Source organism: Ochotona curzoniae, unplaced genomic scaffold (assembly GCF_017591425.1).
Source record: "Ochotona curzoniae isolate NIBS_2020 unplaced genomic scaffold, NIBS_Ocur_1.0 scaffold_3208, whole genome shotgun sequence".
Classification (NCBI taxonomy): Eukaryota; Metazoa; Chordata; class Mammalia; order Lagomorpha; family Ochotonidae; genus Ochotona; species Ochotona curzoniae.
Window position 1 is genome coordinate 901,200 of NW_024467106.1, and position 267,666 is coordinate 1,168,865.

A 267,666-nucleotide genomic window follows, 5' to 3' on the forward strand; every position below is an offset into this window, starting at 1 on the left:
CTGCCCTCCAGCCAGACTACGGTGCCCGGCCTAACTACCCCGCCCCACGGGCAGCAGAGCAGCTCAGCACCCATGTCACTGGGGGCCAGGGTCCCCCAGAAACAGTCAAGCACTGGGGGCTCCCTCCCTAGCCCAGATCAAACGAGGGCAACGGGGGCTGCTCACGAACCTGGGGGATCGGCCTTGAACTTGGTCCCAGAGGCCTCGGTAGGCACTGCCCGCTGCTGGTCTGCAAGTCCCCTGCCTCCCCCTGGGGTGCCTGGGCTCCCCGAGGAGCAGCCTGGGCGAAGCCCACAACAGCGTTCTCCCTGGGTCCCTGGGGGAGGCAGCCAGGGTGCCCACGTGCCAGGCGCAGGATTCCCGTGGAGCCAGCAGGCGATTTGCATAATATTTTTTGCAAGTTAATATCAGTCTCTGATAATGATCTCGGCATCAGAGCGGCTGAGGCGGCTGTTACAACACTAAGTAATCATATTTTAAATTATGTTTCCCTTTATAGAAAGGTGTTGCAAAAACACACAGACGCGAAATCTGTCTACTGCAGCCGTGGTGCCAACCACCTGACCAGCCCCCGGGGCCGCACAGCGACAGGATGGCACTGGAGCCCCCGGCCAGGCCTGGCCTCAGCCCAGCCGCCCACCCAGACCCACCACAGGGAACCCACAGGTCCTATGGAACCCCAGCACTCCTGGGAGGGGGGCTTCCTCCCCAAAGCCCCCCAGCCAGACCTGAGCCGACACGCGAGCATGGCCCCTGGACCCGCCGCAGTCACGGCCCGGGGTGAGACAGGAGTGAGGGCGTCTGTGGCCCCTCTCCCAGCAGGGTGAACCCCCTTGGGGCTGCCGGTCACCCCCACAAGCCTCCCAGGGCCACTGAAGGGGTGCCAGACCCCACTCCACGCAGGAGGGCGGCCCAGGCCCCAGCTCCCCGGCGGACCACTCAACCTCTATTTTCTTAAAAGCTTTTTCCCCCCCCTTTTTTTTTTTATTAAAAAAAATCCAATTACAGCGCAAATCTCTCAGCAGGGGTCAGTGTGAAATAAGAAGGGCCCAGTTAATGGACGCGACATGGCCTGCCTGCCTGAAGGCGCCCGTTGCATGATGCAGATTTCATTAACATTTTAATTGTAATGTATCTTTTTAATCTTCCTTCACCCTAATGGCTTCATATCCAAAAAAAAGGGGAAGAAAAAACTGCTGACAACAAGGAAAAGTATCAATATACCACATTGAACCAAGGCACTGAGCTCAATTAAAGGGGCCACGGCCACGGGTCACCGCAGGAATGCTGGGTGCCCCCCTCCAGGGGCTGTGTGAGGAACACAGGGGTACCCTGCCCCGTGGACTGGCAGCCCAAGTGCATCCCCACCCCGCCACATGCTGGACTGGAACCTTCAGGGCACAGGAGATTTTTATTTTCAATCAACAAACGGGACCTGAGCACTGACGCTCATACCAGCCTCCCCGCCCCCTGCCACGCTGACTGCCCAGGAAGCCACCCCCAGCCCAGAGCCAGACCGCCCTCGGGGACCCGGCGCTGGGCCTGGTGCCAGGCCCGGGACAGCCCGTGGCGGCAGCTCACCCCGTGACTATATATGGCCACTTTCAGCCCTGGGGCTCCCCACCCCCACCCCGCCGGCTTCCCAGGCACAGGGGCAGACGCTGGGCGGGCCCTGGAGCTCCGGCCCATCCATGGCCATGTGCCCCTCGAGGTGCCAGGACCTGGGGGAGGGGAGACACCCTCGGGGAGACCCAGCCTGCTGCCCTGCCACCGGCACCTCCTTTATCCCCCCAAGCTTGCCTCACCCAAGGTCACTGGGCTGGGACTGAACCCAGAGCCCAGGATGACCCAGCCGGCCCAGAAGCCCAAGGTCAGGGTCCCATCCTCCCTGTCCACCCCCAGGGTGATGGTTGCCTGTCCCCAAGGACGCATGTCGGCCACACAGGCCTCTCACATCCCACACATGGGGTTCCCCATGAAGGAGCCACCATGGGCAGCAGAATGGGGTGCCTCGGCAGTGGACGGCACCCTTCTGCTGTCTTTGCGGTGCGGGGCAGGCTGGGAGGGGCTGAGAAGCACATAGAGCCAGGACCCCAGGCCCACGAGGCAGGTGGGCACAGCACCTAGAGCCAGGACCCCGGGCCCACGAGGCAGGTGGGCACAGCACCCAGAGCCAGGACCCCAGGCCCACGACGCAGGTGGGCACAGCACATGGAGCCAGGACCCCGGACCCACAAGGCAGGTGGGCATAGCATGTACTGCCAGGACCCCGGCCCCAAAGGGCAGGTGGGCACAGCACATAGAGCCAGGACTTTGGCCCCAAAGGGCAGGTGGGCATAGCACATGGAGCCAGGACCCCGGCCCCACAAGGGCAGGTGGGCACAGCACATAGAGCCAGGACCCCAGGCCCACGAGGAAGCAGGTGGGCACAGCTGGGCCCTCTCCTGGCATGTAGGCCCCCAGCCCCAGAGAAACAACCTCCCAACCGCAACTCCCGAGGGATCCCCACAGGTGGAGACTTACTGGCCCAGGTCCCCGCACGGGGTCACCCACTCGGGGAGGATCAGGGTACCCAGGCAAGCTGGGCAACAGTGGGGGGGGGGGTGGCCCCAGGTAGAGGCGCAGCAGCCCGGCCAGGTCCTCCAGGCCCCAGGCAGGGGCGGCTCAGGGGCCAGCATCCCACTGGGCAGGGCCCACCACAGGGCTACTTCCCCCTGCGGGTCCTGTGCCAGGCTCTCCCTGCCTAGGACATGGTTGGGGCACACTGGCCCAGGGTGGGAAGTGGCCAGCCTGGCTCAGTGTGGGCAGCTGTTCCTACAGCCAGGGCCACTACAGCCATGGGCTACGCTGCCACAACGGTGGCTCCATGGTCGGGGGGTCTCAGAACCCTGGCACTGCGCAGGGAGGGGCCGCCCCAGCCCTGTGGTCCGACTCCAACAGTGGATGCTCGGCGCCAATGTCCCCACATGTACCCAGAGCCCAGGTCACAGGACCCTAACATCCCAGCACACGGACCCCACGTGGGACCCCGGGGCAGACACATGCAGGAAGGCACCAGGCCGACGGGGAGAGGGGACAGGGTGGCGATGGGAGGCCTGGCCGGGGAAGCTAGGTGGACTGGACAGCCCAGCGGCCACGCACAGGTGTGATACAGGTTGGGGAGTGGGCCTGGAAGGACAGCGCCGACCAACACCTGCCTGGGAGCGCCCCCGCTTCACAGCCACCCAGAAACCCCAAAGAACACGGCCCACCTCCCACCCCGGAGAGCCCCTCCCTGCGGCGGCCACCCCAGAGCAGGCCGGCTGTGATCACACTGTGGCTGGCCCCCAAGGGGTGACAGGTGATCGCCTGCCCCACTTTCGGCGCCGCTCCCAGCGCTTCGGCTGGCTGCCACCGGCGACTTCCCCGGCCTGGGCTGTGGCAGAGGGCCTCCCGGCAGGACAATGACCCATGGAGAACGCAGGGAGCCCCCGGGAAGGTGCGGCCTGACCTCACGCTGACTCTACGGCCATCCTACAGGGCGCAACTCGGCCCCGGTGGCGCAGGGCGGAGGGGCGAGGGCCGGGAGCTTCCGAGCGGACCAGGGAAGGGGGTACGCGGGAGGCCGGGGCAGCAGCGCCCCAGGCAGGGCCCGGCCAGCCCCCAGGCCAGATCCCAGGAGCCGGCCGGCCACCACGTGGGCCACCAACACCAATCCCCAGGTCGGAGGAGGGCGGGCGCTCGGGGCCAGGCCCCAACGGCGACGGAGCCACAGGTCCCCGGCACTGACCACACCGTCCCCACGAGCAAACTTCCCGCGGACCGCGGCAGCGGCGACCCGCAGCCCAGCAAGCCCACACGGCCGGCGGGCGCCGCGGGACACCACGTCGGGGGGCCCTCCCCTCGGAGCTCCTCGGACCAGGGGCCGAGGCCCGGCGCGCACCGCCCACTGCGGCCGGCCCGGGAGGACAGGGCCCGGCCCCGGCAGGCACGGGGCTGCCGCGCAGCCGCGCGGGCCCGACCCGGCCCGGCAGGGAGGGGTGTGTCCCGCGCGCCCCGGCCCGGACGCCCCCCGCCGCCGCCGGGCGGGCCGAGGGCGCCGGGGCGCGGGGAGCCGGGGGTGCCCGCGGGACGCCCCGCGCCGGCGCCGGGCCCGGCCGCGCCCCCGCGCGCGCGGGGCACTGCGGCAGGGCGCGGGCAAGTTGGGCGGCCGGGGCGCGGAGTTGGCGGGACGCGGCGGGCCCGGGGCGGTACCTGCGGCGCGGGCGGCCGTCCCTGCGCGCGGCGCTCGGCCCGGCGGTGCGGCTGGCGGGCGGGCAGCGCTCCGGCGTCCGCGCGCTCCGGCGCCCATGGACTTTCTCCGACCTCGCCCTGCACCGGCGGCCGCACCGCGGCGGGGGCGGGGCGCGGGGGCGGCGCCCGCCGGCCGTTTAAAGGGGCCGCGCCGGCCGCGCGCGCTGCCCGCCCCAGGTGCCGCCGGCCCGGGGCGCGCGGTCCCCGGCGGAGCTGGCGGCGCGCGGGGCTGCGCCCACCTCGGCTGGGCCGGGGCCCCGCGCCCCGGACAAACTCGCGGGATGCCGAGAGAGACGTGCGGCCTCGGCAGCCACGACGGACGCGGACCCCCTGGCCGCGTGCCGCGGGTGGGAAACGTGGGTAGGGGGCGTCCACGGGCCAGCCGACGCGGGGCTGCCTTCAGGTGTGGTTGGATCCGGGCGCATCCGCAGCGGGGTAATCCGCCTAGCTCTGCCCAGAGGTGCGGGAACCAGAGACCACCCCACTTCCGCACCTGCTCCCCCAATCTGGGAACCAAAGATACTACTGCACCGGGCAGAGGTCACCACAAGGTCACCGGAGGAGAAGTTACTCTGAGAACTAGCCAGAGCCCCGCAGCCACAGCCCTTCTGGCCAAGGTCATTTGGCCAAGGTCATTGCTAGGACAAGCAACCAGAAGCCTGGCCATGTCCCCAGGACCCCAGCCGGGAGCTGACCCTGCTTCCTGCCTGGCCTGCCTTCCAGGGGATGCCAGGCACCACGGTGGGCAGTCTCCAGGCAGGCAGGGGAGCAGGGAGCCTGGGTCTGCCTGCCTCTGGCTGTGCCCGCCCTGGGGAGGCCCCACAGTCTTCCCCGGAGCAGGGGGCACTGCGGGAGGTGGCTCTGGCCCCCTGCCCCTGGGCCACCTGCACTAAGATCCAGTTTGAAGAGGAAGCTTCAGTGGGAAGGGCTGGGACATGGCTCTGCAGACCAAGCCAACAGGCCCCTCCCCAGGGACACAGGTCTGGCTGCTCCCAGCTGATGCCCCTGGGCAAGCAGAGGGTCCCAGTGCTCGGGCCCTGCACCCAGGGGGTGACCCGGATGGAGCTTCTGGCTCAACCTGCCCGTGGCAGCCAGTTGCCTTTCAAATAAAGAAGTCCTTGTTTTTAGCTATTCTGGACAAAGTCATGCATCTTAGAGACTGCTATGTCGCTGCCAGATAAGCTTTGCGTGTGTGTGTGTGTGTGAGAGAGAGAGAGAGAGAGAGGGAGACACACACACACACACACACACACACGACCCCGGGCTGCTGGGGGCCCGGCCTGCACTCAGTGTGAACCCCCCATCCCAGCCCCGTCCTGTGCGCCTGGCCGGCCTCCGTGCAGTCTGCTCTCACTTCCTGCTCTGAGGATGAGGAGGACTGCGGCCTTGTCCTGCCGGGCCTCAGCTCAGAGCTCAGGGCACCTGCTGCTGGGCAGCCCCAGGGGTCCTGGAGGGGAGCTGTGAGCAGCATGCCAGCCCTAGGAGCCCCACTGCATCTGGAGTCCCCCCACCCCTGTCTTAATCTAGAGGGCACCGAGTCTGGCAAAGGGGAGTCGCTGCCAGCCATGAGGCTGGGGTCCTCGGGAGGGGTGCCCTCAGCCACCCACACCTGCACGCCTCACCATGCCCCGAGCCCTGGTGGCTGTGCCAGGGCAGGGGCTCCCCAAGCCTCTGGCCTCAGCCCCCGGGCACCATCTCAGCTGCTGGCACTGGCCCCTGCGGTGGGCCCGCCCTGACCTCTACCTCTGACAGTGCTGCAGGGTTTTTGACCCCAAATACGGCAGCAACCTCAATTCTTGTCTCACAGGAAAGAATTTTCGTGCAGACACAGTTTAGTTTTAAAGCAAGATTTATTACAAAAGCTGAGAGAGAAGGCTCCCGCCCTAGTGACGGGAGGGGGCTCTGAGATAGGAAGGACCCAGAGTGGCAGGAGGAAACGACAGACCAGTATAACGGTGGGGAAAGCATCTTTAAAGCTTTTCTCCATAAACAAGGCGAATCCCTGGCTTTCATGGCACCTGGCCTTGGGACAAAAGGCCACAAAGGTGTCACACCCCAACTTCCTCGGTGCCTTTCTAATGATAAAGAGGCCAGTGTGAGCCCTTCCCCTTGGCAGTGGCCCGAGACAGAATCGGGCTGGCACTTCAGGTGGGGAATTGGCATGCTAATATTGTCCTTGTCTCTTGGGGAAGCGTGGGCTTGATATGTTAAAACATGCACATGTCGGCCCAGCACTGTGGCCTAGCAGCTGAAGTCCTCACCTTGACCGCGCCAGGATCCCATATGGGCACCGGTTCTAATCCCATCAGCCCCACTTCCCATCCAGCTCCCTGCTAGTGGCCTGGGAAAGCAGTCAAGGACAGCCCAAGGCCTTGGGACACTGCATCCACATGGGAGACCTGGAGGAGGTTCCTGGCTCCTGGCTTCGGATCGGCGCAGCACAGGCAGTTGTGGTCAATTGGGGAATGAAGCATTAGAGGGAGGATCTTCCTCTCTGTCTCTCCTCCTCTCTGTACATCTGCCTTTCCAATAAATAAATAAATAAATCTTTAAAAATATATATATATATATATGCACTTGTCTGGCCCAGCAGCGTGGCCTGGCCGCTAAAGTCCTCACCTTGAACGTGCCAGGATCCCATGTGGGTGCCAGTTCTAATCCCGGCGGGCCCACTTCCCATCCAGCTCCCTGCTTGTGGCCTGGGAAAGCCACTGAGGATGGGCCAAAGCTTGGGACCCTGCTCTGGCGTGGGAGACCTGGAGGAGCTCCTGGCTCCTGGCTTCAGATCGGTGCAGCACCGGCCGTTGTGGTCACTTGGGGAGTGAATCATCGGACGGAGGATCTTCCTCTGTCTCTCCTCCTCTCTGTATATCTGATTTTGTAATAAAAATAAATAAGTCATTTTTTAAAAAAATGAAGACTTGGGGGACCCAGAACACCCTAACTGCCTACTGCCCAGTCTAACTCCTCTCTCAACTTTGGCACCCCCGACTCCTGGGCCTCCGCCTGGCGCTCCCTCCCCCTGCCGGGGTCCCTGGCTCTCCCACACAGAGGGGCCGGGCCGGTGCTCCCCAGTCCCCCTCTCCCATGGGCACCAGCTGCCTGTGGGCCCCTGTGTCCTCCTGACACACACACTGAGGGCCCTGCCCTGCTGGGAGCGGGGAGCCTCCTTCCTGTGCTCAGGGCCCCCAGCGCCTGCCTGCACACACCTCCCGGGGCGGGCCCAACTGCCTGAGCTCCTCCCGGCTCTGCTGCCCCACTCATGGCAGGCCCAAGGGAGACAGGGGCCCTGTCCTCTGCCAGGCCCCGTGGGGTTGGACCCTTGACCACCAGGCTCCTGGCTCCCATGTCCTCCTCGCCCCTTCTGAGCATCTGGGCAGCTCAGGCTGGGGTAGCTAGCAGGAGGCAGGGGCTCCCAGCCTTACACAATCCCCCTCACCCTTGCCTGAGGGGCCTGCGGAGTGATGGCTGCTGTGGGTCCCAGGAGAAGAGGGTGATGGGGGCTGCTCACTGTGGCCCAGGGCACTGGGGGGTGTGGGGGGCGGCAGGGAGCCTGCTCTAGGTGTTCTGTCCTGCCCACAGCTGCACTGTGTGCCCACAGGGCACTGGATGTGGAGGGGGTGACTCACTGAGCCCTCTGGGGCACAAGCTGGGCTGGGAGCCAGTGTGGCTCCCACCAAACACAGACATGCTGGGTGCCCCATGTGGAGGCACACACATGGACACACACGGACACACACTACCGCTAGACACAGATGCACATGCAGACACACACAGGTGTTCACACACAGGCACAGGTGTTCACACACAGGCACAGGTGTTACACACACAGGCACAGGTGCACAGACACAGGGGTACACACACAGACACAGGTGTTCACACACAGGCACAGGTGTACACACAGGCACAGGTGTTACACACACAGGCACAGGTGCACACACACAGGCACAGGTGCACACACACAGGCACAGGTGCACACACACATGCACAGGTGTTACACACACAGGTGCACACACACACAGGTGCACACACAGGCACAGGTGCACACACAGGCACAGGTGTTACACACAGGTGCACACACAGGCACAGGTGTTACACACACAGGTGCACACACACAGGCACAGGTGCACACACAGACACAGGGGTACAGACACAGGTGCACACACACAGGTGCACACACAGGCACAAGTGCACACACACAGACACACACAGGTGTGCACACACAGACACAGGTGCACACACACAGGCACAGGTGCACACACACAGGCACAGGTGCACACACACATGCACAGGTGTTACACACACACAGGTGCACACACACACAGGTGCACACACAGGCACAGGTGTTACACACACACAGGTGCACACACAGGCACAGGTGCACACACAGACACAGGGGTACAGACACAGGGCAGTGCACACACAGGCACAAGTGCACACACACAGACACACACAGGTGTGCACACACAGGCACAGGTGTTACACACACAGGTGCACACACACAGGTGCACACACAGGCACAGGTGCACACACAGACACAGGGGTACAGACACAGGTGCACACACACACAGGTGCACACACAGGCACAGGTGCACACACAGACACAGGGGTACAGACACAGGTGCACACACACACAGGTGCACACACAGGCACAAGTGCACACACACAGACACACACAGGTGTGCACACACAGGCACAGGTGCACACACAGGTGCACACACAGGCACAGGTGTTACACACACACAGGTGCACACACAGGCACAGGTGCACACACAGACACAGGGGTACAGACACAGGTGCACACACACACAGGTGCACACACAGGCACAAGTGCACACACACAGACACACACAGGTGTGCACACACAGGCACAGGTGTTACACACAGGTGCACACACAGGCACAGGTGTTACACACACACAGGTGCACACACAGGCACAGGTGCACACACAGACACAGGGGTACAGACACAGGTGCACACACACACAGGTGCACACACAGGCACAAGTGCACACACACAGACACACACAGGTGTGCACACAGGCACAGGTGTTACACACAGGTGCACACACAGGCACAGGTGTTACACACACACAGGTGCACACACAGGCACAGGTGCACACACAGACACAGGGGTACAGACACAGGTGCACACACACACAGGTGCACACACAGGCACAAGTGCACACACACAGACACACACAGGTGTGCACACACAGGCACAGGTGTTACACACAGGTGCACACACACAGGCACAGGTGCACACACAGGCACAGGTGCACACAGGCACAGGTGCACACACACAGGTGCACACACAGGCACAAGTGCACACACACAGACACACACAGGTGTGCACACACAGGCACAGGTGTTACACACAGGTGCACACACAGGCACAAGTGCACACACAGACACACACAGGTGTGCACACACAGGCACAGGGTCACACACACGGTGACACACACAGCAAGGTGCACCAAACAGGCACAGGTGCACACACACACAGGTGACACACACACAGTGCACACACACAGCACAGGTGTGCACACACAGGCACAGGTGTTACAACCACAGGTGCCCACACACGGCACAGGTCCTTACCACACACGTGTGCACACAACAGGCCACAGGGCACATGATACACAAGTCACACACAGGTGCACACACAGGTGCACATAGACACCCATCCCCAGCACTGTGTGGTGTGCAGCAGTGAGACCCTGCATGCCCACGCCATGGGGTGCAGTTCGAGCCCCACTTATTCCTCTGGGATGGAGCTAAGGGGCAGAGTCCTGCCACGCACCTGGGGGAACGTGAGGCGGCCACCATTGCTTGCTCTCTCCCCTCCGCTCTGCTTTTCAAACAAGTAGAGGGTACAGACTCAACGCCGGGGGCCTGGCTGCTTTGCTCACGCAGCCTGGGCTGGTGGGGAGGTCCCTGGCACACGGCTGTGGACGACCTTGCGTGGCCCCTCCGTGCGTGTGGGGGTGGGGAGCTCAGTGGGGCGGGCATTCTGATGCAGGTGGCCATGGGGACGGCCCAGGCCCCAGATGCCCCCAGCAAATCCTGCAGCACAGGAAGTAGACTGGGGGGGCCAGCTGGGAGCCCTTGTTTGCTGGGGTGGGGTTTCCGTTTGGGAAGCGGGAAGGTTCCGGAGGCTGTGGAGCTGCCGGTGGCCAGGCTGGGCCTGTGCCACAGTCCAGGCGGGGCGTGTAGAGCACAGTGGAGCGAGGTGGGCCCGGGGGACAGCAGGGCCTGGTTAGGACAGCACCCCAGCAGGGGCAGCTGAGGCTGCAGCCCAAGTGGCCCGGTGAGGGCCTGGAGGTGGGGTTGGTGGTGGGCTGCGGGGAGGGCAGAGGGGTTGGCCTGGGCCACGTTATGTCCTAAGTGGGGTGGGGGTGGGACCAGGCTGGGTTGCCCCCCCCACCGTCCCGGGGAGACTCAGTGTCCAGGAGCCAGAGCCCGCTGGGGTCAGCATCAGTGGCCCGTAGGGGCTTGGACGGTCCCGGGGGGCCAGACGTGTCTGTAGACAGCCCTGCCCCAAATGCAGCCCCAGTCGGTGGTCCTGCTGACCGCCTGACTCCGAGCCCTGGGCAGTGGCTCTGGGCCTTACCTGGGCATCGTAGAAGCAAGGGCCCCGGATCAGGGAGTCAGGCTAGGCCTATGATAGGAGCTTGGAAGCCGGGACACCTGAGCCCATGCCACGGCCTGAGGTCCGGGGGCCGGGGACACCTGAGCCCATGCCATGGCCTGGGGCCCTGCGTGCCACCTCACAGGTGTAGGGAGTGCCTCCAAGACCTGTGACTTGCCAGCTGCCAGGTCAGATTCCAGGCTAGCCAGAGCACAGGTGCCAGAAGGACCAGGGAGGGGCGCTTCCCCCAAGGGGAGGGCTGGACCCTACACTGTGGGAACCCCAGGTTCAGTCCTGGAAGGAAACAGGACTTCCGACCATGGGAAAGGCTGGCAACCGCTGGGGAGGCGGGGGCGGAGGGGACAGGAGGAAAGAGAGGGAGGGCGAGACGCAGAGTGGGCCGAGGCGAGGGGTTCTGAGCAGGCCCCTGCATCCACCCAGGACACCCCACTGGAGCTGTGGGCTCGCGCCAGCCCAGCCCTGGCCACTGCAGCCAGAGCAGAGTGGACTAGCAGGGGACGACCTGACCCCCGCTCTCTGCTTGTGAATAAAGAACTCGGCGGGAGGGTTATGCTTGTTGTCCACACTCTGCATGGCCTTGGCCTGGGCAGTGCTGGCCATCGAACAGGCAGGTACTTCCCCCTGCCCTGGCCCTCAGCCTGGTCAGTGCAAGGAGGGGACACTGGCAGGCAGGCGGGCCTGTAGTGGGGACAGTGGGGCGAGGGTACACCCATAGCTCTGGCCAGCAGGTGGAGAGTGGGCGAATATTTTGGCCTCCCAGCCATGGTTGCCAGGCCCAGAATTAGGGCAGCTATGCCTCGGCAGGCACGCCTCCCTCGGTCTAAACTGGAGGTTCTCCTTGCCTTCCCCTTGTGTCCTAAATTTCCCTTCAGCATTGGTGCAGCTGCGAACCAGCTGTTGCATTCACTGTGGAGCCGCTGAGGGCCCCCGGGCACTACCTGGCTCCCCAACACCGAGCCCCCGGCCCCCAGCCCGAGCCCCTGGTGCAGGCCTGAGCCGGGGCACCGGTTTGCATAGACACAGGAGGGCAGCACTGGGCAAGGCAAGTGGGAATGCGACTTTGTGGCTCTCTCCTGCCCACGGTCATCCCAAAAGTGAGGGGCCCAGGCCTGCTGTGCCCCTGGAGACACAGCAATGCCGCCCGCCCGCCCGCCTGCCCGCCTGCCCGCCTGCTCGCCTTCCCTGGCACAGGAGCCTGGGCTGAGTGAGGCCTGGGGCCCAGGAGGGGGGCTGGCTTCTCAGCAACCCAATCCCCAGGTCGCCGGCCTGAGCCCAGAGTATGAAGCCTTGGTGCAGCCACCGGATCTGCCCACAGGCCCAGCCGAGGGCGGGGCACACCGGCCCCTGTGGTCTGCAGGCCCAGAGCCTGGAGGATGGCGGCCAGGGCTGAGGCCACTGGCCCAGGCCTCCTTCCTCCCCGGGGCTGCCGCTTAGGAGGTGGGGCCTGGCAGGGGAAGACCAGCCAGAGCTGCAGGCCAGAGCCCGCGTCCCTGGATTCCTTCCTCTGGTCTTGCAGGAAGGGCTGTGCCTGGAGCCAGGCGGGGTGGGACATGGCAGCACCTGGAGCTGAGAGAGGGTCTGTTCCCGACCGGCACCTGCACAGGTGCCTGTGCGTCTGGCAGGAATGCAGAAGGAGGGGCACCCCACGGCTCGCCCCATGTTCCAGGCCTCAAGCCCACATCTCCCTGTGTAAAGACAGAGATGGACGGGGTGGTGCCCCGCCCCCTGCCCCCTGCAGGTGGCAGGCCCGAGGAAGACTGTGGGCAGGGCTGCTGCTGTGTGCCTCACGGGAGCCGGGAGAGAGACGCAGTGGCCGCAGTGTGATGTGCAAAAAACACAAATAATTCATGCCACTGTGACGCCACGGAGCTGAGGCACACGGCAAACCCACAGTCACAGTCCTGACTTGTGTGGCCCCAGGGCGGGTGGGGCAGGGCCCCAGGGTTGGCGCAGAGCAGGGTCAGAGCAAGGAGGGGCTGCCCAAGGCGCCAACTGCTGTGCGGGCCCGCGCTGGAGGCATCCGTGCCCAGATTGCAAGCAGCAGCCGAATGGCGGCCCACACTCTGCTGCCCAATGCCTCTTGACCCCACCCACTACTCTCTGGGGACCCCACAAGAACCAATTCCCAGATACGTCCTAGCTCCCGGCTCTACCCCATGAACTCCAGGGCACAGGAGTTCCAGGGTGGGTGGGGGGCTCTGGTTCACCCCTGCCCCTCCTCTGCTGCCCCAGAGCTCCCCTCCCTCCGGGCCCTACCGCCTGAGAGCCGAGGGGCAGCGCTTCTGCCCACTCCTGCAGCCTGGCCAGGGCAGGATGACAGCGGCCAACACGGCCCCGTGGCTGCAGGAGGCTGCAGAGTGACTGCATAGGGGGAGGGGGTCCCCTAGACGCAGTGCGGGCCACACACCTCGCACTGTGCAGCCCTGGGAGGCCTCATGTGACAGTGCCGGCAGGCCCGGGCACGCTGCCCGGCCGGCAGGGGAGGGGGCCGACTGGTCCCCGGCTGGACGATGCGGGGGAGGGGAGGGGCGGCCAGGGCAGCCCCCTGCCCTGCGCGGGGCCATCGAAGGGGCAGCTGGCCGCTGGGTCCGCGGTGTGGCCCGGGGGCGAGGGGAAGCGGGGGACCCTTCCCCGAGGCTGCCAGCGAGGGAGGAGCGCGCCGTGCGCCACCGCTGCGGCCCCGGAACTGCCGCGTCAGCTCTGGGAGCTTCCCTTCCCTGCCGCTCCTCCCCTTCCCTGCCCTGCTGGAAGTGGCCAGCGCCTGAGGTCTGGGGCGCATCCGCACCAGCCCAGGCGGCACCCACCCCGTCCAGGTCCGCCCGGCCCAGCTCCGCATCATGGCCTGGCAGCGGGCCTGGACAGGCGGGGGACAGAGGGCCACGGCCTTAGGCAGGCACAGGTGCAGGCCCTCATGGTGCAGGCCGGATGGCCGAGCAGGTGACCCCTGAGGCCAGGGCCACCTGCCCCGCAGCACCCACGACCCTCCCGCTGGAACGGAAACCTTTGCGGGGGTGGGGGGACTGGAGCTTTCGGCCCTCCCTACCATGGCGATTTCCTGAGTCAGTTCTTTCTTGTTTTGTTTAGTTTTAAACATTTATGTGTAAAGGCAGTTTCACTCAGAATCTTCCATTCGCTGGCCCACTCCCCAGATGGCCTCACGGCCAGGACTGGACCAGGCTGAAGCCCAAAGCCAGGAGCTTTTTCCGGGCCTCCCACAGGGGTGCTGGGCCCCGAGGCTTTGCTCTCTCCCAGGCCCCAAGCAGGGAGCTGGATGGGAAGTGGAGCAGCCGGGACTTGAACAGGTGCCTGTATGGATGCCACATTACAGACAGATTTATGGGTCACACCACGCCGGCCCCCTCAGTTCTTAATCTATCATGGGGGAGGACCCCCCCAGGGCCCTCCCACCAACCTCTCAGCACCCTGGGCAGGGGAGGGCTCTGGCTCCTGGGCGCCTGGTTCCTGCCTGGTCCCTCCTACACCCAGGTGCACTGCCATCCCCTGAGCCAGGGACAGGACTGTCCAGGCAGCTCTGAATTCCAGAAACTTCCCCAAGGTGCCTAGCATCTGCTGTCCCGACCCATCCATTCCCATGGCCACTCCACAGCAGACCCGAGTCGGGGGGCAGCTTCAGGCACGCCATGCCAGGTAGGGTAGACTGGCTTGGTAGCCACCACAGCCATGAAAGCCTTGTCCCACGCCCCTGCAGCCCTTGAGACAGAGCTCACAGTGGGCAGGGGCACCTGCAGTGTGGCCACTGGGTGCCAGGGCGAGTCCTCCCTGTGTCCACGCCTGAGGCACCACTGCTGCCAGGCCCCTGGGTGGCCCTGCCAGTCTCTAACATGGGGCCACTGGGCTCCTGCAAGGCCAGCCAACGAGTCCGGGGCAGTTTCCAGCAGCATCCCAGCTGCCTGGCCGTGGAGGCTGTCCACACCCGGGCAGTACAGGGCCACAGCACACACCGCAAGGCCCTCAACCCCAGGGCAGCTGCCACTGGAGACCCCCTGAGGCCTGAAGCAACTTGCCTAGGCCACTGCCCAGCCACCCAGGTACCTGGTCAGCCTGGGCCCTGGCACTCACTCTATCGGCCACCCGGGCACCCAGTTAGCCTGGGCCGGGCACTCACTCCATTGGGTCCTGGTTCCGTGTGCTTCGTGACCATGCCGGCCAGCTTTAGCCACTCCCTGTGGGGCCTCTGCCGGACAGGCACGAAGCAGTGTTAGGGTTATGGGAGGGAAGAAGTGGAGGCCCACAGCCACCAGCTCCAGCCCCAGGCAGCCACACTGCATGGCTGTGCACACACGCTGGGCCTGGTGTCCACCTTGGTCTAGGGGTAATTCCAAGGTCCCGGAAGAAAACAAACCAGCTTCGGAGGTGAAGGCTTTAGCGAGACCTGACCAGAGGCCATGCGCGGAGCTTTCCATCCAGTTCCCAGGGCCTCCAGTTCCCAGGGCCTCCTCAGAGGTCGCTGAGCAGCCAGCCCAGCACCCTGCCTTCCTGCCCACCTCCCTGAGTCCCCACGAGCCTCCCACCACCACAGGCTGTGTGTGGGACCCGGCCCCCCACGAGCCTCCCACCACCACAGGCTGTGTGTGGGACCCGGCCCCCCACGAGCCTTCCACCACCACAGGCTGTGTGTGGGACCCGGCCCCCCACGACCCCCCCCACAGGCTGTGCGTGGGACCTGGCCCCCCACGAGCCCCCCCACCACAGGCTGTGCGTGGGACCTGGCCCCCCACGAGCCCCCCACCACCACAGGCTGTGCGTGGGACCTGGCCCAGCCCCTCCCCAGCCTGCACAGACACAACTCCACCAATGCTGAGCTCAAAGCAACCACTCCAAAACACGTTAAAAAAAAAAACACAACAAACCAGTTTTAATGCACGTGGCTGACCTCATGGACAGCTCACCAGGCAGCTGGGCTAGTGTGGGCTGGACTGGCATGGTCAGGCCACTGGCTGAGCAACCCCGCTGCCCTGGGCCCCAGCCTCACCCTCAGCAAGAGGTACCCTGAGCTAACTAACAGAAGCACAGCAAAAGGAAGCAGTGTAGTTTAATGCAAAAGATTGTGTGCAGCAAGAGGTGGGTCCCCCACACCGGCACAGGGTCCACCGGGGCGGGGGTCACAGGGGCCGGCCCGAACCCCACGCCCAGAGTTCCGGGTGCACAACGTAGTCACAGGCCACCTCTGGAATCAGAGGGACAGAGGGTCCACGTGCCCCCACCGGCAGCCACGACGCGAGCCCTTCCCTGCGGGGTGGGGTGCCCGTCTGCCTTCCTGGAGGGCTTCGCGGTGGCAGGACAGCCAAGTGTTGGCCTGTTCCCACGTCTGGGACGCCCGACGCCAAAGGACCCCGGAGGGCTCTCAGCCCCCTAAACCTGCTCACAGCTGCGCAGCCAGGGTGCAGGGGGGACCCCAGGTCTCAGCCCTCGGCGCGGGCGCTCACATGTCCCCCAGCCCAGCCCGCCGGGCAGCAGCAGGGTCGCGCAGAAGAGCAGCTGGTAGGGCAGGTGGAAGTCCAGGGGGCGGCGGCCAGCAGCAGCAGCGCGCGCCCAGGTACTGCAGGCGGCAGAGCCAGGCTAGCGCGCGCCAGAGCGCGGCTGTGAGCAGGCGGCCGCCCAGGCACAGCAGGAAGCGCAGCAAGCCGTGCAGCCGGCGCGTCTTCACGCGCGCGTCCAAGCTGTGGTGCCTGGTGCGCGCCAGCGGCGAGGGGCGCGCAGCAGGTGCCGTGCGGGCCGGGGAAGGAGCGCACCCGCCGCGGGATGGGCACGAGCGGCATCCGGGGCGCAGAGGCCCGGGGGCCAGCAGGGGAAGCGGAATCGGGGGACCCCCGGTCAGTCCCCGCCCGCCGCCCAGGACTGCCCACCCACCTGGCCAAGCCGGAAGGCTCCCCTGGGTGCTGCGCCGCACCCCGGGGACGCGGTGGGCAGCTCGCGCACGCCACCTGCCCCCCGGAGAGACGCCATCGCGGGCCTGGCCCCCGCTCGCCGGCGCCCTCTCCGCGTCCCGCACCACGGAGCGGGCCGACGGGCTCCCGCAGCCGCCGGGCGACCGCCCGCGTGCGTCCCTCCGCGGCCTCCGTAGGGGCCCCGCGCGCGGCGCCGGGAGCGCCGGTTGGGCCTCGGCGGCCACTGGCCGCTGCCCCGAACGTGCGTGCGCGCCGCGGCCAGTGCTGCGCAGGCGCACAGGGGCCCACGGGCGGCCCCGACCTTGCGCGCGTGCGCGGCGGCAGCCCGTGGCGGTGTCCGGCTCCGGGTCTGAGCGCTGTCCCGGGGAGCCCGTGGAAGCCGCTCCCCCGGGTGCAGCGGGCCCCTGGGGTGGGTCCCCGGGTGGGCGCCCCTGCGGGAGGAAGGGGGTCCCGCAGGTGCCTTGGCCGCTCCCCGGGTAGGACAGGTGGACGCTGGCATCCCATGGGCGCCGGTTCGGGTCCCGGCAGCTCCGCTTCCCGCTTGGGCGCCGGTTCGAGTCCGGGCAGCTCCGCTTGCGGCCTGGGAGAGCAGCCGAGGACGACCCACAGGGACCCTGCGCCCCCGTGGGAGACCCGGAGGAGACCCCAGGCTTTGGGCTGGCCCAGCGCTGGCCTTGGCGCCCATCTGGGAAGTGAGCCAGCAGGTGGAGAGTCACTCCCCTTTTCAAATAAATCTTTGAAAACGTGTTAATCTCATCTGAAAGCAGTAACTTTAAAAAAATTATTTATTTTTATTGGAAAGTCAGATATACAGAGAGGAGGAGAGACAGAGGGAGATCTTCTGCCTGTTGATTCACTCCCCAAGTGAGCGCAACGCTGGTGTTGCGCCAATCCGAAGCCAGGAGCCAGGAGCTCTTGCAGGTCTCCCACATGGGTGCAGGGTTCCAAGGCTTTGGGCCACCCTCACTGCTTTCCCAGGCCCCACAAGCAGGGAGCTGGATGGGAACTGGGGTCACTGGGATATAAACCAGTGCCCACATGGGATCCCAGCGTGTGCAAGGTAAGGACTTTAACCGCTAGGCTGTAGTGCCAGGCCCATTAACATTTCTTTAGATGAATATTTGAGAGACTTTCTCACTCCCCATGTGGCTGCCAGGAGCCAGGACTGTGCCAGGGTCTCGGGGAGCTGGAGCGGAAGTGGGGCTGCCCAGCCTTGCAGCCGGCAGCACTGGGCGTGGGGGTCCAGGGCAGGGTGTGCTCACGCGCCCCCCTGCCTACTCCAGCTGTGTGCCTGCGCCTGGCCTCCGATCCCTACTGCTATCTCACACGGGTCTGTGGCTTTCTTACTGTGCAGTTTGACCAGAGGGAGAAGTAGCTGCCGCAGAGGCCTGTGGGTTGGACCACCTTGGGGTCCCTCCCAGCCCCAGCCACCCAGGGGACCGCCAGGCACCTGGGCACCTTGAGTGGGCTGCTGGTCCCTGGGGACTTGGGGCCTGGGAGTGCGCTGGACAGAGCAGTCAGCCTTGGGCTGGGGGCAGTGCCTGAGTTGAAGCAACCCCGCCCCAGAGCCAGGCCCAGGACCCCCCTTGGCCGGCTCTCTCACTGTGCCGGGGACGGCCCTGGCCACTGGCCTCTGTGCTTGGATCTCTCGCTGGGCAGTGGCCTGCTCCGCCTGCTGGGTGCCCAGCCGGAGGGAGTCCTTGGCCCAAGCGGCTGTGTCCCTCCTTGGGCGGGGCCAAAGGGACCCACTGGCCATTCAGCCCCAGCCGTCCCCAGAGGCCTTTGTGGGGGCCCTGGTGCCGATCCCATGCCTCTGGCCCGCCTCCTGCCATTTGCTGATGCTGGGACCCAGCAAGGGTGGCCATAGGGGCCAAAGGGACTGTGTGACCTCTGACACACCCGGCTGGATTTGAAGGGCTGGGGAACTGACACTGCCAGGGTCTGCTTTCCCTGACCGGTCCTTGGACTGGCTGCCGGGCTGCTGAGGCTCTGGCCGTGAGGAACCCAGTGGCCCGGCCCTGTGCTCTGTGCCGCCTGCCTGTCCCCCAGGAGTGCTGTCCGGGCCCTGCCCCAGCTGGGCTGAGCACAGACCAGACAGGCAGCCGAGGGCTGCTGGTTTCCAGGCTGGGTCAGAGGCTCCCCCGGGCAGGGGATGCTACAGCTGGCGACCCAGCAGGCCCAGGCCAGGCCTTAAGGGTCCGAGCTGCCCTCACCCCCTCTGGGCCCTGGCCCCTCGGGTCCTACCCTGAGAGGCTGGGAGCACCTGCCCTGCCCTGTGCATGTCAGACCTCGCTGGTTAGGGCACCCTGCACCCATGACAGCCTCCATGGCAGCCACAGTGACAGAGCAGTGTCTCCCTGCCCCAGGAGGGCACTGGACGGGGTGCCCCGTGTGTTACCCAGAGTTCCCTGCAGAGACAGCAGGGGGTATGAGAGACAGGCCAGCCTGCCCCCCACCGGCTGTACCCCCACTCTCACGGGGGCAGTGTTAGAGACGGGCCAGCCTGCTCCCACCGGCTGCACCCCCACTCTCACAGGGGCAGTGTCACAGCCCCCCGGGGTCTCAGGGTCTTCCTCGTGGGGCTGCGGGAGCCTGACCCAGCCAGCCCCCCTCGGGGCAGCCCTGCACGAATCCCTCCCCCACTGGACAGTGTGCAGCAGCGTGGCCATAGGACACCTTGACACTCTCGTGTCGTGGCCAGTGGGCCCCTCAGCAGGACTCCCAGCAGCCGTGTGCAGGGGGCCCGTGGGTGGACCTGAGGTTGACTGGACATCCCCAGGAGAGACCCTGGTGCCAGTCTGGGGCCAGCGGCTGCTCAGTGTCCCCCGGACCTCTGACGGGCTGCAGGGTGGGGAGCCTGGGACCTGAAGCAGTCACGGCAGTGAGGTCTGGCCTGTCACTCGGCCCATGTGACCACTGTCCTCTCGAGAGGAGGCTGGGAGCTGGTCACATCAGGATGAGGGGAGAAGGTGGTGGCCGCCAGCCGAGAGCCGGCCAACACTCTCCTGACCCGGTCCTGGAGCCCGCCACCCCCACTGGGGACAGGGAGAATGCTGCCAGAGCCCCAGCAGGTGGCAGACGCGCGCTGAGCAAGGCATGGGAAGGGTGCAGGCCAGCCACCTCGGCCACCCCAGCCCTTGTCACAGCTCAGCGTGCAGGGCTGTGTCCAAGGCCAGAAGGCCCTGTACTCCCTGACCTTGACCAGTGGCAAACTTGCCCCCATACCAGCCCGGGGACCATCGCCTCTGGCCCAGGGACTTCCTGGGATCAGACCCTCATGGAAGGACATGGGTGCCACCGGGCCCAGCACCTGGCCCAGGTGGGGAACCAGGCAGAGCTGCCATCTGGAAAGTACCGCCCTGTGTCTTCCTCGGCCCGGTCACGGGCCTCTCACAGCGCCGCTACCTGCACCTCCCCTCCAGCCAGGCCGGGACCAAGGCAAGGAGAACCGGGGCTCACAGGTCACTGTGGACAGGACCGGGCCCAGGCCTGCTGCCCCCGCAGCCCTCGGCTGCCACTGTCTGCCAGCCTGCCAGCGTCCCCTGTCCCGGCTGCCCCACTTCCCTTCCAGCTCCCTGCTGTGGCCTGGGAAAGCAGTTGAGGATGGCCCAAAGCCTTGGGACCCTGCACCCGTGTGGGAGACCCGGGAGAGCTCCTGGCTTTGGGCCACTTGGGGAATGAACAGCAGGCAGAAGGACCCAGTATGCCTTTCAATTAACTGAATAAATCATCTAAAATAACATTGATCAATAAATGTTGCTTGTCGGAACGGCTCGGAGCAGGCCATGGGTTTGGCTCACAGACTGAGACGCAGGCCCACACCCCGGGCAGGACCCAGCACCCCAGCACCTGGGGAAGGTGAGGCCCAGGGCCACAGCATCCCCAAGTGGGCAGGATCCTGCCGACCCCACCAGCTCCTGTGGGCTGACCTGCTCAGTGGTGACAGGCCAGAAGGTTTGCAGCCAAGTGTGGATGCCATGCGTGGCTGGGGGCCGAGCGTGGCTGGGGGCCGAGCATGGCTGGGGGCCGTGCGTGACTGGGCGCCGTGCGTGGCTGGGCCCTGTGCGTGGCTGGGGGCCATGTGTGGCTGAGGGGGCGTGGCTGAGGGGCTGTGCCTGGCTGGGCACCGTGCATGGCTGGGGGGCTGTGGTGGCTGGGCGCCGTGCGTGGCTGGGGGGCCGTGGGTGGCTGGGGGGCTGTGCGTGGCTGGGTGGCCGTGCATGGCTGGGCACCCCACATTTTATGGCCCCCCGACACAGGTACATGGTCACTTGTTGAGACATAAATGCTAACATGTACTTCTTTCAACACTTTGAATGACTCGTGTGTATTCTTGGAGAGTTGCAAGGCGAGCTGCTCGGCCAGGCACACCGCCTGCAAGTTTCTGTCACTTTGGCAACCGTGCCGGGAAGATCTGCAGGAGATCAGGCTCGGAAATCAAGCCCGGCTGCGGCCCGGGGAGGCCTGTCCTGGTCAAGGGCGGCGGACGGCCCCGTGCAGGAGTTAAAGACAAATTATGCAGAATCAAAAACAATCCTTACCGTGTTTCATCAAACGTGCGTAAAACTGTCAGGGCCAAATAAATTCTCTCAATTAACTTGCTTCAGATTGCAATTGCATTCGCTAATTTAATCAGCCCCGGGGGCCTGCAGAGGGGGAGGTCCTGTGGGGGCTTGGGGTGTTGGCCCCACCATGGCACAAGGGCCTGGGAGGGTCCCCGCGCACGTCTCCCCTTAGCAGGAAGGGTGCCCCCCAGTTCACCCCGAGGAAATGACGAGACCTGGCCAGAGTCGCCTGGCATCCTGGAGGCTCTGTGGGGTGCCCATAGGGTCTGCAGCCTCCCATCCCGCCCACCCTCTCCCCTCGCCCACCCTGCGCTCTCTGCCGAGCTCCCAGCTGCACGCAGGCTGTTTGGGGAGTGAACCAGCATCCCTCTCCTCTCTGTCACTGTGCCTCACAAGCACATAAATGCATCTTTTAGAAAAAGAAAAACTTTAAAAACCTGTACTTATTATTTTTTAAATTTGAGAGACAGAACGCCCTCCCACCTACTGGCTCAGACCCTATCACTCCTAGCAGCCGGTGCTGGGCCTCCAGGGCGTCCACTCTGTGGGTGCAGGGCCACGCACTGGAGCCCCCAGGGCTGCCCCCCAGGGCTGGCCCAGCCTCTCCACCCAGTGTGCTGGGTGAGGATGCCCTGTGGACAGGAGTGCCAGGTGTGGATGCCCTATTTGCAGTGTGCCAGGTTGGCGATGCCCTGACATGCAGGTGGGCATGGAACCACGGCAAAGGGCCTGGGGCCAGGCTGAGTGTGGCCTAGCAGGTGCCTGTGGCGGCCAGCAGGTGGCACCCTAGCTCTAGAAGACTGCCCTGATGCTGGCCCAGGAACCCGTGTTCTGGCAGGGTCCCCGTGGACTGAGCTGGGTGTGTGCCTGACCAGCCAGGGCCACTCAAGTGTCCGTCCCTCACACACACACACACACACACACACACACACACACACACACACACCGTGCACCCCTCCCCTTCCTCCTCCTCACCTCCAGGAGTCCCCTTGCACCTGTTTATTCCTGAGTCCAGCTCCAAGTGGACGAGGCCAGCTCCGCGTGGACGAGGCCAGCTCCGCGTGGACGAGGCCTCCTTCCTAAGTGCTCGGGGAGCTCAGCAGATCAGGTGGTCAGTCTTGGAGGTGACTCAGCAGATCACCAGGGCTGCACAGGCCCTGTCTCGGGGTCCCTGGAGTGGGGCTCATGGGTTGGGGAGGGTGGTGGGTGGCACCACAGAGGGCTCTGTGCCCCCTGCCGGCCACCCTTGGGTCCTCATCCCTCTCTGCCCACGCCAGGACCAACCCTGCTTCTGGGGACCCTGGCCTCCCTCCCCCACCGCGAGGGCTGTTCCCGGGGTGAGGGTTGTAGCTGCTAAGGGTTCAGGCCCTTCTTGGCCCCCCCACGGCCTGCGGGCAGCAGGGCAGGGAATGGGGGAGACCCCCAGCCTGAGGGCTCGTGAGAAACCAGGGAGGGGCAGCCACAGAGCAGCCAGGCTGGCGGCTGCAGCCTCTTGGAGCACGAGTGCTTGGATGCCCTCCCCGGCCCTGTGGCCCCACCGCCGGCTGGCGAGTTCCAGGGCCGAGGGCACCTCCCGTGGCCCCTGGCTGTGTGGCCGCACTCCGAGGCGGCTGACGGGCAGTGCCTCCGTGATCAGCGCCTCTCCCCTCACTGGGACTAGGTTGCTATGGCAGCCTTAGGCCCGGGATCTTATTAATTCTTCATGTTATGAAATAAATATAGATCAACCCATCGCGGAGAAGGCTCGATTTTTTTATTGTGCATCTGGCCCTGGAGTGTGGGTGGGGGGCGCTCCCGGCACCTGCAAGCACGCACATCCTGCGGTGCGGGCGGGGCAGTGGAGGGGCCGGGGTGCGGGGCTCCTGTGGGTGGCCCCTGACTGCCAGGCTCCACAGAGCAGGCCTGGCGGTGCCTGGTGCCACGGGGGCTTTGCAGCTAGAGCCAAATGCCTGTGCTTCTCTCACACGGTGCCCAGCGCCCCCCTGTCCTCATCCACCGCCCCAGGAAGCAACCCCGCAGGTCCCTACCCAGCCACTGCAACTGCCCCTTGTCCTGCCCGGCCGCCTGTGCCCTCCTGGGGGCAGCTCCCAGGGCTGACGGCATGGAGCTTGGGGTGGCCTGTCCCTTCTCTGCCCTGCCCCGGGAAACGCCTGTAGCTTCGACTGGACAGGCAGGCCGGGAGGAGGTGGCACGGAAGGAGACCTGAGGGGAAAGAGGCTTAGGCACCCTGGACACCCTGGACCAAACCGGACATGAGGCCAGGTGGACACTGCCAGGGAGTGAGCTGCCTGTCCACTGGGGGCACTCTACCCAGGTGGGGGTCCCGCGGCGACCTTGGACCCAGCTGCCCCCTTTCAGGGAGCTGGGTCTCTGTCTCCCCTGGAGAAGCACAACCATGAGGACCAACACCCACTCCCCCAGCCCTACCCTCAGCCAACGTGAGGCGTCCTGGGGGACCTGGACACATGTGCCCCCACTCCCGGGGCTTCCGGAGGTGGGGGGAAGTGGCGTGTGGAGGGGCGGCCCGGCACTCCCGGGAACACGGCTCGGTCCATCCACTTTGCTGGGTGGTGTGTAGCGTGGTCTTAACATGTCCCAGAAGGCGGGAATGCTGTGACACGCGTGACGTCAGAACAGATGGGGCGGGATACAGTGGGATGAGGAGGGGGGGTCCCAAGGGGATGACGGCCCCCTGGAACCGACCCCACAGAGACCCTGGTCCCTCCTGGGCGGGCTCACTGCTCAGGAGCCTGGAGATGGGGGTGGGCCGTCCACTGTGACCCCGGCAGGTGTCCCTGGTCCCCTTCCCCCTCACCCCACCTCCCTGCAACTTCGCTGTGGACTGAAGGCTGAATTTAAAAAAAAAAAAGAAAAAAACGGAAAATAGTGGGGGGGGGTCAGGAAGGTGGGCAGTGGTTAAAGGGCCATGCCACGCCACACACCGCAGAGTGGGGAGGGCGGAGCCCCCTAAGGAAGGAGGTGTGTGTGGGGGAGTGGGGAGACATCAGCAACAAATAAATCAATAAATAACTACAGGCATTAAAAAAAAGCTCCAGCCAGGTGCGCTTCCTCAAGGCCCAGCCCTCGGCAGGGACGGGGCCGCCGCTCCCCTGCGGGGCCGTGGGGGCTGACACCGGCCGCCCTGCAGGGCCATCGATCCCGGACCGCGGCGTCGCCAGCCCCCTGGGCCCGATCAGGCCATCGACAGAGCCGTGTGCTGGCCATTTAATTAAGCTTCGTTTAATTAAAAACCTGGAGTTCTTTATTAGACTTGGTAATTGATTTAATGTTTCTTCTGTGGAGCCCAGCGCCAGGGGCCCTGGTGGAGGCAGGCTGGGCTTCCGGACTTCCGGGGAGGAGGGGGGCGTCCAGGGCACTTCCGGCAGCAGGTGGGCCCCTGCCCCTGCCCCTGCCCCTGCTTCCTGGCTGGGCCCCCGGGGAGGGCTGCCCCCCTCACACGCGCACTGCTTTCTCAACTCTCAAGGGGACGGGCGCCAGAAGCAGCTTGGCGGTGGTGCTGGGGATACAATGGGATACAAATGGCTGCAATGGCCAGGGCTGGGCCAGCCCAAGGCCGGGAGCTCTCCCGGGTCTCCCACGCGGGTGCAGGGTCCCCAGGCTCTGGGCCGTCCTCCACTGCTTTCCCAGGCCACACGCAGGGAGCAGGAGGGGAAGTGGGGCAGCTGGGACTCGAACCAGAACCACTATGGGATGTGGGCATAGTAAATAAATCTTTAAAAATAGGGAAATAGAAGTAGCAGAGGGGGTGGACACTGACCAGCCCTGCTCTTCCTCTTGTGAGCTGCCGGGCAGCAGAGCCAGGCGCGGGCTAATGCCAGTACCCAAACCCCAGCCATTTGTTCAAGGCTCATTGTTACTCAGGAACTGTGTGAGCCTGCAGGCCAGACGGCCTGCGTGACCTTCCGCGGCCTGCGTGACCTTCCGCGGCCTGCGTGACCTTCAGCACTGATGGGCCCCAATTCTCACGAACCAAGGCCCACCTAGTCCGGTTATCTCACAGGTGGCTCCAAGTGGTAAGTGGGTGCTTCCCTCAGTGGCTGGAGGCCTGGGCTGTGCAGCCGAGACAGGCCGGGAATGCGTGCTATTTCCCCCCGCCTTGCAGGATGCTGTGGACTGCCCCTTTCAAGCCGGTCAGCCAGCTGCCTGCTCTCAACCGAGCACCCAGGCCCAGATAAACCATCCTTGTGCACTCAGATCGACTTCAGACTCCTGTGATGTCTGGGGAGCTCAAACTGCGGGCACAACAAGGGCTCCGGTGGGAAGGCAGCTGGGCGTCCGGCGGCACGAGGGGCGGCCCGTGCGGGAGCCGCCGGGGGCCACCGGTCACCAAGTGCTTCTCAGATGAATCACTGAACCGACAGACCGGTTCTATTCAGCAGCCACTTTGGCGCTTTCAGCCCAGCTGCGAGGGAAGGAGGGACAAGCAGGAAGAGGCCCGGGCGCCATGCAGCGGGCATGGCGTCACCAGGCGCCCCGCACGTGCCTGCAGCCAACCGTGCCTTGGCACAAACTGCTTCACATCCAGTGGACATGATGCCTTGGCACCATGCCGTGGGCTGTGCGCAGAGCCCAGCGTGGGCGCCCTGTGGGCCGTGCACAGAGCCCAGCGTGGGCGCCCTGTGGGCCGTGCACAGAGCCCAGCGTGGGCGTCCTGTGGGCCGTGTTCCCAGCCCCGCGTGGGCATCCTGTGGGCCATGCGCAGAGCCCAGCGTGGGCGCCCTGTGGGCCGTGCACAGAGCCAGCGTGGGCGCCCTGTGGGCCGTGCACAGAACCCAGCGTGGGCGTCCTGTGGGCCGTGAGCAGAGCCCAGCGTGGGCGCCCTGTGGGCCGTGCGCAGAGCCCAGCGTGGGTGTCCCATGGTTTCCTGGTGGGCTGGTTTTCTGCCCCGCCCCCCGGAATGAGGAGCCGCCCTCCAGTCCTCGCAGCCTGATTGAGCCCTGACTCTCGCTTCTTCCTTGGGGAGGGGTCCCCTGGGCTCTGCACCCCTAGGCATGGCAGCAGCCGGGACTGGACAGCTGAGCTCGGCCAAAGCTTCCGCCATCTCACGGGGGCAGCAGCAGCCTCGCCCAGAGCCCTCGCTGTGCCCCGGTGTCTGCCCTGGGGACGCTGGAGGCAGCCTGGGCCACATGGAACCCGCGGGCCCTGCAACCTGGCTCTTCCCTCCCTTCAGTAGATTTATTAGAGAGTGCTCCCCTGCGCAGGTGGCCTGGAGCACCCCATCCTTGTCCACCTGCCAGCTCCACAGCCGCCCTGGCTGCCCCACCCCGACATCGGCCCCTGGTGGCCGTGTAGCTGTCCCTCCGTGCCTCTTGTGCTTGCCCATGTGCGTTAATTTTGCTGCTTTGCTGGTTTTTTTTTTAATTTTTATTGAAAAGGTAGATATACAGAGAGGAGGAGAGACAGAGGGAGATCTTCCGTCCGATGATTTGCTCCCCACGTGTCCACAACGGCCAGAGCTGAGCCAATCCGAAGCCTGGAGCTTCTTCCAGGTCTCCCACGCGGGTGCAGGGTCCCAAGGCTTTGGGCCGTCCTCTGCTGCCTTCCCAGGCCACAAGCAGGGAGCTGGATGGGAAGTGGAGCTGCCGGGATTAGAACCGGTGCCCATATGGGATCCTGGCACGTTCAAGGCGAGGACTTTTAACTGCTATGCTAATGAGCTGGGCCCCTGTTTTACTGGTTTTAATGGAATGACCAGGAACCTCAAACTGGAAAGGTTGGGCGAGGGCTGGGCCATCACTCCCGGGGTGTGCCCTGGTGCAGCACGGCTCCTGCGTGCACTCCCTGTGTGCCTGGGGCAGCCTCCCTGGCAGGCACGGTGGGCAGCAGGTGGCGGGCGCTGAGCCATCAGGACTTCAGAGATCAGGGACCTTGCCCGAGGGGACATTGCCCTGGGCGTGGTGCCCTGGGCGTGGTGCCCTGGCCCCTCCGGGATGTGGGCCGCGTCAGGGCCTGCCCTCCCTCCCAGGGGCCCTGGCTTGCACTGGGAGCCATGCTCTGCTGTGCCTCCCGTCCCTCCAGGCCGTCCCGAGCCCTGGTCAGAGGCTGGGCGACAAGCGGGGCCTCTCCCTGTACCGGCTGCCCTGGTCAGACCCCAGTGCCACCTGGGAAATCCCTCACCGCCCCTCCCTCCTGCCTGCCACCTGGGCAGCTCCATCCTGGACGGAACGGAGGCAGGTGCAAAACTCACCCGCACTCCTGGGCGCCCAGCCAGGGCCAGTGCCAGTGGTCATGCACCCTCACAGCCCGGAAGGTTCTGGAGCTAGGATTCCCTCCCCCACGTGGCCTGCCTGCCTGGCGAGTGTGTCCTTGGGGCCCCTGAGGGCCCTGCCATGAATCTACTAGAAGGTGGGCTGGGATGGTTCTTGGCCCCCTGGGAATCAGCCCTCACTGTTGCTTTTGGCTTTTATTATGTAACTGAAGGTCAGAGTTACAGAAAGAGGGAGAGAACTTCCATCTGCTCCTTCACTGCCCGGGGCTGGCCAGGCCGCAGCCAGGAGCCAGGAGCTCCATCTGGGTCTCCCACCTGGGTGCAGGCGCCCAAGCACTTGGGCCGTCCTCAGCTGCTTTTCCAGCCACTGGTAGGGAGCCGGACAGAAGGTAGCAACCCTTGAGACTGTGCCCTTGAGACAGCCCCGGCCCCTTGCCCTGCCCGCCCTGCTGTGGCCGCCCCCCGCCCCAGGCAGCAGCTCCTGCAGCTGGACCGGCATCTGCCTCCCCTCCCCACTCTCCTTCCAAGGGTGGATTCCGTAGGGTGACCCCACCCAGCACTGGACGGTAGAGGGGTCCCCGTAGCTGCCCCAGGGCTCAGGGTCACGTGTGTGGGCACCCCTAATGAGGGCACGTGTGCCATTGTGCCGTGTACTAAGGTTGCACACATGTGCAAGTGTGATCACGGCATGCTCTGGACACACTCGTGTGCCAAATGTGGTATACAAGTGTGTGAGGGCGGCTCTTGCCCAGGCAGACCCAGAAGAGACAGGCCGGGGCAGCAGGGTCTCAATTGGCACTGGGTCTGCCGCTGCCAGCCAGCAGCGAGAGGCGCCCACCTGCCAGCTGCTCCCTGGGCATCAATTATTCAGGGTGGGGCTTCCTCTTCTCTGAAAGCCGCAGGAGCTGGCTCTAGTTACATGGCCTGTGGGGGCCAGGCAGGGGTCAGTGTCCCCCGGACAGCCGTCGAGACGGTGGGCTTCGCGAGGGCCCCCACCCCCGGCGAGGCCTGTCTCCTCCCACCTGCACGGCCCGGCTGCTGGGCTGGCTCCACGGCCCGCCCCTTGCCCAGGCTGGGGCTGTGGTCAGGGAGACCCGGCTGGGGCTGGGCTGCCGCAGGGCCCTCAGGGGTCAGTCCTGGCTATTCCTTCCCAAGGGGCCCCGAGGGGAGTTGCAGACCAAGTCCAGGCTCCTGTTTGTGTCTAACCGGAGGGGCTGGACCGGCTCCCCAGGACCTGAGGCCAAGGGCACAGCGCAAAGGGGCACATCTCCCCACAGCCACACCCAGGCCTCTGTCCACTGCCCCCGATGGGCCGCCAGCGGGCACTTAGTGGTCATCCCCACACTCCAGTCCATTTCATGGAGGAGTGCGCTGAGGCTGTGGGGTGGGGGCAGTGCAAGGAGACCCCCGCTGCCCTCCCACCGGCGGGTCAAGGCTGCGTGTCCTGCTCGATGAGGCCCAGTGTCATGACACTCGATCAGGTCAGCCTGCTGGTGGGCCGGGGCCTCCACGCGGTGTCTGAATTATGCAGGAGGCTGGGTCACGCGGACAGCAGATGGCCCTGCGCGTCGTAACCGGAGCCCTGGTAGGCGGCAGCCCTCCCCTGGGGCCCAGTGCCTGCTCCAGGGATTCCACTGCAGGGGACATTTGTCCCTCTTTGAAACCCAGATGGCCCGCGCCTGCCCTTGTCCATGCTGCCGTCAGCCTTGCGGGCCAGGCACCCTGGGTGGGCCCCGCATCTCCCCAGGTGCCTGGCAGGAAGGTGCGTGCCCTAGAAGCAGGGACCTGGTCTAGCCTGGGAAGTGGCATGTCCAAGATGGGCACCTGCTGAGTGTGGGGGTGTTGCCCCCGCCCAGCCCGAGTGGAGCCAGGCACAGGCGGGGAGGGGGCCCAGGGTAAGGCACCCTAGAGGGTGCGGGCTGCAGGCCTCCGGGGTCTTTCCGCTGCCCTCCTGGACCCCAGCCCCAGGTACTCGGGTCCTTCGGAGCTGGCAGGACGTGGTAGGGGGCCGTCGCAGCCGGAAGCCGGCACCCACCTCGGCACGCCGACCCTGTGCAGGGCGGACCGAGCCCGCGTCAGCACGAACAATGATTGATGCCAGAATTAAGTGTATTACACTGAGAACTCGCCAGTCCTGGCCGGTCAGGGTGCAGGAGCGCGGCTAATTAAATATATTATGCAGTGTGGCCTTGATTGTTGTGAATGAATCAGTTTAATTACGGTGAGGATCGCGCATCATAATTAACACCATGGCTTTAAATCACACGGTGGAGGGGCTTCCTGCTGCCCACCCTGGCACAGGAGACGCAGGCCCCAGGCTGGCCAGGAAGGCTGGCCAGCTTCAACTGCAGCTCTGGGGCCCCTGGTACCCGTGAGAGCTAGCGGTGATGGAGCCAGCCCACGGGCCAGCAGGAGAGGCTATGGGAGGAGAGCCGGGCAGCCACTGGCCCCGGACGAGCCAGCTCTGTCCTCAGCCGAGCCTGGGGCTCCCAGAACTGACCCACGTGAAGATGGGCAAAGAGCAGAAAGCGGGGTCCTGGATGGTGCTGATGGTCCGGGGCAGGGAGGAGCCACTTGGCGGGAGGCGGGGTGAGCAGCCTCCTGCGGGTGGGAGTCCTGTCCAGCCTCTGTGGGCTCCTGCTGCGCCTGGCGGGAGCCCGGCACCTTGTGAGTCCCCGTGTGCTCTGTCACCTGGCCCAGGAGCAAGCCAGGTGGCAGCAAACCCCAGCCATCCCCTGCAGGACCCACAGCCCCGCATTCTGCTCCCAGCCGGATGTGCACCTGCCCCGGGGCCGCACCTCCCACCTCCAGGCCACCCTGGGGTGAGCACCAGAGCGAAGTGGGCGTGGCCTCTCTGTAGGGTGCAGGGTGGGGCGGGAGGCCCCCGGTTCTGGAATGTTGCGATGGCTTAGTTTCCTGTTCGATCACCTTTCTGGGCCGTGTTGGGGAGCCGTAACTGACTGCTGAGAACGTGGCGGGGGCAACAGCTCAAGGCACCAGCCAGCCAGCTGTGGCCCACCAGGTGGAGGCCACAGAGCCGGGCACTGGGGCAGCCACTGATGACCTGGCTCTCGTTTAATTTTGTTTCCCTGATGAAAGCAGGGATCAGTCCAGCCAACCATTTAGCAAGGTGCCTGATTTGCATATTCCAGCGGCAGCCGACGGAGGGGGAGGCGGACGGGCACAGCGCCTGAGGGCAGGTTCCAGAGCGCCAAGGCCCAAGGGCACTGGAGGAGCAGATGGGGAAACAGAGCCCTGTGGCCAGCGGCAGGCTGGGGGCACTGCTGCCCACACAGAGCCCTGGGGCCAGCGGCAGGCTGGGAGGAGGCCTGCTGCCCACACAGAGCCCTGTGGCCAGCGGCAGGCTGGGGGCACTGCTGCCCACACAGAGCCCTGGGGCCAGCGGCAGGCTGGGAGGAGGCCTGCTGCCCACACAGAGCCCTGTGGCCAGCGGCAGGCTGGGGGCACTGCTGCCCACACAGAGCCCTGTGGCCAGCGGCAGGCTGGGGGCACTGCTGCCCACACAGAGCCCTGGGGCCAGCGGCAGGCTGGGGGCACTGCTGGTTGCAGTGAGGCCAGGCAGGTGGCTCCTCTCCAAGGTCAATGGAGGGCCAAAAGGGAGAGGCGGAGCCCACGGCAGAGGTCACCTGTGGGGAGCAGGAGGGGTCCCAGTCTCCATCGCGTGCCCTGAGCCGGCCAACACCAAGCCCAGGAATCTGTTCCCAAAAGGGATCTAGCGGATGGCTGTGATGGGGAGGGCTGTGCCCAGGCCCCTGGGCAGTGCTGGCTGCGGTGCCTGAGGCTCCAGGTCCAGCAAGGCCACGTGCCTGGGAGGCCCAATCTGCTCAGAGCGCCTGGGACCAGTCCTGCTGGGTGCCCTGCGGGAAGCCAGACGAGGCCCCTGGGCGCTGGGGTGTGGACCAGCCCGGAAAACTGTTCCCTCTCCAGAAGGGATAGCAGCGCAGTACGCAAATGAGTGGATGAAGGTGTGGGGCGGTGAGGAAGGACCCTGCCCACAGGCCGGCTGCAGCCGGGCCCCTCTCCGTGTGGACAGAGCAAGGGTGCACTGCCCGCCTCCGCATCTTGGTGCCTTGGTGCTACAGTTTAGGTGGGCGATGGTTTCCAACTTCCATGATCAGGGAAAATGTGGACAATTGAACAGAGGCGGGCAGTGGGGGCCCCTCACAGGGCCCCAGGAAGCGCCAGGTGCTCCCCAAGGTGACAACATGACAGGGCTGTGTGCGGGACCATGCTGAGCCGGGCAAGGCTGCCACCTTCCCCCACTGCACCAGCCCGGGCGGCCCCAAGCTTCCTGCCACAGCAGGCGGGAGTGACCCGTGACAGCGGCCCCAGGCATGGCTCCGCACGTTCTGAGCTGCACCCCTTCCGTTGGGTGCCGGCTGGGGTGTGCTGCAGCAGACTGGGGAGGCAGGGGGGGATCCCCGGGACAGATGGCGCAGTTCCCACCCAGGCGACACCCATGCGGCGCCCCCGGGAGCCGGGCCTGGGCGGAGAGGCCAGATTAAATGTGCCCCAGGGACCTCCGCAGGTCAGGGCCGATGAATCTGGCGCCCCGCCCGCGCACAGCAATCTGACCAGCGCCTTTCAGCGGCCCAGTTGCTCCCATTACATCGGGGGAAGCGCCACAAATCACCGTGACAGACCAATCAACAGGCCGGGCCTCGCCCACGCCGCCCGCTGAAGGACGGCTCGGCAGCAGCGCCTGCGAATAAATCTCCCTGCAAACTTGCGCGGGCACCTGGCTCCCCGGGCCACCCCGCCTCCCGGGACGCGCGGCCCCACGGCCCCCACGGCCGGCACGGGAGGGCAGCGAGCTTTGTGAAATAATTCATCGGAAACTTAAAACACTGCGACGCGGAGAAATTGCAAATGGGGAAATATGATGGATTGTGGGTTGAGGCAAGGCGACGTTGGCGGGCAGAATTGATCCCCAGGAAAATGTTTTTGTCTGCCGTGAAAAATGGGTGACATCTCGCCCGCGTGAGCGCCAGCATCCCGAAAATCATTTGCTTTTGATTTCTTCTTCCCTCCCGTGCGGCCAGAGCCTGGGGGACGGGGGTCCCTGGGGACGGGTGCCTCCCCGTCAGCACCACACCTGTTCCCTCGCCAGGGGTCCCAGGCCACTGGGCTCACTTGTGCTGTGCTGGCTGGTTCTGGGACCTCCCCGCCGCCAGGGAGACAGGCTGGATTTGGGGTCAGAGAGCTGCAGGGCTGGGAGGGTCTGGGCGTGAACACTACCCCCAGTGCCCCCCACCACTCCACAGGGTCCTGCCGCCTGGGACCTCCTTCACCGGCTGCCCACCAGCTCCCACACAGGCACTCCCTGGGAGTGGCCGAGGCTGTGGCCAGCCTATGCCTGCGACCTTGTGTGGGAAGCTGAGCCTCGCCTGCCCCCATCCCCACTGGCTCTGGGTCAGCAGGGTTCTGTGTCCCCTGGGGAGGGGTCTGCGTGCACCCTCTCTGGAAAGAGGCTGCTGCCCACTCCCACAGCCAGCCAAGCTCGCCAGATGTGTCCTGAGTGCCTGGAGCGAGCTGGTGCTGGAATGGACTAGGGGCTAGCACGACCAGCATGGTGGAGACCCCCAGGTCCAGGGGTCTGACCCGGTCCTGTGCAGCCATGGCGGTGGGCAGGAGGGGCTGGCCGTGCTGTGCTGGCTCTTCGGGCAGCTGAGTCCGATTGTCCCTTCTGCCTCAGTGCTCCACAGGAACCCGGATCGGCTCAGGTCAGCCTGGAAAGCGACTGGGGTTCCTCGGGGCGCTGGGGGCAAGGGCCATCAGCCTGCACAGGGCCACAGTCAGCCTGTGGCCTTCAGGGTACCTGTAGCCGTTCCCACAGACCATGCAGTGGGCGTCACAGGACAGGGACCCCATGGCGGTGCCGGCCGCTCTGCTTCTCGTCATGGACCCCCAGCCAGCAGGAGTGACCAGGACAGGGTCTCGGCTTGGGCCAGGACAGCCCCACGCCTTCCTCCAGAACAACAGCCCTGGGGGCCGCTTTGCAGAGCCCATCAGGGTTAGGGTGCCACAGGCACACCCTGCCAGCTCCGTTCATGACCCATTCTGCTAGACAGCGCTGTTCTGGGCATCTGGGCTCAACTCCCATCACTGGGATGAAAGGAAAGCCACTCCCAATAGCTGGTCCCTGGCCGGCCTTCTCCAGGGCTCCTATGCAGGGAGTCACACAGGAAGAACCACAGCAGAGGCTATGCTGGCTCAAAGCAGGTACAACCAGGCATAGGTACAGCCTGTGTACACCGGAGTGAAGGAAGTGTGCACAGTGGGCCATGTGCACAGTGGGCCGTGTGCACAATGGGGTGTGTGCACAGTGGGCCATGTGCACAGTGGGCCGTGTGCACAGTGGGTGTGTGCACAGTTGGCCGTGTGCACAGTGGGTGTGTGCACAGTGGGTGTGTGCACAGTGGGCCGTGTGCACAGTGGGCCGTGTGCACAGTGGGTGTGTGCACAGTTGGCCGTGTGCACAGTGGGCTGTGTGCACAGTGGGGTGTGTGCACAGTGGGTGTGTGCACAGTGGGGTGTGTGCACAGTGGGGTGTGTGCACAGTGGGTGTGTGCACAGTGGGGTGTGTGCACAGTGGGGTGTGTGCACAGTGGGCCGTGTGCACAGTGGGTGTGTGCACAGTGGGTGTGTGCACAGTGGGGTGTGTGCACAGTGGGCCGTGTGCACAGTGGGTGTGTGCACAGTGGGCTGTGTGCACAGTGGGGTGTGTGCACAGTGGGTGTGTGCACAGTGGGGTGTGTGCACAGTGGGCCGTGTGCACAGTGGGTGTGTGCACAGTGGGCCGTGTGCACCGTGGGTGTGTGCACAGTGGGCCGTGTGCACCGTGGGTGTGTGCACAGTGGGGTGTGTGCACAGTGGGCCGTGTGCACAGTGGGCCGTGTGCACAGTGGGCTGTGTGCACAGTGGGGGCTCCGAGTGCACAGTGGGCCGTGTGCACAGTGGTCGTGTGCACAGTGGGCCGTGTGCACAGTGGGTATGTGCACAGTGGGCCGTGTGCACCGTGGGTGTGTGCACAGTGGGCCGTGTGCACAGTGGGCCGTGTGCACAGTGGTCGTGTGCACAGTGGGCCGTGTGCACAGTTGGCCGTGTGCACAGTGGGTGTGTGCACAGTGGGCCGTGTGCACAGTGGGGGCTCCGAGTGCACTGGTAGCTGCGTTTGAGGTCCAGCAGAGAAGCGCCTTGCGGGTCTCCCTGGGTGGGGGATGGGGTGAGGGGCGGCTGTGTGGGGGCGTGCTCCCCTGAGGCGGGAAGGCCTGCTGATTGCATCCGACAGCGATCGATCCCGCCTGCGTCCCGAGTCCAATAAGCCGGGTTTGGTGGAAGCACGGAGGCCCCGCCCTCCCCCGCTCCTCCGGGTATGTCAGGACCAAAGATTTATGAGGAGCTGAGAAGGATTCTAATCTGTCCCCGTGGTGAGTGGCCGGCGAGGAGGGCGCAGGAGGGCACGGGCCATGCCCGCCCCGGCAGCGGGCCCGGCTGTGGGTGCAGGCCTCCCACGGAGCGGGCGCTGGAGCCTGGGGTCACAGGGCGTGACCTCCTGACCTCTGACCGCTGCTTGGTCACACATGCCTGTGGCATGTGCTGGCTGTGAGCTGTCACAGGTTCAATTTCCTTGGAGTTTTTTTTTCTCCTTCTTGACAACACAGTGGAGACATTTTCTCAAGTTATTTAACACTTCAAAAGGAAACAAACCCCCCCCCCGAGGATGGTGCCACCTTCAAGGCCGGCTTCCCACGCGGGTGCCGGTTCACGTCCCGCTGCTCCTCCGGAGCCCACCCAGCCCCCTGCTGCTGGCCTGGGAAAGCCGCAGAGGACGGCCCAGGTGCCGGGCCCGCCCCCACGGGGAGACCCAGCAGGAGCTCCACGTTTGGGCCAGGCCCAGCCCCTGCTGGTAAGTGAACGAACAGATGGAAGATCTCTCTTCTAACTCTGCCGCGCTGGGCTCCGACGGCCAGGACTGGGCAGCTGGGGGAGAGGCGGACACCTGTGACAGCTCCGCCCCTCGACGACAAAGCCCTGACTCCCTGCAGTGTGACACCACAGGCGGGGCTCTGACTGGGGCCCCTGGCCTGTCCTCCCCCTCTCCCGCCTGCCCCTGCGTCCACGGCACGCTGGGGCTGTTGCTCATGGCTGGGGGCTCAGGCTCCGACAGGAGGCTCGCTCCATGCTGGAGTCAGGACAGTCTTGCTGCCCGCACTCACAGCGCGTTCGCCGGACACAACCCGGCCATCCCCTTGCGTTGGGTCACGGCTGCAGCACCCTGGACTGGGCCAGCTCCCAGGCCGTGGAAACTGGGCACCGGCCCCGTCCCCCAGCTCCTCCTGCACGCCCCACGTCCTGCCGAGTCCTCCAAGCTGTGGTCGCCAAAACTCACTCCTCACCCAATTACTTCTTTGGGACCAGCCTGTGGCCTAGCGCAGCCCCTGCCTGCAGTACTGGTGATGGTTTGTGTCCCGGCTGCTCCACGGCCTGTCCAGCTTCCTTCTGTGCCCGTGTGGGAGACCCAGAAGAAGTTTCTGGCTCCTGGCTTCAGATCGGCTCAGCTGCAGCTGTTGTGGCTGCTTGGGGAGTGAACCAGCAGATGGAAAACTCTTCATTCTGTTTCTCTGTAAATCTGCCTTTCCGATCAGAATATGTTAAAAAAAAAAAAAACATTTCTTTAAAGGAAACACTTATTTATTTGAAAGAGTGACAGAAGGAGACAGAGAGAGAGGGGGGAGCCGAGTCAGAGCCAGGTGGAGGGCTTGATGTTCTGGAGGCTGAGGTGTTCCCGCTGCAGTGGCCGTGGGGCGCGGCTGGACCCCAGCATCCCGCGCTCCCCTGGTGACCCCCGTGTCGCTGCTGCCCGGCACGCACGTCGGGCCCTCCCAGGGCTGTGCTGTGTGGCTTCCCGGGTCGGAACTGGGCTCGCTGCCCGCGCTCCGGGTGTGGGCCTGTCGGAGTTCAGTGAATCCGCGGAGACTGCAAGGCGAGTGGGATGACTTTACTGTCTAGTCCAGGGGCAGCCGCTTGCCATAAGCAAGAAGCACCCTGAACAGAATAATCGTGGGGTTTTTAGAGTGAGAGAATCAAAAGCCACGTGACATGAGCAAGCGCATGATTGGGGGCTAACAGCGACACAGGACAGAAAGCTGCCACAGGAATTTACAGTGTGTAGGCTTGGGGTCCTGATCCTCACTTCAATCAGGAGTAATAAAGGGGCTTGTCTCGAAGGCGGCTGTCTCCCCGCAAATCCAGACACCCCAAGGTTCTCCCCCTCCCGTCTGCCTCCTGCTGTTCAGCAAGCAGGAGCTTTGCTTGTAATGCTGGAGATTCCAGACTTCCGGGAGACACCTGTGCCGTGAACCCTTCCTTGGGCTCCTGGCACCCACTGCGGCGGCGCCCATCAGCCCCTCGCCGGCTGGAAGAGGGGTCCGTCCTGGCTTCCGATGGACTGGCCGTGGGTTTGCAGACTTTGGAAAAGTCCCAGCTCTCCTCTGCGTCCTGTTCTCTCTCCCCTCTGGCCTCGCTTCTGTCATTCCACGTTTTTTATCTTCAAAAGCTTGAGCCTGGGGCTGGCACAGGGCGCAACGAGTCCTGGCTGCTCCACTTTCAGTCCGGCTACCTGTCTATAGCCTAGCAAAACAGTGGAGGATGGACCAAGTTCCTGGGACCCAGCACCCATGTGGGAGGCCCAGAGGAAGCTCCAGGCTCCTGGCTCTGGATCGGCTCAGCTCTGGCTGCTGTAGCCACTTGAGGAAGGAACCAGTGGATGGAAGATTTTCTTCTGTGTTTCTCCTTCTCTCTGTAAATCTGCCTTTCTGATAAAAATAAATCTTTTTTTCGCAAAAATTCCTTTTTGAAATTATTACTATTATTTTATTTTAATAACTTTTACATAGTTGATTAGGGCACAAAGGGTCAAGGGCTACAGGATAAGGCCATTGCTATCACATTCTCTTTTTTCCTTAATCTTTAAGTGCAAGGTTCATAAAAGTGCAATTAAAATAATTTTAAAATAATTATAAAGATGAGCCCAGCATGATAGCATAGTGGTTAAAGTCCTCACCTTGAGCACACCCTGGGATCCCATATGGGTGCCAGTTCTAATCCCGGTGGCCCCTCTTCCCATCCAGCTCCCTGCTGTGGCCTGGGAAAGCAGTCGAGGACGGCCCAAAGCCTTGGGACCCTGCACCCGTGTGGGAGACCCGGAAGAGCTCCATGGCAACTGCCATGCCTTCATAAGATGGACCCCTGAGCTCGTCCCATCTGCCCGTCGGGCTGGGTGAGGCCCTGCCACAGGGTCACTATGCCTGCCACTTGCCCGGGTCCTTCCGGGCTGCCAGCAGCTCCCTCACATGTGGCTGCTGTCCCTGGGTGCAGCCTCGTGGGGACCAGCCGTGGTTCTGCCTGCTGTGTCCTGGGGGCTGGTGGGCTGGGGCCTGGCGGGGGCTCCCTCCGGCAGGGTCACCAGCTGGCCTTGGTCCCCTGGCGTCGTGGGTTTGGCGGCTCTTTTCTGGCATGGCCCCTGCCTGCCGCGATTCGAACGCCCTCGTGGGTGAGCAACACGCTGTGAGGGTCAGCAGGTGTCCACGCGTGGAATCCCTGACCCAGCTGACCCAGCTGCTTTCCCAGCTCTGGAGGGCCAGGGCAGGCCAGGCTCGTGCAGCCGGACACCCAGAAGGACCCCCTGGGTGGGCCTCCGACAGGCAGGCAGAGGGGGAGCTGGGGTCATGGTCAATGTGCAGGTCTCTCCCCCAGGCCTCAAGGAAGGGGCGGCTGGGCCCCTGGGGACAGGGGGACCCCAACGTGCCCAGACACAGAGGGCAGGGGGATGATGGATAGTGCTGCCCGCCCTGAGGTGGCAGCTGTGGGCCTGCACTTGACCTCCACGGCTCCCTGGGGCCCGGTCGATGGTGGCCAAGCGCGACCCGGCCCGGGTGATGGATGCCTTGGCATTGATTTTCACTTAATTGACAATTTGGTGCACCTGTTTGCAGAATCCTACGCTGGGCCCGGGGAATGGCAGCAGGGGGCAGCAGCGGGCAGCAGAGGCTGCAGGCTGTGTCCGGGCAGGGTCCCCGTGGGCCTGGGGTCACCCTGTGGGCCTGAAGGCAGGTGGCACCCCAAGGTTCTGCTGCTCCTCAGTCCCTCTCCCATGGACCAGGACCTGCTGGAGCCCACCCCTGCCTTCAGGGGCCCCTGTCACCACCTGCCCGTCTAGCACCCTGGCCGCCTGGCTGCCTGCAGTGCTGCGCCCCGCCTGGAACTCCGATTCTAACCTCCCTGTGTCTCTGGGGGGCTCTCAGCCGCCCGACCCCGCCACTAACACAGCGACAGATACAGCCTCAGTTTAAGGCTGAGGAGGTCCCTGCACACACCGGACCCCATGCCCCTGCACACGCTGGACCCCATGCCCCTGCACACGCTGGACCCCATGCCCCTGCACACGCTGGACCCCATGCCCCTGCACACGCTGGACCCCATATCCCTGCGCACACTGGACCCCATATCCCTGCGCACACTGGACCCTATATCCCTGCGCACACTGGACCCCATATCCCTGCGCACACTGGACCCCATATCCCTGCACACACTGGATCCCGTGCCCCTGCACACACTGGACCCCATGCCCCTGCAAACACTGGACCCCTGACATCAACTGCGCTTGCCAGGCCCTACCCGTGCCAACGTTCGGCCACACCCAGAAAGGCCTGTGGGCTAGGTTGGGGGCAGGGCATCCCAGGGCACAGGAAGGCAGACCGAGGATCCCCCACCTGCCCAGCCTGGGAACAGTAACAGGATCTCCCGGTAATCCTCTCGGGGCTCCCCAGACAAAAGCCCCAGTTGGGGCTGGAATCCACCACCAGGAGCCAACAATGAGTTGCTCTCTCAGCTGCTTGGGGTCCGATTTCCACCTCGCAGCCTGGTGGAGGTGCCCTCCCCCTTAGCCCCACCAGAGCTTGGAGCAGGCTGGCACGGCCCTTTAAGCTGCAGGCCCCAGCCAGGGGAGCACGGGGCACACAGGGTCTTGGCACCTGGGCCCAGCCTCCATGCTATGGCGGGCTGGTCCTAGGGGCTGGTCCTAGGGGGGAAAGGGGGGGCTCTGAAGGGGAAACTGGCCGCCCAGGGCAACCCCATGCTTGAGACCCCAACTGGGGGCTTGGAGGAGATGGGGCAGGGGACAGGTGTCAGCTGACGTGGTCCGGATGTGACCACTGCCCCCTCCCCATCTTCCAGCCATGGTAAGGTGGCCACCTGGGGCAGGGGTCCTCGGGTGGCTCAGCTGCAGAATGTGGGGGGACACCCCTTGCACAGAAGTGCTGCCTGGGCCTGTTTTTATTTATTTACTTATTTATTTTGATGACAGATTGTGAGGGCAACGCCCAAGAGGGAAGGCTCCAGTGCCTGGAGAGACTGAGTGCCAGGGAGCAGGCGTGGGCACTGGGGCTGACATGGGTACCCTCGCCTCATTCCCTCCACCCTGCGCTGCAAGCCACTGAGCCAAACCCAGGGAGAGCAGCCAGCTGAGCCGCCCAGGACCCCTGCAGGGGGCTGCTCTGCAGCTGCAGGCAACGCTGGCGGCAGTGGAGGGGGGCATGTGGGCGCCTCCCTCCCAGTGCTTCCCTGCCGGGACCTGCCTGCCTGGCCCTCCCCCAGACCTGAGTACCCCCTCCCCCAGGGACAGCCTCGGGGCTGTGTGCACCCAGGGCTGCCCAGGCAGGATGGAGGTGTGTCCCAGGTCCTCGCTCTGACCGTGCAGCAGACGGCCAGTACCCCAGCCTCGGGGTGGGGGATGGGGGCAGCTGCAGGGGACTTCCGGTGGGCCTTGGAACACACCCCACCCCCTGCCCCAGGTCAATCAGCCCGAGAGGCTTCATCAGCTAATGGCTCTGCAACCCGAGGCCTGGGGCTTTGTCTCTGGTGCCAGCGGCTAAGCCCCTGCCCGGGCAGGAATGCAGGCCCCAAACCAGCCAGGCCCCAGTGCTGGGCCCCCCACCTGGCTGCAGCCCAGCCCCCAGCACTCCCAGACTCTGCAAGGTCCTGCGCCACCCACAGCACCAGGCACTCTCCCAGGGGCAGGTGCTGGGGGGCCGGAAGCCCTTCTGTTCCAGCATCCGAGGGCTGGCCCTTGAACTTCCTGATACAGGAGGGCAGGTGGCTCACCTCACGGGGTGCAGACACTGGCCCGTGGCCCTGGGAACCACCGCCTGCCTGGGGTCGCCAGCCATGCTGCCTGGGCCGGGAGCAGCCTGAACCCGAGGCCCGGGTTGGGGCGGATACTGGTCAGCTCCAAGGGCAGCCTCAGTGCCGGCTGCTCACCGGTTCTGGCCAGTTCTAGCCGGTGGCCACAGAGCAGGGTGAGGCTCAGAGCACAGGAGGGCCAGCCCACTCAGGACACTGCCACAGGGCCCCTGAAGTCACACCATGGGGAGGGCACCAGGGCCTTGGCGCACAGCCCCCCATGCACGCAGTCTCACTGTTGCTGTGGTGTGGGGGCTCAGAGGCGGCGGCCTGGAGGCGATTCATCCCCCAGCCTTCCCTGGCCAGCCTCGCCTTGCCAGGGCCCTGCACCTGAAGCTGCAGTGGGCGGCCTGGCCACTGGGGACAGGCACAGTGACCCAGAGCTAGGCTGGGGGCTCCTGCCTTCGCCCAGAGAAAGATTGGATTTATCAGATTCTCGGAGCCACAAATCAAAGGGCTGGAGATTTACCGGCTCTGGGGCGGAGCTGACTGTGCACAGGGGCAGCCCCATGCTGGCTCCGTTTTAATAAAAGTCCAACTTGCAGACAAGCCCTCAGCCTGGGGCAGGCATCCCTGCAGCCGGGAATGGAGACCTCAGGGTACCCCCCAAAATCAGGAGGAAGGTGCAGGGCTGAGAGCCACTCCAGCGGCCTGGCGGGGACCCCCCCGTTTCCGTCAAGTGTACAGAAGGTGTCCACCGAGTTCTAGGACCATGCTGCCCCACTGCCCTGTGGGGGACCCGGTCAGGCAGGCTTTCCCGTCCTGAAGAAATGCTGAGCCCTGCCCCTGGATTCATGCCCACCTCCCAGGCTGCTGGGCCAGGGCTCCCCTTTGAGAGGCACCTGAAAATAGGGGAGGGGCCCCACAAAGCACCCTGGCCCCTGGAGCCCCTCAGGCTCCCCGCCCTGCCCAAGGCTGGGGGACCCTGCAGCCTGAGGCACAGCACTGCTCCGAGCTCCCAGCACTGGGTCCAGCACAGCCACCTCCCCCGGCAGCCCCGGGGCAGGGATCAGCAGGCAGAGGGGAGAGCAGAACAGATGGGTCCCAGAGAGGCTGGGAGCAACGTGTGTGCACCTGTGTGGTGGGTGGTGCCTATGCCCAGCTGTGCATGCCCGCCTGAGTGTGTGTGTCCCCAGCTGGGCAGCAGGTGGCTCACCTGGCCAGGCCAGCCACGCCACCAGGATAGCAGAACCTGAGACCCCGCAATGGCCCCAACCAGGCCCCCGTAGAGCGTGATCCCAGCCCTGGAGCCCCGCACAGGCCGTGCGCGCCCTGCCTGGCCACTCTCTCCTGGACACCCCCAGCCTGCGCCAGAAGCGGCTTTGCACTGGGCTTCAGGACCACCCACTTGTCCAGCCCCTGCCCCCAGTACTCTACTTAATGTCTTTCTCATCAGGGGTCTTAAATTATAAGACTAAATGAGGTCTATAAATTTGACTTCATAAAGTCTCAGCACATCATTTTCCCACAGAAAGGGCCCTCTAAGAAATACTTTCCCGGCGACCCCCGCCACCCTCCCCCTGTGCCATATAACATTTATTCTAATATTAAAATGGCAGGTGTTCTATAAATCCTGGGGCCTCGGCGCTCCCCATTGGTCCCCGCCAGCCTGCAGCCAGGCAGGGCCGCATGCAGTCTATCCGATGAAGATTCATGCCCCATTTGAGGTCAGGGAGTGTGACCCGCGAGCTTGGACTTCACTCAGCCCAAAGCTGATCAATACTTGGGGCCGTTCACGCGGGCCGAGTGGCCAGCCATAAACAGGAGGCCAAGGGGCGGGTGGCACCTGCTGGGCAGCCTCTGGGGCTCTCCCTGGGACACTGGACGTGGGCTGTAGCCATGCCTGTAGGGACGCCCTCGGCTGCACTGCTGGCAGTCGGAGGGGCGTGGGCTGTGTGTCCTGGAGGCTTCTGCACAGTGCTGGGTGGGGGCTCCTCCCTCTGTCCTTGCCCCCCTCTAGGTGCTGCCCTCCAGGGCCTCTCCTGCCCTGCCTGGACGCCAGGCTGTTCTCTCAGGCTGCCTGAGGCTGGCTCCAGGGCCCAGGACGCCCCTCTTCTTGGCACAACCGTGCGGGGGGTCCCCCGTTGCAGGCAGGCCTGTCTTTGCTGCGCCCTTGGGGCAGTCCCCTGGCCCGCAGCCACCCTGCCTGCTCAAGTTACTAGGGAGATAAATAATTTGAACTCCGGCCTTTTACCTTCTCACACCGGGCCAGCGCTCCGCCCCGCGGCCACACAGGGCTAATTTCATTAGGACCCTCCTGGGCAGCTGGCAGAACCCCCAGCTCCCCCGCCGCCACGTCCTTATGGAGATGAGAACGGGCATATGAAGATTTAAGCCAGAGCGTATATGATTTAACTTTTCATTATTTATCATGGACACAAATCCCTTCTAATATTGGCGGATGGGGAGGGCCCGGCGGGCTTGGTCGGCCCCGAGGGGGACAGTGAGGGGACTCCCACCCCTTCTGTTTATTAAAAAAAAAAAAAAGAAAGAAAAAAAGGATAGCAAAGTCAGGGCTCGTCCAGGCAGGGTGGGAGCCATGATGCCCGCATGTACTGAGCGTGAAGGGCACAGCCTTGCACCCAGAGACACGCGGATGCCAGCAATGCTCTGGGCAGGGGGCCACTGGCTCCGGCCAGCCTCCCACCCGGTCTGGTGCCCAGGGTCTGCAGGTGGGCTGGTGGGTGGGCTCCCGAAGGAGAGACCCTGGCCCCAGCGGTCATAGCCGAGGGCCACATGCTGAGGACCTCCCAGCGTCTTTGTGGGGGACTGCAGTTCGAGTCTACCAGAGGGGCAGGTCCTGCTGGGGCGGGAGTGGGCAGAAATGAGGTGCCCACACGAGCCTGGTCTTGGCTGTGGCCTGGCTCTCGGGCATGGGGAGTGCACTGCGTTTGCATGGGCTTCAGGGGCTGGCCATGCTCCTGGCCAGTGGCCTGCCCTGCGGTGTAATCAACAACCAGCTGTCAGCAGGGATCCTCTCACGGCCACAGGCGGCCACAGCCAGCCTCACGCTGCCTCACGCTGCCACGAGCTGCAGGAACTCGCACGGTCCACGGCAAGGCACATGGGCTCCCGTCTGGCTCTGCCTCCAGGCCAGCTCTCCACTGTGTACCGGGAGGCTGCAGGGCGGGGGCCCAGCTCCTGGGCCTTGCCCTGCTGTGGCAGACCCGGGCACCTGGGCCCAGCCCAGCCCTGCTCTAGCTGGTCCCTGGGAGAGTGAATCAACAGATCAGAAATCGCACTCCTGTCTCGCTTTCTCTGCCTTTTCAATAAAACAAACAAATAAATAAAACACAAAGTTAACACAGGAAATTCTGAAAGTGACTTTGGTTCTCTTACTTCTGAGCAAGGTCACATTTGCAGAGGTAGGAGCCTGGGCTGGCCTCCGAGCCCAGCCGGGGGAGTGGGGACACGCTGCACTGCTGCCCGATGCCCACACAAGAAGGAACTGTCCAGGGCACCTTGGAGAAGCTCGACAGGACCATGGCACCAGGCCGGGGCCCAGACCATGCTGGAGTGAGGGCAGCTGTTCCTGTCACTGCTGCCCCAGCCCCTGGAGCCCTCACACTCCCACCCAGCCACGGCCACTCCCCCTGCCCAGCCACGGCCACTCCCCCTGCCCAGCCACGGCCACTCCCCCCGCCCAGCCACGGCCACTCCCCCCGCCCAGCCACGGCCACTCCCCCCGCCCAGCCACGGCCACTCCCCCCGCCCAGCCACGGCCACTCCCCCCGCCCAGCCACGGCCACTCCCCCGCCCAGCCACGGCCACTTACCCCCCCACAGCCACAGCCACTTCCCACCCCCAGCCATGGCCGGCCATGACTCCTGCTCCCACGAGCCTCTTGCACAGTTGGTGGCCACCTGGGCCTCAGGGCAAGTGCCCAGGGCAGCTCAGGCCTATCACAGCATAGAGAGAGGGCATCAGGGGCCCCACTGGCCAGTGGTCTGCTCCTGCTGGACCTGCCTGCCTGTGGTCCACGTGCATGGCAGATGCCCGGAGGGGTCGCAGGGCTGGGCAGCCCAGGCAGACAGCCAGTGTTGTCCCTCTGGGGGCTGACAACAACCCAAGGCCAGCCCAGGCCTCAGCTGCCCGCTGCCCCAGTTCAAGGCACTAACCGGGTGGGCTGGAGGGGCTCCTGGTGCCCACCCCGGGGGCGGTGCCTGCAGTGTCCAGGAGCAGTGTGGATATAAGTGCAGATTCCACTGTGCCCACTCTCCTGCTGGTGTGCCCGCCTGGGAGGCAGCACTGCCGAATGGTCAACAGAGTGCCCGCTCCAGCCTGGCCCTCCCTTCGGCCTGTGCCCCTCTGCATGTTAAAGGCATGGCTAGCTACTGCTGTCCTGTTGCATGGGGCCCTGGTTTCTTCCAGGGCCACTCCTGCCCGCCCTCTTGTGCTGGGACGCACTCCGCTACCTGCCAAGAGTCGCACCCCAGGCCGGGGCTCGTCCACAGGTCATGCAGGTCCCTGAGTGGCGGTGCAGAGGGTGGGGGTGGTCACACAGCAGGTTGGACTGTCCCTGGGACAAAGCATGGGCCTGCCTGCCTGCCCACCCGGCTGTCTGCCCGCATGCCCACCAGCCCACCCACCCGCCTGCCTGCCTGTCTGCCTGCCTGCCCACTGACTGCCCGCCTGCCTGCCTGCCCACCCACCTGCCTGCCTGCCTGTCTGCCTGCCCACTGCCTGCCCGCCTGCCTGCCTGCCCACTGCCTGCCCACCCGCCTGCCTGCCTGCCTGCCTACCCACTGCCTGTCCGCCTGCCTTCCTTTTTCTTGTCTTGACTTTCTACCCACTGCTTGACTCTCCAAATGGCCACAATGGTCACACCTGAGCCATCTGCAGCCGGGCCCTCCCTCTAGGTCTCCCACCTGGGTGCAGGCCAGAGCACCTGGCCATCCCCTGCTGCTTTCCCAGGCTGTGAGCAGGGAGCTGGATCAGGAGTGGAACAGCTGGGATTCCTGTGGAATACCGGCCTTGCAACCAGCAGCTTACCTACATGCCACAGCACTGGCCCTTGTAAACCTTAATGCTGAAACAAGCAAGGAGTCAAGGGTGGGGAGGGGCGCGGGCAGCCCATCCAGTCCTGAGCCCCCAGTACCCCTTCCTTCTGTGCCACGCCAGACGGGGCTTGAGCTCCAGGTCCCTGTCAGTGACATCACCTCTGGACCTAAGCGCCGGGCGGTGCAGCTCCCGCCCCCCACGACGCCAGCGTCCCCTGAAGGACACCCACTCCCACCAACACCCAACACGGCTGGGAAAGGCGCCCGCAGCGGGCCCTGGGCGGTCGCCCCTGCCGCCGCATTTAACTAATGGGACACTTAGCCTAATGAGGGTGTTTGCATAAGAGGAGCCTGCTAATTAAACTTTAAGCCTCGTCTTCCAGGGGATTAGCCCCAGCTGGGAACAGGGCGTTGCTGTTCACCGCCCCCGCCCGGCCCTCTTTCCCCTGTGTCGGGGGGAATTTTCCAGAAGTGACAGGGTCCACGCAGTCCCCGGGGTCGGGATCGGAGGAAGGGGGGCTGCTCTCTCGCGGACCCAGGCAGGAGCTGGCCATGAGGGTGGCGGGGTCACGTCCGGGGGAGCCCCCATCACTGGTCGGGAGGGGCGGGGCTTGATGCTTCCCACGCCGCGGCCCCCGGAGTGTGGTCCGGATGCATTGTTCCACAAGCAGAGAAGATGGGGGTCACGGGGTCAGCCCTTGGACGCGGCTCCACCTCTGACCTTCCCCCGCTCCACAAGCCCGGCAGTCGGGGCAGGCCAGGCCACGGGAGGTGACCGGAACAGGACAAAGGTACTTGCTAATGAGGGCAGAGGGGCTGGGCCTGGACACGGCGGGGGTCGCACTCCCGCGCCCTGAGTGGCTGAGGCTGGGGAGAGGCTGGGCCCTGGAGCCGCAGGAGGCCGATCGCTGACTTCCTCCCCACCCTGCTCAGGCCCCGGGCACCTGCTGGCCCCGCATGCCAGCACTCTGCTTCCGTCTTTCTCCCCAGTGCCCGCAGCCGCTGGTCCGCCCGCTCGCTGGCAGCTTCGCCATCCTGCCCGGAGTGTACCTGCAGTCGGAGCCTGGCTGCCTCTTCTCTTTTTTAAACAAATAGCGAGTTGAGTTTCACTGGGGTGAAAGGCAGTCTCACTCTGCCAAGGCCGGCAGGGGCCAGCCGAGCCCAGCAGGGGCCCAAGCCTGCCAGCCACGCCTGCTGCTTCTGGGGGCACTGTGCCTAGAGGAGTTCCTGCCCCGCACCCAGCCTGGCATCCGCTCAGGTGGTCCACAGCACGGCAGGGGCCAGTGCCCACTCCGCGGGAAACCGCACAGGCCCGCGTCCTCTGCCCACTGCAGGGGAGGTTCGCTCTCGGCTCCTGTGCAAAGCCTGGGCCGCAGCCTGGGGTTCCCCACCCACCCCCAGGGCGGCATATGTGCCAGCTGTCGTGTGGTGGATGACACAGGGTGGGCAGCAGCAGACAGGGGCCAGCCTGGGTGTGGAGCCCTGGGCACAGCCAGGACACTGTGCCTGCAGCTCAGCCTGGCCGCCCACTGCCTAAGGGTTCGGTGACCCCGGGGGCGGCCTCTCCACGACCCACACACCTGCCGTGGGGGTGTGCGGCACGGGCACGTGGGGGAGGGCACACGCGTGTGGTGTCAGTTCGCACTGCCCTTGCCAGAAAAGACCTTGCACGAGGTCACTCAGTGCCCCGCGAGCGGCCTTGACCGCGGTGGCCAGGGTTCCTGGGCCACTCCACTGCGGCCTTCGTTGGGTGGTCAGCAGGGAGCCCCTCGGGAGTGTCCCTGACCCTCGCCTGGGGCGCAGGCAGCATCGGCGGGCTGCTGGAGGCCGTCGCCCGCCTTCCCTCCCCGCCGGCGCTCACGCACGTGCGCGCGGAACAGAGCTGCGGGTTCGGCTTGCTTCCAGGTGCGGCCGTGCGGGGCCGAAGGGAATATTTTTATGGTGAAAAATGAGTCTCCCCGCAGCTGCTCCGCCGCCGTCGGCCCGCAGACGGATGAGCCGCCCGCACGGGAAGCCGCGGCTCGCGCATCAATTACGCGGGAGGGGCCCGCACCGGAGCGACGGCCAGATCACTCAACGTCCCGGCGTCGTGCGTCTCCTCGGCCCTAAAGAGCTTTTTTCTATTAAAGCCCCCGGAATTAATGTCCTCCGTGGCGCCGAATCATTTACTCCACGGTGGTTCCCCGTGTGGAGCGCCACATCCCGCAGCGCGGCACGAGCAGCGACCCCCCACCACGGGCATGGGGTCCCGGTGTTGTTGCCCTGTGTCTGCTTGGGGCCAACCCGGGCCCCAGCTCTCCGTGGCCGCTGCCCTAGCGGGGACGAGCCCAGGCCCCAGCCCCATGCCCTGTCCCGCCGGCGCGGGCGCTTCCACGCAGCTCTGCGCACCTGCGCGCCCACGCTCCTCGTCCGGGGGGCTACGCCGGCCGCCCCCTCGCTGCTGCCCAGTCGGGGTCCCTTTCTTCGGGGCCAGGCCTAAGGGATCCCCCCACAGCCTGCTGCGGCGCACTGGCCCGGGCGGAGAGGCCAGACAGCGCCCTGCGAGCCGGGATCCCCTCCCCCTCGAGGCCCCCTCCCAGACCCCGGGCGGGGCGGGGACCGCCGGGGCTGCACGCGGGGAGCCGCCAGCTGCCGGAGCTGTGGCCGGGAGCCTCGGGGACACTTGGCACTTTGTTAACCTGTCAGCACCGAGAGTCCGGAGGCGGGGGGCGGGGCTGCAGGGTTGATGTCGGGACCCCAGCACCTGCCCCTCCCTAAACCCCAAGTCCTCCCTCGGGGGCCGCCTGTGGCCCCGGGGCGGGCAGCCCTGGCCGGCTGGCCAGCGCCCACCATCCCGCTCAGCCAGGTCTTTCTGTGCCACCCCCTGTCCTTCTCTGGAGGTGGCCTGTGGACCCAGAGCCCACACTCTCAGTGCCAACCCCTTGTCCTTCGCCTGGGCATCCCTCACACTCAGAGTCTGTCACCTCTTTTCCCAGGTGGACCACCGATGGCTGCGGGCTAGGACGGGGAGCACCCCTCAGCCCATGGGCAGGCCCCCCACTGGGCCTGTGCTTCTCACAGTCCCTGCCCCCTCCCTGACTGCTCAGCTGTGAGGAGGGGGAGTCAGGACAGAGCCGGCCGGGCATCGCTGTGGGCAGGAAATGGGAGGAGCCAGGCACAGCGGCTCATGGCTCCCACGGGGAGACGGGCTGTGGGACACCCTCACCTTGGGGCCTTCCTGCCCCTTCCCAGCTGGGAGGGCAGGAGTTCTGCCCAGAGCTCCACCTGGGGTGGGGGTGGCCCTGCGAATGCCTCCTCTGCCTCAGGTCTGTGCTCAAAGAGGGCCGTGGCAGCGTCTTGGCAGGAAGGAGGGCAGGGTCCAAGGTGCCGAGCTCCAAGCCAGGGTGCACCCACAGCGCAGGACCCAATGGAAGATGCGGCCTGGAGAGCATGCCGCCTGCAGCCCTCAGCAGTCCTGGGGCCCCTGGCCCACCTGGGCAGTCCCCAGACGAACTGAGCCAGGCTGCCGCCTCTCCAAGAAGGGCAAGCGTCCTACGGTGTGTGTGGGAGGGTCTGCTCTCTGCACCTGAGCCAGCAGGTGCGCATGGCAGGGAACCAGGGGGCTCTGCCCACGACCCCCTTCCCCAGCCTGCGCCCCCTCCCCAGCCTCACTCAACACACGCCTTCCAGAGATTCCAAGGGACCGATTTATTAAGTCTTGGAAAGAGACGATCAGCAGAGAATAAATAAAAGATGTGGGACATTACAGCCCAACGGGGGGTGCGGCTTTCGCAGAGGGATTCCACTCACGAGGGCCAGCCTGCCTGTTTGCACGCGGGCTCCCACGCGGGGCTCACGGAGATGGCCGGACCCGGCAGCCTCAGAGCTGCTGTTTGGCAACGGTGTCGGCAACGTGTGGGCTGAGGGCTGGGGGTGCTCAAGAGAGCGCCCCGCGGAATTCCGGCGGCAACGAAGGGCGCTGCAGAGGGGCCCCGGCGAGCGGCAGGGTCCTCAGAGCTGGGAGGGCCCACGGGCCCCCCACAGCACCCAGCACCCCACAGTGTCCCGTCTGGAGGACCAAGCCCAGCGGCCAGCGGCTCAGAGCCTCGGGCACACGGCCCGGCCCTGGCTCCGCTTTGTTTTTCACCTTAGAAACAAGCCTTTTTCAGACCTGGGCTGGGAAGGTCAGGCCACCAGGCGACCTAGCCCAGAGAGGGTGACAGCTATGCTCAGAAACAGCAGCGAGTACCCAGGCGAAAGGCCTACAAACCTACGATCGGGAGGCCAGACAGTCCTGGGGGCCTGCGGGGCAGGGCAGGGTCCGCAGCTTCCTGCCGCCACCAATCCCCACCCGTGCCCGCCGTTTCCGAGGTCCAGGGCTTCGGAAATTGGGCACACAGCTCCCCCCAGCAGCCAAGCCCCCACGGCAGGTACTGGGCGCCCCGGGGCCTGGGTCAGAACTGGGCGTGGTCCACCTCGTCCAGCCAGGAAGCGGGGCTGGCGGGGAAGTCGGGGTACCCGCCGCTGCTCCCCGTGGATAGGTCAGAGCTGGGTCCGTTTCCCGCCAGCACCCTCATGGGCGGTGGCCCGCCCGGGGTCCCTGAGGGCGCGAGCCCCAAGCTGGAGTCGGGGTACACCAGGCTGGAGAGGAGGGGCTGGGGGGCGGCTGGGGACGGGGCGATGCCGTAGGGGCTGCCGGGGCGCAGCTCGCGGTACTGCTCCGGGCCCGCCAGGCCCCCGGACGCCAGGGCAAAGCCGCCCAGGGCTCCGGCAGGCCTGCCCAGGGCGGGGGGCGGCTCCCCCAGGCTGCTGTAGAGGCCGTTGGCAGCGCCCATTTCCGACACGGCCGGCTCATCTGCGAGGGAGGTGGAGGGCGCGCGGTCAGTGCCCGCCCCTGGGCGCCACGCAGCGGGGCCGCCCGCCCAGGCCCGCCCGGGGGACGGTGGGACGGCGGTGGGGCCCGAGCGCGGAGCAGCCCAGCCCCGGCCTGCGGTTCCGGGAGGGACGAGCTCGGACCACCAGCAGGCGGGCCGGGCGCGCGCCCTTACCGGGGAAGGAGACCTCGGCGTCGCTGTCGGGCCCGTCCTGGGCGCCGTCCTTGTCGGCCTTGGCGCCGCCGCGGGAGCGCTTCACGGTGCGGAAGTACTGGCCCCAGCGCTGCCGGCCCGCGTCCTTCTTGAGCCGCTTCTCCTTGGCGCGTCGGTTCTGGAACCACACCTGCGCGGGGCGGCGGGCGGCGTGAGCGGCGGCCGGGGCGCCGGGGCCGGGCCGGGGTCACGCGCCCGCGCTGACCTGCACCACGCGCATGTCCAGGCCGGTCTCGGACGACAGCTGCTCGCGCACGTGGCGCGCGGGCTTGGGCGAGGTGTTGTAGGCGCTCTTGAGCGTCTCCAGCTGCTTGGCCGTGATGGTCGTGCGCGGCCGCTTGGCCGTGGCCTCCGCCTCTGCGGGGTGGCGTGCCGTCAGGCGGGCCGGCCCCGCGCCACCGCCGCCCGCGGGCTGTGCGACCGCACGGACGATTCCCCGGGGCCGGCGCCCCGCTGGCCGGCCTCCCCGGGCCCCAAGGCGCGAAGGCGCCCTTGAAATCTCCAATCTCCAACTCTCCCTGCCTTCCCGCTGCTTCCCCGTCCCCGGGGCCAGCCCGCAACTTTCCCCACTGACCACGCTGCTTGGCCGTCTCGTAGTCCGCCTTGCACACGAGCCTGCTGTCTTCCATGAGGTAGAATTCGTCGCCCGTGGCCAGCTGCCGCTTGCACACCACGCAGGCGAAGCAGTGCAGGTGGTACACGAAGTCCTGTGCCCTCCGCACCACCTGCGTGGGCGGGATGCCCAGCTGGCACGCGGCGCACTTGGTCCCGAAGCGCCTGCGGGACACACAGGGTGCGGCTCAGCGTGGCGGCGCCTTCGCCCGGAGCGGGTTGGAGAGGCGAGTGGGTGAGGAGGAGCCGTGGAGAAGGGCTGGAGGGCGCTGGGGAAGCTAGGTCCCTGGAAGGTGGGCCGGAGGGAAACCCCAGACCTCCCCAGCCCCAACATTGACAGGAAAAAAAGAAAAAAGAAGATTTAGGGCACAGAGAATTCAGCAGCGAGCTGGGCGCGCACTGGAGTTCTCTGCTGGCGAGCAGCTGGCCTTCGCCACATCCAGGATCAATGCTCTTTTATTTTCCAAACATCCAGGGGGCATCTGCTCAGAGGACCCAGCCAGCCCGGCCCAGGGTGCACCCTCTCCCCCAAAGCAGGTCCCCAGGGCAAGGACCCTGGCCGGGGAGCCTGGAGGGTGCCATCCCCTGCCCGTCCCGGGGCCTCCGGCTCACTTGAAAAAGTCCTCCTTGCAGTAGACGCTCTCCCCGCGGCTGAAGCAGCGCTCGGCCAGCGGCGTGTGGCAGTCGCTGCACTTGAGACACCTGCTGTGCCAGTGGCGATCCAGAGCCTTGAGAATGAAGCGGTCCAGGATGTGCTGGTCACAGCCGGCGCACAGCGGGATCTCTGTGGGACGCAGGTGTCAGGGCTTGGCCACGGCCTGCTGGCCAGGAGTGTGGGGAGTGGGGAGTGAGCCGGGGTCACCTGGCACAGCCCGGAGCAGGGCCTGGGGTGTCTGTGGGTGGGGAGCTGGCTGGGCTGGCATTCCAATGCCACGGAGCGCCTGGGAAGGCAGGCTGGGAAACGGGAAAACAAACCCTCCAGCGCCCGCGCACACAGGGCGCTGCGAAGCCGCACGGTTGCGCTTTCCAGAAACTCTTGGGAGGTGTGACCTCTCGCCGGCCGACCGAGCGTCTGCGGGTTAGGAAGCCCGGAAGCCTGCCAGGTCACCTCGGACACTGCGGGCCCGGGGTGTCTCCGGCTGGGGAGGGGCCTGTGGGTCCGCTTGAAAGGGGTTTCTAAGCGAGAAGAGGCAGGCAGGGGCCAGGATCCGCAGGAACGCTGCCCGCAGCTCCCAACCCGCAAAAGGTGGGAGGCACGGAAGCCTCTTTACCAGGGGGAAAACCCAGCCTCTCTCCCCTGCTGGCGGGAAACTCGCCCGGCCGCGTCCCGCCTCTGGCAAAGCCAGGCGCCCAGGCGGCGCGAGCCCTGGATCCGCCACGCGCCCGGGGTCCCCTGTGCGAGCCGCGATCGCAGGGAGGCGAAGATTCCCGGCCCCGAGCTGGGGCGCACGGGCCCGCGCCGCGCGAATTCAGCACCGGGGCGCGGACAGCGCCCGGGCCGCCGCGCCCCGAACCCGCGCCCCGAACCCGCGTCCCCCTCGGCCGCGGGAGCAGCCGCGCGTCCAGGCCCGCGCCGGGAGAAGCCCCCGCGCCCCACGGCCTTACGCTGCATGGCGAATCCAGCCCCGGCGGCTCCCCGACGCCCGGCGCTCCGGCCGCCCAGGCCAGCTCTCTCGAAGCCGGCGCGCCCAGCCCTCTCCCCTCCCTCCGCCTCCCTCCGCCTCCCACCCCTTCCTCCCAGCCCTGTGGCCACCCCTCCCAGGAACCGACGGGAAATAAATAAATAAGTAGGGGACGACGAGACCCCGCGGCCGGGATGGAGCCCCTCTCCGCCTGCTCACTCCTCCCACCCCCGCTGCGCCAGCTCCCACCTTCCCTGTCCGGGCGCCCCGAGGGAACGGCTCGCCTCCAGGAGGCTCGGGTCTCCGGACGGACCCCCTGACTAGGTGTCCTGAGGTGCCGATGGAGCGACCGGAATTAGGGGCGGCCTACGGTTCCCCACAGCACACTCGGCTTCCCCGACCGGGGTAGGGGCGGATGTGGTTGGGAAAACCCTTCTGGGGACCCTCGCACCCCGCCGGGGGCGCCCACTGTGCGCTCCAGCCGGGAGGCCGGCAGAGGCTGCGGAGGGGCTCCTCGACGCGACTTGGCACCCACTCCCGTCCAGGCTGCCTCGGCGGTCGGCCGCTCGCGGGGGCACCCACCTCGGCGCAGGTCGGCCCTCCGCGCCAGCAGCGCCAGCAGCAGGTCGCCGCCCGCCGACTCCCGGGCCGGGCCCAGCTCCGCGCGCGCCTCCATGAGTCCCGCCGCCCGCGCCGCCCTTCTCCGGCCCCGAACTCTGCCGGGGTGCAGGCAGGCCCCGGCGGCAGCGAGCCGAGCGACTCCGGCGCTGCTGGGCGCTGCGCCCGCGGGCGGCCCGGGGGCCCCGAGGCGCGGGGCGCGCAGAGGGCGGGGGCGGGGCGGGGCCCGGGGCGGGGCCGGGGGCGCGGACACGCGCCGGGGGTGACCGCGGACGGCGCGGGGCTCGCGCGGGAACCTGCAGTGCCCGGGGCGGGGACGGGCACGGCGGTCGGGTCGGGTAGCGGGCGCAGGCCCGAGCCCGCAGCCTCCCCGTCCCGGCGTGGAGGGCGGGTCTCCTGTGCGCGCGGGACGGGAGGGCTGGGGGGTCCCGGGAACGGGGGCGGGGAGCGCGCGGCTCCTCCCGCGGCCGAGGGGCCCTCCGCAGCGGCTGGCCCCGCAGTCTTCGTGACCACGTCCGGAGGGTGAGTGCGGCTCGGCAGGTCCCGCGGCCGGGCGGGGCGGGAGGCGGCATAGTTCTCCCGACGGGGCAGGCCCAGGTCCATCACAGGGGACTGAGCGGGGGACCCCCAACAGCCTCTTCGCCTGCGTTTGCAGCCTCCGGCCCTGAATTCAAACAGGTGATCTCGCCGTGCGAGCCCTCCGTCCTTGCGCTATGAGACGCACCTGGGGGGCGTCCAGGAGGCGCTCGAAGGCTGGGTTAGCAGGTCGCTGCCGCCCTCCTGGCCGCCTCTGTCCACCGCGAAGGGCTGGGATGCTCCCTGCCCTAAGGATGCTCCGCAACGGCCGAGGCCCCGCAGAGAGCCCGCGAAGGGCCGGGGGGCCGGCTGTGAAGTGTCAGCTGTTACGGGGGCGGGGGCGGCGGGCATTGTGGCGGGACCCGGGGAAGCCGGCAGTGCGGCCCCAAGCCACCGGGCGTCTGGCGAGTGCGCCAACAATGCCTCCATTATGTCCCAGAGTCGGCGGCCGCGGACTGGCCCTTGGGGAGGGCGGTTCAGGCTGGAGACTGACCCGGGGCCGCGGCCTTGGAGGAACGGGCGCCCCTCGCCATCACCCAGGCCCTCCGGCTGCTCGCCTCCCGGCACCGTGGCTCCCTGCGCCCCAGGCCCGCCGGCTCTGACCGCGAGGCGGAGGCAGCAGACGGCCGCGGCGCCGGGCCCCTCTCGCTGGCGGCCGAGCCCGTGTCCAGCAGCAGAGCGGCCTGACCGGTCGCGCGTCCCCCGACCCCGGGGGCAGGACGGCCCGGCGCTGTCCGCGGTGCTGAAGGAAGCGCCCTGCCCGCCCCGGGCCCGGCTGCCGCCGTCGGGGCGCGCCCTCCGGAGAGGGCTGGCCGGACCCGCCCCGCTGCCAGGCCCTGAGCTCCCCGCCTCTGGCTACGAGGCTCCAGGGTTCGCAGCAAGCGGGTCCCCACACCCTCTGGTTGGAAGGCAGCTCGTAGGCTGCTGGGCACTCCTGCTCTTACCACAGGCTGTCCGCGGGCCGAGGACTCAGACACCTCAGTCCACCATGGTGCCCCTTCCCTACAGCCAAGTGGGCAGAGCCCACTGTGCCCAACGCCAGGCCTGCGGTGCTCTGGGGGTTCCAGATGGCACATGCAGACGAGGGCGGCTCTGGTGCACCCCTCTCGCTGTAAGCCGACCCTGCAGTGGGGGCTGGCCTGGCACACTTCGGGCCATGCAGTTTCCAAACAGGACTTCATTTTGAAAATGTACACTGCGAGTTTATTGAAATACAAAATGCTCACCCACATTTCCACGGCAATCCGCCTCTTTAAAATCAAAATCCCTCCAGGAAAAATAAATAGACATTTAAATTACTGAATGTTGATACCCACAGTTGAGACACCTCTTAATACTTAAAATTATAAAAAATAGAGCTCAGCCTGCCCTGAGGGGCTCCAGTTCCGAAGAGGCGGCACGGCGACGCTGGCTCTGCTGGGCCCGCAGGGAGTGTCCAGCGGGTCATGGGGGTCCCGGGGCTCTCGGTGCCTGCGGGAGCCAGCGGCCACCAGGACAAGCCAGCTGGTGTTCGCCGTCCACCGGAGACGGCAGGCAGCCCCCGCTCAGGCCAGGCGCCAAGCCCACCCCCTCCCCACCACAAGCACAAAGTGGGAGACTGGCCAAGTGGAAACGGCATTTACAACCACACGGCCAGGTGGGCAGGAGTCTGCGCCCACCGTGCCCACACGAGAAGCGGGAGACCAGGTGTTCCCTGAAGGCGCCAGTGTCACAGTGTGCAGGCAGAGGCGAGGCCGCCCCGAGGCCTGCCGTGGCGCCTCGGCTCCTTGGCTGCCTGGAAGGTACCCCCAAGGGCAGCCTCCTCTCACGGCGCAGGCTGCCAGGCAGGGGCGCCCCTGCGGCTCCTGGCTTCCGGCTGGGCGCCGTGGGGACGAGCAGGAGCGGCAGGCTGGGCTGCGGCTTGCACCGGGGAGGGCAGAGGTCCACCGCTCCAGCACCGCCCCTCCCCGAGGCCGTGGCCGGACAGGTCCTGAGTGACGGCAGGGCGGGGCCGGCCACTACACGGCCGGGGAGTGGTGCCTGCCCTTCCAGCGCTTGGCCCTCACCCGGAAGAAGAAGAACATGAACATGAGGAAGAGCGACGAGGCCACGTAGAGGACCACGCAGAGACTCATGTCCAGGCTGGAGAAGCCCACGCCCAGGACGGGCACGGCCGCCTCAGCCTCCTGCCGGGCTCCGTGCAGCCCGCTGTCCAGCCTGTGGCGCCAGCCGTGGGAGGGCGCGGCGGGCCGGAGGCTCCTGCCCGGGGCCGTGTCCCACGAGCCGTCGCCCAGGTCCGCGGCGTAGGCATGGAGGAGGTTGTGGGCGCTGTAGTGGTGTTTCAGGAAGGCCAGGACGCGGCCCTCGGCCCAGCTGTGCACACCTCTGACCTCCTCGTGGCAGGCCGCGCACAGGTCTGGAGTGGGCCACGGGACCTTGGGGAAGGCAGGGTCTTCACTCAGGTGCCCTAAGACAGAAGGGACAAAGGTGGGACAGTGGCAGTACGGCAGCCGCCCTCCCAGCCCAAACCAGCTGGAGTGCAGCTCGGCCACGGGACCTGCAGGGCACATTTGGCCCTGTACACGCCTGGTGAGTTCCAAGGCACGCTCGGGGCACGGGCACCCTGCTGCTCCCCTCCACCAGCATGGCCTCCATGGCACAGCTCCCCGCCACCCACAGCATGTTCCAGAAGCGGGTGTGAACCATGCCCAGGCTGCCACTTGGGGCTGAGCTTGCTGTACTGCACCCCCTGTGCAAGCTAGGGGCAGGCAGCCAAGGCCAGGACATGCACCCGGAACTGGGGTCCCATCACGGGCTGGAGGCAGGGTTGGGAACACGGGAACCCTGTAATAACAGTATCCCAGGCTGCTGGCCTAGGATGGGTCCTAACTGGGACTGGACCAGCTGGTGTGCCCCGAGGACCCAGGATGGAGACCCGTGTCAGGGCCAGAGACCAGCGCAAAGCCGCACGCTGCCTGCGGAGGAGGAAAAGCTCTTCCTTAGCGCCGGCTGCGGGTGGCCCGACGGGGATTAACGCACGCCAAGACGCCAGGGGCTTTTCCTGTTCATTTCTGCTAAGTCTGTTGCCTGGTGGAATTATCTTTAAGCCTAATTTTAATCTGTTGTTGACTTAGCAGCGCAGTTTGAATTGCTCGTCTGAGTTGGGCTGCGCCCTATTTAACCGGCTCACACAGCGCCCTGCCGTCGCCGCCCTGTCCGGGGACCCTCACCCCCAGTTCACGACACGCCTGGCTGCCCCTCACCTGCAAGGCGCCCGTTCACGGTATTGTGTGCCCGCCAGAGCCACAGGATGGCCTGGTCTGCGGTCTTCACTGTGTCCAGGGACTCCTTGGCCATGTTCTCAAAGTGCTCCCCGCACTCCCTGCAGCCAAAGAATGTATGCACGTACCTCCGTACGGTCTGCAGCACCGCGGGCGGGTCGTCCTCCAGGCCTGCGGGCAGAGCGGGGGTGAGGGCACCGCCCGGGCAGGCATGAGGGCACCGCCCAGGCAGGCAGAGCGGGGGTGAGGGCACCGCCCGGGCAGGCATGAGGGCACCACCCAGGCAGGCAGAGCGGGGGTGTGGGCATCACCCGGGCGGGCAGAGCGGGGGTGTGGGCGCTGTCCGGGTGGGCAGGGCTGGGCTGTGGGCACCGCCCGGGCAGAGGCAGTGACATCACGGCTCCACCCCAGGGGACCCACCTCACCACAGGCTGATGGCTCCGGAGGGCACAGGTTCAGGCGGATGGGCCCTTCCTGGGGGAGCAGCCACGCCTGAGCAGATGCCATGCCATGTGTCTGCCTATGGCCTCACAGCCCAGGAACGGGCTCGCCCCAGGCCCGCCTGGCCCTGGGCACTTGCTCCTGGCCACGGCAGCGCCCTGGCCCCGCACACACTACTCAGCCGCCCTTGTCACTTTACGCAGAAGGCAGGGACACTGCAAGGGGGACGTCTGCCACCCGCTGACTCCCTCCCCACAGCAGCCAGGGCCTGTTGTAACCTGCACCTGCGTCTCCCAGTGGTGGCAGGACCCCTGTCCTTAGAGCCATCACCCACTGCTGGCCAGGGTGTGCTAGCCGGAAGCTGGCATTTGGAGTGAAGCCAGGCCCGGCAGGCAGGACGTGGGATATGCCCAAGACCTGCCCTCCAGACTCCTTCAAGTGCTCGGCCGGCACTGTGGTGCAGCAAGTTAAGCCGCCACCTGTCACGCTGACACCCCCTGTGGACACTGGCTCCAGTCCGTCTGCTGCACTTCCCACCCAGCTCCCTGTGCACGGCCTGGGCAAGCAGTGGAGGACGGCTGTACCGATGGAGCTCCTGGCTGTCTCGGTCCAGGACTGGCTGCTGTGGCCATCCGGAGTGACCGTGGTCAGCTCGCTCCTCTATTGCCTGTGTAAGTACCTTTCAAGTCAGTAACATTCGTCTTCAGGAAAAGCTAAAGGGTTAAATACGAGTGGGCGTCCCCCCGGACCACATGGGTGACCTTCCGGGGACGCCCACCTGCCTCCCAGCTCCTGCCCTGCTCAGGCAGCCCTGCCGGGCAGCCGGGCTGGCCGAGCTGCAGTCTTCTGCTGCCGACCCGAGGGCCTGGGCTGGCCCAGCCTGGCCCGGGCGCTGCAGGCACCCGGGGAGCGGAACCAGCAGCTGGGGCTCCAGCTGGTTCTATTTTCTCGAATGAAGAAATGAAGAAACAAAAGTGAAACCAAAAAGTGAAACAAAAGTGAAGAAACAAAAGCTGCCATGTAGTTGGTGAGGACACGGCAGTGGCAGAGGGACCGCCAGCGCGGCTGGCCTGGGACGCAGCGGGCAAGGAGCTGAGGGTGGGCCACGAGCCCACCGGGTCCCCGGCCCTGCCCCGGGATGCAAAGGCGGGCATCTCCTCCCCACCGAGTGTCCTCGGGTGGCAGGTGGCATCTGGCATGGGCACAGCCCGGGCTCTGCTCCGCGAGGGGAGGGAGGCCTCCACACATCTGTCCCTGGTCCCTGGTAATCCTCCACGCACCAACTGCCGCCTGCCCAGACCCTAATCTTTCAAGTGGACAAGAACCGCCACCCTCTACCTGAGGGAGATTAGCGCCTGCTGGGCGCTTTAGACCCAGGGTCTCCACACGCAAGGCGGGAAAAACCCCCATACTTAATCCTGCACCTCGCCTGACCCAATTCCCAGGCAGGGATGGCTCCTCCGAGGCGCTTCCTGCCGCTAGGGCAGGCGGGGCACATGTGTGCCCGCGGGCATTCAGTGTGCCATGATCACCTCAGGGCTGGTGCCCGGCAGGAAGGCAGGAAGGGCAGAGCGGGCTGCGGCCTCGACCGCCCCCCAGCGCCCCCACGGACCTGTCTGGGCACGTCTATGGGTGACTCCCTGAGGGACAACGGGCGGCAACTCCAGGACAGCCCAGCCACTGAGGAACAGCCCAGCCACTGAGGGACAGCCCAGCCACTGAAGGACAGCGGGCGACAGCTCCGGGACAGCCCAGCCACTGAGGGACAGCCCAGCCACTGAGGGACAGTGGACGACAGCCCCGGGACAGCCCAGCCACTGAGGGACAGCCCAGCCACTGAGGGACAGCCCAGCCACTGAGGGACAGCGGACGACAGCCCCGGGACAGCCCAGCCACTGAGGGACAGCCCAGCCACTGAGGGACAGCGGGCGGCAGCTCCAGGACAGCCCAGCCACCGTGGCCATCCAGCACACTTGCTTGCGCATGCGCACACACTCTCTCCTTTAACAAGAGACGAGACTTCTCCGGCCTGGCCGTGATCATGGAGCCTCAAGGACCGGCATGCACAGAACTGGAAAAACCCACAAACCCTCAACGCCCAGGTCGGCCCCAGCAATGCCCTGTAGGGGAGCAGTGGGACCTGCAGACCCACAGGGCGGCCACTGCAGGAGGAAGCCCAGCGTGCCCCCCCGCCCGGGGGCCCTTACCTGTGCCCAGCAGGGCCTCCGGGTGGGTGGCGGCACGCACGGTGAGGGTGTGGAACAGCGTCCAGAGCGAACACGGGTAGCCCCTGAGCTCCGGGCGGCTGCCCTGGCATCCCACCCATGTGGTGCGGTTAGGGAGGGACATTCCGGCCATCTGGAAGACCCGCGGCAGGGGAGCTGGTCAGGGTCGGCGTTGCCACGGCGCCTGGGCGGCTCGCCTCCCGGAAAAGCAGCGAGGCCAGGCCGCCTGTGTCAGACCCGTGGCCCGCTTTCTCCTAACCCTGGAGCGTGAGAAGGGCTCACATGAGGATAGGCCACCCAAAGGTGGCAGCGGGCACGGGTGCTGCCCGGCCCATGGCGCAGCCCTGTGGGAGCAGCATGGGTTCGGGCCTGGCACACCCCGGAGAACCCTGAGCAGCAGGGTAGCGGGCAGGGAGGGGTGCCCGCAAGGGGAATGGGGCATTCGCCAGAGCTAGCACCGCAAACCAGGGCCGCTGGACACAGCAGGAAGGGGCCACTGGGGCACATGGCCGGCACTGAGTCCCGGCCCCTGCCCCGCCAAAGCTCCCAGCAGCGTGCCCCAGGGAAGCAGGAGGGTGCACGGACTTGGGTGCCCAGCACCCGCAGCAAGGACGGCCCGGGCCCAGGGCCAGAACCAGGGAGCGTTCTCTCCGCCCTTCAAATAAAGTGAAGAAAAACTTGAAATCAAAACGAGGCTCCACCAGACTGCAGAGGCTGGCCAAGTCCCCTCCGCCCGTCCCGCCTGGGCCCACGCAAGCGCGGCCGAGCCCAGCGGGGGCACTCACCCGCATCTTGTTGTCTACCAGGTCGAGGATGGCGCTGTAGGGGACCCTGTCCAGGGGCAGACTGGCCAGCCACTCCCGCAGCGTCTCCAGCAGCTTCCTGACTGGTGGCCGGCCAGGGACCAACTGAGTGAGGAAGGACCAGCTGAGAGGCCGCCAGGGCCCAGAGCCGCCTGTGCGGCCCCTGCCCCCAGCCCTCCGAGGAGGTCAGCTCAACCCACCTGGCCCCACGGGCAGCCATATCCTCACCCCCACGAGGCCAGAGGACATGCCACGGCCTGGCCCACGGCCCAGCAGCCCGCCTGCCCCTCAGCCTAAGGCACGGCGCGCAGGGCTGAGCTCGGGGGCCGTGCCCTCCTCACCAGTGCCCCCAGACTGTCCAGCCCCACCAGCGCACAGGGACAGCCAGCTCACATGGTGGGCCCAGCCCCACGCCCCCATCTGCCCGAGGCAGGGCCTACACACAGAGGCCAGGCCACAGTGAGCACTGGGGAAGCCCTGGGAAGCAGTGCAGGGCAGCAGGACGCCCCCCAGGCTGGCTACCCCCGCCGCACGCATGCTGAGGCCTCACCTTGGCAATGACCGTGACAAAGTCCTTGAGTGTCTTCAGCTCGGCCCCCTCCAGGGACCTGTGGGCGGCCAGCTCCATCCGCAGGAGGTGGTGCAGGCCCGACTCCAGGTCGGCCGAGTACAGCTTGGACCTAGGAGCAGGCGCGTGTCAGCGGGGCCACCCGCCCTTCCAGACCCCGGCCCGGCCGGCCCCCAGGGAGGGTCCGAGGGAGGCAGGGCTACTTGCTTGTCAAACTCTCTCCAGACCACGGTCACCGGGCTGTCCTCGCTGGGCCTCGCGGGCAGGGCGGGCGGCTTCCTCCTCACGCCAGGCAGTGACTTCAAGTAAGACGCGAAGAAAGAGCGCAGCGGCTTCGCGCTGTGGGGGAGGGCGCAGGTGGGCGGGCAGCAGGCACCGGACCCACAGCTGAGAGCTGGCAGAGGCCTGGAGGGGCCCGCTAAGCCGACCGCTGCACCTGCCAGCGGAGGGGGCAGCGCGGTTCCTCCTCGTGTCCCTCCATGAGCTGAGCAGAGTGGGGACCTGGGCCCCGAGCCTGGCCCCGGGGTTGTGCACGACTGCCCAGCCCAGCGTTCCTGACTGCGGCTGCCTGCTGCCATATGCCGACCGGCCGGCAGCACATGAAGGCCTTACTGTGTGTGTGCCACCTCCCACACGGGCTCCTCTGGTGCCCAGGAAACAGTGGGTGGCAGCTATGGGAGTCGTCCTGCTGGACAGCTACGTCTGACAAGGCAAGGCCATGTCCCCTGAGCCCGCCCGGCCAGGCCAGGCGCCCACACGTGGACGAGGCTGTGACCCTGGGCCCACCCGGCCAGGAACTCACACGTGGACGAGGCCGTGTGACCCGTTGGGGTGCATGAGGTAGCAAGACGGCAGCGAGGTGACGCCGAGCTTCTCCAGCAGGGCCTTGTCCCCATCCAGGGCTCGGTGTACGACGACGTTCTCGTAGGGGACCAGGTCCAAGGCCACCTGCGAGTGGACGGTCCCTGCCGCTCAGGACGGGGCGTGCAGTGCCCTGTCCCTCACGCTCACAGCAGCCTGTGGCTCCCCAGCCACACAAGCTGGCGTCCCCGTGGACAGCCCGAGGCCAGGCACACCTTCCCCGTGTGCCCACGCGGCCCCCAGGTGGCCTGGCCCCAAATTCCCACCAAGGGCAGCACCAGAGGCCACGTGGCCAGGGTTGGGGCCTGAGAAAGCACCCCAGGATTGCAGCTCCTGGGTAGCCCCATGCCCTCCACGGCCCAGCCCTCCCGCCCACACCCACCCGGCCATGTCCTTTCCAGGGGCCCTGGCTAAGTATGGGTTGGCTCAGCGCACGAGCTGGGCACCCTGGCCCGCAGCCGACCTCTGCTCCTGGCTCACCAGGCTCGTGTCTGGCCACCCCAGGGACTGGCTGTGCTGGCAGCAACCCCCACTGCCTGTGGGAGCAAGTGCCCGGGAGTCTAGGCATGAGGCGCTTTGGGGGCTCCCCCACCCCCGAGAACCCTGGCCAGCCACAAAGGCGGTGGCATAGCATCCCGCAAACATCAAGGAGTGGAGGAATGCCAGCTGAAGTGGGCAGGTCCCTGCTCCCCCCAAGGGTCCCTACTGACAGGCAGGCATGGGGCGACGGGTTCCCGCGTGGTCCCAGGAGACCAGGCAGCCCTGGCCGCAGCTGTCACCCAGTCTGGTTCCCGCGCTCAACTGACACAGGCGTGCCACACAGGGTCCAGCCCCGCAAGCACAGGGCTCCTGACAGGCCCCGCCGGGGGCACCCTGGCACCAGCCCAGTCCCTGCCATGGTCTAGGACCTTCCAAGGGGAGCTCCCTGAGGGAGAAGCACTCGGCGGACGGTCAGCCATACCTCTCGGCCAACGTACGAGCCGTTGGTTTCAAATAAAATAGCCACGTGCCGGCCGCTGCCCGAGGCCAGGAGGGCCAGGACACTGCTGGGCCTGGGGGGAGGAGGAAGATGGTGAGGGCGGGCGCAGGCCTGGCCCGGAGCCCCGGCGGCCGCTGCAGGCACTCACGGGATCGGGTCTAGGGCCGGGCAGGCCGGCGGCCGGCGGCCCTCCGTGTGGTTCTGCAGGAAGTCGATCATTGCCTGCCTGACCGTCCGCAGCTCTCTGTCGGGTCCTGCCGGAAGTGCACCCGCGTCATCGCTGCGCCTGTCCCACGCGCCCTCACTGCGTCACCTAGCAACAGGGAGCCCTGCCCGCCGGGTCTCTAGCCGGGTGTGTGGCCTGGGCAGCTGGGTGTCTGACCCATCTCCAACAGGGGTCACCAAGGTTTGACAGGCAGCCGCCTGGACAGCGGGCCAGTGGGTCTGAGACTCTCACCTTCTATAGGTTTGATGCGCAAATAAACCGATCTTTAACAATCAAGGATGAGGAACCTGCCCCTCCGCCCAGGATCAGGCGTGCCAGCCCAGGGCAGTGCTGGTGTGGGCCGGCAGGGCCAGGGCACGGGGCACGGCCTGGCCCGGGGCCACGAGCTGCCCCATCCTTACCTTTGAAGCTCTCTCCGGTTGAGAAGCCCCTCGTGAAGGCCTTGAAATACTAGGACGGAAAGTAGCACTGTGAGCCGGCTGCTCCCTGCACTGCCAGGGGTCAGGCGCTCCCAGGTGCCCCTGCGTGGGGTCGATTCCACAGCACAACACTGCTGTCAGACACGCAGCCCGTCGGTCCTCCAGGGGGCTCCCTGCCAGCTGCCTGCCGCCTCTGCTGTGAGGCCACCCCAGGATGACGGGGGAGCGGGCAGGGCCACCCCCAGTGTCTGTCCCTCTGGTCCTGCTCCAGAGCCACCTGCAGGATGACGGGGGAGCGGGCAGGGCCACCCCCAGTGTCTGTCCCTCTGGTCCTGCTCAGGCCACCCAGGTGACGGGGAGTGGCGGCCACCCCAGTGTCGTGTCCGAGCCCTGCGGATGACGGGGGAGCGGGCAGGGCCACCCCCAGTGTCTGTCCCTCTGGTCCTGCTCCAGAGCCACCCCAGGATGACGGGGGAGTGGGCAGGGCCACCCCCAGTGTCTGTCCCTGTGCTCCAGAGCCACCCCAGGATGACGGGGGAGTGAGCAGGGCCACCCCCAGTGTCTGTCCCTATGGTCCAGAGCCACCCCAGGATGACGGGAGAGCGGGCAGGGCCACCCACAGTGTCTGTCCTTGTGCTCCAGAGCCACCCCAGGATGACGGGGGAGTGAGCAGGGCCACCCCCAGTGTCTGTCCTTGTGGTCCAGAGCCACCCCAGGATGACGGGGGAGCGGGCAGGGCCACCCACAGTGTCTGTCCCTGTGCTCCAGAGCCACCTACAGGAGTGCTTGCCCTGAAAAGCCAGATGCCAAGCACCACGAGGGCTGTTGTCACAGCACGATGCAACTGGGCAGTCAGATCCAAGGACCCTCAGCAGCTAGAGCGTCACAGGTGCCATGGGAGCTAAGGAGAGCCCAGGCGGACAGCATAGCATGCCAGAGAGCGTCCGCTGCCAGGGCATGCAAGTGCCAAGGGGACAGGGTGCCCAGGCCTGGCGCCATGGTACAGCAAGGAAAGCCCCGCCTACAGCACCAGCCCTCCACATGGGTCCCGTTCAAGTCCCGGCTGCTCCACTTCTGAGCCTGGGAGAGCAGTGGAGGATGACCCCTGAACCCACGGAGAGACCCGGATGTTGGAGGCATTTGAGGGGAGAATCAGTGGAAGCAAAATCTCCTCCCCTCCCACCTTCTCTCCTTCTCCTCCAAATAAATGAATGAATGAGTGAATTAACGAATAAATAAATACAGAAAATCCTAACAGAATGAGAAACAATTCCGCAGGCCGGGGCTGCCCTCTAGTGGCGGCAGTGGGGACGGACACCACGGAGCGGGCAGCATGCACGGGCACAGGGCTGTGGGCACAGGACTGGGTACAGGACCAGGCACAGGACCAGAGGCACAGGACCACGGGCACAGGACCACGGACACAGTACTGGGTACAGGACCAGGCACAGGACCATCGGCATAGGACCATGGGCATAGGACCATGGGCATAGGACCACGGGCACAGGACCAGAGGCACAGGACCGCGGGCACAGGACCAGAGGCACAGGACCACGGGCACAGGACCGCGGACACAGTACTGGGTACAGGACCAGGCACAGGACCATGGGCATAGGACCACGGGCACAGGACCAGAGGCACAGGACCGCGGGCATAGGACCACAGGCACAGGACTGCGGACACAGGACTGGGTACAGGACCAGGCACAGGACCACAGGCATTGGACCATGGGCATAGGACCACGGGCACAGGACTAGGCACAGGACCGCGGGCACAGGAGCGCTGGCCACCTGAGCACAGCCTGAGTCCCAGGGGAGCAAGAAAGAAGCAGAGATGTTGAACCAAGAGGGGGTAAGCTTCACTTGGAGAGCCCTCTGTGCAGGTGAGGGTGGCGCCCGACGCTCACGCCCGCCCCGCTCTAACCTGCCCGCCCTGCCACTCAGCCACTGGGCAGCGGGCAGCTCTGGCCGCAGCACTTACCCGGAGGGTGGGGTAGAAGCGGATGTCGTAGGCACGGCACACATCCTGGTTCTTGTCGTCCGCGCAGTCCAGCGCAGCCACCCGGATGGCAGCAGCCCAATCTGGGAAACAGAGCGTGAGTGAGCGCGGCCTGCCAGGCCTGCCAGGTCAGTCCAGCCTGCAGATGGCCAGGGGCCTGAGCCCGGGCCCTTCACACCCAGCAGCAGGTGCCACCTGCGGGGCGCGGCACTCAGCCCCCAGCGCTCCCGGTTCTGGGGACTCAAGGCAGGAGCTCTCCGTGCCCGCTCTGCCCTGCCCACGGTCAAGGTGTTGCTGCCCCAAAAGCACACAGGACCCTCCCCTGCCCTCTATGCTCGGCCGGGCAGGGTGAGGGCGCCCTGTCATACTGTCCTGGGAGGTGCTGTGGGGCAGGGTGAAGCCGCCATTGTCCAGCGGGCATCCCATTCTGGGGTGCCAGTTCAAGGCACAGCTTCCTACCCACCCTCCTCCTAAGCGCTCACACCCCTGGGAGGCGAGGGGACCCCCGCACTGTGAGGAACCCCTGCCCCTGTGGGGACCGGGGGCTCCTGGCTGCGGCTTCAGCCTGGCCCAGCTCTGCCTGTTTCAGGTACTTGGAGAGGGAGTTGGTACATGGGACACTGCGTGCTCATCTCTCTCCTCTCCTCTCTCTCTCTCTCCTCTCTCTCTCTCTGCTCCTACCTGCCTCTCCACCCCTTCTGGGGCTCTGAGAGCTGCTGGAGGCCCACATGGCTGCGCAGGTGGGTGGCAAGTGGCTCCCGCTGGCCTGGTCCGGGCAATGGCCACCCTCACTTTGCTGACCGGGGCTGCAGTCCCTGGGTGCAGGGACAGCACGGCCCACGTGGGCAGGGTGAGCTGGCTGCCCTTCACTCGCCAACACCCCACGGGGGTCAGGGGGAGGTCTCTTTCTTTTATTTCTCAAATTTAGTTATGGGAAAGACAAAGTTACAGAGGGACAGAGATCTTCCATCTGCTGCCTCATTCCCCAGATGGCGACAAGGGCCAGAACTGGGCCAGCCAGTAGTCCACGCGGCCTCCCACCTCGGGGCAGGGCCTCGTCACTTGGCCGTCCTCTGCTGCTTTCCCACTACTGGACAGAAGAGCAGCGGCCATAAGGGGTGCTGGCGCTGCAGGCGGGGGCTTTACCTGCAGTGCTACAGCACTGACCCCCCACTAGGTCTTCTCTGTACCCCTCATCTGGGACACCTGCAGGCCATGCCCCACAGCCCCCTGCTGCAGCCCTGGGACCACCCAGGGCCTGTGAGTGTCAGAGCAGAACATGTGGGAAGACAGGCAGGAGCAGGGCTCCTGGGGGGGGGGCAGGGCTCCTCGGGGGGCAGGGCACCTTGGGGGGGCAGGGCTCCTCGGGGGGGCAGGGCACCATGGGGGGCAGGGTGCCATGGGGGGCAGGGTGCCATGTGGGCAGGGCGCCATGGGGGGCAGGGTGCCATGGGGGCAGGGCCCCTTAGGGGGTAGGGCACCATGGGGGCAAGGTGCCATGGGGGCAGGATGCCATGGGAGGCAGGGTGCCATGGGGGGCAGGGCGCCATGGGGGGCGGGGTGCCATGGGGGCAAGGTGCCATGGGGGCAGGGTGCCATGGGGGCAGGGTGCCATGGGGAGCACTGCCTTAGCAGTCCAGGAGGTGGGGGCAGGGACACCCTGTGTGTCCTTGGGAGCCCCAGGCCCACATCTCCCTGGCCGGCAGTGGTACATCCCCCCGCACCAGCACTCACCTCAGGTTCTCACACCAACGCCACCTGCTTGGCTGCCCGACCCCAGCCACACTAACAGTTACAAACTTTGTCACCAAACCACCTGCCCCAGAGCTAGGCTCGGTTCCTGGATGAGAGGCGGCACCTGCCCCAGCAGCTGGGCCACGTGCCCCGTGCCCCGAGGGCCGGAGTCACCTGTCTTGAGTGGCAAGGTGGGCCTCTTTCCCTGACACACGCGGCCGCCGGCCTGCCCGCCCCCTAGGCGGGGCACAGCTCAGATGCAGGGTCAGCATGCCTGCTCCGCTGCCCCAGCTGAGTGCCCACCCCCGACCACCTTGCGCATGCAGGTTCGAGTCCTGGCTGCTCTACTTCCCATCCACAGTTCCCTACTCAGACGCCGGGGAAAGCCGCGGAGGAGGGCCCAGATGCTGAAGGCCCTGCAGCACGCGTGATGCCCACGGAGCACGCAGCTCCCAGCTGCGGACCAAGCCAGCTCTGGCCGGCGCAGCCATCGGGGAGAGAACCAGCAGGTGGAAGATCTTTCTCTCCAGGCCCCCCACTTTTTTTCAAGATATCTTTTTTTATTTTTATTTAAAAGTCAGATATACAGAGAGGAGGTACAGAGGAAGATCTGTCCGTTGATTCACTCCCCAAGTGGCTGCAATGGCTGGAGCTGAGCTGATCTAAAGCCAGGAGCCAGGAGCTTCTTCCAGGTCTCCCATGCGGGTGCAGGGCCCCAAGGCTTTGGGCTGTCCTCTGTTGCTTTCCCAAGCCACAAGCAGGGAGCTGGATGGGAAGCAGGGCTGCCAGGATTAGAACCGGCGCCCATATGGGATCCTGGTGCATTCAAGGTGAGGACTTTAGCCATTAGGCTACCAGGCTGGACCCTCTCCCCCTATTTTTAACCCCTGGGCCTCTCCATCAGCAAGGACCAGGGGCAGAAGCACAAAGCTGACATGTGAGCCCTGGTTGCCAGAGGGAGGGCCACGTGGGTGCCTCCGGACACCATCTCTGATCACAGATGGGCCCGGCCTGGAGACAGCCTCGCCCCAGACGGCATCAATGCGCAGCTTTCCAAAGCCCAAGGAGTGAGCCTCTCTCGAGGGCAAAGTGACCTCGTCCTTGCCTTTCAGCCACTCACGGGAGCCGGGGGCGGGGGACCCCCGAGCTGGGAAGCTCTTGCCTTTGGACCCTTCGCACTGGATCTGAGCTGCTGCTTCTGCCTGCATCCGATCAGGATGGCCCGGGAGCAGAGGCCTCGGCCAGGCTGTAACCCAGGGTTCCCTAACGGCAGGTGTAGGGGAGCTGACGGGTCAAGGCAGGCAGCCGGTGTCAAGCCAGGAGCTGGGGGCCCACCCTGACCCTGGCCCCCTCGGCCTCGGTGCTGCAGAGCTGACCTCAACACCTACCACACCCGCTAGCAATCAGACACTACTTGGGGAACCCAGGGCCCAAGGCCCCCCACCCTGTGGCCGTCCACACGGAGTTCCCAGCTCCCAGGCCTTGACGCTGCACCCCTGCACGCTGCGGGTCTCGCAGCCAGGCAGAGCGGCCTACACTCCGCAGGACCCGTGCAGGGCGGCCGCACCAGATGCAAACTTCAGTTGCGGCAGATGGGCCCACATTCATTCACACACAAAAGGCTGGCCAGGCCCCGGGCACAGAATAAAGGGCTGGCCTCAGGGCCAACGCCTGCGCACCCAGCCCTCCCACCTGTTCCACCCACAATACCACATGCAAATGGCAGCCAGCTGGGAGGCCTAGGCGGAAGGAGGCCCCTCCCCGCTCCCCCAGGAGCCCCACCTGACTTGTCAGGAACTCAGAGCCAAGCCCCTCTACCCACACCCCTCCTCTGTGGTGGTGGAGAGCAGCGGTGCTGAGCTCACGCACCCTGCCCGGGCCAGACGGCTTGGCGGTCCAGGCTGGGCAGAGGGGACCGCCTGGCCAGGACACCTCAGCCAGAAGGCGGCAGTGCCCTGGCAGTGGGCCTACCCCGCTAAGGCCCTCCTGGGGTCACAACCAACCAGGCCTGCAGCCTGGGGTGGGGTGCACCGTGTCTGGGCCCCCAGGGGACAGACACTTTCCCATGGGCTCCGCTTCCACGCCCCGCCTCTCCCGGCCTCCCCGGCCCCTCTCCAGGGCACCCTGCCTCCCCGGCCCCTCTCCGGGGCACCCTGCCTCCCCGGCCCCTCCCCGGCCCCTCTCCTGGGGCACCCTGCCTCCCCGGCCCCTCTCCAGGGCACCCTGCCTCCCCGGCCCCTCTCCGGGGCACCCTGCCTCCCCGGCCCCTCTCCGGCTCCTCTCCAGGGGCACCAGGCGGCTGAATTCTCCCCCATGAAGTCTCCATCATCGTCAAACGCAATGAGCCACAGTGGGCGGGCCAGGGCAGGGCAGGGCAGGGCAGGGTGGCAGCCCTGCTTCCCATCTGGCGAGGGCCGTGCACACCCTTTCGCCTACCCACTCCGGACGCACCCATCACCCAGCTACACGCTGCACCCTCACTGTACTCTAGACAGGGAGCGTCCCCTGCCTCCTGGGAACCGCCCGCCTGGCACCCAGTCCCACTGCCGCGTGCACCTCTGAGTGCCCTGATGGGCATACGAGCCCAAGCACCTCAGCTCCCACAGCACGGGAGGCTGCAGGAGGCGAGCTACAGCACAACAGCAGGCTAAGGGAGGACTTGAGCGTGCTGGGCAGGGGTCCTGCTGGCCACACACACACACTCACACACACTCACACAGGATCCTGCAGGACACAGGCCCTCACACACACACACACACACACACACACACACACACACACACACACACTCACACACACTCACACACACACACACACTCACACACACACAGGATCCTGCAGGACACAGGCCCTCACACACACACACACACACACACACAGGATCCTGCAGGACACAGGCCCTCACACACACACACACTCACACACACTCACACACACACAGGATCCTGCAGGACACAGGCCCTCACACACACACACACACACACACACACACACACACACACTCACACACACACACACACACACACACTCACACACACAGGATCCTGCAGGGCACAGGCCCTCACACACACTCACACACTCACACACACTCACACACACACACACTCACACACACACACACAGGATCCTGCAGGACACAGGCCCTCACACACACTCACACACTCACACACACTCACACACACACACACACACACACACACACAGGATCCTGCAGGACACAGGCCCTCACACACACACACACACTCACACACACTCACACACACACACTCACACACACACACTCACACACACACACAGGATCCTGCAGGACACAGGCCCTCACACACACACACACACTCACACACACTCACACACACACACTCACACACACACACTCACACACACACACAGGATCCTGCAGGACACAGGCCCTCACACACACTCACACACTCACACACACACTCACACACACACACTCACACACACACACAGGATCCTGCAGGACACAGGCCCTCTCTCACACACACACACACACTCACACACACTCACACACACACACACACACACTCACACACACTCACACACACACACACACAGGATCCTGCAGGACACAGGCCCTCACACACACACTCACACACACACACACACACACAGGATCCTGCAGGACACAGGCCCTCACACACACTCACACACACACACACACTCACACACACACACAGGATCCTGCAGGACACAGGCCCTCTCTCACACTCACACTCACACACACAGGATCCTGCAGGACACACACACACACACACATACAGTTCACCTTTCACTTTGGAGCCACACCTACTTGCCAGGAAAACAATCGCCTTCCACAAGGCAGAGGTGGCATGGAGACCTGACTCCTGACCCCCACCTCTCAGCAACAGAGCAACTGTGCTCGCTGCCCCACTGCCCACCCCCAGGCACCCACTGCCCACCCCCAGGCACACACTGCCCACCCCCAGGCACACACTGCCCCCTCCCCAGGCACCCACTGCCCACCCCCAGGCACACACTGCCCTCATGGGAGCTAGGAGCTCCGGGGAGGGCCCATGCACACAGGTACTCTAGGCTGAACTGCCAGGCTGGTACTTCCTAACCACTGGGTCACATTGGCCCCAACCCAGACCTCGCCCAAGCCATGGCCTTCCACTCGGGAGACAGGGGGCGTCCCATCTAAGCTGTGGCCTTCACTCGGGAGAGAGGGGGCGCCCCATCTAAGCTGTGGGGGTCACTCAGGGAGCAGGGCCTCCACCTAACGCCCACGTTTAGAGACCATGCTGGGAGGGGCACCTGGAGGGCTGGGGTCAAGGAGGAGGCACCTGGAAGCCCCCACAGCCCTGCCCGCCGGTGGCCCGCCAGGCCCATGTATTGCCAAGCGACAGGCAAGCCACCTGCCAGGGGATGGGGCCCCTGCCCACGTGCCACGGGGAGCTGGCTGCCAAGGCCAAGGTTAACAGGCCCCTCCTGGAGGACTCCTTGGACCGAGGTTCCTGAGAGGAGAGCACCCCGGGAGGGTAGTGTAGGGGCGTCACTCTCCCAGGACCCTCCAACTCGGGGGGCTTGTGTGGACAAGACGCGGGCTCCACCCTGTAAGCCAGGCGGGGACCCCACTTTGGGACTTAGAATGAGCCCTGGGGACACAGTGGGATGGGTCTGTCTCCACCCTGGCAGCTGCTGGCTGATCCTTGGGCCACAGCTCTGCCCCACGCCACAGCAGCCTCACTGCCACGTCTCCCCTGGCCCCAACCTACAACCTCCCATTTAAAGACTGACTTCCTCATTAACATGAGGACACACACAGAGGTCTCCCTCTGCTGTTTCACTACCCAGATGGTCGCAGCGGCCAGGACCGAGCCAAACCAGGGGCTTCCGCATCTCCCATAGGTGAGATGACCCTGGGCCGCCCTGCTCCCCCAGGCCCTGAACAGGGACCCATGGCCCTGGGACCCCCTGCTCCCCCAGGCCCTGAACAGGGACCCATGGCCCTGGGATCCCCTGCTCCCCCAGGCCCTGAACAGGGACCCATGGCCCTGGGCCGCCCTTGCTCCCCCAGGCCCTGAACAGGGACCCATGGCCCTGAGACGCCCCCCGCTGCACCCCCAGGCCCTGGACCCACCTACCCCTCCCCACTCCCCCAGACCCTGAACAGGGACCCATGGCCCTGGGACCCCCTGCTCCCCCAGGCCCTGAACAGGGACCCATGGCGCTGGACACCCCCCTGCTCCCCCAGGCCCTGAGCAGGAGCTGTGAGAAGTTGAGCAGCTGGGACTCACTCAGACGTCAGCACTGCAGGCGGAGCCCTAATCGCCATGCCACCACACAGTCCCCCACCAGTCTTCTGGGGTGACACCACACTCCAGCGACTTTCCCCTCCCAGCTAGGGGCAACTCTGGTTCGGCCCCATGGTGGCCTCCAACAGGGAATCAAGCAGGCAGCTCTCATTCCACCTTGGAAAAATCCAGCAACCCACACACAGGTGACAGACGTGCCCGGCGCTGGCTTGGCAGGTTAGGCCACTCCTTACGACACCAGTGTCCCACGGGAGTGTGCCACCTGGCACGGCCGGCCCAGACCCAGCGCTGGGCTCCTGCTGGGCCCACTGAGGCCCTGTGGGAGTGCAACTCGCTGCCTCTCAGCCGCCCTGGGCTTTGGGTGGCAACAAGAGGCACGAATGCCCACAGTCGTCAGCACCTGCCGGAGGGCACCTGGCTCCCGAGCAGCCCATCGCACTGAGCCCCACCAGTGAGCAGCCTCGGCCAAGCACAAGCTCGGAGGGCCCCCTCATCTACTGCTCCCAGAGAACCCAAAATGCTAAGTGGCAGGCCCCCTGAACCCACCATATGGCCCCGCTGTGCACAGGACGAGAGGCAGGATCCCCAGAGAATGGGCGATGTCCCATGGGGAGGGGTGTCCCTGTGGTGGGGTGCCCTGTGGCGGGGTGCCCTGTGAAGGGGTGCCTTGTGGAGGTGTGCCCTGTGAAGGGGTGCCTTGTGGAGGGGTGCCCTGTGGCAGGATGCCCTGTGAAGGGGTGCCCTGTGGAGGTGTGCCCTGTGGCAGGATGCCCTGTGGTGGGGTGCCCTGTGGAGGGGTGCCCTGTGGAGGTGTGCCCTGTGAAGGGGTGCCTTGTGGAGGGGTGCCCTGTGGCAGGATGCCCTGTAGCGGGGTGCCCTGTGGAGGGATGCCCTGTGGAGGGGTGCCCTGTGGAGGGGTGCCCTGTGGCAGGATGCCCTGTGGCGGGGTGCCCCGTGGAGGGGTACCCTGTGGAGGGGTGCACCCCTAAGCCGAGGGGTCTCGGGCGCGCCTCACCTTGCACGTCCGCGGCCAGGGCCCGCCAGGTGGGCGCGTAGCCGATGCAGTGGCCGCACCACGAGGAGTAGAACTGCACGAGCCACGCCGCCGAGCTGTTGGTCGTGGCGCTCCGCACGCCGCCGCTGTCCAGCACCCACACGGCGTCCTGGCCCGGGCGGTAGAGCTGTGCCGCGCCGCCTGGGCCCGGGCCCGGCCCCGCCGCCGCCGCCGCCAGCAGCACGAGCAGCCGCGGGAGGCGCGAGGCCCGGGCCGGGGGCGCCGCTCGGGGTCCCGCTCTGCGCGCCGCCGCCCCGGACGCCGCCATGTTGCAAGTGCGGCCGGCGCCGACCTTTCCCCCTGGCAACCCGCGTGACGCGAGCCGCATGGCCCCGCCCCCGCGTCGGCCCCGCCCCACGCCGGACTCCGCCCCAGGCCTCGGCCCCGCCCTCACGCTGCGGCTCCTTCCCCGCTGCGGCCCAGCCCCGCGGCTCCGCCCTCCGCTGGCCCCGCCCTATGCCTCGGCCCCGCCCCCGCTTCGACCCCGCCCCGCGTCGGCTCCTCCCCTTCGTTCCCGCCCCAGGCCTCGGCCCCGCCCCCGCACGGCTCCTCCCCCTTCGTCCCCGCCCAGGCCTAGGCCCCGCCCGTTCGGCCCCGCCCCCGGCGGCCCTCGCGGCCACCCGGGCCACGTGGGCGGCGGTCACTCGCTTTGGCCGACGTCGGGCGGGTCCGAGGGGGAGTCGCCCCTTCAAATGCCGTGGCCCGTGGAGAGGATTCGCTGGGCTGGGGGAGAGGCGTCCACCTCGGCCTGGACCCAGGGCAGCTGCGTCCCCCCCCCCCGCGACCTTCGTACTGTGGCCTCTGTGCGCGATTCTGCCCAGGAAAGGCCTTTTGCTGCTTCTCAAACGGTGGGAGCCATGACTCAAGTCGGCGGGGCCGGCTGGGAGCTCCCCGTCTGGGGCTGGTCCTTCCCTCCGGCTGTGGACAGCAAGCTGGGCAGCCTGTGCTGAGGGCGGGCCAGGGCGGCCTCTGAGAGGGACGCCGGAGGGTTGTGAGCAGGCAGCAGGAGGCCAGCAAGGCCGGACAGAGCTGCCAGACGGGGCAAGAGATGGTGCCAGGCAGGTGCCACAAGTGCACCTGACCACCGAGATGTGTAGGGAGTGGCCTGCCAGCTTCGCGCAGGATGAGGAGCAGGTGGATGCCAGCTGGTGGGGGCCCTTGGGCCTCTCGGCACCAAGAGACGGCCACCTGCCCTGCCTGCTGTGTCCCCAGAGGTCTGGGGAACCCCTGCTCTCACTGGGACCCACCGAGAGCTGGGAGGGGCTGGCCCACACCCCTCCCCAAACAAGGAGCAGGTGCAGTGGTCAGGGCCAGGCCTCTGCCCCACCTTCTCCCTGGGACCTCGCCCTGTGCGGCAGCCCCTGCCCCAGACAGAGCTCACCGCCCTGGGCTCCAGAACTTTCTGCCCAAGCCTCCTTGGGAGCCTCGGGGTGGCCCAGAAGCCCACTGACAGGGCCGCCAGCAGTGCCCTGCTTGCTGAGGGCGTGGCTGAGGGCACCTACGTCCACCATGGGCTGGGACCCACGCCACCCAGAGCTCAGCAGAGCTGTTTTCAACCCCCTGCCTGGCTCTGGGCTGTCCTCCTTGCCTCGAGCACATAGTACCTCTTGTCTGGCGGGCCTGGGCCTGGCTCCACTTATGGAGCCAGGGGGTGAGGGAGGGGCAACAGCCATGGCCAGCTCGACAGGTCCCACCATCCACTTCTTCCCTGACCAGGGGGAGCTGGGCAAGCAGGGCATGGCCATTCCAGACCACCGTCCACCCTTTGGAAGGGGAGCCTTGGCTCCAGACCCAGCGTATCGGCTCGGGACACCCTTCTGTGGCCTTGTGGGCAGCCGTCCAGTGAGTGGACAGAAGCATGGAGTCAGGGGTCCCTGCCTTGCCCCCCCGTGATAGCTCACACCATGGCTGGACACGGCTGGAGGGACTGTGCTGTACCGTGGGTGAGCAGTAGGCAGGGGGAGAGCCGTGTGCATGAGTGTGTGAGGGTCCCCGTGCGTCCAACGGCGTGTGCATGAGTGTGTGAGAGTCCCCGTGCGTCTGACGGCGTGTGTGTGAGCCATGGGCAGAGCAGCTCACCCTGTCTCAACCAGAGGCTGGTCAAGTTTTCCAGCATCAGGAGCTGCTCCCAGCTGGTGGCCTGGCGGGGGCAGAGGTGACATGGTCTGGGAGCTGCCCTTGCAGGGATGGCCAGGGTAAGGACGGTGGACGCTCCTCGGGGGCGCGGCATGGGGAAGGCGAGTCCAGCGAGGCAGACAGCTGCACGGGCAGCAGGCCAGCGCCGCCAGCTGACGAGGGGTCTCACTGAGCCCACGCCCTCGGGCACCATGCATCTTGGGCGCTGACCGTCACCACAGCCCGGGTGTGCCTGTCTTGTCAGCGCGGCCATGAATGGGGAACTGAGGGGACAGAGCTTGGGGGAGGCCCTGACGAGGGCTGAGTCAAATGCGGCTTGGCAGGAAGTCATGGTTTGTTTCCTGTGGCAGTGGCCTCTGCGGAGTCCGGCCTTGGAGCGCTCCAGGCGCCTGGCCGAGGGGTTCTGAGTGGTCTTCCTGCATCCACCCTGAGGGACAGTCCTACCCTGCTTGCGCCCTGCCCATCACCAGGGGTGTGGCCTGGTTCCTGCAGCCGGAATCCTGTGGAGGGCATGGCCATGCCAGGCAAGGCACCTGCCGGGGGTGGGACACCGGGGACACCCTGGCTCTCATGTGGGCTGTGCGTCCCCCCAGCAGGACGCCCAGGACTGGGGAGTGCGAGGCAAGGTGGACGTGTGTGTGGTCCGTAACTCCTCACACGGCCTCTTAAGTGCCCTCCCCGGCCCTCCTCTGCCCTCCCTGGCCCTCCCCGGCCCTCCCCTACCCTCCCCAGCCTGGCCCTCCCCGGCCCTGCCCTCCCCTGCCCTCCCCAGCCTGGCCCTCCCCGGCCCTGCCCTCCCCTGCCCTCCCCGGCCTTCCCCGGCCCTGCCCTCCCCGGCCCTCCCCAGCCTGGCCCTCCCCGGCCCTGCCCTCCCCGGCCCTCCCTGGCCCGGCCCCGTACTGAGTTGAGGGCTCAGCGCTGCTTGCTGAGATAGCTACAACCACACTGGCCTGCCAACGGGGCATCTGGACCCAGCTGCAGCGAGCAGGGCTGGGGGTGGCTCCTGCAGGGTCCGGAGGTCCCAAGCACTCCTGTCCACCTCCCCTGCGCCCTGGGGCACCTCTGTGATCCGGTGCCTCCTGGGACTTGGCCCGCCGGCCTTGGGCTGGGTCTCCCCAGGGGCCCATGTGTGGGGTCACAGCACACACAGCACACAAGTTCCTTTTTTTAATTTACTTAAAGAGCTTCAGAGAGAAAGGGGAGGCGGCAGAGAGAACTCACTGATTACTCCCCAGAGACAAAGCCCCAGCAGGCAGCAGGTGGCGGCCCCTGCCGCCCTCATGGCAGACCTGCCTGGAGCTCCAGCTCCCGGCTTGGCCCCGCCGGCCTCGGCAGCCACTCAGGGAGGGCACTGGCAGATGGACGCTTCTTCCTCTTTGCCTTCCAGATAGGAGGTTTGTTAGTCACCCAGAGCGCTGACGACGTCCAGTGCGGTCCCCTCAGCCAGGCCCCAGGGCTTGGCCATCACCGCGGAGCATGCCCTGTTCTGCCCCCCTCAACTGGGAAACCGCAGCTGGGCTCGCAGGTGAGGGAGGGTGCAAGCACCCAGGAACGGGGCCTGGCCTGTCTGCCACGGATGTGCCAAGCCCACGCCGGGCTCCCCTGCGCCTGCCCTCAGTCGGGCTCCTCCCAGCCGGATGAGGCCTGAGGCCCGGGCGGCTCTTCCGTTCCCACGTCCCATCTTGCCAGGATTCCTTCCGCTGCAGGAAATGTTCCTTGTGCTAAGTCACATCCGGGCCCCGGCCCAAGTGTCCGACGGGAGAGGATGCCAGAGGCCAGCTCGCGGCCAGGGCCCACCCCAGCTTCCTTGGGGCCCATCTGCAAGCTGGCACCTGCCAGGACTGGGCCATGTGGGCCTTGCCACCTGCGGGCCCAGCAGGCACAGAGGCCGCTCGTTGGGCTTGGCCGAGGGACGGGGTGTCGGGGAGTCCTCAGGATCCCAGCATCTCCATGCCAGGAGAGCCTTGGCCTCGCCCTGCCCGGGCAGCAGGGCCTCAGCGGCCTCCCACAGAGCACATGGCACCCTTGGGCACCCTGGCTTCCTGACGGCACTGGCTCTCAGTGCCCCCATCTAGGAGGCAAGGCTGTCTCATCGCTGGGACCCCTCCTAGGGGCCGCCCCGAGGGGCCAGGGCAGCCAGTGCCTGCAGTGAATCGTACAGGACGCTCCTGCTGAGCTGTGTGGACACAAGGTCTACCACCTCCTGGCTCCCCGTGCCGAGAAGGCTGGCAAGGGGGTACCTGGCAGGGGTCTGGCTGCTTGAGGGCCCAGACACAGGCAGGGAGTCCCACGTGTGTCTAGACCCGTCAAGCGGTGCCTTCACCCCCCTCTGACATGTGGCCCCCTCAAAGCCCTGAGCCCCTTCCCCAGACACCCCAACACTGCCCGAAACCCCCGGGAGGCCCTCACCAGCCCTAGACCCCAAGCCCAGGGCAGGATCTGGGGTCCTCCACTGGGTGCCAAGCATGTTGCCAGCTGCCAATTGCCTGGACAGAGTCCCGCCAGCCTCGCAGGCTGCTGAGGATGAAGTCAGGGGCGGTGCGGAGGGTCCTGGGGGACCCCCAGGGGCACTGCCTGCTTCCTTAGGCCAGCAGGACCCCAGCTGACCCGCCCCAGGGTCTCCTGGCACCCCCTGCCCAAAGGGCTCGAGGCTTAGTTCCGGCTCCTCCCTCGATGGGGAAGACAGGTGGGCGGCACAGGTGTCCTCCCCTGGGGGGCCCAGGGGGGCTGGCCAGCCCTGAGGAAGCACCCCATCCTCCAGGTAGGGGCCAGCAGCTTTCGCATGGCTGTCTGCCTGCAGCCCCGCCGGCAGGCCGGCGTCCCGGAGTGAGGAGGATGGGAGGTCAGCGCTGCCGTAGGACAACTGCTCATCCACGGGAGACAGAATCTCCGTGAGGATGTGGTCGGCCTGCAGGGCCCCAGCTTCCTGCGTGCTCCTCCCGCCTCCTGCCCTGCCGCAGGGACCCCCAGAAGGAGCGTGTGCGGTGGGAGGGACTTGGGGCGTGGCATGCTGGGGTCTCTCCTGCTGAGGGGCGGGCTCTGCTGAGGCGGAGGTCAGTGACAGCCTGGAGGAGGAAGTGTGTGAGGTGACCGCTGGGCAGGCCTCCCCCGTAGACGCCCTCTTGGTTTCCCCTGCCTTAGATCTAATGGCCAGGCCGTCGCAGGTTCTGGAATCTTCCTGCAGGGCCCCAGGGTCTGGGGAGGAGGTCTCTGCGTCTCGCAGGTGGCCGGGTCCTGGGCAAGGTTCCCAGCTGTGCTCGTCCCACACGTGACTGGAGGCCTCCGACAGCTCCGACCCGGATCCTGCAGAGGGGGCATCTGGGAGGGGCAGCGACCAGCTCCCGGAGAGGGGGCCGTGCTCAGGCTCCGAGCTGCCCACCGCTGCTGCCTCCACACACGAGTCCCCGCAGGGACCGGCCCACCAGGCTGCTCCCCCTGGGCCCTCAGGGGCAGCGGACAGAGGCAGGCCTGGGGCCTCCAAGGAGGGGCCGCCGCCACCCGTGTGGGGCCCGTGCTCGGCGCCCGCGCTGCACACAGAGGCCGCGCTGTCATCTGAGAGCTGCACCAGGACGGCCGTGGCTTTGCAGAATCCGGGCAGGGAGGGCGTGGCATGGCCACTGGTGGAGCTGGCCCAGGAGGTGCAGGTGGACCCTGGTGCTTCCCAAGGCTCTGAGGGGGTCCCAGGGGCGGACTCCGGGTTCAGGCACATGGGGGTTGTGGGCTGTGGCCAGGGGCTGTCCAGGCACTGAGCAGCAGGCACCTCCTGGGGGTGGACACGCACTGTGGGGAGAAGATGGGTTTGTGCCAGCAGGTCTCCAAACCAGGAGCGGGGTCAGCACCACAAGTCCCCCTCTTCCAATGCCACCCCCCCGGCACCTGGGAGTCCATAGTCCCCAACCTGGCCAGGGGTCCCCCAGTGCCTCACCTGGGGTGGCTCCCAGCTGGGGAAGGGGGGCACCAGGCTCCTCCAGCCTGGGGGCTTCTATCCTGAAAGCACACGGGGGGGGGGGCGTCTTCACGGGCGTCTGCCCCTCCCCAGCCCCTTCCAGGGCCCCTAGGCTCCAGGGGAGCGAGCTCCCGTCCTCTCCCACACCCAGCTGACCAGCCCAGCACAGAGCTGCCCAGACCCCCACTTGAGTGGATGAGGGAGGCCCAGCTTGGGGGCAGGGTCCTATGCTGCCCCCCAGCCTGTCCCCGGGGGACATCTGTGCTTCCGGAAGTGGATCGTGCTGAGGAAGGCGTGGGGTCTGTGCACCCTGGGCCTGGGCAGGGGTGGACACGGCAGCTGGAGGGCGGGTGCTGCCCACTGGCTCTCCGCACCTCTGTGGCCCCGACTGCCGGCTCTCTGGGGCCTGGGGCTCCTCCGGACCCTCTCTGCTGGTGCGGCCTTCAGCCACCTGCTGGGAGATGTAGAAGGCCAGGCCGGGCAGCAAGGACCCCAAGGTCCCAGGAACCCCCCCGAGAGGACTGAAGCTAACCCCGGACAGGAGGCCCCACCTGCCTGGGCAGACGGGAGCTGGAGGAGCTCTGAGGCCTCTCTGCCGCCAGACATCCCCAGGGCCCCAGTGAGGCACCCCAACTCACGCAGGGACCCTCTCCATGAAGGCAGAGCCAGTGCTGGTCCAGGAAGCTCTTCATGCAGCTGCCCGTCCAGGCACCAGGCTCCTCAGCCAAACATGGACTAGGCTTGCTCCGAGGGTCTCCTGCAGGGCAGAGGGCCCGTCAGCACCCACGGGAGCAGACGCAGGGGTGGGGAAGGGGCTTCCAGGCTCACTGAGGATCCAGGAAGTTTCTGCAATTCCAGATTCATGGAACACGCCGTTGCGTCGGTCAGCACCAGGACATTATCCAGATGTTGGACAGAAAAGATTTTTTTTAATTTTATAGAGACAGGCCCGGTGTGGTGGCCTAGAAGCTCTAGTCCTCACCTTGAACGCACCAGTATCCCATATGGGCCAGTTCTAATCTCGGTGGCCCCACTTCCCATCCAGCTCCCTGCCTGTGGCCTGGGAAAGCAGTCGAGGACGGCCCAGGCCTTGGCTCCTGCACCCATGTGTGAGACTCAGAAGGAGCTCCTGGCTCCTGACTTCAGATCAGCGCAGTATCGGCCGTTGCAGCCACTTGGGGAGTGAACCATCAGATGGAAAATCTTCCTCTCTGTCTCTCCTTCTCTTTGTATATCTGTTTTTCCAATAAAAATTAATAAATCTTTAAGAACATTTTATAGAGACCAGGGCAGAGTTAGGGTGCAGTGAGTAGTCACTGCCTTTGATGCCAGCACCCCCCATAGGCACCAGTTCAAGTCCCGGGGGGACGTGGGCGGACGTGGGGGGCCTCTACCTCCCGCTCCAGCGGACGCATGCACCAAACAGCCCACTGCAGTTACCGCCCCACCACCTGCCGTGGCTGTGGCAAGGCCAGACCAGCCGGTGCTGTGGCCCAAAGACACGGGCTGGCCGCTTCAGCGCCCGGGAGGCCGTGTCAGGGTGTAAGCGCTGCGGAGACAGACACACAGGTGTCCGCCTGTGGCCACACCCTCAGGCAGGGAGGGTGCTGGGCCCCTCGGATGGTGCAGTGGCACGCTACCCGGGTCGCCAGCTGAGAGCCACTGGCGCTGGGCACGGAGGGGCCAGGGTGCCCGCACCAGCTCCATGACTATGTCACCCGCCCGGCCTCTGGGCTTCGGTGGGAGTGCTGTGCGGACCTCGGCAGGCTGAGGACCACACACGTGTCCTTGGGGACGGGGAGGGAGGACTGGGCTGGGCTCCTGCCCCTTGGTGCCCACAGAAGCCTGACCAACAGCCAGTGAGTCTGTCTGACTCCTGGGGGGACCTTGGACTTCTCCCACCCCCAGGTGTCAGGGGGGCCCTCCCTGCCCAGCAGCTCTGTCCCGGACAGCCCCTTCAGGGGACCAGCGGTGGCTCCTGAGCTCAGCACCCGGGGCTGGGGCGAGCTCTGTGCGGGCACCCTGGCTCGGCTCAGCGGCTGGCTGACGCCCGGGGGCGCCTGCAGCTGGAGGTGGGAGGTGCCTCACCCACCCACCTGCCAACCAGGGACTGGCCCTGAGCAAGGCTCCCAGGCCACATGGAAGATTCCAGAAAGGAAAGAACACATGTAGCAACGTTATTCAACACTGACTGCCAAGACCTTAAAATCTGAGATGCAAAACCGGGCTAAAATCAAAGCAGCGAGGATATTTAATTTGCCCACCACACCCCTGGGAAAGCGAGCTGGCCCGCAGGAAGGGGTCCCAGGACAGGGCAGGCGGCCACCGGTGGTCCCCCAGGGACCTACCTGGGGGCTGAGCCGGGCAGGGGCTCCCCAGTGGGGCCTGTGTGAAAAGGCAACAGAGTCAGCAGGTGCTGCCAGGGCCGGGGACGGACGCCCCGGGCACAGCTGCTGCTTTCCAAGCACCGTAAGGCAGGCAGGGAAAGGGGCTGGGCCTCTGGGGGAGGGTGCGTACAGCGAAGACCAGGCCCAGTGGCTGGTGCTGCTGGAGGCCCAGAAGGCTCAGGTGGAGAGTAGCAGGCAGAGCCCTAGGGTCACTGGCCTCTAGCAGGCCATGGGGAGCCCCCAGACCTGCAGGGCAAGCAGAGGTGGGACTCTGAGAAGCTTCTAGGCAGCTGCCCATCCTCCTGCACCCAGACCCCGCTCTCTGGAGCCCCAATGGGCCCACCTGCACGTCCCACCGTAGGTGCTGTTGTCCTGGAAACCCTGAGGGACGCCCTAGGTGACAAGCCCAGCTCAGGGTGACAGCACCAGGCCTCCAGGAAGCGCTCTCCCAACCCGTCCCCTGCCCAGAGGCTCCTGGCCTCCAGAGTCCAGCCAGCCCGGAGCCTGGGCACTACAGGCTCCCATGCCCCATTCCTCTGCCAGGTGAGATGGCCTCTCAGCACTCCAGCTGGACGGGCCTGGCCCTGGGTCAAGGCCTACACCTGGGGGCCCTGCTGGGCAGACCCGCGTGGACTCACACACGGGGCCGGAAAGGTCCAGGGCGCCTCCCCAGCCCCGGCTGGCAGAACAACGCACAGATCTGTCTGGCCCCCACCTAGTTTCTCAGTGTCCACCAAGGGCGTGCCCATCCCACCCAGCCTGGCCAAGGTGGCTGTCCCATACCGTACCTTGGTCAACATGGCAGTCACTCTCGGCTGGCAGCCCGCTGCCCTCAGCCCCATCCTCTCCCCACTCTGGCCCTGGGGGCTGCAGGGGGCTGACGGCATCGGAAGCCATTGTGGGGGTTGTCAGGGTCTGCTCTGCTGTGGGGCTGTGAAGAAGGGCAGAGTGAGGGGGCGCCCACCCGTCACGCCTGCCTAGGGTGCCAGCCCATCCCTGGGAAAGCTGCAGCCGCGTGGTACAAGCAGCCAGCCCACACCACAGTGCCCTTGTCCCCCATCTGTCAGAGCTGCCCCCAGAGCTGGCCCGAGACAGGGCTGGAGGAGACCCACACTGGGGCCATGGCTGGGGTGGTGGCCTTCAGGATAGCCGCCACACCGCCTGGCCTGGGGGGTCCTGACCTGCCACTGTGGGAGTGACCCCCCCCTTGCAGGAGGATGGCAGCCCAGGTCACTGCTGTGGGCAAACTGCCCAGGGGCTGGCCACAGCCAGGACCCCCAATTTGGCCAAGAGCCCTGAGGGATAGACTGATATTGGGGGCCCTTTCCTGCTGCTGGGGTCCTGCCCGGCATTGGGAGGTACAGGGCTGCTGGCCCAGGGGCACAGAGCCCATCAGACTCCTACCAGGCCAGCACTGGCATGGTATGGCTCTGCCCCTCGCTCATCCATGACTCACGCTGCACAGGGCTCCTCAGCCCCTTTTGCTGTAAACCACAGGGTCAAGTGACCACGTGGCCAGGGTGCCAGAGGCCACAGCAGCTACCAGAGTCAGGGAGGCGTCCCAGTGTCCCCTCACACTGCAGAGCTGGCCTCAGGAGCAGGTGCCCCCAGCACCCTCCATGGCAGGCCTGGGCAGCCGAGGACGACTCACGCAGGCACATGGGCGCTGTCGGGACTCCTCCAGGGGCGGGGTCCAGCGCCCTGGCTGTGCAGCTCCCGCCACAGGCAGGCCGTGGACCGCTGCACGGCCAGGATGTCCTTCTGGTGCCGCAGCAGCAGCGTCCGGTCGCGGTGCATGGACAAATGGATGTCTCGCAGCTGACGGATCTCCTTCTGCACAGGGAACCGGACCCATCGGGCGTGCGGGGCCTCTGCCCTCGCCCCGACTCAGCCTCCCCCGGTCCCTGCGACGCCCAAGGCACACCCAGCACCCACATCCCTGGGGAGCCATGCGGTGTGAGGGCCACAGTTGGCACCCACGGGGCCGCCTCGCTGGGCCCACTGGAGCCCCATGTGTGCACGTACGTGTCCTCACTCAGGACAGGGCCAACCCACCCACACCCTGCCGACCACCCTCCCCGGGCAGTCTCCTGCTTGGCAAATGGAGGCACAGAGCCTGGCCTAGAGCTGGGGGTGTCCACGGTGGCCCTGGGGTTGGGGAGGCGGGGCACGAGGGCTGTAGGGCCAGGGCCTGTGCCCATGCCTGGGGCAGCTAGCGGCGCCCCATTCCTGCTGGCCTATACCTTCCCCTTCTCCAGGTTGCTGAGGGCTTGTTGCTGCCTCTCGGCCAGGGCGGCCCACGCGGCCTTGTCTCCTTCGCACCCCAAGTACCTGGCAGGGGCCAGGGAGGAAGGTGAGGAGGAGGCCGGCTCTGGTCCACCTGCCACACCCTCCCTCAGGGCCGCCCCGGGGAGAAGGAAGCAGCCTGTGCAGGGGGCTCGTAGGGGGCTCCATTGCCCAGCGGACCCCAGCAACTAGCAGCTAAACAAAGGCGGTGGCAGGGCGGCTTGTCATGGCAATCAACGCTTCCTGGGCCACCTGGCAGGCTTGTCTACAGGGCGCGACACCTGTCACTGCTGGTTGCATCAGCCTGGGCTGGGCAGGGGCGTGGCCGTCCGGCGGGGGCGTGGCCGCCGCGGCGGGGCGGGGGCGTGGCCATCAGGCGGGGCGGGCTCGAGCCGCCGTGCGCATGCGCTCACCCCCGCTGGTGTTGCAGCCACGCCAGCTCGGCGCGCGTTCTCTCCTCCAGCGCCATCTCGCGCAGGCGCAGCAGGGCGGCCTGGTGCTGCGCGCGCAGCTTCTCCTCACGCAGGCTCTGTTCTAACATCTGGAAGGTGAAGCGGCCGAAGGTTCTGGAAGCTCTGGGCTCGGCTCCGCCGGGCCCCGTCAGCCTGCGCTGGAGAGGAGCGAGCCGACGGCCGCGTCACCGCGAGCACAGCCTCGCCCGAGGGCGGCGGCTGGCTCCCGGCCCCCGGCCCGGGGAAGGAGGCCACCAGTGTCCACCCGGGTCCTCCGGAGTCGCCCCGGCCTGGCTGACCCCCGCGACCCCCGAGACCCCCGCTGCCGGAGCCCGGCCCGCGTACCTGGGGGCCGGGGTCGTCCAGAGGAGACGGCTGGCAGGGGGCCGCGGCCGGCCTCCGGGCGCCTGGGGACAGAGCAGGGGTGGGTCGGGGAGGGTGCCCAGCCAGCCCGAGTTGTCACAGGCCGTGGGGACCCGGGCGCGGGTCGGGGGAGCCCGAGGATCCTGAGGACTGGGTGGGAGGTGGGAGGTGGCACCGGAGTGAGACGCGTCCTGGGGGCCTCGATCCGGGACACGGGGACACAAGAGGCCCGCCCTGAAGGACGCGGGCGGGTATCGCGGGGACCCTGCCCAGCCAGCTGTGTGTGAGGAGATGCCAGTGGGGGCTGCACTGCAGCCATGCCCTGGAGACCAGGAAGAAGCAGGCTGCAGACCCAGCCCCGCCGTGGCCCAGGGTCGGGGCGTGCAGGGGTCCCAAGGGACTGCGGGCGCCCCGGGAGGGACGTGGAGGGCGCAGAGCCTGGTACACTGCCCAGCTGCCACGGCAGGTCCCAACACACGCTAGAAACCAGACCCCCCCGCCAGCCGACACTGCAGGCTCCACAGAGCCCAAGGAAGGAAGGCTGCTCCTTCACCTTCAGGACCTGTGTGGGCACAGGTTCCCCTCCTGGCTGCTCCACTTCCCATCAGCCTGCCTGCTCATGGCCTGGAAAGGCAGCAGAGGAGGGCCGAGTGCCTGGGCCCCTGCACCCGCGTGGGTGACCCGCTTCAGCCTGGCCCAGCCCTGGCCATCATGCCAGGCTCCCGGCTTCAGCCTGGCCCAGCCTTGGCCATCATGCCAGGCTCCTGGCTTCAGCCTGGCCCAGCCCTGGCCATCATGCCAGGCTCCTGGCTTCAGCCTGGCCCAGCCTTGGCCATCATTCCAGGCTCCCGGCTTCAGCCTGGCCCAGCCCTGGCCAGCGTGCCCATCTGGGCCATGAACCAGTGGTTGGAAGGTCTCCGTCTTTCATTTCTCTGTAACTATCCCTTCCTTTCAAATAAACTGGTATATATAAATTGAGAACTTTTCAAAAATTGAGAGGTAGAAAAAAACAGAAGGAAAAAGCCAGGAGAGCCAGGACGAGCCAACGCAGAGCCCAGGGGAAGGGGGCACAGTGCCACGGTGGTCAGTGGGACTTTGAGGGAAAAAAGGCAGCTTGAGGCGGGATCCCACCCACGAGAAACCCCTGGAATACAGAGACGGGTGAGCTGGGGCGCGAGGGGGCTGGGAGCTGACCCCTACCGCGGTGCATGGTGGGGGTGGTCGGGGAGCTGGGACTGCTGGCACCACCCTGGCCCAGCTGCCAGGAGAGCGCTGTAGTTCATGTTGGTTACTGAGTGTACCCAGGACACAAGACAAGGGGGTCTGGGAGATCCGAGTGGCAGGTCAGCCGTGTCGGCTGCACTGGTGGGGGCTGCAGCTCCGGGTCCCAGCACCACCGTGGTCACGCATGTGCAGGCCACAACCAGGGCACAGCCCAGCGTCCCCGAGAGCTCCCACGCAGGCAGAGGGGCTGCAGCCCAACACTGCTTCCCCCAGCAGTAGGGGCTCGTGTCGGCTCTCACCTGCTGGAGACGCAGTGCCCAGGGCCGGCTCGACTTCGCTCCTCGCTGGGAGTGGGCATGACCTGGGGGGGAAGGACTGACACTCAGCTCCATGGCACCTCCCGGCACCCCTCCTGCCCCAGACCCCCACTGGGCCTCACTGGGGTCGAGATCTCGGCAGCCCTGCTGGGTCCCCGCAGGTGTGCGGCTGCTCCGGCTGCCCAGGCACCTCTGGCCCAGCCCGTCTGTCCACCGCCAGCTGTGAGCAGAGAGGCGGCGTGCTGCAGAGGCCAGACCTCACGGTCCACGCGTGGGGGCGGGCAGCAGCCCGTTCCCTGCTTCCCAGAGAGGCCTGGGCGCCCCAGGAGTGGGAGCAGAGGCAGGAGGGAGAGCCTGTCCCTGCTGCGCTGGAGTCCTGGGCTCCAGGGAAACGGGGTGACCGGAGGGGACAGGCTGGATTGGGGCACAGGCCATGAGGAGGGGGACTGCAAGGGGCAGGGAGAGGTGTGGGACAATGGGTGGACTGTGGACCAGGCCACGGGCTGTGAGTGGGCTGTGGGCGGGCGGCAGGGTCCCAGCCACGGGCTGTGGATGAGCTGTGGGCGGGCCGGGAGCCAGGCGCCCAGGGTGGCCACTGACCTGCAGCTGGCGTTTGAAGCGCAGCGTGTCCAGCGCGGCCTCTGTGGCCCACAGCTCCTGCTCCGCCCGCTGCTGCAGAAGGGCCAGCGCCTCTGCCTTCTGCTGCTGCTTCACCTAGGGAAGGGAGTGCCTCAGCCGGAGGGCAGGGAGTCCCCTAAGTGCCAGGCACCCACTCCTCCCTCCTCTCGCCAGGGCCACCCTGATTGTTAACGCACAATGTGGTCGCTCTTCCCGTCAGCATGGGGGGCCCCAAACTGCACCTCGCTCACCCCTGGGGGGCTGCAGGTGCCAGGGCAGGGCGGGGGCGGGGTGGTTCACCTTCAGGGACTCGAGGAAGCAGGCTGACTTGAGCTGCATGTTGACCAGGTGCCCGCCCTGCAGGTCCTGGAGATGCAACCCTGAGGGCTCCGGGTCACCTGCGGGCCACGGAGAGGGGCAGCTGAGGGCAGCTGAGGGCCTGGAAGGGAACTGAGGCACAGGGCGGCCTGGCGGCCCGACACGGGCCAGAGCTGCACTGGCTGACCATGGCAGGCAGAGCCGGTAGCCACTGCAGCCCCTTGGGGTCACGGCAGCAGCCGGGCTCATCCCCAGCCCCATGGGGTCACCCGGGCTTGTCCCCAGCCCCTTGGGATCACCCAGGCTTGTCCCCAGCCCCTTGGGGTCACCCAGGCTTGTCCCCAGCCCCTTGGGATCACCCAGGCTTGTCCCCAGCCCCTTGGGGTCACCCAGGCTTGTCCCCAGCCCCTTGGGATCACAGCAGCAGCTGGGCTCGTCCCCAGCCCCAATGGAGACCTGCTTTGCCTTCCAGGCAGAGTCCCTTAGGGGCAGGAGACCCTGCTCCCCAAGACCACTGCAGGTGCTATAGCTGAGCAGGCGGACATTCCATGGGCCTGGGGCCCAGGCTCTCCCGGAAGTCCTGGCATGGCCCAGTGCAGTCAGTCAGAGCACTGTCCCCCCAGAATATGAAGCCCCCAATGGCATGGGGGCCCCCCGCCAACAAGGAGGCTGCTCTGTAGAGGCCCCCAGGGCAGGGGCTGGCCCCACAGCCAGCAGAGGCGACCCTCGGAGGCAGGAGGCCCCCTCCCTCTCTCCCTTATGTGACTTGCGGCTGGCCCCTTTGGTCATCGCTGCTTCGGGCGCGCAGGGGCCCTGGCCAGAACCCTGCTCTGACCCTGCGGGTACCTGCCCTCCTGGGCACAGTGCTCGGCTACCCATGGTGGAACAGAGGCACGGCCAAGAGCCAAACTCTCACAAAGCAAGAGCAAAGCCTTTCCAAGGACGCCCCGGGCCCTCGAGGAGCCCCTGGCCTCGGAGTGGCCATCTCGGAAGGGCGGATACCAGCAGGCGTGCGTCAAAGCCGGAGGAATTCTCACTGGGTTCTCCCTGCAGCCCTTGCGGGGGGCTCCATCAGAAGAGCTGCACCCTGAGCCCCAGCTCCTGCAGGCGTGGCAGCCCTGGCATGTCTCATGAGATGTGAACCCAGACCCAGTGGCTGGCAGGACCAGCCAGCGGGCAGAGGGACCAGCCAGCGGGTGGAGGGCACCTGGGCAAACAGCCACCAAGGAGGCCAGGATCCGGCCTCGTGCAGTGCAGCGCATGGAGACGACCCTGAGTGATGGACAGCACGCATGCTCCCTGCCCTGGGCCTCCCACAGGAGACACCACCGGACACCTGCCGCCACGCCCATGCTGGGCCTTCACTGCCCGCACCTGCTGTCCATGCCTGAGCTGGGTGCACCACACCTCCGCATCACACTTGGACAGTGTGTCAGGGCTCTGCACGGCAGGGGCCAGAGCACAGAACCTTCCATCATCACACAGGGCTCACAGGGACCCCTCGGGAGCAGTGCTGCTGGAGTCTGGAAGGTTCCACAGGCAGCACTGCCTGCACTGGTAAGGCTGTCCCCAGGGTGGGGCTTCCAGAGCCTTGGAAGCACTGAGGGAGGAGGACGTGGCCTCGTCCGGGGCTGACCCTTGGCCCGGGCACGCTTGCCAGGGAGGAGGCCTGGGCTGTAGACAGGCACCCCGCCCGGGGCTGACAGTCCCTGCACTGACATGGGCGTAGGCAGACCGACCTTCCGGGGGCAGCAAGCAACCGCCTCCACCCTCACCCTGCAGCGAGTGCTGTGGGTTTGTCCTAGAGGGGCAGGGGTTTGGTTACCCCCTTCTCCAGCACCCCCTTGCCCTGGGGCCTGCACATGCACACAGCACAGCCCTAGCCCACTGCCAGGAGGCAGCCCAGAACCTGTGGTGTCCTTGGCGGGACCCCCAGTGCTTCTGGCGTGCTTGGGGGTGACCAGCAGAGGGCCCTCCAGACTCTTCCAGGCACTGGCTCTTGGTCCGGGGGCACAAGGATGTCTCAGGTGGCTGCCGCAGGGCAGCGTCCTGGGCCACTGCATGGGGTCCCACAGGGCAGCCCCCAGACACCACCCTGATCCAGCCCGTCAGGTCACCGAGGGCAGCACAGAGCAGGCAGCAGGCCCCCAGAAGCCTAAAACACTTTAATACAGAAGCGTGCGGTTGCTCTTCCTGGCGGGCTGCACCGAGCACTAGGCAGTGGAGAGGGTCCCCGGCGGGTGCCCCTGGCCGCCTGACCAGCCAGCCCAGGGCCTGGCTGCGGGTTTGCCCTTACCACAGCTCCAGCTGCTCCAGGGTGCTCCCAAGCCCGCTACTGTGGTGGCTGCTGGCGGCTCCTCCAGCCACAGCGGCTCGCAGGTGCGGTCCAGGGCAGCTGGCAGAGAGCTGGGAGACAGAAAGGCAGGGTAGGCGGCGGTGCTCCGGCACCCGGGGCCAACGGCCAAGCTGGTACCCGGTGCTGCCCCCAGGGTGGGGGTGGCCTGCTGTGCCTCCCCCCACACCCCCACTCGGACCCAGGACCTGCAGCAGCCCAGCAGGAGGAGTGTGGGCAATAAGCTTGCAGGGCCTGCACTGGGCTTCGGGCTGCGAGCCACGTCCCCATGGCCAGCGTGGTCACCCTGGGCACCCGCAGGCTGTTGGGGGACCGCTTGCCAAGCCCCGTGGGGAACAGTTGGGCAGGATAGCCCTGGGAAGCCACCCATACCAGGGAGCCGTCAGTTAGTCCCAGCCCCTGCCCAGGGACGACTCCCGGGGGGAAGGGTCCTCACTGCCCGGCACCCAACAGCACCTGTCCACTGACCCCCAGCACCAGGTGGGGCCAGCTGGGCACTAAGCCGTGAGGGCTGGTGAATGTGTCTCACCCACAGAACTCGTCCCCCAAGGGGAAGAACAGAAGAGTGCTTTTGCAGGCCCCCAGTGTAAGTGCAGGCAGTCCAGCTCTGAGCACCCACACCCCAGCTGCCCGCTGCCCCCTGCCCCCTGTATCACACCCCTTGGCCCCCCAGCTGCCCCCTGCACCACACCCCTTGGCCCCCCAGCTGCCCGCTGCCCCCTGCACCACACCCTTGGTGCCCCAGCTGCCCGCTGCCCCCTGCACCACACCCCTTGGCCCCCCAGCCAGGCACTTGCAGACTGCCAGAGCCCATTCCTCTCACTGCCTGCTTGCCCCAGCTCAGGGCATAGCTGAGTTCCTGCCACTCTGCCCATCTTCCTAGCAAATCCAGGGTCCTCAGCCATGCAGGGCACCTGCCGGCCAGCAGGACTGGACCACTGGGAGCTGCTGGCCCTGGGGCTCCAGGCGTGCAGGAAGTGAGGGGGGAGCTGAGCTATGTCTGCCTCACATTGCCCTCGGGGCCGGCTGTCCTTCCTGGGGCGCAGCAGCCCAGGGTCCCCTTGGAAGACTAAGCATACCCCCTGCCCCTGTGTCCACTACAGCACTCCTGCCCTTGGCCTCACAGTGGCTGGGGCGAGTGCTGAGACCACGAGGGGCAGCAAGATGTGGGGAGCCTGGGAGAATGTTCCAGGAAACGGGCAGCCCTGGGGCCAAGATGGACAACCGTGGGTGGACAGCCCTGAGGTACACAGTGCTGGCCGTGGGCTGGGCCCTCCTGTGGCTGTGGGGCAGGAATCCAGCACAGGGGCCTTGGGCTAGGGCCAACCTCCTGCCAGGTTCTCACCCTCTGCCCGCTGGCCATGCTGCCCCCTACTGGCCACAGCCATCAGCAGCACCACTCCGGGAGGCGCATCATCAAGTGGACAGATCAAGTGGAAGGGAGCAGCTCCTGGGCACTGGAAGCCCCAGGCCAAAGGGTCAAGCCGATTGGAGAGACACAGAGGAGGGCCTGGGACAGGGCAGCATGCGGGCAGCAGAGCGACTTCCCCGGGCTGGAGCAGCCTCCACCTGCCCTTGGTTCCGCGGGGGCAGCACCACCCCCCTTGGCCTTGGGTGGACCAGACTAGGGGGCAGCCCGGCTCACCTGCCTACCAAGGTGCGGAGGGCCTGGAAGGATGCTGCATGCCGCTGCAGCCGCCTCTGCAGCTCCCAGGGCCTCCCGTCCACGCCTGCGGGGACCGTGCTGGCTTCAGTGCACACACCGGGAGTGGGCAGCAGGGAGAAGGGGTGAGGTGGGGAGCAGGGGACCAGAGGTACGGCAAAGGGGCCCCACCAGGCTGACCCCGGGTGCCCAGGCCTTGCCTGCCCTAGCTTCTTTACCTCTGGCTTTTGAAGGGACAGACAGGAAGCGGGGTGCTGTGGCTGCCCGGCCCCTGCCCTACCTGGGGACCTGCTCTCGAAGGGGGATCCGGGGCTCAGGCTACATGGCTCCCAGCAGGGGTTCCAGAGCAGCATCTCTGCATCCGGGAAGGGCCCGGCCTGCACGTCCACCCCTCGGCCGCCATTGGACGCGATGGCTCCGGGGCCGGCAGTAGCGGCGGGCGCAGGCTCGGGGCCCGAGGGCGGCAGGTCCCAGGGCGGCGCCTCAAGGTGGTGCAGCTTCGTGCTCAGGATGTCCACACGCTGCCTCAACACGTCCGCCATGGTCTCGAGCGCACGCAGCCGCTCCAGCTTGTGGGTCCAGTGCCGTGGGCTGGCCGTGCCCAGGCGCTCGGCCTCCTGCGGGTCCAGGTACACGCACAGCCCGCGGGGCAGGTCCTGGAGCCTCAGGGCGCCCAGTGAGGCTGAGTGAAGGAGAGGTGCCGCGTCCCGCAGGCGCCCCGGCTGCAAGGCCTCAGTGCGACCCCAGGGTCTGTTCAAACACAGGCAGAAGCTGCGGAGACAGAGGCGGGAGGCTCGTCCTGTTTTGACAGGCGAGCACAGGTGTCGAGCTGGGGGCGCACAGCACCCCGAGTCGGACCTGTTTTGTCATGCGGATGGCTGGATAGCAAGCGTCTCCAGAGCCACGCCTGGGGTTTCAGCATCGGAATGTGGGGGTGGGGATGTGCCTCCAGGGATTAGGGCCTGGACGTGCAGGGCTGTCCACAGCAAACAAGGACAGGCCTTAGAACAGGTGCAGGCACAACTTGGTCATGAGGGACAGCCCCACACAACTGCCCTTGGAGGGACGCCCTGCCCGCACGCCTTCCCTGACCGGGACACCCCGCCCGCTCACCTGCCTGCCCTGATCAGGGACGCCCCGCCCGCCTGCCCTGATGGGGACGCCCCGCTCGCCTGCCCTGATGGGGACACCCCGCCCGCTCGCCTGCCCTGATAGGGACACCCCGCCCCGCTCGCCTGCCCTGATGGGACGCCCCGCCCGCCTGCCCTGATGGGTGCCTTGAGGACACTGCATTCGATAGAGAACAAGACTGTGAGCTCTATCGGGGTCTTGAACCCCATTTCCCTCCGCGGCAGTGTGCAGAAGGGCACATGTGACAGCGTGGGCAGGGGGGTCAGGCAGCCTGGGCAGGGCCTGGGGGTGTCTTTGGGGAGGGAAAGCGTTTGGAACAGGCGACCCTGGGACACAGTGGGGTCACCCTGAGCAATTCTGACCTGTGCGCCAGAGGCAGCTCACGTCTGATGGGACAGTCACCACCACAGGGGCATAGGGGCAGCGCTCGTCCCCTCCCCTCCCCCACCCCCACCCAGAAGTGCAGCTCCCCTCAAACAAGGTACCCACCTGCCCGGGGCCTCCTGGTCACCCCGTACCACGCCAGATGTCACCTTACTCCACTCCTGCACTGGGGACCCCAGGCTCTCAGGGGCGTCCACACCCTAATGCAGAACGGCATATAGTCAGAGCCGCTCCCATAGCCCGTCCCTCAAGGACAGGGAGGGGGTGACCGGAAGCCCTGCCCCTGCAGGCCCCCTGCGCCTGGCCCTCCCTGTCCCTGCGGGTCTCCCTCAGGAGCAACACCACGGATAAGCACTTGCCCGCTTCCTGGGGGGCAGCCCAGCACATACCCCGCTCTGTGCGGTGCTGGGAACGAAGGTGACAATGCCGGGAGTGGTCTGGGAGACCAAGGGGATGGCCTTGCCCAGCACGGCCTCCTCCTGCTGGCGGTACACCTCCTGCAGCCGCTGGCTGCGCAGCTCCAGGGCCCGGGCGGCCGAGGCCTTCGCCTGCAGCGCTCGTTGCCGTATGATGTCACGCAGGGACTCGGAGCTGTGCAGCCGGCCCAGCGGCTCCTGGAGCCGGGGACAGGGTGCTGCGGGCCTGGCGCTGGGAGCGGGGACGGCCCTCGTGGGCCCTGGCCAGGCCTGCTTGGCTCCTGAGGGCGGGCGCCCAGTGCTTCTGTCCTTGCAGGTGGTGCCAGCCCTGAGCACGGACGAGCTGCTCCAAGGCCGCAGGGGGGCTGCGCGTGGCCTCTCCGGGGGGCTCCACGGCGTCCCCCAGGCCTCACTGGCCGCCCTGGCCTGCGGCAGGCAGGTGCTCCACGGCCGCTGGAAGGAGGGGCTCCTGGGCGGCTCCCGGCTCAGCCTGGACTGCCACGTGGCTGACGGGCTGCAGGGCAGTCGGCAGTGGATGCCCCCAGCACAGCCAGGGGAGGAGTGGCGTCGCTCCAGTGGGGCCCAGGGACACTTGCGGGCAGCGTCCTGTGCTGCTGGGGTGCTGCCTGGGCCCTGAGGCCTCATCCCGGCGGATGCCTCAGGCTTCAGCTTGGTCTTCGGCTTCTGTCCCTCGCGGGGCCCCCTGGCCAGGTCCAGCCCAGCCTGGATCTGCTGCCGGAGGTCTTGCAGGGTCTCCATGGCCGTGTGGATCATGGTGGGCTGGTCGCAGGACACCTGGCTAGGCGCCGGCTCAGACACCTGCCGGTGGCTGTGGGCAGGGACGGCACGGGGCACCCGGGTGCTGGAGGAGCTTGCAGTGGTGGCCTTCTTACTGTCCTCTGCAGAGATAGGCACGCAGGGGGTGCTGCAGCCCCAGAAGGGAGTGGCACGGAGCAGCTGGCTGTGTGCTGGCTGGGGACATTCCTGGGGGCAGAGGCCCTTTCCTGGCTATGCTAGGGCTGTGGCACAGTAGACTAAGCCACTGCATGCCTGGCCAACATCCCATGTGGGCACCAGTTGGAGTCTCGACTGCTCCTGGGAAAGCATGAGTGCGGCCCAGGTGCTTGGGCTCCTGCGCCCACGAGGGAGACCTGGACGGAGCTCGTGGCCCTCGGATTTGTCCAGCCCAGCCCTGGCCATTGCAGCCATTTGGGGAGTGGACCAACAAATGCAATCTCTCCCCCTCCTCCTAAAACTATCCGTGTCACTTTTCCAAACCACGTGAATGAATGATTTCCAAAAAACTGCCTCCTCCCTGGGGCCCCTTGGCTGATGGCTTGGAGGGGGTCTAACACAGTATCACTGCCGCCCGGGCCATGCCCACCCACGGGTGCCACAGCAGGGTGGCAGCTCCAGGGCCCCTCCTGGTCCCTCCTGGGTGTCTTACTCTGCAGCCTCCTGGGAGGGGGTCCCAGCAGCGACCGGGCAGCGGCTTGTCCTCTTCTCCAGGCATACACACCCACTGCCTCGGGGTCTGAGAGAGCGAACAGGTGCACACACAGCCGCACCCCAACACCCTCCCCGGGGAACGGGGCGCACACACAGCCCACACACACCCCACACACACAGCCCACACACACACCCCACACACACAGCCAGCACACACAGCCTGCACACACAGCCAGCACACAGCCTGCACACACAGGCCACGCCCCAACACCCCCCCGGGGCACGGGGCGCACACACAGCCAGCACACACAGCCAGCACACACAGCCTGCACACACAGGCCACACCCCAACACCCTCCCCGGGGCACGGGGCGCACACACAGCCCACACACACAGCCCACACACACAGCCAGCACACACAGCCTGACACCCATTCACACGCTCATACTCCCATACAACTAATTATCCCACACACTCACGCTCCCACACACTGACACACTCACGCTCCCACACACACTGACACACTCACGCTCCCACACACTGACACACTCACTCTCCCACACACTGACACACTCACTCTCCCACACACTGACACACTCACGCTCCCACACACTGACACACTCACGCTCCCACACACTGACACACTCACTCTCCCACACACACACACACTCACGCTCCCACACACTGACACACTCACGCTCCCACACACTGACACACTCACTCTCCCACACACTGACACACTCACGCTCCCACACACTGACACACTCACGCTCCCACACACTGACACACTCACTCTCCCACACACACACACACTCACGCTCCCACACACTGACACACTCACGCTCCCACACACTGACACACTCACTCTCCCACACACTGACACACTCACGCTCCCACACACTGACACACTCACGCTCCCACACACACTGACACACTCACTCTCCCACACACACTGACACACTCACTCTCCCACACACTGACACACTCACGCTCCCACACACTGACACACTCACGCTCCCACACACACACACACTCACGCTCCCACACACTGACACACTCACGCTCCCACACACTGACACACTCACTCTCCCACACACTGACACACTCACGCTCCCACACACACTGACACACTCACTCTCCCACACACACTGACACACTCACGCTCCCACACACTGACACACTCCCACTCCCACACACTGACACACTCACTCTCCCACACACTGACACACTCACTCTCCCACACACTGACACACTCACGCTCCCACACACTGACACACTCCCACTCCCACACACTGACACACTCACTCTCCCACACACTGACACACTCACGCTCCCACAACGCTCACGAGCCATTTGGCTCAGAATAGGGTCCAGAGTCTGTGGGCTCAGGGCAGCACCCACGGTTGGCACTGGGAGAGGCCTGGGGGGCTGGCAAGGGGTCCGTTGGCTTCTCCTTCTAGCCTGGCCCCGCAGCTGCTCCACAGCCCCCAAGCCCCTGCCGATGACCGGGTCTTGTGGGACCCACTCTGCCTCCCATAGAGCTGCTTAATGGTGATTAATTTTTTTCCGAGGGGACTTTTAATCTGTGGAAATGGACCAAGTCCCCAAGCGGCCTGTCAGCAGCTGGGGGCCGACCTCCTCCACAAGAAATGCAAAGTGAGGTGACATCAGCTGCGACTGAACATGGATGTCCGCTCTCACCCCGGCCCCCATGCATGCAGATTTCACCACTATGGTGATTTAATTTTTTGTTAACTACAGCAAATTCCAAGTCTATCCAATTCCCAGGTCCAGCGGTTCTGACCTCTGAACCCACTCATCTCTGCTTAGCTCAGCTGTGGCCGCATCCCGGACAGAAATGAATGGTCACCCCCAGTGGGGCGACATGGTGGCCCCATGATGGATGGGCCCGGCGGCACGCCCTCTGACCCCGGATCTGGCACAAGGCAGGTCATTTTTCAAACTGGCCAAAAAAACAGAACAGACCCCAAAGCTGGGGGTGATAACGCCACCTGCCGGCCACAACCACCTGGGTTTTCTACTGCCCGCCTCGCCAGAGGGCGCTGGGCCAAGCGGGCATTGCAGGGCAGCCAGTCTCCGGAGGCAGGTGTTCGGGGGTGCTGGGCGGGACAGAGCACACAGCTGGCCCAGGAGCACTGGCAGGGCAAGAGCAGACTTAGGACCGACCTGGCCACCACACTGACCGGTCAGGAGCCACATGTGGCCCCTAGGGCACTGGGGCTAAAGAGCCTTCTGCACTAAGCCCCATGGCCCTGAGGACCGGTGCCCTGCCCTGCAGCATCTGCACCCAGCTGGCGGGCACCCACAAGTTCTGAAAGCCACTCCTGGGCTAGGGCTTGGAGGGGACCCAGCCCCTCCCCACTGCGCCCGTTGGAGCTCTCAGCTGACAGCCCCCGAGTGCCCACTCATGTCCCACAGCCGTCAGTGGGCGCTGTTCCTGCTGCCCAGGAACCCCAGCAAGGGGGTCACCAGCTCCCCCGGGGCTGGGACTCTGATGGGTCAATTGACCACACTTGGTCTTGGGGCTGCCATTCCCCAAGGTCAAGGGCGGGGGCTGTGTCTGTGAGGGGCCTAGCAGCTGCCTGTGGCCCAGAAACCAGAGCCGCGTGCCTGTGGAGGCTCGGGGCGGGCCGGGGCACAGAGGCCTGGGCGGGCGGTGGCAGGGAGGTGGGGGTCTGGGGCCCGGGCCTAGCTCGCCTTACCTCGGCCTTTAGCTGCCTTGCCAGGGGCAGGCAGCCTGGGAGCTGGGTCAGTCCTGCATGAGCAGCTCCGGGCACGCTTGCATTTTTCCCTTGGACCTGTAGGGAGAAATGAGGGGCGCGCTGGGGGGCAAAGCCAGTCCCCAGGTGCCCACCTCACCTGCTGACCCTGGGACCCCTGGCCCTGGACGTCACCATGTGTGGCCGAGCTCAGGAGCCCAGGACGCAGGTGGCTGGCCTGTGTATTCTGCGATGGTCTCTGGGGATTGGGCACAAATCCTTGCCCCAGGAGCACCTGCTGGGCATCAGGCTTCCGCCCAGCCCAGCTCAGTGCACTCAGGGCTGTGTGCCACCAACTATGACCTGGGGGCCAGGACCCCAGCGAGCCGGGCACATAGCTGACCACACTGCTAGGGTCAGATGGGTCCAAAGAGCTTGGGATCCGATGCTGGGGCAGGGGCAGATGGGTGAGGTGGGGGCCGGCCTGGGCAGGCAAAGTGGGACCCCAGGCCCCCACTCTGCCGCTCGGCATCCACCTGCAAGGGGCGCCGGGCAGTGGCAGGCCACTCACCTGAAGGCACTGAGGGCTGTGAGGCCCTGGAGAGCTCACGCACCCGGCCCAAGGTGGCTGGGCCGTGGGTCCTGTGCTCCGCCGTGCTCTGCCCGTTGCGGCCTACGGCAGCGATAGGATGGAGCAAGGCCCCGAGCCTGCTCCAAGGGGCCCCAAGCAGTATGTCAAGGGGTTCTTGGGTTGCCTCCCAGCTGGGGCCCCGTCTGCCCATGGGTAAGGGGAACCCATGAGCCTCCTGTGCCCTGAGAACCCACAGACCTCATGCAGCCGCCTGTCTGCCCTCCACGCCTCTGCAAAGTAGGGGCCAACCTGTCCCATCACCTTCCCAGCTCGGGGCTCTCTGCTGTACCCTGTCCCGGAAGCCCCAGGGCCCGTGCCAGCCAGACCACCTCTGCTTCCGCCTACCACCCACCCTCCCATGCGTGCCGCCACTGACCTGGCTGTGTGGGGGCCGGAAGGCCACAGGCCACCCTGCAGGTCTTCCTGCGGAGGGCCTGCGCAGAGGTGCTGGACAGGGCCGAGGTGCCCAGCGAGGCACAACTCCCCTGCCACTGGGCCTGTGCCCGGATCCGATCCCTCAGCTGCTCCAGCCGGGGGTCGCTCCTCCTGGGCTGCCGCTGTGGGCCCAGCACCTGTGGGGGTCTCTCCTTCCAGGTCCCACAGGGAGGAGGGCAGGCCTCGTGGCCCCCCGAGGAGCCCGAGAGACGGCCGGATGACACGGAGCTGTCCCCGTCCCTGGCGTCGGCTCCTGAGGCCCACATGGGCAGGCTGCAACCCAAGCTGCCTGGGCAGCCCGGCTTCCCCTCCAGGTGCTCAGACCAGGCCAGGTGGGGCTCCACCTGCTGGGAGGGCCTGGGCCTCCTCGGGACCACAAGGTTGTTCTCGGTCACGGGTGGGCACAGTCCATCTTCCCTTGGGAGGAAGCAGCCAGTCAGGGACTCCTAGTGCCCAGCTCAGGACACTGGGTGGGGCGCAAATTCTCACCCCACTAGTGCCCAGGACTGCCCTCTCCCCATGCCCACACTTGTCCAGGCGTCCCCAAGGCTACCTGGCTGTGGAGGTGGATGCCAGCCCCAGGGCCCCGCGGGGAAAGAGGTACCAGCCGTGAGCAGTGCCGGAGCAAGGCTGCGGCATTTTCTGCAGGCAGATGGGCAGCATGCCCACCCCTGAGGTTGGTGCAGCTGCAGGGCTGAGGCACCGGGCCCTGGTCATGCCCCTACCTGGCCATCGCTCACATGGCCACCCCCAGGTCTATAGCGCGTCTTCCAGCCCTGCTCAGGACACGCTGGCCCCGCCCGGTTGGCACCCCGGCCTGAGGGGGCGCCCCATAGGACAGTCATTGACACCAGCCAGCACCATGGGCTGCGGGCCCTGGGCGGGCAGCGCCCCTGAACTGCCCCCAGTGGGCGGAGAGAATCCCATGACAGCATAATAACCCCATGTCACTCAGGGACACAGCTCCCCAGGCCGGCCCTCTCTGCGGGCTCTGGCACAGGCTGGGGCCAGGCGCCCCAGACCCCAGAGCGCATGGTTGGCGGCTGACCCCAGCCTGGTGCTGCAGAGAACACACTCAGGCCCCGGGCTTGGGTCCCTGCAGTGCTGTGTGCTATCCACTGCTGGGCACGGCCGTGGGCCCTGCGGGTGCCCAGGGAGGGCATGCGGCAGTGAGCTTCCTGAATCTAGGCTTTGGGGGGAAGTGAGGGCCCCCTTCAGGAGGGTCTGCCCAAAGTCATGGTGTCTGACAGCTGCCCGAGCCCATGCGAGGTCCAAGGATCCCCGGGAGAGCTCACAGACGCCTGGTCAGCACTGGCCACAGCCTCTGGTATCCATAGTGGAGCAGCCAGGAGCCCAGAGGGGCAGCAGGGCCATTCTGCGATGTGGAGTGCCACTGCAGCGACCGCATAGTCCCCAGCCCTCGGGAGCCACCCTAGCCCCGGTCGGAGCCCTGACCACCCTTGGGTCTGCACTGGGCCACCTTGTGTGCGGGCGTGGAGTCCGGTCCCTGCCCCTCACCACACGGCAGCTGTCCTGGGGACCGTCAGGGTGGAGGCAGGGCCTCTGGGACCTTCTGGAAGGTGCTGCAGGAGGGTGGGCCTCCTCTGTAGTGGACACTGCTCAGACACCATGGCCGACGGGACAGTCCTCGACAGCTGGACAGCCCGAGGGCAGCTCGGCCTGGGTGCCCGGGAGCCCGCCCCGCAGCCCGCCCCGCAGCCCGCCCCGCAGCCTCTGGGAGGATGGTTCCCAATGTCCCCTTTACATTCAGCTACTCCCACCTGGAACCTGGGACCCCTCAGGCCGGGGAGCCCTTCCTGGCCCACACTGAGAGCACCCAAGGACAGCCCAGCGCCCGACAGCGTTCACCTGCCCAGGCCCAGTGCCACTGTGTCTGAGGGGCAGCCCACCTGGCAGTGCCCACCAGCATTCCTGACCCTGGAGCTGGGAAAGGCCCCCTGCAGAGCTGTGATTCTTGGCAGGGAGGGGCTGGCGTTCCCCGCCACCCCGGGCACCAGGCAGTGTCGCTGGAGCAGCCTCCTCTGGCCCCTGCTTGGAGGGGGCAAGACACCCTGCCCCATGCTTGGCAGTTCTGTGAGGCTGAGGGTGCAGGGCATGCGAGCAGGGGCGGTCTGGGTGTCCCCGGACCTCACGCTGCCTGTCAGCCTGGGCTTCCACCACCGCATGCCTGCGCCCAGCCCACTAGGTCCTGCCCACAGCATGCCTGTTGTCACACTCACAGCACACGCCTGTGTCACGCTCACAGCACACGCCTGTGTCACGTTCACAGTCACAGCACACACCTGTGTCATGCTCACAGTCACAGCACACGCCTGTGTGTCATGCTCACAGTCACAGCACACGCCTGTGTCACGTTCACAGTCACAGCACATGCCTGTGTCATGCTCACAGCACATGCCTGTGTCACGCTCACAGCACATGCCTGTGTCACGCTCACAGCACACGCCTGTGTCACGCTCACAGTCACAGCACACACCTGTGTCACGCTCACAGTACACGCCTGTTGTCACAGTCACAGCACACGCCTGTGTCACGCTCACAGCACACGCCTGTGTCACACTCACAGTCACAGCAAACGCCTGTGTGTCACGCTCACAGCACACACAGCACTTTTCACATGCAGTCACAGCACACACTTACGTGTCACAGCTACACACAGCATGCACTCTCAGATGTGGCTTGGTCTGGGTGCCTATGGTCACAGCCCAGCCCAGGGGCCTCCCGGGCCAGGTGATCACAGTGGCATCTGTGCGGGGCGGGAGGCTGGGAAAGCCATTAAAGACACCACTGGGACGCCAGATGGAAAGGGGTGGGAAGGGGAGCGGGCCGAGGGGGTCACGTGACAAATGGCTCTCCCTCGGAGGGGACAGCTGGGAAATGAGGCCACACCCTCTGACCCCCATCCTGCACAGTGACCCAGAAGGACAGCAGGGCCAGCGGGGCCCCACCTCACAGCGTGCCCCACGCCCAGGCCCATCTCCTGCTCCAAGGCAGTCAGGGCATCCACAGGCCATGGCAGCCACGCCCAGGGCTCCCAGTCTGCGGCTGTGTTACCCCGGCGACGAGGCCACACTCGGTGGGTCAGCTGGGTGCTTGGCCCGCAGTCACTAGCCGCAAGGAGGTCCTTCCTCTCCGGGAGCCTCAGGACCAGGAGTGCCCCCTGCCAGGGGCCTGGAGCCCAGTGTAGCCCCTTCCCAATCCTGCCTGGGGACCCGGGGAAGCCCCTGTTTACGCCCAACTTACAGATAGGGGAGACCAGGAAGCCCAGAGCAGCGGGCAAGGGGCCAGGGAGCACGCCCAGCAGAAGGGGCCCGGCTTCAGCCCCACCCTGGCCCGCAGAGCTCTTCAGCAGTGACCCAGGTACTCACCTGCGTCTTGTCCACCCAGGGCAGCACCGGGCAGGAGCTCCAGGCTGGCTCGTGTCTCTGCAGGTAGAGGGAGGCAGCTGCGCCTCAGCTGGTTACCGGAGGAACCCAGAGGCGCCTCCCTGGGGGTGGGGTGGAGGAAGGGGGGCCCTTACAGCCCTGGCTCAGCAGGGGACTCTGTGTGCACACCTGGTGGGGCAGGGAGGCTGCCTGCCAGTGCCCCACCCCGGCCTAGGAGGGGCAGGAGGCATTTGTGGCCTCCAGGGGAGGCGGGGCAGGCGGGGTGGGGCGAGAGTTGCAGCAGGTGCAAAGGCCCGCCCATCTACCACTCCCAGAACAGCCTCTCAGCCTAGCTGTGCCACACTGCAGACCCCAACACCCCAAACCAGGGCAGGGAAGTTGTGGGGTCCTGCTGGGAGTCTTCCCCAGGCCTCTGCACAGCGTAGTGCAGGTGTGGCCAGCAGGGGGTGCTCGGTCTCCACCCCTGCCCGAGCTGGGGTAGAGGCTGTCCCCTGTGCTGGAGTGAGGTGAGGGCTGGGGATGAATCCTCACAGGTGCCCAACCTCCCTCAAGGTGGCACGGGGACCCGGGCCCTTGGATGGGAGCTGATGGGAGGGGAGGTCTGTGCTGGGGTCCCCAGAGTCCAGGGACAGAGTGTCTAGCTGCCAGCAGGAGGTCCCACTCTGGTCCCCCAGGTAGACGCAGCCCAGGCCATGCCAAGGGCCAGGCCACAGGTCCAGAAGCTGCGAGGGACAGTCCATCCAGCTCACCATCCGTATGTTGGCAACGCCACCGCACTGCCCTGGGCCCTGGAGGCTGTCCGCGCACTCCCCACCTACACTCTGCAGGGGGCTTGGCCTGAACCAACTCCCTAGGCACCCCAGGGATCCCCCAGAATTTGCATGAGTTCAAGGATTTCTGGGGTCAAAGGTGGATAATGTCCTTGTGAGTACAGACCTGGAGGGGATGGCGCCTAGAGAAACTTGGGGGGCCCTCCCAGGGGGTGAGCCCAGGCCCAGCTGCAGGCCCCTCAAGGGCTCTGGGACTCAAGAGCCATGACCCCCGGGGCAGCCGGGCCCCTGGACCAGGGGTTATGGAGGAGGACGCCCCCACCTGGCTGCCAAGGCCTCAGGGCTCTGTGCCTATTAGGGTCCAGCACCCCACCCTGGGACTGTCAGGCCACCCGTGCTCTCTGACGCTGTAACACCCCCCAGGCCAGCAGGGGACGGTGCTCCTAGGGACACGGTCTGCCGCATGGGCTCTGAGTCTGGGCTGTCCCTGGAGCCTCAGGGTCCCAGCCGAGGCAGAAGGGGAAGTGGTTTCCATGGCCACTGGAGGTGGGCCACCAGGACTCTAGACTCTGGGCAGAGATCCCGTGTGTGGGGAGGGGGGTGCCGGCCACAGCCCCATCCCCCTGGCAGCCGGGACTTGGTGCCTTCCCTGCTGGGCCGTGGCTGTGGCCAGGGGCATGTAGAGAAGGCGCGCTCTGCCCTTGGCGGTTGGTGACCTCACTTCCTGCTGAGTCCTGGCAGCTACCACCTAGCTACCCCTCAGCCCCCCAGAATCCCCACCATGGCAGCCCCCTGAGCACGGCACCTGAGCCCTGCATTTGGCCTGGCCTCCAGTGCTGGGCAGGGAAGGCTGGGTGGGGGGGGTGCTGGGGGGCTGAGTCCCTGGGGCCTTGTCCCTGCTCCCGTCACCAGGTGGGTGGCTAGGGCCATTGGAGAGGGAGTCTCAGAGCCCTGCATGCTGCTATGGGGGTTGAGTGGGTCCTGTTGGGGCTAGAGTCTGCCAGGAGCACATGGGAGGTGAGTCCCCAGCCTGCACCGGGTATGAGGGGCCAAGGTCGGAGAGGGACGCCAGCACAGGGGCTGAGGCACCTGTCCAGCTGCTGCTTCTGGCCCGTCCCTTGACCTGGGACCCCAGAGGGGCAAGGGCTCACTCCAGTTCCCCAGCCAAAAAGAGGCCCATTCCCCAGGAACAGGTCAGGGTTTCTGGCCACACCTGCCTGATAGGGACAGGTAGGGACAGGCAGGGACAGGTGACCCTGGGCGCCACAGGCTGGACACAGCACAGGTCTCGCAACACCCATGTGGCTCACTGCATCCACCCATGCTGAGTATCCTGCAGGCAGAGGGGCAGGAACACAGGCTGGGCCCCAGCTGGGGAGCAGCGGCCGAGTCAGGACCCCCTTGCCGTGTCAGTGAGGCTGGGTGGCCCCCATCACCCCCCACCCAGCCTCACTGCAGGCTGCTGGGCCTGGGCCTCATCACAGGGTCAGGACCCCCTTGCCGTGTCGGGGTGGCTGGGAGGTCCCCATCACAGGATCTGCTCTCAGCCCCTTCTCTGGCTCCTGTGCGCCCTGGGAGGCGGCAGGTGATGGCTGGGTGCTCAGGCCCCTACCCTACATGTGAGACCCCAGTGGAGCTCGTGGCGCAGCCCTGCAGACATTGTGGGGGCAGGAGTGAACTAGGCAGTGGGGGTGCCTCTGTTTGTCCCTCTGCCTTTTACATGAGCTAAACACCTAATGCTGTCACCAAGGCCGCTCAGGACAGGCAGGGACGTGCTCGTGGGGAGGACAGCCCTGCACGTGGGGCGGACAGCTCGTGGGGAGGACAGCTTGTGGGGAGGACAGCCTACACCCCACCACAGCATGGCACACCATGAGGTGCTCTGGCCATAAACTGATCTCGCTTATGTCAGAACCACAGTGGGAGATGGGCGAGCAGGCGCAGCAGGGAAAGGCAGCTCCCCAGGACACATTCCCGCCCCCCCCCCAGTTAGGGATAGCGAGGTGCCAGCAGCTGACTCAGGCCCTCCAGGGAGAAGCCCAGGAGGATGGGGCCAGCCCGGGGAAGCTGGGCTCACTGAGCCACCTCTGCCGCCTAGTGCTTAGGCTCAGTCCCCAGGGCTGTGAGGGAGCCGTCTGCAGCTGGGGTGCTGTGCTCGTGTGGCCTTGAGAGACCCCGCTGGGGTTGTGCCCGTCACAGTCACACCCATCACAGCCACGCTCAGTATTTCCTCGGGGGGAGCAAAGGCGGGAGCTGGCCCCCCGCCCGAGGACTCTGGCCTGCACCCCAGCCAGAGCCATGCCTTCTGCCCCAGCTGTGCCCTGAGTCCAACTGGGCCTATGTGAGGGCCCTGCCACCTTGCCACAGGGTGGGGCAGCTGTGGGGAGCACTGTGACTCTTCCGCGTGTCTCCCCGTATTCACACCTGCCAAGCCACCCACGGGGCAGTGGCAGGCCAAGGCCGAGCCCCAGGGCAGGGACACCGGAAGTAGCCAAGCTGGCATGTGCCTGCCTCCCACAGCTCCAGGGCAGAACCTGCAGGTGCCAGCTAGCACCCAGGCAATGTCATGCAGCCAGGTGGCTCAGCCACACACCACCTCACGGGCCTCAAGCCGCTTCCGGGGCCGTGTGAGTCAACAGCTTCCTTCCCCGACCGCCACAGCCCTGCCCCTCGCCAGCAGCCCTGCTCCTGGAAACGCTGAGGTCCCCAAAGCACAGAAACGGGGTACGCAGTGTCCGCAGGGAGAAGGGGGTGCTTGGAAATGGGGGAGGAACTAAGTGTCATCTGTTTGCATTTATTAATTTATCCGAGAGCAGAGACAGAGCCATCTTCTGGCTGCAGACTCACTGAGCCACCTATAACAGTCGGGCTGGGCCTGCCAGGAGCCCTGAGCCTCACCCGGGTCTCCCGTAAGAATGCCGGGGCCGTGTGGCCTGCAGAGGCCCGGCTCCCACGGGGCCCACAGCCACCTCAGTGGCCGCCTGGCCAGCGCACAGCCCCACCCACCCACCGCCAGAGGCCCCACGAGGCTCACCAGGTGACAAGACGCTGTCATCCACATCACTCACCGGGCAGGATGAAGTGACACTGCCAGGCAGGCATGGGGTGGCGGCCAGTGGGTGGCGGGGATGCCGATGACGCCATGAAGCCCAGGTGCTGACGCGGAGCCCCTGGCGGCCGGAAGGATGGGCCCACACAGGTCTTCCTTCTCTGGGAATCACTCAGGGCCCTGGGGAAGGGAAGCGGTGAACCACTGGCCTGCTTGGGGCACAAGCCCTCTGCCAGGAGCAGGGAAGGTGGGGGCGACGAGGTGGCCGGCGTGTGTGGGCAGGGGTCCTGATGGGCCGGGGGTGTGGAAGAGCAGCAGGGAAGGTGGCAAGAGAGGTTTGGTGCCCACGGGCCTGTCACCTGTCACCCAGGAGTCCCCAGCCTGATACAGGCTGTAGTGGGGCTGGTCACTTTTACCTGTCCCCTCCCGCAGGGACCCTCTGAGGGTCCTCGAATGAGACCCCCCTCGCCCTCTCTGGCTGGCGTGTCGGGGGAACCCCAACAGGGAACCAGAGGGACAGACTCAAGCAAGACGCCAAAGCCCCCGCCATGACAAGCACCGGCCACCCTCCAGCCGGGTGGGACACAGCACCACAGGGAGGCCAGGGCAGGAGTGCCACTGGGCCTGACCACAGCTCACGGTTCGGTGCCACCAAGGCCCTCAGGGCCGCCTGGGCCCCACAGCCTTTGCTCTGAGGAAGAGGAGGGAGAAAGAGACCCGGACCCCGCCTCCCTGGCCTCCCCATGACGCCAGTCGGGGGCAGCTGGGGGACAGCGGGTGAGCCACCACACACCAGCCGGCGCCACCGCCCACCCACCCACGTCCCAGCCCGGGCCAGGAGCCTGCGGTCTGGGGAGGCCGAGGAGCCCGCCGGGCGCCGCCGGGCACACATGGTTTTCATTTGCCACTGCGTCTGCGTCTCACGGCACAGCTCGGGCCGCCCCGTCCATCTCACGGGTGTTCTGGCAGCCACCTTCCCTCACCCGGAGCTGTGGCGCCGTGGCTGTGGCCAGCCGAGGATCTGGCCTGCGTGGCCTTGGCCTCCTGTCGACCCTGGCGCAGCCCTTGGGGGGCGGGGCTGGGGGCAGGGAGATGCCCGCCTGCCCGCCCACCCAGGGAATGCAGCCCGATCCCAGGCTCAGTTAACCCTGTGGACGCGCCCAGCCCAGGGCACCCCCAGCCACGCCAGCACGGCCCCTCGGGCACTGGGCAGCAGGACCCCGCCAGAAGGTGAGACCTGAGCCATGCTGGCTGCCCCGGGCCCAGGGGTGGCGGGAGGACGGCCCGGACACCCAGACCCCTGGGTGGGCGTGGGGGGACGCAGCCTCAGCACGGGGCGGGGGACCCCGGGCCTCTCCGCCGCAAGACGCAGGCACAGTGGGGAGAGTCCGTCTACGCCCCCAGGAGGAAGGGCCTTGGGGGCAGTGGACGAGCCCGGGGTGGGACGGGGAGGTGGGCTCCGGCCTGCGCGCCCCGCCCCCGCCGAGGGCCGGCTTCCCGCCTCTGGCCGCTGCGGGGCGGGCGCCCCTTCCCCGCGCGGGCGGCGGTGACATCACGGCCACGCGGGAGGGGCGCGGGCCGCGCGCGCATCACTTCCTCGGCGCCTCCCGCGGGCGCGGACGCGGCTGGGCCCTGGCGCGCCCCCGACCCATGGCGGGCCCGGCGCCGCCCGCGGCCGACGAGCTCCCGGGCCCGGCCGCCCGGCGCGTCTACTCCAGGTGGGCCGGGGCGGCCGAGGCGGGCGGGCGGCGGCCGGGCTGGAACAAAGGCGGCGGTGGGAGCGCAACGTGGCCGGGGGCGCGCCGGGCGTGCGGGTGCAGGGCCCCGCCGGGGAGGCAGCGTGCTGGGGGGCACGGGTGCGGGCAGCGTGGCCTGCGGCCTCTGGCATGGCGTGGGGGTGTGGGCTGCCGTGGGCTCTTGTCCCAGCCGGGCCCCCCTCCCGGGAGCGGGTGGCTGTCATCCCTCGGCGGCGGGTGGAGCGGCGGGCCAGGTGGGTGTGTGCCCCGTGAACGCGGAGAGCCGCTTGCCTGGGGACTTGTGCCCGTGCACGGTGCCTCCCACGGGTGGCCAGGACCTAAGCCGGCTGCTGCCAGTCCATTCTGGCCTGAGCAGAGCTGCTGGGCTGGGCCGAGTCCGGGCAGACCCTCGCCTTCCCGGCAGGTCTGGCTTTGGACCCTGAACCTGACAGCTCCCGCTGACAAGGGACACCCCTGTCCTGGTCCCCTCTGGCCACTCCAAAAGCCTGGTGGGATCCAGGCTTGCGGCCTGGTCCCCGGGGCCTTACTGACCGGGCCTTGGTCAGGGAGCTAGCTGGTAGAAGCACAGCCCCTTGGTGGTCTTGGGGGCCTGGCACGGAGCCCCAGAGCGGCTCCTGGCCTGTGTGAGGGGAAGAGCGAGACGCTAGCCGTGCAGGTGGCTGGAGCCTGCCCCGCCTCCCTAGGAACCTTGGTCCCCGAGGCCTTGGCACAGGGGTCAGTCCAGCTCAGGCTTGACCTGCCAGCCTGCGTTCTTGGGAGGGTCCCCGCTCGGGGCAGCACAGCACAGGGACCCCCTAGTCCTGAGCTTGAAGGGGTCCCGTAGGGGTTGGGTCCGGGCTGGCGGCTCCTGCTTAGAGCTGGCATGAGGGGACCCCTGGCAGAGTGGAGGCTGGGGGAGGGGCAGTAAGGGATGGCCTGGACCCATGATAGGCCCCGCTGTGAGTGCCCTGCTGCCAGGGACACCCCGCTGAGCAGGGCCCCTTGCAGCTGAGCCCCTGGGGGACTCGGGACCAACCCTCAGGTGAGGGTTCTGGTGGACTCTGCTGTTTGTCCCCCCAGGGTCTCAGTCCTGACAGATGGGGGCTGGGGGCTGCACATTACAACCCAGGTATCGGGGTGCCCTGGGGAGGGGCTGGGGGCAGCCGATGCCTGAAGCCCTGGGCCGCCTTGCCTGGAGCCAGGGTAGCCCTCCCAGGCCCCTCTGGCCCACAGTGCTGCCTGGGCCTGGAGGGGTGGGGGCCTGGCTGGAAGTGCAACCCAAGCCATGGGCACAGGTGGCCTCAGGTGATGGCAGGGTTCCCACAGCCAGCCTCACGAGACGCCCCAGGCGTGGCCTGATGACCTGGCCGTCCCCACCCCGCCTTGGGGCTCCCTGGACTGCTGTCCTGGAGCTGGGGTGGGAGCCTGCCGTGGCAGTGGGCACCACTGGGTGCTGTGGAGTGTGGTGGGGGCAGGCAGCTGGGTTGGGGGCTGGAGAACAGGTGGGTGTGGTCCAGGCAAGCCGTGGTGGCTGGGCAGTTACATGGGACAAAACGCCCCCCGTGGCAACATGCCTCCTCTGGGACCCAGGTCGGGAGACGAGGCAGGGCCGGGCCAGTCCCCATGCCCCTGGGCTGGCCTGCCAGTCAGTGAAGCTGTCTGTCCGGGGTGGACAGGCCTGCAGGGCGGGTTTGTGGGTCAGGAACAGACGGACAGGACCCCGTTGTGTGCCAGCCCCTGGCCAGACCACGTCTAGAGTACAGAGCTTGTTGAACGGCTGATACAGAACAGAGCGGCCTGCATGGTCTGCTCGATGGGCACAGGTGGGGTCCAGCTCCGTCCCCTACAGCCTGGCTGTCCTGGGGCTGGAGGAGTGGGCTGGCTGCCGCAGCAGCGCACAGCCCCCAGGGTGCCAAGCCAGGGAGAGTAGCGCCCGGGGCCTCAGCCGTCCCTGCCCCACCCCTGGGCTCCTGCTCCGCCCCTGTGGCCTCCGTGGGCATCTGAGCCGCGGCCCCTCAGAGCCCCCGGGTCAGCAGCAGCCTCAGGCACACGTGGGCGATGAACAAGGGGATCTCCCACGGGTGCCCTGGCAGCTCTGCGTGTGACTGGGAGTCTTGGTTACACAGCGAGGGGCTCTGGGTTGGGCCCCCTGCCTGCCCCTTCCTAGCCGGACAGTGGCAGCTGCAGAGGTCGGGGTCACACGGACGCCCTGGCAGCTGCTCCCTAGCCAGAAAGGTGCTGGGCCAAGCGAAAAGGGGTCTGGGGTCCCGGAGGTGTTAGGACAGGGGCCGGGAAGGTCATCTGGGCCTCGCACCTGTCCCGCAGTCCCGTCGGTCCTGCCCCCTGGTGAGACAAGGTCGTGGGGATCACCATGGACCTGTCAACCCGCATTCCATGTTCTGTGTGTGTTGAGCCTGCCTCACGCCCGGGTGTGAGTTCTGATGTTCCCGAGGCCACAGAAAACCAAGCCGGGCCGCGGCCCCCGGGACATAGGTGACAGTAGGCCAGGGGCTGGGGGCTGGCCCCTACAGTTCACAGGGCCTTGGGAAGGCCTGCCACCTCCACACACCATAACCCGCCACAACACGTGGCCAGGACCCTGGGGCCACAGACGGAGGTGGGGTAATGGTGGCCAGGTGGCTCTGGGCCCCCTGCCCTGCCCAGCCCACAAGAGGCTGGGTCAGGATTAGCCCTGCTGCTCGCCCAGCCCCCACTGCTGACAGCGCTGATCTGACGCCAGCTCATCCCTCAAGCCCACGGCCCGGTTGGCTCGGCTGCCAGAGGGCCCGGCTCGCCCAGGACCATGGCTGCTGCCTGCCGTGACCTCTACCTGGGAGGCAGGGAGAGCAGGGGCCGCCCAGGACCTAGTCCCACGATGCCGGCCCCTGCCCCGGACGCCCGTCCCGTGGCCCTGAGCCTGGCCGAGAAGGCCACGTGCAAGGTGGTGTACGGCGCGCTCCGGCCCCGGCCGCTGCTGCTGCCCTTGGGGCTGGAGCTGTGGCTGTACGCGCAGAAGACGCACGGCCTGCGGAGGCCAAGGTGCGGCGAGGGCGGGCAGGTGGGCAGGAGTGGAGCTCCAGGGGAAGCCCTCCAGGCTGCAGGCAGCTCCCCAGCCATGCCTGGGGCCAGTGAACCCAGGGCATGGGGGCAGGGGCGCAGACAGGGATGCCCGCTTCCAGGCGAGGCTAGACGACGCAAGTGGCCAGCTGGGCAGGGGCGACTAGGTCTCCCGTGGTGCCAGCCGCAGGTGTAGGCCACTGTGGGATGCTCTGTGGAGAGTGCATGGCACCTGGGAGCCCTCCCCAGGGCTAAGGGTGGCCTGAGGGCCTGGCCTCTGCTGGTTTGGGGGTCCTGCGGAGTCCCACACCCTCGGAGGCACACCTGAGCTGTGACTAGCTCGCTGGGGCCCTGGCTGGGTGTCCAGCCTGCAGGCCTGGGAGGCAGCAGCTCCCACCTGTCCCCTCTGCCAGCCCTGGTGGGACAGGTGGGCAGGGGCCCTGGCACCCTGCAAGCTGGCTGGCAAGCCTGGTTGAACTGGCTGGCAGTCCTAGGAGGTCCAACTGGCACGGTCCACTCCTTCTGCCCCCTGCTTCCCATCCCGAGGACTTGGGTGGCCCCACTGCCCTGGGGTTCCTTGGTCTGAGAAGGGAGGTGGGGTGGGGGGGGTCCATCAGCTGAGTCCCCAGGGGAGGCTGAGGGTCTGTCTGTGCTGGGCCCAGTTTGTGGGGGTGCAGTAGGAGGGGCTCCCCCACAGGAGGCCCTGGCCTGGGGGTGCAGCTCTGAGGCCCCAACACGTCCCTGTGAGCCCTGCACCCCGGGAGAGTGGACCTGGCTGCGAGGGGGGGGGGCTCCCCACAGTGGGCAGGGCCGTAGGGGATACTGGGGGCATTTGGTTGAGAAATGGTGCCAGGTAGGAAAGCAAGACGCCGTCCCAGGCCCCCAGGAGCCCGCACGGCCCGGTGGGCTGGGAGCAGGTGCTCGGGTCATGGTCATGGCCAGCAAGCCCTAGAAAAAAGCAGGAGTGACCAGGCCAGCCAAGCAGCTGTCTCCACTCCTCGGAGGGCTGGGGGCTATGCCATGGCCTTCCCTGGGCATCACTGTGTGACCTGGGGGCGGCCTGCCTGGCCCCACCCAGAGGCCAGGATCTGGGGAAACTCGGGTGACCACTGCTGTCCCCCGTTTCCCCCGGGTAGCAGGAGCGGGTAGGCGCTGCAACAAGCTGCTGTGGGCAAGGGTCGGGTGGGGAATGGCTGGGCTGGGAGACCTGGTGCAGCCTCGCTTCCGAGCCCCAGCCCCTCCTCGTTGGCTCTGAGGGGCGGCTCACCCCCGCGGTAGAGGGTACTGGGGACCTGGCCCCGACTGCCTGCCCGGCTACTCAGCACGGTGGTGGGTAGTACTTGGTGTCCCCACAACCCTGCATCCCAGGAACCTGACCCTGCAGCCCATGCCAGGGTGCCTGGTTCCCAGCTGGGCTCACCTCTGCCCTCTGCCCAGGATGGAGGCCTCGTGCCTGGAACTGGCCCTGGAGGGCGAGCGCCTGTGCAAGGCGGGCGATTTCAAGGCTGGCGTGGCCTTCTTCGAGGCCGCCGTGCAGGTGGGCACCGGGGACCTGCAGACGCTGAGTGCCATCTACAGCCAGCTGGGCAATGCCTACTTCTACCTGAGGGAGTTCGCACGGGCGCTGGAGTACCACAAGCACGACCTGCTGCTGGCCCGGTGAGTGCCAAGGCCGCTGGCTGCACCCAGCACCTCAACCTTGGGGGCCGGGAAACCCCAGAGGGTGATCAGCAAGAGGGGGGACCTGTGAGCTAGGTGGCCACCGTGTCCTGTCCCGTGCACACGTGTGTGTGTGCATGACTCCATGTGTGCGTCTGACTGTGTGTGTCTCTGTGTCTGACTCCATGTGAGTGTCTGACTGTGTGTGTGTATGTCTCTGTGTGTGTCTGACTCCGTGTGTGTGTCTGACTCTGTGTGAATGTCTGACTGTGTGTGTGTATGTCTGTGTGTGTGTGTCTGACTCTGTGTGTGTCTCACTCCGTGTGTGTCTGACTCCGTGTGTCTGACTGTGTGTGTGTCTGTGTGTGTCTGACTCTGTGTGTGTGTGTCTGACTCCGTGTGTGTGTGTCTGACTGTGTGTGTGTCTGTGTGTGTCTGTGTCTGACTCCGTGCGTGTGTCTGACTGTGTGTGTGTCTGACTGTGTGTGTGTGTCTGACTGTGTGTATGTGTGTGTCTGACTGTGTGTGTGTGTCTGGCTGTGTGTGTGTCTGACTCTGTGTGTGTGTCTGGCTGTGTGTGTGTGTCTCACTCCGTGTGTGTGTCTCACTCTGTGTGAGTGTGTGTGTGTCTGACTGTGTGTGTGTGTCTCACTCCGTGTGAGTGTCTGACTGTGTGTGTGTATGTCTCTGTGTGTGTCTGACTGTGTGTGTGTGTGTCTGACTTTGACTTGGACCAACTTCTCCAAGGCCATGCCTCTCCCCCACTCTTGTCCATGGCTCTGCCAGCAGGGGCCCCTCTGCCCAGTCCCCTCCCGGTGCCCTGCCTGCAGGCGCCCTCTCCTGTGTCACACCTCTTCCCACACTCCCTGCAGGCCCTGGCCTCCCGAGTGGGGGTGGGAACATGGCGCGCCCCTCCATGCCTGCCATGAGGCTGCCCACTTGTGTGCGTGCCAGGGGGTTTCCCAGCTCTCTGCCTAGTCCTGTCCAGCCCGTCTGAGGCCCTGTGTGCTGGGCACCTGGCGCCTCCCCTCATGGGACCCAAGGCCTCAGCCCTCACTCTTTGCTGTTCCCCCAGGACAATCGGTGACCGCATGGGGGAAGCCAAGGCCAGCGGGAACCTGGGCAACACACTCAAGGTCCTGGGCCGCTTCGACGAGGCCATCGTGTGCTGCCAGCGGCACCTGGCCATTGCCCAGGAACAGGGCGACAAGGTGGGTGGCAGCCAGGTCCCAGTGTAGGCAAGTGGGGACTCGCAGGTCACGGTCATTCATCCCACATGGGTGGGGCAAGATGGCAACTCTGAGTGCCTTGGGGAACAGAAACCCCACCAGAAGGGGGTGCCCAGCTCCTGCCCCTCCCATTCGGCCCCACCACATCCATGGCTCCTCCCCCTCAGCTAGGCCTGCCCGCTCAGCTGCCCGGCAGCCGTCAGATCTGGGAGGACTGCAGTGTCCCCTGCAGGCCCACGGGTGGGAATTCACCCCTCGGTTGAGGCTCAGGAACCACCAAGGTGGGAGAGCCCGGGAGGGGGCCGCCCCTCCGTGCACCTGCACTAGCGGAGACCCTCCAGGGGCTGGCTGTGGGTCAGGCTGTGCTGGCCGCGTGCTCGGAGCGCACAGTGGGTGTGTGTGCAGCCTGCCTCCAGTTCCTGGGCCTGCCTACCTCGTGCACCCCAACTGGCCGGGTGGAGCAGGACTTCCCTGGGCCCCGTCCCTGCTCAGCAGGGCCCTGTGGTGCCACCGGCAGGTGGGCGAGGCCAGGGCGCTGTACAACATGGGGAACGTGTACCACGCCAAGGGCAAGCAGCTGTCCTGGAACGCGGCCCAGGACCCGGGGCACCTGCCGCCTGACGTCAGGGAGACGCTATGCCGGGCGTCCGAGTTCTACGAGTGAGCAGACCCCGAGACCCCAGGGAACCCAGTGGGTAGGGCCCCAACCTGACCTGTCGGTCAGTGGCACTGTGGCCACAGACCCTGCCCCTAGGGCCCACCCAGGGAGCCACGGCCTGGGGTGGGGTGGGGTGGCGGGGTACAGGCATTGTCCCGCTGCTGTGAGGGGCTGGCTGAGATGGACTCAACCCCCAGGAGGAACCTGACCCGAGTGAAGGAGCTTGGCGACCGGGCTGCCCAGGGCCGGGCCTATGGCAACCTGGGCAACACACAGTACCTGCTGGGGAACTTCACGGAGGCCGCCACCTTCCACAAGGAGGTAAGGGGTGGGCACGCGGGCATGCTGTCCACGTCTGGGGAGTGGGGCACACCGACGTGGGGCCACTGTCCACGGGTGGGAGCGTGGGGCGTATCCACATGGGGCCAATGCCCACGGGTGGGGGAGGGGCTGCAGGCCAGCTCAGGGATCCCCAGACCCTGTCTGCCCCACAGCGCCTGGCCATCGCCAAGGAGTTTGGGGACAAGGCGGCTGAGAGGAGAGCCTACAGCAACCTGGGCAATGCCCACATCTTCCTGGGGCGCTTCGATGTGGCCGCTGAGTACTACAAGTAGGTGGGCTGGGGGTGTCCACCTGGGTGGGGGCAGCCCAGCCTGGCAGGGTGCAGGGGTGGTGGGTGGTCTGCCCTAACTGCATCCCTGTGGCCCTGCAGGAAGACGCTGCAGCTGGCCCGGCAGCTCCGGGACCAGGCTGTGGAGGCCCAGGCCTGTTACAGCCTGGGCAACACTTACACGCTGCTGCAGGACTACGAGCGTGCCGCCGAGTACCACCTGCGCCACCTGCTCATTGCCCAAGAACTGGCCGACAGGTGCCTGCGGGCGGGCGTGGGCCGAGGGGTGCAGACCTTGCCTGCGGGCGGGCGTGGGCCGAGGGGTGCAGAGCGGGAGCCTCTCTGGCCACCAGGGGGCGGGCCAGGCCTCTGTTGCCCAGCGCCCTGAGCCACAGGGGAAGAGTGAGGTGCCGGTCCCTGGCAGGGTGCCCAGGCCCTGAGGCTGCTCGGGTCACAGGTCCTGGGTGGGAGCCCTGATTGTGTGCTCTCTGGCAGGGTGGGCGAGGGCCGGGCGTGCTGGAGCCTGGGCAACGCCTACGTGTCCATGGGGAGCCCTGCACAGGCCTTGACCTTCGCCAAGAAGCACCTGCAGATCTCCCAGGAGGTGAGCCCGGGCAGGCCTGTCCCTGGACTGCCATCCTGTCCTCAGCTGGATGGAGGGCCGGGGGACGCCGCCGTGGAGCTGGGGTCAGGGCAGAGAGCACGCACAGGCATGTGGGCCTGTCCCTGGGCTGCCTCAGCCCCTGCCCAGGTGCAGGGAACAGCCCTGTGGGGTCGTGGCCCCGTGCAGGAGTGGCCGGCCTGGGGCAGCCTGAAAGTGCTTCTGCCCAGTGCTGAGCAGGGGTGCTGGGGGATCTGGGCTGGGTCAGCGGCTGTGGGGATGCAAGGGCCACCTCCTGGCTGCATGGTAAGGCCTGGTTCCTCCGGGCCCAGGCCGTAGCTGCCAGCCAGGCCGTGCAGTGTCAGGCAGCACCTGCCAACCACTGCCTCTGTTGCCACAGATTGGAGACCGCAATGGTGAGCTCACGGCCCGCATGAATGTGGCACAGCTGCAGCTGGCCCTGGGCCGCCTGGGTAGCCCGGCGGCTGCCGAGAAGCCTGACCTGGCCGGCTACGAGGCACAGGGTGAGTGCCCGGGGCTGGGTATTCAGCCGAGTTCAGGCAGGGCAGCGACAAGGCTCAGGGCCCACCCCACCACGGGGGCCATCTCCCGGCAGCCTTGTCTGGAGGGCTGGGGGTGCAGCCCGGTGGAGGCGGGGCAGCGTCCCTGCCCTGTTATCAGGGAGGCAGACAGCAAGGGGTGAGGAGCAGCTGGGGAGTGGGGGGCAGGTGGTCAGAATCAGGCACTCAGGCCGCAGTCTCCTGCCATGCTACGGGTGGCCAGAAGGTCAGGACGTGGCCACTCCCTGCCAGCCCCTCCTGTGCAGAGGGGGAGGTGCCTCGGGACTGCATTCTCCCACGTGTGGGGCACTCCAGGCAAGCGGCACCGTGATGACCTCGCGTGCGGGCCACCAGCCAAGCCGTGCAGCTCAGAGTCACTGGGCGGGGGTCACGGGCTCAGCTGGTGCCAGGGGGTGGCCGGCCGCTGCCCTGCTGAGAGCCTGACAGGCATCCCAGGCACCACCCACCTCCGAATCCTCCTGTGCAGTGCAGGGAGTGGCCAGGGACAAGGCAGGCTCTGTTGTCCCCGCCGGCCCCTCTGCCCTGCCCTCCCAGCCACAAGCTGGAGGCCACCCGGCTCCCGGGAAGCCTGTACGCGGACAGATACTGGTGGATAATGGCGGCCGATGCAGGCAGGCCGGGATGCTGGGGGCGTCCCAACGGAGACCCCCGTCCCGGTGGGCAGGGCCAGCCCCACCTGGCGTCTTCCCCACTCCAGGATGCTGAGGAGGCGACAGGCAGGCCTGGTTGGGGCACAGGTTGGGAGGAGCGTAAAGCCAGCCTACCGAGGAGCAGGAGGGCCCCCCAAGGAGGGGTGGGAGGGTCTTCCCCCTGGCATGGCGGGCATGGCCTGGGGGTGGAGCCCCGGGAACTCTGCCTGGAGTGTCTGTCCTTGCTGGGTGCCATAGGACAGGGCCCCTGCTGTGGCCGGTCTGTGCCACCCCAGACGTCCAGTGCTGTCCTGGGGCCCCTCGGACAGAGGCCCGTCCCCAGAGGCAACCCTAAGCTATGTTACCCATGAGCACATGACACTGTGCCCACAGGGCAGGTCTGGAGGTCACACTGGGACTGGGGACACAGCTGGTCAGCACCCCCGGTGACGCTGGGGCAGGCTTGGCAGCAGCCGAGGAGCCCTAAAGGCCGTATGTGCTGCCAGGGCCAGGGCAGGGGCTGGGTCAGAGGGCCCGTGGGAGCACCCCACACCTGTGAGCGAGGCCAGGCTCCAGCAGGCTGTGGAAGAGGCCCTCCCTCCCCGCTGGCCCTGGCAACAACTGTGTGGGGAAGGGAAAGGGCAGCGAAGGGAGGAGGCCGTAGCTGCAAGGTGGAGGCCACCGGAAGGTTCCAGCCCAGTGCGGGGTGCTACCTTAGGGGGACCTCAGTGGGCCGTGTGGGAGGCTCCAGACCCCCCTCTGCCAGCAGGAGGGAACAGGGATGCATTTAGCCAGGTCCCTAGGGTCTTCCGCGCTCATCCACCCAGCAGAGAGCGGTCTGCCCTGCAGCCGGGCACCAGCTGTGTCTGGGAGGACGGCTCGACCACTCAGACTGTGCTCATTGTGAGAGTCGGGGACTGGAGGCCACAGGGCTGGCAGCACCAGGTCTGGGAAGCGGGTCGGGCCCCCAGGTCTCAGCGAGTGCTGTGTGGTGAGTCAGGGGGCCTCCTGCAGGGCTGCCCCAGCGTCTGCCCCATGCCTGGGGCCTGCACATGCTGGCAAGGTGCAGCTGCCAGCTGAGGCCCACTGGCCAGCTTGAAGACCAGGCTGAGCACCCCACTGGGGCCAGTGCCACACTGCCTGGCCTTGAGGGACACACAGACGCCCAGGCCAGAAGAAGGCCCACCCAGAGGGAGCAGGCCTGGGGCACCTGCCACCCTCTTCTTCCAGCCCCTTACTCCCTAGTGAGTTGCCAGTAGGCTCCTAGGTGGTAAGGGGAGATGGGGGCTCCACAAGGAGCAGAAGGGGTCTCTGGGCACGGGGAGCAAGGGCCCGGCAGAGCCAGGTGCAGCGAGGACCCCCAGCCCTGGCCACACACTCAGTCTCTCCGCCACCGTCCGTCTGTGGCATCCAGCACTGGCAGCTCAGCCAGCGTGACCTGGTACGCATTGCCTTTACTTCCATGTGGGGGTGTGCGGTCAGAATCTCAGCTCTGGGGGGATGACCAGCTCTGCCCCCCACCCACGGAAGGGGTCACGGTGGCCTAGGGCCCGCTGACCAGCTCTGCCCCCCATCAGGGTGGGTCACGGTGGCCTGGAGCCCGCTGACCAGCTCTGCCCCCCACCCACGGAAGGGGTCACGGTCACCTGGGCCTGCTGACCAGCTCTGCCCCTTCCAGGAGCCAGGCCCAAGAGGACACAGAAGCTGAGCGCTGACACGTGGGAGCTGCTGCGGCTGCCTCTGCAGCAGGTAAGGCAGGCTGGGGCACCTGGCCCTGGGCCAGGAGCTGGGCTGTCGGCAGACTAACCACACCTGCCTGTCCATGTCACCTCCAGGCTGCACGACCCTCAAGACCCCCGCGTCACTCATGTGCTGGGGACCCGCAGGCTCTGTCCCTACAGGGAGCCCCTGTCCCCAGCCCCAGGGCTACATATGGGCTCTGGGGAGCCTGGGCGTCGGGCACACACTGGAAGCCGGGGTCTTCTGCCCCCACCCACGTCCAGCCTGTCTTGCCTTCCCCAGGAGCAGAATGGAGACAGCCACCACACGGGGGACTGGCGGGGGCCAGCCAGGGACACCCTGCCCCTCCCCGTGAGGAGCCGGAAGTACCAGGAGGGGCCCCGTGAGGGCAGCCCTGCCCCACTGGACAGCGCTGACGTCCGCGTGCAGGTGCCATGCACAGTAGGTGTCTCCACGGGGTGCGGGGCACCAGGCACGTGGGCCATCCTCCACTGCTTTTCTAGGTGTGTGAGCAGGTAGCTGGATGGGAAGTGCAGCTGGCACTCACATCTGCCCCTGTGTGGAGTATGCACCACAGGGGCCAGCTTGCCCTGCCGAGGGAGGGGCCTCATGCCCTGCCCGTGTCACTCCCAGCCTGGCCACCGTGTTCAGGGCTGTGTCCCTGCAAGGGCTAGGCTGGGCCTGCCTGTGACAGCACCCCCGTTTCAGTGGGCCCCTTGGACACACTACTGTGGGGAAGGAGCTAGAGGCGAACAGGCAGGAGCTCCAGGCAGTGCTGCTGACCCCAGGGACCCACCACCCCCAAACTGGAGCCTGGTTGCACAGCTCAGGGCCGAGGGCAGGGGCTCCGCTCCCTTGTTGCTTGGGGGACTGGGGCGGGGCAGTGGAGACCACGGCTGGGGTGCCCCCTGTGTGGACAGAGGCCTTAGCTAACACAACAGAAGGAAGCTAGGCCACCCTGGAGGCCCCCACTAGGGACCCAGCTTTGGTGGCAGCATTCAGAGGCAAAGGGGCGGCCTAGGGGATGGGTGTGGAGCCCGGGCCCGCCTCCCAAGCCCCGGGAGCTGGTGAGGGTTCAGAGGAGCAGGATGCATATTCTGAGTGCTGCCTGAAGCCCCCCCCCCGAGCAGGATCCTGGGGTCTAACTCCCCCACAGTCATGGGCTTAGTCGGCACCCCTCCTGGTCCCAGCCCTGTGTAGCTGCCCACCCATGCCTCCCACGACCTCATCCCACCCCAGCTCTGCTCACTGGGCCAGGGTGCAGCAGGGGACAGCCCAGCCAACCTCAGGCTCCCCTGGGAGCCTGCGGCCACCATCACTACCCACCCTTGCCCACCCCTGGCAGAGCCGCCCCCAGGCTGCCAGCCCCGGAGTGCTTCTGCTGTGGGGTGCTTACAGAGCGTGTGCCTGCTTGCCTGTGTGTGTGCGCCCGAGAGAGACAGCGAGCGAGGGAGGGAGGAGGGAAGGGGCGGGCCTGCGAGACTGAGCCCCCGCCCCAGGACCTATTTAAGCTTCAGGCCCCGGTGGATCCCTGCAGCTGCCCGGCACCTGGCACCGGGGCACCAGGGCAGGGCAGAGGTGGCACTGGGCACCTCGGCGGCTGCCTGGCCTTCCCACAGATGGCTGCCTGGCACATCCCTGCATCCAGCGTGAGTGTGGAGGCCCTGACCTCACTGCGGGCCTGGGGACTTGGGGCCTTGGCACAGCAGGAGACCGGGTCTGTCCCGTTCCTCCAGGAGGAGCTGGGCTTCAGGGCCAAGGAGAAGTCGGGACTGGGAGCCAGGGAGAGAGCGAGACAGGAATGTCCTTGGGATGCGATGCATGCTCAGGTCCGGGGCCAGGCACTGTCTGAGCTGCCTCCCGGCTGGCTAAACTGCAAACCTGCAGTGTGCACTGGGCTCTCGGCGCCTCCAGACCCCTGTGGCCAGGTGAGGCTGGGCCCACGAGGCAGCCCCCACTGCCCACCAGGTGCACCCCCAAGCTCACCCATGGTCCACCTGGACCAGGCCTAGGCTGGCTCTTTCTGACTTCTGGCTGCGTGCCTGCTTCTGCGTGGCCCCTCTTCCACGCCCTGGGCCAGCTCTGCTCCTGCAAGGTCATTAGCAGGGAGCTGGCCAGCGCATGTACTCATTAAGCGCTTGCGGTCCTCCAGGAACCCAGGGCATCAGAGCCCAGCGGTGGCAGCAGCCCAGGGCAGGCATGGCCACTGCTGGAGCTGGGGGACCCAGGGGAAAGGCCGGCCAGAGAGGAATCCCTGCGTGGGGACTTGTCCCCCTGCCTGCCCCTGGGTTCCGCCCACCAGCTACCACACTCCTGTCATGGAGCAAGAAGAGCCGAGTCCAGCACGAGTGTCCCGGGCAGTGTGGAAACAGTGACCCAGGACAGAGGCACACCGGGGGGTTGTGGCCCCAGGACCGGGCTGAGCGCTGAGCCCCCGGTCCCTGCGCAGTGTATCCCCAGGGCACCGTCGGCCGACGAGGAGTGCTTCTTCGACCTGCTGAGCAAGTTCCAGAGCAGCCGCATGGATGACCAGCGCTGCCCACTGGAGGAGGGCCAGACCGCGGAGGCCACAGCGGCCCCCGCCACAGAGGAGCGAGGTGGTAAGGGCCGGGAGGTGGGGGGCAGGCCAGCTGTCACTGAGCGACCCCTGCTTGTGCCCAGAGCTGCACCCTGAAACGTGCAATTACCCCGCCCTCCGGAACACTGCCTGTCAGGGTGTATCAGCAGCCTCCGGGTGCGTAGGAGGCCAGGGCTGTCTTCTGTCACACCCTGGAGGGGCCCCGCCGAGTTGAGTGGGGGCAGCCGGGCCAGGGTGCTAGGCCTTCCCGTGCCCCCCACAGCCCAGCCCTCCACAACGGCCTCCCCCGTGCCCCCACAGCCCAGCCCTCCCTCCGTGACAGCCTACCCCTGTGCCCCCCACAGCCCAGTCCTCCGTGACGGCCTCCCCGCAGACCGAGGAGTTCTTCGATCTCATTGCCAGCTCCCAGAGCCGCCGGCTGGATGACCAGCGGGCCAGTGTGGGTAGCCTACCAGGGCTGCGTATCACCCACAGCAACGTGGGCCACCTCCGGACCAATGGGGACACCCAGGAGCCAGGGGACGAGTTCTTCAACATGCTCATCAAGTACCAGGTGGGCTGCCCACTGGCCTGCAACCCCTCCGCCACCTGCAGCCCAGCCAGGAGCCCCTGGGGACACCTGCAGGCCCTGTGTGCCAGCCTGGGGCAGGGTTCCACAGGTTCTGGAAGCCATGGCCTCGGGGCCCTGTCCCCTCCCACACCTGGGCAGGGCAAAGTAATGCCAGGGCCCCCCGGGGCTGGCAAGGAGTCTGGACAGATGGCGATCCTGGTGCCAATGAGCAGAGGGGCTGGTGCTGGGCTGAGATGCCCCTGCAGGGGGCTGGGGGAGCGGGTGGGCTGTGGAGGGGTACAGCCAGCCAGCCATTCCTTCCCACAGAACAGAGGAAACCACAGGCGCAGGCATGGTGTCCACCGAGCCACCTTGAGCACAGACCCTCCCGAGACGCCCAGAGCCCCCGCCCACTCTCACGCGTGTGCCAGCAGCTGCCTCCCAAGCCCCCGCCCACTCACACGCACACGCCAGCAGCTGCACAGGCTCTCAGCCCTTCTGCTCCAGGCCTGGCCCAGAAGCCAGGTGCCCCGCAGGGGCAGGCAGGGCCCAGCTGGAACAGCTGGCTGAGTCCCTGGTGCCGAGGGATAGCCGTGCTCTGACCAGACTGAGCTCTGAGGTGCCGCGTGCAGGCCAGAGGGCGGCCAGTGGCCATCTCCAGGCCTAGCTCACCACACCCCGAGCAGGATTAGCCCCCTTGTGGGCGGGTGGAAGGCCCCAGGGTCTGGGGGGACAGTCACCAGGAGACCATCTTTAAGGGCCAGGCGGGCTCCACAGTCGGCTCCCCAAGGGGGTGCAAGCAGCTAGCCCGGCCCCACCCAGGAGCCCGCTGACGCCCCGCCTGTCCCGCAGTCATCCCGGATTGACGACCAGCGCTGCCCGCCCCCCGACGTGCTGCCCCGAGGCCCCACCATGCCGGACGAGGACTTCTTCAGCCTCATCCAGAGGGTGCAGGCCAAGCGTATGGACGAGCAGCGGGTGCACCTGGCCACGAGCCCAGAGCAGGAAGCCGGGGGGCCCCCGGAGCCTCGGCAGCAGTGCCAGCCCAGCCCCAGCTAAGGCCTCCCAGCCCCCACTGCTGCTCCAGTTGGGGACTGCGCCCCTGAGAACCAAGTCGTCCTGGGACTGGCCCTTCCCACAGTATCGGCCCCCAGGCCCAGCAGGCCCTCTCCCCAGGGGCAGCAGGCCTGGCCCAACCCCGCCTCCCTCAGCATGCCAGCCCTGCTGTCCCCACCCTCTCCCGGGCAGTGCCCCACCCCCCAGCCCTGTCTGGGCCTCAGGTGTCCAGGGGGCTGCTGGCTGCCTGGACGTGCCAGGTCCCCCCAGCCAGTCCACGGCACATGCCCTCCAGCCTCTCTCCACTTGAGCCCAGTGCTCTGTGGCAGCTGGCCAGGAAGTGCCCGGTCAGTGCCATCCCATCTCCATGCAGAAGGCAGGACCAGGGGGTGGATGGTGGCCTTGGGACCTGGCACGTGAGCTGACCCTGGCTGGCAGCGAGCTCTGTGCTGACCGGGGATGCTGGGTCCTGGCCCTAAGGGTATCAGCTGTGGGTAGAGAGCGCAGGGGGCCCAGCCCAACCCCACAGACCCCTCTGGGCTGGGGAAATGACACCACTGCCTGTACCACCTGCCCAGTCAGCCCAGGGCCACAGGCTCAGGACCCGTGGGGGCCTCTGAGGTGAGCCTTTGGAGGGGCAGGCCACCCAGAAAGGTGCCTCCAGACCCAGGGAGGCCTTCTGGCCCCTGTCCCGTGGTACAGCTGCTCTGGGCATGGGAGGGCTCGGGCTGAGCCTGAATTCCCCCACGTGTTGGGCCGCTCCCTGGGCCCTTCCCACCTGAAAGGTACGTGTTTGTCCTGAAAATAAAAGTCTGCCACCTGAATGCCAGCCTGGGAGTGGCACGGCAGCAGGGTGTCCCTCACCCGGCTCCACACCATGCTGCATCTGACAGTGTAGGGTGGTAAGGACCGTGCGGCCGTGTGCACTGTGGGGACCTGGGGGTCATGGGCACCGTGGGGCCATGTGCACCGTGGGACTGTGTGTCCTGTGGGTCATTCCTCCAGGCCACTCTGCAAGGCCCACTGCTGTCCCAGACAGCGGCTTCATCCGCCCTGGGGCCTGTGAGGGCATGGTCCCGGGGACACGGGGCAGCGCCCGGGCACAACCTCCCCCCACACACGGACTGCTCTCTGACTTCCCCAACAGCCACCAAGGTGACAGGAGGCCTGCGGTGGAGGGGTGTGCAGCCCTCCCCAGGACCGGGAGGGAGGGAGACCAAGACCCCAGGACGGGGTACAGGTGGGCTTGGCACACGGGGCACAGCCATCACCCCACCGGGACAGCATGACAAGGGCAGTGTGATGCGTTGGTGCCAACTGTGCAGCCTGGAGAGCAAAGCCCCCTGTCCCACTGTGTGTCCCCCCTGGTTGGGACAGAAGTGTCCAGGACACAGGGAGCCCTGAGTGCCCAGCACCCGTGTCCTTCCCTGGCTAGATGTCTCAGGCAGGCCACCCAGGCACAGCAGAGGAGACCAGGAACTGTCCCAAGGCCGCCCTGGGCCAGGTGCTGGGAGCGGACAGGAAGAAAGGGCTGAGGAAGGCTGCCCACCAGGGGCTGGCTCGTGGGCCAGTGCTGGGGGACCAGGCCTGCGTAGGGCTGAGAGTAGGCTCCGAGGAGCCTGGCATCAGGAGGGGGCCTGCAGGCACGCACTGTGTGAAGGGTAGGGAAGTTCTCACAGGGGCAGTGCAGCCAGGCGCCCGAGCACAAGGCAGGGAGGGGAGCTGTCCCCCACGGCCTGGGCCAACCCTGCACAGCTGGTGCTTGGGGGGCTGGGGGAGCCAGGCAGCTTGGGCGGGATAATTGAGGGTTGTTTGCTGAGTGTTTGATGGGTGACTGAGTCAGCACTCGCTAGAATGCACAGGGAACATTGGGGAGCTCCCATCCCCTGGCGCCCCCATCCCGGGGGGCACCCAGCCCACAACACCCCCCCACACCACGTGAAGGCCACATGTCCCCTGGGGTGCACTGAGGAGCAGCTGTCAGCACTGGAAGGTGGGGGTGCGGGCCCCCCAATGACAGCACCGCACAGCGCCTGGGGCTCACAGCGCCTGGACACACAGCAGGTGACCAGTCGCATCTGTTTACTGGCAGGGAGAGGCAGGGCCGGGGGGAGCCCCCAGGCCCCAGCAGGCAGTCACTTGGGCTCCATCTTGCCAGGGCAGGTGGGGTCTTCATCCTGGGCCCCTTCTGGAGCAGCAAGGGGTGTGGGGGCCCCCGTGGCCTCCGACAGCAGCTCCAGGGTCCCCTCGCTGGGCGTGGACGCTCGATGCACCTTCTCACCCCTGGCCGCCAGGATCTCCTCCACGTTCCTGGGGAGCGGGGGAGGGGCACGATGGTGCTATTCCCTGGCTGGGCACCCCCAGGCTGGGCTGCAGCCCCGACACGCCCCAGGAACCACAAGTGAGGGCCACACCAGCTGTGGAACCCCACTGGGGTGCCGCCCGGCCCCAGCTGGCCCAGCTGCCCAGGGCCAGGCCCACGCCATAGTCCGTAGCTGCTGTCAGGTGAGAACCCATGGACCTGGTGAAGGTGCCACCAGTGGCCCGGCCGTCCAGGAGATGGGCACCCTTCAGTGCTGGCCCAGGCACACACCTGCCTGCCAGGGCAGCTCGGCCATCCCGCGGACAGTGGGCGATCCCACAGGGCAGCTCTCTGAGCCCCCCAAGTGGGGAGGTGGGGCTAGTGGAGGCGTGGGCAAGGGCAGCCCCTGCCCACCCAGGGAGGCCACAGGGGACAGCTCCAGTTCTTGGGGCCCTGCCACCCAGGCCCAACAATTTGGGGTTCCCTGCCCCGGATGCTGTGACCATCTGGGGAGCCAGCCAGCGGGGGCGCTCTGTCGGCCTCACCTCCCGGGTGGCACTGCCACTGGGGCTGGGCCAGGCTGCAGCCAGGAGCTCCTCCAGGAGCGCTCAGGCCTTGAGCAGGGAGCTGGATGGGAAGTGGAGCAGCCCCCCGTTTGGAATGCCAGCGCACAGGGTGTGGCTTCATGTGCTGTGCCACAAGGAAGGCCAGACCCCAAACAAAACCCCCCCAGAAACTCACACCTCCCACTCACCTCTTCCCGTCCAGGTCTGAGAACCAGCCCAGGTTGTCGGCAATGACATGGTGGTTGCGGCAGCCGGGGCACGTCACGATGACCACGCCCTGGTGATAGGCCAGCTTGGAGATGTGCTTGGAGGAGCGGGTCCCACACACCTAGGGCGGGAGAAGAGGGGCTGCAGTGATGGCCCCGCCCACTGGGGGGCAGCCCGCGGGAGGCTCCGCCTACGAGGGAGCCCGGCTCCGCCCCCTTAGAGGCTCCGCCCACGAGGGAGCCCGGCCCCGCCCCGTTGGAGGCTCTGCCCACGAGAGAGCCCGGCCCCGCCCCGTTGGAGGCTCCGCCCACGAGGAGCCCCGCCCACCGGAGGGCGGCCCCGCCCCACTGCAGGATCCGCTCCGCAGAGGCTCCGCCCACAAGGGAGGTCTGCCCCACGGGGAGCCCCGCCTATCCGAGCGCGGCCCCGCCCTCCAGGCGGCCCCGCCCACCTTGCACGTGTACACGAGCTGGTAGCGCGTCCCCGCCGACTCCCTGCGCGCCGCCGCGGGCCCCGGCTCGGAGCTCGAACCTCGCGCGCCCCAGGGCCTCCTCACGGCCTGCGGGCGGGCGCCGCGGCCCCACAGCCGCGTCAGGCCGGGCCCCAGCAGCCCCGGGACGCGCCCCAGCGCCGCCCGCAGCATCCCGCGCCTTGCACGGCCCCGGTCACGCCCCGCGCCTCGCCGCCGCCATCGGGGAACGCGCCAACGGGAGGAAGCGGGGCTCCTCCACTTCCGGCCTCCGCCGGCGCGCCGCGCTCTGCTGCCCCCTGGCGCCGCGCCGCGCTCGCAAGCGTTCCGGGCCCCGCGGCCGTCCCCAAGTACCCCGGGACCGGTCCCTGCACCCCACGGCCGTCCCCAAGCACCCCGGACCGGTCCCTGCACCCCGCGGCCGTCCCCAAGTACCCCGGGACCGGTCCCTGCACCCCACGGCCGTCCCCCAAGCACCCCGGGACCGGGTCCCTGCACCCCACGGCCGTCCCCAAGCACCCCGGGACCGGGTCCCTGCACCCCACGGCCGTCCCCAAGCACCCCGGGACCGGTCCCTGCACCCCACGGCCGTCCCCCTCACCCCGACCCTTGTCCCCCCGGGGTCCAGCTTCTGGCCAGGCCGGCGAGTGCAAGGACTTGAGCCATTCTCGGTTGCCTCTTTATTGGCCCCGGGAAGCCGCCCGCCTGCCCTCCCGCGCGGGGTCCCTCTCGGGCGAGGCGGGCTCTGGCGGGGGACGCTAGGAGCCCTCGGTGTCCGAGTTGTCGCTGCCCGTGGTGGCCTCCCGGTCTGCCTCGCCCTGTATCTTCCGGAGCGCCCGCTTCCTGTGGAGACCCCCGGGGTGGGCAGGTGGGCAGGTGGGTAGGTGGGCAGCACTGCCACCCCTGTCACGCCAGCCACCCGTCCGCGCCCACCTGCGGTAGTTCTCGAAGCTTTCCTTGAGGCGCCGGCGCTCCTTCTCTGGGGGCTCGCTGCCCACACCTGCCTCCTGGAGGAGCGGCAGCTGCAGCAGGGACCCCCTCCCGGACACCCCAGTCCCGGTGGGGGTCAGTGAGGGCTGCTCCGTCACCCCCAGGCCACCTGCAAGCAGAGCCCTGCCTGGTGTGTCCTGCCCACCGACTGCCCTTCCCCGGTCTGGGGCCTGAACCCTCGGGGCCGGTGAGCACTGCCAGGCCCGGAGCTCCCGTGGCCCACAGTTCCAGCCCACTAACATCGCCTCCCTCCACCTGCCACCAGTGGAGCCAGAGTGGGCACAGCAAGGGCCCAGAGTGGTCCATCTATGCCCGGTGTGAGTGGCAGAGCATGTGGCTGGGCAGCTGCCAGGGGCTGGGGGGCGGGACGGCAGGTGGCGGCAGAGCAGACCAAGAATCACCAGGGCCTCTGTGGGGTCTGTAGTCACGCCTCAGCTGTTATGGGGCGTCCAGCCCAGGGTCCTGGACATGGCAGGGAGCATTAGGGGATAATGCTGGCTAGGCACCGGAGGGCACTGAGGTGGAGCTGCTGGCTGGGCACAGGGGCATGGGGGGAGCTGCTGGCTGGGCATGAGGGCACTGGGGGACACTGAGGGGTGCTGCTGGCCAGGCACGGGGGGCACGTGTCACACTGGTGGCCAGCACCCTGACACCCATCCCTGTTCCTCCCACACCCCCTTCCTGGCGGGGAGCTGTGTGAGCTGGACCACATGGGGCTCCGTGGCCTCAAGGCGCGTCTGTGGGATTGGCCAGATGCCAGCTCCATGACCCACTTCTGCATTTCGCACCGCTTCCCCTTAGGCTCCAGGCTGGACTGAGGAAGTCTGGCCGTCATGCCACCCGCCACCTCCGTCAGTACAGCTGCTGCCTCAGCTGGCCCACACTCGCCCCCTCCACCCCTGCTCGCAGTGGAGGGTCTTACCCTGCATGCTGAGTGTACCCCCACACCCGGGGTGACCTCAGAGCTGCACACAGGCCCCACGGCCGTTGGCGCTCCTGTCCAGTGCTCACGGCCCCTCCTCTGTGAAGGCTGCCTCTGTCTGGGCAGGGTGGACAGGCAGCTGGCTGTGTGTGTGTGGCCGCGTGCTGAGGACTCAACAAGACTCAGTAGGCAGGGCAGTCTCCTCACCTCTGTCGGACAACAGGGTGTCCTCCGGGTCCCCGGTGAACTGCAGCTCCCCAAAGAGAGATGGGCCAGCTGTTAGCCAGTGTGCACATCTTACCACCCCTCCTAACCCTGCCAGGCCCAAGCAGGGTGGCACAGGGATCTGAGGGCACAGGTGGCGGGGAGCTCAGGGGGCAGGGAGGGCTCCGCTCACCTCCTGGGAATTCTGGGGTGAGTCGTCCTCCAGGTCTGAGCTCTGGGGTTCCTGGACAAGGGCAGCAGTGAGCAAGCGGGGTGAGGGCCCCCTACCTGCCCATCGAGCCCAGGCACCCCTTCCTTCCCGCTCTCCCTCCCACCCCCGGGGCCGGGAGGCCCACCAGAACGGGGGCGTCGGGCCGCTGCTGCCGGAGCCGGCCCTCGCACTGGAACACTCGCAGCTGCAGCTCGTCCACCCTCTCGCCCAGCTCCCGGACCTGCTTGCGCAGTGCGTCCTTCTCCTGCAGACTGCGGGCATGCTGTGTGTGCAGCTGCTCGCGCGTGGCAATGGCCTGCACAACACAGGGTGACCCTCGGCTGCTACTGGGGGCACCCGGGGCTAGTCCCGACTCTGCCTGCCACCCAGCCGCCCGCAAACGCATCCAGCCTCCCGCAAGGGAGCTCCCCGAAGCCCCTGGCATCAGCTTGGCCCATGCCCCGTTCCCTCAGGAGTGGAGGGAAGCCAGCGAGGGGGGAGGGCTGCCTGCCCGATGAGCAGCTAATGCTTGGGGATCACAGTCACACAGGGCAGAGTGGATGGCAGGCAAGTGCCAGACGAGCTGCCCGCTCGGTGCTCTGGCAGCATGGAGCACGCGTGTGCTCAAAGCTGCGGGGCGCTGCTGTTAGCTGCCATGTGAGGAGGAGCCTGAGGGGCTGACAGAGGCACCCCCAGGGTGGGACCCTGAGCCACGGCCACAGCACAGGGAGCCAGGCACCCGTGGTACCTGGCCCAGGGGCCAGCACTCAATTTTTGTCCCTAACTATTGCCACATCCAACTTGGCTAGGGCCAAGCAGGGACAACTGGACAGCCCCGAGGCCAGCTGGCACCTGCCCGCCCTGCTGACCGGAAGTCTGCCGCACAGCCTCAGGTTCCCCTGGCCTGAGAGGCAGTCCATGATCCAGGCCCCGCCTCCCACTGGAGCCCCTGCTGTGCAGAGTGGATGTATCCCTTAAGTTTCTGGGGAGACGCCACTCAGCTTCTCCCCCCCACACCTCCCGGGATGTCGCAGGACCCACGGGAAGCCACTCTGCCTTGTAGGAGGCACTGAGGGGGCCCGTGCCATAGCACAGCAGGCTACTCCTCCAGCTGTGGCGCTGGCATCCCATGTGGGCGCCAGTTCATTGCCACATGCCCCACTTCCCATCCAGCTCCCTGCTTGTGGCCTGGGAGAGCACGGAGGAGGGTGGCCCAAGCCAGGGGACCCTGCACCTGCGGAGCTGACTTGGAAGCAGCTCCTGGCTGTGGCCTGATGCACTCCCTCCCCTACTTCAAACCAAAGGGAAGGGGTGCGTGTGGGACAGAGCCCTGCGCCGCTGAGAAGACGGGACCCCCGGTGGGCGGCAGCTTGCAGGGCGGGGCCATCAGCACCTGCCACTCCCTCCCTTGGGGACAGGGACAGGGCAAGCCCACCTGGTCCCGTTCCTCAGCCACCTCCTCCAGCTGCCGCAGCACGGTCTCCATGCGTTCCTTGTACATCTTGGCATCCTTGCGCAGGGCCTGGCACTGCAACTCAAACAGCTCCTTCTCCTCCACGCACTGTGGACGCCACGCCTCAGCACCCTTGCCTGGACCCCCACCCCAAGCTTGGCTGGGACAGGGTGCGGCGGGCCCCACCTCAAGGGGCTGGGGAGGTGTGGTCACCCACAAGAGGGGCTGGGGGCGTGTCACTCATGGGGTGGGGCTGGAGGAGTCTGTGCCCTCCCCCCCCCCCGTCACATCTCTCTGCCCCGCAGGCCACGTACCCGGGTACGGAGGGCCTGGCCCTGACGGAGGTCCTTGCGCAGGGCCAGTATGGTGTTGGCCTGCTCCTGGTGGTCGCGCAGCGCCTGCCTCCAATCCTGCTCCAGCACCTGGACGTAGGGGCTGTTCTGGTCCCGCTTCGCCTCCTGGACACAAGGGGACGGTGGCAGAGTCGGGGCGCCCCGGCCAAGGCCGCCGGGTTCCCCATGGCTGCCCCACGTGGCCCCACCTGCGCCGAGGCCTCCAACTCTTGCACGCGGGCCTCCAGCAACGCCTTCTCCTGCTGCAGCTCCCACAGCAGCTCGTGGCTGGGCCGCTGCTCCATGTCCCGCCGCAGCCGCAGGGTGTGTTTGCGCTCCAGTGAGCAGTCCTCCTCCGCCTTCAGCAGGCTGTGTCGGAGCTCGTCCACCTGCGGGCGCCCACCGGGCGGTCATGGAGCCCACAGCAGGCTCGGCGCCCCGGCCCGCCCCGCCCCGCAGGGTCGCCCACCTCCAGCTGCAGGTCTCGCGTGCGCATGAGCGCCGCCCCCTTCTCCTCACTCAGACGTGCCAGGCGCATGGCCAGCTCCAAGTTCTCGTCTTTGCAGCGCTTCAGCTCGCGGCCGCTGGCCTCGCACTCCTGCTTGAGCCTCTGCACGCGCTCCTGGTGCTTGCGCAGCAGACCGTCTTTGACCCGCAGCTCCTGGGCCAGCGCGTCCTGGGCGCCCAGCAGCGCCGTCAGCTCCTGCACCTTCTTCTGCAGCTTCATAACCTCCGTCATCAGCAGCTGGGTCAGCCCCGACTCTCCCGATGCGTCTGCGGGATGCACAGCCTCACTCCCTGGCCCGCCCCGCACAGTCCCTGCCCTGGCTGCGGCCTGGGAACTGTGGCTGCCGTGGGGGTCATCTACTCTTCCCCAGCTGTGCACCCACCTGTGGCCAGCGGGGGACCATGGAGAACCGGGCAGTGGACAGGAGTGTCCCTGGGAATGGTCCTGTCCCACACTGGACTGAACCTGGCTGGTGTGTGTGTGTGTGTTTTCTTCAATAAAAGTCTCAGCATTTATCAACTGCTTGCCGTAAGACATGGCAAGTATTTTGGAAGCACAACCCTGGCAAAGCACCCCCTGAGGAGCTGGCGCTGTGCAGATTAGGCTGCCTCCTGCCAAGCTGGCATCCAACGTGGGCACCATTGCAATTCCCGCTGCTCGGCTTCCCGTCCAGGCCCCTGCTGATGCATCCTGGGAAAGCAGCGGACGACGGCCCACGTGCTCAGACCCCTGCATCCCTGTGCCAGGGTGGGATCTGACCGCTTGGACGCACACCCAGCTCCACACGCAGTGACCAGTCTAGCCTTGTGGCTCAGCAGCCCTCACCAATGATCATGGAGAAGACACGGGTGGGCTCCTTGCCCGTGACCTTCTTGTACAGCTGTGGATAGTACAGCTCCAGGCTCTCCAGGAAGGCCACGTAGCCCTTGAGGCCAGTACGCTCCAGAATGTCCAGGAGGACACCTGCAGGTTAGAGAGGGGGTTGGGAGGGGCGGCCGCCAGGCTTGCCAAAGGCTCTTGGGCTGGGAGGGGTGGCTGTGCGGGGCTCGCCAGGCTGGGCTGGGCCCCTGGGCTCCTGCTCAAGTGTCAGGGTCCGGACCAGGAACCAACAGCTGCTGGTCCAGCCCGCCTTAGCCCTCAGCTTGGCGTAGGGTGGCGAGGGGCTTCCCAGGGGCTGGGGGCAGGCCCTCATCCCTCCCCCAGGTCGTGCAGGAGCCATGACTGACCCACTTTGCGCTTGCGGATGCCCAGGCTCGGGTCGCTAAGCACCTGCTCCTCATCGTCAGGGTTCAGGACCTTGCACTGGCGCAGGTAGGGCGTGATGCGCGCGGGGTCAATGGCCGAGATGAGCTTCACACGGAAGCTCTCCAGCATGCTCCAGCACTCCTCCTCGTTCTCGTAGTCCGACATGGCTGCTGCAGGCGCTGCGCGGCAGGCCCGAGGCATGGGCTCAGCCCAGGAGGGAGGGCCGGGGGCGGGGCTCGGGCCGGGGAGGGGGCTCAGCCCAGGAGGGAGGGCCGGGGGCCGGGGGCGGGGCTCAGGCTGGGGAGGGGGCTCATCCCAGGAGGGAGGGCCGGGGGAGGGGCTCGGGCCGGGGAAGGGGCTCAGCCCAGGAGGGAGGGCGGGGGGCGGGGCTCGGGCCTGGGAGGGGGCAAACGGAGGGGCTCAGGCCAGGGAAGGGGCTCAGCCCAGGAGGGAGGGCCAGGGGGAGGGGCTCGGGCCGGGGAAGGGGCTCAGCCCAGGAGGGAGGGCCGGGGGAGGGGCTCGGGCTGGGGAGGGGGCTCATCCCAGGAGGGAGGGCCGGGGGAGGGGCTCGGGCCAGGGAAGGGGCTCAGCCCAGGAGGGAGGGCAGGGAGAGGGGCTCGGGCCAGGGAAGGGGCTCAGCCCAGGAGGGAGGGCCAGGGGGAGGGGCTCGGGCCAGGGAGGGGGCAAACGGAGGGGCTCGGGCCAGGGAAGGGGCTCAGCCCAGGAGGGAGGGCCAGGGGGAGGGGCTCGGGCCAGGGAGGGGGCAAACGGAGGGGCTCGGGCCAGGGAAGGGGCTCAGCCCAGGAGGGGGCCAGGTGAGGAGGCAAGGGAGTGAGGGGTCAGCCGCTACCCTATTTAGCTTCTACTGTTGCTGCTGTGCCTTTGTGGGGACCGAGAGCCCAGGCCAGGAGAGCCAGGCAGGCCAAACTTCCTGACTCACCCGGGGACAGCCAGGCCAGGAGAGCCAGGCAGGCGGAACTTCCCGACTCGCCCACAGAACACCCGTGGACGTCCCAAGTCCAACAGCTTTGTGCAAGTTTGTCAGCTGCTGGCAGGTGGCTGAGGACCTGGTCACACACTGGTGGGGGGTGGCCGGGTCACCCCTGGCCTGGGGAGTTGGCCTTGGCACTCGCAGCATCCAGCCCTCTAGGACTGGCCGGCCCCTGCCACAACCCAGCCCCTGCTGGGTCCCTGCCTGTTGGGGATGTGCCTGTGGGCAGGCATGGGTCTGTGCGAAATTTCACAATTTCCTGCTGCCTGGTGGCTGTACCCGCTCCGGCCCGACAGCGTGGGGGCCAGCCCCTGGCGTCCCTGGCTCCCTTGGTGTCCCACTATTGCTTCTCCCGAGCCAAGGGTCAGACTTCAGGCTGGGATGTGGGGAGGTTGAGGCTGTCCAGGGGCCCCTGCCCCCCAACGCCTACCTCAGGTCCTCGGGGAGGTGCTGCTGGCCTTGGCTGCAGCCTGTGACTTCCTGCAGGTTCTGGGGCCCCTATGGGAGACAGTCCCTAGTGGCTGCCTTCTGATTTGCCCAGCTGCCACCCACGGGGTGGGGCTGAAGGAATTGGAAACTTATGCGCAAGGCATCCTCCCTGTGGCCTGCCTGGATGGGGCCCCGGGCCCTGGGGTGCTGCACGAGGTCCCTGTGGCCTGCCTGGATGGGGCCCCGTGGCCCTGGGGTGCTGCACGAGGTCCCTGTGGCCTGCCTGGATGGGGCCCCGTGGCCTGGGATGCTATGACACACATCGCCCGCAGCCCGGGGTCAGAGCTGCAGGCCGCAGGCACAGAAGGCCGCTGCAGCCCGTTCGGTGCCCATGGCCACCACAGAGCGCCAGGGCTGTGTCCCAAGGCACTGAAGCCCCGGGCCCCCACTTTGCTGGGACACCCGGCTGAAGGGCAGCACAGGACAGGGAGGCGGCTGCTCCTGCTTGGCCGTTAGCCCCCTGGCTGCGGGCCCTGCGCCATCCACAGCACAGGGGAGGCCCAGCCCCCAGGAGGGACCACTGCCCCAACCTCAGGCGTCGCACAGAGCAGCCGGTGAAGCCCTACCCTGCGACTGGAAGACAAAGCCCGTCATTCAGGTGCGTGAGATTGCTCCTGTCAGGATGAAGACGGAGGCAGCTCTGGCCAGAGCTGCGGGCACTCGACAGGAGCACCGGTTCGAGTCCCAGCTGTTCTACCTTCCTTCCAGCTCCGTTGGCGCCCCTGGGAAGGCGCTGGCTGGCGCTCGCCGCCATGGAGGGAGCCTGCATGGAGCTCCTGGCTTCGGCCTGGCCCACCTTGGCTGCTGTGAACAACCAATGGGTAGGACCGTTTTTGTTTTGTCACTCAACCTTTCGATGTTAAAAAAAATAATTAAAGATTTACTTATTAATGTATTTATTTTTATTGCAAAGTCAGATATACAGAGAGGAAGATCTTTTCATCTGACAATTCACTCCCCAAGTGACCTCAACGGCCAGTGCTGTGCCGATCCGAAGCCAGGAGCCAGGAGCCTCCTCCAGGTCTCCCATGCGGGCTCAGGGTCCCAAGGCTTTGGGCCGTCATTGGCTGCTTTACCAGGCCACAGGCAGGGAGCTGTTTTTTGGGTTTTTTTTTTAAGAATTAAGGCCCAGATCAGCAAGGCATCCTGGCATTTGGTGTCAGTGTACTTAGCAGCCACAGGAATGACAACACTGCCAGGGCCCAAAGCAGCACACGGGCCTGCAGACACAGCGCTGGAGTGGGCCTGGGGCTGGCCCACGCCACAGGAACACAGGGGCAGCGCTGCGTGGCTGTGTGCTGCGTGGCTGCACGGAGGAGCGCTGCGTGGCTGCAGCAGACTGGGGAAGGCACCGCTTAGCCTTCTGCGGCCGACAGCTTCACCCACAGCCAGAGCCACAAGGACTGCTGACCGTCTCTGGTCTCCTGTTCCCCTGGGCAGAAGTCAGCTGAGGGTGGGAGGCAGGGCAGACCCTGCGGGGGGAGCCAGCTAGCCGGCGGCCGTCCCCAACCCGCAGCTGGCCACATTCCAGCCCAGGGCCTGCAAATGACAAACACACACCAGCCTGCTGTGTGACAAAAATCCAACTTTGATTTATTCCTTAGGCGGCCATGGCGGGGGGTCCTGGCTTCCAGCGGGAGCCTCACCTGGAAAGGCAGGTTTTGAGGGCAGGGCATAGCAGAGGGCCATAACCCCGGTCGCTCCTGTGCCTGGTGTCCACCAGACAGCCCCGAGGCTGGGCTGGGTGCAGAGCATGCGGGGCCACACACAGGGTCCAAGGAGCCACCACCCTCTGGGGTTCTGATCCGGGTTGGTCCTGGTGAGAGCCAGCCGCTGGGTAGGGACACAGTGGGCACACCACAGGGGATGGGGCCGCCCCTGTGGGCAGCAGGAAGGACTGTGATGGGATGAGCTTGGGCTGCGGCTCCCTTCCTGGCTGCCCCCTGTACCCCACTCACCCTCATCTCTGTTTCCGGGGGTGCCAGGAGCGCCGGGTCCGGAGCACGTTGAGGTCATCCACGGCCCCAGGGCAGGTGGGGGCAGCGCCTGGACCTGCAGCCAGCACTCCCTGTGACAACCGAGAGGGGGCGCTGGGAGGTCCTGGGACATGGCATCCCCAGGCAGGGGCCTTGTTGCCTCCCACTGCTGCCCCCCACCAAGGAGCCAGCTCCTGTGCCCGCAGGGCCAGAGCCACCTCCCTCATGGTACAAACCAGCTGCAGGCCTATGGCTGACCTAACGGGGGGGCTCCCTGAGGTCAGCTGCACCCCACCTCACGCAGGGTCCTGAGAAGCGCTTCCTGCCCCCAGGGACACAAGGACACAAGGCAGCTTGCCCCACCCCAGAGGTGCCCAGGCCCTCACCTGGCTGAGGCTGGTGGCCGGTGGCCCCGGCAGGCCCCTGTCCTCCTGGCAGAGGTGCAGGTCGCCCAGGGCCTCGTCCTCGCTCTCAGAGCCCGTGCCCAGGGCTGACAGGGTGGTGGGCACTCCCGGAGGAGGCAGGGTGGCTAGCAGCGCAGGGAGGGTGAGCATGGCCAGGAATCTTGCCTTGAGCAGCAGGTAGGCAGGGTTGTCCTGTAGCTGCTCCCGGGCCAGCTGCAGAGCGGCCTGCAGGGCCCCGGGCCCGGCCGCCAGGGAGGCCGCCTGGCTTTCCAGACCCTTCTTCTGCAGCAGCAGCCGGGCCAGCACACGCAGGCCACACAGGGTCGGGGGCTGGTAGGGCAGCCGGCTCTGCAGTGGGGACACGTGCACACCATGCTGTCCCTTCAGCCATGCCTGGACGGTCCCCTCGTCTTCCCGGGAGAGCAGGTCCAGGTCCAGGGCCCCCTTCTCTGGCCCCAGGCAGGGAGGCGGTGGCTTCTCCGGCTCTGATGGTCCTCCTGGGTCACTGGGGGCAGGCAGCTGGCTGGGCTCAGGGCACATGGTGTCAGGGTGGCCAGCTTGGAGCGGGGCCCGGGGCACAGAGGTCTCTCCGGGTGCAGGGACCCCACCACCCGCTTCTGCAGCGCTGAAGGCCAGGGGAGGGGTGGGCAAGGGGTCCGTCTTGGAGGCGGGGGCTGGGCCACCATTCACAGTGGCTGGGGGCTGTCCCGAGCAGGCAGGTGTCTCGGGCAGTGCCGGTGGCTGCGGCGCCCTCGTGGGCTGGGGGATGTCGGCCAGGGGTGGCACGGGCACAGGCAGCAGGCCCGGGGCTGTGAGCAGCCAGGTAAGGGGCTGCCCGGGCAGCAGAGCAGGGCCCTGAAGCACAGACAGGAATTGGGGCGCAGCTGCCAGGCCCTGCTTCTGGGCGGCAGTGGGGAGGCTGCCTGCCAGAGGGAGGGGTGGGGCAGGCAGCAGCAGGGTCCTCTCGCCCAGGGTGTGGGGACTGGCAGCTAGCCCAGGGCTTGGGGTGGGGGTGCTGCCGTCGGGGGTTGGCAGCAGAGAAGGCTGCAGGATCAGGGGTGACAGCAGCAGCTGAGTCGGGAGGACTGCGGGGGTCTGGGCGGCCTTGCGTGCACGGGCCTCCCGCAGGTGCTTCTCTCGGAGCAGCTCGGACACCGTCTTGGGCTTGGGCCGGGGGCCGCAGGGGGAGCACAGGGCACGCCGTGGCCGCGCATCCTGTCGGTGGTTGGTGGCCTTTGCAGCTGGAGGTGGCGGGCTTGGGAAGAGGCAGCCTGGAGGAGGGTTGGGGCAGAGGGCACACTGTGGGCCCCAGGGGTCTACCTAGTTCGGGGTGCATCAGAGCCCAGGGCTGTCTACCCGATGAGCGGGAAGCACGGAGTGGTACCTGGGGCACGCTGGGCCTTGCTGGGAGCCTGGAAGAAAAGGACCCCGTGGTCAGCGCTGCAGGCCTCGTGGCCTGGGCTGGACCCTCCGTGGCCCAAGGCTCCGGGCCTGGGCTGGCCTCCCTCATGGACCCTGGCACCACCCTCCCGAGGCAGCTGCAGCAAGGTTTGCGGGGGGCCACACCCCTCCCCTCCCAGCCTGCTACCTGTGGCAGGTGTGACAGGCTCTGAGGGCCAACCTGGGCCAGTGCGGGCGGCTGGGCCTTCCTCTCTTCCACAACCTTCATGCAGCCAGCAGTGTCAATCTGGAAGAGCTGGGGAGAGCAGGTGGCGGCTCCAGGACAGCTCCGGCCACAGCCAGGCGCTGCGGGCTGACGCCGCCCGGGCTCACCTGGATGAACAGGGTGAACACAGGCCTGCTGGGCAGCTGGACGTCCTTCAGGCGCGTGCGGATGCCATCGGCTGTGAACAGGGGACACGTGGGCACAGCGCAGGACACCCCAGCCCTCTGCCCCAGGCCAGCTGTCCTGGCGAGCCCAGCAGCATGGCGAGGGGCAGAGGGAAGACTGATCAAACTTGGCGCCCAGCCTCCCGGCAGCTCCTAGGGATCCCCAGGCGGTACCTCGAGTGTGCGCAGCCTGCGGGCTGGGCAGGGGCGCAGGGCCCACCCAGGGGCTCACGGCCAACAGAAGCCTGCGTTTCAGGAGCCTGCGCTGCAAGCTGGGTCTCTGCCGGCGGTGCCCATTCCGGAAGGTGCCAAGGCGAGGCCCCAGGGCGGAGCTGGGCAGGGGCGGCCGCCTCAGCTTCTCCTTCTGCAGGGAGGACAATGGTGCGTGGGCCTCCAGGCCAGGCTGTGCTGGGGTCCCTGCCCCCCGCCCCGGGGCTCGTGCTCACACCCCCCTTGAGCAGGGCAGGGCCTCACCAGCCTGCTGCTCCAGGCTGCCTCGGGCCTCGGCACCCCCAGCACCGTCTCCAGAGGCCCCTCCGGCAGCTGCTTCCCGCCCTGATGAGAAATGTGGCAAACGACGGGTCACGTGCACTCCCTGCCAGCCAGGCCCCTGGGGACTTGCGAACAACTCCCCAAGTCCCCTGCCGCCTGGGGACTGGCTGTGCCCGGCCTGGGTCTTCAAAAGCAACCAGGCAGGCAGATGCCTGCGGGCCCCCCCGGCAGGCCTGAGTGGAGCTCACGGGTGTGTGTGTGTGTGTGGGGTGTGTGTGTGTGTGGGGTGTGTGTGTGTGTGTGTGTGTGTGTGTTCTGCGGGCCCCCCCGGCAGGCCTGAGTGGAGCTCACGGGTGGGGGTGTGTGTGTGTGTGTGTGTGTGTGTGTGTGTGTGTGTGTTCCACTCCTGCAATGTCCCTCCCCATTCCCTTGGTGCAGTGAGCAGAGCATGTAGCTTTCCAGAAATTTCTTCCCGGGGCCCTTGGTGGCCCCTGGATGCAGCCTGCCTGTGTGAACCTAGGGTGCATCAGTGGGAAGGCAAGGGTGGATCTGACCCAACCCAGCCAGGGGCCCCTGGGTAACAAGCAGAGCCCAGATGGCCGGGGCATCTCACCCCCCTCGGGCCTACCTGGCAGGCTGACTCCTCTGGGCTTGCAGGCCGAGGGTCCCCTGTCCGGGGGCTCAGCTCACTTCCACTGGGGGTCTGAGCTTGCCTTGGGGCTGCGGGAGCGGAGGCCACGGCAGGAGCTTCCCGGCGGTCTGCTGTGGCTCCGCCAGCCACTGGCTGTTGCGTCCAGGTCCTGACCCCTGCCCCGCGAGGCTGGCTGGGGCTCTGCCGGGCTGGCACCCACAGGTCCATGTCTGGCACCACGTGCTGAGGAGAAGGCGGTGCTTGGCCACGCCGCCAGGACTCCTCCGGCTCGGGCTCTGTGTCCTCACTGCTACTGCTGCTGTCACCGCTGCCCTGGCTGCCGGGGTCGCTGTCGCTGCTGCTGGAGCTCCAGCGTGTGCTGCGCCTCTGTGGCCGGCGCCGCTGCTGCCGGCGCAGGTGGGGCCGCCTCTGAGGGCAGGAGAGTGCGTCCCATGAGCCCGAGCTCGCAGCCTCTGAAGGGTGGCGGCCAGGGCAACGCTTGCCAGGCTCAGCTGCCCCGGGGGAGGAGGCGGCAAGGCCGGGGCCACGTGGGCCGCTCTCCCTCCCCAGCGCCCAGTGGGGCTCACCTCGGCTAGGCCCTTCCACTTGCTCAGACACTGGGAGCCTGACCGGTGGGGCAGCTCAGCTGCGATCTTCGCCCAACGACCTGCAAGGGGAGACACCACCGAGAGGCCTGCGTGGGGAGCTGCGCCTGGCGGGCTGGCCTGCAGCCCACCAGATGCTGCGGCTGGGGCTGCTCAGTGAGGAATGCCTGATGCACGTGAGCAGCAGAGGGCTGGGGGCTACGTGTGCCGGGGCGGGCAGCCAGTGGCCAGCACGGCTGGCAGCAGCTTACCCACGCCATACTTGGCAATCAGCTCCAGCAGCTGCTCCTCTTCCTTCGGGTCCCAGCGTCCCTTCTTCAAGCTGAAATGCAGCCTTCGGAGATACCTGAAAGGCACAGGGTGGCACACAGCCACTGCGCTGCTGACCCTGCTGCCCAGCAGCCACACAGAGCCCCAGTGTGACACGGAGCCCAAGTCACCAAGTGGGCTTCAGTGGAACCCCCTGCCAGGTAGGGAGGGCGGCTAGTTAAGGTGGAGACTGGCAGCTGCGCAAAGAGCCTTCGCCCCGAAAGGAGCGCGGACCCAGCCACAGGCGGACGGCGGGCACAGACCCTGCCTCAGGCGGACGGCGGGCACAGACCCTGCCTCAGGCGGATGGCAGGCACAGACCCTGCCTCAGGCAGACGGCGGGCACAGACCCAGCCAGCGTCTGGCACGGCAGTGTCACGGGTTGGGGTTGTCGGCATCCCATATGGGCACTGGTTTAGTCCCTGCTGATGCCCCAGGAAGAGCAACAGAGGATGGCTCGTGTACTTGGGCCCCTGCACCCGCGTGGGGACCCAGACCCCAGCCTCCTGACAGGCCTGGACCCGCTCACTGCAGCATCTAAACAGTGAACCAGCCAACGGGTTTGTCTCCCTAAATTTGCCTTTCAAGTAAAGATGGGAATCTAAAAGAAGCAAACAGGGTCTGGTGTGGTAACCTAGTGGCTACAGTGCTTGCCTTGCATGTGCCAGGATCCCATATGGGCGCCGGTTCTAATCCAGGCTGCCCTGCTTCCCATCCAACTCCCTGCCTGAGGCCTGGGAAGGCAGCTGAGGACGGCCCAAAGCCTTGGGACCCTGCACCGCGTGGGAGACCTGGAGGAAGCTCCTGGCTCCTGGCTCCGGACCGGCACAGCTCCGGCCACTTAGGGAGTGACTCAGCAGGTGTTAGATCTGTCTCCTTTCTGCAAATCCGATTTTTTAATAAAAAATCTTTAAAAAACAAAAATCCAAAAAAGCCTGATGCCAGCAAGCTTCTGAGGGCGTGGGAACGTTCTGGAAGACAGCTCTCGCAGCGGGCAGAGCCGCACGGCTATGGAGCACCCATCGTGGCAGAGGGACGCCTGGCGGGTGCGCGGCATAACACACACCACAGGGCGCTCCCAAGTGCTGCTCCTGCAGCGTGGGCTCAGGGCTGGGGGCTCGCACGGCGGACCACGGCTGGACTCTCACAAGCACAGTGCACAGTCCCTGCCCTGCCCTAGGCCGGCCGCCCGCCCACCTGTCCTCCCCACCACAATCCATCACCCCACTGCTGCTGCTCTTCGTGAAGACTTGCTTATTTGGAAACCACAGCACAGAGGAGACCAGAGCAGAGACTGTCCATCCACTGGTCACTCCCCGGAAGCCACAGCAGTCACGGGGCACCCAGCTGGAGCCAGACGCCTCTTCTGGGTCTCCCACACAGGGGCAGGGGCCAAAGCTTTGGGCCGTCCTCTGCTACTGTCCCAGGCCACAGCAGGGAGCTGGAAGCAGGGGGGACCTGGTGGTGCCTGTGGGACCCTGGCCTCCCAGGCCACACCACAGCATTGCGCGTGAACACAGCGGCCACGCCCCGAGGGTGGCTGCAGCACACCCCGGTGCCAGAACACCTGGATGGAGCTTGTGGCTTAAGCCCGGCTCAGCTGGCTGCTGCAGCGCCTGCAGAGTGAACCAGTGGCGGCCTCTTTGTCACTCTGCCTCCCACGACACAGGAGCCCGGCCCACCAAGCCTGGGCGGACGGCCTTGAACAGGCGTCAGGAGCGTGAGGCTGCCAGGCCAGATTCCGTCCTGAGCACACAGTGCCTGCGCCACCCTCCAGCGACAGCAAGCCACCGCCCCGCTGGCTTCTGGCCCCACGAGAGCAAAGCCCTGTCTGGCGACGTGCAACTCACCGATCTCGGCACTGGGCATCGCTCCTGCCTGGCACCTCCTCCCGCACTCTAAACCAGTTCTGCTCCCTGTGTTTGGCAACGGCCTGGAGCAGCTTCTGCAGGATGACACAGCGGTAGCACCGCAGGCATGGCCGTGACCTCCCCTCCCAGCTCAGCGCCATGGCTAAAGGACAGCGAGGCTTCCCAGGGCACAGGCCCCCAGGACCCCAGACTCACAGCATCTTCCTCGGGGGCCCAGGACCCCTTCTTCAGGCTGGGGTCCAAGCTCTTGGTCCAGCGGTAGATGAGCTGCATAGAGTCTCTCCCCTCCATGTAGTAGACGACTGGGGACGGAGGGCGTGGCCAACGCTCAGAGCCCTCCCCGGGGTCACGGACGCCCCAACCCTCAGAGCCCTCCCCGAGGTCATGGACGCCCCAACCCTCAGAGCCCTCCCCGGGGCCGTGGGTGCCCAGGACACTAGTCTGTGGGGGCCGAGATGCCCCCTCAAGCGTCCCTGTGTGTGCCCAGTGGAGCCCTGGAGAACAACCCCGGCCCTCACTGCGGGGTAGGGGACGTGGACCCCGGCCCTCACTGCGGGGTAGGGGACATGGGCCTGGCCCTCACTGGGGGGTAGAGGACGTGGGCCCTCACTGTGGGGTAGGGGACGTGGGCCTGGCCCTCACTGCGGGGTAGGGGACGTGGACCCCGGCCCTCACTGCGGGGTAGGGGACGTGGACCCCGGCCCTCACTGCGGGGTAGGGGACGTGGACCCCGGCCCTCACTGCGGGGTAGGGGACGTGGACCCCGGCCTGGCCCTCACTGCGGGGTAGGGGACGTGGACCCCGGCCTGGCCCTCACTGCGGGGTAGGGGACGTGGACCCCGGCCTGGCCCTCACTGCGACGGTATGGGATGTGGCTCCCGACGCGCATCTCCTGCACCAGCTGGGTGAGCATGCGGTCCTCCTCGGGCGTCCACTCCCTGCGCTTCAGGTCCTTGCTCTGCTGCTGGAACTTCTGCAGGCACTGAAAGGCGCTGCGGCCCGTCTGCCCGAGGCCCGGAAGCGCAAGTGTTAAGGCCCCCGGCACACGCTGAGACCCCAGGGACAGGGAGCACACCTCACAGCCGTGAGGACGGGAGGGACAGATGCGAGGGGGCATCACGCTCACACGGGGCCCGCCTGCCATGGTGAGCTCGCTGGGTCTCACCCAGGGGACTTCCGGCCAAGCCTGCGGGACAAGCGTGCCCAGTGGCCGGCACCCGTCTGCTTCCCAAGGCCGGCTCAGGCAGCAGGCCATCCCCAGGGGGCCTTCGTGTGCGTGTCTCCCAACCCCCAAGGAGAGGAGCTCCCCAGAGCCGAGCCCCCCAAAGCAGTGTGCCTGGCTAGACTAAGGAGGGACGCTGATCCACCAGTGGCTCAAGAGACGCCTGCCGCGGCCCCCACCCAGCCACACCCACCGACCACCGGGGACCACACTCGTGGCTCTGGGGACCCCGACGGCTGCGAGGGCCGGGAGCCTGCCCTTACCCCCAGCTCCTCGGCCACGGCCTGCCACCGCAGGTGGCCGTGCGAGGCAGCGATGGCCCGCAGCCGCTCGAGCTCCTCGGCGCCCCACTCCTGTTTGTTGATGCTCGGGTGCTCCGAGTTCTGCCAGAACTTCCGGATCTCCTCAGCGCTGCGGCTGCCTTCAAACTGCACACCCCAGCACGGCTCAGGTGGGGCGCCGACCCCGACACGCCCGCCGAGCCGCAGGCAGAGCCTGTGCGGCTGTCCCCACCCCACAAAGCCCTCGCCTGCGGGACGCCCCCGCCTGCGGGAAGCGCGTCCGACCAGAGGGGTCACAGAGCCTGGGGCAGCTCCCACACCCAGGGCAAGCCTGAGTCCATGGGTGTGTGGAGGCTGTGGTTGCGGGGAGCAGGGCCGTGGGTGTGTAGAGTGAGGCTGTGGGTGTGGGGAGTGGGGCCGTGGGTGTGTGGAGCGGGGCTGTGGGTCCATGGGTGTGTGGAGTGGGGCCGTGGGTCCATGGGTGCGTGGAGTGGGGCCGTGGGTCCATGGGTGAGTGGAGTGGGGCCGTGGGTCCATGGGTGTGTGGAGTGAGGCTGTGGGTGCGGGGAGCAGGGCCGTGGGTGTGTGGAGTGGGGCTGTGGGTGCGGGGAGCAGGGCCGTGGGTATGGGGAGTGGGGCTGTGGGTGTGTGGAGCCAGGCTGTGGGTGCAGGGCGCAGGGCCGTGGGTATGGGGAGCGGGGCTGTGGGTGCAGGGAGCAGGGCCGTGGGTATGGGGAGCGGGGCTGTGGGTGCGGGGAGCAGGGCCGTGGGTATGGGGAGCGGGGCTGTGGGTGCGGGGAGCAGGGCCGCGGGAATGGGGAGCGGGGCTGTGGGTGCGGGGAGCAGGGCCGTGGGTATGGGGAGTGGGGCTGTGGGTGTGTGGAGCCAGGCTGTGGGTGCAGGGAGCAGGGCCGTGGGTATGGGGAGTGGGGCTGTGGGTATGGGGAGCGGGGCTGTGGGTGCAGGGAGCAGGGCCGTGGGCGTGTGGAGCGGGGCTGTGGGTGCGGGGAGCAGGGCCGTGGGTATGGGGAGCGGGGCTGTGGGTGCGGGGAGCAGGGCCGTGGGTTTGTGGAGCCGGGCCGTGGGTGCGGGGAGCAGGGCCGTGGCTGCAGGGCCAGCCCCAGGCCGCACTCACCGTGACGTTGGCGATCTTCTCCCAGTCATGGCTGTCCAGCCTGCTGCCCAGCAGGGCCTCCTCCGGGAGCTGGCTGGTGGGGGACAGCAGGGGCTCAGGCCTGGCGGTGCCACCAGCTCCTGCTCCCCACACTTGACGCAGCCCGCTTACTTGATGCGCTCCACGTCGCGCTCCGCCTCCCGGGCCTGCTGCTCCAGGGCCTGCCGCTCGGCCTCACTGCACACGCGGCCCTGCTTCTGGCGCAAGTACTCGAGCCTGCGGGGGAGGGAGGCGGCGGGCTGTGCGTGCTACCCCCGCCCGGGGGGCACTGCCCACGGCCTGGCCTCCTCCCCGGAGAAGGAAGCAGAGAGAAGCAGAGGAAGCTGGGACATGGGGTCTGGCTGGGCACCCTGGCCACCCGCCCATCATGCGCCGCTGCGGACTCACTTCAGTAACTTGGGCTGAAGCAGGCGCTGCAGGCGGTCGCTCACCACCGACTTCCGGAGCAAGGCCTTCTCCCAGCTCTTCCCTGAGAAGGGTCCGAGGCAGCAGCCGGGTCACCCTCCACACGCACTCCCCACCGGGCTCCCTCGGCAGTGCCCGCCCCCCGCGTGGGAAGCAGAGCCCACGGCAGGGAGCCGGCGCTGGCCCCGGGGCACCCCTGTGCGCACACAGACGGCTGGGGCCAGGCATGGCGGCCCCCCACAGCCCGGAGGGGACAGGAGCCACAGTGCCCCAGAAAGCCTCACACTTAGTCACCAGGAGCTGCTCGAACGTCTTGATGCCCTGGGTGGCCTTCTCGCGCGTGTCCTCGTTGGCAGGAGGCCCCTGTCAGAGCCCGGGCTCAGTGTGCTGCCCGCCTGCCCACCCAGGTTCACACCCCTGCCACAAGCACTCACCACTCCCGTGACCTTGTCCTTGAAGTACGGCTTCATGAAGTGCCCGATGTACACGTTCTGTGGCAGGCCCTTGGCGTCCTTCACCTTGGGGCCTTTCGACCCGGCCAGCAGCCACGAGATTTCCTCCTGGGAGACAAGGGCTGTGAGTGGGCCGGGGCCAGGGGCCGGTGGGTAGCTGTGGGGTAGCTGTGGCAGCTCTGCCAGGCCAGGGGCCGGCTGCGAGGGCTGCCTACCTGCTGCTCCCGGTTCTGGGCCAGCAGCCGGCCCACCTCGGCCAGCTTCTCCCGCACCACCTCCTGGTAGACCATGTTGAGTTGCAGGCAGGTCTCCGGGTCCTCAGGGAGTGCTCTGTCTGCGGGCTCGTCTTCATCGCTGCCTTCCTCCTGGCGGGAACGGGACTCGCGGTGAGGCAGGGGACACGCCCATGCAGGTCCACGTGCCCATCAGCACCCACCCAGTGTCACCACAGGAACAAGCAGCTTTCCACTCGGCACCAGATCTCACCGCGAGCCTGCATCACCTGTCTCCAGCAAACCCTGCTAGCAGGGAACCCGCGCTGAGCGTGCCAACCACCACGATGCCAACCCAACTGGCAACATTTGCACCCCACATCGGGCAAGAGTGCCCAGGGCAGCTCCGTGCTAAGGCCGCTGGGAGAGTGTGTCTCGGCTGCCCGGATGGGGCCCCCGGATGCCCCGGCCACTAACAGTGCGTCCTCAGAGGGAAGGTGTTTCTCTGTGCGCGTGAGTGCCCACCTGCCAGCTAAACGACCCTTGAAAACAACAACAAAAAGACGTGCACGAGGCGACCCAGACAGCCAGGTTAGTCTCCCCAGGGAACGCACACGGCCGAGTGTGAGCAGCCTGCACTTGCTGAGGCGCAGCGCGTCAACACGCCCGAGACAGAGCTGCCAGAGCAGTCTGTACACTGAGCTAATGCTGCGGGCGCTGCCGCAGAGCTGGGGACACGGAAGCGGGCACAGCGCATGGCCGCGCTGGGGACACTGCGGCAGGCGGGACCGTGTCGGCTTCAGTGGGAAACACTCGGCCACATCTCACGCAGGCAAACAGGGGCTCGACTGTCTCCCCTCCGACCCCACACCCCACGAAGGTGGGCACAGCTCCAGTGCGAGCCAGTTACCGAGAGCGGGGGGCCACAAACGTCCCAGTCCGCGGCAACGGGCGACCAGCCTGTTGGAGACAAGCACACAGGTGTGAGCCACGGTGGGGACGGGCTGCCCTCCCGGCGGGGCCCACGGTCACCTCACTGCTCACCGAGCGACCGGCACCGCAGGGAGGACCTGCGCCAGCGGGGGGACAGACCTGGAACCAAGGGGCACGGGGGCTGAGGGGGACAGAGGGACAGCTGGAACCAAGGGGCACGGGGGGCTGAGGGGGACAGAGGGACAGCTGGAACCAAGGGGCACCGGGGGGCTGAGGGGGACAGCAGGGACAGACCCGGAACCAAGGGGCACGGGGGGCTGAGGGGGACAGAGGGACAGCTGGAACCAAGGGGCACCGGGGGGCTGAGGAGGACAGCAGGGACAGACCCGGAACCAAGGGGCACGGGGGGCTGAGGGGGACAGCAGGGACAGACCCGGAACCAAGGGGCACCGGGGGGCTGAGGGGGACAGCAGGGACAGACCCGGAACCAAGGGGCACCGGGGGGCTGAGGGGGACAGCAGGGACAGCCGGACGAGCGGCCTTCACCCGGGCACAGCAGGGCAGGGGTGCCAGAGGACCCACCCACGGGGAGCCAGGCGGGAGGGCAGGTGCAAGGCCCCGCCAAGCATGCGGCTGAGCGGGGCTGCACGGGGGCGCCCCGAGGACGCGGGCAGCTCGGACAGGGGGCGCAGTGGCCGAGCGCGGACCCGCCGTCCCAGCCCGGTGGACGGGGCACTCACCGCACGCCGAGGCCAGCTCGGGGTCCGGGCGCCGTCCCGGCTGCTCCGCCGCCATGCTCCGGCCCCGGGCAGGCAGCGGGGGAAGGCCGGCTCGCGGACCAGCACCCCGGGCTCGCAGGGCTGTCGGCTGGCCCTCCCGGACACGCGGCCTCGCGCCGCCCGGCCGCCGTCGCCTTGACGACCGGGGAGCACGCGCTTCCGCTTCCTGGGACGTCAGTGCCGCGCGCCGGAAGTCCCGCCTCTGCCGGAACGGCCGCGAGGGGGCGGGGCTCCAGAGCCAGGGGAGCAGCGCCTGACCCCTGACCCCCGCTGGTCCGCAGAGTCCCATCAGCTCACACATGTCATTGCCTTTTAAACAAATGCCTCAAAAGCCAGCCTACCACAGGCTGTTCCCAGGGCTGTGGCTGCTTGTAGCCATGGGATCTCCCACGCAGGTCAGAGGAACCTGGAGACCTGCCCAGCCCAGGCCTGCCATCCCTGCAGCTGCCCTGCCCTTTCCCTTGGTGCCCGTGGGCCTGGCCTGGCAGCAGTGGGCCTGTGTGCACCTTCCCTTGGTGCCCGTGGACCTGGCACCCTCCCTTGGTGCCCGTGGGTCTGCCCTGGAACCCTCCCTTGGTGCCCGTGGGCCTGTGTGCACCCTCCCTTGGTGCCCGTGGGCCTGGCCTGGCAGCCATGGGCCTGTGTGTGTCTGATGCTGACCTCAGCTGGCCGTGGATCTGTGTTTTAGACCGAGTGCCAGGTTGGCGGTCAGCTTGTCCTGGCAGCTGGTCTAAGGGCTTCCACAGGAAGAAGCGACACGCCAGCGAGCAGGGGTGGTGCTTCTTGGTGTCGTGTCGTCTGTGATGCCACACAAGATTAGAAACATGACCAGACCACCAGCGTGCTGCCACAACCACCTGGCCAAGGTGCTGCGAACGCTGGCCGCCCTGTGCTGTGGCCTGCAGGGACAGGGGACCCAGCCCGGTGGCTCAGCTGCCGAGGGGCCACCATGGCACACCCCAGGGCTTGGCCCGGGCACCTGGGAATCCTCACCCTCTGCTTTGCCCTCAGCTGGGGAGCGTCTCATCAAGGCCAAGATGCCAGCCTCATCACCTTCAGGATGCCCCGTGCAAGAACAGAGGACGACACACATGAACATCAGGATTTATTGCAACCAGCAGCTGTTCACAGCAAGGAGTGGGGCGGTCATCCACTTGAAAAAATAACATCTTCGAACAGCAGCCAGACGGAGGTAGTGTTGATCCCACTGTCCCTGGGCAGCGAGCACATGCGGCCCAAAGGCTGCACACCCCCAGTCCCAGTGACCTGGAGCGAGCTCAGGGCACAGTATGTCCAGCACTGCTCACACCCCAGCCACCAGCACAGGACACAGGTCAGGCAGACAGGCATGGGCGCTCCCAGCCCCCAGGGATATGGGTTGGTCAGAAAGGCACAGGTGCCCAGAGGGACACGTGTCGGGCAGAAAGGCACGGCTATCCTGGGGGACACAGGTCGGACAGGAAGGAGCGGGTGCTGAGCTGCCTGCCTCTGCCAGGGACGCAGTCTGGAACCCGGCCAGCGCCCACGCTCTGGGCAAGGCACGGAAAGACACCACAGAACCCCAGTTGTCATGTTTAGCAATTAAAAAAAAAATTATTGGCTTTTACAAAAATCTTCCAGTAGCTGAGCGGGCTTTCCAGCGCCAGCAGGGAAGAGCACGTGGCCCGCCGTGGCGCCCGGCTGCCAGGCCTGGTCAGCTCGCATCGTCCTCCTGGACCTCCGAGATCCTGTCTATGGACTTGAGGATCTCAGCGACAAGATTCAGTGTTTCCGCACCAGACACCAGCTGCCTGAACAGAAAAGTATGTTAGGAGTGCCACAGCGGCGGCACAGCAAGGGGACGGGCAGGGCAGGGACCTCTGCTGCCCAGGTCAGCAGGCCCGTGAAGCTGTCAGGACACCCGGGGGGCTCATGTCCCTGTCGCCCGCATGTGCCCCTGGCAGGCAGCTCTCTGGCCATTGCAGTGGGACCCAGCAGGTGGGAGAGCTGACCCTGTCCAACAACGGTCAAGTGCTGGGAGAAGGGGACACCATGGCCCAGAGACACCACTGCCTAGTGGAGTGGGGCATGGAAGGTCCTGGCCTCTGGCTGAAGGCAGCAAGGTGGCAGCAGGGTGAGGCTGACATGAGCCGGGGCCTTGGGGGATGTGGCCCCGATGGATTACAGGGGCCAGTAGCACTGTGCCCGGAGCCCTGGTGCAGTGGGGAAATACTGCTGAGGGCGTATGCCTGGATGCAAACTCCCACGCAGCTCCAGGCTGCTGGAGGCACTGAGGGGGTGACCCCAAAGATGGATCTGCAGTCAAAGTCGGCCACCTGTCAGCATCTGGAGCCGTTAGCATGCCAACCTCCCCCCGCCCACCCCGGCGCCTGCTCACTTGGAGGGGAGCACTGCCCAGGTCCAGGATCCCACGCCCTCCCACCCTCACCCCGTGCTCACTTGATGGAGGCATGAGCGCTGCCCAGGTTCAGAACCCCGTCCCCGCGCTCACTGGACGGAGGGGCTCCCCGTGAGATTTAGGACCCCGTGCTCACTTGATGGAGGCGTGTGCACTGCCCAGGTTCAGAACCCCGTCCCCGCGCTCACTGGACAGAGGGGCTCCCCGTGAGATTTAGGACCCCGTGCTCACTTGATGGAGGCGTGTGCACTGCCCAGGTTCAGAACCCCGTCCCCGCGCTCACTGGACAGAGGGGCTCCCCGTGAGATTTAGGACCCCACGCTCACTTGATGGAGGCGTGTGCACTGCTCATGACCACGCGCAGGTTCTGCAGGGCCACATCCGTGTTCTGCTTCACCACGGCGAGGCTGGCGCCCTGGCCGGAACGCAGGGCCTCGTTCTCACGCTTGTAGTTGGAGACCTGAGCCTGGGGGAGGGGCACCGCTGAGCAGCCTGCCCCCACCAGCGGCAGGGGCTCCGTACTGCAGCTCCCTTGGGGAAGCACCCGGCCCAGGCACCACGGTGTCCCCAGCAAGCGGGAGACTGCCTTTATGAAGAAGGCAGGGGGCAGAGAACAGCCCTCTGGGCCCGTGTGACAGGGACCCCGACCTGCCTCCAGGGCGTGTGAGCAGGGTAGGGGACCCTCCCCACGTGCCAGCATCAGGAGGCACACTTAGTTGCCACTGGGGACCCAGGGGGCCAGGCTGACTCCCAAAAGGTCCTTCTGGAACACACTCAGATGGAGGAAACGCAGCCACCATCTCCAATTACCTGCAGCAAGTTCACTTCCTGCTTCAGCCTCAGGACACTGTTCTCTGCTTTGACAGCCCGCTTCTGTCACCCAGAATAAAACAGACAGCATCACCACCCAGGGCTCTCCCCCTGCACCCCCACCCGCAGCTCTGACCAGCTCCAGCTCGGGGCTCTCTCCCCTGCACCCCCACCCGGGGCTCTGACCAGCTCCAGCCCGGGGCTCTCTCCCCCTGCACCCCCACCCGCAGCTCTGACCAGCTCCAGCCCGGGGCTCTCTCCCCTGCACCCCCACCCGGGGCTCTCTCCCCTGCACCCCCACCCCAGGGCTCTGACCAGCTCCAGCCCGGGGCTCTCTCCCCTGCACCCCCACCCGGGGCTCTCTCCCCTGCACCCCCACCCCAGGGCTCTGACCAGCTCCAGCCCGGGGCTCTCTCCCCCTGCACCCCCACCCGCAGCTCTGACCAGCTCCAGCTCGGGGCTCTCTCCCCTGCACCCCCACCCGGGGCTCTGACCAGCTCCAGCCCGGGGCTCTCTCCCCCTGCACCCGGGGCAGGGCCTCTGACCGTCATGACTTCCAGGTTCTGTTCCACCTGCTGCACCACCGACTCCAGGTCATGGAAGTCACTTTCTTCCTTGACCATCTTGGCCTCTAACTTCCGTTCAAGTGTCCTCACCCTGCGCCAGGACAGTTGGTCGGTAACCAGCTGGCCACCATCCCATTGCTCCAGGGATGCGCCTGATGGGCACTGCATTCGGGTGTGCCCCCGGCGGGGTGGAAGGGCAGCGCCTGGCTGGCCGGGGGAGCTGCCCGCCCAGGTCCCCGAGCCCCGGGAACGGCCGAGGGCCTACGTACACTTCCTGGCTGGCCGGGGGAGCTGCCCGCCCAGTCCCCGAGCCCCGGGAACGGCCGAGGGCCTATGTACACTTCCTGGCTGGCCGGGGGAGCTGCCCGCCCAGTCCCCGAGCCCCGGGAATGGCCGAGGGCCTACGTACACCTCCTGGCTGGCCGGGGGAGCTGCCCGCCCAGTCCCCGAGCCCCGGGAACGGCCGAGGGCCTACGTACATCTCTGTCTGAGTCTCAGAGAAGTTCTGCACCTCACTGAGCTTCCTCCTCAGCCTGCAGTTCTCTTCCTTCAACTGCAGAGAGAGACGCCCATCAGACAGCGGCACGCTCTGCAGGGCGCACGGTTCCGGGGCAGCGAGCCAGACGGGGGTCCCTCATGTACCAGTTCCTGCTCCCCGCAGGGAGCCCGAGACCCTGCTGCCTGCCAGGGTGAGCGTCTGTGCAAGCAGGAGGCTGCAGTGCACCCACCACGTCTTGGCAGTGACACCAGTGCACCTGCCTGGACCTTCCCAATGGGCAGGAGCCTCTGGCTGCCAGGCACCACCTCGAGGCACTTCTCACGGGGACAGACCGGGCAGGCCTTTCCGGAGCGGCAGCCCGCCAATGCCCCAACTTCACTCTGTGTGTGGCTGAGACAGGCTACAGCGCCTGCCAGGCATGGTCCTCAGGCCGAGACTTCCACGGGGGAAGGCAGCCAGCCCTGGCAGTCTCCTCGGAGCCACGGCCCAGGCAGCACTTACAGCTTCGTAACTCATTTGCAGCGTCCGCAGGTGCCTGTCGCCCAGCGACTCTCCGGGGGCTGCGAAGTCGGTGCCAGGACTCCCCGCAGGGGATGGTGGAGAGACCCGTGACTCGGTGTCGCTCAGTGTCCACGGGGGCAGCGACTCAGGCCCCGCCAGCTCAGACGGGGCGGACAGGAAGGACAGGTACGTGCTGCAGGGCGACCCGCTGCCCGGGACCCTCGAGGTGTGGGTCTGCTCCACGGTGGATGGCAGGTAGGCCCCGCTCCAGCCATCGTCGTCGTCCTCCTCCTCGAGCAGGTCTCCGGCGCCCGTCGGGTCTTCAAAGAACGGCTGCGAGTACTCCAGCCCGTACCCCGTGGCCTGGGGGGCAGGGTGTGTATGCCGGAACCCCAACGTGTGCCGCGAGGCTTCCTGCAGACGGCGGAGAAGGCAGCGGCTAACCCGGCAGCCTCCGACCCCCCTGGGACTGCCCCAGCCTGGACAGCTGCCCCCGGGGCCCTCGCACCCGCAAGCCTCCCCTAGCCTCCCGGAACAGGGTGCCACAAGCGCAGGAGCGAAGCGGCGTGCTCCGAAGCCCGCCCCGCCAGCCAGGGCTCGGCTGCACCTGTGGGTGCGCTCGGCCGGCGTGCTCCGCGGACAGGCCAGCACTCTTGCTTTTCAGGAACTCCTTGAAGGAGAACGGGTTAGGCTCTTCAGCGTCTTCCGGCTTGTCATCTGGAAGGACAGACACGACACGTCCAAGGTCCCCAAGGCTGAGCCGAAGGAGTCCTCCAGGTCACCTCTACCCAGGGCCCAGCGCAGGAGGGTTAGCTGGCCCCAGCAGGAGCCGACTGCAGGGAGCACCACCCGGATCTGCCTCAGCCCTCGGCCCTGCACCCTGGCCACGCCACAGGCACGCCCGAGGAGGAGGGGCTGCTAGCTGCCCAGGTGGCCTGGTGCCCCGCAACCTGGCAGCCGCCGCTCTGGTACGCTCCATCTGATCTCCCACCTCTGTTAGCACACCGGGAAAAGCAGCCCCGGCAGGGTCCCCCCACCCAGCCCGGTTCCCCGGAAGGCCAGGCAGCAGCCGGCACCTGGCTCAGTGTCAGGTGGAGAGAAAGAGAAGTGATTACCGAGCTACTCTACCTCCAAAGCGGGCGTCCCGGGCCCCCAGGGGGCCTGGCTTGGTACCCCTTCCCTTTGCACAGCCGAAATCTGCGAAGAGACGCTGTCACTCCACCAGCAGGGCTGGGGTCTGCAGCACAGGGGCCTCGCCAACCTGGGCGGGCATACCCCTCTGGCCCAGACCTGGGCACGCAGCCACAGGGAACGGGCCCAGTCCCCGGAGACCCTCCGCCTGCAGGTCATCTGCGGGACCAGGGTTCCTCCCCTGCCCCGGGCACTGACCACGCTGGATGGAAACGGGGAGAGGGGCTCCCCGAGACCGACGCTGAGCTCCTGGTGGGCGGCCGGGGCGAGGCCAGGGGGTTCCCTCGGCTCCCCCGGCTCACCTGTATCCCCCACCGAGGCCAGCACTGGGCTGGGCACATAGCACATAAACGTGGGCCGGATGCCGAGGAGGTGGGAGTCCAACTCCCTGCCTCGGGGGCGCTCACAGTCTAGCTGGGGGAGACAAGACCGGCGCTCATAGAACGCGGGAGCTGGAAGGGACAATGGAGAGCGACCTCACCGCGGACCCTGCAGGCTGGGCGGGCGAGCGAGCGCCCCGGCCCACTCCCCTGCTCCGGCCAGCTCCCTGGCCCTTCTCTGCAGCCCAGGCCGGCTCCCCGGCCGCGCTTCCCCGACCCCCGACTCCCTGGTCCCGTTCCCCTGCTCCGGCCCCGGCCCCGGCCCCGCTCCCCAGCCCCGGCCCCGGCCCCGCTCCCAGAGCCCGCTCCCCTGCTCCGGCCCGCTCCCCAGCCCCGCTCCCCGGCCTCGGCCCCGCTCCCCTGCTCGGCCCCGCTCCCCGGCCCCGGCCCCGCTCCCCTGCCCGGCCCCGCTCCCCTGCTCGGCCCCGCTCCCCTGCCCGGCCCCGCTCCCCTGCTCGGCCCCGCTCCCCGGCCCCGGCCCCCGCTTCCCGGCCCCGGCCCCGCTCCCCTGCTCGGCCCCGGCCCCGCTCCCCTGCTCGGCCCCGCTCCCCGGCCCCGCTCCCCTGCTCGGCCCCGCTCCCCGGCCCCGCTCCCCTGCTCGGCCCCGCTCCCCTGCTCGGCCCCGCTCCCCGGCCCCGCTCCCCGGCCCCGGCCCCGCTCCCCTGCCCGGCCCCGCTCCCCAGCCCCGCTCCCCGGCCTCGGCCCCGCTCCCCTGCTCGGCCCCGCTCCCCTGCTCGGCCCCGCTCCCCGGCCCCGGCCCCGCTTCCCGGCCCCGGCCCCGCTCCCCGGCCTCGGCCAGCTCCCCTCACCGTCGGGAATGACCAGGCTCCGGGCCCGGGACAACGGGGGCGCGCCCGGGCGGCGCGGGTAGCCGGCCATGGCCGCGGGCCGGGCCTCAGCGCGGCAGCAGCGGCCCCCGGGTCCCGGCCCCGCGCGCCCCGCGGCCCCCGCCGTCCGCCGCCCCGAGCCTCCGGCCGCCCCTTCCGCCGCTCCGAACGCCGCGCCGGCGGAAGTGACCACAGAAGCGCTGGGCGGCGACGCAAGATGGCGCGGCTGGTGCTGGCGGCGGCGCGGCTGGTGCGCGGCTCGGCGCGCCGGGGGCCGAGGTGAGCCCCGGGGCCGGGCGGGCGGCCCGCGGAGGGGGCTCGGGCCCCGGCTGCCGCGCGTGGGTCGGGGCCGGGGGCCGCGGCCCGCCCGGCCGGGCGCCCCGTGCCGTCGTCCGCTCGGCCCCGGGCCCCGGGCGGCCGCTCGCGCACTGACCGCTGCCCGCGCGTCCGGCCTTGCAGGTGGGCCGCCCCGGGCCGCCGGCGCTTCAGCAGCGGCCCGGGCTCTGCGGCCGTCCCGCTGTCCTCGCCCCTGCCCGGCGTCCCCACGCCCGTGTTCGCCACCGTGGGCGGGCAGGAGAAGTTCGAGACCAAGGTCACCACGCTGGACGACGGGCTGCGCGTGGCCTCCCAGAACAAGTTCGGACAGTTCTGTACCGTGGGAAGTGAGTGGTGGGCAGGGGCAGCCCCGGGGAGAAGGCCAGGGTGGGTGGATGGGCGCCGTTGGCCAGCCTGGGGCTTTGCGGCCTGATGGCTGCTGGACGCGCCCTGATGGCTGCTGGACGCGCCCTGATGGCTGCTGGACGCGGCCCGCCGCCTGCCCTCTAACCTGCTCCCTTCGCATTTGCAGTTCTGATCAATTCAGGCTCCAGGTACGAAGCCAAGCACCTCGGCGGGATCGCTCACTTCCTGGAGAAGCTAGCATTTTCGGTCAGTGTTGCCGTGGAGGTCTTCCATCTGCCGGGTCACTCCCCAGATGGTCAGGCTGGAGCCGGTGGGGGGGGCAGGAGGTCCGTCTGGGTCTCCCACGTGGGTGCGGGAGGTCGTGGACCACCCCCCACTGCCTTCCCAGGCCACGAGCCGGGAGCTGGGTGGGAAGTGGAGCAGCCGGGACTCGAACCAGCGCCCAGCAGCGGCCCCGGGGACAGTCTGAGTCTGTTCTCAGGCAGTGGTGAGGTGGCCAGCGTGCTGTGGGACTCGGGAGGGAAAGGCCCGCGTGTCCTGCGAGCAGAGGCGTTGGTCTCGAGCCGCCTTCTCACTCGGTCTTCATCGTGCCCCCTTCGCGTGGCTAGTCCACGGCGCGTTTCAGCAGCAAGGACGAGATCCTGCTCACGCTGGAGAGACATGGTGGCATCTGTGACTGCCAGACGTCCAGGTACACAGCTCCCACGCGCAGCGTGCCCTGCTGCCCACACTGGTGGGGACAGACAGGGCCCCAGGCCTGCCCACGGCTGACCTTGGAGTCGGGAGTGACGGGGTGTAGGCCCGGGGCTGGGGTTTGGAGCGGAGGGGTCGGGGGTCCTTCCCGCCAGCCCCCAGCACGCCTCCTCTGTCTTCCAGGGACACCACCATGTATGCTGTATCTGCGGACAGCAGAGGCCTGGACACAGTGGTGGAGCTGCTGGCCGAGGTGGTCCTGCACCCCCGGCTCACGGGTACGGCTCAGGTGCTGGGGGGCCGGGGCAGAGCTGGAGCGCCGAGGAGCTGGGCTCAGAGCCTGGGTGACCCTCCCACACCTGCCTCTGGTGCTCCAGCTGGGAGTGCTGGCAGTCCTGGCCCACGTGGTGTGGGGTGTCCGAGTCGCGTCTCCGGTCCCTTCCTTGGCCTTGGGGTGGCAGCGCCGAGTGCCCATCAGGAGCGGCCAGGGCGCTCGCTCGCCGTCCACCCTTCCCCGTGCATCTACAGTGTCATGTAGCTGCACCCGGAAGTGAGTGTGCGTGGGGGCCGTGCCTGGCGTCCCCTCACCGTGTTCCCGGTCCCGTCCGCGGCATTGCCGCTCATAAGCCTGTCTTCTGAGCCCCTTCGCATGGGGCCTGACTCCACACGCAGAGTGGACACGTCGTCCCGGGAGCCAGGGAAGCTTTTCCAGCTGCTTGCTGGCAGAGCTGACCTGCGAGGCCCTGGTCCCCGCCCGCGCTGGGCAGGTGCTCCCGGCCCGCTCGGTGTGCCCAGGCCTGGGCCAGCACGGGGGCTTGGGGCCGAGGAGGGCTGGGCTTCTGCGCTTCCGAGCCTGCAGCACGTCCCCCTGGGCTTCCCCGCAGAGGAGGAGCTGGAGCGGGCACGCATGGCTGTGCAGTTTGAGCTGGAAGACCTCAACATGCGGCCGGACCCGGAGCCGCTTCTCACAGAGATGATCCACGAGGTAGGGCCTGCGGCGGCCTCGGGCCCGTCTGCAGCAACCCCCGTTTGTGTTTCCCGGGGGGGAATGTGGCTGCTGCGGCCCCCAGGCACCGGGGCGTGGGCTCAGCCTGCCCATCACGCATGCGTCCGCTTGTGCCAGGCCGCCTACAGGGAGAACACGGTTGGCCTGCGCCGTTTCTGCCCCCCCGAGAACTTGGCGAAGATGGACCGCGAGGCGCTGCACTCCTACCTGCGCACCTACTACGCACCCAGCCGCATGGTGCTGGCCGGCGTGGGCGTGGAGCACGAGCACCTGGTGCAGTGTGCCAGGAAGCACCTGCTTGGCGCCCAGCCGGCCTGGGGGGTGGCCGAGGCCGTGGACGTGGACAGATCGGTGGCGCAGTACACTGGGGGCATCGTCAAGGTAACGGGACGGGTCAGCGGCCCCTCCCGGTGCTGCAGGCCCCGCTCCCTGCTGGCCGCCTCGGCCGGGCCTGGGGCCGAAGCCTGACGCCCGTCCTCTCTGCAGCTGGACAGGGACATGTCCAACGTGAGCCTGGGCCCGACGCCGATGCCCGAGCTCACGCACGTCGTGCTGGGGCTCGAGAGCTGCTCCTTCTTGGTGAGTGGGGGCGGGTGGGGAGGGCGGGGCCGGCGTGTGGACCCGTCCTAGCCCCCTCGGCCTGCCCTGCAGGAGGACGACTTCATCCCGTTCGCCGTGCTCAACATGATGATGGGTGGCGGCGGCTCGTTCTCGGCCGGCGGGCCTGGCAAGGGCATGTTCTCCAGGCTCTACCTCAACGTGCTCAACAGGTAGCTTCCTGTCGCCCTCAATCCTCACGGCCGGGCCTCCCCTGGGCCCCGCGGCCCCTCAGCCCCACCCGGGCCTCCCCTGGGCCCCGCGGCCCCTCAGCCCCACCTGGGCCTCCCCTGGGCCCCGCGGCCCCTCAGCCCCACCTGGGCCTCCCCTGGGCCCCGCGGCCCCTCAGCCCCACCTGGGCATCCTTTGGACCCAGCAGCTCCGTGTCCTCTCCAGGCACCACTGGATGTACAGTGCCACCTCCTTCCATCACAGCTACGAGGACACGGGCCTGTTGTGCATTCACGCCAGCACCGACCCGAGGCAGGTGCGTGTCTCCCCAGCCCCACGCTGGGCGCTGGCTCCAGGACAGGCCGTGGGCTTACCCCACTCGCTGTGCTCGGCAGGTCCGGGAGATGGTGGAGATCCTCACCCAAGAGTTCATCCTGATGGGCGGCTCAGTGGACGCGGTGAGCGAGGCCCTGGCAGGGGCTGCCGTGCGGGCTAGGGGAGCGGGTGCAGCCTTGGCCCCGGTGGGGGTGCTGTGTGGGCGGGGGGAGCGGGTGCAGCCTTGGCCCCGGCGAAGAGTGCTGTGTGGGCTAGGGGAGCGGGTGCAGCCTTGGCCCCGGTGGGCTGGGGGTGCTGTGTGGGCGGGGGGTGCCGTGCAGGCTGGGGGAGCGGGTGCAGCCTTGGCCCCGGTGGGGGTGCTGTGTGGGCGGGGGGTGCCGTGCAGGCTGGGGGAGCGGGTGCAGCCTTGGCCCCGGTGGGGGTGCTGTGTGGGCGGGGGGTGCCGTGCGGGCTGGGAGAGCGGGTGCAGCCTTGGCCCCGGCGAAGGGTGCTGTGTGGGCTGGGGGAGCGGGTGCAGCCTTGGCCCCGGTGGGGGTGCTGTGTGGGCGGGGGGTGCCGTGCAGGCTGGGGGAGCAGGTGCAGCCTTGGCCCCGGTGGGGGGTGCCGTGCGGGCTGGGGGAGCGGGTGCAGCCTTGGCCATTCCTGACCTGCCTGTGAGAGCCATGCCCTGGATGCCTCCCGGCCGTCCTGGCCTGGGTTTGCTGTTGGTTTTTTGTTCCCCCGTTAGAGCCAGTTGACATTGTGTATGCCTGAGAGGGTAGGAGCTGTGCACTCCTGCTGCCCACTCCCCAGGTGCCTGGCCCAGCGGGGAGCAGAGGGCATGTGAGGCTGGAACCTCCATGTGGGCCTCCCGCATGGGCGCCGTCCATTGCTCGCCCAGGCCAGAAGTGGGCCAACTGGGACTTGTGCAGCTGCCGCCTGGACATCTGCCCCCATGCAGTGCCATGGCTCACTTCCTGTGCCCTCCCGGGGCTGCAGGTGGCTGCAGTGCAGGGGTCCCAGAATGGCTTTGGCACAGGGGCACACAGCCTCTGCCTGTGACACAGGCACCCCACACGGGTGCCAGCTCTGGTCGTGACTGCTGCAGTGTGACCACTCCTGGGAGAGCAGTGGGGGATGGCCTGAGGACTCGGGGACCCCCGGGTGGGGCTCCTGGCTGAGTCTGATCCAGCCCCAGACACTGCAGCCGTCCGCGAGTGGACCAGCGGATGGAAACTCGATCAGTCTCTCCACTCAGCCTTCCAAATAATGGAAGAAAAAAAGAGAATTGGGTATCCTGTCAGAGTCCTAGGGAGAACTCCCTCACCTATGGGAGTCGGTTGCGTGGCTTGGAGCCTGCGGCTGGAGGCCGGGGTGCAGGGCTGAGAGCCGTCAGGTGTTAGGGCCGTTAGGGTCAGGAACCATCAGAGCTCAGGCACCGTCCAGCTGCGTTGGAGCTTGGGGTGGTGGGGCCGAGCGTGGGGCTGGGGTCGCTGAGGGCCCCGTGGGGCTGGGTGTGGGGCCGGGGATGCTGAGGGCCCCGTGGGGCCGAGCGTGGGGCCGGGGTCGCTGAGGGCCACGTTGGGCTGGGCGTGGGGCCGGGGTCGCTGAGGGCCCCGTGGGGGCGGGCGTGGGGCTGGGGTTGCTGAGGGCCCCGTGGGGGCGGGCGTGGGGCTGGGGTTGCTGAGGGCCCCCTGGGGCCGAGCGTGGATCCGAGCGTGGGGCCGGGGATGCTGAGGGCCCGTGGAGCCGAGCGTGGGGCCAGGGTCGCTGAGGGCCACGTGGGGCTGTCCCCTCAGGTGGAGCTTGAGCGAGCCAAGACGCAGCTGAGGTCAATGCTGATGATGAATCTGGAGTCACGGCCGGTCATCTTCGAGGACGTGGGCCGGCAGGTGCTGGCTACACACTCCAGGAAGCTGCCGCACGAGCTGTGTGAGCTCATCCGTGAGTGCCGTGGACGTGCGAGGCCCTGTGGGGGGTGCCCGGTGACGGGCTCTGTGGGGGCCTGGCAGTGGCTGTGGTGTCTACTGGGCTCCTGGAGTCAGCTCAGTGGGGGTCGGCAGGTGCCCAGGTGGGGGGGCAGCAGGGTTGCACTGTAGCACTGGGCTCTGGGAAGGTCGTGACCACATGAGCTTGCCCACCGAGGGGGCACTCGGGGTCCCTCGGTGTCACCTGTCGGCGGCCCCTCCTGCCCTTGGTTTCCCTCCTGGGTTCTCGAGTGTGGCAGCATGGCCTCCTTTGCCCTCCCATCTACGCGGCTGCCCTTGGGGCCGTGCGGGCACAGGCTCACGGAGCCGATGTCGTCTGTGTCCCGTGCCAGGCAAAGTGAAGCCGGAGGACATCAGGAGAGTGGCGTCCACGATGCTGCGAGGGAAGCCAGCGGTGGCCGCCCTGGGCGACCTGCGCGACTTGCCCCCCTATGAGCACATCCAGGCGGCGCTGGCCAGCAAGGACGGGCGCCTGCCCAGGACCTTCCGGCTTTTCCGCTAGAGCTCTTGGCCCGGTGTGAATGCTCTCCTGGCACCGCTGCGGACATGGCATGAAGGCATGTGGCTCTGCCGTGGTGCCCAGGGCCCCCCACCCAGCCTTGTGGCTGCTGTGGCGCGGGTGTGAGTACTGGTGGGGCCCGGCAGAGCACAGAGCCACAGGGCGCAGCTGCCGGGCTGGCAGACTTGGCACGGGAGCCCCACCCGCTGCCCGAGCCTTTCCTGACAGCCTGGGCTGCACGCTGGGCTGCCAGTCCTGGGGCAGCCACGGGACACTGGGACTGGCCGGACTAGGACAGCCACGGGTGCTGCTCGTGTGTGGTGATAAAGTGATACCTCTGACAAGCGTGTTCTTTTTTTTTTTAAAGATTTATTTTTATTATTTTTTTATTGGAAAGGCGGATATACAGAGAGGAGAGACAGAGAGGAAGATCTTCCGTCCGATGATTCACTCCCTAAGTGAGCGCAACGGCCAATACTATGCCGATCCAAAGCCAGGAGCCTCTTCCGGGTCTCCCACGCGGGTGCAGGGTCCCAAAGCTTTGGGCTGTCCTCGACTGCTTTCCCGAGCCACAGGCAGGGAGCTGGAAGGGAAGCGGTGCTGCCGGGACAGAACCGGCGCCCATATGGGATCACGGGCGTACAAGGCAAGGACCTTAACCACTGCGCCACCGCGCCGGGCCCGACAAGCGTGTTCTTGACCCAGGTGGAGGGAGGCGTGGGGAGCTTTGGTCACGAGCAGTGGCGTTGCCATCTGTATGCCAGGTGTGTGCCCAGAGAGGAGGGTGTGACAGACGGCTGATGTGTGGCTGGAGCAAAGCTGGATGGCTGGGAGGTGTGACTGTGGGCCCAGGGCCAGTTGGGCAGCCCTGCAGCCTTGGGAGCTGGGCAGGTGGTGGGCTTCCCAAAGTCCCCTAGGACCACCACAGGCCTGGGGCTGCGGCCAGTCAGTGAGCCTGTGGGGGACGGGTGTCTGTGTCCTGGCCAAGCTGCCTCCTGAACCTTTGGCCACAGAAGTGGCCAGGCTGGGCATAGGAGCAGGTGTGAGGGGCAGTGGGCAGTGTCACCTGGGACACCCGCATCTGTACCCTGTGAGCGCCGGGGTCAGGGAGGACATGACACCCTCCTGGGGTGACCTAGAGCTGCTGGTGGTGCACCTCTGGGCGTGTGTGTGGGTGCCATGGCAGCCAAGGCCTGTGGGTGACAGGTGTTGGGGTGGGCATGGTGCCACGCTGCCACAGGCTGCCAAGGAGTCTCCATGCGGAGGCTTTGACGACAGAAGAGCCAGACTGCTGAGCAGCGCTGCTAAGCAGTCCTTGGCAGCCAGCTGGGAACCAGGGCCTCTGAACACACGCGTCCCCGCCCTGCAGCACAGCCCCACCCACACAGGACTCCCTGCCAGTGGGCGACACAAAGATTGGATTCCACAGTCACTTCCTGGGGACTGGCCAGCTCACACAGGGCCCACCACCCCTCGGCGGTTGGGCAGTACCCCAGCCTGTGGCCCTGGGCAGGCCCAGCTGACACCAGAAGAGCACCCAGCTTCCCTCCGAGACCCAGTGTGGCCAGCAGGAGTCTACATTCAATATATGCATTTATTCAAAAATATAAATATGGAAAAATAAATATCTAAGCGCCATCTGAACATTCTGGGCTCCACACGCAGTCAGGGCCGTGAGCGGTGATGCCGACGGCCTCAAGAGCCTGAGGCCGGAGTGGGTGCCCAGCATGGCGTGCAGGCCCTGCCCTGGACTGGCATGGAGGTGCTCCCTTGTAGTGCCCAACCGGCCTGTGGGGAGGGGAGGAGAGGGCCGGCCATGGGCGTGGTGGGGAGAGCGGGTGGTCCCAGGATGGCTGGCCTCTGGTCAGGTGCTGCCCCGGGCGGCCTGGCAAGCTCAGGACACGGCGCAGACGGCGCTCGAGTTGCGGGCCTGGAGCGCCTGCTGCCGCTGCGCCTCCTTGGAGATCCGCCGCTTGATGCCCAGCAGGTAGAGCTCCCGGTCGAACTTGCCAGCGGCCAGCGGGATGCTGCAGGCCAGAGAGCCCTCAGCCTGGCCTGGCGCCATGCTGTAGCCCATCCCGGAGCACCCACAGCGCCTGCTGAGCCCTGCCACCCCACAGCTCCTGGCCCAGTGTCCCTCTCCGTCACTCTGCACCTCTGACAAAGCCAGGAGTGAAGGCTTTGTCACTGCCCTCCCGCCCCTGGCTCTGGGCCATATGTGAGACCCACCAGCCCGTGCCGACTCACTTGTCCCGGCCAGGCCGCACCCGGACCCGGAAGAGCGCGTACACGGGGCGGTGGTCGGACGTCTTGATGCCGGGGCAGGTTGAGTACCTCACGGGGCAGATGTCACCCTTGTGCCGGCTACGGAACAGCACCCGGTCCTGCGGGGGGGGGGGGGAATGGCTAGGCCTGGGCCCTGTACCAGCACCCCTCCACGCCAGGGCCAGGCGAGGCGGCCAGGCTGTACCGTGTACGAAGGCGTCCGCTGCTTGGACGTGCTGTCATAGGTGTCCTTCCCAACATCGAACTTGTACGACGGCAGGAAGTGGATCGCCGCCTCCTGGAAGCCCTTGAAGATGGACCCTGTGAGGTCGCCCAGACTGGTTAAGACCGGCGTGGGCCAGCTCAAGGTGGACCCTGTCCCGAGTGACCCGGCCTAACCTTTCTCCATCTCACGCGTGAGCTGGTCCTGCTGCAGCAGCGCCCCCACGTCCACCTGCAGGTCCTGCTTCAGGGCAGCCTCCACGGCCACGCGGCCACCACTCAGACGGAAGTTGAAGTCGCCAAACCAGAAGACCTGGTCGAAGCGTGTGGTGACATCACCTGTGGTACCAGGGCAGGGGGCACTGAGGGGGCCGGGCACTGAGGGGGCCGGGCTGGGGCCTTCCCAAGTCATGGCCAGGTGCAGGGGTGACGTGGGGCAGGTGCAGGGGTGACGGGGCTGGGCTGGGTCCTTCCTAAGTCACAGCCAGGTACAGGGGTGTCCTGGGGCAGGGGCAGGGGTGACGTGGGGCAGGGGCACTGAGGGAGCCGGAATGAAGTCTCCCCAAGTCACGGCCAGGTGCAGGGGTGTCCCGGGGCGGGGCGGCAGCCTCACCGGCACTGGAGTGGTAGGGGTTGGTGTCCGGTACGTTCCTGGGCAAGGCCAGGGCCTGCACTGTTCTGCTGTAGTCCAGCAGCCGCTCGGCCACCTTCCCGTCACCGGCTACGGAAAGCGGATGTCTGCAGGGAGAGTCCCCTGCCGCCCGGGCCGCCCCTGCGGGAGCCCCCGAACCCGACTCACAGGTAAAGTGCGAGGTGATGAAGAGGAAGGAGGTGCCGAAGAAGGTGAAGCCCACGCCCAGAGCCCCCTTGGTCTTGATCTGCGACACGATGCGTGTGGTCACCGTGGAGCACTCCACCTCTGCGGGCGGGCAGGGGGAGTGGGGCTCAGACGCGGAGGGGGAGGAAGGACGGGGCAGGTTAGACGCGGGGCGCAGGTTAGACGCGGGGCAGGTTAGACGCGGGGCGCAGGCATGGAGGGGGAGGAAGGACGGGGCAGGTTAGACGCGGGGCGCAGGTTAGACGCGGGGCGCGGTTAGACGCGGGGCGCAGGCATGGAGGGGGAGGAAGGACGGGGCAGGTTAGATGCGGGGCGCAGGTTAGACGTGGGGCAGGTTAGACGCGGGGCGCAGGTTAGACGCGGGGCGCAGGCATGGAGGGGGAGGAAGGACGGGGCAGGTTAGACGCGGGGCGCAGGTTAGACGCGGGGCGCGGTTAGACGCGGGGTGCAGGCATGGAGGGGGAGGAAGGACGGGGCAGGTTAGATGCGGGGCGCAGGTTAGACGTGGGGCAGGTTAGACGCGGGGCGCAGGTTAGACGCGGGGCGCAGGTTAGACGTGGGGCGCAGGTTAGACGCGGGGCAGGTTAGACGCGGGGCGCGGTTAGATGCGGGGCGCAGGCGCCCACCTGAGCAGAACCAGATGAGGTCCCTGCGGATGAACAGGGACATGTACAGCACGCCGTGGGCCGCCGAGGACAGCAGCACGTAGCGTGGGCCCAGCGTCTCCTGCAGGCGCGTCTCCCACTCCCGCCTGTGGGCACAGCAGAGGAAGCCCCAGACATGGTCTCCTTCCCCTCACGGGGGCCGGGCTCAGCACCACTCCCCAGGCAGACCCAGCTCGGTGGGAGGATGGAGAACCCGGGTCGTCCACAGAACAACCACCCCACGCCCGCCAGCACCCACCTGTCGGAGCAGCCCTCCTGGACGCCGACCACATACAGGTCCTGCGTGTAGTCGGCCTCTGTGGGCAGCAGCAGCTCATCCAGGCTGGGCGGGAGCTCCTGGGGACAGCGTGGGCAGCTGGTCCACCACCCCGTGGCCCCACGGAGCCGCCAGGCAGCGGACACACAGCCTGGCTTTCCGGGCGGTCTGTTCCCCCCCCAGGCCTGAGCACCTGCAGCCCCCGTCCCGGTGCCGTGCATGGGGTTCCGTGTGCAGTGCGTAGGTACCGTGCACACAGGCGTGTAGGGTACACAGCTGGGGCAGGTGTGCATGCATATGCTTGCATGCGTGGTCTGGCCGGGCCCGGGGCCTCACCTTTTGGCCCTGCATGTTCCAGGTAGCCACGAACAGGGCCAGGCTGCGGTCTGGGAAGTATCGTGCCAGTTCCTCGGCGCCCAGTAGGGCCCCACTGGCCAGCAGGCTCCCCTCCAGGTAGCTCCTGAGAAGGGACAGGCATTGGGGTGGCTGGGGGGCCCCTCCCGGGGTCAGTGCCCAGCCAAGGCCGCCCCCTGCGCCAGGGGAGCTACGCAGGCCGCCTTCACTCTGCCCTCAGAGCACCTGGACCCCCAGGTCCTACAACAACATGCCCATCACTGTCCCCCTAATTAGCGGTGAACAGAGGGGGTTTGCTGGGATGCAGTATGCTGAGCTGTGGCATCCCATATGGGCACCAGTTCGAGTCCCAGCTGCCCCACTTTCCAAGCAGCTCTGGTCTGTGGCCTGGGAAGGCAGCAGCGGGCGGTCCAAGTGTTTGGGCTCATGCACCCGTGGGAGGCCAGGACGGAGCTCCCGGCTTTGGACCGGCCCTGTCTGTCACTGCAGCCTTTTGGGGGGTGAACCACTGGACGGAAGCTCTCTCCCTGACTCTCAAATCCACTCAGCATACAGGGAGGCCACGTGAAGGCGGAGGCTGGCATGATGTAGCCGCCAGCCCAGGATTACCGGGGCGCTTTGAGCTGGGAGGCAGTGGGGTCCTGCCCAGGCTCCCAGAGGCCAGGCTCCACTGCCCGGGTCATCTGGATGGGACGTGGGGGGCTCCCAGTGCACCTGCTCCCCTCCCGCCCACCCCACAGGCCACGCGGCCACGGCAGGGTGCCTTGGGGAACAGGCCTGGACAGCACGCTGGTCTGGCGGCCGATGCTGGGCCCCGGGCCGGGAAGCGTGGGTCCCGGGAAGATGCCCGCTGGTGCCCCTGGAGGAGCCCCGTCTCCCGCGTCTCTGGGCAGCGCCCCTACCTGCTGCGGACGTCTTTGGTGCGGATGGGCGCCAGCAGGCTGAAGGACTTGGTGGACAGGGAGTGGTCGTCACAGGCCAGCGGGCTGCTGTGGGCCCGCGCCAGCTCCAAGTCCCCGGCCGAGGGCGGGCGCGGGGGCCGCAGGCTGGGCAGCCCCGGGGAGCTGCCGCCCGAGCCGCTGGCCCAGGAGCAGGGGCGGCCGCCGCGGGCCGGGCGCCAGGCAGGGATTTCCTGCAGGGAGCCGCTGAGGCAGGGCGCGGGGCGGCCGGCGGGCAGGGGCGCGGGGCTCGCGGCCGGGCCCGGGCCCCTGCTCGGACTGGCCCCGTTCGGGGCAGCCAGGTCCTCCTGGCCGCTGCGCACACGCCGCCGCCGCCAGCCCCGGTCATCCAGGGAGAGGGCGCGCTGCAGCCGGGGCCGCGCGGGCGGCCGGGGGGTCAGCGCTTTGGCCTGGGCGGGCCGCTCCTCGGGCGCCGGGCCCGGGGTTCCCTCGGCGGGCCGCCCCCGGAGCATGCCGCCCCCCGAGGGCCGCGGCGCTGGGGCCCTGGTGGGCATGGCCCGGCTCAGCGCCGGCGTTCACCTGCGCCTGCGGGGACGCGCGCCGGCCCGAGGGGCGCCTGCAGCCGGGGGCGGTCCTCTCGGCGCCGGGAGGGTCGCCGCATGGCCGGGCGCCCGCGAGGCCCTGGAGGGGAAGCAGCGCGGCCTCAGGGCGACGGCTGAGCGTCCTCGCCGAGGTCCGCCCGAGCAACGGTCCGGCCCCGGGGCCAGCCCGCGCACCTCCGGCCGGCCGCCCGGGCCTCGCCGCGTCTCCGCCCCGCGCCCACAGCGCCCCTGGCGGCCGGAGGACCGCGACGACCCCGTGCGGACGGGCACCCCGCAGGCTCGCGACAGAGGACGAAGGAAACCAAGGCAGAGGCACTCAAGAGCGCAAAATATTTTATTTAACAATTTGCAGTGAAACGGTTTCATTTAGGAAAAAAATAGCAGCTCCCCTGGGGAGGCGAAGCCTCTTCCATTGATTGTGGCCAGGGAGAGGGTGGGCGGGTGAGGGGCCAGCGCCCCAGGAGGGCACCCCAAGGGCAGCCGCTGCCCAGAACACATGGCCCCGGGCAAGCACAGGTGCAGAACACGCGTGGAGCAGGGCTCTCCGGAGGGCATGCCTGCACAGTCTCCCCCAGGGCCGAGGCACTGCCACCCCTCCCCACGGTCCCTTAGAGGGACAGCCACAGTGCAACAGTCAAGGGAGCCTTAAAGCTGAGTCTGGGGGCAGTGGAGCTGCTGGAGTCCCCAGGTGGGGGAGGACTTGGGGGACGCAGCTTCCAGAGCCGTGACAAAGGGGCCCACTCCTGTCCAGCCATCAGCAGCTCTGCTGGCCAGTGGCACAGGCCACGTGGGAGGCCCAGGGCCCTGGAGCAGCCCTCGGCACCCCTGCGGGGACCACGCAGGCCAGCTGGGGTGCACAGTCCCCCACACGAGAGCTGAGGGCAGCCGGCCCTCCCCTCTTCGCCGCATGAGGAGCCCTTCAGTCTGTGGGCAGGTGCCCAGCTCGGCCCACCACGGGCACCTCACGGCAGTCACGCTTCACAGCAGCGCTTGGTCTCGCTGACGGGTGTGGGGTGGGCCACCGTATCCATGAGCTCGCGTGGGCAGATGCGGCATCCTGGCACCAGCGGGGACGAGGCTAGTTCAAAGGGGCATATCTCCTCTGGCCGATCCGCCCCAGCCTCGTGCTCCCGGAGACGGCAGGGGCCTGAAACACAGTGGGCGCAGGGTCCCGTCTCCGCCCTGGGACAAGCCGCCCCGGCCCCTGAGTGCTTGCAGAAGGACCAGCAACTTGGCACAAAGCCTACCCCGGGAACTACCAACCGACCAGCGTTCAGCCCAGCGCCAGCAGCAGGTGCCACATGGCACTGGGCTGCTGAGACTGAGCAGGGCAGGCCCAGCCTACCGTGCATCAAACCACAGGCAGTGCTCCTGGGGGGGGGACAGTGCTCCTGGGGGGGACAGTGCTCCTGGGGGGACAGTGCTCTGAGGGGGACAGTGCTCCTGGGGGGGGGGACAGTGCTCCTGGGGGGACAGTGCTCTGAGGGGGACAGTGCTCCTGGGGGGGGGGGGACAGTGCTCCTGGGGGGACAGTGCTCCTGGGGGGACAGTGCTCCTGGGGGGACAGTGCTCTGAGGGGGACAGTGCTCCTGGGGGGGGGGGGACAGTGCTCTGAGGGGCACAGTGCTCCTGGGGGTGGGGACAGTGCTCCCTGGGACAGTGCTCCTGGGGACTGCTGCCGCTGGGTACATGGGACCAATCCACCATGGTAGGCGAGGGCAGCCGAATGCCAGATGTCCCTCAGACCCCTAGAGACTGGTAGGGCAAAAGCAGCTGGGGGAAACCCAGGTTCCACAACATTCCCCGGGCTGAGGCACAGGGGCTCAAGGAGTGGATCAGACCTGGCAGGAGCCTTTGGGGTGGAATGACGGCCTCCAGCTGTGGGCAGGCTCCAGTCTCCAGGCACAGAGACAGCCTCCCTAGGGTGCCAGCTGGGTCAGTGGAGGAAGGTCCAGCCAGGGTGGGTGAGGCTGGCCCAAGAGGAGGCCCAGGGAGGTGGCTGGTATAGCGGACCGGAATGCAGCCCGCTCCTCAGCTGAGCAGTGGTGTGGATTGACACAGGCCCAGAAGGACCCACAGCACTCCTCAGCACTGTGCAGTCCTGTCTCCCCAGCCGCACCCGCTTCTTACACTCCCCCTGGTCAAAGCGACCCCTCCCGTTTGCTCCCCTGGCCCGCCGTCTGCACTGGCCCGCCGAGCCCGGCCCGGGAGCTCTCCCGATAATGTGGCCTGCAGTGCCCGCAGCGCCCGGCCTGGGGCTCCCCTGATAGAGCCTGCTTGGAGCTGAACTTCATTTTGTGTGAAGATCTGGCTCTGAACCCCAAATTTGAGCCTGGTAAGTGGAACCCAGGCTCTGCCTCCCCACTTGCGTGTTCACAGAGACCACAGCAGTGGGGTCCCCAAGGGAAGTGAAGGCAGCCACAGGGGACCCCAGAACCAGGCTCCACCTCGGGACAGGGCGCTGGGCACCAAGGATGACAGATAAGACAGGACTCAGCCCGGGCACCCGAGGCACCCACAGTGTGGCACAGGGGCCAACTCACTGCCTGCAGCGCCAGGGTCCCATGTGGCATCAGTACCAACCCTGCCTGCTCCCTGCTGATGGCCAGGGAAGGTGGCAGAGGATGGCCCAAGTTCCCGGGCTCCTGCACGCACACGGGAGACCAGAAGCTGCTGGTTCCTGGCTTCCCCGACCCAGTTCTGGCTGTCAGAGCCATTTGGGGAGTGAACCAGAGGATGGCAGATCTGTCACTCTCTAACTCTTTCAGATAAACAAACCACTTCTCAAATAAACTAAGCCCACTGCACGCTCAGAGACGCGGGCAGCAATGTGGAGCTGTGCGCAGGCCACCCAGGAGCAGCCCCAACGGTGGGCAGCGCCTGCAGCGCGGATGAAGCTCATGATAACCCAGGGTCTGTCCGCCGCTGTGACTCCCGGACCCCCTCGGCGACCGGGAGCAGCAGACACGGGGCGGGGCCACTCACCGGAGCCAAGCGTGCAGGGCTGTACAAGGGCACAGGAGCTCCGGGGTCTGCAGGGGCCTGCGACAGAGGAGCCGGTCAAGAGGCTGGACCACTGAGCTGTGGGTCCTTCCAGACCGTGCGCACATGGTACACTGTGGGTGCTGTCCCCCAGGTACCCACAGCAGCGTACAGGCTCATGGGCCTGAAGCCCCTGGCATGCAAGGAGCCAGCGTGCCTGGCACTCAGGCAACGTCCCATCTCCAGGGCTTTCACCAGCCAGACGTGACCTGCTGAGCAGAGCCGGTGCTGAAGCCTCACCCGGGCGCTGTGCCCCTGCCCGCCCCTGACCCAGGGCAGGGTGGGGTGGTCATACCAGGGCCCCCAGGAGAAACCCACAGAGGAGCAGCAGCAGGTGGGACAAGGAAGTCGGGAGCCCGTGTCCAGCCAGGGGGCTCTGTGCACGAGGGACTCCACCGCCAGCCGGGGCAAGCAAGGGCAACACGTGTCATGGGGACTCCCAGCCCCAAGGGCCTGACTTGCAGTGGTAATGCGCTCACTGCACTGCAGCCTCAACGCTCCGCAACAGCACACCACATGGCCGGGCCTGCCGGCTCTGCACGGAGCTGCTGCGCTGGAACCAACCCGACCCGACGGCAAAGTGTCCACCAAGAAACAGCCGCCCGTGCCAGCTGCCTGGGGGTCTGCCCAGCCCTTCGGCCAAGCCTATCTCCCTTCAACAACCTGGAGACTGGCTGGAGCTGATCCTGTGGGCTGGAGGGCCCCGCCCAGAGACGCTGCCAGCTGCTTCCTCATGTGCCCACTGGGGGCATCGCCTGGGACTTAACCCTTTGCAGGCAATTCAGCCCCACCCCCTCCTCCCACCATCCGCGTGGCCATCATGGACGTCATCTTGGGACGCGCGTGGTCAGGCACCCCTCACCTCTCCTCCCTGCAAGCCGTCTGGTCTGGAAAGGGGGACGTCAGGCCCAGGGGGCAGCACACCACCAGACGCCTGCAAGGGAAGCAAGCCAGCTGCCGGCTCCGCCCCCGGGCACCAGGTCTGCCTCTGGCCACCGGCTCCACCTCCGGGGCAGAGTCCATTCACGCCAGCGCAGTAAGGTGCTCACACCCAGACCCAGCACCCCGTTGTACTCGGCCTCTACAGCACCATGCTCGGGCTGATGCGAAGACCCCCAGGCCTGTTACAGGCTGTGGAGGTGCACGTGCTACCGGACGCCAACACTGCAGGGCCAGCGGTCAGCACAGCCAGGCGTCCTTGCGCTCAGAGGGACACGCCACAGTCCTTCAGACAGACAGGCGCACGTGGTGAGTGGGTGAGTGTGGAAGCCTTTTCCACTTCATTTTCACATTTTCACCGTGGCACCCCACCACAGTGCATCATGACGTGCACCGTGGCACAGTACCATGCTGTCACCATGACGATGCACCATGGCACGTTACCATGCTGTCAGCATGAGGACGCACCGTGGCACGTTACCATGCTGTCAGCATGAGGACGCACCGTGGCACGTTACCATGCTGTCACCATGACGACGCACCGTGGCACGTTACCATGCTGTCACCATGACGACGCACCGTGGCACGTTACCATGCTGTCACCATGACGACGCACCGTGGCACGTTACCATGCTGTCACCATGACGACGCACCGTGGCACGTTACCATGCTGTCACCATGACGACGCACCGTGGCACGTTACCATGCTGTCACCATGACGACGCACCGTGGCACGTTACCATGCTGTCACCATGACGACGCACCGTGGCACGTTACCATGCTGTCAGCATGAGGACGCACCGTGGCACGTTACCATGCTGTCACCATGACTACACACCGTGGCATGTTACCATGCTGTCACCATGACTACACACCGTGGCACGTTACCATGCTGTCAGCATGAGGACGCACCGTGGCATGTTACCATGCTGTCAGCATGAGGACGCACCGTGGCATGTTACCATGCTGTCACCATGACGACGCACCGTGGCATGTTACCATGCTGTCAGCATGAGGACGCACCGTGGCATGTTACCATGCTGTCAGCATGAGGACGCACCGTGGCATGTTACCATGCTGTCAGCATGATGCTCACCGTGGCATGTTACCATGCTGTCACCATGACGACGCGCACTGTGGTACCTCACCATGATCCCGTGGCACCCCTCTGTGCTTCAGTATGCAGGAACTCTCCCATCCTGACCCCAGCAGAGCCCTCTCAGCTTCCCCATGCAGCCCCCACCCGACACAGCCTCTCCCACTCCCCCCACTGTCTCCCAACGCATCTGCTGTCAGGTTACGGGGATGCACATGGGACACTGTGTGGCCAGGCCGGGGGGCAGGGGCGGGAACGCTCAGCAGGGGCATCCTGCTGCCCCACCTACCTTGGGTGACAGAGCAGGCTCTGGGTTGCTCAGGTGCTCGGCTGGTGCCTGGCCCTCCCTGCCAGCCCCATCCACAGGCTGTGCTTCTTCTGCATCTAGAGTGGGAAGCAGGGGTCACCATGGCAGCCCAATAGCCCAGCAGAGATCCTCCTATCCCTTAGCCACCTTGCAGCCTCAAAGAGGTGCAATGGCTAACACAGCCGCGCTGGCCCCGCATACCTGGATTTGGTACAAACAGGTTAGCAGGAATCGGGAGTGGCGCAAGCGGGGCGAAGAAGTCGGCGGGAGCCGGAGCTGGTTCCCGCCGCTGGGCCCCGCCAGGGTTGAGGATGTCCACGTAGCGGGCTCGGGTTCCACCTACAGGAGGGCGTGGGGGGCTCAGGGTGACACCCACAGCCCGAGGCAGGTGTTCACCCCCAGCTGGGACATACCCAAGCCGAGCACAGCAACCAGAGCTGCGGCTGCACCTCTGCCCAGGCACAGCTTGGTGCCAGCAGGCTCCCTGGCCTGCACCCTGACCCTCCGGGACCACAGACCACCTGCACAGCCTGGGCAGGGGGAGGCTGTTACCTGCTTTTCTAGAAAACACGTTCACAGAGGCTGCGGGGGCTGCTGGCGGAGCCCTGGGGAAGGCCGTGGGCGGCGGGGGCGGGGCCTTCTTCTGCGGATGGACAGGTCACTCAGAGACCCGGCCCGGACGGCAGGGCCTGCAGCAGACTGCCAGGCGGCAGCACAGGGCCCGGCCCCACGCACACAGCTTACCTCCTCTTCTGGCTCGTTTAGATTCACCCACTGGTTTTTCTTTTCATCCCAAACAATCTGTCAAATTTTTAAAAAGCAATGGAAAGCATCAGTGCACCGAGGTTGGTAACTAGAAATCTGGCAGGGGCAGCCCCACAGTGCCAGCCCCTCCGCCCCCTCCAGCCCCACAGTGCCAGCCCCTCCGCCCCCTCCAGCCCCACAGTGCCAGCCCCTCCGCCCCCTCCAGCCCCACAGTGCCAGCCCCTCCGCCCCCTCCAGCCCCACAGTGCCAGCCCCTCCGCCCCCTCCAGCCCCACAGTGCCAGCCCCTCCGCCCCCTCCTGCCCCCAGCGCTTACCGACTTGTTCTTGTCATCTGGCAGGTAGGCTTCCACCCTTCTCTTCCCAGGTAGCCAGCGCGAGAACCACGACTCACTCTAGACAGAACACCGCGGGCCTCCTGAGGACGTGGGGACCCAGTACCCGAGGGCCACAGGAACCCACAGTGCCCCCAGAGCAGCCAGCAGAGTGGGGGTGCAGGGCCAGGGGCCCGAGGAGGCAGCTGGCCACATGGAGGAGGGCCACCTGGCCTCGGAGTCTAGAGAAATGCCAGCCATGGTGGCACGGGCCTCTGTGTACCCTGGGCAGGAGGAAGGCATGTCTGCCCTTCCACCACAATGCCACTGCAGCCTGCTCAGCGTGTCCTGAGCCTCATGGGGCTGTCCCCCACGGTCACACCAGTCCCCACGGGGAGATGGGAGCCTTCACCTTCTTTTCCTCTTTGGCCTTCTTGACCACGGGCACAGGAGAGGGCGGCTGCGTGGACGCCACGTCAGCACGGTCCCAGCTCCCGGGGGTCTCTCCGTCTGTCACGGATCTCGGGGAGCTCTGTTGAAGGCAACAGGAGCCGGCTCAGCTGGGGCTCCCCGGGAAGCCAGAGGGGGCAGCTGGGCCCACCCAGGGGCCTGGGTGTGCAGAGGGTCCTGGCAGCGTGGGTGAGGCGGCCCCTACCTGGGGGCAGCTGGGCAGCCTCCTGGGTCCTGTTTAGAAGAGCTGGCCCACAGCAGGCAGCCCCAGGCTGCTCCCACGGGAGCTCTGGCACGTGGCAACTGCCACTGGCCGGGAGCAGGACAAGCCTCCGTGGGCATGGGCACGCTGACCCTGGGTGGGACAGCGCCTTTTCACAGCAAAGCCCCCGCTGATCAGAACAGCGTCCCCAGCAGAGCACAGCTCGCAGGCTCCGAGCCAGCACTCCATGAAGCCCGCCTCCTGTCCACCCGGCTGGGGCCGCGGCAGCAGGGGCCGACACCTCAGACCGCGTTCAGGAACCCCGGGGAAATGGGGTCCTTGCAGAAACGGGTGCAGCAGGGGAGCCCCCATGCTGCCCTCTACAGCAGCCAGGCTCAAGCAACCTCAGAAACTTTCTCTGAAAGCCCACTCTCACAGTGGGAGGATCTGCTCAGAGCCACCACCTCCCACGAGGGCACTGGTTCAAGTCCCAGCTGCTCCACTTCTGATCCAGCCCCCGCTCCAGCTCAGAACGGGCAATGCCCGGCTGCTGCTGCCCTTCAGGACAACTGCCTTTCGATGAAAATAAATGAATATTTTTTTAAAAATCTACTCATGCAGCTTTACAGAGAACACAACGTGAAAAGGAGACGGTACCAGGCCCGGGACGTTCTCGGCGAACTCCTCCTCGGGGTGCTCGGCCAGCGCGTCTCCAGCAGCTGAGCCCTGCAGCGGCAGAACCCCTGGAAGAGAGGTGTGAGGCACAGCGCCCTCTGCAGACCCCGAGCAGGGGAAGCCCGGTCCGGTTTGACAGCCAGGCAGTAGGCCGGGCACCAGGCCGAGCTGCCGTGTGGACACAGCTCACAGGAACATGTGTGGAGCAAGAGGCTGTGCACAGCCGAGGGCACCCCACACCCGGTCGGACTGCCCCCCGATGTCTGGTTTCCAGAACTTGCTTTGGGGGTTCCCCTCCCTGTGCACCACAGCCCCCAGGACAGCACCCCAGCACCCACCTGGGTCCTGGTTCCGGGGCTCCTGCAGTGTTGAGGTGCCTGACATGCCAGGTCCTGGGCATGGAGCTGTGGGCTCAGGCTTGGGGGGCTCAGGGAAGCCAAGCACAGAGCCCGGAGATCCATAGCTGGGGCCTGGCTCCAGCAGCCCCGGGGCTGGCAGCACTGAGAACATGGGCACCCTGGCGGGTTCGGCCAGCGGGCCGTCAGGGAGCACCTGGGGAGCTGCAGGGCACAGGGAGACACAGGCAAGGTGTCAGGCCAGCCGCGGCCATGGGCGGAGTTGGTGTGCAGCCTAGCACCGGCCAGTCACCTGTCCTGGGTGTGTCAGGTGGCCTTACCAACTGTCCACAGAGTGCGGGAAGCAGGCCACCAGCGGGCTGTGGACACAGAGCCTGCATACGCATCTACTCCCCAACCTGGCCACCCACACCGCCACTCACCCACCCACACTCACCCATCCACACTCACCCACCCCCACTCACCCATCCACACCCACACCCCCACTCACCCACCACTCACCCACCCACACCCACCCATCCACTCACCCACCCACACCCCCACTCACCCACCACTCACCCACCCACTCACCCACCCACACCCCCGCTCACCCACCCACACTCACCCATCCACACCCACACTCACCCACCCCCACTCACCCATCCACACCCACTCACACACATCCTTCCTTTAATCAGCCTACCATCCACTCAGCTCAACCCATAAACAAGGTGTATCTGCATGTTAGGGTCTGGGGGGGTCCTCACGGGGGGGGGGACAGGCGAGAGCAAATGCTTCTAGGGTAGAGGGCAGCAGAGGTGGGGGGCCAGGGAGGTGGGGGGCCAGGGAGGTGGTTAAGCCGAGTGGGGGCGCAGGCCCAGCCGACTAGGTCAGAGTGCTGGATACTGGGGCGGGGGGGGGGGGGAATCGGGCACAGTGGCCCAGGCTGGAGTGTGCTGCTGGGCACTTGGCGAGCCAGGCAGGTGCCTGGGAGGCCTGGGCCAGCCCTGCAAGTACCCAGGGCTACTGTGAGCCCCAGCTATGCCTGGTGAGAGGAAGGGGAGGGAGAAGCCAGGGGAGCAGGGCTCCCTCAGCCTGCGGGCGCAGGTCTCACCTGAAGGCAGCAGCCGCACTCCATGGCCTGGGTGCTCGGCACTTGGCACTGGCGGTGGTGCCAGCAAGGGGTTGTTGAACCCCGGGCTGTCGGATGGCTCTCCCCCAGAGCCTGGCGTGCTGGGACACGGCTGAGGGCCGGCCCTCTCGTGGCTCCACAGCAATGTGCCCTCCTAAGGGAGAAAGGACACTGGCAGCCCCTGCCATCGGCCAAGAGGGGGCACAGGCCGCTCCCTCCCTTCCCGGGGAATCGCAGCCCCCGCACACTGCTCAGATCCCAGCACGTGGACCACCTCCAGCACGCCGTACCTTCATCTGCCCCTCCACCTGTCGCAGCTGGGCCAGCCACAGAGGCTCCACAAACAGCTCCTCCTCCGGCTTCTCCTTCAGCTGAGGGTCGAAGAACCGTAACTGGGAGGCCACCTGCAGAGAGCCAAGATGCGGGCCCACGGCCGTGACGGCCACGCCCCGTGGGCAGTGCTGCCCTCCACAGGAGACAGGCTCTGGCCAGTGCCAGGTGCCATGGGACACACCTGGGTTGACCACGGGGCAATCTGGCCTCATGGTGCAATGTGCCAAGGCCGGTAAGGATGGGCCATTCCTGTTTGCTCACACTTCTGCCGAAGGCTAACTCTCCACAAAAAAAACTGGACAAGTTTACATGTGCCAAATGTCCATGGTGGAGCTACGGGGCGGGGGGGGGGCAGGCTGCAGGGCCACGTGCGGCACCAGTGGGCACCCCATGCTTGTCCCTGGGACTCCTTCGAGGCTCCAGAGGCCACGCTCTACACTGGGGCTTGCGATGGAGCAGCCAGCTGACTCAAGGTCAGTGTCACAGCAGGCTGACTCAAGGCCCGAATCCTTCCAGTTGTGTACACACACTGCCTAGCGTGAGCACTAGGCCCCTCCCGTTCTGAGGCCGCGTGGTACCCGAAGACGCCCCAGGCCCTGGAGTCGGCAGGGCTGTGGCCACGAGGGGCGCGGCACGATGCTGGGACACACCTGAGCTAGCTGGCTGACCAGCACCAGGGAGTACCAGTGTGGCTGCAGCAGGATGGTCCTGGCGATCACCTCGCAGTACTGCAGGGCCTGGGCGGCGAGCCCCATCTCCGCCAGGCGGCAGGAGTAGATGAACTTGAACACCTGCAACAGACAGCGGGGCTGCGGCTCGTCCGGCTTCCGCCTCGTCCCTCGGGATGCCTCGTCCGCTGCCCACCGCTCAGCCGAGGCCTTCATCCCTGCTTCCTCGGCGTTACAGTTCCCAGCAGGCGCTACACCAGGGCGTGCTGCCCGAAGGCTTGAGCCCGAGGACCCGCAGCTTCCCGCCCACTCACCCAGCTCCCTGACACTCACCCAGCTCCCTGACACTCACCCAGCTCCCTGACGGCCCCACCCGCCCACTCACCCAGCTCCTTGAGCCCCCAGAGGGCTGGCAGCTTCCCACCCACTGACCCAGCTCCCTGCAAATGTGCCTGGGGAAGACAGCAAATGACAGCCAAGGCCTGTGACCATGGAGGACTCGGGCTCCAGCCAGGCTCTGCCCAGGCTGCTACAGGCCCTGCCCAGGCTGCTACAGGTGTCAATCTTTCTCGGTCATTCTATGATTTGGAGAAATAAACCTTTCTAAAAGCAAAACAAAACAAAACAAAAACAGAACTAAATTCCAATGAAACTTGCTCTGTGTTCGACATGTCAAATGTCAGGGTTACAGAGAGCTCTTCCGTCTGCTGGTTCACTTCCCGGTGGCCAATGTGGAGCCAGGCTGGAGCTAGGAGCTCATTCCAAGTGCTCACGTGGGCACAGGGGCCCAGGCACTGGGCCGTCCTCTGCTGCGTTCTCAGGCTATCAGCAGGGAGCTGGATGAGAAGTGGAGCAGCCGGGACTTGAACCGCTGTCAAAATGGACTGTCCACATGACAGGCTGGTGGCTTTACTTGCTATGCCACCACCCTAACAACCAGCAGGTAGTAGAGCCTGCCCGAGCCCAAGACAGCCCCTTCCCCATGGCCATGGGCACACCCAACGCTGGGCCCAAGGATGCCCATCTACCAGGACCTGACACCACGCACGCAGGCCTTCAGTAGCGGGGACAGAGCACAGCCTGCCGTCTAGGGCAGCCCGGGCTCTGACTAGCATGGGTTCCACCTTCCTGGGAGGAATGCCTAGAAAACTTGCCACCTGCTCACAAATCCACAGCGTCTGGCTGGCACTCCCAGGACCTACCCTGGTGCTTGGCAAGGCCCACCTGGAAGCTGGGCGGGGCACAGGCATGGGCGCCCAGGGACCTGGCAGAGCTCACCTGGAAGCTGGGCAGGGTACAGGCGTGGGCGCCCAGGGACTGGGCATACTCGTAAGCTTCGGTCCTCTGAATGGCTTCATTGGTGGCAAACTTGAAAAACGGCAAACTGTTGAGGAAATAATAAGCAAGTTCTGATAGATCAAAGCGATGACGCGTCAGGAGCCACGGACAGGGCCCGGCACACGGGGCATACACGGGGCCCCACGAGCCAACGTGTCCACGTTCGGGGGATGCAGAGGGCCCCCTCTCCCTCAGTCCTTACCTGTGACTGGATCCGATCAGCACCAACTTGGCCGTTTTCTTCGTGTACGCCCCGAATCCCACCTGGGCCATGAGGTAGCAGAAGTGCGCGGCGTCCAGCAAGCCCTTGGAGGCTGGGGACACAGAGCAGCGCTGGCGATGGCAGGTCTCCTGGCAACCCAGGAGGCCACCAGCAAAGACACACAGGGTGATCAGCAAGCCACACCGACAGCCGCCCACCCTTAGCCCCTGGCCCACCTAGAGTGTCGCCCATTGTCACCATCGTCCTGGACTCAACATCCACATTGTTGTTCAAGTTGGACAAAACCATAGCCAGATGGGGTCTCCAGTCTCCCCATTTCTCGTCTCCACAGCACTGCAACCAGAGGAAACCCCACAATGCACACCACGGACGCAGGACTTCAACTCCACGGTGGCTGAGCCCAAGATCCACTGCTCAAGAGCCCAGGCTCCGCCCCAAGATCACAGGCTCCGCCCCAGATCACAGGCTCCGCCTCCAGATCACAGGCTCCGCCTCCAGATCACAGGCTCCGCCCCTGGGATCACAGGCTCCGCCCCAGCCAGGACCCCCTCCCCCTGGTGCAGTTGGTCCCAGCCAGGGCAAAACCTCGGAGCCCGCACCGTGGACGCGGCAGGCATGCGCCCAGACATGAGCTGATAGATGGTCTGCAGAGGGTCGTTGATGGGCAGGCTGTTGGCAAACCTAGGGAGACGCAGACACAGAGTTGACCTGGCTCAGTCAGAAGGGAGGCGGGCCCCAGCACCCCACTCGTCCAAGTGTCCAACAAGCATCTCCACCTAGCAGCGGGTGAGACAGTTGGTGGAGCTGCTGCCCGAGGTGCCAACAGCCTAGATAGGAGTGTCCTGTGGGAGTCGTGGCTAGTTTCCCGTCCAGCTCCAGCTAATGCGTCCAAGAGATGGTGCCACCACACCCACAGTCCCTGCCACCCGTGGGGGGGACCCAGAGGGGGCGCCCGCTCCTGGGCTCAGCCAACCCAGCCTGGCTGGCGCAGGAGTTAAGGGAACGAGTCGGGCTGGAAGCCTTCTGTGTCATTCTGCCTTTCAAACACATACATTTTCAATTTAAAAAACTGCAAAAAATGGGGACGAAGAGCTTCTGTGAAGTTTTACAGAGAGGAACTAAAGCTGCCAGAAAGACAAGCAGCACCCAGGGGAGGGCCCAGGGGCTGCTCTGCACCGGCCACGCGGAGGCCAGCAGCACCCAGGGGAGAGGCCCAGGGGCTGCCCTGCCCAGGCCGCGCGGAGGCCCTGTACCTGGTCATGACGCGGGCGTGTGTCCGGCTGTCCATCTTGCTCGCAAGCAACAGCGCGTGCCCCCACAGGCCGTTTTTCATTGCAGACTCTAACGCATCCTGCAAAGGACGCCAGCGATGGGGTGTGTGTGGCGGGGGGGTGGCACGCAGCCCACAGGCCATCAGGGCCGCGGGCCAGCCAGCAGCACGCTGCTCCCCTGCCCCAGGCCTCCGCGCTACAAGCCACTCGCAACACCTGCCACCCTAGCACATTGCTGGGCTGGAGCCGCAGCCCCGCTGCCCGTGCGGGAGACCAAGAGGGGGCTGCACACTCCCGGCGCTGGACTGGCCCGGCCTCAGCAGCTACAGACATCTGGAGAATCGCCAGAGGTTGTCAGCTGCCTGCCAGCTCCTTTTTTAAAGGTTTACTTATGTTTATTGGAAAATCAGATATACAGAGAGGAGGAGAGACAGAAAGGAAGATCTTCCAACCAATGATTCACTTCCCAAGTGATTGGTCAGGGCTGAGCTGATCCAAAGCCAGAAACCAGGAGCTTCCTCCAGGTCTCCCACGCGGGTGCAGGGTCCCAAGGCTTTGGGCCGTCCTCGACTGCTGTCCCAGGCCACAGGCAGGGAGCTGGATGGGAAGCGGGGCTGTCGGGGTTAGAACCGCCCCTGGGATGCCGGCACACCCAAGAAGAGGAGACTGCCACGCCAGGGCTCTGCCAGTCTTTCAAAAACCAACAATAAAGAGAAGAAACACTGCATACACACAGCAGGACACCCATGGGGCACAAGGCTGGCATTTCCTGGCACTGCCCCAGCGGTGCCCACAAGCAGAGCATGAGCAACAATTTGCAGGCAGACACGGCCCTGGCAACAGGGGACCCCGGCCCTGAGCCCAGTGGGGTGGGCAGCAGAAGTGGGCACTCTGGGACAGCCGGGCCAGCAGCCAGGGTGACTGGGGTGGCGGGCCGGGGCCGGAATCCCACCTTCTTGCGGCCGTAGAGCAGCAGCTCTCGGAAGCGCTCCGTCTCCTTGTCCAGCGCGCTGGCGGCCGTCGGCGTGTCGGTGAGGAACGAGAGCTGCGCCTCCCCGGGCTCCTCCTCCGCCTGCTCCACGACCTCGTTCGTGAAGTCGATCAGGTTCGCCTCGTTGGGCGACTTCCCAGGAAGCCACGCGGTCCCGTGGTCTCGTAACAGCAGCTCTGCAGTGTCCGTTCCCACCACGGTCTGCAAGGTCCACAGGGATGGGCAGAACGGGACACACTGAGGCAGGAGTGGGCTTCCCAGCAAGGGCCACTGAGTGACGCCTGGCAGAGCACGCAAGGCCCTTGCTGTGGCCGGGAAGTGGTCTCCCACAGCCTCCCGGGAGCAGCGCCCACGGCAGCCCGGCCCGGGATCCCAGCCTGCCGTCCGACATGTGGAGCCCAGCAGGGCTGCCAGAGGCCAGCCTGGGCCTGGGGTTCCCCCACAACTGGGCTAAGTAACCAGCGGCCGAGTCAGCCTCAGGCGTCTCGTACAGCAACCAAAACGCCCTGATGGAGCCCAGTCTGCCCTCGGCCGGGCCGCAGGCCCCCCAGGCTGCCGAGACCCCAGCCCGGACCTCTGCGCACCCCCGAGCACAGTGCAGCAAGCAGGCGTGCCTGAAGGCCCAGGGAGCCTACCCCGTTCTGTCTGCACAGCAGGGTGACCAAGTCCCACAGGAGAGCTGCAGATTCTTTGTCAACTAAATTTTCATTCTGCAAACACTTTGTAGCTTTGTTCTGCGCAAAATTAATAACATCCACTTTATGGGTGTCATCTCTGGAAAAGAACACAGGCTCAGTGAAGAGCAGGCACGCGGCCGGGCCGAGCTCAGCGCCTGTGAGCGCCTGCCGTGCGCACGCGGCCCGTGTGGCGGGGGCACATACTTGCCAAGAGGGCCTGGGAACAAACGTAGCTCCTCCTGCTCGGCCGTGTGCTGCAGCAGGATCTGCAACGAGAGGGCAGGGGGCCTGTGGCAGCGCGGGGGCAGAGGTCCCGCCCCCCGGCACGGGCAGCATGGCGCGGCCTGTGCGCCAGGACCTTCTCTTCACTAGAGAAAGGCATCTGGCCACCAGCCGCAGGGGGATGGCCCAGGGCTGTCACAAAGGCAGCCCACTGCCTCAGGCGCCTGGGGAGGGAACCAGCAGGTGAGAAAATCTCCCTCTGGGTCTTAAAAATGAATAAATCTTTAGAAAAAAATGCAGCTGCATTAAATCCAAATCTAAACCCAGAGCAAACGCTTCCAATCTTGACTTCCAGGAAGCTCAAGGCCGGAAGCGCAGGGCTGGCCCGGCGGCCCAGTTCACCGCTCGTGGCGGCCAGTCCACGCGTGGGGCCTCACCTCCATGCTGTGGATCTCCACCAGCGCTGGCTGCCCGTCCGAGGGCATGTTTGGAACCACTCGAAGGAGCTGACCACCAGGACCGAACCTGGCGCAGAGATGAGGCGCCGAGAACTTCTCGGGTGTCGTGGATCTAGACAGAACTGCATGGAAACCAACCAACAGAGACACCCAGCTGGCCCCCGGCGGGCTTCTCACCGAGGAACCCACACGGGGTGCTGGGCCCTCAGGGCCAGGGCTGTAACTGACACGTCCTGACCGACAGCAGGCCTCACGCCTGCTGAGGGAGCCCCTGCTGCCTGCAGCCCCTCAGCCCTGGCCACGGCCCACAGAGCATCTGGGCACAGCACTTCTGCTGTGCCAGGCCAGGGAGCCCCGGGGCGGCCACCATGGGCGGTCACGAGCCCATCAGCAGACGGGAGCTGCTGGCATGGCGGCACAGTGGGCAGGGTTGGCCTCTGCCCCGATGGGGAGACCCAGAGGAAGTGCCTGGCTGTGGCCTGTTCTTGCAGCCACTGGGTGAGCCAGCAGACAGAAGATCAATCTCTCTCTCTCTTATTCTTTCAAGTAAACACACAGATCTTGAAGCAAAGAAACCAAAAACGCATTTTCTAGGTACAGCAGCGTGGTAACATGTGGGGCCGAGCTGAGGCCAGGGACAGGACAGGCTGGCAAGGGGAGCCAGGCTGACTCTCCCTGATGCCTCGGGGACCGAGCGCCCACCACCCCGCTGGCACGCACCTTGCTCCCCAGGGTGCCAGCTGGGGTCGGCGGAGTAACCGTAGTCTGGGAAGCCGTGGCCACTGTTGACGTTGCCGCTGTAGGCGCCATCCGAGTAACCACCGTGAAAGGAGCCCGGCGCCGGGGCCTCGTAGGCATCGGCCGACACCATGTGGTTCCTGTAAACCTGACTCTTGGACAAAGCAGACAGAGGACGTTGGTCCCGGCGGTGCCAGGCTGACCGCTGACCCTGCAGGGAGCGAGCGCGCCCCCAGCCCCCCAGCCCAGGCCTCCCGTCACCTGGTGCGAGTGGGCGCTGAGGCTGCTGCGTCGGCTCTGCAGGCTCCGCACGCTGCGCAGGCTCCGGGCCGAGTGCTCACTGTGCACGCTGCGCCGGTCCGCGTCCTCCCCGTAGGCATCGCGGGGCGGCTCGGGGTCGTCGTCGAAGCTGCCCGTGATGCGGGGGTCATACCTCCAGTGGTCATCGCACTTGTCAGACCTGGAGAGCGGGGAGGGCGCGCCGGGAGGGGAGCCAGGGTCACAGGCCGGCCTGGCACGTCCTCCTGTCGCACAGCTGAGATGTGCACGAAGCCCACGCACGCCCTGCAGCCGTGAGCACCCGGGCGTCAGGCTCCAGGAGCCAGCACTGACCTGTCGCCGTAAGCCGAGCTCTCCTTCCCGTACGGCTCGTACTCGCTGTCGTGCCAGTACCTCCGCTCGCTGGCCTGGCCGTCCCGGAACCTAGAGCCGTAGTGGTAGCGCTCCCAGCGGTCTGTGGGCGAGGAGGGCCTGGTCAGTATGGGTCACTCAGGCCAGGGACCTGCTCTGACTTGCGGGAGAAGCTTCTCAAGGCCCACTCTGCTCCTCACGGCTGGAGGCCGGGCACAGGCTTCTCAGGGCAAGTGCTTCTGACTGAAGGGGAAGGCTGCCACCAGCCACCCTCAGGAAGCTCCTCTCTGGGCACGGCTGCTACCTGCCAAGAGGTACTTCCAGCACTGCGGTCTTAACACATCCTCTCACTGTGACCAGAGGCTTTCAATGACCTCCGCGGAAAACGTCAGCTCAGAAGGGGCCCTTACCATTCAAAGCTGCCACCACTGGGCCACCGCCCAGGTGCTCCGAGGGCTGGGTTGAGCTAGCAGCGTCCCCTGCCGCCTGCCCACTGCTAACAGGTGCCAATGCTTAATGGGAAAGCAGCCCTGCGGCAGGGAGACAGTGGGGCTACCCTGCCAGGACCAGAAGGGTCTGAGGGCACAAGCGACCAGCAGGGCCATGAGGGCAAGGGCGGCTGGCCTCAGCTCCCTGTGCTCTGTGGATGCTCTGCCACCGCGGGGTGGTCTCTGTCCTTCACCGGCCATGGCAGCCGCATGCTGGATCAGCCACTGGGCGCAGGACCAGCGGAAGCAGGGCTGGCATGACCAAGCAGGCAGCCTGTCACTTCAGCCAGCTCACACATAAGCCGTCACAAGTGGACATGAGCACGCGAACTACTGGCCACTGTGCTCTGCTGGAAAACCCGAGAAATGTGCCGACAGGGGAACAGATCCACAGGACTAACACGTACCCCCTTAGTGACAACCCATACGCCCAGCACAGCACCAAGCACCCTCCACTACGCCGGCTCCTGCAGAACACCAGGAGGGTGTTTTGTTGAGCAGCCCCGTGGCAGTGCCCGAGCCAGCACGCGCAGCCCGGCGCCGCGCCGTTACCTCCGTAGTCATACTGGCCCGAGTAGTACTGGCCGTAGTAGTCAGTCTGGCTGCTCCAGCCGCTCTTGGCGTCCAAGTAAGCTTCCGGGTAGCTCGGCCTGAAACACACCAGGCATGCACCTCACGCTGTGTCTGAGGGCAGGCCTGCCACCACACGGCCAGCTCCACGGAGGCCACTCACGCACGCCATGCTGCATCCTGGGAACGTGAGCTCCGCACAGGCAGTGCGTACCACGCAGCGTGGATGTGAAGACCCGCCCCGCCCCTGCCGGAGACGAAGTGCCACCGCTCACTCCCAGCATGCGCAAGCAGGAGGTTCGTGTCAGAAGCCAGCCACGAGCGCACGTCCTCGGTGCAGGTGTGAGGTCTCCACTGCCGGCCACACACAGGCCCTTAAGCTGAGCAGCTCACGCCCTCTGCACTGACACGCTGCTGTGTCTCCTGGCACGGGCGTCCCCATCTGGAGGGCTGGCCAGCTGGGCCCCTGTCCCTCTCCTAGGCACCTAACAACCCAGGCCTCACCCCGGCTCTAACTGAAAAAGCAAGAGAACAGTCAACCCTAAGACCATTTAGTACTCTCAAGAAAGCAGTTGATAGCATCCAGGGGCCAGTGCTGTGGTGAAGCAGGCTCCGCTGCCAGCTAGCGTGCCAGCATCCCATACGGGCACCAGTTCAAGTCCTAGCTGCTCCACTTTAGGGAAAGCAGCTGACTGAGAGCTTGGGCCCCTGGGTCACGTGGGAGGCCAGAAGCTCCTGCTCCACTTGGCCCAGCCCCAACTGCAGTGCAATAAACCAGCATACGGAAGATCTCTCTTAACGCTGCCTTCCAAACAAACAAAACAAAGCTCAAACAAAGAACGCTTTCTATCAGCCGTGTTCCCTCTTAGCCACACTCCACGTAAGACTGGATTTCCAGGACACGACTTCACTCACACCCCTGCAGCGCAGCTTACGGGTCAGTCTGGCTGTTGGAAGCCAGGCAGGGCTGCCACCAAGGCAGCCGAGGGCCCACCCAGCCACCTGCTGCTTGGCCATGGCCATGACGCACGCCTGGCCCTGCCCGGGCGCGCCTGCGACATGCTGAGGTTTGCCGAAGACGTTCACAGCCCCGCACCCACAATCCCTGCGGGAAAAGTCCCGCCAGCAGTCCCGAGGGAGGAAGGCCTGCGGGCTGTCAATTCCAAGTGCTGTGCAGGTGCACAGCAGGTGGCCTAGGACAAAGCCTCTGCCCAAACCCTGGACGGCGGGGATGGAGGGGACAGTGGGGACGGCAGCCCCGAAGATTCCACCGGCCTCTCTGCCACATCCCACGGCCGGAGCCGGCGGCAGGGACAGCTGGCATGGAGGCTGAGCACGGCTCGTCTCCCTGTGCTCCAAGGCCAGAGCGCTCCAAGCTTCTGGCCTCAAGGGACCAAGTGTGGCTCAGAGCCAGTGGAGGTGCCCTCAGCCTGGCCAGCTCGCAGGCCTTCAGCTCAGGGCCACCACACAGGTCCAAGACCTGAGCACCCCCAGGCCCACGCTCCTGGGACCCTGGTCAAACTCTCCTGTCAACAAACGGCCAGAGCCAGGGATGAGCCTCCCTCAGCCACCGACACATGAAGGCTGGCTTCTCCGTGCTCCGTTAGCCCTGACTCCTCACTCGGCAAAGGCTAGTGCGCGCCGTACCTCGCAACTCCACAACCAACACCAGGCACTACGGGGGTTCAACTGGTGCGATTCTTCCAGGTCCAGCACCGTCCCTGGCACTGGGTAACTGCTGCAGCTGGCCACACGGCCATCAAGCAGGGCAGAGGGAGGCAGTGGTGGGAGGGGCTCGCACCTGGCAGCAGGCCGGTCTGAGCAGTGACTTGCTCGCGAGCTGGGTCTCTCGGGCTCCGCGTAGCGGTAGGCCTCGGCGTACGCAGATGCTGCGCTGTCGTAGGGCCTGTAACGAGGCTCGTACCCGTACATGTCCTGCAGGAGGGACGCGGCAGTGTCAGTCCGACTGAGAGCAGGGGCCAGCTACAAGCACAACAGATGGGCACCGAGGAGGCCACGCCCAGGGCAGGCAGCCCACCCCAAGACAGGCCCAGGCACCAGTGTGTCGGAGGACAGCTTTCAGGGACCAGGCCCACATGAGGGGGTGACCAGGCTTCCTGCCTGCTCTGATCCGCACCTCCAGGCAGCCCCCAACAGCAGCCAAGGGCCTCTCCTGTTACCTGGCCAGGATGGCCAGTTAAGACACCCACGCAGGACCTACTGGGCACGGCAGAGCTGCGCTCACGAGGCCCGGCAGAGGGATTGGGGAGCACTTTTGAGTTCAGCTGAGGCAACACGAGCACCCTTACCCCGGGCACCACCCTGTGGGCACCCCGCCCTCCAGTTCCACCATACCTGGTAATAGAGGGCAGCAGGGCCAGGGTCTGCCGCGTAGGGCGAGGCGTACGGCGGCGGGTAGGCCTCGTACAAGGGCCTGTAATAGTAGTAAGGGGCCAGAACCTGAGGCGGTGGGCCAAACGTACTGGGGTGCAGCCACGGCTGCTCCGCCCGCACGGCTGCCTGACTCGAGCCAGCAGGCAGCGCCGAGGCGCTGGAAGACGGAGGTGGCCGTGGTAGTAACTGTGGGCCCGCGTCAGCTGGAGCGGGACTGGCCGGTGGCACCTGCTGGGACTGTGCCTGGGCAGGCAGGCCCTCAGAGAACGCTGCTGTGGGTGCATGTGGCATGGAGGTCTGCTGCTGGGGGGCGGCTGGGGTTTGCTGGGCTCCTTCTAAGCCAGGCTGCTCTGTCGCCACCTGTCAATGCAAACAGCCGGGTCACATACCCCAGGCCCGAGCTGGCCAGGCCGACTGGCCTGCGGGGGCTAAGCAGTTGGGCTCTCTGCACCGGGCGGCCTGTCCACTCGGCAGCCCCACCGGGCGGGAAGCCCAGGCCTCTGCCCCTCCGGGCGCCGACAGCGACTTGCCTTACTGTTCTCAGGCCCCGAGGTGCCGCCTGCCCCGCCGGGCTCGGAGGAGACACTGCCTGCACGGTCACTCTTGCGGCTTTCTGGGGCCACGTTCCTGGGAGCCGGGTGGGATGGCAGCTGAGCCAGCGAAGCAACGGGCTGGCTGGAGGGCACCTCAGGAGCAGCAGGGCCTTGGGGACCCCGGGCCGGGCTGGCGGCAGAGCCAGCTGGGACCCCGCGCCCAGATGTACTGTCCCCGGAGTCCCTGCCAGGCACTGATGTCTCTCCTGCCGCAGCATCCCCCCAGCCCTGGCTCTTGTCACGGGGGCCTGACGAGGACACAGAAAAATTAAGGGGCTGAGCCAAGTCATGGCTCTGATCGGGTTGGGCGATCAAGACAGGCTGATTCTGCAGGGACTCCGTGGGCAGCCAAGACAGCAGGCTGGCATAGGCAGAGCCTGCCCGCACAAGCACCTCCTCGGCCCCCAGCTCGGGAGGGTTCTCCAGGTTCCCCGAGGCACCCAGGCCGTCTCGGCTCAGCTGTGGCCGGGACTGCACCTCTGGCGGCCCCTCCTCTGGGGGCTGCATGACCGCAGGTGGCTGAGGCCGTGCGGGCACGGACACGGCGGGGGCGGCGGGCGCCAGCAGGACACTTCCACTAAAGTCCGGAAGCTCACTCTGGGCCCACAGCGTGGTCACTGGGCTCTCACACTTCACGATGCCCTGCACCCTAGCCGAGGGCCTCTTCTCAGCCCCTGGATGTGGGTGCCCATGCCCGGCTTCCACAGGGGTGCCTAGAGGCGGGCAGAGCGTCTCCATGTTGTCTGGCGGCTGTTCCAGGTTCCCAGGGGAGGCGTCGGGCAGCACGCGCTGCAGCCGGCTTTGGGACTCTCTCACTTCACCCGCCATGCTGGCACGATCCGCCTCAACTGGTCTTAAGTGGGACTTGACCGGCTCAAAAGAGCTGTTGGCGCTCGTCTGGAACACGCCCACAGGTTTAGGGGGGCTGGGAGTCGAGGGCTGAGACCGGCTGGGGGCGTAGCCGCGGCTCCCGGGACCCACGTCCTCCACCTCTCCCCCGACAGGAGAGCAATCAATCTGCTTAAAGAAACTCCCCGGGCGGTCGTCCTCGGGCTTCCCGACCTCCTGCTGGATGAAGGTGCCGACCGGCTCCTGCGGCCTGGCTGGACCGGACAGCCTCCTGGGGCCCTGGGCACAGTAGCCACCAGGCACGCCGTCAGGGCACACAGTGGGGGAGACGGCGTCGGGGGCCTCAAGGTTCGTGCCCCCCGCTCCAGCAAGGTCCGCAGTGCTGGGCCTGGGGACGGTGTAACCTGGAACGGACCCGTAGAACTGGTCGCCCACACAGGGTTCTGGGCCCGGGGGCTCACGAGGCAGGACCTCCTGGTTCTGAGCAAACTCTGAGTTCTCATCATCGTACCGGGCGCCCCCAGCTCCGGGCCCCTCGGCGACCCGAGCGTTGCCCCACACACCGCCAGCACCCTCCACCTCCGCGCCGCGCTGGACGCCTCCGGGCTGAAGGAGGTACGGCTGTGTCTCTGCCCACGGCGGTGGCGCGGCCTCGGCTTGGTACGTGCCTCCCACTCCTCCGAGGGCAGGCAGGGGCAGATGGCCCAGGCCCGGGCTGGAGGACAGACCACCGCGGTCTGAGGCGCCAGCAGACTCCGCCGGCTCCGGTGGGAGATTCTCCTGGTTCTCTCTCTCCCCCCTCTGGAAAAACCTCGAGCGCGCCGCGGAGTCGGCCTCCGGCAGGGCCCAGCTGGCCACAGAGCCCGCGACGTGCGGCAAACGGCCTTCGGGGCTATTCTCCTGCAGAAGGGCACTCCCCAGGGCCGGCCCTGGCACAGGTTCCCTGTTCATCCCTGGATGTGGCCGCAACTCTGGGCTGGCCCATGCGTTCACCGTCCTGCAGCTCTGCCCGAATGCCTGTCCAGGAGCAAAGGGGCTGGACGCGAGGTGGCGGCTCTGCAAGAAGGCCACCTCGCCCCCTCCATCTCCCGCCGCAGGTGCTGAGATCTGCTGGTCGAAACCTGGCCCCAGATGCTGGCGGGGTGCAGGGGGGATCTGGGGTGCTGCGCTCTGAAATGAGCCTTCGGAGTAGGTGGAATGCCGCTGGCTTGGGGGCGGTGGGCCCCACTGTTCTGGCACCTGCGGGCGAGGCTGAGGGAAGGGGGCCGCTGTGGGTACCGGCACGCTGGCACGCAGCTCATGGTCAGGCCGAGGCAGGCTGGCAGGCGGCTGGCCGCTGGAAACCTTGTCAGGAGTCACGGCTGGAATGTAGTGAGGTGGATGCGGGGGGGCCCAACTGTCTGGCTGCAGGCCGGGGCCGACCTCTGCAGCCCTGTCCGTCAGAGGCCCCGGCAACACCACGGCGGGCGATCCACTAGCAAGCTGACCAGCATCGGCTCTGGACTGCGATGCAGGCCCCGGCGCAGGTTCACAGGGTCCCTGGGAGCCGTCTCCAGTGCTGGCGTGGGGCATAGGCAAGCCCGGGCACTGGGAGAGCCCTGTTGGCACTGGGCCCTGAAAAGCAGGCAGGCTGTTCTTGGGGGTGTTGCCAGGCAGGGGGCCTTGCAGTGTCTGTCTGCTGAAGGCAAATGGATCGGTCACAGGCTGCAGGGGGCCGGGCAGCGGGGCTGTCGGGGCCGAACCAGCAGTCCGCTTCCTGTAGGGGCTGCTGACCCAGAGCAGCCCGCGAGGGGTCCCCGCCGGAGGAGGGCCAGCCACACTGGGTGGGACTGCCTGGGGCGGCGGCTGCATGACTCCCTCCACAGGCAGATGCTGCTCCCTGGAGTGGGTGGGAGGGAACACACACTCCCTCGACGTGAACTGAAACCTGAAAACAAAGGCATCACAGTGGGCGTCAACACGCACCCCAAGTCCAAGGGAGAGACTGACAGACCACCCCCCAGTCTGCTCCCCCCGGCCCAGGGCCACCCCTCGGCCTGCACCCCCCAGCCCAGGGCCACCCCTCGGCCTGCACCCCCCCAGCCCAGGGCCACCCCTCGGCCTGCACCCCCCCAGCCCAGGGCCACCCCTCGGTCTGCTCTCCCCGGCCCAGGGCCACCCCTCAGTCTGCTCTCCCCGGCCCAGGGCCACCCCTAGGCCTGCACCCCCCAGCCCAGGGCCACCCCTCAGCCTGCTCTCCCCGGCCCAGGGCCACCCCTCGGCCTGCACCCCCTGGCCCAGGGCCCCACCCCCGGCCTGCTCCCCACGCCTGCTCCCCTGGGCCCAGGGCTGCCCCTCGGCCTGCTCCCCCTCAGCCCTCCAGTGTCTGCCACAGGCACAGGCTGGGGGTCTGGGAACAGGACTGCAAGCTGACTATGGCTGCCACACCATGAGGCACCTGCTCCAGGACCACAGGGCTCTGTCTCCAGCCCACTGCCCTGCCCTGCTCACCTGCTCCTGCTGCTGGGCTGCCCACGCTCTCCTGTTACCCCTGCCCCGGTCCAGAGAGCAAACAAGCCGTCCGCCGCGTGTCCCCTCCCAAGGGTGAGGGCTCACAGCGCCTGCTTCCGCGGCAGGCCACCTGGGCGCACACTCTGCCTGCCTCTGGCCCCGCCCCCGGGCACTGGATGTCAACAATGGTGACGCAAACACAGGGTTCCCACCACGCCCGCGGGAGACCTGGCCTGAGTTCTTGGCACTGGCTTCACTGGACAGGAACTAGCACTCACTCGCAGACAGAAGCCTGGGTCTGAGCGTCCACACTCTTGAACCAGTTAGCACAGTAGGAACCAAGTACACTGCCTCTGCCTCACCACGGAAAACGGAGGCTTAGTGCGCTGGTCCTCCGCTGCAGCATCAGCAGCCTGGACGGACACCGGTTCAAGTCCCTGCTGTTCCACTTCCCATCCAGCTCCCTGCCTGTGGCCTGGGAGAGCAGCCGAGGACGGCCCAAGGCCTTGGAACCCTGCGCCCGTGTGGGAGACCAGGAAAAAGCTCCTGGCTCACGGCATGGGATCGGCTCTGGCCACTGCGGCCACTTGGGGAATAAACCAGTGGACAGAGAACACCTCCTTATGTCTCTCTCCGTAACATCTTTCTTCCCCTCAAAGATCTCATTATTTCCCAGCTGGACCAGGAACCAAGGCTGCATCTCAGCCCGGGGCAGGCGCAGTGGGCAGGGACGCGCAGGGCAGCGCTGCACGGGAGCACCACCAGCCGCGGGGACGGCTGAGGCCCCGTGCGGTGGACGGAGGCCGTGCGGTCCGGCTCCCCGCACGCCGCAGGCGCCCGGTCCTCCTGGCCACCAGCCCTGACCACGCGTGAACCCCGCCCCGTGACAGGCACCCGGAAGCACCGGCGCTGGCAGGCTGCCGGGGTGCCGGGGCTGCAGGGCGCACGGCGAAGCCCGCGGAGGGCCGGCCTGCCGCCCACCTGCTGCCCGGGCTGACCCGCAGCGGCTCCCGGCGGCCCTGCCCGCGGCTGTGCGCCCGCCGCGGACACGCGTGCCAGGCCGTGCGCGCGACGTCCCCGCGCGGGGCCAGGGCCCGGCCGGCCGCTCCCCCGCGTCCCTCGGCCCGCGCTCACCCGCCCGTCCGGCCGTCCGGCCGTCAGCGGCCGCAGCTGGGAGCCCACCCGGCGCCGGACACGGGCCGAGGCGCCGCCGACGCCGCCGCAGCCATCTTGGCACCTCCGGCTCCGGCCGACGTGTCGGGCGGCGACGTCAGCGCGCCACGCCCCTCGCCGCACCCTCAACCAGTCCGAGCGCGCTCCGTCCCTGCGCCCCGCCCCCTGCCCGCACGCTCACCCAGTCCTGCCCCGCCACGTCCGCTTGCCCCGCCCCCCAGCAGGTGTCCGTCTCCTGGCCTCGGGAAAAGCTTCCGTCCCGCCCCCAGCGTGAGCCTGCACCACGCCCCCGTTCCTTCTCCCCGCCCCCTGCCCGCAGGTTCACCCAGTCGTAGCCCGCCACGTGGCTCGCCCCGCCCCGGCCCCGCCCGCGCCCACCTGCCCTGCTGGGCACTCGGGGTCCGTCCCGGCTGCGGCCTGCTCCGTGCGCAGCTCTTTACGCGTCGGAGGAGGCGCGAGGACCCGCGATCCTGCTGCCCACGCCTCCGGGGAGAAGTCAGCTCGGAAGGAGCGGCGCCAGCGCCTTCGGCTCCCGAGAGCGGCCGCTGCCCGGCGCACGCGCGCTCTGTCCGGCCTGCCGTTGGCCTCGGAGACGGGCGGCCGCGCATGCGCCGCACCGCCGCGCCCGACTGCGCCTGCGCGCCGTTGCCTGGTTACGGCTGGCGTGGGCACGGGGACCGGTAGGGGACCCCAGGCCCGGGGCGCTCATCCGCGCTACTCACCGCGCCACTGACCGGGGGCCTGCGAGACCCCCGGCGCGCCCAGGCGCCGAGCCAGGCTGCGTCCCCGGAGCGGGCGATCGGGCCACTCCCCTGCGCACCTGCCCCGGGACGGCCCAGCGGCCGCGTAGACCTACCCTGGACGGCCCGGAGTCCGCGTGGACCTGCCCTGGACGGCCCGGCGGCCGCGTGGACCTGCCCGGGACGGCCCGGCGGCCGCGTGGACCTGCCCGGGACGGCCCGGCGGGAGGCAGGCGCGGACGCAGCCCCAGGTGGGGCCGGCGACGTGGCGCTGCGGCCGCTCTGCTAACATTCGCCCGACCTGTTGGAGGGCACGTGGTAGGACGTGGCCTCGGCCACCCCCCTGCACACACGGGCCTTTGACCCAGGTTCCTGGATCCTGTTCCTGTGCGCCAGGGAGGGGAGGCGAGGCGAAGCCAGCCAGCCACTGCAGAGACCAGCCCGGCCCTGGGCCATGGGGCAGCCGTTACCTCCACAGCTGCGCCTTCATCCTCAGACCTGCTCGTTGCCCGCTGTGGGGCGGGGGGTGCACCTGGGTCCTGGTCCTGGAGTTGCGTGGCGGCCAGCCCTTCCCCTGGGTGCTGCGTGCGCTCTGCCAGCCCCCTCAGCCTCCCTGAGCACCTGGGCCCCATCTCACAGGGACCATGGGCACAGCCTGGGGCTCCCAGGACGTGCGGGGTGACACTGGGCGGTGGTGCCTGCCCTGCCCAGCCCACAGCGTCCGCCAGTCTCTGCCAAGTCCCTCTGGCTCTTCCTGGGAGGCAGGGTACAGGTGGAGCTCCCCCCAGGTGGGCGAGAAGGGGTCTGAGGTCCCTCTGCCATGCCACACACAGCACATGGGCCACGCCATGGCATCGGCTGGGCACTCAGCATGTGGTGATCCCTCCAAAAAACATGCTGGGTCACAGACTGCGAGGTGGCCCCTCTGAGTTTTTTCTTTATGGTACATTAACTAAAGTGACACTACAGGGGCGTACTGGATTGGCTGCTGGCTTCTGCTTGTCCGGCATAGGAAAAGCGGTGTGGCTGACACTCTGAGGGACCCCACTTGGCATCCCCAGCCCGGGACTCCCAGAGCCAGGCAAGGGGCAGCAGAGGCCACCCCGCCCCACCCCGGGAGGCAGGCTGCTTCCCAACCCTGCAGCTGTGAGCGCTCCTCCAAGGCAGGACCCTGCCGTCCGGCCTCCACCCCACGCTCCCCACCACCGTGGGGCGGAACAGCCATTGCACAGCCTGCGTCCATGGTCTGTAGGGCAGGCCAGCTCAGGGTCTGCACCGGCTTCAGCCCAGGCCAGCTCGGGGCCTGGGTGCCACTGTGGAGGTGAGGGCCAGGTGGTTGGAGCAAGGCTGCCCAACTTGTTTGCAGCTCTGCCACCTTCTTGGAACTGGAGACCCCTGGCCATCACCCAGTTGGGCATCCTGGGCCAGCTCTTCCGAGCCTCTGCTCCTTGCCTGTACCAGCCCACCCAGTCCCAGATGAAGCACTGGACACAGGAAGTGAGCCCTGGGATGAGGCAGGTGTCCACACGAGGACACAGGAAAGCTGCCCTGGGACTTTATCAGCCCCATGACCCTGGGCAGGTCTGCTTGCCACGTACGGCTGGGGCCAGGCCTGGAGTAGGACAGCCCGAGGGGGACGCGTGGGGGGCGACCCACCTGGGCCTTGTGGACAGGACCTCTGCATGAGGGGCCAGCGGGCAAGGTGGGTGGGGTCCATTTGGCCTCCCGGAGGCTCTCTCTCCGCGGACGTCAAGGAGAGACAGCCCCTGTGGCAGCCAGGATGGGTGGAGGGGCCCGGCCTGGGACAACCCTCGGGGGTGGGAACAAGCCCTGTTGCTGCAGTTTGGCACACGTCAGCAGCACACGTGTGTGCAGTGGACAAGTGTGACCTGTCAGAAGTTTGACAGATAGGATGGGGTGAACTGGGAACAGCAGATGGCCAATGGCACGGGGCCCTGGGGCAGCCGGTAAGGGCCCCAGGGTGTGGGTTGCCAGGTGCCTAACAGCTCTGGGCCTCACAGGCACCCTCCGGACACAGACAGCACCCTCATCAGAGCTGCCTCGAGGTCAGTTACACAGGTGGACTGAAGCCCCCCTGCCCAGCAACCCTCTCCTGGCACCTGCCGGCTGACACAGCAGTAATGGGGTCCTGCCAGCAGAGGGAGGCAGAGTACCATCTCCTGGTCACCGGGGTGGGCGCCGAGGAGCCGGGGCCTGGTCAGCCAGGGTGGGCGCCAAGGAGCCGGGGCCTGGTCAGCCTGGGTGGGCGCCGAGGAGCCAGGGCCTGGTCAGCCGGGGTGGGCGCCGAGGAGCCGGGGCCTGGTCAGCCGGGGTGGGCGCCGAGGAGCCGGGGAGGCTGAGCGCCTGGAACACAGGTCACCCCAGCCCGCAGCACCTGCTCTCCAGTCCCCCAGCTCCAGCTCTGGACTCCCTGTGGGGGCTCTGCACTTGCTCTGGCTCAGCCCATGTGGTCACCCTGCTGCCGGCAGGGCACCTGGCCAGAGAGCACCGCACTGCAGGTAGAGATGGGAGCTATGAAGAAGCGACACCCCTGGGGTTGAGGCATAGTGAATGCCAGGCCAGGCCCCGGCTGCTCCACTTCCCATGCAGCTCCCTGCTGATGCCCCTGGGAAAGCAGTGGAGGACGCCCAATGCTTGAGTCCCTGCACGCACGTGGGACTCCCAGCTTTGGACCGGCCCAGCCCCAGATGTTACGGTCATTTGGGCAATGAAGAGGATTGAAGATTTCTCTCTCTCACTCTGCCTTCCAGATGAGTCAATAAATCTTTAAAACGAGACAGCCCTGATGGTGCAGCTGCCCGCTCTGGCGGGGCTACTCCTGTCCATAAGTGACAGAGCAGAGGCAGAACATGCAGGCACCGTCCCCCCATGGCGGGCAGGCAGCACCTTGCACCCCGGGTCCCTGTGCATGGTGCTGAGGCACCTGCAGTTACAGCCTGTGTCCCCCCCGTGGCAGGAGCAGTGTCCACGGCAGAGGCTGCACCTGGGCACCAGGGACACCAGTGAATGACAGTGACGGCCACAGTGGGAGTCCTGGCCACAGGTCAGGCCACACCCACCAGTGGGGGACTCTGAGCGGCTTCCGCCCACCAGTGGGGGCCCCTGAGCCACGTCCGTCCATCCGGTGGGGGCCCTGAGCCGCGTCCGTCCATCGGGTGGGGGACCTGAGCAGTGTCCATCCATCCAGCAGGGACCTGAGCGGCGTCCGTCCATGCAGCGGGGGCCTCCCGAGCGTTGTTGTCTGCCTGGCAGGGCCTCAAGCAGTGTCCGTCCACACAAGGCATTCAGACCTCCCATCAGAACTGTGGGAACAAGTGGGGCCACTTGGGCCATCATGAAAGACTTTTCAAGGACCTGGCGCGGTGGCCTAGCGGCTAAAATCCTCATCTTGAACGCGCTAGGATCCCATATGGGCGCCGGTTCTAATCCCAGCAGCCCTACTTCCCATCCAGCTCCCTGCCTGTGGCCTGGGAAAGCAGTTGAGGACGGCCCACAGCCTTGGGACCTGCACCCATGTGGGAGACTCAACAGAAGCTGCTGTCTCCTGGCTTCAGATCAGCTCAGCTCCAGCCGTTACAGCCACTTGGGGAGTGAACCATTGGATGGAAGATCTTCCTCTCTGTCTCTCCTCCTATTTGTATATCTGACTTTGCAATTAAATCTTTTAAAAAGAAATACTTTTAAAAACAGTTTTTAAACAGATTATATATATATATTTTGAAAAGCAGTCTTGCAGACAAGGAAAGACAGATCTTCCATCTGCTGGTTCACTCCTCACGTGGCCACCATGACCAGAGCTGAGCTGATCTGAAGCCAGGAGCCAGCAGCTTCATCCGGGTCTCCCTGGTAGGTGCAGGGTCCTAGGCACTTGGATTCTTTCCCAGGGTATGAGCAGGGAGCTGCATGGGAAGCAGAGGGGTGCCAGCACAGCCTGCAGGATGCAGCATTCCACAGGGGGGGTCTGTCCTGGCCCCCGGGGGTCCCCCTGACTTCACGGCCGGTGCCAGGGGAGGGGGCAGTGACACGAGGTGCGCTGACTTGGCTGTGGCTGCTCTGGCTCAGACCCGGGCGGGGGTCCTGTGTCCCAAGCATCAAGAGTAAGGACGTGCTGCCAGCTCCGAGTTGGCAGACACGCAAGCAGGAAGGCCCCGTGTGACCTGGGGTGGCTGCAGCCCTGGGCTTAAATGGCAGGAACGGGCTGGCCTCTAGGACACTGCCCGCCTAAGGCCTTGGTATCAAAGGGCGCCTGTCCTGGGAGGCCCCTTTTCCTGGCCTGGCACTCACCGTCCTCCCCTCATGGCAAAGCTCCATGCACCCCGTGTGCGAGTCCTCCTTGCACGCCCCGGGTGGGAGTCCTCCCCTCATTCAAAGCTCCACGCACCCCGGGTGGGAGTCCTCCCACACAGCGAGGCCCCGCAAGCCCTGGGTGGGAGTCTGTTTTCCTTAATGACCCAGTGGAAGTCCCAGGCCAGTCCTGTGCAGGGCTGAGTCTGGGTCCTGCGGAAGGCCACAGCTGCAGCGTGCAGGGGGAGTGCCGGCGGGGCCGGGGTGGGGAATGCCCTGCAGCGAGGGGCCTCACGTCTCCCCTGAGGATGCTGTCCAGGCCTGGAGGACCACAGCCAACAGCCCAGCTGGGGACGGGGAGGGGAGCAACCGCGGCCAGGGACCTGCTGGTCATGCCCCACAGCCACGGGGCCTGCGTGGGCCAGGCCGAGCGGGGAACCCTGAACTCCGTCCAGAAGCTCCTGCTGGGGGCAGGGACGCAGCTGACCAGCTTCTGGAACTGTCTCTACTCCTCCACCCCCTCGCGGACACAGCCCTGATCAGTTAACTGCCTCAAATGAACCATCTTTTTTAAGAAATATGACTTGTTTATTTGAGAGGCAATGACAAACGGCCGCGGCAACGGCAACCGCGCCAGGCTGAAGCCAGGAGCCTGCAGCCCCACCCAGCTCCCCACGGGCGTGAAGGAATCCGTCCTCCACTGCCCTCCCGGGCCCCAAGCAGGGAGCTGGACGGGATGTGGAGCAGCCAGTGCTGACGCTGGCCACCCATGTCATAGGTGGTGGCTTGACAGGCCCCCCAGTCAGCCATCTTGCACGCACCCAGTGGCTTGAGTGCCATGGCACCGGGCAATGTGCATCTACGGTACAGTTCCAGAACACACCCCCCCCGTCCTGTCCACAGCAGGGCCCCTCCCCCTTTGCAGCCGCTGCCCACTGCTGGCCCAGCCCTGGGGCCCGCCACTGTGGCAGCTGCCCTGATGGAGAAGGGCTTCCGGGACCCAGGCACGCCCTGGGGGTGTCGTCTTCCTTGGCTCGGCTGGCTTGTGGGGTCAGACCTGCCCAGCAAACAGACCCTACAGGACTCACAGCTGCACAGGCGCTACCGAGGGCCTCCGAGTCCCAAGCCCTGCTCGGACACTCGGTGCCGGACAGCGGGCAGGTAGGCACAAGACCCAAGTGTCGGGGCGGCGCTGTGGTGCAGCAGGCTAAACTGCCACCTGTAACACTACCATCCCATATGGACGCTGGTTCGAGTCCCAGCTGCCCCACTTCCCATCCAGCTCCCCTTTAACACACCCAGTGCTGGACCCCGCACTCACTGGGAGACCCATGTGGAGTTTCTGGTTTCAGCCTGGCCCTGGTCATTGTGCCCGTCTGGATAGTGAACCTGCAAAGGGAGGCCTCTCTCCTCTAACTCTTGTCTTTCCAACAAGTGGATCTGATAAATGGCCAGGAGTCCCTGGGGGCACAGTAGGGGACCTGTCACTCAAGCCTGCAGGCCTCTGGCCTCGTACGGGGTGGGGGTGGGACCAGCTGCTTCCCGGCTCAGATTCCAAAGCTGGTCCCATCCAGAAGGGCCCCAGTGGCACTCAATGTTTGCCAAATGGCCCAGCCAAGACAGGCAAGGCAGGCTGGGGCCCTGCCGACCCGCCCAGCAGCTGCTGGACAAATGGCTTTCACTGCCTGACCCAGGAGTAGGCCTTAAGGCAGCCGGGATTCCTGGGCCCCAGTCCAGCCAGGCCACTGTCGCGATGCCAGGGAGGACCACCCTCACCCGTTCTGGGCCAGGGCAGGCTGGAGATATGGCTCTTCAAAGGGGGACACCCCAGGCGCTCTGGTCATCTGTGGAAACCCCAACCTGGCCCGGGGGCCGGAGCTGGCCGGGGACTGCTCTTCGCCGGCTGCGCTGGGCTTCCACAGAAGCTTCCGGACTATGCCATGCCACATGCTTCCTCAGCCCTCCCTCTGCGACCACCTTCCAGGGCTCACTACATTCGGGGGCCCTCTGGGGAGGAGCCCCTTGCCCCTTGCCGAGAGGGCTGGGAGAACCCCGAGTGCAGGACCCCCCCAGATGCAACAGTCCCCTGGTCAGCAGAGCTACACTGCGCTGCTGAAGTGGACACAACTCTGGGTTCCTGTGGGGCGGCCACTCCACCATTCTCCTGCCAGAGACCCCAAGGGCCAAGGCTGCTCAGCTGCCTCACAGCACGACGCCCTCCCCTCCCCCCCAGCCCCTCGAGAAGGGAGCCAAGGCCAGCGCCAAGGTGAGCACAGCTGCCCGATCCTCAGTATCGTTTTTATTGCAAATCAGTTAACAAAAAGATGGAAAAAATACATCATCTTCAGCATCTACAGTTTTGCATGTAGACCACTTAAAAAAAAAAAGCTTCCTTTGTCTGTAAACTACACTCTATTTTATAAAACAGCGACAGTGCCCTGGACCACGCCCCCAGGGACAGCACCGCGGTGCCCTCACAGTGGCCGCCGGGGCCGCACGCGGGGAGGACCGCACGCGGGGAGGACCGCACGCGGGGAGGACCGCGTCACTCAGATTTCTTAAACAAAATCCACCTTGAACATCTACTGACACTTGCTCTGCCACAAGCCGATACTGGACACGTCTCCCACGCCCTCCCAGGCCAGCCCACCACGGGGCTGCCCGGGGCCCTGGCCGGCGGTGTGCCCGAGCTGTCCCCGGGCACCAACAGCCACGGCCTCAGCTAGCAAGGAGCGGGCAGGTGAGCCCAGATCACCGGGGCCCAGCGCCATCCTGGGCTCAGAGTAACAACTCCCCACGGGGGTCCTGGCACGCCCCACAGTCCACTTCCGCCCTCCACGTGTCTGAGGACGGCTGCGGCTGGCCCTCGGGCCACTCAACACACACCTGGTGCAGAGGCAGGCAGGGCGGGGTGGGCGGCCCTCGCACGCGTGGGCCGGGCTCCAGCGTCTCCCCAACGTTCCTTTTAGGATTTTGACAATTACAAAAAAAAAAAAAAAAAAAAGAAAGAAAAAACAGAGCTCAATAAATAAGTGGCATTTACGGATGGCGAGTGTGTCCGGTCCCCCAAGGGGGAAGCGCAGCTCTGACTGCCGCCTGCTCCCTTCCACCAGGGAGCAGTTTTTGCTTGGAGCTGCAGGAGACAGAACATAAACAGGCAATGTTCCTGTGTAAAGTAAGAGTGCATAAATAAATACTAAAAAAAAAAGTTGAAATCCCCGTCCTCAGATTTTGTATTACAAAATTGCTTTTGTTCCAAAAAGAAGACTCCTTTGGTCGGCCCCGGGCCACGCCCGGCGAGCCCGCTGGTGCGTCCGCTGGGGCACGCACGGCCGTCACTTGAAGGCGTCAGGGATGTGGGCGAGCGGGGGCTGCATGCTGGTGGGCGGGCTGGACACGCCCTCGGACCAGTCGGAGATGTTGGAGTGCGGCGAGGAGCTGGACCACTGGTCAGGGGACTCGGGGGACGGTGTGAGGAACGGGTGCTCGGGCACCTGCAGCTGGTGGCTGGGCGTGTTGTCCACGGGCGACGAGGAGCAACTGTGCTGGGAGGGCGGCGTGAGGAACTGTGCCGTGGTCATGGGCGGGGCCAGCGAGGACGGGAGCGAGGTGGGCAGCGCCTGGCCCTCCGGGGACAGAATGGTATGCACCGGCAGGCTGCTGGGGCCCAGTGGCTGAGCGTCCGCCTGGCTCTGCTCGCTGCCCAGGAAGCTCCGGCCCAGGTGGCTGGAGGCCGCTGAGCCCACGCCGAGGTGCGCCTGCGGTGCCGTCTGCAGGCCCTGTGGCGGCTGCAGCTGTAAGTTCTGCGGTGCAACCTGCTGTGTTGGCACCAGGGGAGGCTGGGCAGCCAGCCGCGCGGAGGGCAGGGCCTGGTAGCTCACCATCTGGGACAGGGTGTTGGCAGACACACCGCTGTGCAACGGGCCCATCATGCCGTGCTGCAGGGTCGGCGCCTGCGTGCTCAAGCCCCCGGCGGCCGTGCTGCCATGCAGAGGGCTGTACTGGTTCGGTACCATGCCGTTCTGCAGCCGGGAGAGCCACTCGCACTGGCCGTTCAGGCCGGCCGCCCCACCCACCGCGAAATTCACGGCCCCTCCCACGCCGCTGGCACCCAGCACCGTGCCACTGCCGGAGGCCACCGGCAGGTGGGACAGGCGCGGAGGGCCGGGCTCGAAGGGCAGCCGGCCACCGCCGCCACCCAGCGCCGCCATCTCTGGCTTGGTGGCCACGCTCAGGTGGCTAAGGCCCAGGTGGGTGTCAGGCATGCCGGGCAGGTGGCTGAGAGGCACGGATGGGGACTGCCGGAATGGTGAGGGCAGCAGAGGCGGTGAGGCCACGTCGGACAGGTAGCCGTGGGGTGACTCCAGGGAGTCCACGGGCGACAGCATGCTGGAGGTGTCCAGCAGGCAGCCCTTGCCGTCCTGCGACTTCTTCCGCCGTGCCTTGAGGTCCTTGGGGTCTTTGCCGCTGCAGGCCAAGCCTTTGCTGCTGGGTTTACGGGCCTTCTTGCCCGGCACGGCCGGCTTGAGGTTGCCCAGGTAGCCGCCAGGCGAGCAGAGCGGGGGAGACAGGGTGGGCGTGCCGCCCAGGGCAGGGCCATGCAGCGGGGGGCTTCGCATCAGGTTGTACTCGTCCAGCAGCCGCACGATGTCATGGTGCATGCGTTCCTGGGCGATGTCACGCGGCAGGCGGTCCATGTGGTCCGTGATGTCCCGGTTGGCGAAGTGGTCCAGGAGCACCTTGGCCGTCTCGTAGCTGCCCTCGCGGGCGGCCAGGAACAGGGGCGTCTCCTCCTGGGGGTGCAGGCATGGGCAGGGGTGAGGAGTGCGAAGGCCCAGCTGGATGCTACCCTGACACCTTAAGCCTTTCCCCCTGGGGCCTGTGGTTAACCGGAACTCCACCCCCAGCTAGATCCAAAGTCGCCAGGATACGGCACAACTCCGGCCAGTCTCAGGGCCACCAGGTGGCCCTGGCGATTCAGCCCTGGGTCTCGCCCATCGCTCGGTGGACCAGCCGCTGTGTGGATGCACGAGGCTCTGTGGCCATCAGGGAGCGTCAGGAGGGTCTCCCCATAGGGACAGGGCCTCCCTCGGTCTGCCATGGACCGGGAGCAGGTGGAGCAGCACAGAAGACCAGCACAGACAGAAGGGGCCGGCTCGGCCCGGCAGACGGCCCCCCGCCTGGTGGGGCGGAGGTGGCAGGTGGGCAGTGAGAGAGGGACCACTCACACTTGGGGACCCCCAGTACCCTGAGTCCTCAGCCTTCCGGCTACTGCCAGCCGCAGGCAGGGCCACACAGCTGACCGGCCGCCCCGCGCCCAGCTAGCGCCCGGGCACCTTGTGGTTCTGCATGTCCTTGTTGGCGCCGTTCTTGAGCAGGACGATGGCGGCGTCCACATTGTTCACAGCAGCTGCCCAGTGTAGCGCCGACTTGCCTGGAGCGGTGACAGAGGGCGGGTTGTGCGGCAGCCCTGGCCTGGCTTCCCTGCTTCCACCCAGGCCCCGGCGGGACGGGTGCCACGCTTACCCAGGTCGTCCACGGCGTTGACGTCGGCGTGTGAGTTGATGAGGTCCTCCAGCATGCCTTCCACGGCCAGGCGGGCGGCCAGGATCAGCGGCGTGGTGCCGTCATGCATGCGTGCGTCCAGGTCTGTGGCTCGGTTACGGATCAGGATCTAGGCGGGCGGGGAGGAGTCAGGCCGGGGTCGGCTATAGACCACGCCCCTCCTGAGATCCGCACGGCTACAGGAAGGGAGCCCTTGGCGATGCGGCTGCATCAGGACCACATGTGGCCCTGCTGTACCCCAGCTCATGGTGCCACGGCAGAGTGGGCAAGCTCCAGGTGTCCTGAGGGTCAGACGGTGGCCCTCTGCCAGGAGGTGGTCGGTGCAAGCCGAGTGAGTCACGCCACCGGCTGCTGCCACCCGCGCCCTGGAGCCACCCAACCACCCAGAGAGCTCCTCCTGTGCAATCCCCCTGGCTGGCCGCGGGCCTTGTCTGTTCCTGGAATGCCAGCTCGTCATGCTACACATGGCAGGCTTTGTGCAGGAGCACCCTGGCTTCTGATCCTGCTGCCCCCGCTCCGGGGCTGCAGGCTTCCCAACCGGCTGCTGGCAGCATACAAAGCCCGTGCGTGCAAGGATGTGTACCTGAGACCCAGGCCTCCAAATCCCCACTCAATCCCCCTTCCCAGGGGCTCCCCGGCGAGGCTGTTGCAGGGCCACGGGGCCAAATCTGGCGCAGACGCTGCCTTCTGGCAGCCACAGGCCGTACTGCCGGCAGGACCCTCCAGGGGCTGCAGCAGGGCCACGGAGGAGCCCAGAGCCTGCCTTGGGTGGGGCCCTGTGAGAGCCCCTTCCAGCCAGCCTGGCCAAGAGGACAACGGAGAGGGCTGGGAGCCTTCCCTGGAACCTCTCTCGGAGGACAAAGCAGGAGGCAGCTGGCCCCAGCCGAGCCAGAGCCACGGAAGGCAGCACCCACCTGGAAGACGCCCTGAGCGTCCGCAGACACGGCCGCGTGCAGCGGGGTGCGCCCGGTGTTGTCCTGGATGTTGGCGTCGGCGCTGGCCTCCAGCAGGCGCTTGGCGGCGTCGGAGCGCGAGTAGCGGGCGGCCAGGTGCAGCGCCGTCTCACCGGTGCGGTCAGTCTGGTTGTGCAGGCTGGCGCCCTGGTAGATGAAGTCCGAGATGACGGCAGGTGCGTCTTCCTCGTCCTCACTGTTGCCCGTCTCCAGGCCGCCTCCGCTGCAGGAGGCGATCATGAGCGGGGTGAAGCCATCTGCAGCAAGGACAGACGGGCAGCTCAGAGTTGGCGGCCCGGATGGGCAGCAAGGACAGACAGGCAGCTCAGAGCGGGCGGCCCGGCCGGGCACCAGGCAGCAAGGACAGACAGGCAGCTCAGAGCGGGCGGCCTGGCCAGGCACCGGGCAGCAAGGACAGACGGGCAGCTCGGAGCGGGCGGCCCAGACGGGCACTGGGCAGCAAGGACAGATGGGCAGCTCAGAGCGGGCGGCCCGGCCAGGCACAGGGCAGCAAGGACAGACGGGCAGCTTGGAGTGGGCAGCCCGGACGGGCAGCTCAGAGTGGGTGGCCCGGACGGGCTCTGGGCAGCAAGGACAGAGGGGAGCTCAGAGCGGGCGGCCCAGACGGGCAGCTCAGAGCGGGCGGCCCGGCCAGGCACCGGGCAGCAAGGACAGACGGGGCAGTTTGCAGCGGGAGGCCCGGCCAGGCTCCGGAAGCAGGCGGGCCAGTCCTGGGAGACAGGAGTGGCTGTGTGGATCCCACGTCCCACGCATATGCACACACACGCCTCGCTCCAAAGCCCGCACGTCAGAGCTACCAACTCCACGTGGGCAACAGAGACACTGCTGGCTCCTTCCCAGCTTGCCCCGGGCCCCAGGCTCGGCTGGAACACAGCAGCTTGGTGTCTCCCAAGGCAGCCTGGGCATGCAGGGGCGGAGGAACTCAGCAACCTGACTGCGGAACGGCACTGGACGGGCCGGGCAGGTCCAGGTGCCGGCTGCTCTTACCAGGCCCACGCACGTTCACGTCCATGCAGTCGGCGTCCACCTCGCCCTGGGGCGGCGTGGGGGCCATGGCCGACACACGCAGGTCGGCAGCGTCCAGGTGCTGCTGCGTCCACTGCCGGTGGTCCGTCTGGTCATCCAGCTCGGGGACAACCACGGGCTCCTCGAACTGCAGGAGAGGCAGAAGGGCAGGAGCCCGTCAGGCGGGGCTCTCGGTGAGACGCCCCCCCGGGGCAGGCCGGCTGCCACGGGACTCACCCGGAACTTCTTGGTCTCCAGGTCCTCGTCGCCCCACTCGTTCTGGTTGTCGTCCATGAGGGCCCCGTCCGAGGCATTCTTCAGGGGCCTGCGGGCAAGGACGCGGGACTGAGCTGGGCGCCGACCCCCAGGCAGCCCCTCCGCAGCCGGAAGCCTCAGGGGGCCCGGCCGGCCGTGGGGTTCTGCCACCATCCCCGCCACCAGGGCCGCCGCCCCTCCCCGACTCACTTGAGGCCCACCGAGTCCTCGCCCAGGGGCTCGCGCCGCTTCTTGCTGGCCTCCGACACCTTGAAGCCCTCGGGGAACCAGAGCTGGCCATGCTGCCGCCGGCGCTTGCGTGACAGGAGCACCCCGCAGCCGAGGAAGAAAAGCAGCAGGAAGGCGGCGGCGGCCACGTACATGAGGTGCGGCTGCGAGGGTGGCGGCGGCTCCACCGTCTTACCTGCAGGCAGGCGCGGGGCGGCGGCCAGGCGCCCGCCGTGAGCCGACTGGCGGTGTTGCGCCCGCCCCGCGCCTCCAGCCCGCCCCCCGAAAGGAGGTCATTTTGCAGGCGCTTCATCAGAATTGCAAACTATCGCTAAATTCTCTCCTGCACCAGCCGCCTGGGTCTCCAGCCGGCTCACTTTCTTCCCCTTTAAGGGAGAAGGATTAGCCGACTTCAAATCTCGGCTCGGGCATCGAACTGCTAAGACAAAGGATTTAGGGGGATTTTCCAGATACAAACTTCAACACTTCACATGACACCGATCGATGCGTCCCTCGCCCGCTTATTTATTTATTTAAAACAGAGAGAGGGAAAAAAACAGGCCCTAATGATTCTGAACCAACACCCGCCCAGCGGGACGGGCCCGGGGAGCTCGGCGCGCCCGCGTCCGGGCAGGGGTGCCACTCACTCTGCACGGCCTCAATCTTGTAGGGGATGCTGAGGCTGCCCAGCGAGGCCAGCGCCCCCAGGAAGGCGGCCACGTCGGTGGCGCTCTGGAAGCACTGCACGGACGACTGCACGCACTGTCGGTTGTCAATCTCCAGGTACACGATGGACCTGCAGACACGCCAGTCAGCACGCTCGGCCTCCCACGGGGCCAGGACAGGGCCGCCGCGCGGCCTCGGGAGTCCCGACGTGGGCGCCCCGCTCACCCGCGCACGTCCATGGGGTCCAGCTCCCTGCGCCGGCGCTCGGCCCCGCTCCCGGGCAGCACGCGGCCCAGCAGGCTCCCGGGCGCGGCCCAGCCCTCGGCCCCGACGGCTCGCTTGACCAGGTGCTTGCGCAGCTCCTCCTCGCGGCCATAGTAGGGGAAGATCATCCGCTGGCCCTGGGCGTCGCGCTTGAACACCACGTTGGTGTGCAGCAGGCGGCTGAGCTCCCGCAGGAAGTGGAAGGAGCTGTTCCGGAGCTGCTCGGGCGGCAGGAGGACCACCACCACGAGCGTGCCGGCCGCCAGGCGCTCGGGCACGTGCTCCGCGCAGTCCAGCCCGTCCCACTCACACTCGGCACTGTTGCAGCCCTGGTCGCAGTGTCCGTCGCTGAAGTGGTCCTGGCAGTACTGCTCGTACAGGGGGCTGTGGGAGGCAGGCGGGGCGGGGCTCAGGACACCTGCTGCGCCCCGCCCACCCGCCGGCCACGCCCGCCCACACCGGCCCCGCCCACCCGCCGGCCCCGCCCACCCGGCCTTACTTGCAGTGGCCCTCCGCGCCCTGGCAGTCAAAGCCGTCGAAGAGACAGCCAGGGGTGTTGCACTGGGCATCGCAGCGGCCATCGCTGAAGTACTTCCAGCACTGCAGAGACTGCGTGCAGTTCTTCCACGGGTCGTTGAAGTTGAGCGAGCAGTCGCCGCCGTCCCAGCCGCACGCATGGTTGTTGCACGGCAGGCTGCACACCTTGTTGCCCGCGTCCTCCCGGCACTCGGGCAGCTCGCACGCCTCCTCGATGACCGGCGGCGGTATGTCGCGGCCCGCCCCGCCACCAAAGCTGTAGTCCAGGATGTGACAGAGCAGCCCGTTGAACTTGGGAGGGCACAGGCAGCGGAAGAAGGGGCTCTCGGCGGTGGGCTCGCAGCTGCCCTGGTTGTAGCAGGGGTTGTTGCCCACGCAGGGGCTGCTGGCCGGGAACTGGCACTGGGGGCCGGTGAAGGAGGCCAGGCACAGGCAGGTGGGGCTGCGCGGGCCCGAGACGCAGGTGCCACCATGCAGGCAGCGCAGGCTACCGCAGGAACGCGCGTCATTCTCACACGTGGCGCCCTCAAAGCCCTGTGGGGAGGGTGCATAAGGGGTTCAATTCCCGGCTCCAGCAGACCCCCGACCCCGGGGAGGCTGTATGACCTGAAAAGCCAGCATGCACCTGCCCAAGGCCCCTCCAGGCCCCGCCCACCGCCGACCCCGCCCCAGGCCCCGCCCGCCCCAGGCCCCGCCCACCACAGATCCCGCCCCAGGCACCGCCCACCACAGACCCCGCCACAGGCCCCGCCCACCGCTTCCCAGGCGCCGCCCACCACAGACCCCGCCCCAGGCCCCGCCTACCGCTGGGCACTTGCAGATGAAGCCGCGGGCAGTGTTGGCTGCTACGGCGCAGGTGCCCCCATTCTTGCAGGGCCGGCCCCTGCAGCCATTGATGACGGACTCACAGCGGCGCCCTGTGGGACGGCACGGCACAGGATGCGGAGGTGAGGGGCCGCCCCGTCGAGCAGCCCCGCCCCGCCCCGCCCGCAGCACCCACCAGTGTGGCCGGCGCGGCACTCGCAATGAAAGCCGTTGACGCGCTGCACGCAGTCCTGAGTGCCATGGGGGTCGCAGGGATTGGACAGGCACTCATTCACGTCGCCCTCGCACCGCTCGCCCACGAAGCCCGGTGGGCAGCTGCAGCTGTACCCGCCCACCTGGTCCACACAGGTGCCGTTGTTGAAGCACCTGGGGTTCCGCGTGGCGGGGTCCACGGGTGGACTGCAATCATCCACGTTGATCTCGCAGTGCACACCTGGGGGCCCAGACAGGCTCAGGGCCGTGGTGCCGCGCCCCGGCCAGCCCTCGCCCACGCATCCCGTGCAGCCAAGGCCTTGGTGGAGGCCCTGGCTTCCCAGCAGCAGCCCTGGGCCCATGAGGCACAGAGGACGTGCGGGCATCCCAGGCGGGCACTCACCCTGCGTGCCCCGGGGGCAGGAGCACTTGTAACTGTTGGTGAGGTCGATGCAGGTGCCACCGTTCTGGCACGGCAGCGAAAGGCACTCGTTGACCTCCTCGGAGCAGTTGGCCCCATGGTACCCAGGCACACACTGCAGGGGGCAGAGCAGGGGGCAGAGCTCAGCAGCCACTCTCCGGCAGGTGGTCTGCCCGCCCCAGGACGCAGCACACCTTGCAGGAGTACCCGCCCAGGTGCCCGCCCACCCCAGGACACAGCGCACCTTGCAGGAGTACCCGCCCAGGTAGTCGGTGCAGGTGGCCCCGTTCTGGCAGGGGCTGGGCGAGCACTCGTCCACCTCGTCCTCACAGTAGCTGCCCGTGTAGCCGGCCGGGCAGCGACAATAGTGCGTGTTGTCTGCGTCCACACACAGGCCCCCGTGCTGGCACAGCTGGGCAACGTCCATGCCTGTGGGGGGCACGGAGTGCGTGAATCTGGCCCGTGGGGTGGGAAGGGGAGTCTGGGCTGGTCCGGGCGCGGGAGAGCGGGGACTACCTCGCTTGCGGGCAGCCACCTCACAGGAGACGCTGGGCACGTCGCAATGGAGGCCGGTCCAGCCGCTGAGGCACTCGCAGTGGTAGCGGGTGCTGCTCTGCCAGCAGTGGCCTCCGTTCTTGCAGGGCAATGAGTCACACCAGCGCACGAGGTTCTGCGGGTGGCAAGCGGGTCAGTGTGCCCGCAGGGAGGCCCCTCTGGGGCAACAGACCCCCGCCCAAGGAGCAGCCTGGGGGTGTCTGCACAGCAGCCCGGCGCAGCCCGCTTCCCCGCGAGGCCCGCCTGGATGTTTACAGCTGTTGTCATACACGCAGACGGGCGGCCATGTCCTCCTGGCCACCCTCCCGCGAGGAGCCACCCTCCGTCCCGGGGCCGGGGAGTGGGCCTCGGCCTGGCGGGCAGCCGTGCCCCCGCCTGGCGCTCACCTGGCAGTTGGGGCCGGTGTAGCCCTGGGGACAGGTGCACTTGTAGGTGCCATAGCTGTCCTGGCAGGTGCCGCCGTGCAGGCAGGGTCGTGAGTCACACTCGTTAATGTTGTACTGGCAGTAGCTGCCCGTGAGGCCGGCCGGGCACAGGCAGGTGAAGGAGTCGATGCCATCCACACACGTGCCGCCGTTGAAGCAGGAGCTGGGGGGGGCAGGCCACCGTGAGCAGGGTCGGGGGCGTGCGAGGCGTGCAGAGGGTCCTCCAGGCCAGGCCTGGCCTCGGCTGCTCACGTCCCGCACCCATCCCTTCGCCTCCAACAGGGGCTGGTGACACGAAGGGCTTCGCCACATACCCGGTGATGCGGGGTTTGGCCAAAAACGCAGGAAGACAGAGCCTGCTCAGGCCGTGTGAGTGACCGTGCACGGACCTTAGCAGCCTGCCAGTGAGGGACACAGGACAGGGACAAGTTCCTGCCAGCTGGGGGAGACACCTGCTCACTTTGGGAACTTGAAAAAGTACATTTCCTTGGGGATCTCTGCCATAGTGGGTCATGTTGAGCCATTGTCTGTTAGCCATCTCATATGGGCACCAGTTCGAGTCCCGGCTGCACTTCCCACCCAGCTCCCTGCTTGTGGCCTGGGAAAGCAGCAGAGGACGGCCCACGTACTGGGGTCCCTACACCCACGTGGGAAACCCAGAAAAAGCTCCTGGCTCCTGGCTTTGAACTGAACTAGCCCTGGCCACTGGGGCCATTTGACAAGTAGAACCAGCGGACAGATCTGTCTCTCCTCTCTGTAAATTTGTCTTTCCAATAACAACATCAAATCTTAAATGGAGACAGTCTCTAGATTTGTAGTTATTTACTTTCACTTGCAGCACGGAGCAAGTGAGAAGCAGCGGACAAATGGAGAGAGCTCTGTTACCTGCTGGGGCATCCGAGGATGCCCACAGCACCAGGGGCCGGTCCAAGAGGAAGCCAGGCCTCCCACGGGGGCGGCAGGGGCCCCAGCACTGACCCATCATGGCCGCCACCAAGACATGCAGCTCCAAGGGGCCAGACAGGCAGCGGGAGAGGCCGGCTCAAGCAGCGCGAAGGCCCTGGCTCAGAGGGTCCTGGCTCGGAGGGTCCTGGCTCGGAGGGTCCTGGCTCAGAGGGTCCTGGCTCGAGGGCCCTGGCTCGGAGGGCTCGGAGGGCTCGGAGGGTCCTGGCTCAAGGGCCCTGGCTTGGAGGGCTCAGAGGGCCCTGGTTCGGAGGGTCCTGGCTCTGAGGGCCCTGGCTCCGAGGGCCGCCACCCACCTCTCGGTGCAGTCCGGCATGTTGTGCTCACAGTGGATGCCGTTGAAGCCGGCCGGGCAGGTGCAGGTGTAGCTGTCCACGCAGTCGGTGCAGTTGGCGCCGTTGCGGCAGGGGTTGCTGGCGCATTCGTTGATGTCCTCCTCGCAGAAGGCGCCCTGGAAACCCGGCAGGCAGTCGCAGAAGGCCATGTTGATGCCGTCTGTGCAGGAGCCGCCATTGTGACATGGGTCTGTGGTGGGGGAACAGGAGGGCAGGCCTGAGAGGGGGTGGGCGCACCGCCAGGCCGGCCCCCACAGACTGCCAGCCCGCTCCAGGCTCAGCCGACTCCCCAGGAGCACTGCCCTCCTCCAATGTGCCCTGCAGCGGCTGCTCGGGCCTCCCGTCTCCCCACGGCAGCAGCTGCTCCGGCCTCCCGTCTCCCCACGGCAGCGGCTGCTCGGGCCTCCCGTCTCCCCACGGCAGCGGCTGCTCGGGCCTCCCGTCTCCCCACGGCAGCGGCTGCTCGGGCCTCCCGTCTCCCCACGGCAGCGGCTGCTCCGGCCTCCCGTCTCCCCACGGCTGCGGCTGCTCCAGGATCCCCAGGAGCGCTGTCCCCCTCTGTCCTCCAGGAGGGGCCACTCACTGGGCCGACAGTCGTCCACGTTGGTCTCGCAGTTGCGGCCTGTGTACCCGGGCCGGCAGAGGCAGTGGTAGCCGCCACGCGTGTTCTGACAGGAGGCGCTGTGGAGGCACGGGTTCTTCACACACTCATTGATGTCCACCTCACAGGTCTGCCCTGCGGCAGGCGGGGGAGACACGCCACTCAGGCACCTGCGCCCCGCCACGGCACTGGCTGGTCAGGTGCCCGGGGCTCCCGCCGCCCCCGCCGCAGCCCGGGGTCCCGCCTCACCCTGCCAGCCTTGGGGGCAGATGCAGGAGAAGCTCTCATAGTCTTCTGACTCCTGGCACTTGCCAGCATTCCTGCAGGGACCGGGGGCGCAGGGGGCCAGGACCCCCTCACAGGTGGCTCCTGAGGGGACCAGAAAGGCAGTGAGACTGCAGCCAGCCCAGGCCGCCGGACCCCAGGGGCTCCGGGTGCACCTAACGCCCCAGGTAGCAGGCTGCCCCCAGGTAGCAGGCTGCGCAAGGGGCCAGCTCTGCACACTGCCCTGCCGGCCGCCTTCCTGTTTACAGGGCACAGGGTCCCGTTATCAGCCGGGCCTCACTACCTCCCCTGGCCCTGCTGGGGCGGCTTCCCAGGCCCTTTCTTTCCACTGGTTTCCACGGCGACCCGGGCAGGCAGGAACCCCGCCAGCATTTCCGACAATTGTGCAAGGGAAGCGGGAAGCGGGCAGCCAGGAAGCGGTCAGCACAGCCTGCTCCTCCCGCCCGCCCCGACGGCAGCGCAGGCCTGGGGGGGTGCTGGGGGGTGCTGGGCGGCGGGGGCGGGCCGGCAGAGACAAGATCCAGGCCCCTGCCCTCGGCCACAGCCCCCAGCCCCGCCCCCGCAGTGCCCTGGGCCCAAGCCCGGGCTGCACCACAGACCTGCAAATCTCGGAGGGAGAGGGGAGCGTTTCCCGCGACCCCTGCGGAGCCCAGGGAGACGGCCCCGCCCCTGCGCCTGGGAACAGAGAGCTCCTTGTTCCGGTTCACAAAGAGCTCCCCTCCAACCGCGGTCAAAGGATCCCGCAGGCCCCAGGAAGGTCTGCCAGATAAGGCGCGGGGGCCCTGGGCGGACCTTCTGCTGCACCTCTTTCTCCGTCTCTGCTCACCCGGCAACTCCACCCCCAGACCACAGCCCTGATTCCGAGGAGGGGGCTGCCTCTCGGGACAGAACCTTCCAGAACTCCCTTAGAGCCAGTGGGGAGACAGCCCCGCAGTGACGCCACGCGCCCCAAGGCCTCACCCGTGTAAGGCAGCGGGCAGTTGCACTTGTAGCCAGCCACGTCATCTATACACGTGCCCTGGTTCAGGCACGGGTTGGACGCACACTCGTTGATATTGGTCTGGCAGTTGGAGCCTGGACAGAGAGGGATGGCGGTCAGCAGGGCCCGCTCCACGCCCTGCCAGGCAGCAGGTACATGGGAGTCGCAAGGCCACAGCCGCCCCTAGGCTCGCCCTGGCTCACCACTGAAGCCCTCCCGGCAGGTGCACACGTAGCCACCGGTCATGTCCCTGCAGGTGCCGCCGTTGACACAGGGGTTGGATTCACACTCGTTGTTGTTGACATCACAGTTGGTCCCGCTCCAGCCGGGGGCACAGTCACACGTGTACCTGGGAGGGTGGGCGCGCTGCAGGTCAGCCACAGCCTGGGGCCTGGGCAGTCCTGGCGGTGACCAGAGGCGTCCACGGGCTCAGACCGGCAGTTGCACTCACACTGGGATGCCACCAGTCCAGAGCCAGGAAGCTCCACCCGTCCCCAACATGGACCCCGAACCCGGGGGGGTCTGTGCCAGGACCCTCGGGCACCCAGGGCCACTGCGAGGGGCGGGGCTGGGGTCCACCCTGCCAGGGAGCGCCTGCCCTCCCCGCACCGTACCCGTTCAGACTGTCCTTGCAAACCCCGTGGACACAGGGGCTGCTGTTGCACTCATTGACCTCGGACAGGCAGGTGGGGTCGTGGTAACCCTCGGGGCAACGGCAGGTGAAGGCATTGATGCCATCCTCACAGGTACCACCGTTACGGCAGGGGCTGCTGGCACACTCATCAATGTTGATGTTGCACAGGCTGCCTGTGGGCAGGTGGGCAGGGCTGGGGGCTCAGCACCACATGTGGCTCCCCGCAGCCCCCTGCCCACTCCCCTGGCTTGGCACTGCCCTCACCCATGATGGCCAACCCTCCCCCCGCAGCAGCTGTCTGCCAGATACAGGAGCCTGACCTGAGCTGGAGGGATGGCCAGGGGCGGGGACCACCCTGCCTAGGACCCTGCTGCAGGCTGGTGGCCGCAGCGGGCAGCGTGGCCTCCTGATGCCCAGCTCACCTGTGTAGCCCGGCTCACAGGCACACTCGTAACCATCAATCTTGTCCAGGCAGGTGCCCGAGTCACAGGGATTGCTGGCACAGTCATCTAGGTTGATCTCACAGTTGGGACCTGGGGAGGGGAGGCCAAGCCATCAGCTCCCAAGCCCCAGAGGGCCACCCGGACCCCTGCCCAGGCCCCGCCCTGCCAGCAAGGCCCCGCCCCTGCCAGCGAGGTCCCGCCCCTGCCAGCGAGGCCCCACCACTGCCAGCAAGGCCCCGCCCCTGCCAGCAAGGCCCCGCCCCTGCCCAGTACCTGTGGTCCCCTTGAGGCAGAAGCAGAAGTAAGCATTGTCTCGGTCCTGGCAGGTGCCTCCGTGGCGGCAGGGCTGGCTGTAGCACTCATTGATGTTGGTCTCACAGTGGTGGCCAGTGTAGCCGGGCTGGCACAGGCAAGTGAAGGTGGCCACACCGTCCTTGCAGGTGCCGTAGTGACAGGGGTCAGGGACACACTCGTCGATGTCCACCTCGCAGTGGGTCCCCGTGTAGCCTGTGTGGCGGGAGGGGTGGACACAGGAGGGGTCAGGGCACTGCCGGCTGGGCCTGGGTAACTCCTGCCCGCCTGGGGGATGGGGAGGGCACCCCAGCCAGGGTGGACGCAGAGGGAGACCCGCATGCCACCCACCCAGCCACACCTTCAGCACACACGCAGGTGTAGGTGTTGGGTCCGTCCAGGCACTTGGCACCGTTCTTGCAGGGCGTGCTGGCACACTCGTCCACATCATACTGGCATAGGTGCCCGCTGAAACCTGTGACCAGACAGGGTCTCATCACTGCTGCCTTGGGCCCCCTGCTCCCAAAGCAGCTGCTCGTGGCCACAGCTGCCTCAGGCCCCCGACCCCTCCCCAAGCCTCCCTGGCCGCCTTCGTGCCCACTGCAGGTTCAGTGCTCACTTGATTCTCGCCTCCCCCGGCTTCTAGGCTCGGGGGGGCAGAGGGTCGCCTGCCCCCAGGCTCCCCCTGCCAGCACATGCAGCGAGGCCTGGGCCCACTGCTCCTGTCGGGTCTGGCCCTGCCCCTTGGGCACAGAGCAGGTAAAGCCCCCATCGGTCCCCAGCGGAGGTTCACCTGTAGGACATTCGCACAGAAACTCGTTGGTCTTGTCCAGGCAGCGGCCGTTGTGTAAGCAGGGGCTGCTGGCACACTCGTCTGTGTTGACTTCGCAGTACACGCCCTCGTAGCCTGCAGTGGGGACAGCCAGGCAGTCAGCCTGGAGGCAGGGCAGGGAGGGGGCTCCCGGACTGCCCGCCCCGGCCCCAGAGGCGGGAGGGGGCTCCAGGACTGCCCGCCCCGGCCCCAGCCCCAGCAGCCCCAGCCCCAGCAGCCCCAGCCCCAGCGGCCCCAGCCCCAGCAGCCCCAGCCCCAGCAGCCCCAGCCCCAGCAGCCCCAGCCCCAGCGGCCCCAGCCCCAGCAGACCCTGGCCTGCAGAGGCGGGAAGGGGCTCCCAGGACTGGCCCGCCCCAGGCAGCGCACCTGGCATGCAGATACACTGGAACTCCCCGATCTGGTCCAGGCAGGTGGCATCATTCTGACAGGGGTTGGACACACACTCATTCACATCCATCTCACAGCGGGGGCCCGTGTAGCCCTGCAGGCACTGGCATTCGAACGAGCCCAGGGTATTGAGGCACCTGCCCGCGTGCTCACAGGGGTTGGCGCCTGGAGGACAGGATGACAACAACACGTGTCGGGATGCCCGGGGCACACATCCCTTGCCGCCCACTCTGGGCCCCCAGGGCTGCGCCAGCACCTACCCAGGGCACACTCGTCCACGTCCTGGCTGCAGGCTGGCCCTGTGTACCCCGAGGGGCAGGTGCAGATGGCTTTGCCGTTGACAGGGTTCGTGTCACAGTTGGAACCCTCGTTGCAAGGGTTACTGATGCAGGCATCATTCAGGTGGCAAAGCAGACCTGGGGGCAGGGGCGGCGGTTGGCGCACACAGGCCCCGGCACCTGGGAGGAGTCTCCCCCATGGCCCCAAAAGGCCAAGCTGTGCTCACCGGTGCGGCCGTGGGGGCACTCGCAGTAGAAGGAGGCCACGCGGTCGTGGCAGGTGGCGCCTTGAAAGCAGGCAGCACTGGCACAGTCGTCAATGTTCTCGCTGCAGTCCTCGCCCGTCCAGCCGTTGACGCACACGCAGTTGTAGCCGCCGTGGGTGTTATGGCAAGTGCCGCCGTTCTGACAGGCGTTGGGCATGAGCTGGCACTCGTCCACGTCCTCCGTGCAGTACTGGCCTGCGAGAGTCCGGGGGGCGGGAGGCGCGCTGCCTCAGCCTCGGCTCTCCGCCCACCGAGCGCAGGGCCCCCTCCAGGAAGCCCCCCAGGTCGACTCCCCCCTGCAGCGGGAGCCCCATCAGGCCTTCCTCTGTGCCCAAACACAACAGAGCCTTGCCTGGCCTCTGTGCCACCCCAGCCCATCATCTCTCCAGGGAAGGCCTCTGTGCCACCCCGGCCATCATCTCTCCAGGGAAGGGCTTCTGTGCCACCCCAGCCCATCATCTCTCCCGGGAAGGGCCCTGGGAGGGGCCCAAGGTCCAGTTGTACAGGCTTGGCCTCAAAGCTGGGCTAAACGGACTGCCCCGGGAACCAGCCGATGCCCGCTCCGTGCCACGCAGGCCAGTGCCCAGGCCCACCTGTCCATTCGGGCGGGCAGCGGCAGTTGTAGGTGTTCACACCGTCCACACAGGCGCCCCCGTTCTTGCAGCTGTGTGCCGGGCAGTCATCTACATTCTGCTCGCAGCTCTGGCCGGTGAAGCCTGTGGCAGGGGACCGGGTGTCAGCCTCGGCCCCGAGCGGACACTCGTCCGGGAAGCCCACCAAGACAGGGCACCTCCCCCTACAAGCTCCCCAGGGCACCTGCTAAGGGGGTGCTGCCTGCACAGGGCACCTCATTTCCCAGGCCCGATGTGGAGGACTTCCAGGGCCCCCAAGCTGGCCTCCGGCCAGCATGACCAGGGAGGGTCAGGCGCAGCCTTGGGCTCCTGGCGGCAGAGCTGTAGGGCGCGGCCCGCGGCACAGCTCAAGGCCCTCGCCAGTTCAATCATTAACCAGGTAAGGTGCGTCTGGCCACAGCCGAAGCTGCAGCCAGTTACTAATTAACGCCCCTCCCGAGGCCTCTGAACCCCACCTGCCCCCGCAGAACCCACCTGCTCAGCCCCTCCCGCTGCCCCACTGCTCACGCACAAGCTGGAGAGTGGTCTGACGCAGCCCTGCCGCTCCAGCCCGGGGGCGTGGGACCGTAATGCCTGGCCTGTGGCCCAAGCTTGGCCGGGGCGATGGAGGGGGAGAGCGTGTGACAGCCTACAGGGCCCCCGGCCAGCTCTCTGCCCACACAGGCCTGCCCTAAGACGGGGCCAGCCAGAACCTGAGAGGGGCTGCCCAGGGCCGTTGCCAGGAGGAGGGGAGTCCACTGCTGCAGCCTCGGGTCTGACACCTCCATCACGTCACCGTCCTTGGCAGCACTTTCCAGGCCACAGTAAACTGACTTATGTCAGAAGGAGGGGCACTTGGCCTGCCGGGGCCAGCGGGCACTCCCCATGACACCAGGGGGCACAGTTGCAAAGCCCGGGCAGGTGCATGGGGCAGAGGCTACTGAGACCCAGCACTGTCACAGCCACATTCCCTGACCTCGAGCGGGCACGGGCTGGGGGTCCTGGGCGTCAGCGGGGTGTACTGCCCCGCTCCTCCCAGCGGGCACCCTTCAGCACCTGCCCCAGGCTCCCACAGCCCCACACAGCCGTGCGCCTGGAGGTGGGCTTACCTGGGAGACAGGCACATTCGTGCGTGGTGTCGCCCGTGGGGTGACAGGTGCCTCCGTTCTGGCAGGGCGAGGGGCTGCAGGGCACAAAGGGCAGCTCGCAGCGGCGGCCGGTGTGGGTGGGGCGGCAGGCACAGCGGAAGGAGCCAACCAGGTTGTGGCAGGTGCCCCCGTGGCGGCAGAGCCCGGGGGTCTGAGTACATTCATTTACATCCTGCCGGCACGTGGGGCCGTGGAAGCCGGACAGGCAGCGGCAGATGTAGGACGACTCGAAGGGCAAGCACTGGCCGCCGTTGGCACAAGGGTTGGAGGCACACGGGTCTGCCTGCTGGCATGACTTCCCTGGTGGACAGAGGACGGGGAGGGGTCAGCCCCTCGACTCAGGCCTCCCTGGGGAGTCCAGAGGCAGCGGGGCGCTGGGGAGGCGCCAGCTCAGGACTGACCCGAGGCGTGACCTGCTCTGGGGGAGATGTGGTCATTCCGCCGAAGTGACCTCTCCCGGCTCCGGCTGGGACGGAGCAGCAGGTGGACGGGGCAGCTGCAGACTGGGACCCTGGCCCCCCACCCCCACTCCCGACAATGCACGCCCTAACAACTGCTCCTAAGCCAGAGTCGGGGGACAGGGCTACACGCAGAGGCAGGGACCCTGAGGCTGTGGGGTGCTGCAACACACAGCCAAGACGTGTCCGGTCTGCCCCAGCTCTCCCAGCAGGCACCGGACATGGGGGACCCCCGCCCCCAGCTCTCCCAGCAGGCACCGGACATGGGGGACCCCCGCCCCCAGCTCTCCCAGCAGGCACCGGACATGGGGGACCCCCCACCCCCAGCTCTCCCAGCAGGCACCAGGCCTGGGGGGACCCCCCACCCCCAGCTCTCCCAGCAGGCACCAGGCCTGGGGACCCGCCCCCTGCCCCAGCTCCCCCAGCGGGCACCAGGCCTGGGGAACCCCCACTGCCAGATCTCCCAGCAGGCACCGGACATGGGGACACCCTGCCTGTCCCACCCTGCAGATTGAGCCGCCCCGCTGCACCCCCTCACCTGACCAGCCTGGGGGACAGCGGCACTTGTACTCTGACAGCGTGAGGAGGTCGCAGGTACCCCCGTTCCGGCAGGGGTTGGGGACACAGGCGTGGTCCAGGGGCGTCAGGCACAGGGGTCCCGAGAAGCCCAGGGGGCAGGTGCAGGTATAATCCACGGCGCCCATGCGCTCCACCACGTGGCACGTGCCCGAGTTCCGGCAGGGGCTGCTGAGGCATGGACTGGGGTCCTGGCATCGAGGGCCCACGAAGGCCCCGCTGCAGCTGTGGGCAGACAGGCAGGGTGGTGAGTAAAGCCCAGCACAGCAGCCGCTGTGGCCAAGACGCCCAGGCAGGGCTCCCGAGGGTGCTAAGGGCTCCTGCAGCCCACAGGCTCCCCATCCTGTCCCTGTGAAGTGACCGACTGCTGTCTAGGGGGTGTCAGGTTGGGGGCTGGAAGGTTCTGGACAACGTTTGGTCCTCACCCCTGGGTAAGCCAGGAAGAACGGCCTGCTGGGCAGGGGCCAAGCACCTCCTGCCAGAGCCCCTGATTACCACTGAGTGATGGGAACCATTCCAGTGTGCCAGGAGCTGCGAGGCAGGGTGGCCACACAGCCCATGGACGGCCGGGCTACCAGTCTGGTGTGGCCTGGACGCCACCACTCACGCCCTCTTCACAGCTGGGGAAACTAAAGGGAAGCCCAGGCCTGGGCTCGCGGGCTCCTCCATGCTGCCCCTCAGCCACCTGCTGGCCCTGGTCTACGGGATGGGCCGTAAAACCGTGGCCTGCTCGGCCAAAGGGACACTTTCCCAGCGGCAGAGACCCTGAGGCGGAACGGCCAGCGGGTCAGCAGCCCTCGCCCCTCTGCCTGCCTGAGAACCCGCCGGGTTTGCTGGGTGCCCCTCGCTTTGGCCCTCCCTGGACGGCGCCCCAAGACTCCACCCACAACCCAGGAGACTGTACAAATGCACACACGGCTGTGGGGTGGGCAGGGAGGACACAAAATGGCCCCTCGCTCGGCCCGACCATCTGCTGTGAGAAGCCAAAAGTCCCAAACCAACCAGGCTTGGAAAAATGCGCGACCTGACCGCCGGTGCCCCACAGGGCCCAGCCCCGAGGAACGCCCGGCATAGCCGGCCCCAGGCACTGCGTGCCTACACCTGCCTCCTGCAGGGTCCCTGCGCAGGAGGTCCAGTTACAGGGAGCCTGTATCAATGGCTCATTGTCGCACACAGGAGCTGGCCACAGTTCCCGCTTGGAGAAAGAGTCCTTTCTCTCCTTCCAGCCACTGACGCCGTTGGCAGGGGGCGGAGGCAGGACACAGGGTTCCCCCACACACGCTGGGGCCCCGGGCGGGGGGGAGGCCCACCCTGCCGTATACAGCCAGGGCCACTCCATTACCGGTCAGCGGTGCTCCCTGGGTGTCCCAGGGTGATGCTCGGACCCTTCCCAGACCTGTCCGGACCCGTGGCCTTCCCATCACAGAGGCTGCACCACGCTGGGGGCGGGGGCATAGATCAGGAGTTGGCAGCTTGGACAAAGGCGGTGGGGGCAGGTGTGCCAGGGGACGGACGTGGGACAGCTGCTCCCACTGGGGCCGCCGGCAGCCGATGCCGGCGAGTGGGGCAGCACTGGGCAGCCGGCCGGCTGAGGCAGCTCGCTCCTCCACGGGGGAATGAGAGGGTCTATTGTCCTCACTGCCACCCTGGGCTCTGGGACGCCGCACTGAAGGCACGCTGCCCAGCAGGGCCTGCCCCAGGGCGGCCGACACGGCCTGCATGTGTCACAGGAGATCAAGGCCTGTCGGGAAGGGTATTCCTGCCCCCACAGTCTGCTCCAGTTCCAGCCAATGTCCACCTGGCTCCACAATGGGACTGCCCAGGGACAGACACCTGTCGCATCTCCCTCCTACCTGGGCCCAAGTCCAGCACTGCCCTGGCAGCGCCCACTGCAGCCTCCACACCTGTGCTGGCATGCCAGCACAGTAAGAGGCCTCTGAACAGTTTGGGGAAGGTGCATCGGGGGACCCACAGGGTCTCTGCACCGAGTCCTCGGCCAGGCGGCGCTGAGCGGCCACTTCCCTCCGAGATGGACGACACGAACTGCCCCGTCCCCCACACCCCAGGCCCCCTGTCCCTCCTCGGGGTCCATGGGCACCTGCTCACCCACTGCGCCTTTCCAGTGCCCTTGGTGGCCCGGCCTCTCAGGTGGGCAGCAGGTGGCTGAGGGTGCTTGGATGCACCAGGTCTGCTGTCCACAGCCCTGGCCTCTTCTTCCGGTCCCCAGCGGCCAACATTCCCACTGCTGGCCCGCCCCGCCCGCCAGCGTCCACAGAAATGCGATTTCTAAAGGCCCTGGAGGCAGATGCTGGCCTGACCTTCCACCCGGGACTAATTCCAAATTGCTCTGTTTTCTTTTCTAAGAAGAGCCATCTGCCGTCCCCAGGGGACAGACTACACGCCCTCGCCCCCTCCCCTCCGCCTGGCCAGCAGTTCCTGCCCTCAAGGAGGTCACCTCTAGTTGGAGGACCCTCAGAGCCCCAGCAAACTCTGGGGGATCCTGAGGGGATAAAGGCAGGACCCCCCCCCGGGCACTTCCTGGTCTCCATCTCCTGTGGGGGTGCATGGTAGGTAGGGGAGCAAGGCTGTCCGCCACCCCAGCACAGGGGAAGTCCAGCTCTGGCCAGGTTGGGCTGGCAAGTGTGCCTGGGGCACTGGCATTACGCAAGTGGGACACTCAGGGGCAGCTGTAGGACACCCCTGGCACACAGGTGACCCACTCTGCTCTAGAGCCAAGGTCTGCCGTGGAGAAAGCTGAGGACATAAGGCCGTATGGCATGGTGGGCATCGCTGTGGAGAAAGCCCCCAGGACATGAGGCTGTATGGCACGGTGGGCATTGCCCGGCGCAAGCCCAGCACAGGCACCTCAGGGGAGGGGGCACGGGCTGCTCCCAGCACTGAAGCTGGGCACACGCCGGGCAGGTGGCATCCCAGAGGGAGAGCAGCCCCCACTTTAATGAGCCCTTAGCCAGCTCCACCTGTCCTCCCTGACTGGCCCAGGTGTGTCTGCCCTGCCGGCCCCTCCCCAGGCTTCCCATCTCTGCCAGCTCCCAGCCCATCTCCCCGACACACGGGTCCAAAGTTTCCTGGTAGACAATATAACCTGGAGGAGGTTGTCGTCACCTGCTCCCAGGAGGGTCCCCCCGCCCAGGCTCAGTCAGGGGGGCTTGGGCTCTTGCTGCACATGCTGGAAGCCTCCCCTCCCACCAAGGCACCTGCCATGCATCCACGCCATGTGCAGGGATGGGGGAGGAGTGCCATGGCCCCTGCCAAGCCCTGCACGACCTGAGGTCCTTCCACGAAAGGACAGGCAGGGCAGCTGGGCAGCAGGGCAGAGCCCGGGAAAGGCTGTGCAGAAGCAGCGGAGGAGAGAAGTGCAGTCACAAAGCCCTGCGGGTCTCCCCTTTCTGCCCCCAGCTGGGACAGAAGCCAGGTGTACACACAGCCGGAGTGCCCATGAGGCCAGGCACTGCTGGGCCTGCCCCCCTCCAGGCTGGTGCTTCACCTGCCTCCGCAGTGGCCGTTGGTGAGGCTGGCCGCGAGGCAGGGGCCAGCCAGATGTGGAGGCAGCAGTGGGGAGGGGGGCAGGGCCGGCTTCCCAGAGTTGCAAGGCTTGGCTCTTTTTTTTAAGAACTCTGTTCTTTGTCCTCCAATCTCTGCCCTCAGTTGCATCCTCAGTGGCTCAGAAAGTGCTGGAAAGAGGACGGACAGGAAGGCCCAGCTTCCTTCCCTGTTGGGGGAAGCCCTTTGTGTGGGAGGTGGCTGGGGACCCTGTCCTCGTCCTACCGGGAGCCCCCTTTCCCACCACAGCGAAACAATGCCTGCAGCACCCCCACCCGTGGGACCCGAGGAACCCCCCTCGGAGAGGCCCCTGGGGCAGGGCAGGCTCCAGTAGCTTCCGGGAAATGGCCCAGCTGGAGCGTGCAGGAGTGCTCTGTGGGGAGTGGAGGGGAGAAGGGAGCGTGGCTGGCAGCCCTGCCCAGCACGGTGGGAGGCACCCCAGAACCAGCTGTCCCCAAGCAGGCTGGAAGGTGGTGAGGGGTCCTGCACCCCACAGTTACCCATGGGCACCCAGGGCACACACCATGGGCAGTGCTTGCCCCTGAGGAATGCAGCCACCAGGTCCCCCTCCACACATGGGAGCGGCCGGTGCCTCCGAGAGGGGGGCACCCGGGGATGCCCAGCTCCTGCTCAGTCCCCCTGGCTGAGAACGGGGCCAGGGTACACAGCACTGGTGCCTCTGGGGGCACCCAGGGATGCCCAGCTCCTGCTCAGTCCCCCTGGCTGAGAACGGGGCCAGGGTGCACAGCACCTGCACGAGGGCCCTGCAGGGCAGCAGGTCCATGGGAAAGGCCTGCAGGTTGCAGGGACCATCTGATCTAACCCAGGATCAGCTGAAACGTGAAACCCCAGGGGTGGAGGCAGAGCTCCAGGTGGGAGGCCTGGGAACCTGTGGTCCCCAGCCAGTGCCTCCCACACACCCCCAGATGGTCACACCCTGGCCACTGGGGGCACTGGTGGGCCAAGGAGAAACCCACCCCCACCTACCCCCAGGACGAGAGCTGGCGCGCTGAGCCCTGAGCTCTGCCTCAGCCAACGGCTGCCGTGAGGTCAGCTCTGGGCGGTGCTGGGGCAGGCAGAGGGTTCACTGCAGCTCCTGGAAGCCCACCCCCATCCTCACCGAGACCCCCCTTTCTCTCTGACTAGACAACCCCAGCCCCGCTCACCCGTGCACAGCCAGCGGCTCCTAGCCCTCAAGGGAGCGGGGCTGCAGCACTGAACCTCAAGGTGGACCCCAGGGCTGTGCCAAGTGGGGGTGCTCGGCAAGCCCCTGGACAAGGTCTAGGGAGGGGTCACCTGGGCCATGCGCGTGTCCACACTGTGCCCTGACCGAGTTAAAAGGGCAGCACCCAGGAGCAGGGCTGGGCGAGGGGCTGGTCTGACCCAAAGCCCAGGCTGCCCATCTGGGCCCAGCATGGCTGCCCCCACAGCTGAACCCCAGTGTCAGGGGAAGGGCACTGCTGTGGTCAGGCCCAGCCGCCCTAACACACAACCCTCCCCGCCGCCACTGGAGGAGGAAGTGAGGCAGAGGGAGGCCCAAAGATTGGAATTGGGGTGGGGGCGGGCAGTGTGGGGCAGTGGGCACCGAGTCCCTGCTGGGCAACGTCGACCAAGCAGAAAACTACCAGGGAAAATCAGGCCGAGCCCCTCCCCCACGGCCCGATTCCAGCGACCATGGGCTTTGGCAGCAGCACCTGAGCTGGGAGGGAGGGGAGGTGTCAGCCCCACGCAGGGCTGCCCCGGGCTATGGCGCTCACACCTCAAGCCTGGCGCCCACTGGCCCCCAGCCCACCCCCTGCGCTGCCCAGGGGTCCTCCAGCTCGAGACCAGCAAGGATTTCCTCGCAGGTCACAGCAAGGCTCCTCCCATCCACCCAGGAGGTCGGGGCCTCAGAGGTGCCCCCACACCCAAAGGGGCCTCTCGGGCATGGAGCGCGGCACCCCTCACCCTGGGCCCACGTCCACGGGCTGCCTGGGACCTGCACACCTGCTGGCCCACCCCAGGGCTTCAGGTGACCCCAATCCCAGCTGAGTCAGGGTGTGCTCCACACTGCGGCCAGACAAACCTCAGATGCTCACATCCAAAGTTCCTTCCCTAGGGACTCGGACGCCCAAGTGCCACCACCGTGGGCTCTGAGCACCGCCGATGTGGGGACCCCAGCACCACCGACATGGGCCCCGAGCACCGCCAACGTGGGGACCCCAGCACCACCGACATGGGCCCCGAGCACCGCCGATGTGGGGAACCGAGAGCCGCCGACGTGGGCCCCAAGCACCACCGATGTGGGGACCCCAGCACCACCGACGTGGGCCCTGAGTGCTACCAAGCCCTGCCTGCGGCCCCCTCAGCAGCAAACACGCCAAGTCTCCCGGTTGACTGACACCCCATCCCCGGTCCTCAGGGAGCCGCTGGGCGCTGGGGGGTCCTGGAAGACCACGCCCCTCTGGAAAGAGGCGTCCCTCTGCAACTCCCAGGCGGCTCAGGCTGGAGCCAGCCCAGCTGGGCAGCCCAGTCACCGGCAGACCATCCTGGGGCCTGCCAGGCCCAGCTGGAAGGGGCTGGAGGCACAGGGCATCTCCCCACCCCCACTGGGCCCAGGGCCAGCCGCTCGTTAAACCTGGGCCAGCGTGTGCCCACCCTCCAGAAGGACCCGCCCAATCTGGAGGCTGGGGCTGCCCACGCCTCAGCGTTCCCACCTGTAAACTGGGAATAAAATGGACCACGCCCACCAGGCCCAGCTGGCTCCCAGCAGCAGCGGCCGGGCTCCCGGGAGGTAGGCCGCCTTGGCCAGTGCCGCTGTCTCCCTCACGACGCCCAAGCCACATCCTCCAGCTATTTATAGACATGACAAGAAACAGGAAAGACCCCTCCCCCCACCGCACGGCTGCCGGGGTGAGGGGCCCAGCCAGGCCCAGCTGGAGTCCCCCCCAGCCCGCCCCTGCCTCGCGCCACCTCCCACCCCACCCCTCCCTTCTTAGGGCCGCTTTGCAGCAGGAAGACCTCAGGCCGTGCGAACAGGGCCTGCCCCGGGAGGCACCCTCCTTCGAGGAACCGGCCCCACGCCTGCCCCAGCCCGGCGGAGCGGGTCCCGCCTGTCACCCCCTCCAAGCCCAGGTGCAGTGTGCAGGGGTGGCCTGCCACGACCTCACAGGAACTGTGCATGCCCGGGCCCCCACGGGACGGGCAGGTGACTCGGTGGAAACTGCGGGGCAGGTGACACAGCGGCCTCACTCGGGCCGTCACTTCCCGCCTGGCCTGCAAAGGGAAGCCACACCTCCAGCCCCGCTTCCTCGCCCGGCAGTGGCCGGGAAGTGACGGTGTGAGGGGGTGGGGGCTGTGCCACCCCCGGGCTGGTGCCCGTCAGACAGGGGCAGGCACTAGAGCCCCCCGCAGCCCGAAGTCGCCCAGTCCTGGCCGCTGAGGGGCCCAGCCACGCGTGGAGCCCCTGGCTTCGGCCTGGTCCGCCCCGGTGCTGGAGTAAACCAGCAGATGGAAACCTCTGCTGCCTCGGCATCGGGCTATGACAGTACTGCAGGGTGCAAGAAGCCGTCCCGGCAACACAGCCCACGGGACTGTGTGACTAAAGCTGGCCCTGACCTGGGCCCATCCTGCAGGATCCCTGGGTCAGCTCCCGAGATCCCCGATGGGCCACAGCTCCCTGCGGGCGGGTAAGACGGCCTCGCTGCCGGCGCCCACCACGCGCTGAACAAGCCACTCTCACGCCAAGAGCCGGGGATGCAGGCCGGGGGATGCTGGCCCAGGGGGTCACCCCACGTCTGCAACTCCCTTCTAGATATCACCGCGGCCGCATGACCAGCCCCACACGACATGGTCAAACCCCCGTCACTCTGCTCCCTGTGCCCACCTGCAGCTGCCATGGCTGCCAGGTTCTGCCACTGCCCAGGGGCTGTGCCCACCCCAAGGATGCAGCCACTCCCGGCCACAGCTGTCTCCACCTCTGAGCCCCGAGGCCGCCTGACCGTGCGGTGGCCACGGGAGCTTCCTTCCCTCCAGGATGCAGGAGATGACCCAGCAAGCGCTGCAGGGCCTACAGGAGCCACGCTTCCCACACCCTGGGCCAGGAGTGTGCAGCTGCCCGCCTGCCCTGCTGGGACCCTGGGCATGGCGATGGGCAGGGCTCAGAAGCACCCCAGACCAGGGTGGGTCTCTCTGGCCATCCCGGGCCTTGGGAGCAGGCAGCCCGAGTCCTCGACATACATGCTCCGAGGCCAGGCTGCCCAGGGTGAGCGCCTCTGTGGCCAGCACTTCCGTCCTGGCTTCCGATTGGCTCCTGGGTGGGCACAATGAGGCCTCTGTGGGCGCACTGGGCCGCGGGCCAGGCTCCCCACTGGGCAGCAAAGGTGCCACAAGCTCTGGGAAGGAGGCACGGAAGGCGCCCAGCACCCGAAGGCAGGTGTGGACGCGAGGAGGGGGCCAGTGGGCACCCTGCAGCCCGACCCTTGCAGCAGCCCGGGGGCTCCTGTCCCGGCCCGGCCCCCTTCTGCCAAGGTTCCCAGCCCAGAGCGGCCCGCGTGAGTGGCAGGGAAGGGCATAATTAATCGCACGGCATTAATCCGCCTCTCCAACAATAGCGGCTGCCCTGCCACTGCATCCCAGCTGTCGGCCCACGGCTCCTGCAGCAGCAGAGGCGGCCCCCAAAAAGCAGGGGAAAGTAGCAGCAGCGTGCATTCATTAGCGCCCACAAAGACACAACCCGCTTTGTCCACCGGACCGCTCGAGAGCCGTCTAATTGGCTTCAGCGTGGAGAGGGCGGGGCGGCCTGCCCACCGGCCGGGCACCGGGGAGGCCAGAGGCGCCCGGGGTTGCCAAGGCAATGGGTCCTCCGGCTGCTGGAATGAGGGCGCCCCCGGCAGGGGACTCCCTCCAGCCCAGACGCCTCCTCCTGAGTCACATCAGAAATGAGCTGAAGTTGAAGGGCAGCGGCCGGCCAGCCATGACGGGAGGACGCCCGGCCGAGGCCCCTGGGCAGGCAGGCCGTCTGTCCGGCTGGCTGGCAGGCCAGTGCATTCCAGGACTAACGCCCAGCCCGCCCCCCCTCAAGGCCTGGAAGTCAGGGACTGCAATGCCAGGGTGGGAACCCCCTCCCAGGCACAGGCCCTGCACCCCACCTGCACCCCACAGCAGGTGACTCTGTCCAGGTGGGGGCGGAGCCTTCCCCGGCCCACGAAGGAACACCCAGACCTCCAGCGGCCACGCGGCATAATTGGTGGTGATTAAGTAATTGCCAGACGGGGTCCAATAAAACTCAGCACGTGACCCAGCCCGCCTGCGTCCAGGGCCAGCCCCAGGAGACAATGGCCCAGTGTTAGGTCCTCGGGGCGGGAGCCCCCTCCCCACGGAAGCAACAGGGTACTCACACACAGGCCTCGGTGCCGTTGGCCACTTCACACCTGCCGTCATTCAAGCAGCTCTCGGCTGGCTGTGAGCATCTCAGGCCTGGGGGGGGATCAGAGAGGGGGGTTACATGCATGCATGGGGCGCACTGATCCCCTTCCCGCCACGGCCAGGCGCCTCAGCGCCCTGAGCAGCTTCTGCAGTCAGGAGTGGGGCCGCGGGGTGGGGACGGGGCAGCAGGTGGACAAGGTGGCAGGTGGACCCTCCGCCCCGGTGGGGAGGGGCCCGCTGAGCTACTGTCCCAAACTCTGCGCCCTCCCGCTTCCGCAGCCGGGGGCGGGGGGACCCGGGGAGCCCTGGGGCTCCTGTCCAGCCCCGGCGTGGTCTGCGAGGGCACGGCGGGCCAGGCAGGGGGGGCAGCCAACACTGGGTCTCCGCTCGTGGGAAAATGCGACAGCTGCTCGCCCGCCGCCCCGCCCGCCGACCAAAGCGCCGGGCGCGGAATCAGAGCGGCCCATTGTGGCCAGGGGACAGCGCCCGGGACCGCCCCGCCTCCGCGGACACCCAACACCTCAGCCGGCGGCGGCCGTCTCCAGGGGCAGCCCCGTGTGTCCCCCCTCCCCGAAGGAGGGGACCCGAGCGCCTGCTGCGGCCATGCAGAGCCGGACCCCCACCCCCTGCGCGGGACCGGGCACCCAGGGCCGTGGAGCCCACAGGCCATTCTCACGCCCGGAATTAATCGGCCCCGGATTCCCCGCGGCTCCCCCGACGGGAGCGGGCAGGAAGCAGTGCCCCCCGCGCCGCGGCCCTCTCTCCCGCCCCCGCGATTTCCAAAACTTTTAACTCCCGAGAGCGAACGACAAGAACCAGCCCCGCCGGGCATCGCAGCGTCTCCCTCCGCAGACTGCCCGTGGGCCGGGTTAGGGGCCCCCTCTCCCGCGCTGCCCCGTGGGTGGGGGGGCGCAGCGGAGGCGGGCGCGCAGCCCCGGACCCCCACGTCCCGCGCGCCCTGACATCCGCCCCGGCGCCGAGCGACAGGCAAAGAAGAAAAAATATACAGGAAGCCGAAGGGACGCGATTCAAACCGAAAAGCCGTAGGCAGCCGCCCGCCCGCGCGCCCCGGCGGCGAGCCCCACGGGGGCCCCCCGGTGCCCCACGCCCGGGCGCGGAACCCGGCTCCGAAGGCGAAGCGACGCCCCGACGGGCAGCGAGGAGGAGGGTCCGGGCCGCCCTCTCCCACCCCCGCCACGGCCCAGGTCCCCCCACCCACTCTCGGCCACGCGAACCGCCAAGTTTGCGAAGCGCGCGGGGAGCTGCGGGCTGGGACGCGCGGACGCCTACCTCTCGCGGCCAGCGCGGGCAGCAGCGCCAGGCAGATCAGGGGTGCCAGCAGCGGCCGCATGCCTGCCCGTCGGCTGCCCGCTGCCCCGGGCGGCGGCTCCTGCGCGCTCGGGCGTCCACGCGCGCACGACGGTCCAGCGGGCGGCTCCGGCGGCTGCCCGCTCCTTCGCTCCCGCGGTGTCCGGGCCGCTCGCCCCTCGGCTGCGCCCGCGCCCCTGCTCTCCCGCCCGCGGCCGAAGCACGAGTGAGGCGCCGGGCCGCGCTGCGCTCCGCCCCCGCCGGCCGCCCCGCCCCGGCCCCGCCCGCGCGCGCGCCCCGCGCGCCCCCAGCCCCGCGCGCCCCGCGCGCGCCTCCGCCTCCGCAGCCCGGGGGTGCGCGCGCGCGCCCGGAGCCGGGGACCCCGCGGGGCTTGGGGGGCCGTGGCGGGGCGTGCGAGCGCGGCGCTGGGGGACTGCTGGTCGCCCCAAAGTTTTCAGCGGCCTAAAAGTTTGAGCTGGGGCTGCGGAAGGATCCGCCCAGGCCGTGGCCCCGCGCTCGGAGACATTTGGGGACGATTTGCATGTCAATAGCTGGGAAGCGCGGGCGTCGTGGGGAACGCGAGACCGCGGGGTTAGCCCGGTCGGCCGGGCTCTGGACCCTTGGAGGTGGGGAGAGGGATCGGCCAAGGCCAAGTTTGGGTGACCCCCGGAGGCGGAGCTGGGGACCAGGAGCCGGGGCGGGTGCTGCGCAGGCCAGGCGGCTCTGCTCCCGGGAACCTTGTGGCCGCGGATTTACCCTGCGCAGGGTCGAGGCCAGACCCCCCTCCGGCCCCCGGCCATGGCTTCCGGAGCACTTGACCTTGAGGGACGGGGGCGCGGCGGGGGCGGAGAGGGCTCAAAGCCGGGGAGTCGCCAGAGGCGTAGTTGGTGCCTCCACCGCAGGGGCAGTCCGCAGCCCTCTCTCCCTTCCCGTCTCGGGGTACTGCACGCCCGAGGGACCCCCCGCCCTGGGGGGACCCCCTGCCCCGCGGGCACAGCCGCTCCCACGTGCTCCTTCCGGGTCATTTCTTTTCTTTTCTCCCCTGCAGCGCCAGACGTTGGCATCCTGTGCCAAGCTGCGTTATGCGCTCTGGGGCACTGGGCCTCTAAGCTGTCTGCCAGAGTCCCTCTGCAAGCAGAGTTCAAGGCGGACCGGGAGCCAGCTGCACTCCCTCGCTGCCTGGTCCCGGCTGTGCGAGGCTGAGGGGGTGGGGAGGGGGCGCTTGGCACACCTGAACCTGCTGCCCTTCCTGGCACAGCTGCGTCCTGTCGAGGCCGCCGAGTGGTGCTCCTGGCACCTGCTGGAGCCGCGGCTGCGCGGGGGAGGGGCGGGGAGGCCGGTCTCCTTTGTGGGAGCCAGAGCCTGGGGCAGCGTGTAGGGGTCAGTGCCCGAGAGAGGAGGCGCCTGAGCCTCGATGTTTATGTAGTAGAACCCTGCATCCTGGACCGGCAGCTTCCATACAAGGAAGAGCTGCCGCACACGGCTCGTGCAGCCTGGGGAGGGGGCCCGAACGGGCACAGAGCACGCGCTCCCCGGGACATGAGATTTTGAGTGCAGAGCAGGGACAGGGGGCCCAGAACTCGAGCAGGGGGTGTCCAGGGACAAGGCCTCCTCCTCCTCGGAAGCCAGGGCAGACAATTCCTGTCCCCGGACTGGCTGGGCGCCCTGACCCTGTTGGGGGATGCTGCCCTAGCTGGCAGAGGGGCTAAGCCAGTTCCTATCAGTTGCAGACACAGTGGGTGACTTCCCGGGTGGGGCGCGCGTGCTTGGAAGAGCTGACCGTCCACCAAGCAGAGCGGAGCAGCCCACAGGTGTCCACGGAGCGTGTGTGTGTGTGCGCTCGCCCAGGGGTTGTATGGCCAGGTGCGTGTGGGTATTTGCGTGTGCATGACTAGGTAGTTGTATATGCAGGTGGCATGTATGTGTGTAAGTAAACGTGTGTGTGTGTACACCTGTGTCCATGTGCGCAGCGAGCGCAGGGCCCAAGCCCCCCAGGAGATCCTGTGCAGCAGGGCTCAGCTTCCTGGGAAGTCGGGGCTGCCAGCCCTTCGTCCCTTGCAAGCGCTCAGGACCCAGGGCTCAGCGGGGGCCTGACCACCAGCCTCCACGTCCACCCCAGCCAGGCACAGGCCCTCCAGGTCTCCCGACCCGGGGCCACGGATTCCCAGGCACCAGGTGGCCTGAACTCCTGGCTATTTTTCCCTCCAGAAGCAGCCACGGGCGGCTGCAGGGGTGGCCATTGTTGGTCCAGGGCTGGCCGTTGGTCAGGAAGGAGGGGCTTGGGTGGCTGCTGGGAGCTTGCTGCATACAGCCGTGTGGGACACTCAAGTCACAGTGGGTGCGTGGCCAGGGGCCGAGCAGGACAGGTTCAGGCCGACCTCAGAGAGCCTCCCCTGACACTCGTGCACTCACGCGCAGTCAGGGCAGGACTAGAGCCTGCACGCCTGTGCCCCCTCAGCACACACCTAGCCCCGTCTGCCGCCACCTGCAGCTGCTGGACATCACCCAAAGGCCAGCCCTGCCACGTCCCGGCAGGTGAATGCCCGTGCTGCCCTGTCCCAGCGAGTGTCCCAGCTGTCCAGTGTCCTCTGGGGTCTGGCCACAGGTGCAGCGGCACCAGGTGTGGTGGGGACCTGCGCAGGACCCTGTCTGTCTGCTTCCGGCAGGGAAGGACGAGGTGGGGCGGTGAGTGGTCCAGGGCAGGGCCCGTGCTCTCCCCCAGCACACAGATGGAGTGGGTGCTGCCCGGGCAAGTCCCCAGACGGGTACCGGCTCCAAGCAGGTGAGCTGCCGTGGGCCTGCGGGCTTTGAGGCAGACCTACGGCTGGGGAGAGGGGGCAGCGCAGGCCCAGCTAGAGACCACCGCCTGGCCTTTCCTGGGGGCCCAGCTGCAGGTGACAGGGCATGGTCGCGGAGGAAGGGCCTCTGCAGCCCCTCCAGCCCCAGTCCCTGCAGTGCCTGGGTCAGTGGTCTACCGCGTGGGCCAGCAGGATCCCCAGGAACCAGGGGCGTGCGGGTGGGGCTGTGCCAGGGGGAGGGTGGGCACAGGGCCGGCCGGTGCAGGACCTCGACCCAAGATGGGGTGGGAGGCTGGGGAGTGAGCCCACACCACCGCGTGGGAGGAGCCGCTGGGCCCTGGGTGGGCTTGGGCAGCAGTGAGGGGCTCTGCCCACCCACCTGAAAGAGCCTGTGGGAGGGGCACACCTCCCTCCAGCCTGGCCCCCTGCCGGCTGCTCAGAACTTTCTCCAAAAGGAAAGGGCCTCAGGGGACGAAACTGCCAGGCCCCGCCCCCTGCGCTGCGGGCGCGCTCCGCCTGCACAGGGCTGAGTCACAGGGGGGCAGGCCCGCCCCTCCCCCAGTGTCCTCCCTCCCCCCTCTTCCTTCCCTCCCCCTTCTCCCTTCCTCTCCGTGGCTGAGAATACCTGGAACGCTCATTTTAATCTCAAGGTCCATTTTCACTCTAACTGGGTTTCCTAGAACACAGCAGATCCCTGGGCCCCAGCAGGAATCCCCCAGGAGCCAGAACCCCGACCCCCAGATTGGGATCCCCTCCCCCCACGGGGAGCCTGACATTTTGCCCCAGACACATCCAGAGCTCAGGCTCCCCCCAAACCAGAAATGGGGGTGGCCCCAGGGCAGGTACACATCTGCGAGTTATTTGCGGGTCTCCGGGGGGCAGGGGAACTCCCAACCCTCCTTCCACAATTCTCCATGTTTTGCCTTGACAGCTACGGAAAAAATTTGCCAAAACCCAGAGGCGCCTGTGAATGTTGGAGGGAACGTGGGAACAGCGCGGGAGGGTGTTGCCAGCGGCCTGGGCCCCGGGCGGGGTCGTCTGACACCACCACCATCCCGGGGCAGCAGGAGGAAGGACGAAGGACCGGAGAAGGCTGCCCGGCGCCTGCCCAGCGCTGGTGGGTGTGGCGGGGTGGGGGCTGCGCAGAGGGTCCTGCCCTGGCCTCTGCTTGGGGCCTGGCATCTCCCAGGGGTCTGTCCTGTCCGTCCCCAGGGCTGGGGTCCAAGCGGAGCTGTGAGAGCATCTGCTGTCCTGAGCCGCCCCCGCCCCCCGCGTACCCCACCCCCAGCCCGGAAGCTTTGTGTGGCTGCAGGGGGTGGGGCAGCAGCGGGCCAGCTGGCCCCAGGGACCTGCAGGGAGTGCGGTGGCGGCAGCTCTCAGCAGGTCCACACGTCTTTCTGTCCACTCACCCGCCCATCTGCCCGCTCTGTCACATGGATCCCGCTGGCCCAGCCGTCTGTTCACGGAGCATAGGCGCTGGGGCCTGGCCAATCCCTGGGCGGGGCAGGGGGACGCTGCTGGCAGGCGGCTCATGGGCTGGGTGATGGGGCCAGGCAGTGGACAGCAGCAGGGACAGTGCCTGGCAGGGGTATGGAGGGGCGCCGTGTTGAAAGGCAACCTCTACATGAAGCCCCTCCCCTGTGTGCTGGGCGGAGGGGGTGGGTTGACCACCGGTGGAATGTTGCTGGTGGAGGGACTGCAGGTGCGTGGAGCACAGCTGAGCGCAGAGCTGGGCTCCCATGGGTGCAGCCGGGCAGGGAGTGACACGAGGCCTGGCACAGTCTGTGGAGGAGCCTCCCGGGAAAGCTGCCCTGCTGCTCGCTCTAAGAGCACGCCCGGGCCCAGCGAGGACCCCCAGGCACCTCTAGCCCGTGGCTGCAGCGCGGTGCCTAGCCGCACTGCTCACAGCCTGGTTCCTGAAGGACGTGAGGGTATGGCCCCCTTCCCAGCCTCTACCTGAGACACCGGGCATGGCCGGTGTGGCCGTGCTGTGGCTAGAGGCAGCTGGGGCCCCCAGAGCCAACCGCGTGTTGGAGCACAGCGGGCAGGGGCCCCTAAGCGCAGCTGTCCGCCCCGGCCTGCCAGCCCCGCCCATCCTAGCAGAGGCCAGGCCAGGCCAAGAGCCTTCCCTCAGGTCCCATCACCTCGAGGTGGCTGTGGGAGCAGAGCCAGCCCAGCCTGCCTGAGCCCTCCTCAGACTGCTGTCTGTGGAGCAGCTGGGTGGCTAAGGCCACCCTGGGCTCTTAGACCCTACTGCTTGGCTGCCGGCGTGGCCAGGGGCTCCCGGCGCGGCCAGGGGCTCCCGGCGTGGCTTCCTCAGCGCTGAAGAGTCACTGAGCCGGCTCCCACATGGCATCCACAGCTGGGCCACCTCAAGCTCGGGATACGGCTCTGCCGTGCATGCAGGGGTCCCAGGAGCAGCTCCGTGCATTCAGGGGCCAGCTCTTGGCTCAGCAGTGGAGATGATGGGGTTCCTGGTTCCCGTCTGGACCACCTTGTGCTTCTAGTACCTTTGGGAATGAGCCAGCAGATGGAAGATCTCTTTCTTGTGCTTCTTTGTTAAGATGTATTTAATTTAGTTGAAATCTAGAGTGACATCAATAGAGAGAAATGGATCTTTATCCACTGGTTCACTCCCCAAATGATCGTAGCAGCCAGAGCTGGACCAGGCTGAAGCTTGCAGCTTCTTCCAGGCTTCCCACGCGGGTGCAGGGGCCCAGGCACCTGGGCCGTCCTCCACTGCCTTCTCAGGGAGCTGGGCCAGTCCGGTGTCAGGGTCATAGGCAGCAGGCCTAGGCAGGGTCCGGGTCTGCCCGATGTTCCGAGGGCCACCCGCAGCTCGGGCATTCTGGGGGTGGCACAGGCCTGGGGGTCACTGGGACCTGGCTTGTAGTCAGCACTTCCAGTGGCCAGCCATGGTTTGGGCATCTCTGGTGCCTGTCCTGCCCTCGTGGCTTTCCTGGGCCCAGGCGGGAAACTGGTGTGCTGGGCCCATGACGAGTTGGGAGACAGGAGCCATCCTGGTCACGCATGTGGCCAGCCTTGGCCCCAAGCCGGTCACAGCAGATGCTGTGTCCACCCCTTCCTCTCCAGGCCACCAAGGCAGGACCCGGAGGCCCTCCCCGGGTCCCTGAGCACACCTCCTCCCACCAGAGCCAGCTGGAGCGGCCTAGCCACCGCAGGAGGTGGGGCAGGCTCTGCAGGGAGGTGACTTGGTGGGTGCTGTGCCCCACGCGCCCCAGTCAGCAGGTGTTTCCGCACCCAGGTGCCCGAAGCAACCCCGGAAAAAGCAGAGGCATGGGGGGCCCAGGGCCAGCCCCTGTCCCAGCTGCCTCTGGTTTGGGAAGAAGAGAGAAGACAGTCCCTTCTCCAGGGTGAGGGTCTACTCCCGGGTGCCTCCCTCTGCCTGGCCCCTCCCCGCCCTGGCTAAGACAGGGACAGACAGGCTGACAGGCTCGGGGTTCAGGGCTGTGGGAGGTGTCCAACCCTGGCCTGGCCCGGGCAGGGTTCAGCTGCTGGTCAGAGCCGTGAAGGAGGAGGAGGGGTGACCACGGAGGCCCCCTGAATGGGAGGAGCTTGCTGGGCTCCTCCCCAACCCTGGACAGATGCTGAGGTCCCTGGATGCCAGGCCCAGTGGGAAAGCCAGGGCTGGGGAGCGGGCCCAGCTACTGTCCCCACGTGTCCCCAGCAGGCCACTTCCTCACCTCCTCCAGCCTTATTCTTCCCCTTCTCACGCCACTCACCCTCTGGCTTTGGAGGGATGACGGGGCTGGAGCCAGGCTGCCAGTCCACAGGGCCTTAGCCGCTGGGGTCCCTGCCCCACACCACACCCACCTGGCACCAGAGCTGTGAGCATCTGAATTGGGCTCTCCCAGGGCCAGCCACCAGCCCCAGCCCCGCAACCTCCGTCATGGCAGGCCACCTGGAGGGCTGACCCCACAACCGGGCCTTCCTCCCATGGTCCTGGGGTCTGGTGGGCGGCTGGAGAGGCGGGGACCCATAGCCTGACTGCCTCCCCTGCCAGGCCTGGGGCTGAGGCCGGAAGTGGAGTCTGACCAGGTCAAGGCTGGACCCTGGACTGCAGCAAAAACCCGGACAGCAGAGCTGAGGGGCCGGCTGGGGGCTCCAGCAGCGTGAAAGGCAGGAAGCGGTTTCTGCAGGTCCCTGTCCACTGGCTCCCAGCTGCTGGCCCGTCCCTTCAGCCCCTGCCGTGGCTCCAGCCCACCCAGAGCTAGGCCTGGGAAACAGAGGGCTGGGGGGGACAGCCCTCCCCGCCCCGCGCCCCACAGCAGGGACATCCGGACCCCGTCTCACCAGACAGAGGTCCCCCCACAGACAGCCAGAGGCGGAACCTGCTGAGGATCTAACAGGAAACCTGCCCTCCCCCAGGAGGTAGGGGGCTCGGTTGGAGGCGCTTCCCCTTGCAGAAGCCCCCTCCCCTGGCCAGGGTCTGTCGGTTCCCACACCCGGCCCAGCAGAAGTCCCTAGGGACCCAGCCAGCTGCATCGCGGCCCCAGGGCCACTCGCAGGCCCGTCCATTCTGCCCTGCCCTCCACACGGGCCGACACAGGGACCCAGGAAGGTTGTGCGGTCTGGCTCAGGGCTGGACGGGGCTGTCCGTCCACAGTGCAGAGCCCAAGGGAGCTCGGGGTCGGGGAGCGTGCTGCCCCCAGCAAGCCACGAGCCAATCCCACGGCGAGACCCAGGCCTCCGCGCCGGACAAGGGACAAGACCCCTGCTGGGGCAGCGGGCACATGTGGCCAGTGCCCGCCACGCTGCCACCTCCTCCTCCTGCCCCGGGGTGGGGGTGATCTGGAGGTGGGAGCTGTGCGGGCAAAGCATGACTCAGCACCCCGTAACTGCTCTGGCCTGAGCGCATCTGAGAGCAGTCTGCTTTCAAGGCAGGTGCAGTTGGCCTGGTGGAGACGTGGGGGTCGCACGCCTCCGTGTCTGTGTGTGGTGCTGCCCCGGCCCACCACCTGGCTTTCCTTAGACATGCCATGGGCAGCAGCTGATGGCCCAAGTGCCTGGCAAGGCCCTGCCACCAGTATGGGAGGCTGAATGGAGCTCCCAGCTTCACCCAGTCCTGGCTGTGGCAGACCTTTGGGATCTGGGGAGGGCCTCACCCAGCTAAAAGGCCAGGAAGCTGAGGTACAAGGTGGAACAGGGCCGCGTGGGATCAGCTAGACCCCAGCCCTGCCTGGCCGCAGCAGCCTGGCCGCCCCGTCGGATCCGAGAGGCCCCAGGGACATTCAGGCTGAGCCCTCAGCTGCCCCACACCTCCAGGCTGGCTTCTACAGGTTTCTGCCTGCCCAGAGTCCCTAGGGACAAAAGGGGCCGGGGGTGGGGGGTGGAAATGCCTGCTAACCATCTCTGGAAGTGACACTTTTTTAAAGTTTTACTTTATTTTTGTTTATCTGAGCGGCAGACGGATCTCACACCAGTTGCTCCACTTTTCCTGAAGTGGCCAGCCGGGGAGGTAGCCAGGTGTCCCTGTAGGTGACAGGGCCATGTTCCCACACGCCAGCTTCACTTGGCAGGAAGCTGGGCCCAGGGTAGGACCACGGCTACGCGGACCAGGACAACAGCGTCCCTGCTGGCCTTTCGGCTGGGGACCCGCAGGAGGCAGCAGGCTTGGACCCTCGGCCAGCCCCCAGGGGAGCGTGAACTCTCCACCCTGGCCCCCAGCCCGTGCTGCCATGGGCCCAAGAAACCCGCTGTGTGCCCTCCCCCTGCACGGGACCCCCATCCCTGCAGGTGCACCCTCAGCCACGCCCCCAGAGTGGGCTCCAGTCCCCCTGAAACCCTGGCTCAGTCTGCAGCAGCTGCCTCTCCCGGGGCTGGTGTGGGCCGGCTGAGGCCAGCAGACCACCCCGGGCACGGGTGGCCCATCGGGCAGGGGCAGATAGGGGCTTGCAGCAATGCTGGGCCTGGGCCCTCCACGCCAGGGGTGGTCAGCTAGGCAGACACTCCCAGGGGTGGGGCTCCCCTGGTCCAGGGGTCTGTGGCTGCCAGACAGCCATGGCACCTCTGCAGCCCAGGTCTGCGGGAAAGGGCTTCACCCCCGGGCATCCCACATCTGGTGGCTGACAGCCTGCAGCTACTCACCAATGTGGTCTTGGTCACCTCTTCCTCTTGGTCACCCTTCTGGCTGCCCAGAATCCAGCCGGGGCCGGGGAGCCGAGCCTGTGCCCAGCAGAAGGTGGGGTGGGAGCCGGGACTGCCCTGGGCCCTCCCCAGCGCTTAGCCCCTGCCCTCCCGTCCCAGCAGGTGCAGGTGCCCACAAGGCCGCCCTGGGGTCCCAGTCCAAGGCCCAGGAAGACCCGGCACTGCCCCTGCAGGACTGCAGGACTGTTGACCACCTTCTAAGCTGCCCCCTCCCGTGGGAGTGACGTAGAGCCTACCCCTTGGGGCTCAGCCGGCTCTCAGAGGTGGGCAGTGAGTCCAGGAGTGAGGACCGGCCGGGGTCTCCCGCTCTGCTGCTGCCAAGGGGCCCCAGGACAGCAGCGCAGGCTTCCGGGGGCCTCCAACCTGACCCGGGATTAAGAGCTGTGGCCCTGGCTCTGGTGTGCCGAGAAGGGGTGAGGGGTGCCGGGCTGCTGGGGGCAGCTCTTCCACCCTGCATGGGCTCATGGCCACTTGGGTCTCTGACTGCGTGGCCAGGCTGGCAGGCTCCTCAGCTGCCCGCCATCAGCTCGGGCCCCTGCCCCTTACCCTCAGCCCAGCTGGACCAGGGGCCTGGCACCTCCTGCTCGATCCGGTCCTGGATAAGCCCCACCCCCTCGTTGGCAAACCCTGCCGTCTTGGTGCCTCAGTTGCCCCATCCTCACCGTCGTTTCTTGGCCTGCCCAGCCTGGACCTTCTGCCCTTGGCTGGCTCTCACCTCCACCAGGGAGTGCCTGCTGGTTTATCCATGCCACAGTCCCCTCAGCAGCCCCTGTGGGGTGGACTGGAAGCCTCCTGGCTCCTGGGCAGGCCCCCTCATCCCACTTGGGGTACCCCGCTTGCCCAAGATGGGCAGTGCAGGCCCCTCCTCCTGCCCGCAGTGGCCCCTGACAGGCCTGAGTGACAGGCGCTGGGAGCCTGCTGTGGCATTCCTGGAATGTCTGAGCCCGATCACACTCCGGGGCCTCCTTCACCATGTCCCCCAGCCCCCCTCCACATTGTGCTCTGCTTGGGGGGGCGGCAGGGACCCCAGCCAGGCCTCAGCCCCTGCTGCCTGCCATGCAAATGAGATGCTGATGAGGGGCCCAGGCCTTCCCCAGAGGGACCGAGGGGCTGCCTGGCCCGACCCCGTCCCAGCTCAGATCCTGGGAACTTCCTCTGTGGGGGAGGGGGCGGGCTCCGGGGCCTAGCTCACCCGCTTTGCTCGCACTGGGCCTGCCGAGTCTGAGCCTGGTGGTTTCTGCAGGCCCCACCCCAGGGCAGCTTGGGCAGCAACACACCCACAGGCCTCAGAGCCTCAGCACGGCTGCGGGGTTGCAGGTGGCAGTGTGTGAGCCTCCTGCCGTGTGGCCAAGTCCTGCCGCCCGGTGGGCAGTGCAGCCTCCGGGAGTGAGCAGAGGTGGGGCCCTCATGCTCTCCCGCTGCCTGAGCACACCTGCCCCTGGCTTTCCTCAGCTCCGGCTGCCTCACCTGCCAGGAAGGACTGCTCTGGCCCTGCCTTCCTGTGGCTTACCTGTCTGCGTTACCAGGCCCTGGAGGACACCGGGTCCCTTGCTGCCTTTGACAGCCAGGAACATTTCTAGAATTTTCTCGCTAAGGAGGAGGAGGACTTGGGCGCTGTGACTGATGCATTTTTATCGTGTAGAATTTATCTACCTAAAAGGCAGAGTGACAGAGTCAGAGAGAGAATCTTCCACATGCTGGCTCGCTGTGTACACGGCATAGCAGCCGGGCTGGGCCGCGCAGGAGCCAGTCCTGCCCTCCCGCATGAACAGCAGGAGCCCAGGCCCCTGAGCGCCATTGCCCTTGCAGGTACAGCAGCAGTAAGCTGGACACTCCAACAGGATCTCACCACGAGGGGCGGCTTGACCCATGATGCCACAACATTGGCCCCTTAGTAAGATTCCTGAAAGTGCTTATGGAGAGAGGGCTCCTCTGCCCACTGGTCACGTCCCAAGCACAGATGCCAGCCAGGGCACTGCACCAAAGACAGGACAGGAGCTCAGCAGCCCATCGGGTCTGATGTGGGTGGCAAGGACCCAGGAGTGCTGGACAAGCTGGGGTCCCAGGGGTCTCAGGGTGTTTTTCATCTCTTGCCCAGCGACCACCAGGCCAGTCTCCAGCTGGGCTCAGGGCTACTTGGGGTCCCCCTCACAGGGCCCCCCAAGGACCAGCTTCAGCCGCGTCCCTGTGGCCTCGGCTCCAGCCTCAGCCCCAACCTTCCCCACACCTTGTCCCTCCACCTGTGAGCCTGACCTGCTGGGCAGCCGTGCCTCTGCACGGGAGCATCTCCCCGGGTACCCCCGCTGTGGAGGCCTGAAGGGGCACTCTGAGGCAGGGCGGGGCACAGGGCTAGCCGAGCCCCTGGCACACAGAGATGTCTATCTGTGCCACAGCTCTGAGGCTTTGACCTCAAGGTGTTGTCTGAGTGAGGACTTGGTCCGACATGAGGGTTAACAGTCCTCAACCCACACAGCACCTGGCCACAGGAAGTCCACCGACTCCCACCGATGTGTCTGGCTGCTGGGTTGGCACGTGCCCACCTCTGTGCACACCTGGGCCCATGAGGAGCTGGCAGCACCCTCAGGAGCTCATGTGGAGGCACCTGCAGCTTTCTCTGCCACTGTAAGCTTGGGGAGGGGACGGCCCACAGGCTGGCCACTGGCTCCCTGGTGTCCCCTCACCACGGGCAAGATAAGGGCCTGCCTCAAAGCTGCTTTGTTCTGCCAACAAAAGGACATTTTTGTGGTACCCTGGGAGCAGGACCGGGTGGGCCCGGCCTTGGCGCTAGCACTGGCTCCCTTTGGAAACCCTAGCCTGGTGCTGGCTGGGCCTCTGAGCTACGGACGCACCCGCCACAGGCTTCCCAGGCCCCAGGCCCACGGGAGGTGTCTCCTTTCTGGGCCCCAGCCTGCCAGACTACAGCCACTGCCGTCCGCTGGCCTGCTCTGGGCCCTACAGCCAGACACGCTGGCCACCCTCTGCCAGCCCCTGGCCCTCAGCGCTCCGGCTTCCGCCTAACCACGCCATGGCTGGGACGGCATCCCGCCGCCTCCCCAGCTGACCCACTGGAGACTCCTGAGCATGGCCACAGAGTCCGGGGTGGCCCTGGCACAGGTGTCGGGCGCTGGGGGAGGGACCAAGCTGTGCCACGTCAGGCCAGTACCCTGGTGGGAGGGTGTCGCAGCTTGAGGCCAGCGGGACCCTGAGGCCAGCAGGCTGTAGGGCCCAGGGCAGGCCAGTGGACAGCGACAGCCTGGTCCCCGCTGGCGTCCCCAGCGCCCAGGCGCCCTCAGCACCCTGTCCCCCCGTCGGAGGCTGCTGTGTTAGTGGCTCTCCTCCCTTGGAGACCCCTCCCACCTTTAGGGCAGAGTCACTTTTCTCTTCAAATAAATCTTGCGTTGAAACTAAAGTTTGCATGAAAGTTCTTCTTTCCTGTGAGACAAGAATGGAAGCTGCTGCCTCCTAGGCACCAGTACCCCCAACAGTGACTGGGAGTGTCCCCCTCCAGCAGGGCCTGGCTCCCCACCTGTGGGGGCGGGAAGAACAGCAGGGAGGCCCCAGCCCTTCCCCATCTCCTTCTTCCTGCCTTCCAGGCTCTGCTGAAGGGGGGGACGAGGTCGGGAGGGCAGGGGGCATGACCTGGGTGGCTGGAGTCCAAGTGCTAAGGCTGGCTCTGCAGGCACTGAGGCTGCCCACGGCTGCCCACGGCCCAGAGCTGCGTGGATGCGGTGGTGGTGGGGTCACGCCCGGCATCGCAGATGCCCACCACCCAGAGAGTGCACGGCTGTGCGTCCCGCCCCCACACCCTGGGGGCCGCAGGTGGGCAGGCAGGAAGCAGCCGCTGTTGATGTGAAACAAGGGCTGGGAGCCTGTTCTCAAGACCCCTGACCCGGTCCACAGCAGACAGGGGCTGACGCACATGTAGACAGCCCAGCAAGTCCCAGGGGTCCACCTGTGTGGGGCCTGGGCAGCTGCAGTGCGGGATGGACTGCCCTCCACACGGGCCTGCGCTGGGCCCTGGGGAGCCCTGGCGTCCACTGGGGCGGCAGCTTGGGGCCTGGAAAAGCTGGGAGCAGGCAGGGAGTGCCCAGGGCACCTCTCACTGCCAGCGGCTCCCGGCCCCCTGGAACAGCTGGCCCATGCGCCTGACATGTGTGCCTGCCGGGGTACACGTGTGTCCACCAGTGTCCATGTGTGTCCTGTGTGCCCGTGTGGGGGGTCCCTGTTCACATGTTTGTCATACGTGGCTCCACACACAGGTATGTGCACACCGAGGCATGTGTGTTGCATGTTGCACGTGTGTGGGTTCTGCAGTGAGCGTGCCCATGTTCCCATACATGCCATTCCTGTGGGATAGCAGACCGGGCCCCCACGTGCTCCCTGCTCGGGGGGGGGGTGCCCAGGGTCCTTGGTGTGCCCACCCAGGCGGTCACTCCCGGGCTCCCCTCAGCTTCCATGGCGCTGGCCACACCGCAGGCTGAGACGCTCCAGCGGCGCCCGGCTCCCCCTCCCCGGAGAAGCCACTTCCTCTGCGCCTCCCCGCCCCCGCGACAGTCCCAACATCTGGTCGGCGTTTCCAGCGCGGGGGGTGAGAGCCCGGCGGGAGCCGTCTGCGGGAGTGTGGGAGCCGTGAGAACCGGCGCTGGGGCGGAGCCGCCGGCGGACGCCCGGTTCCCAGGGCCCGGGGCTGGTGGGGGCGGGGACCCGGGCGCAGGCAGCCAGCCTGGCCAGGTCCACCCGGGGATGGCCAGGGCGCGGGGGCTGCAGCCTGCCCGGGCTGGTGTCCCCCGACCCTGTGCGCGGCAGGCAGGGCAGCACGCCCACGTCAGGGGCTCCGCGTGCGCCCCTCGCCCCGGCGCCGCCGTCGGGCCGGGGACTCGGCCCCCGTGGCCCGGCCCTTCCGCTGAGATCATGGGAAGACCGAGCCCCGCCGCCCCGCAGCCCGGGACCCCCATCCGGCCGCCTGCGGTTTATCGGGGTTGTCCTGGCCCCGCCCAGGGTCGCCCCCCGCGGGGCAGGTGTGCCCGGGGAGACCCCTCTCCGCTTCGCAGACTCCTCCACGCCCCGCGCGGCGCTTGTTTATTGCCCAGCCTTTGTTTCTGTTGTGCTTTATTTTGGTCCCTCCTCCTCCCCCTCCCTGGGCAGCTTCAGGAAGGCGTCCGTGGCGCCACAGGCAGCGCGGGGAGCCCGGGCAGAGCGGAAAGGGGACAATTCAATGGCGAGCGAGCTGGGAGAGTTAACCCAGCACCCTGCCAGCCCCTTTCCCACCCCCCACAATGCACCAGGAAGTAAACAAGAGGCCTTTGTTTCCATTCACTCAGAAAAAATACAAGGATTTCCTCCGGGGTCTGGACCCCGCCTCCAGGACCCCAGGAACCCTGGGAGGGGGCGTGGGATCCTGGGGTGCAAGCCCCCTCCCACCTTCCACTTGCAGCCAGCCTCGAGGAGCTGCTGTGTCCACCTGGAGTCCCCAGTAAAGCCAGGCCAGCGATGGCAAGCTCCGCCCCCCCAGGTCTCCACTCAGTCTGTGTCGGCGCCTGCCTCCTGTGCCTGATGCGTCCCCTCAGCCTGTCAGCCGCATCCCCCCCACCTGCTACCTGTCCACGCTGGGCACTCAGGAACAGGAGGCTCCCCTGGCCGGTCCCTGCCCCTTGGCCCGCCATGGGCACTGGTGCCCCCGCAAGTGTCTCCTGTGGGTCTTGGCTGTCTCCTGTGGCCTTGGGGTCACCGTGGGACAGGATGGTGGCCTCTGGAGCTGTCCCCCGGGCTCCTGTCCCTGTCCTGTGGCCAGAGGACACCTGGAGCACCCAGGGCTAGGCAGGGCCTGGAGGGGCTGTGCCGGTACTGGCCGGAGGACCCCTCTGCTGCTGGAATGCCCCTCCTCTGGTCCCTGGCGGTGGGCACAATGCTGCCCCCACCTGTGTGGGGCTGAAGGAGTGGCAGGAGCAGACTGCACACAGCCCCAGGGACAGCAAGGTCCCAGTTCCAGGGACCCCATCTCTGTGGGGTCCTGAGCCACTGCTCCCAGGGCTGGGGCTGTCCGGAGCAGCTGACCGAAGAGCCAGGAGCCACAAGTTCATTCCTGAGCCTTGAACTTGTAGGGGCGGCTGGGGGCGGTTGGGGGTGACTGGGGGCGGCTGGGGGCAGCTGGGGGTGGCTGGGTGCAGGGGAGTGGGTGATAAACTCCCTAGGACCTCCCACGCCCTCTTCATTGGGGGCGTGTTGGGGGCTCCGAGGGCTGGCAAAGGACACGGTAGCTCTCTGCTCGAGGTGGGTGGGCGTCTGAGACCCCAGCACACGGCCCCCTGTGCCTCAGTCTGCCCATTGCCAGGGGCTGCACCCCCTGCTCCTCCGGTGCCATCTGACACTGCAGGTGTCTGGGCGGGACCAGAGAGAGGCTGCAGTGTTTGGGGTTCTCAGCCCCTACAAATTGTGGGGGGTCCAGGACTCTCTGGGTGCCAGGCCCGGCAGAGCCTCAGGGCCCCACAGCTGAGTGGGGGAGGGCTCCCCCAGAGTCCCGTCCCCTGAGAACCTCGGAACATGACCTTACTTGGAAACGGGATCCTTTTTCGATGCAATTAAAGATGCCGAGGTGAGATCATGCTGGACTCGAGCCAGCGTGCCGTGGCGGGGCGCCTGCATCCCGTCCTGGCGCCCATCCAGCTCCCCCTGCACCTGGGAAGACGGTCTGAGAGCTTGGCCCCTGCACCCACGTGGGGAAGCCAGATGAAGCTCTCGGCGTCAGACCAGCCCCTGCCCACCTGTTGGCAGCATTGGGGGGCGGTCAGGCAGATGGGAAATCGCTGTGTTTCACATACATCTTAGGAGAGGGTGGAGGTGTTGGGCGCCTGGGCTGTCCACACCCCACGGGGGTGTCCCATCCCGCTTGGGCCCCAGGTGGGTCAGGGGCCCCAGGTTTCCTTGCCTGGGAGGCCTGGCTGCCTCCCAGCCTCCTGGTGTCCCGCACAGGCCACTGGGGCAGGATGCAGCTCACAGACACCCCTCCCTGCCTCTCACCTCTCAAATCCAGGAAGTGGGTGCACACAGGGAGACCCTCATCAACTTCACACCGAAGCTGAAGTCTCTGTCCCTACACCCCATCCCTCCCTCAGCCTGGAGTGCCTGCCCCTTCTCCTCTGGGGCCCTGAGCGCTCTCCGCTGCCCTCCTGCTCTGCCAGCTGCCCAGTCCTGCAGGCAGGGCCTGTGGGTCTAATACCCAGGGTTCCTCCCTGAGGGTCTGGCTGAGGGGAGCCCACTGCCCCCCCCGGGCTCCTGCAGGCAAAGTGGCCTTTCCACCAGGAAAGACCAAAGCTGAGGCAAGAAGAGGGAATGCCCAGGTCAGCGGACAGCTCGGGATGGAAAGTCAGCCATGAGTTGGATGTGGTCTTGTGCCTAGAAGGACACGGGGGACGGGTTCAAATCTGCTGTCTGCCAAGGAGCTGGCAGGAGCGTGTGCTGGCGACACAGGCCGTCCCTTTACCAACAGAGCGAATAGGATGGTATGGACCCCCACACCTGCCCAGCACACCTGGGCTGGGCCCGGGCTGCAGTGACCGGAAGCCTCCGGAGGGTCCCCAGGCGGGGCTGGCCCATGGTGGGACACAGTATGGGCAGGTCCCTCAGCTCACCCTGGGCACCCCATCTCCTGGTGGAGCCCCACATAGTGCCTGGGGTCCTCGGCCACCGCCAGCCCGGGCTGGGAAGCCCTCATGCAGTCCCCACCAGCAAGACTGCAGGAGCGGAGCCCCAGCCCGCATGGGTCTCCCCTGCTTGGGGTGGAGCTGGGCCGTGGGTGGGCAGGCAGCAGCCTCTCAGACAGCTCCCTGGTCCCCCGGGAGAGGGATGACTTCAGAGGGAGGCCACTCGGGGCCACCCAACGCTGAGGTGCGAGACCAGCTCCTGTGCCCCGCCTGCCCCCGAAACTCCCAGTTTCAGGCCACGCCAGGGTCAGAGCCCTCCCGCTGCTGGCAGAGCCCCCCACCCCGCCCAGGCCCCACGGGCAAGGCAGGGTCTGAGGGCTCCAGCACTGGGATGAGTCCAGACAGGCTGGGAGCCCTCAGCCTGGAGCCACTCCTGCTGCCCCCGGGGATGGGGCGGGGAGCCCCTCCCCCCACTGTGGTTGGCTTTGGCTCCGGCTGTCAAGCTGGCAGCCTGGGGCTGGATGTGGGCTCAGAGGACAGCACCCTGGCCCCAGAAGGTGGGCTGGTGGGCACATGAGGCTTGGGTCACCTCAGACCCCCTCCGCAGACTCACAGGACCTGGGATGGCTCCTGAATCTTGGGGTCCGGATGGGGGACCTAAGGCACAGGTTGGGACAGGGCAGGGGGCCGCCACCCCCCCCCCCCAGGTTGGGGAGGGCCACAGGAGTCTCCACACAGGACTAGGGCCCCAGGGACATGACCACTCAGGACCTTCTGGGGCGCTTAGCCGGACGTCTCCCTTCCCTGACTGAGCCAGAGCACCCCCCACGCCATAGCTGCCCTTCATCGGGGGTGGGGTGGGTCCAGGAGGGCAGCAGGGAGCCTGGGGCCGCACGTACAGGCCCATGCCAGCCTGCAGTCGGCCACAGGCTGTGGCCACCTTGGTCCCCTGGCAGAGGGCAGCACTAAGGGTCCCCTCATCCCCCGTCCATGTCCAGGGCCGGAACAGCTATGCCCCCGTACAAGCCTGCATGTCCACATGTGAGCCTGCATCCTGTATCTGGAACACACACACACACACACACACACACACACACACGCACAGGCCTTCACCCCCCAGCCTGGGCCTCGGCCTTTAGAGCTGCCCTCCCAGGCACAGGACATGGCCCAGCAGAGGACCAGGGGCCCAGGGGCGGGTCCAGGGAGAGGCCCCTGGGCTGGACGCTGGGGCAGTCTGGTCTGACCTGCTCCTTCCCCCCCCCCCCCCCGGGGCAGCCCTTAGAGGAGCCTCGGCCAGGGCTGACGCCCAGGCCCAGGCTGCGGGCTGCCACCAGCTGGCGTGCCCCAGCCTCCTGCTGACAGGTGGCCACAGCGGCTGGGATGCCCTGGGCCCGCTGGGCCCGCTGAGCCTCCTGTGACTCCCAGCAGTGATTTTTGGAGGGGTGGCGGGGCAGGAATGGAGTGGTGTCCCCAGGGCTCCCGTGGTCACAGGTGGATCAAAACACCTGCCGCAGTGGGCCAGGGAACGTGGGAACCAGCGAGGGGCAGCTGTGTCCCGCCCCCAGGGGCGGGAACGGAGGCAGGGCGTTGGGGGCAGCGTTCCCTGGGGTTTCAGGGGCTTCTGGCAGCCCCAGCTCCCAGGGGCAGGGACAGCGCTTGGGGGGCAGTGTCCCCAGGGCCTCTAGGGGCTTCTGGAAGCCCCAGTTCTCAGGCTGACATTTCTGCCCCACCCTCCTCCTGACCACCCTGGACAGAAGGCATGAGGCCTTGGGAGAGGAGCCCGCGGCAGCCCCTCCCCAGGCCCCTACCACGCCCTCCTCGGCCCTAACCAGCCCTTCCCCAGGCCCCCCTCACTCTAGGCTGAGCCGTCACCCACACTTGAGCAAGCATGGCCCCTGCCTTCCCCTTAGCCAGGACCTCTGGCGCCTTCTCTGACCCTGCTGGATGCCCCGACTGGAGAGCAGCCCTCTTCGGCCGCTCCCCTTCGAAGGCCCGGGGAGCAGCATGGGGAGGGGACAGGCAGGCACCTGGCACTGCCCTTTGCATGCCTGGAACTTGCTGCTCTGCCCCCTGCAGCCCCCACCACCGTCGCACAGGCCTGGGAGGCCTCAGGGGCAGGGCCACCTTCTTGCGACTTGGGGAGGAGCGTGGGGGTCTGTGTCAGGAAACGGTGGTCAGAGTGGCCCCTGGGGAAACGACACGCAGCTCGGACCCCGCGGCCAGCCGGGCACTTGAGCGCCGATGCTGAGCCTGGCACTAGCCCCACCTGTGGTAGCCAGCTCCCCAGCTGAGGGAGGGCGCTGGATGGGGGAGGGAGGCCGGAGGGAGCAGCAGGTGGCCAGGCAACAGGTGGGGACGGCGTCTTCCCACAGGAAGTCCCTGACCCCAAGGATGGAATGAGCTGGCCTGACCCCAGCTCAGCTGCTGGGCTCGTCCTGGGGCTGGAAGGACACGGGGGCAGCCTCCCACACGGCAAGGTTCTTCCCTGCTTCAAGCTCAGATCCCTCAAACAGGTGCCTCCCAAACCCAGCTCGTCCGGGACCTCCCTCCCCACACTGATCAAGGGTCCCCAGGCCACATGCAGCCCCACCCTGCCAGCGGCTAGGGACACCCTGCAGCTGGCACTTCCCAGGAATGGTGGGACTGAGTTTCTGGGGCCCCCAGAAGGGCCCCGGGAGGCGCCTGAAGCGCCCACCTGCAGGCTTCTGTCTGCCTAGCTACTCCAACCGGGCCCTCTGCCCCTTGGGCTTCTCCCCTGCTCCCACCGTGGCCTTGTGCCACGGCCTCTGTGGGTGCCTGAGGCGACACCTGCTGCCTTATCGGCTCCTTCCTCCGTCGGCCCCCCCACCTTCCCCGGCCCTGGGCCTGCCTCTTCAGGCCCCGCCCGCCCCCGTGGATCACACACCCCACCCAGGCTCCAGGGTTGAGAAACTGACACTGCGGGGGCCACTGGCAGGATAGGGCAGGGCTGGACCAGGGCCAGATGGGCACTGGGCCAAGTGTTCCTGCTCCGGCTGGCTGGGGTGTGACAGGCGGCTGGGGGTGGTGCAGGCTGGGGCACCCCAGGGTGAGGGAGCGTGTGGCCCCCTGCCTGAGCCGGTGGTGGAAGTGGGCCTGGACTGCCGCTCCTGCCCCACCTTCCCTCAGCCCATCAGGACTGTACGGCCTTGGGCTCCAGAGCCCCAGCGTGTGGCTCTGAGCTGGCCTGACTTGCTGGGCCACCGACCAGCCGCTGCCTCCAGCGCCTGCCACCCAGCCTAAGGCTCTGTTTCCAGGGAATGGAGAAAGCTCCTACTGTGTGCGGCCGCACAGCCGCCCTGCCCGTGGCGCTCACTGAGGAAGGGCAGCTGAGAGAGTAGGCTGAAGCTATGGGTGTGACTTCTCTCTCTTGTTTTTGAATATTGACTTATTTATTTGAAAGAGAGAGAGTGAGGGAGATCTTCTGTCTGCTGCTCCTCCCCGAAGGCTTACAGTACCCAGGACTGGGCTGGACCTAAGCGAGGGTCAAGCCCCTGCACCCAGGTTGCCCACCCGGGCAGCAGGCACCGAAGCCCTTCGGCTGTCCTCTGCTCCTTTCCCGGAGCGTGATTGGGGAGCTGAGTGGAGAGCAGAGAGCTGGGACTTGACACGGGACACGGGCCCCTCAGATGGCAGATCAGCACACTGCGCCACAGTGCCCGCCTCTCCCAGGGACTGTGTCCAGCTTGGGAGGAGGGAAGGGGGCGGCCCTGGTGGAGTGAGTTTAGGGGGCGGTCAGGGCTGTGGGATCCAAGGGAGCCAGGGCTGCAGGTTGAGGGGGCAGCTTTCCCAGAGGTCCTCGTGGCACCTGCCCAGCACCGCGGGAGGCCTGCGTTGTCCAGTCCTGTCCGGGGCCAGGCTCCAGCCTCAGGGGCCCGAGGTGATACCGAGGTCCCCTCGGCAGCCTGCAGCCCCAGCCCAGCTCTCCCAGCTGCCCACTGTGGGTCTCCTCCTGTCCCTCTGCCCCCGCCGTGGCCTGAGGCTGCCGGGGGTCACTCTCCTCCTGGGCATCCCCGCCCCTCCTTGTGTCACTCTGGAGGTGTCTGTGGAAATAGGAGCTCCCGTGGCCTGGGACACGTGCTGCACCTTGTGGGCCACGCCCCACTCAGCTTCCTTGTCTTCCTCACAGAGGACCCTGAGCTTCCCGGAGCCCCACCATTGTCCTTCAACCCTGGAAGAGGGAGCAGACCCCAGCCAGCCCCCTGCCCTGGACTGTGAAGCGGGGTGTGGACAAGGTCCCAGCACCTGGGGGTCCTGCTCCCAGTCCTGCCCCCTGGTACCTACAGAGGGAGCTGGGGGGCTCCCGGGACCCTCTCCTGCGGCCCCAGCCACCCTGACTCCAGCCCAGAGGAGTGTCCGCTCTTACCAGCAGGGCTGCTGGAGCCTGGGAGTGGGGACAGGAAGGAAGCAGCTGTCAGAGGAAGAGGACCCACCCGCAGGGCGACAGGCCTCTCCGGGAGGCGGGATGCCTTGCAGGGACGAAGCCCCAGCCCTGAGCCGCAGGCTGCTGTGCACCCCTGCCCACCAGACCCTGTCATCAGCCTAAAGGTGGCCGCTCTGGACTTGGTCTGCCAGGGAGTGACTGTAAGACATCGTGAGGGGGGCTGATGCTGGGGGTGCCCAAGTCCCTCATCCCCCGCGTTACCCATGACCTCACACCCTCTGCTGGCATAGGTCCTGGGAACCATGGCTCAAGCCCAGTGGTCCAGAACGCAGCAGCAGGAGCAGGTGGGGCCTCATCCCGCCCTTCCTCCACCTAGCCCAGAGGCCCTATGCAGGCTTGATTCCTGGGGTCCCAGGAAGACTGCAGGTGCCCCACAGAGCACCCCTCCTCCAACACTGTGTCCCCTCTGCCTCCTCACCCAAGCGGAGTTTGGGGAGACTGAGTGCTCTGTGTACCTAAGCTGGGTGGAGAGGTGAGGCAACGCAGGCAAGAAAGGAGGGAGGGCTGGAGGGACGGACAGGGGAATGGGAGGATGGGGGATGGATGGGGGATGGATGGGTGGGTGGATGAAAGGATGGATGGATGGATGGGTGGATGGATGGGTGGATGGGTGGATGGGTGGATGGGTGGATGGATGGGTGGATGGGTGGATGGGTGGATGGGTGGATGGATGGATGGATGGATGGGTGGATGGGTGGATGGGTGGGTGGGTGGATGGATGGGTGGATGGATGGGTGGATGGGTGGGTGGATGGATGAAAGGATGGGTGGATGGGTGGATGGGTGGATGGATGGATGGATGGATGGATGGGTGGATGGATGGATGGATGGATGGATGGATGGATGGGTGGGTGGGTGGATGGATGGATGGATGGGTGGGTGGGTGGGTGGGTGGATGGGTGGATGGGTGGGTGGGTGGGTGGGTGGATGGATGGATGGGTGGATGGGTGGATGGATGGATGGATGGATGGATGGGTGGATGGATGGATGGATGGGTGGATGGGTGGATGGATGGATGGATGGATGGGTGGGTGGGTGGATGGATGGATGGATGGATGGGTGGATGGGTGGATGGGTGGGTGGGTGGATGGATGGGTGGATGGATGGGTGGATGGGTGGGTGGATGGATGAAAGGATGGGTGGATGGGTGGATGGATGGATGGGTGGATGGATGGGTGGATGGATGGATGGATGGATGGATGGATGGGTGGGTGGGTGGATGGATGGATGGATGGGTGGGTGGGTGGGTGGGTGGATGGAAGGGTAGGTGGGCTGGAGGGTGAGTGGGTGGATGGGTGGGCGGGCGGGTGAGTGCTTCTGTGGTGTGTTGGGAGGGCACAAACAGGAGGCGTGCCTGTCACCCGAGTGTGGTCCTTACTGATGTGGGGGAGGCTCAGGGTTTGTGGGAACACTGCTAAGAGGTTCTTGCCTCAGGAGACCCCACAGACCAAAGAATCCACAATTGTGGCAGAGGTGAAAGGGTGGGCATGGAGGCCCACTGCCAGGCCCCTCCACAGGCTCGTGTCTACAGGAGGCCTCTCCAGGCCACTCAGCCTGGAGGGGTGGGAGGGGCAGTCAGCTGGGCCAGGGCTGGAGGTGACTGTGGCCCTGCCTTGTGGTTCCCTGGGAAAGGTCAGGTGCCCAGGCAGGGCCACAGTCTCCTTTAATGGAATCCTTGCATGGTCAGGAGCCGGATGCTGGTGTGACCTGAAGTCACGCTGCCATGTCCCAGAGCCGCCCCAAGCCACCTGGGCTGGGGTGGGCGACCAGCCTGGGACCCCGTGCTGGGTGGGGTGAAGGCCGCGTGGTGCGAAGCCCGCTCAGGGCCTGGTGGCTCCAGGGAGGCAGTGCCTACTCTCCCTGTGGCTGAGAGTGAAACTTCCTGCTCTAATTACACCCTGGCCGCCTCACCCGTTCCCCCAACTCCCCACTTCAAAGGCCTTTGGCCCCAGGCAGTGGGGGAAAGTTTCTGGGGTGTCTGAGTGTCAGCCCAGGTTGGGGGAGGTGCAGCTGGAAGTCTGGGCCGGGACTGGCTGCACCTGCCTCTGACACGCCCACCAGTGCTGCGCGTGGCGTGGTGTCCGCAGGAGCACCCGCCCTGAGTTTGCTGATGTGCAGGCACGGCCGCCCCGTCCAGGGGGATGCCGACCTCTGATCCGCAGGACGGGGCCTCAGAGGCCAGGACTGGGGGTGTAGAGAGCTGAGGGGTGGCTGTGGGTTTGGGGCTCGCCAATCCGAGGCTGCTGGAGTGGGCGGCTGCTGGGCAGGCGTGGTGTAGGGAAGGCCGAGCTGGAGTTCCCAGGCCAGGGATCAAAGTGGAAGGGAGAGAGGCTAATGAGAAGGAGCCGCTGGGCCCGGGGCGTGTCATGCGGAGGCCCCGTCGACTCTCCGGGGGCAGCTGGGCCATTCCCACAGGCGGTGCCGAGTGGGCAGCTGGCAGAGGGCACGCAGGCAGGTCCTGAACCTCACAGCCAGACCCCAGCGTGCCCTGGCCAGCCCCACCCCAACCTCAGCGTCCATGGGGCCTTTGATGCGGCCCCAGCCGGCCTCACCTGCCCTGCCGGCAGACACATTGGTCCTGGTTTCAAAGGCTCGTGGCCGGCTCGCGTGGGCTCCTGCCTCGCTTGTCCTTGTGCTGGGCTGGCTCACCCTGGGTGCTGCGTTGGGATGGTGCACCTGCGTGGGGGTCTGTCTCGTGTCTTCCCCGACTCTCCGCGTTCCTTGTCTGGGCTCCCCCATGCAGGCTTCACTTGGTGGCCAGCAGAGGCCACAGGGGCAGCTGCCAAATGGCCGAGGCCCCCTTCCCAGGAGGAGGCGAGCCAACAGCTGGTCCACAGCCTGGGCAAATGGTGCATGTAACTGTGGGCCCTGGGCCCCCTGCAAGGCCGCTGCTGGACAGCTGCCAAGATTGAGGGGCAGCAAGGTGGCCTGCTTGGGTATGAAGGCATGGGCAGCAAAGCCCAGCACCATCCATGCCCCAGGAGTGGACAGAGCCTGTGCCTGTCCCACTGTGGGACTGCCAGGCCTCTGCCGGACAGTGCCAGCCTGGAGCACAGCAAGGCAGGGGCAAGCAGATGTCGCCTGGGCCTGGCGCACCCCAAGTGACCAGCTTGGTTCCCACTGCTCTGCAGCTGCCCCCTCCAGGGCGGGTTCACAGGAAATTCCCGCAGCTCTGGGCACCAGTCAGCTGCTGCCCCACCAGGGGTGACTGTCCCACTGCCCAGCCCCAGGCCTGGGCTTCCCCAAGAGCTGGCTTTCTGGGAAGCTGCTGTCGCCACCAGCCTTGCCAGGGCACTTTCCGGGCCTTACCCAGCTCCGGCCTGGGGCAGGGATGGTAGGGGGCTTGGCCCGCGCCTGGGTTAGGATTGGTCCTACCCTGAGACCCTCAGGAGGAGGAAGTGGGCTCGGGCTGCAGCCACACTGCCCCTGGGCACTGCTCTGGCTGGCTTTTGGCAGACCCTGGGCGGAGCCCCGGGGTGGGCCTTGGAAGGAATGGGTGCTATTTAGGGGCTGGCCTCTCCCACTCCCACCCTCAGATGCCACCCGGGGACCGGGAGAGCTGACCCAGCTAGGGCAGCAGGTGGCATGGCAGGCAGCAGCTGGGAGCCAGCTGTGCGAGGGGCACCGTCACTTCGGCCCTGGGGGCCACAGGACCCACCATCCCCGGTGGGTGGACCTTGCGGAGGGCCAGCGACGGACACACTCAGGCCCTGGGTGGCCCGATGACCCCCTGATGGGTCTCCCTGCAAACAGCTCTGACTAGAGTAATGGGGGAGGGGGGAGGACATGGCCACAGCCTATAGCGCCCTGGATCTGGAACCGCACGTCAGCAGGGTGGCTGGGCCCCCAGAACTCCAGGACCCACGCTCCTGGGTGCGGAGCAGAGGGCAGGGCCGGCACCAGCACGGCGTGACCAGGTCCCAGGCAAGGAGCTGGTCAGCAGGGCCCCGTGCCTTTGCCTGGCCCGCAGGCCCAAAGTTTAGAAACACAAGCCCTGGTGGGTCTGAAGGGGGAGCCATGCAGGTGCCAACTGCGGGGCTAGTGGCTGGGCCGAGGCACGTGCAGGTGGGTGACCACGTGGGAGCGACGTCGGGCTGTGGGCCCAACTTAAGGACATCCCTAGGTAAGGCCGCCAGCCACAGTGAGGAGCCCAGAAACCTCCGGAACTGCCCAGAACCTTCTGGAAGCTCACAACTACATTTTGTCTAGTCCCAGGTTGTCTGGCCCCAGGTGTCATGAGCCCATGGGACTGGAGCCCTCGCCAAGCTGCTGTCTGGAGGAACCCCGCCACGGGGAGCCCACGGCCAGGGAGCCAGCACGCCTGCCTGCCTTCCTTCCCTTCTCTCTCTCTTTTTTAAAGATTTATTTACTTTTCATTGGAAAGGCAGATTTTACAGAAAGAAGGAGAGACAGAGAGATCTCCCATCTGCTAATTCACTCCCCAAGTGGCCGCAATGGCCAGAGCTGAGCCTATCTGAAGCCAGGAGCCAGGAGCTTCTTCTGGGTCTCCCACGTGGGTGCAGGGTCCCAAGGCCCTGAGCCGTCCTCGACTGCTTTCCCAGGCCACAAGCAGGGAGCTGGATGGGAAGTGGGGCAGCTGGGACACATGGAATCCCAGGGCTTGTAAGGTGAGGACTTAGCCGCTAGGCTACCGCGCCAGGCTCTACAGTTGCTTTTCAAGCCAGGGGCCTGCCCTCCCTCCCAGGGCTGACCCTGGGGTGCAGCCACGTGTCTGGGGGTTTGTTCACACCCCACCTGCCACCCAGTGCCCCCACTGGCCTGGCCTGGCTGGTGCTGTGCTGCTGGAATGCCACTGGTGGGAGTGGGCAGCGGCAAGCAGTCAGCCATTTCTGACGCAGCGTCACAGTTGTCGGGGAGCTGGCACCATGGCACGGCGGGAAGAGCCATTGCCCTTGACGCTGCTGGCATCCCATAGTCCCGGCTGCAACGCTTCTCACCCAGCTCCCTGCTAAGGCGCTTGGAAGCAGAGAGGATGGTTCAAGTGCCACGTGGGGGACCCAGGTGGACTTCCACCCACTGAGGCCCCAGGGTGGGGAGCCAGCAGTCAGAAGAGCTCTCTACCCACCGCCTGGTGAATACAGAATCTGAAAATACAAACAAAAACCCACCGTCCCGGGCAGCCAAGCAGGGGGCCCGCGTGCAGGGCAGCAGAGGCCTGGGGCAGCGGTGGCCAGCTGCGTGCATCCCTGTGTGCTGGGCTGGGTGTGGACTGCTCAGCGCAGCCCCGGGGGCACGGCCAGCAGTGGTTCCCTCGGTCTGTCCCCCACCAAAAGCCTGGCCAGAGGACAAAAGGGCCCGAGGGCTGGCTCCAGGGCCCCCTGCTGTTTATTCAGGCGGGGCCCCGAGGCCACCTCCCCTCGCAACCTCCCCAAAGGATGTTTGTCCAGGGAACTGCCAAGCAAATGGTGCTGGCTGGGGGCCGGGGTGGCCCCTACCTCCCGCCCCTTCCGCTCTGGGGCGCCTGCTGCCCGTTCGAGCCGCCGGGCCCGGCAGTGCTGGCCTCGGAGCTGTGGCCAGGGCGGTCCCTGCCTGCAGGGCCTAGGGCCCAGACCCCAGGCACAGCGAGGCCGCGGTGGCCTGTCCGGGGCGTCCAGGGTGGTGAGTGGAGCTCTGGGGATGCCGTAGCCCTCGGCTCTAACTGGCCCTGTCCTTCATGGGGCGGGCTCTCAGGTTCCCTGGAGTGGGGACCGCTCTCCCAGCAAGGCACCCGCCAGCCCAGGAAGTGGCCGTCCTGGCCAGCAGGGCCAGCAGGTCACCCGGCCCCACGAGCGGCCCAGGCAGGAGGCTGCTCACGCAGGCGCTGACTCAGCCGGTGGCCGGCAGGGTGGAGGGGGGCCGCAGGGCCTGGTGCTGTAGGAGGAGAGGGCTTCAGCGGCTGGGCTGACCCTCCTCAGTGCCCCCCGACGGGCGATCCCAGCCTGCAAGTGCTGGGGGCTGCTGGGCTGTGGCGCCCGAGCAAGGCTCCTCCCCTCGCTGCCCAGTAAGTGGACAGCCTGTAGGTGCCAGCTCCCCCCTGCGTCCCTGCACGCCGCCCCCGGCAACCCTTACCTCCCCTTTTCTTTCCTTTTTTTTTTTTTGTAAGATTTATTCATTTTTTTATTGCAAAGTCAGATATACAGAGAGGAGAGACAGAGAGGAAGGTCTTCCGTCCGATGATTCACTCTCCAAGTGACCACAACGTGCAGAGCTGAACTGATCCGAAGCTAGGAGCCAGGAGCTTCCTCCAGGTCTCCCATGCAAGTACAGGGTCCCAAGGCTCTGGGCCGTCCTCGACTGCTTTCCCAGGCCACAAGCAGGGAGCTGGATGGGAAGTGGAGCTATCAGGATTAGAATTGGCTCCCATATGGGATCCCGGCATGTTCAGGGCGAGGATTTTAGCCACAAGGCTACCACACTGGACCCGCCTTCCCTTTTCTTAAAACATTGTTATTTGAAAGGCAGAGTGACTGAGGAAAACAGAGAGGTCTCCCACCTCTGCAGACGCCAAGCAGCCAGGCCTGGGCCAGGAGCCTGGTGGAGCTCCAGCCGGGTTCCCCACGCAGGCGCAGGTGCCCAAGCACCTGGGCCATCCTCCGTTGCTCTCCCCGTTGTGTTAGCCGGGAGCTGAGGCCAGACCTGGTACTCTGCTGTGGAAGCCACTGAGGCACGTGGCAGCCTTACCATCTAAATCACCCCCTGGTCCCCAGTGGCTTCTTCACAGACTCAGTGTGTGGGCACAGCCTCAGCCACGAGGCCTGGGGCTTGGACAACATCCAGCCCCTAACCCAGCACCTGGCCCAGGAGCCCAGCGCAGGGTGCAGGGGCCGGGCCTCGCTGGGGTCTCCCTACCCCACCCAGCTGGGCTTCCCCAAGTACCCGCCAGTCCCTCCCGGGGCGTGGCCGCCCGCAGGCAGGGCCTCAGCTGTCCCCACACTGGGAGGCCCTGGGCTTCCGTGGGCTCCTGACCGGCTCTAACTCATGGAGAGGGGGTTCCCGTGGCCAGCTTGCACCGTCTGCTGGGGCGTGGCTGAGAGGCATGGGGTTAAGGGAGTTGGGGTCTCCAGGGCATGCTGCCCTTGCCCCCCCCCGTTCCCACGGCAGGGCCGACCCCTCTCTGCTCTGTCCGCTCAGGTCCCTGCAGGCCTCGGCCTAGCTCCTCCGGGGAAGGGGGATTGGTGGGGGGAACTGCTGCGGGGTACACTGCCCGGTCCTGAGGTGCTGGCCTGGGCAGTGTGCAGCCCCCACCAGGCAGACAGGCCTGCCTTCCCTGGACGCCCAGCACCCCACGCACCGACCAGGCAGGAGTGAGGAACACGGAGGACCCTCACTCCGGGGCCCTAGGGTGGGCTGGGCAGCACCGCAGGCTCTGTTCTCCGGCTCAGGAAGGTCCCCCTTCTTCCTGAGGCCGGGAGGCGCTTAGCCCCTCTCCTGCTCTGCGGCCTGGGTCTCCACCACCCACCACTGCTCTGCGAATTGTGCGTGACCCTAGGTGTGACCTCCCAGCTGAGGTCTCCTCCAGCGATCACCCCCAGGACAAGGCAGGCATCTAGCTGCCCAAACACGGGCTCTGAGCGGGACCCTCCTGTCCCCTCGGGATGCAGCTGGGGTCAGGGCCGATGAGGCACCCCATTTTTCCTGCTGTCACCCACAGAAGGGAGGCCATGGGGCTTGGGCACTATGGGTGCCATGAGTGTGAAGGCCAGAGCAAGGACATGGGCCAGTGCCAGCAGGGAGCAGCATGCCTCAGGGCCTGGCCCGCAGGGAGCTGGGCAGTGCCTGCTGGCCCGGTGACCGCACTGACCCTCGGCCCTGGTGCTACAGCTCACTTGTGGGGACGGGGGCAGGAGGCAGCAGCTCTGAGGGGTCTCCACGCCCCACTGTCCCCTGCAGTGGCTGCCCTTCCTGGGGTCCCCTGGGGTCCGGGTCGGGGAGGAAGCCACAGGCTACGCGTGGAACCTGTTTCGGGGCAGGAGATACCTCAGGTGCCAGAACAGGAGAGGGGCTGGCAGGTGACCAAGTGGCCGTCCAGGGTGGCCCGCCCTGCTGGAGCCTGCAGAGAAGGGCCAGGTGGCTGTGGCTGGGGACCTGGGAGGAGGCGATGACTGGGGGGTGCAGCCAGTCTGGGTGCCCACTGGCAGGGTCCCACCTCAGCTCCTCTCTCCCCTCCCGTGCAGGTGCCGCTGGGTGGGCCACAGCTCTGTGTCCAGCTGCAGTCATGAGGTCCCTGGCTGCAGGCGTGGAGCCTGGCCAGGTTTGCCCACATGTGCCAGCTGTGTCGGAGGGCCAAGCTCTCAGCACACCCAAAGCAGACCCTGCGGCCCATGGGTCCTGTCCACTGCTGTGGCTCCGTGCCCAGGGCCCCTGTGTCCAGTCGGCTTGGCACCCATACAAGGGGGAACATGGGAGGCTGGGGTCAGCAAAGAGCATGGGGGAGGTGAGCACAGAAGCCTCCGGGGCAGGGCTGTCAGGGAGGGCTTCCTGGAGAAGGAGGCTGACTCTGGGCTGCTTGGGGGAGAGGTGGGTCCTGGTTGCCCCACTGCCTTTTCTCACACAGGGTACACGCTCCTGGGGCAGGAGTGGCCCACAGAAGGCCTCAATCTGCCTAGGGGAGCGCCAGGGTCAGGGTTCCCTGACGGGGCTGAGGCCCGGCTTACGGCAGAGCCCAGCAGCTGTGACCTGCCTGTGAGGCTGGGGAGGACCCGAGTGGCCAGGGCTGCGAGAGGCCGAGGAGGAAGCCAGCGCGGCCATGGTGCAATCGCCTGTTCGTGCCGATGACCCAGGAGCTTGTGCAACAAATGCCGGGTCGCACGCGAGGGGCGGGCCATGGTCACCCGGGTCCAGCCTCGCTTGCGGGGGGGCGGGGGGAGAATGGGCCGGCTCTTCCCTGGGGCACAGCCACCCAGCTGTGGGTGCCCCGCTCTCCCGCCCCACCCTGGGGCCTTCTCTGCCACTGAGTTTGAAACCACAGCTGTTGTGCCGCCTGGGGGCAAGGGGGCGAGACCACCACCGTGTGTGAGGCCTGCTCCAGGGCTACTGGGGTTTGAGCTGCACCCCCACTTCCTCTCTGGGCCAGGCCTCTCCCCTCCTTTGTAGGGAGTGTCCAACGCGGGGCCCCAGCAGGGTTCTGGGCTGGGCAGGGAGGGCTGGGGAGCACCAGCAGGGATGGGAGGTGCAGGCAGAGCTGGCACAGGGGCCAAGTGCTGCCCCAGAGGGGACCAGGCCCAGCTGGATCCCTGATGGACAGGAGAGGCCTGACCAGATGTCCCCCAGGAGCGACTGTCCATGCAGGAAGGGAGCGCAGGCTGTGGACCCAGCTTAGGGCCTGCAGGCCAGGCCTGGGCTCTGCTGGGCCCTGGGGTCTTGTCTCCCCAGTCACGCTGGCCACACAGCTCGCAGCCCGGGGCCCTCACAGGCCACCCCAGCCTCTCTCAGCCCTGCCCACCCCACATGAGCCCAGAGCAAGGCAGCTCGGAGGGCTGCAGGGCAGGAGGGCAGGGGCAGAGTGACCTAGCTGGGTGGCCTGGGCACATTGGCAAGACAGAATCTGGAGGCCGGGGTGAGGGGGACTGCCTGGAATTGCATCCGGGCAGACTGAGCCAGGCCCTCACCCACCCTCGGGGTTCCCCCAGCCCGGCCACTGCTACCTGAGGGTCCCCAGGACACCCGGCCCCACCTTAGCCTCCCACCTTGCTGCCCCTCATCCCGGGGGATCAGTACGGCCTGGCCCTGCCCTCTGGGGGGGGTCACTTCGCCTAGGACTGCCTGGTGCCCAGCCCCCGCCTGGCTATGTCCTCAGGGGTGCAAGAGGCCCTGGTGCCAAGGAGAGACAGAGGTTCCCTCCAGGCATGCCACGGCTCCCAGCACCTCTGCACTGGAGCCTGGGTGGAGGTGGTGGGCCCCAGCTCACGTGCCCGCATGCTTGTCCTGGGCCAGGGCTAAGGGCGGGCAGACAGGCGGCCTCACGGCTCTGGGTTCTGTTCCAGGCCTCCGGCTCTGTGCGTGACGCTGGGCGGTCGTTGCCTGTGGGCCGGTGCTTGGTGGGGCCGTCACGGGCCGTGTAGCCAGATCCCCAGAGGCCACAGCTGCCTGCAGATGGCACCCAGCCTGGCCCTGCCCACGCACGCGGCTGCCTCCGGGGTGCAGTGGGCGCTTCCTGCAGCCACACCAGGTTGGCCCTGCGTGGCCCACGGTGCATCTGGTACTCTGTCAGCACCTGCCAGGAGGCTTGGCCTGGGTCTCCCCTTCCCCACAGGTCAGGCCAGCCTCTCCACCGTCCCCAGCGGGCTGCAGGCTCAGAAGGAAGATGTGTCAGATTGGGCCCTGGCGGCCCCAGGGACTGGGTGGTGAGGGGGCTGCAGGGTGGGGACAGGCAGGCACAAGCCCAGGCAATGGTGAGCATGGACAGACACGTAGTCAAGGAGGCCCTGGTAGGCACTGGGCCTAGCTCTGGGCAGACATAGCATGTGGACACTTCTTCCAGGGAGCCCCCCAGGAATTACTGTCCCTGGTAGGGCTGTGAGGGTATCCTGGACCATCTGATGGTGGGGGTTGAGTGGGCTGCTGGCTTGCCAGGCGCCCTACCCGTGGACCAGGAGGCCTCTGGCCAGGGTCTCCCTGTTGTGGCCACATGTGCGTGGCTCCCAGGGGCCCTCACAGGAGCCAGGCTGGGCGCCGTCTGCCCAGGGGCCCTCACAGGAGCCAGTGCCAGGCTGGGGTGTCCTCAGGGTCACCAGGGACGACGGGAGTCGTGGGGGCAGCTGAGCCCAGGATCCTCTGGACCACCCCGACCCCGGGCTGGGACGCCCAGGCCTCCCCATGGGCCAGTACAGCCTGGACCCCTGCTAGCCACCAGGTCAAATTGCCCTGTCCTGCGTGCCACTGCCCGCTGTGGAAGGGACAGCCATGGGAGCCGCTGGGCCGGTGCAGGAGGGTGGCCACGGCTGAGGGTGGCCCTCTGGGACTCGCACCTGGCCACCTGCCACACCTCCTCCTGGTCCTCAGCTCGGCCGCGTTTCTCACGCTCGGAGCTGGCAGGGGAGTGCAGGCCAGGCCGGGACTTGCTGTCCTGGGCCGGGAAGGTGGGTGAGGCCTTCCTCGGGCCCTGGGGGCAGGGCCACTGCAAGTTGAGACAGAGACACAGCTGGGGGGTGCTGAGTTGCAACACCCCCGGCCACCGTGGAAAGCCCCGCCTGGGCCCACGTGTCCCAGCCCGCCCGGCCTCGCACGGGGAGGTCACCCCACCCAGGCCGTCTGGGCAGATTGGAGACCCTGGCCAGGACCCCGTGCCTCCCCACCTGAGAGTGAGGTAATGGGGTCTCAGTGCTTCACAGGAGCATAACACTGGCTGCCCGGAGGCGTGAGGCTGTGCCCTCAGGATGTACGGCTAGCGCCTGGGCAGGGGACAGCAGCGGAGGCCGTGTCCCAGGCAGCCAGCTTGGAGGTGTGCGGGGAGCTGGGTGTGGCTGCCGGCCCACGGGAGGTCCCCCTTCCCCTGACAGCGCAGCTCCTCTGGTTGCCCAGGACCACAGCCAGGCTCTTCTCCGGGCACCTCCGGGTGGAGAGTCCCTGGGGAGTGGCCCCTGCTGCCCCTGCATGCACTCTGCTGCCTTTGGGGATTCTCCGGTCTGGGCTGGACCTCCCACGCCAGCCTCTCCCCTGCCATCCCCATGCAGGGCAGCGAGAGCTGCAGGTGTCCTGGGAGGCAGCCCCTAGACACCCTGCGCCCTCTGGCCGCGTCCCAGGCAGGCGTGGGAATGCGGCTGACGGGAACCGGGCCGCCCGCTGGGTGCCAGCCAAGAATGCTGGAGGAGGAAGCAGAGCTCTGCTGCTGCCACCTGCCCCGGGACCCCCGGGGGGCAGAGGCCACGCAGAACTGCCCGAGTGACCGCTGAGCCCTGGGGGACTGCCCCCGTGGCTGCAGCTGACAACCTCTCACAGCAGCCTGGGCTCCCCGGAGCCCTCTGCACAGGCTGAGCTCTCAGCGGAGGCTCAGACCAGACCCCAGCCTCCTGGAGACCCCTGTTCCAGCCCTCAGCCCAGAGTACCCGTCCCAGACCTCTGCTCCTTCCGGCCATCTTGGGGGGGTGCAGATGAGCCAGGCAGTCTATAGGCCTGGGGGAGCGTACCTGGGCACCAGGGCTGGCACTGAGGGGGAAGCGTGCCTGGCCCACACACCTGCTGAGCACCCACTGCGACTCCGGGTCCCTGACTTTGCCCAGGCAGCCCGAGATTGGGGTTGTGGGAGGCACAGCTCTGCCCGCCGCAAGAGGGCCTAGCTTAGCACGGATGGCCGGGCCAGCTTGGTCCTGGGGCCCTTCCTGCAGGCAGACCGCGACCTGCGCTGCCGGTGCCTGCGGGGCGGGGCAGGTGAGCAGGAACCCGGGCTGGGCAGGGGCACCGTGGGCGGGTCAGGACACAGGGCCTCGCTGCTGCTGCCCCGGGTCCCCGAGCCCCCCAAGGCTGTGGCTGGGAACGCAGCACCCTAGCTCTGTAATCTCTGCCTTATCAGCCACCTGTTTGCCCAGCGAGAGTTCAGATGGGGGGGACGTTGGGGGTCATGGGGGTGCCGTGTTTGCTCGGCTTCGCCCGCGGGTGAGGGTGCCAGGTGGTGAGCCTGTGTGTTGACAGTCCCCGGCTCTGGGTTTGGTCCCTGAGGGTGTGGTTGGGGGACTGTCCCCTGCCCTGACTGCCCCACACACGATCCCAAAGGCCCTCACGGGGGTCCAGGTCCAGGGCTGGGCGCCCGCTCCCCAGCTGCTGCTCAGGATTCTGCTCTGCCTAGGAGGCAGTGTGGCCTGCTGCCTAGGGCGTCTGGAAGGTTCTATGACTTTGGGCAAAACCCACCATGACAGCTCCCCTGGCAACTCCTCCCTCCCCTCCGGCGTCAGGTCCACAGGGTGCCCTGGAGCAGTGGAGCGCTAAGACCACGCTCCCCTCCTTGCCACACTGACCCCAAGCTCCTGACCCCTGGCACCTCGTCCCCCCAGAACCTGGACAAGCTGGAGGGGACTCCAGCACCCTCACTGTGCCCTGGCCTCAGGGGTGGCCGTGCCCCGTGGTGGCCACAGTGACATTCCGGCCTCGGCACATGGCCACCCTGCATGAGTTCCCCGTGGAGCTCTTGTGGAGGGCAGCAGGGTGCTGGGGGAGGGGAAGCTGCCCAGCGGGGACTGGAACCGAGCGAGGAGGGCAGACGGCAGGTGGGCCGGGGCTTCTGGGGGCAGTGGGGTCCGCGGGACAAGGAGGCAGCAGGTGTGGCAGGGACGTGAGCTCCTGCCCAGCTGCCGGGCATGGCCAGGACAGGTCAGGGGAGGCCGGGCAGGGGGCTGCCCTGCCTCCCCGGGCCAAGGGCCCCTGCGCTGTGTGTACTGGGCGTCCTGGGCTGAAAATGCTCGGCCCAGGACCGAGTCGGGTGTGACTTGTGCAGGCCCCCCATCCTGTCCCAAAGCCTCCTGGGGTTGCCTGTCCAGGCACCGGGGGCCAGCAGCCAACCGGCCCTCCCCAGCCTGTGGCCAGTGCTGGCCACTCTGCACTTGCTCACCTTAGCCCAGACCCCTGTCGCCCCTGGAGCACCCTGAGGTGGGGCCCCTGAGCCCCAGGGACAGGCGCACCGCTTCATCTCTGCAGGAAGTGGGGGAACCGCATGTATTTCACAGGTGACAAAGCTGGGCTCCTGCAGGGGTAGCCGGGGTAGGGTCTCTGGGCGCTCAGAGCCAGGGAGGCTGAGCTGGCTGTGGGTCAGCCACGCCTTCCTCCTCCTCTTCCTCGCACCAACCTGAGAGGTCTGTGCCAATCGCCTGGCGCCACCCGGTGGCCACGCGGGGGGTTGCAGAGGGGCTCCGAGGAGGGAAGAGGGTGAGAGGGGCTCCAGTGGGGGACACGGAATCCGCAGGCTCACAAGGCTGGGGCTCCCGTTCCTGGGGCTGCACTGCTCCCTCGTGGCCGAGCACTGCCAGCAACACCCTTTGCTGTCACTCAGAGGGAGGCTTCCCCTGACAGGCAGTGCAGGGGCAGCGAGGGTCACCCGGACCCGGGTGCCAAGGAAAGCCACCCCAGGAGAGGGGAGACAGCCGGTCCAGGCAGCTGAGTGCCTGGGTGGTGTGGAGGAGGGGTCAGAGCAGTACACTCGCACACATGGGAGTCCTAAGCTGGGCTGGTTGGTATCAGCCGCCGCTAACCACTGCCACAGAGGCAACCAAAAGCTAGGACGGGAGGTGCCTGGCAGTGGGCGCTGGGGACGTCAGGCTGGGCCGTGACACCATCCAGCTCACGAGAGGACTGGGTCTGGGAGCGAGTCTGTGGGGAGCACAGCTCACCAACACGCATGGGGGTTGGGAACATGCCAGGCTGCTCCAGGCTGCAGCAGGGTGAGCCACACGTCCAATACCACACAAAGGGCCAGGACTCGGGAGTGGACTGTGCCAGCTTGGGTGGACTGTGCCAGCTTGGGTGGACTATGCCAGCTTGGGAGTTAGCAGCTGCTGGCACAGTGAGATCTGGGTCTGAAGTGGGCCAGGTGGCGGGACTTGGGGAACTCCGTTGGTGGGCTCTCGCTGGTGAGCCCGTGAGTCAGGGCTGGGTGTGGACTAGGTCGGGAACAGCTGCCCCACTGTGTGCAGGTGCGTGGGCTGGCTTGGGTGGTGGGCTGGGCAAGGCCAGGGAAAAACCACTGCACACAACCATGCCAAGCCAGGCTGTCACACCCACTGGTTTGCATGAGAACCAGGGATGGGGGCAGCCTGGGCAGGGCTAGGCTACAGCACCCACCAGTGAGAGTTGGAGTAGGGGCAGGCTGGGCCAGGCCAGGACCAAGACAGAGGCAGGGGAGGCTGGGGCAGAGCAACCACGGGCATGTACAGTGTCTCTGGCTGGGAGTGGTAGAGGAGCTAAGGGGACTCCCCCGTGCTGGACTGCAGTTTCACTGGTGAGTGCTAAAGCCAGGAGTGAGGGCAGACCAGGTCAACACGGCTACAACATCCCTTCACATGTGTGGGCTGGGCCTGAAAATGTTCATACTGGGCTAGGCTCCAGCACCTGCTGGTCCCCGTGAAAGCCAAAGTGGGTGTGGGATGGCTGAGCTAGGACCCCCAGGAGAGCTGGGTCTGGGTGTGGGCATGCAGGGCTGGACTGCAGCACCCACTAGTTAGAGCCAAAACAGGTGTGGACTGGTCTGACAAGGCTACAGCACCTGGCCCTGACGGTTGGGACAGGAGGTGGACCAAGTCAGGCTGAACCGAACAGACACTGGTGTGTGCAAGGTCTGAGACAGAGCAGAGCTGATCTAACACGGGAGCCTGGGAGAACCCATGACATATCCCTGGCTGACGAGTGCAAGAGAGCTGGGACTGGGGGCAGGCCAGGCTGCAACCAACCCTGAGCCAGGCTTGAGGGAGGGCCGGGCTAGGCCAGGCCACTACGTGCACGGGTGGATGCAAAGCCCAGGACGAGCGCCAACTGGCCACTGCGCTCGCTAGCAGGAGCCAGGGTGCACGTCATGTCAGACTCAGTCACAGTACTCCCTGGCCAGTGCAAGGTTCTGACACCATGGTGGCACCTAGGTACCACCCTGACACAGCGGGCTCAGGGGGCCTGGGGACCTGGCAGCGGGGAGGGAGCTGGGGGCTGGCAGAGACACGTGACCTGGGCACCGGGCGGGCAGGCAGGGGTGTATGTGTGAGGGCTGGCATGCTGGCTTGATGTGCTGCTGGATGGGACTGGAGTCCTGGCGGGGTGGAGGGGGGACTGGCTCTGGGCTCCTGGGTGGGTGGGCAGGGTTCCAGACTAGCACAGTGCCCGCCAGAAGACCAGGCTGGGAAAACCCTGTGCTCACCGGGCAGGGGCTGTGGCTTGATCGGGCAAAGGGGTATAGGATGTGTGAGAGTGGGGACCACTGAGGGAACACGTTGCAGGTGAGCAATGATTTTGGGGGGACTTCTGCCGACAAGGCCACTGCACTTGCAGCTCAGCAAGGGGACTGAGGCTGGCCAGTTTGGAGGAGGGAAACTAGAGGACCTTCCTGGGTCAGACCGATGCATCTGCCTACGTGGGAGACCTGAGCTGGGCTGGTTAGCATTGAGCACGACTGACCGGCACCCACTGGCACACAGCAAAGCTAGGGCTGGGGGCCTACCTGGCAGGGCTAGATCTCGGTACTCAGCAGTGTCGGAGCAGGGGATGGGTCACATTAGGCTGGACCATGACACCAAATAGCACATGAGAGAGCCAGGTCTGGGGACAGGTTCCTCGGGGAGTATGTGGGCTCTTTCCTGTGGAACTGCTAGAGTGGGTGACGGGCAGAGCTAGACAGGACCATGAAAGCTCTCAACACTCGTGGATGCTGGGGTTGGGAATATACCTGGTTGGGGAAGGGACATGCCGGCTGGACTGTGGTGAACGTGAGTGGGAATCGGGGCAGCAAACTGGGCTGGACATGACTACTGTGTACCTTGCATGGGTGTCGACTGGCCTGGGCTGCGCCAGACCGGGCTAGACGCCAGCATCCCTTGGTGCTCGCAAGAGCCAGTGTGAGTGTAGGATGGGCAGGGCGAGGTCTTGACACCTGCTGAACCACTCGAGAGCTGGGTCTGGGGGTAGGACAGGTGTGGCTGAGCTGTAGCGCCCAATAGGGCCAGGGTGCAGCACCCACCGGCATGAGCCGAGACTGGGGCAGGCCGGGCTGGGCCAGGGTGATGCACCTGAGACTGGGGACAGGCCGTGCCGCGCTGGGCCAGGGTGCAGCACCCACCGGCATGAGCTGAGACTGGGGCAGGCCGCGCTGGGCCAGGATGCAGTACCTGCCAGCGTACGAGGAAGGGCTGAGGGTAGGGGAGGCCAAGGCCCACGGGGTGCTGCAAGGTTCCCTTGTTCGGCCGCTGCTCTTGCTGGTAAACATGAGAACGGGCACCCGGGGTAGACCAGGCTGGACAGCACCTGCTGGCCTGCATGTGGGCTGGGTCAGGGGCAGAGCAGGCTGGGATAACTGACCATACCCACTGGTACATGCATGGGCCAGAGTCAGGGCAGGCTGGCTGGGCTTTGCCGAGCATCAGCTGGCAGGTGCTGGGACTGGGGGCAGGTCTTGTCAGGCTAGACTGAAGAACCACCTGGAGAGTGCAAGATCTGGGGCTAGGAATGGGCCCAGTAGGGACACTGTGGGCACCTCTCTGAAGGGGTGCAGCTCCCGCCGGTGAGTGTGAGAGCCAGGGTGGGCGGTGGGCCCGGCTGGACAGGCAGTGGCACCCACTGGCATGGGTGAGGCCTGGATAGTGGGGTTCAGTAACCATTGGTGCGCACGAGAGCTGAATGGGGTGTGGGAGTCCAGACCAGCCTGCTGCACATGTTGGCGGGCACAGGAACCGAAGCTGGCGGCCAGCCCAGTGGGGGCTGCTGGGGGTCACTCTGACTGGGCTGCAGCTCCTGGTGGTGGACGTGAGGACCGAGTGTGTGGTGGGCAGCACTGGGCTGGGCCGCAGCATCCAATGGTTTGCACAGGAGATGGGGCTGGAGACAGAACTGACCCAGCAAGTGTGTGCAGGCTGATACAGGTGGCAGACTGAGTCAGAACACGGGAGTCAGGTCTGGGGTCAGCTCAGACGAGGTTTCATTGCGGACCACCCCCCAACTGAACTGCTGGACTCAGAACTCACTCCATCCATGGGGGAATTGCAGGATCTGTGGTCTGACCGTGGCGTGCATGTGTCAGAGCTGGGCCTCCTCCGTGGCTTAGACGGAGCGGTGGGCAGCATACCCAGCTGCACGTGGAGGACCTGGCAGTCCACTGGGCCTGCAGAGGACGTCTCGTACCACAGCAGAGGAAGCACAGAACAAATTGGTCAACCCCGGCCGA

General features: G+C 66.8%; 13 protein-coding genes and 1 non-coding gene across 25 annotated transcripts; 3 read left to right on the forward strand and 11 right to left on the reverse strand.

The window, feature by feature from the left end:
* Positions 1-15,776: 15,776 nt before the first annotated feature.
* Positions 15,777-16,703, reverse strand: TMEM250 (transmembrane protein 250). Its single transcript, XM_040963199.1, is given in 2 exon segments — positions 15,777-16,634; positions 16,636-16,703. Coding segments are annotated over 2 exon segments (336 nt in total). The 3' UTR covers positions 15,777-16,366.
* A 33,569-nt stretch (positions 16,704-50,272) lies between these two features.
* On the reverse strand, positions 50,273-53,965 carry LHX3 (LIM homeobox 3). Its single transcript, XM_040963545.1, has 6 exons — positions 53,772-53,965; positions 52,180-52,351; positions 51,530-51,732; positions 51,161-51,312; positions 50,917-51,085; positions 50,273-50,723 (listed from the first exon to the last, which is right to left on the reverse strand). The coding sequence occupies exons 1-6, from the start codon at positions 53,863-53,865 to the stop codon at positions 50,323-50,325; spliced, it is 1,191 nt and encodes a 396-aa protein (XP_040819479.1). The 5' UTR covers positions 53,866-53,965; the 3' UTR covers positions 50,273-50,322.
* A 1,620-nt stretch (positions 53,966-55,585) lies between these two features.
* On the reverse strand, positions 55,586-74,516 carry QSOX2 (quiescin sulfhydryl oxidase 2). The gene is made up of 12 exons (XM_040963427.1): positions 74,210-74,516; positions 66,146-66,246; positions 64,148-64,196; positions 63,669-63,774; positions 63,503-63,593; positions 62,483-62,628; positions 61,888-62,019; positions 61,663-61,792; positions 61,095-61,217; positions 60,292-60,442; positions 57,626-57,814; positions 55,586-56,829 (listed from the first exon to the last, which is right to left on the reverse strand). Exons 1-12 carry the CDS (start codon positions 74,514-74,516, stop codon positions 56,381-56,383), a joined length of 1,974 nt encoding a protein of 657 aa, XP_040819361.1. The 3' UTR covers positions 55,586-56,380.
* A 3,482-nt stretch (positions 74,517-77,998) lies between these two features.
* CCDC187 (coiled-coil domain containing 187) lies at positions 77,999-99,757 on the reverse strand. Its single transcript, XM_041004626.1, has 23 exons — positions 99,418-99,757; positions 98,982-99,083; positions 98,414-98,509; positions 95,690-95,776; positions 94,216-95,141; positions 93,932-94,026; positions 92,592-93,082; positions 92,294-92,378; positions 90,592-90,701; positions 88,278-88,375; positions 87,960-88,067; positions 87,019-87,076; positions 85,645-85,862; positions 85,417-85,613; positions 84,961-85,048; positions 84,369-84,550; positions 83,506-83,648; positions 82,751-82,963; positions 80,969-81,087; positions 80,705-80,781; positions 80,310-80,371; positions 78,992-80,164; positions 77,999-78,084 (listed from the first exon to the last, which is right to left on the reverse strand). Exons 1-23 carry the CDS (start codon positions 99,740-99,742, stop codon positions 77,999-78,001), a joined length of 5,139 nt encoding a protein of 1,712 aa, XP_040860560.1. The 5' UTR covers positions 99,743-99,757.
* An 8,595-nt stretch (positions 99,758-108,352) lies between these two features.
* GPSM1 (G protein signaling modulator 1) lies at positions 108,353-123,537 on the forward strand. Of its 3 annotated transcripts, none has more exons than XM_040963025.1 (14): positions 108,353-108,420; positions 112,933-113,154; positions 114,230-114,365; positions 114,901-115,043; positions 115,239-115,362; positions 115,536-115,651; positions 115,754-115,909; positions 116,147-116,255; positions 116,653-116,776; positions 119,141-119,211; positions 119,485-119,643; positions 121,652-121,802; positions 122,125-122,333; positions 123,183-123,537. In XM_040963025.1, exons 1-14 carry the CDS (start codon positions 108,353-108,355, stop codon positions 123,387-123,389), a joined length of 1,995 nt encoding a protein of 664 aa, XP_040818959.1. In that variant the 3' UTR covers positions 123,390-123,537. The 3 variants fall into 3 exon arrangements, with proteins under 3 accessions (XP_040818959.1, XP_040818960.1, XP_040818958.1); XM_040963024.1 differs by lacking the exon at positions 108,353-108,420 and adding an exon at positions 111,314-111,477; XM_040963026.1 differs by lacking the exon at positions 119,485-119,643.
* Positions 123,538-125,447: 1,910 nt separating this feature from the next.
* Positions 125,448-127,104, reverse strand: DNLZ (DNL-type zinc finger). Its single transcript, XM_041004630.1, has 3 exons — positions 126,913-127,104; positions 126,443-126,582; positions 125,448-125,696 (listed from the first exon to the last, which is right to left on the reverse strand). The coding sequence occupies exons 1-3, from the start codon at positions 127,102-127,104 to the stop codon at positions 125,522-125,524; spliced, it is 507 nt and encodes a 168-aa protein (XP_040860564.1). The 3' UTR covers positions 125,448-125,521.
* A 402-nt stretch (positions 127,105-127,506) lies between these two features.
* CARD9 (caspase recruitment domain family member 9) lies at positions 127,507-134,286 on the reverse strand. Of its 6 annotated transcripts, none has more exons than XM_040963028.1 (12): positions 134,217-134,286; positions 132,777-132,974; positions 132,376-132,513; positions 131,512-131,816; positions 131,252-131,431; positions 131,025-131,168; positions 130,693-130,818; positions 129,403-129,573; positions 129,240-129,290; positions 129,050-129,089; positions 127,864-127,937; positions 127,507-127,773 (listed from the first exon to the last, which is right to left on the reverse strand). In XM_040963028.1, the coding sequence occupies exons 2-12, from the start codon at positions 132,958-132,960 to the stop codon at positions 127,528-127,530; spliced, it is 1,659 nt and encodes a 552-aa protein (XP_040818962.1). In that variant the 5' UTR covers positions 132,961-132,974; positions 134,217-134,286; the 3' UTR covers positions 127,507-127,527. The 6 variants fall into 6 exon arrangements, with proteins under 6 accessions (XP_040818962.1, XP_040818961.1, XP_040818966.1 ...); XM_040963027.1 differs by lacking the exon at positions 134,217-134,286 and adding an exon at positions 133,787-133,952; XM_040963032.1 differs by lacking the exon at positions 134,217-134,286 and having other exon boundaries at positions 132,820-132,911.
* Positions 134,287-135,348: 1,062 nt separating this feature from the next.
* On the reverse strand, positions 135,349-147,886 carry SNAPC4 (small nuclear RNA activating complex polypeptide 4). Its single transcript, XM_041004403.1, has 23 exons — positions 147,813-147,886; positions 147,050-147,099; positions 146,143-146,292; positions 145,910-146,035; positions 145,760-145,838; positions 145,458-145,539; positions 145,182-145,286; positions 145,032-145,104; positions 143,879-144,043; positions 143,249-143,396; positions 142,589-142,695; positions 142,373-142,467; positions 140,465-140,559; positions 140,196-140,275; positions 139,606-140,037; positions 138,960-139,040; positions 138,660-138,849; positions 138,429-138,499; positions 138,244-138,351; positions 138,040-138,067; positions 136,638-137,926; positions 136,234-136,343; positions 135,349-135,921 (listed from the first exon to the last, which is right to left on the reverse strand). The coding sequence occupies exons 1-22, from the start codon at positions 147,865-147,867 to the stop codon at positions 136,236-136,238; spliced, it is 3,717 nt and encodes a 1,238-aa protein (XP_040860337.1). The 5' UTR covers positions 147,868-147,886; the 3' UTR covers positions 135,349-135,921; positions 136,234-136,235.
* A 308-nt stretch (positions 147,887-148,194) lies between these two features.
* LOC121145162 lies at positions 148,195-148,318 on the forward strand. The gene has a single exon (XR_005881959.1). It is a non-coding gene; the product is annotated as a small nucleolar RNA SNORA44 (small nucleolar RNA).
* A 625-nt stretch (positions 148,319-148,943) lies between these two features.
* ENTR1 (endosome associated trafficking regulator 1) lies at positions 148,944-155,080 on the reverse strand. Of its 4 annotated transcripts, XM_041004405.1 has the most exons (10): positions 155,006-155,076; positions 154,119-154,268; positions 153,754-153,822; positions 153,233-153,342; positions 152,626-153,039; positions 152,105-152,178; positions 151,605-151,716; positions 151,060-151,122; positions 150,576-150,715; positions 148,944-149,641 (listed from the first exon to the last, which is right to left on the reverse strand). In XM_041004405.1, the coding sequence occupies exons 1-10, from the start codon at positions 155,073-155,075 to the stop codon at positions 149,545-149,547; spliced, it is 1,299 nt and encodes a 432-aa protein (XP_040860339.1). In that variant the 5' UTR covers position 155,076; the 3' UTR covers positions 148,944-149,544. The 4 variants fall into 4 exon arrangements, with proteins under 4 accessions (XP_040860339.1, XP_040860341.1, XP_040860340.1 ...); XM_041004407.1 differs by lacking the exon at positions 154,119-154,268 and having other exon boundaries at positions 155,006-155,080; XM_041004406.1 differs by lacking the exon at positions 153,754-153,822.
* Positions 155,081-155,240: 160 nt separating this feature from the next.
* On the forward strand, positions 155,241-161,311 carry PMPCA (peptidase, mitochondrial processing subunit alpha). The gene is made up of 13 exons (XM_041004404.1): positions 155,241-155,302; positions 155,483-155,685; positions 155,871-155,950; positions 156,313-156,395; positions 156,581-156,675; positions 157,282-157,382; positions 157,521-157,784; positions 157,890-157,982; positions 158,055-158,173; positions 158,397-158,487; positions 158,567-158,629; positions 160,286-160,430; positions 160,807-161,311. Exons 1-13 carry the CDS (start codon positions 155,241-155,243, stop codon positions 160,974-160,976), a joined length of 1,569 nt encoding a protein of 522 aa, XP_040860338.1. The 3' UTR covers positions 160,977-161,311.
* A 1,157-nt stretch (positions 161,312-162,468) lies between these two features.
* On the reverse strand, positions 162,469-166,984 carry INPP5E (inositol polyphosphate-5-phosphatase E). Its single transcript, XM_041004631.1, has 10 exons — positions 166,476-166,984; positions 165,556-165,679; positions 165,202-165,299; positions 164,925-165,049; positions 164,260-164,379; positions 164,074-164,181; positions 163,638-163,799; positions 163,444-163,559; positions 163,221-163,357; positions 162,469-163,000 (listed from the first exon to the last, which is right to left on the reverse strand). The coding sequence occupies exons 1-10, from the start codon at positions 166,982-166,984 to the stop codon at positions 162,868-162,870; spliced, it is 1,632 nt and encodes a 543-aa protein (XP_040860565.1). The 3' UTR covers positions 162,469-162,867.
* A 408-nt stretch (positions 166,985-167,392) lies between these two features.
* On the reverse strand, positions 167,393-192,487 carry SEC16A (SEC16 homolog A, endoplasmic reticulum export factor). Its single transcript, XM_041004565.1, is given in 31 exon segments — positions 167,393-168,221; positions 170,060-170,116; positions 170,979-171,050; positions 172,441-172,535; positions 172,660-172,797; positions 173,011-173,101; positions 173,203-173,259; positions 173,539-173,616; positions 173,948-174,067; positions 174,845-174,930; positions 175,201-175,422; positions 176,312-176,483; positions 176,620-176,733; positions 177,313-177,453; positions 178,609-178,714; positions 178,871-178,982; positions 179,107-179,224; positions 179,491-179,572; positions 180,145-180,242; positions 181,115-181,354; positions 181,789-181,927; positions 182,035-182,096; positions 182,490-182,632; positions 183,231-183,402; positions 183,510-183,708; positions 183,861-183,981; positions 184,919-185,016; positions 186,738-186,871; positions 187,292-187,680; positions 187,683-190,699; positions 192,397-192,487. Coding segments are annotated over 30 exon segments (6,666 nt in total). The 5' UTR covers positions 190,624-190,699; positions 192,397-192,487; the 3' UTR covers positions 167,393-168,152.
* A 7,272-nt stretch (positions 192,488-199,759) lies between these two features.
* Positions 199,760-228,930, reverse strand: NOTCH1 (notch receptor 1). 2 transcript variants are annotated; one of them, XM_041004302.1, is made up of 34 exons: positions 228,737-228,930; positions 227,419-227,497; positions 218,442-218,704; positions 217,407-217,745; positions 216,280-216,402; positions 215,648-215,881; positions 215,403-215,558; positions 215,122-215,307; positions 214,717-214,830; positions 214,285-214,398; positions 213,906-214,139; positions 213,612-213,722; positions 213,170-213,362; positions 212,759-212,904; positions 212,537-212,650; positions 211,541-211,660; positions 211,274-211,426; positions 210,652-210,880; positions 209,354-209,555; positions 208,929-209,082; positions 208,657-208,841; positions 208,395-208,527; positions 207,975-208,232; positions 207,779-207,891; positions 206,937-207,508; positions 206,399-206,821; positions 206,155-206,303; positions 205,490-205,703; positions 205,262-205,349; positions 205,007-205,172; positions 203,960-204,255; positions 203,007-203,154; positions 202,817-202,914; positions 199,760-202,273 (listed from the first exon to the last, which is right to left on the reverse strand). In XM_041004302.1, exons 1-34 carry the CDS (start codon positions 228,795-228,797, stop codon positions 200,816-200,818), a joined length of 7,626 nt encoding a protein of 2,541 aa, XP_040860236.1. In that variant the 5' UTR covers positions 228,798-228,930; the 3' UTR covers positions 199,760-200,815. The 2 variants fall into 2 exon arrangements, with proteins under 2 accessions (XP_040860236.1, XP_040860237.1); XM_041004303.1 differs by lacking the exon at positions 218,442-218,704.
* Between the last annotated feature and the right edge of the window lie 38,736 nt (positions 228,931-267,666).

Bases quoted from the DNA above. Each gene is read 5' to 3' on its own strand.
- DNLZ (XM_041004630.1), bottom strand. From the start codon at position 127,104: ATGCTGCGGGCGGCGCTGGGGCGCGTCCCGGGGCTGCTGGGGCCCGGC. The intron at 126,583-126,912 runs GTGGGCGGGGCC...CTCCCGCCCTAG, and splicing joins AGCTCGTGTACACGTGCAAG to GTGTGTGGGACCCGCTCCTC. The intron at 125,697-126,442 runs GTGAGTGGGAGG...CCCGCTCCCCAG, and splicing joins TCAGACCTGGACGGGAAGAG to GAACGTGGAGGAGATCCTGG.
- PMPCA (XM_041004404.1), top strand. From the start codon at position 155,241: ATGGCGCGGCTGGTGCTGGCGGCGGCGCGGCTGGTGCGCGGCTCGGCG. The intron at 157,383-157,520 runs GTAGGGCCTGCG...CGCTTGTGCCAG, and splicing joins TCACAGAGATGATCCACGAG to GCCGCCTACAGGGAGAACAC. The intron at 157,785-157,889 runs GTAACGGGACGG...TCCTCTCTGCAG, and splicing joins ACACTGGGGGCATCGTCAAG to CTGGACAGGGACATGTCCAA.
- GPSM1 (XM_040963024.1), top strand. From the start codon at position 111,314: ATGCCGGCCCCTGCCCCGGACGCCCGTCCCGTGGCCCTGAGCCTGGCC. The intron at 116,256-116,652 runs GTGAGCCCGGGC...CTGTTGCCACAG, and splicing joins ACCTGCAGATCTCCCAGGAG to ATTGGAGACCGCAATGGTGA. The intron at 119,212-119,484 runs GTAAGGCAGGCT...TGCCTTCCCCAG, and splicing joins TGCGGCTGCCTCTGCAGCAG to GAGCAGAATGGAGACAGCCA.
- CCDC187 (XM_041004626.1), bottom strand. From the start codon at position 99,742: ATGTGGGCCTCAGGAGCCGACGCCAGGGACGGGGACAGCTCCGTGTCA. The intron at 85,614-85,644 runs GTGACGCGGCCG...GCTCCTCTCCAG, and splicing joins CGGGCGAGGCTGTGCTCGCG to CGCAGGCTGACGGGGCCCGG. The intron at 80,782-80,968 runs GTGAGTTGGGGT...ATCTCCCAGCAG, and splicing joins TTCATGGAGAGGGTCCCTGC to GTGGCTGAAGGCCGCACCAG.
- CARD9 (XM_040963028.1), bottom strand. From the start codon at position 132,960: ATGTCGGACTACGAGAACGAGGAGGAGTGCTGGAGCATGCTGGAGAGC. The intron at 132,514-132,776 runs GTCAGTCATGGC...TCTAACCTGCAG, and splicing joins CATCCGCAAGCGCAAAGTGG to GTGTCCTCCTGGACATTCTG. The intron at 131,432-131,511 runs GTGGGCGACCCT...GGGCGCCCGCAG, and splicing joins CGCGAGACCTGCAGCTGGAG to GTGGACGAGCTCCGACACAG.
- SNAPC4 (XM_041004403.1), bottom strand. From the start codon at position 147,867: ATGGCGGCGGAGCAGCCGGGACGGCGCCCGGACCCCGAGCTGGCCTCG. The intron at 147,100-147,812 runs GTGAGTGCCCCG...TGTCTCCAACAG, and splicing joins CGAGCTGGCCTCGGCGTGCG to GCTGGTCGCCCGTTGCCGCG. The intron at 145,540-145,759 runs GTGAGGCTTTCT...GACCCTTCTCAG, and splicing joins GCAGCTCCTGGTGACTAAGT to GGAAGAGCTGGGAGAAGGCC.
- NOTCH1 (XM_041004302.1), bottom strand. From the start codon at position 228,797: ATGCGGCCGCTGCTGGCACCCCTGATCTGCCTGGCGCTGCTGCCCGCG. The intron at 215,308-215,402 runs GTAGGTGCTGGC...CCTGTCCTCCAG, and splicing joins CGTGGACGAGTGTGCCCTGG to GCGCCAACCCCTGTGAGCAC. The intron at 209,556-210,651 runs GTGGGTGGCGGC...TGCCCCCCCCAG, and splicing joins ATGCCGGACTGCACCGAGAG to CTCCTGCTTCAACGGCGGCA.
- LHX3 (XM_040963545.1), bottom strand. From the start codon at position 53,865: ATGGAGGCGCGCGCGGAGCTGGGCCCGGCCCGGGAGTCGGCGGGCGGC. The intron at 52,352-53,771 runs GTGGGTGCCCCC...TGCGTCCCACAG, and splicing joins GAGGGCCGACCTGCGCCGAG to AGATCCCGCTGTGCGCCGGC. The intron at 50,724-50,916 runs GTAAGGGCGCGC...CCTCCCTCGCAG, and splicing joins CGCCGAGGTCTCCTTCCCCG to ATGAGCCGGCCGTGTCGGAA.
- ENTR1 (XM_041004405.1), bottom strand. From the start codon at position 155,075: ATGGCCGGCTACCCGCGCCGCCCGGGCGCGCCCCCGTTGTCCCGGGCC. The intron at 153,040-153,232 runs GTGCAGCCGAGC...CGCCGTCTGCAG, and splicing joins CCGGCCGAGCGCACCCACAG to GAAGCCTCGCGGCACACGTT. The intron at 151,123-151,604 runs GTCAGAGGCCCT...TCTGGGTGACAG, and splicing joins AGAACCTGGAAGTCATGACG to AAGCGGGCTGTCAAAGCAGA.
- QSOX2 (XM_040963427.1), bottom strand. From the start codon at position 74,516: ATGGCGGCGTCCGGGGCGGCGGCGCGCAGAGCGGGACCCCGAGCGGCG. The intron at 61,793-61,887 runs GCAAGTAGCCCT...GCCTGCTCCTAG, and splicing joins GTCTGGAGAGAGTTTGACAA to GTCCAAGCTGTACTCGGCCG. The intron at 61,218-61,662 runs GTGAGGCCTCAG...TTCCTCACTCAG, and splicing joins TTGTCACGGTCATTGCCAAG to TTGGTCCCTGGCCGGCCACC.
- INPP5E (XM_041004631.1), bottom strand. From the start codon at position 166,984: ATGCTCCGGGGGCGGCCCGCCGAGGGAACCCCGGGCCCGGCGCCCGAG. The intron at 165,050-165,201 runs GTGGGTGCTGGC...CTGTGCCCACAG, and splicing joins CAGGAGGGCTGCTCCGACAG to GCGGGAGTGGGAGACGCGCC. The intron at 163,800-164,073 runs GTGAGGCTGCCG...CTGGTACCACAG, and splicing joins CCCCTACCACTCCAGTGCCG to GTGATGTCACCACACGCTTC.